This window comes from Melopsittacus undulatus, chromosome 3 (assembly GCF_012275295.1).
Source record: "Melopsittacus undulatus isolate bMelUnd1 chromosome 3, bMelUnd1.mat.Z, whole genome shotgun sequence".
NCBI lineage: Eukaryota > Metazoa > Chordata > Aves > Psittaciformes > Psittaculidae > Melopsittacus > Melopsittacus undulatus.
Window position 1 is genome coordinate 61,251,421 of NC_047529.1, and position 273,535 is coordinate 61,524,955.

General features: G+C 42.0%; 4 protein-coding genes across 16 annotated transcripts; 1 reads left to right on the top strand and 3 right to left on the bottom strand.

The window, feature by feature from the left end:
- Nucleotides 1–305: 305 nt before the first annotated feature.
- On the bottom strand, nucleotides 306–27,388 carry TRAF3IP2 (TRAF3 interacting protein 2). Of its 6 annotated transcripts, none has more exons than XR_004081314.2 (11): nucleotides 27,003–27,388; nucleotides 19,255–19,341; nucleotides 18,236–18,991; nucleotides 14,869–15,058; nucleotides 12,451–12,626; nucleotides 10,982–11,070; nucleotides 9,165–9,233; nucleotides 6,752–6,868; nucleotides 5,667–5,753; nucleotides 5,497–5,571; nucleotides 799–856 (listed from the first exon to the last, which is right to left on the bottom strand). XR_004081314.2 is itself a non-coding variant. In XM_005154690.4 (10 exons), exons 2-10 carry the CDS (start codon nucleotides 19,268–19,270, stop codon nucleotides 710–712), a joined length of 1,635 nt encoding a protein of 544 aa, XP_005154747.2. In that variant the 5' UTR covers nucleotides 19,271–19,341; nucleotides 27,003–27,181; the 3' UTR covers nucleotides 306–709. The 6 variants fall into 6 exon arrangements, 3 of the variants coding, with proteins under 3 accessions (XP_005154747.2, XP_030909863.2, XP_030909864.1); XR_004081317.2 differs by having other exon boundaries at nucleotides 9,170–9,233; nucleotides 27,003–27,385; XR_004081315.2 differs by lacking the exon at nucleotides 5,667–5,753 and having other exon boundaries at nucleotides 306–856; nucleotides 9,170–9,233; nucleotides 27,003–27,384.
- A 6,626-nt stretch (nucleotides 27,389–34,014) lies between these two features.
- Nucleotides 34,015–179,883, bottom strand: FYN (FYN proto-oncogene, Src family tyrosine kinase). Of its 3 annotated transcripts, none has more exons than XM_005154692.4 (14): nucleotides 179,501–179,883; nucleotides 114,932–115,002; nucleotides 90,230–90,364; nucleotides 75,007–75,264; nucleotides 74,314–74,410; nucleotides 70,195–70,293; nucleotides 69,015–69,118; nucleotides 64,339–64,488; nucleotides 60,324–60,479; nucleotides 56,594–56,773; nucleotides 54,687–54,763; nucleotides 54,431–54,584; nucleotides 45,978–46,109; nucleotides 34,015–36,929 (listed from the first exon to the last, which is right to left on the bottom strand). In XM_005154692.4, the coding sequence occupies exons 4-14, from the start codon at nucleotides 75,251–75,253 to the stop codon at nucleotides 36,721–36,723; spliced, it is 1,605 nt and encodes a 534-aa protein (XP_005154749.1). In that variant the 5' UTR covers nucleotides 75,254–75,264; nucleotides 90,230–90,364; nucleotides 114,932–115,002; nucleotides 179,501–179,883; the 3' UTR covers nucleotides 34,015–36,720. The 3 variants fall into 3 exon arrangements, with proteins under 3 accessions (XP_005154749.1, XP_005154748.1, XP_005154750.1); XM_005154691.4 differs by lacking the exon at nucleotides 60,324–60,479 and adding an exon at nucleotides 60,950–61,114; XM_005154693.4 differs by lacking the exon at nucleotides 60,324–60,479.
- Nucleotides 179,884–245,715: 65,832 nt separating this feature from the next.
- CCN6 (cellular communication network factor 6) lies at nucleotides 245,716–253,736 on the top strand. Of its 3 annotated transcripts, none has more exons than XM_031054039.1 (5): nucleotides 245,716–245,799; nucleotides 248,980–249,256; nucleotides 249,666–249,926; nucleotides 252,194–252,387; nucleotides 252,717–253,736. In XM_031054039.1, the coding sequence occupies exons 1-5, from the start codon at nucleotides 245,737–245,739 to the stop codon at nucleotides 252,996–252,998; spliced, it is 1,077 nt and encodes a 358-aa protein (XP_030909899.1). In that variant the 5' UTR covers nucleotides 245,716–245,736; the 3' UTR covers nucleotides 252,999–253,736. The 3 variants fall into 3 exon arrangements, with proteins under 3 accessions (XP_030909899.1, XP_005154848.2, XP_030909900.1); XM_005154791.2 differs by having other exon boundaries at nucleotides 249,666–249,908; XM_031054040.1 differs by lacking the exon at nucleotides 245,716–245,799 and having other exon boundaries at nucleotides 249,100–249,233.
- A 242-nt stretch (nucleotides 253,737–253,978) lies between these two features.
- On the bottom strand, nucleotides 253,979–268,095 carry TUBE1 (tubulin epsilon 1). Of its 4 annotated transcripts, none has more exons than XM_034060856.1 (12): nucleotides 268,021–268,095; nucleotides 267,871–267,944; nucleotides 266,578–266,630; nucleotides 263,932–263,989; nucleotides 263,245–263,360; nucleotides 262,118–262,239; nucleotides 260,674–260,861; nucleotides 259,686–259,861; nucleotides 258,901–259,041; nucleotides 257,463–257,603; nucleotides 255,847–256,021; nucleotides 253,979–254,723 (listed from the first exon to the last, which is right to left on the bottom strand). In XM_034060856.1, exons 1-12 carry the CDS (start codon nucleotides 268,043–268,045, stop codon nucleotides 254,670–254,672), a joined length of 1,323 nt encoding a protein of 440 aa, XP_033916747.1. In that variant the 5' UTR covers nucleotides 268,046–268,095; the 3' UTR covers nucleotides 253,979–254,669. The 4 variants fall into 4 exon arrangements, with proteins under 4 accessions (XP_033916747.1, XP_005154751.2, XP_033916748.1 ...); XM_005154694.3 differs by having other exon boundaries at nucleotides 253,979–254,751; XM_034060857.1 differs by lacking the exon at nucleotides 266,578–266,630 and having other exon boundaries at nucleotides 253,979–254,751; nucleotides 268,021–268,057.
- Nucleotides 268,096–273,535: the final 5,440 nt, after the last annotated feature.

Here is a 273,535-nt window from a genome sequence, read left to right on the forward strand (position 1 = left end):
TAAATAAGGGCTGAAGAGTAGTAATGAAACTAGAGGCCTGCTGTAAAAAATACTGCAGCGTTCCATGGTACTGACAGCACACACGTAGTCATGCATTTTGCTCTCTGTTTGTGGACTATTGCTGCAACACACTGAAGGTGTTAGGGGCCAAGCTGTGAGGAAATGGAACTCCAGAGACTTCAGATCTGAGAGTCCTCTAATTGAAGACAGTATCTTTATGCAAGACAGGCTAAAGCAAACTTGTGTTACCCAACAGTTACCATTCCTCCGCTGTTCCCAGCAATAATAAAAGCTGACGCAATATATAAGGTTGCATTACAAAAGGCAAATATATTTAATAATGTAAATACAAATTAACTGTTCAATAATGCTATACAAGGCAGGAATATCTTTAAAGAAACCCTGAGCAAAGAGAAGGATGTAATTTTTATTTTACACTTATTGCAACATTATTTCTGGCATTTGTTTGCTATATTGACTAATAAAGGAATATGTTAAAAACAGATGTTAAAATAAAACTGGGCATTCTTTCCATGTGCAGCTCTTAAAAATCTAGAAAAGAGAGTTCTGCCCCATCACCCAAAACAACCAATCCCTTTAGCAGAAAGAGTGTCTTCTGTCATCAAAAAGAGCCATCTGGAAGAGCACTGGCTCCCTGCCAAGAACAACCCTTTAACAACTGCTTGTCGTGCACTTTAAGCAATAATGTTCATAACGGCACAACCTGGAGTGTTGGTAAAGGTCCTACCGGAGGAGCAATGTATTCCTCCTCCCTCAGTAACCGCAAAAGGATGTTCTTCTTATTCTTCGGCCAGTTATAAATGTGAGTGTTCTGCAGCCAGGTAGGCACGTGTTCCTGAAAAACAAATGAGAAAAAAAGGCATGAAATCCCACAGATACTCCTGGATCTGTACCAGAACCTTGCAGATTCCATCAGACCCTGCCAAGCAAGATTTCATTTTGTCTGTTCTAGGCACTTCCCATAACAAGAAGAAATTCTAATTTGGCTTCAGAGTTGTATTTAGGTTCCTGGATGAATGAACTTTGTGTGATCTCACAGCTTGCTTGTCTCTCTTTCTTTTCTGCCATCACGTTGGCTAATTTCATTACATTTCAAAGGGAGTCTGATCTCAATGACAGGCATCTAAAGGCTTGTGAAAATAAACATCGAGAAAAGAAGGCAGACATCTCAGTGCCCCTACCAAGGAAAGGCTGCCACCTTAGTAGCTGCTGAAAGATCCACACAACATGTTCAACCTTGAGCAGGACCCCAGGGGAGCATTTCTTATCCTGGCAGTCTTCACCCCCTCTCCTTGCACTTTCTTTCACCAAGTGTGGTGTCCTCTGGCAACCTCCTGAGCAGGAGGCTGAGGCTGATGCTGAGCTTTAGGAGAGTCTAATGCATCTCCAGCTGAGCATAATCAAACCCCCACCACTTTGCATCTGGGGAAAGATGCACCTTTTCAGGGGCTGACTAATGCTCATTATCATAATGAAGCTGGGACCACCATGGTCTGAGCTCATGTTCTCATGTCTCCACAGTCTTGGGAGGTTGGCATACAGACAGTCTGAATGTGTAGGGGTGAAGGGCCATTATCATACCACTAACTAAAATAGGGTCAAAGACTGATCCTTGACCAAAACCAGCTCATGACCACTATGGAGATTTCTTTTTGGAGAGCTGTGTTGGAGGCACCAGAACAGAAGCCAAAGGGAGACAGGAGATGAGCAACCTGAGCAGTCAAGACATCCAGCACTTGCTCCCTGGTCCTCTTTACTTAGCAGGGCAGTATTTTCCCAAGGTGGCCCCTGTTAGGAGCAGCACAGTCCCTGTCAAGCCAGTGGAGCTAGCTCCCAGAGGACCAAGCAAAAGGCTGCTGGCATGTACCCCATCTTTGGCACCTCGCCAGGTGATGCCCTGGCATGGGCAGCACATGTCCAGCCTGCCAGCAAATAACCTAACTGCAGACCAAATACTTAATTACCAAGCTTCATGCTTATCAAATTGGCTGTCTTTTCCTTGGCCTGTACAGCTGTAGGAACGAGGCTGTGTCATTTCCACTGCTCATGGAGTGGTTACTGTTTATTGATGCAACCACTTTGTTAGATCTATAGGATTTATACAAAGAAGGAGGTAAGTCACCCAGGCACCTACAGAGTCATTACTCTGACCCCACCTAGGCGTCTGAACCAGCAGCTTGGTGAGAGGCAGAGGTATCTATCAAGCCTGGCCCTCCTCTCTTTCTCCAGCGGCTGAGAAAGTTTAATCTTTGGTCAAGGGTCTCCCCAAGTGGAGGTTTCAAAATGTCACTCCTTGAGGTGGACACCTCACTGGCCAAGAAGGGTAAGATCCTGCAGCGTTCCCTTTGGTAGGAGCACAAGTAAGACCTCTTGCCTCCACCTGCAAGTCTGGTTTTGCATAGGAATGGATTTTAATCTTTGTGATCTTTACTCCTTTGACAAAACTGTTTGAAGTTGGCCAAGAGATTCAAATGTTTCTGGGAGAAAGAAAGATAACCACATTTGCATGCATGTGCACACTCTTACTATGTAAAATTTGTTTCTTTACTAAATCTTGTTAAAAGCTACAGAAGGAAATGCAATTAAATACAACAAATGAGCCTTCTCTCTGTCTTTGATAATAAACTACATTTTTGTGAGGAAGGAAATGCAGTAGACGTAGTTGGTCTGGACTTCAGTAAAGCATTTGATATAGATCCACACGGGGAAATCATTAGTTAAGCTTGAAAAGATGGAAATTAGTGTGAGAAATGTATAGCAGGTAAGAAACCAGCAAGTGAGGATATAATGAGAGAGGCACTATACATCCAGAGAAGGCTCTATGTCTTTCTTCCAGAATACCTCCTGCAGCCAATTTCATTTAATATCCTCCATAATGAACTCAGTGCAAAAAGCACCTGCATGTTAATCATCTCTGGCAACAATTTTAACTTGAGGGAGGTGTGTAGGGGTAGAGGGGTAACTACAGCTGCTATTCTGATCCAGAAGGAGAGCAAAGTGTCCTTGTCACATGACACTGGCTGTCATTGCAGGTGGGAGCAAGGGGAAAATGCTTACCACCCTAATACTACTTTTATTTGGCTGTGTATCTGTAAGCCATAAGGAAATTCTCTCTATGCCACAGAGAGAGTATTTGATAACTCTGAGGATGAAACTGGTAGGAAGAAGGCAGAGCGTTGTAGTGCAGAGGGCAGGCCTGTGCATGCAGGGACATGTTGACGCAGCATGTTTTGAGCTCCCCTGGCTTCCCTGGCACAAATCCTGCTCACCTCATTCATCCAGCTGCCTCACCTCTGACCAAGGGAGCCTCCACTGTGAGAAAGTCACAACTTAATGCTTTGGTCATTGGGTGATCAGATCAGGAGGACACAATTCTGAGGACTGGCTCCATGAAAGCCTTGAACCAGCAAGACCCAGGTTTTGTTTAGTAGTGTATGATGGCAAGCTGGAAATGCCAGTTCCACCTTGACTGTGTGTTGTGCTTTTCCCCCTCATTATTCAGTTTCCTAATGAACACTCTGGATCACACAGTTCCCTTCTTGTTGAAGGTTGACTAATTTTCACATACCAGCGGTGCTTTATGATGTGCTTCATATGAGATTAAGTCATCTAATAGCCATATACCAAGATGAAACCTTCCAGACCTTGCTTTCCTGCTCTTTTCCACTACCAGCTACAGCAGTACTTGAACATGTAATGAGCAATGTAAAAAAGACAAAATGAAAGTAGTTTGTCTGCCAACATCATCCATGTATCTGTATGTGGCATTTTTCAGGTGCCTCACTTTCCTCCGACTGCCCACAGGCTTCATTACCGCAACTTGCTCAGGGTCTGGTGCTCTCCTTCTACCCACGATGTCCCCAGTTATATTATCATTACCTAGTTAGATGAAGTTAGATGATGTACCAAAGAAATGTGTGGCAAAAGAGAGCAAAGCTCAACGGCAATAGAAAATTACAATCTGCGTAATTTAGATAAGAAAGTCACCTCTTGAAAACCTGAAGGGTGATGTGGACTTAACAAAGGATGGGCAAGAAGGCTGCCTGGAGCCTGATGTTTTGATAGGAGCAGCTGAATAAACCAACCCTGGAAATTCCTTATAGATCATTGTCTGAGAGAACCGCTCCTATATGCTAAGTAGTCTTGTGATATATGAAGTTCAGCCAAAATTAACGTAGGTTTGTTGTTCAAACCCCAGGGGCAGCTATAGACCTTCCTGGGCCACCTCCCTCTGCAACCCTTATGGTGCCAAACGGCTACAGGGTATATGGGCTGATTGTGTGGCAGGTGCTCGAGGGGCCCCAAGGTTAGCAGCAGTCCCATCTTTCTCCCCCTGGATCAAGCTGCAAAGGATGACTGAAAATGCTGCCTAATTCCCACCAGGGCGGCCTCTCAGCTTTTCACACTTCAGGCAAGTACTGGATTGAGATCATTCAGGCAGGGAGCTGAATGACATGAAATAGCAGAGGTACCGTTCTTTCCAAGGGACCTCAGTTTTTTTACAGACCCAGGGACATGTTTTGAATTTCTGAGCGTATGTTAAGTTGGTGCCTAAATAAAGAACTTTGTTCCACTAAAATCCACAGGTGCAGTGGGATGGCACAGCCCTACAATCATTAATAACAGTTTTTAAATTTTAGCTCATGTTTCAAAGTTTGGGCACCCAAAGAAATGTAAAGAACTTTCCATACTTTTTTAAAATGCAGCTGTACCTAGGGGTAACATGACAGCTACCAACAGTGCACAAAGCATTTAGCAATGAAAAGCGAACGTGAGTATGATATAGCCATTCTGTGTCTGGGGAAGAATGCAATTTCTCAACTATAACTGAAGCTGTTTAACTTGAAAACAATCCAAGAGATTCTCTCAGAGTGAGGCAGAAGAGACAGGAATCTGTTGCATTACTTATTCTCAAATGAATCTTCAAAACCAGTAAGGAGGGCAGATGAAATTGCAAGTCCTAAAAGAACTTACAGTTTGCCTTTGAAGGGCCCATCAAAGTTCAAGCAACAGCCTAGTACTTTAGTATTTATTATCCTCTTTATTTTTATATTCTCAACCCAGCCTCTCCCAGATCCTCACTTCACATCAGTCATAAATCTCTCCCATCTCACTCATCGGCATTACATCTGGACAAAATTATGAAAGAGTTAATATAAAAAGCATGTTTGCTGCGTAGACTGTCTCTCTGCATGTACATTCTTTCAATGCTAAAGACAATTTGAGTTTTAGCTGTACACTTATCATCAGAAATACATTTATGCACTGATTTATATTGTGGATGAAATGTTTTTTATTTGTATGTACATAAAACTTTAAACTTTTCATGTAAAGTGAAGCTTTGGAATATTACTAGTGGGATATTAAGAACCAAAAAATTGAGGATTTGAGTTTTAAGATTTCGTCTAGTGCATTGTTATCAAAATAATATGTGCTTAATTATGCGACAAGTATATATGCACGTATGAGTGTTACCTTTCTGGCATTTGGAAAAAGCACAGGGATGAATCTGAAGTTCATGCTTCCTTGTTGTATAAACTCGATCTGCATCTAGAATAGAACAAATTGCCAGATTTATTGTAATGACACATTAATTTATCTTTGCATACATCTGAATCCTATGCATAAAAACATTTGTTGCTTACTTAAACTGCTCTTCTGTTAAGTGATTTGATCTATTGCTGGTGGATTCGGTATCGTTTTGTTTGGCCACTTAATCTGATTCTTCATTACTACAGAAAAGATACAGGAAAGATCCGTCAATATTTCTTGAGCATTTAGTTCTGCAGTGTGAAATAACTGTGGATATAGCTGCAGTTGCAATCCCATGAAATCCATCCAGAATCAATGACGCTTGACTTGACTAAGACCCTTGTTCAGCCTCCAGCAAAGTGGAAGATTTCAGCTGAAGACTGGCTGTGTCCGAACTAGGACCTAGTGTGTCCCCCACGTCCTAGCTCCATGTCTGAGCTGGGATCAGGCTGTTTCCCATGTTCCCATACACAGGCATCCCAGTTGTAAGGACAGCAAAGGTACTGCTGCGAACTCATCTGCTGGTGACAGCTTCTGAGAAATTTGACTGCAGAATCAAACTGGGGAATCTGAGTAACATGTAATCTGGGTAACAGGGTAAGAAGGACAGGAAACTGCAAACTGAGGGAGGAAAGGTGAGTTTCATGGTTCTGTGGGCTCTTCTGGGCTAAGTGTCCATCCTGTGACAGACTGCAGAGATGAGCTTCTTTGACCCCCTGACACTCTGCACCACCCAGGAGCTTTCCTTTGCAGCTCTGGCTTTTGCTTTTCAGTTCCAGCTTTCAGTCAGCTTTACTGCTGCCCAAAACCAGACCTCAGTTACAGGATGACCAAAGCAATAGGGCCTGGTTTATAGAGGGGGAGGTCAGGTGCTGTTAGATAAGATTGTGTTCAGGGCTATAGGACAGGGCAACAAGGGTTCAAGAAGGTAAAGGAGGGAAAAAAATCATTGAACAATAAAGAATATGGAGAAATAAGATGAGCATGTTTAATAGGATTTTTCTTCCTTGAACCTCTTAGCAGATGTTAATGAGCATACGGAGCTGATGAGAGGGAGGATTAATGAATTCCAAAGGGGGCGTTTAACTATGGGGATTAGGGAAAACAAAGCAAAGAACCTGCCATTTGGAGACAGATTTGTCTTTTGAGAAGAAGAGACAGAGTCTTTGTAGAACAGCGAATGCATGTCCTCGCTTACCATCCTGTGGATGTACTTAGTATGTAAGCCGTGTTCATCCTTGTCCAGCTGGGATTCAGCCCCTTCCACATCCTGTTTGTATTTTGGACTGATTGCTATGATTATCATCACCGTCTTCTGTTAGGGAAAAAAGCACTTTTATGAAATTGGGAAATGCAGTGTGCTTGGTAGAGGCAGATCGGAAATCTGCCAGTTTGTGTTTTAAGTGATCTTTATGTTCTTGGCAAACATGAGAGGATCTCATTCATTCTGGCAGGAAGTAGAGAACTCGTGCACTCATTCTCCTCATTATTTCTCAAGATCTCATAATATAGAAAATCTAAATGTCAAGAGATATATTAGCAGCTACCAGTTTCAGTTGGAATCCCTGTCATAAAAAGCTACTTTTTATCAGTGTAGAGTGTCTATGTACATACACAGAAAAGTTTTATCTTCATATTCAGCCCTAAATGTTTTCCAACAGCTTATGTTGTAAAAGTGCATCTTTTTAGCTATGTAAAAGTGCATCTATTTAACCATCTACAGCTTTTTACGTATAAAGCCACTAAAGGCAGTTGTTTATCGAAGATATTTCTGGGGCTCTCAGTAACAGAAATGACAACTGTTCCTGCTGATCTTAGTGGTGGAGAGTGCAGTGGGAGATGTGGGCATGTTTAGGGGTACCTAGCAGCTTTGTCCCACCTTGCTACAGTGGGCTGAAGGCTATGCTCCTTGCTGCGCTGAGACAGCCCAGATCCTGTTTCATCCCAGGCCCCCATTGAGCTCAGATTTCCTCAGAGGGTTCATCCTTCATCTATGGGAAATGCCTCTCCTCCCTAATGGTGAGCCAGTGAAGAGGCTCAGCAGATGAAAGCCTCCTACTTGTGTTTACCTAGGGCCTGTCTTTCATCCCCACCACATCATGCTGTATAAGGCTTCCAAGTCTGTGGCGCATAGTCAGCTTGGCACCTAATTAACTCTTTCCTTCTGTGTAATATCAAGGGAATTTGCCTCACCACAGGGTCAAATACAGTAAGGAGCCATTATCCCTTACACTAACTTAACATACTCCAGAATTACTTTTGCTTGTGCCTGACATGAATGTAAGCGCTTACAGATGTTGAGGGTTTGCAGAGACATGGCCAGTTGCACACATCCCCCTGCTTCTGTCCAAGTAGTCCCTCCTTCCTCACACGTTTAAGGGTTTTAAAGTTAGAAACTGCCTTCACAGTCAGTGAAGCAAAACAAACATTTCTGGGGTGGGTGGCCAGAGAAGTATCCTCCTGTGGAGGCCCGGAATCACTCTCTGCACACACTGGTCTCTCCTACTGACTGTGGAGGAGTCCCATAGGAGATCTGCCAGTTTGTATTTTAAATGGTAATGATCTTGGCAAAAGCAAATTCACCCTTGCTTCTTGTTTCAGTGCCTCCATTACACATGGTGAGCCCAAGCCTAATTTGTCCTGATGAAAGCCTCAAAAGGCCTGACTGCACTGCCACAGCAGAGGCCCCGAGCTGGTTCTGCATGGTAGCGCACTTGAGCTAAAGTGTCTTGCTGGACACCTTTAGGAAACCTGTGTAGTGCTGTCTCAGGTGGTGAGGCTTCCTTGCTCAGGTTGGGGAGAGCCCACCACTTTGCCATCCTGTTCCCAAACCATGGAAATAAGCCCAGAGTGAGTCAGAGTCCCACTGGCTACCCAGCAAAGCACAAATGAACTGAAACCACCCCGTGATGGCATGTGTTGAGTGACATAATTGCCAGTTTGTGTCTAACTGTGCTGGAATAATAGGACCACTTGGCTTGATCCTAAAGGAGATGAGCACTCACTGCTTAGTTGAACTTCAAAGGAAGATATGGCTGCAGGGGACTCCACTGGCAGCAACATAAATCTCTGTTTTACTGCTTGGATAGATACAAAGTGATGAGAGGAAATTTATCATTTGACTAACAGAATACCAATTTCAGTTTACATAAAGAATGGCTTATCCAGAAGAACCCTCCAGTATTTTAGACAGCAACGTAAAAACTACAGGTGAGAAGTAGGATGAACACTAGCCACTACTGTGCAGCCTGGGATGAAATACATATATAATTTTAACCAAGCATAGATAAACCCCACTATTTAAAAATGAGATAGAGAAACAACTTTTCCAATGGCAGCTTCAGGCTGAATGTAACAGCCAGCATTGGAATTTGGCAGGATGCCAGAACTAGCACTTCATTTCTTAAAGAGTGAGCTTTGAGACTATAAGATACATAAGTGAAGGAGATTTGTCTGTGCTCTCTCTGCAAGGCCTCTGCCATGCCTATAGGGGCAGGGAAGATGATAGTAGGGTCTTGCATTTTGATTCTGCTCCTATTGCTATTAGAATAATTCAACCATTTTCCTCAGGTCACCTCTGCCATGAACAAGGTTAAATTGCCTTTACATACATCACCTAGGTACCGCTCCATCCACTTAATGATGTCAATACCTCGTACCGTGTCCTCAAATATATCAATCTGCAAGAGAATGAAAGTCTGTGATGAGCAGCCTTTCACCTTTCCTCCTCATTTGGTGGCACTGAAAAGGCACCTTCTCTTTTCCCTAGCTTCTAACTGCATGCCTAATTCCCTTAGCAAAGAAACACGTACAGACATAACTTCTCCCCTTTCCCAGAAGTCCAGAGTTGAGCTGGATGGGCACTGTAGGCAGGTGGAGGGGGGGATGCTGCAGGCAAACTGCTGGGCTCCTAGTGAGCTAGCCATTCAACCAGGCACCTTGCCCTACCAGCTCCCAACTCCCAGGCATTTTTTGCTCAACAAAACAAGAAACAATCACTGCTGGTGAATGTTAGATACGTGATGCTTGCAAAATGGCTTTTTTACCTCTCTAAACACCTCACAAAGGTAGATAGTTGTCCACATTCTCTATCTGTACAGCTGCAAATGTCCACTGTTTTCTGCCTGCTACGGTATATATTGGGTGTCAAGTCTTAGATTCATATTGAACTAATTTTTCAGTGTGTGTAGTGGGAAGTCAGGCCACTGATACTAGTAACCCAGACTTCAGCAACAGCAGAGGCAGAGGACTTCATAGGACTGAATGCAACCAATGCCACTCATTTCCCAGGAACTGGGAATCAATGACTGTGACCAATGCATTAAGTATTAACTTCTCCAAGCTCTTGATAAAAAGTCATGTTATGCTCTCAGGTCTTTTCCTCCTTTTGTTTCCCTGCTTTGGGGCCATTTTGCTGTATTTATTATTCTGCAGCAGGCTCCAAGAATTGCCTGTCCAGCAAAGGTGCTATTAATGAGCCTTCTATTCCATACCTCTGTGGTGTCCAGAGCTTTCTTATGAATTGGTCATAGTACAGAACTGCTGGAGAGAAGTATAGTTACAGTCTCTGGAAAAAAAAATCTTTGATTTATGAAAATAAATAAGCTTGTGCAAAGCCCCCCACCAAGTCTCATTCAGTTTAATGATAGACACTTGCTTAAATGCTTTCCTGAATTGAAGCCAGAGTGAAGGTTGGGAGGTCAGATAGCATATGCACTTGAAATAAGAAAATATGAATCAAGATTTTGATGAACATCAAATCCTAGAGCCTCTGTGGATGGTTCCTTTAGAGAGGGCCATATGATGAAGCAAGCTCATGAGAAATTAAATGAAAATCTGGATGGCTTATGGAATTAGAGAGTTGGACACAGACCTTTTCATGCCAGTGAGTTTAGAATCCCTTTTAAAAGTATAAAAAAGCAAATGAAACCACGAGACAGGCTGTTTCATTACGCTCTGTGAAATACATTGATTTTAGATCGTTTTTAGCAGAAAGGTATTCACATCTGAAGAACCAGCAATGTAACAGCATCACAGAAAAAAAAGCTGGGATTGGATGAACATGAAAACTGACCTTTTTAATATTGATATTACAGATCATATATGAGACAATGTTAATGGAATAGCTCACAAAACTTCATACTATTGCCCATCTGGTACCTGGTATCACTAAATGAAATTTTCTAGGGTCATTATTAAAACACATTTAAAGGCATGAAAATTCAGTTAAAATATGAGAAAATGAAAAGGCAAATCATTTAAGTTTAAACTTTTAAAGTCAAGGCTAGTTCATCTATTTATACCTTCTTTAACCTACCAAATGATAAACAGAAACACATTTAAGTGGACAGTGTATCACTTCTGCTTTTTACAAAATGTCCCTTTCCTCTGCTGGCTGAAAGTCATTTTCCCCAGACGGAATACTTACAGCAGTTTGAAATCCATTTACAAGCAGGAAGTTCACAAATTTCATAACCTCCACTGCTGTGTCCACCGAATAGGTTATAAAGACCTTGCCTAGGAGAAAGGATCCACATGAATATGCAATGCATTAAAATACAGCATTTGGAGGGTGAGACTTTCAGAGCCCTCCCCTTCCACTGTGCTGCAGGTTCTGCCCACCTATGTCTCTTCAGATCTACAAAATGGATGGGAACAGTGCAGTGGCTTGGTGTTGAACTCAACCCACTGTACAGAAACCTTGCTCTAGATTTAAGCTCCTACTGCCTTACTGCTGGCAAGCACCCCTGTGGAAGCTGCAGAGGGTACCATCATTCTGTTGCTCACCCTGCCCTGCTACCAGAGTTGCTTCTTCCCCAGCCTCTTGGCACATGTGAGGTTGAGTCCTCATCCAGAGCTCACGTCACCCGCACTGTCTGCAACCAGCACAGCTTTCCCCCAGACCTCATTGATCTGACAGCTGGAGAAGCCCTTATGCATGCTGTACCCCCTGTGCAGGCAAGATGGACGGCTGAGGATAGCAGTGTCTTCAGCTGACCTTACCATTGTGGAAGGAGGTTTCTTACTAGCTAAGGAATCATGGACTTGCAGTCAGGGTAAACCAGCTGGCTAATCTAATCCAGCTGTGTCTGTATCACAAATGACACAAATTTGTCCAATAATTCCTGCATCTAGGACACACTGATAAAGTAGGGTCTATGCAAGAGTGCTGTCTGGTGTCATAATTCACTCCTACAGGCCAGAGATGCAACTCTCTGGATTGGAAAGGTGATGTGAAAAATGAAGGATAAAAAGAATCAAAACCTCAGGAAAGATGTAAAGGGCTCTTAGCAATGGCATCTGCTGGGCAGCAGGGCATTAAGAACAAAGGCAGTTTTCTGAAACCTGACTTTCCCATAGGAGTTGAAGGGTGAAAGCTTTTCAGGGGCTGATGCCAGGGGAAGAAACTCAGCCAGTGCCTGTGCTGCCCTCAGCCCTCAGTGTTGGGCTCCTTGCCCAAAGTTCTCTCCAGTCACCAGGTCAGGGAGGAAATGAGGTTGAGACTCAACAACTTTGTCTGGTTTGGGACAGGCTGAAACACTTTATCCCTAAGGCTTTGTTTGTTATTAGTCCTTTACTGTAAGCTTCAGTGCCTCCTGCCTCAAAGGGACATCCTGTTTAGCAAGAAGTCATGAAAGCAATCTAAATGGTATTTATTTTTTGTAAACAAAATAACAAGCAATTAATTACAATTATGTTTTCAGGATTCAAGAAGATAATTCCATCCCTCTGAACACGAATGCTCACACCCTACAGATGAGATGAGACTAAGTATTTTCTGTTGTCTTTGTGTCTTAATGTCATTCCCCCTGTCTTCTCCGCCCTGGAGCTTTCCCACCTAAAGCTGTCAGGCTGCTCTGTAAAATGTTGCACAGAACAGATTTGCTAACCACTTACGCAACTCCTCCGGCAAATTGCTGGTTCTCAGAGTTCCCTTGGCTGCAGGGTTACTGAGAGGTCTCGGGACGGCAGCTGGAGATGGAAAATTGTCACAAGGACAACAACATGCTTCATCTGAGCCACATGCCTTGGGGGGCAGCTGGCCATTAGGTACCTGGTTGTATACCTGGTTTCTAGAAAGAAAAGCAAGTGAGGACTTAAGAATATTTCTTCTCAGGCAAAATGTTTTGTCTTTTAATAGCACACTAAAAACTTTATCTGCACATCAGCTAGGAAGAGTTCCTGTAGGAATGCTTTGCTCAGCATTTCTACTTAGTTATTACAGCATCTTATGAACGGATACCTTGGTGACCATCTACCACAAGAAGCAGTTTACTGCAGAAGCAACATTTGCCACAGGAAGGAGGTGCACCTCACAGCTGAAAGCTGTCCACTTTGCAATCAGCAGAAGCAAAGGCTGTTTCTGAGTGAAAAATATATGCTGTATCATGGATATTGTTATGCATGCATGGGAGCAGGGAGGCACTTGTGTAAGCTCTTCCCATATCTAAAGGGTTCTCCATGGCACCTCTGAGGCTCTTAGGATGCCCTGTGCAGCACAGGAGGAACAGCGCAAGGTGGGAATTAGGAAAAATAAAGGTCCAAGGGCACGCCACCTTGGGCACTGGCACATCCTGGAGGGTCTCCAGTTTTAGACAAAACTCCAAGTTTGCCAAATGGAACAAAGTTAATTTCCTGAGCAGTAACAGCAGACACAACAAGGGTTTCTCATGTCAGGGATCTGAGCTCCAGACTTGCAATAACGTTGCCTAACATCTTCCCCATTGTAGCAAGCAGAAAGAAAGGGATGACTTTAGGAGCATTAGCAGTTCTTGTCCTACTACACTTCAGCTTCACAGTTTTAAGCCAGTAGGAAGGGGAATCTATTGAGATTTTTATGTGAGGTGTGCTTTGACTCTGCTGGGTTGAATCTGTCGGACAAGTGCTAGGTTTTCCCCACAGAGCAGTGATGTTTAGTCAATCAAGCCCACTCTCTTTTTTCTCTTTGCTTTCCTTAAATGAATGATGACAAGCTGGTCACAGCATGTTTTCTGTTGTCACATTAAGATTTGGTTTATTCATTTTGGTACAGATGTTTTCTGTTACAAAATACTCTATAGGCAAATACTACCAACATATAACTGCCATTCCTGGAATCAGAATGCAAACACCATGCAGGCAGCTGCAGGACAGACCCCGCACATTCTGGATTTTTCTTAGCAGAAGAAAATACTAAGAAAAGCAGTACATACATCATCGATGGCCACAAAATACTATCATGTGCCTAATTTACAGATCTTCCCAAAATTTCACCTTATCCAACAAATGTGCCAAAAATTAGGAGCCTGTTCTTAAATTTTACTACTGCAAAGGGTACCCACTATTCCTTAATATTTTTACATTTCATAGAAGCTTAAGTGCAATTACCTGTCCTGCAGGTACTGCATTATCTTGCTGTCACTTTTCTGTCATAGCCACTACCTTTTCACAGGCAGAACAGTGTGCTATTTCATTCACCAACTGTCCCACTAATTCTCCCAGTTTTCTGTCCATGTCATGTTAAGGGCACATTTTCAAACACAGATGCCTGTAAGTTTAGCACCTCTAAAGGTAATGTGGCACTTAAATAAAAGCAGTCTGATTCCAGATGTCCTCAACACCTGAGGCTTCAATTTGTCTTTAGATAGCTGAGTCTGGAGTAAACTCTGCTTGGATAGTATTTTCCATCTGTTAATGACATACTTACAAGGAGGGAGATATAAGGCCTGGTAAATTAATATCTGAGAACCAGTAAAAAGCCCTGGATACAAAGTGCTAGACTTGTGATGGTTCACGACTACATGAAAAATCATAGAAAAAGCTGCAAACAGCAATATAGAGATATATCAGCAACAGATGGGATTTTCTCCCTTTTTCTCTGCACTGCAGAGGAGATAAGAACAAAATCACTGGATGCCAATAACTGAGGCATCCCAGGCTGGTACAGCATAAAGCTGAAGACTACAGTGAGCCTCCGAATTGACCTTTGCTCTCAAGCAGGATAGCTCTAAGGTTTCAACTGAGATATTTTTCAACCCCTCATCCCTTTAACCTTTCAGCATTTATCTTCCTTAATGCATGCATTTCAGGGTGCGCTGTCATAACATATCAGGTATCCAGCTTTGAAGTTCTCTAGGGTAAGGTCAGGACCCTGTTGGGTGTAAAACAGTAAAGAAAGAAAACTACCCAGTGTCTCGCATGTACCCCTGCAGCCCAGGCACGCTAACATTACAAGGCTTCAGAATTATTGGTTGAAAACCCACAGTCAGATCAGAGGAGTTTCCACTGTGCACAACCCCCTCTCCGCGCCTCCCCCCCTACCGACAGCATACTTACAGGAATCGAGGAGGACCAGGGGAGGAGCATGTCCTCTGGGGTGGTCGGCCTCTCGTGCCTTGGGCAGCATGAAGGTCTGAGTAATTTGGGATGACTTTCTGGGCTGGGCGGATAACTCTCATGCAAGGTGCAGGAACAGGAGGAAGCGGTTGCAATGCATGTTCGTAATGTTGGTAAGACGTTCTGCCATCTGGGAGAGTGAGAAAATAAAGGCAGCAACTATCATTTCAGCCAATACATTTTTCTCTCAATTTGTGTTTATTCCTTTCCAGGCAGTCCTCCTCCATATCTTGGGAAACCAAGCAGTTTGGAGGCATTTGCAGGTATCTTGGCCTGAAAGAAGCCAGATTAAGGAACATTTTACAGCATGAAGTTTCCATTTCCCATTTGGCAAGGTTCAGATCCCCACCTTTAGCTGGGCTGCTGGGACAACTGACAGTTAAACGCTCAGGGCTGCTTTGTCCCTGCACTTACCATGTCTCAGTGTTCTTTGGTTATTTTTTTTTTTTTTAATTTCTTTTTGGCAATAACTTGTGAAAATGAATCATCCCAATGTTCTCATGAAAGCAGATGCAAAATCCTGGAACAAATCAGTTTGCAACACTAAAGCTAAACAGGCTGTGATTATTGTAAATGAAAAGCAAAAAAAATAATCTCTTGGTTTGTTACTTCACCCTGTATGAATTTTCTGCCTAAGTGACCTTTTAAAGCCTTGCTGTGCTCCTGTTGCCATCCAGGAGGCTGCAGGGAAAAGCCAAAGTAATAATTTTGCTCAAGTAATTCTGAAAAACCTTACTGTTGTTGGCCACACACACGTAATGCTCTTTAATAACTAACGTACAGTGGAACTGTTGGCATAAACTGAAAGCAATGTAAGCTGTTTGTTTCCCCAAAAGGGGAAAAATACTTTTTTCTCTCCAACCCCCCCCCGCCCCCCCCCAGTCTTTCTGTGTGCAGTTTTCATTAGGCAGCAGCTCTGTGCACTTTCAAGCTGCTGTGCACAGATCAAAGTCCAGCCTGGCAAGGCTTATTAGCACTGCATGATGGTGTTATGAGCTGGCTCTGAAAGCTGCAGTACTCAAATGCTTTTCCCTCCCCAGCCCCTGCCTGGTTTTTTAAATCCTTTTAGTTATTTTGTGGTCATGCTTTCCTTTCCCTAGCAGCCATGAGGACTAGATGGTTCTTTAAAAGGGGAGGGAAAAAAGGAAAAAAAAAACAAAGCTTTGACAAAACAGTCCAATTCCAGGAGCAAATACTTTAAATTAACACAACCCCACAACTACAAAGAGGTTCCTGATGAAATTGTGAGTCTGTAATAACATTTGAGACTCACATTTGTTGACATTGTTTTAAGAGATTTTCCTGCTCTCCCTCTTAACTATGTGCAACAGGACAGGGTGGGTTGGAACTAGATGATCTTAAGGTCGTTTCCACCCCTAACTATTCTAGGATTCTATGAAAGAAGATGGGAGAATGAAATTGAAAGTAAGTATGGTCTCCTCATGGGTTCCTCAAAACCAGTTCTAGGAAATGTGGTGGGACTCTGGGAAATTCAGTTTGGTTTACAGGTTTTTAGGCCAATGTTTCCCCTGCTTCCTTTGGATCTATCTGATAATACATTATTTTAATGGATGCAACCACTGCTGTGCAGAAGTACAGCAAGGCCAAGCGTGCATTCCCGATCACACCAACAGCTTACATATATAAATATCTGAAATAATGGTCTCTGGGCATATAGCATTGCTGCAAGGATTTCTTTGACTTTAGAAGCAGTTTTGCTGTTGTAACTCAAATAGCAGGTGTCCAAAGCCAGCTTAGGGCCTACAGGCACAATTGCTATTCCCCGGGAGAGGCATGTTCCAACACACAAACTGCAGAGCTTTGTTGTGGGTTGTCACTGCCCAACAATTATCTGAAACACAAGGAGCTGTCAGGAGGTGATTTACGCTGTACCAGGCATGCGAGAAACAGGAGTACAGTTGCCAGCTCCTTGGTCCTGACCAAATCTGCTCCAGCCATCTGAGTTTATTTTCTTCTTTTGCCCTCTGGATATGGTTGAAACGGTAGTGATTTTTTTTCTAAAGAAAGCCTTCCAGAGTTCCTGCTTAAAAACAAAATGGCCTCATTCACTAAATGTCCTACTTCTCACGATGTCTGCTTGCAGAGGAGGTAAATGGAGGTAAATACTGCGGGGTGTTGTGCAACCAGCTTTTTGTCTGCTTAAAGCTGAACTGAAAGAAGGTACAAAAAGAACACCAAAGGACATTTTGCGAATGTTCAGCTGTAGACATTGATGGACGTCCATCTGTAGCCCCTTCATGAAGTCCCAAGATCAGTGGTGAAAACTGAGGCTCTGATACCCTCTCTCTTTCATACACCAATTATAGCACATTGCTGGAATAACAAAACTCCTTAAACAGATGCAATATAAATGCTGTGGAGTCAACAGAAGGTTTAAAAAGAAAAAGGTTATAAAAAAATGGTTATCAGAACAGGCCTACAGATTTTCATAACAAAGCCAGCCCAAAATGGGCTGGGGTCTCATGAGTCTAATGTAATATAAATTATATTAAAACAACGATATTGCTGTTTAATGTTCAAAGCTCACTTCATAACAGATAAAAATCTCCGAGACTGAAAAGGAATACTAATTAATAGCAGGCTGTAAACTGTGTTGTAGTTTCCAAGAGCCAAAACACCCATACTGACAGAGTCACATCAGCATTCAGTGATACAATCACCAGCAGCTGAGAGGGCTCCATTTTAAGTAATGAGCTTTCATTTCAGCTGACAACAATAAAAAAAAAGAGCATGATGGATGTCACGTTCTTTTCACATAGAGATAAAACACATGGGTGAATTTGGTCATAATGCTGGGAGACACTATTTACAGAGATCAAGGGTAACCTCCCATCCTGATCCTGGCAGGAAATTCTCAACTTTGGGGATCCAAGTAGGAGCAAGGAAATCTATGAAAACAACAGGAATTAGGTTGGTGTAAGAGGCTGCTGAATGATTGATGCAAGGAGGAAGGAAATGACTAGAATATGAAATAACAGCAGGGAGAAGGCTGGTTATGTTCAGTGTGACCGACAAAGGCCAGCTTCTAGGCAAAATCATTAACCTTCATTTGATGAGCAACTGTGACCTCTTTAACTTTTTATCTAGCTCAGAGGTTCTGGCTCAGAGAGTCCAGCTGAATAACCTGAAAATCCGGAAATATGAAATGGACTGCAAATAGATGTTTAAAAAGGTTAATAATTACCTGCCATGCATTGCCATTAAGTACAGTAGAAAAACACCAGCTTGGTGAATGATAGCTGTGATACAACTGAAAACCTCTGGTGGGATGAGTGGTGCTACTCACATGGGCCCTGGGGGTGCTGCTTTTCCAGGCAGCGGTGCTCAAAGCATCCATGAACTTGTGCGGAGGTGTTGGGATGGGGCAAGCGCTGGCACATAGGGCACTGCTGATTTTCAGGTCCAAAAAACACTCTGGAGATCAGTGGTCCTGGAAGGTCCTGGGGGTTCAGCATGGACACCAGCGGTAAAGGGGGATCCAGGTGCCTGATGCCCATGATGTCTCGTGACTGGGAGTTGTACCCTGTGTCCACGGTCCCCAGCTCTGCTGGGGGTCTGTTTCCTGAGTGTTGCTGTGACCGTGAACTGCATTGGCTGCTCTCCTCCAGTGAGTCCTCAGGAGCATCAGGCAAGCTTTGCTCTGATTTACTGGAGTTGTGTCCAGTGTCACCTGAATGCTGTGATCTTGGCTGCATTCCTGATTTGTCCATAGCTATAAGATGCATCCTGGAGGCAACTACTTCAGCTATTGATTCACTAGGGGAGCAGAAGTGCCCATCTACATCAGGATCATTGTATCTGGACCACAAGCTGCTGCCTGGCTCTGTGGATGGCACTGACTGATGATGTGCTGGTGCTCTGCAGAGGCATGATGCATTGGCCACAGGCTCAGCTGTTTGAGCGACACATGGTCTCTGGGACTCCTCATCCTTCTTATCCTCTCCAGAAGACTGCAAAGCCTTTTCCAAGATATGTTTGGGAAATGGGGACCATGGCATGGATTCATCTATTTCAACTGGTATGCTTTGACCCACAGAAGTGCCTGAAAAAGCAGAAGAAACACTGTAGATGTACAGCCATACAGACAAATGCCTGTCATTAGTCCTCACTCAGCAACTATAAGATGGAATACTGAAGACCAGTATGTATTCCTTATATTCCTTCCAATATGTATTCTTTGCATTTTTGTGGTTTTTAAAAAGACAGGAAGAAAGCAACAAAAAAGGTCTGTTTGAATTTTGGCAAAGCAAGAGAATAGAGAGTTAGCTGGAGTGTGGCTAGCACAGAGTTACATTTTGGACTAACCTGACACAGAAGCCATTTCCAAGTTTTGTAGTCACACCGGAAATGAGAGTCAGCTGCCTTACTGCAATGCCAGGATTTTCCAGCAAACTGGAAAACAAGAGAAACAACTATTGTGAACACGGTACAGTTTCACATAGGCAGTAATCCTAAAATAACTCAATTTCAGAGACTGGAAAAGAAATACCAGTTAGAGTTCTGGAAATCACATTGCGCAAAACAGATGCTTTTATGGGATTTCTGGAACTTTGTGTTCCTGTTGAGACTGGAGGGGGAAAAGCACACGAACTGTCTCTCAGAGGTAATTTCTCCACCTGACAAAAGAGCAGGCTACTTAGTTCTGGAGGTCTGGCTCTGGCATATTCCAGGGAATATAATCACTTGCAATTCTTCTACTCCAAACCTTCTAATAATAGCTTCACATTGATGCTTTAGCTCTAAACTTCACCACACACCCAGCTGAGTAATTTCACTCCAAAGCTTGTTCCCAAGAGTTGCTGCTTATTTTATCAAACCACTTCATGCTTGAGCCATTTTTCTTCTGTCACATTGGAGAAGCTAAAATCACCAGTAGGAGAGTTATTAGCAAAGAAAGGACTAAGCACTCAAGCAATGGGAATGACCATTGGCAACAGAATCTGGCTTGAAAGCCTGATTAAAAAATCAAAATGACAACACATTTGAGGAACTTTTAGTAACCCAAGGATTTCTCCCAACTTCAGTCACAGTAGCTTGAACAGAAAAGTCAAACGAAGAACACATTCAAATGACCACAGTATTAAAAGCAGAAAGTTATAAGGCAGTGTCTCAACCTTCACCCTGCCTCTCAGAGCAAGTCTCTAAGAGCAAATGATGTGCCCTGTGCTATAGGGCAACAGTGAGGCTTTACATTCATGCTGATCAGATAAATGACATATATTTCCCCCTGAAAGTATCTCTACCATAGAAAATTCTGTGTGTAACATCTGCTGGGAAGCAGGATATAAACTGTGCTTTGCTGCTGGGCTGCAATGTAAATATTCCTCCTTTGTGTAACTTAAAACCCATCTCTGCAGAAGATTTGCCATATATTCATACATACCCCATGTTATAATAAGCACGTTCGCAGGGAGACTTATCCCAGGATAATTACAGTGGGATAATTATGCTGGTAAATTTTCCCATGTAGTCAAGTCCTCAGAGCTGCTATTAGTTGTATCAGCACAGTGACCATGCTGCTCCTCTGACAGCTGCAGCCCCCTGCATCAGAGCACTGGTTCTGGTGCCAAATCAGCTCCTTCTGATACAAGCACCCAGGCTTGAAATCCTGACAGCCAGCTCACCACCATCACACATCTCTCCCTGCAGTTTGCATCCCTTTTCCTCTATGCCACGTCACTAAAGTCAGCCTGCTAGCTGAGTCACAGTTCACTGACAGTCATAAGTGATGTGCTTGAGCTCTCATAATCAGCACAGGACTGTGACAGGGACTTGTGCTGTGCTGTTGTGTGCGGCACTGGCAAATCATTCTTTACCTGGGACCTTTGGTCAGATGGCAGTTTAAATTAAATGGTGGCTGCCTTGTGGTGGTGACTCACCAGGACAACACAGTGCAAAATCAGATTTACACAAATCAGGGTACAAAGTTGCTGAGTGGTCCCCAGCCAGACTTAGAGGAGTGTCTGTAAGGTTAGGTGTCAAACTCCCTGCAAGGCATCTGCCTCTGTCTCATCTCAATAGCTTTGTAAACCTGACCCTTGGTTCATCTGGACTCGAAGTGCCAGCTCAGATGTGCTTCAACTTGTGGATATCTTTCCATTAGCTCATAAACCGAATGGCTTGCACTGCAGCAGCTCAAATCATATTGCAAACTCTTATTCTCCCTGCTGAGCATCTCCAGTGAACTGGCTCCTTGAGCAAAATTCACCCTGGCATTCACAAAGCACGAGCTCAGCTGTGGGGTAGAGGTGCATAGCTCTACCTCTTTAGCCACACTTGTTGTCTAAGCATCCCTCTCATTAGATATAATCCTCAGCAAATATCCAAACATGGCTTTTCAGAAATGAATTTACAATGCCTCGTACACTAGGATGCTTCTTTGGTGGTCTCTGAAGTAGTGATCAAAATGCTAAATAACACTTTGAATTCAGATCTTCTATATTCAGCAGCCTTTAGTTCAGCACCACAACAAGAACAGTTTTCTGTGGAGAAACTGAGAACTCAGTCCAGAGCTCAGTGAAGTAAATGGGCATCTCCCTAATGACTTCAGTAGGTTTTAGATTGGGTGTCAGATGGGATTTAGAAGTTAATAAATTCCTTTGGAGGCTACAACCTCCAAAGTTTTTTGTCTTTTTTTTTTCTTTTAGTTCCATTGCTGACATCTGTCTGTCTGTGAAACGGATCGTGCACAGACTGCGTGAACCTAATGAGAGGCACAGCATGGGCAGAAAAAACTCAGACTTGTTTTCTTCAAGTTTGTCATTTATTGTATTTCCTCTGCCTTTTGGAAGAGGGATATTAAGACCTTATTAAACTGTATTTCAAATTACAGCTACTAAACTCTTCAAATGACTTACTTCAGGATAGTTTAAAATGTCTTTCCTATTAGTTTAGTCCTCTGAACTAATGAACGCTTCTTTAATACTCAAATCAATATTTAAATTACAGCCTTATTTCTTTCCTGTGTAACATGAGCTAAACATTCAGAAAATTCCAAAAGAATCCAGAGATCTGAGTAAAAATAATTTAGTCAGACAGAAGAGAGATCTGACTCCAGCACTTGTGCTTTTACCTGCAAAAGCTTCTAGGGCTTTTTAATATGAATTTGCAGGATAGCTGGGCATGAAAGCTGAGTTCTAATACTCATGCACAGCCCTTGCTCCTGTGGGGCTGAGGTAGGAGGCACTGAGGGGCTGAGGGCTTTGGTGTCAAAACAGACACATCATTAAAAAGGAGGAAAAGTGACTTCATCCTCCTTCTCCCTCAGTAGCTCTGTTTGGAGAGTGAAGTTGTTACAACAGCAGAGTTCTGTAGGTAGAGATGGCCCTGAGGATAAATTAATCCCAGGACATGCTGAACACTTTTCAATGCCGGGAATGGTATGTGGATGGGAATTCCCGACAGAAATCCCCACGCTGCTTTGGAAATTTTACAGATGATTCAGAAATATCCTTCTCCAAAAGGAGTGCTTCAGGATGTTGTTTCTGCTCTGCTGAAACAGGCTTTTGGAAAAAGACCCAATGCTGAGCCCATTATCCTGGTATTTTACATTGCCTTGTGCTACAGTTTCATTAGGTTTGACTTTTCTAGTTAGCTTATCTGGCAAATATAGTTATACACAGGACAGAAAAATCATTCACTTAGGTCTCCTGTGTTAAAGAATTAGAGTAAAGGAATGCTTCAGCATATTGAAATACCCTCAGAAACCTGTAGCCTGATCCTTTTTCTGGCACAGAGACCGCTGGAGAATGTAGAATGTGCCCGATCTCATTTCCAAAGATACTGCAGCTTCAAGTCAGATGATGATACTGCCAAAAAGCTTTGAGAATTTAATATCCCCCCTGCACCTATGACTATGTAGGAGATTGGTGATAACCAGCTGGAGCTGTTGCATATATACCTGCTTGTAATAAAGGGAAGAGGCCCTTCCTAAAACGACGGAGTAGCCAGGCCTGGACTGCTCTCAAAAATGCTGACGGAACTCTGTAAACCACCCTTTCTTCTTCTCTTCCTTCCTCTGCTCATGCATCCAGTTCTGCAATGTGCCTTGTTGCAGCAAAATAACCTTCCTGGGTGGGTGCTCAGTGACTCAAGCTCCTGGGAAGAAACCTCATCCCATCTCCCTTGTGAGCCTTCCTACACCGGCAGAGGTTCATCCACTGCTGCTGCTGGGTGGGAGGCTCACCACTGCTGGGAGAGCATAAGCGAAGGAGAACAAATTTCTCTGCAGGTTGGTAGATGAGGCTCAGCACCCAACTTTGAAGGTTTGAAGCATGAGCCAAATCCCCTAAAACCATGTGATGGAGGCAAGGGGCTGGCCAGAGAGAGGAAGGGTGTTAGGCTCAGGCTCATCTGTGCAGTTTTCTTGTGGCTGATTGCAAAATCTGTCAGGTATTTCATCTGTTTTCCAGCACGAAGACTTGTCAGGATGCACTGTTCCAAAGCACACATCTATCTGCTTTTGATTAGAAAACTTCTGTCATGAGGAAACAGAAGAGTCTCTGCAACAGTAGCATAGCTGTGCTTCCTGTCTCTTCTGCAGAGGGAGAAAATATCTTTTCTCTTTTGATCAAAGTTATATTTGTCTACATTGTTAAAAAGAGAAAATACTACAATGAAAAAGAAACCTCACCTTCTGTGGTGCAAGGAAAGGGGTTTTTATTCATCACTCAAGGCATTTCTGAAGTGGCACAGGTATAAAGGCAAAACTGGGATCACAAAAAGTGGGGCTAGGCAGGGATTTCTTGATTTCCAAATAATTCCTGTGTAATTTGGATGAGTCCTTTAAGCTTTCTGATGCTGCTGATATCTGTCTGCAGGACAGGAATAAGTAGATGCAGAATTTGCAAGCTGCCATGAGGATGCACACATTGAGATGGCAACAAATTCTGGTGCCATGGGGTCAGATAAGTGTGTGTAAGTACACTTGCCTTAAGTGCAACTTCTTCTACAGAAACACTGGACATAGCTTTCCTCAAAAAAATTCAGAGACAAATCCTTTTAGGAAGAGTAAGTGCAAGTATGGGAACTGCTTTGGGTCTATAACCTAAATAAACAGCCAAGGAAATCCAGGCTCCAAAGTTTCACACTTCACCATGAAGAATTTTGTCTACTGTCATCATAGAGGCATATCCTCTCCTTTGGGTATCCACCCTCTTCGGTGAAGACTAAGTCAATGTGTCACGTTCTGGCCCAGATTTTAAGCCCTCTAGGGCAGGTAATGTTTATTTTTTTGACTTCTGGTAAAAGCAGAAAAAGAATATGAAAACAACATTTCTCTTCAATAGTGGTAATATGGTTGCTCTTACATAGCTTCTACATTCATGGCATGAAGGTCTACATATGCCAGGAAAACAAGAGAACATCCTTACAACCCTCCCTGCACAGCAAACATCCCATTCCCTTTTGCTGCTTTCATGTTGTTCACTGGGCAATCCATGGTGCAAAGGCTAGTGTAGACCTGATATTTTTCTGCTGTTTTAGAGCAGACTCTGATTTCACAGAATCACAGAATAGTTAGAATAGGAAGAAACATTTTAAGATCATTTAGTTCCAACCCCCCTGCCATGGGCAGGGACACTGCACTAGACGAGGTTGCTCAAAGCCCCATCCACCCTGGCCTTAAACACTGCTGGGGATGGGGCAGCCACAGCTTCTCTGGGCAACCTTTGACAGTGCCTCATCACTCTCACTGTAAAGAAGTTATTTATAATGTCTAATCTCATTCTACCCTCTTTCAGTTTAAAGCCACTGTCCCTTGTCCTGTCACTACATGCTGTTGCTAAAAGTCCCTCTCCGGTTTTCTTGCAGGCCTCACTTCAGGTATTGGAAGCTGCTATAAAGTCTCCCTAGAGCCTTCTTTCCTTCAGGCTGAACAAGCCCAGCTCTCTCAGCCTGTCTTCATAGGAGAGTGCTCCAGCCCTCAGAGCATCTTCATGGCCTACTTTGCACTCCCTCAAGCAGTTCCATGTCCCACTTGTGTTGGCAGCTCAAAGTTGAATGCTGTAGCACAGGTGGGGTCTCATGAGAACAGAGAAGAGGGGGAGAATCACCTCTCTCGACCTGCTGGTCACATTGCTTTTGATGCAGCCCAGCACATGGCTGGCTTTCTGGGCTGCAAGCACACACTGCTTCTTGTCAATCAATGTCCCCCAGTCCTTCTCCTCAGGGCTGATCCACTCATTCTCTCTGCCGATGACATATATATTTAGTAGGAATTCTAGGCAATAAGTAGTAAGAAACTAGAAGTGCAACACCCTTAAGCAGGATCCAAACAGGCATCTCATATATAAGCAGCATTTCCTGACAGTTTTCCAACTTTTGTGAAACACGAAAATGTCTGCAATGTTTTTAGGTATCCTTAAAAATGTATTTGTTTGACAGAGATTACATTCCACCCACTTCTGATTATTATAAAACTCCTGTAGGCATTGAATAACCCCAAATTGGGATATTCCATGGCCCTGGGACACCTAAATATCCTGGCACAAAACTGTGGCTAGATAAGTGGGGCTGGACAGGGGGGACCACACTGAGGGGCATAAATATTCCCAGCTTGCTTTCCTATAGCTTTGTACCTTACATTGGAACCTCCAATTCCTAATAAATGAGAACTTCTGGTATTTTGTGGGGCTGATGCATCTCTCATCCCTCCCTGCTCTCAGGGCATGTGTGTGGTGGGAGGGTGTGGGGAAGCCTGCGGGACCTGACGTATCTCTCTCCGCCAGCGTGAGAACAGTCTTGCTTGCCTGCTTTCATGTACTGTGCAGAAATGTGTATATGTTTCAGACATGTACCCTCTGCCAAACTTCAAAAGCTGCTGCGGGGGGTGGAGGGCACTGACAGACACGAACGCCATAATTGCACATGCCGTGTTTCCTGCCTTACAAAGACAAAAGAAAACCCAACCCCATTACAAAAAAAAAAAAAGAATAAATAAAGAACAGCATTCAAGACATTGTTGGTGCTCAGCAAGAGAAAGCCCAGCCTCAGAGGCTGACGGCACTGCAGGCTGCAGCACAACTGGCAGATGCTCCCAACAGCCAGTGGCAGTGATGAGCGATCACCAGGGCACTATCCCTCCTGCCTGTGCCCCTTGCACCCCTGTCTTCAGCATCACCCACTGCGGGACTCACAGCCCTTTCCTGTGTGGCAGGACATTGATGACTGCTTGAGATGGCATGGATGTAGCCAGGCCAGGCCTTGAATGGTCTGGGGCTTCCAAGAAATGGGAATTTCTGGTCTGGTGGTTACTGGTTGCGGTCGAAGACCAGTAAGCCCACTGCTGTTCTCATTGCCCAGCTGCCCAGCCAAAGCTAGCCCTAGAAAAGCCACACTCTGAAACAATCAGCTACTGTGTGAAATGGGAGCAGGTTCTATATGGCTGATTTTATCCTAATTCATTACTCACTGTTTCCATACCAATGCCATGCAGAACCGTGCCAAAGGGGTCTACAATCCTGTTTCTTCACACTTGACAGCCACCTCTCCCTCACTAGGTCTGTCCTGTATGGCCCTGGAGCAGCTGGAGAGGAGACGAAGGGGAAAGGAGACGAAAGGGAAAGGAGAGGAATGAGAGGTGGAGAGGGGGAAGAAAAAAGAAAGAAAAGGAAGGAAGAGAAGTGCAAGAGGGAGAAGAAGAGGAAGAGGGAAAGAGAGAGTGAGGGAGAGGGGAGAAGAAGAGAACTGTCGGCCAACAAACCACCTTGAGCTTGCACTCACAGGGCGGGAGTGGGACCAGGCCTAGCTGCCAGGCATTGCCAGGCTGCTATGTAAATAGGCAGGACAACATTTCGACACCAGGCGTGTCCGTTCCCAGTGTTTACCCCAAAACCCTCCTGATTTAAAAAAAAAACAAACCAAACTTCAGTGAAATGGCTGAAACATGTTGTAAACATCTGTGGAACTCAGGCTATCATTGCACGAGAGAAGGGGGAAAGAAAGCGAGTGAGACAGCAATCTGAGGGGAAAAAATACCCATTGAGAGCCAGAAGTGGGTCAACAGCTAATTACAAACAGGGGCTGAGAAAGTCAGCATCTCTGACACTTCTTACCTTGTGGGCGAGGGCTGCTCACGCTGAGCTGACCAAGGAAAGCGAGAGGGCTGACGTGCCTCCTGCGCACCCCGCCGCGCTCTCGGCGTGCCCGGGGCTCCGTCCTCAGCCGGCCGGGTGGTGTTTTCTCTTCCTTTTACGACACCTCCCTGCCTCTCCCAGGTAAGCGGCAGAACTGGCTCTGCAGCAGGAAGCGGAGGAGGCATACACGGCACGGCACGGCACGGCAACGGCACAACGTGGCGGCGGTGGGGAGAGAGCCTCGGGGGGGAGTGACACTTTGAAGCTTAAAACTCTCTCGACATGCCTGCGTGTGGCTCGCTCCCTCTCTCCGAGGAAGCCAGGCTCCCTCTGAGTGAGCCCCACTGATAAGTAACTGTAGGGAAAACCCGGTGTGATTCCTAAACAGTGCGCCTTGCCGGGAAAGTCATCCTTTGCTTTTCGTTCTCAGTCGCTTGCTGTCAATGCCAAATGTTAAACCAACTGTGATTCAGACTGCTGAAGACAATCACATGATGGGGATAAGAACTTTATGAAGAACACAAAAAAAAAGAAGGATTTCTTGACTCTTTTTTTTATTTTAGCTTAGTCTCCCAGACACTTCCACGTTTCTCTCTACACCCCCAAGGAGTAAACACTTGCTTTTCTTACAAGCTGAAACCCTTATGTATGTGCACAGCTCTTGAAGGCTGAGTAACACTGGTGCTGATGGCACAGTGCGATCGTGTTCAAAGCCATGGCTGCTTTGTTGGTGCAGTTGCAGGCTCCACAGCAGCAGTCCCTGGTGTGCCCACTGGACACAGCTGTGCGTCCCCGCCTGCTCCACTCCTCTGATCCCCCATTCAGCACATCTCCCTGCCAAGAAGCTCTTCCTGGTCTTTAGCCTACATTTTCTTCACTTAACCCTGGGAGGAATCTGACTTGTCTGCAACCTGTGTGTGGCTCTTCATCCTCCATGGGCTGCCGTCACACACTGCCTTAATGCCTGACAGGCCAGCCTGGGCTCACAGGGATGTCCAAGCCATAGCGGAGCTCTGAGCTCAGGCAGTGCCACCACTTCTTCTTCCTGCACCCTTCTAAACCTTGCACCCTGGCACTAGGGTCTGAGGAGGGAGGCACCTGCCTGGCATTGCTCCCTGGAACCAGCCTTCTCTGGGAGCCTGCTGATCTGTCAGCCCCATGGCAAAGCCATGACCCAGGCACTTACTTCCTCTTGCCAAGGAATGACTGCCCACGTTTGTGGCGGGAAAATTCAAGTGGCTGGAACAGCATTTGCCCTAAGCCAGCCACCAGATACGATTGTATTGGCAGCAGTGCAGTGATGCCATGCAGCCTGAGCCCATCTTCCTGCAGGAGAAATCCCATCCCTGACCCACCAACTGGCTATCCTGACCCCTTCCTTCCCTCCCTCCTTCCTCCCCTACTGAGGCACAGGCCATCAGGACACCAAAGCTCCCTTTTGGGGCACCCCAAAGTTGTCCTTCCCTGCCCACAGACTGCCCGTGCAGTCCTTGCTCTGTCAGCGGCTCCCAGCCTGACCCAGACATGGTGAGCAGTTGATGCTTGCTGTGAGTGGCTGCATTACAACCACAGTTGTTTGAGTCAGCTGAGGGTTTAATCCCTCTGGTTTGCAATCAAGCATGGCGGTTCCACTGCATGGCTGTTCTGCACCATGAACACCCGTTTTCCACAGAGCTGCCTGAGCCATGAGCTGCACGACACCCATTTCTGCCTGCTGCCCTGCTCCCCAGCCTCCCTGACAGCCTCCTGCCTGGAAAAAATGGCCTCACTGCAGCCTGTGTGCCAAAGCAGGGAATGGCAGCCCAAGGACATGCAGGAGCCAAAATCAGGACCTTGGTGAATGTGGAGGGGATGGGAGCAGGGAGGGAGAGCTGCTCTGAGGAGTGCCTGACCTTCCTTGGGCTTACATGAAGGACTGATGTAGTGTTTGCAGTGTGTCGATCAGCTCCTCAGGGAGTGCAGGCAGTCAGAGCTGGGCATAGCAGCGCAATGGGTAGAGTATCCCATGGGGATGTTGCATCAATACCCACATTTGTGGGGTTTGTTTGTAAAGGGCTGTGCTGTATAGCCAACAAACACCTCTCCCTTCATGCAGTGGAGTGACCTTCCATATCAACAGCAGTTATACTCAGTCTTCTGTTATCCATTGGTCATACCCTGAACATGGGGCTGCAACACCCAGCATACAGCAGTGGCCACCTGCCTTCCCTGTAGGCAGCTGCCTGTTGGCCAGAGGAGGGAGGTTGTGGCTGTGACAGAATTGTCCCTTCTAGCTCACTCAGCATTCAGGCCTGTGGGGTTACTTCCATCCTGACCACTTGTACTGAACTTCATTTGAAGGGTATTTGTGGCCCAAAGAAAGGAGTGCAGAGCAGCCTTCCTCCTAAGGACATGATGCCTGGGGAATACACTGTGAAATCTGGCCTTGCAAGCATTTCCAGGTCTAGAAATCACAACTATGGGCCAGCCTGTGTCCTCTCTTTAACTTGCCAGACCCCAGAAACCAGCAGATACCTGAGGCTGTTCCTCTCACTTGAGCTTTATGTACTTCCTTAGCAGCCTGAGAAACGAGGAAAAAAAAAAGACCTTGAAAGACACTCTCTGCTAGCTGTGTGAACAGCACTGTCTGCAGACAGGGTCCAGTCCAATCCTAAGTACTCTTCACAAAATTGTAGAAACTGCTATCAATTAACTTGTTTTTTTTGGATCAGGAAACTTGGAGAACACATATCTGAGTTTGTTTCAGCATTTCAAAAGCCTCCCCCATCACCAAAACTGAGGCCATCCTGATTGCTTTCTGAAGGCCTGTTTTATGTTTCTGAAGTCTTCATGTTGACTTCACTGAAATCTGGATCAAGCTCTGAACTCTTTAAAGTTAGTATCTCATCTGTACATTATTTACAAGCAGAATGTGATGCATCATATTGGGCCTGTCATAGAAAGTACAGATTAATATTCAAGTGCAGGATGAGTGTTTTCATTGGCAAGGCAACTAACATGGAGGCTTATAAAAAGTGGTTGCTAGTCCTTCAAGAGTTGTAATATTTCTTTTTTGATTAGCGAGATAGTGTCAACCTCAAGTGCTGCTTTCTGTATTTCCTACCACATCTACAGATTCAGAGAACTAAATCATAAATGCTTTTGCTTCCAAATGATTAACTGTTCAAATAAAGCACTGTCATGTTGCTCCACTTGTAACATTGGTGCTGTGAATTAACCTGGAGACATTGCAATGAACATTTATCCCATTTTAGTGTAACACACATGACACTCTTGCTTCAGTCCTCTAGATTTGGCTTGTTCCTTGCTGCTTCTCTCTGCTTTTTGAGAGAAACTGGGGCTTTCTTTCATATCTTGCTGTTCAGAGTGCTAGGCACATGCCTAAAAAAATAATTTGCACTTTTTTTTCCTTCTTTTTTTTAAGGCTCTTGCTGTGGCATTTTTTAGTCACGCCTTGGAGAGACACCCAAAAGGAGAGAAAACAGTACCTGGATGCTAGCTTGTGCAATGTTTCTAATTAAACCTTTCATAATGACAAAAACCCTCCTGCCATTTGTTAAGATTTTCCCCACAGCATTATGCATGCTCTTAATTAAGAGCAGAAGCTAAGTAATACCTATTTCATTCCCTCTTGCTTCCAATTAGTCATCCATTGATCATTACCCACTCAACATTTGACAATTAACAGAGCCCCCACTCTCCACAGGACCGAGATGTGTAGTCCTTCAAAAATGACACGTCTAGAATAATGTGAGGGGAGCTGTGTTGGTGAGTAATGGGGTGAGAGGTAGGGGGAAGGGGAGGAGAAGGCCACCCAAGTGGAACAAAAGATGTGTAACATATGCAAATGTTCAGGATGCAGTATGTGCTTTATATGCTGGATGTATATGAGGTCATATACAAAGCTCAGCTGGCGGCCGTGCTGCTTTTGGGAGGCATGGGAATTTGAGGGAACACTTGAGCTCTCATATGATCAAATGCACCTAGTCCTCTGTCTTCAAGATGCAAAGTGGTTCTTCATTTGGCTCTTTGCCTCTGCTTTTTTAGGAGGAGGAGTTAGCATCTGCTTCTCCATTGTCAGGGGGCCTGTGGGCTGTAACAACACAGCCCCTGCCAAGTCACCCTAAGATCCAGCTGCAGCTACACAGTCATGCCCAAACTGCTGCCAATGGCCAGGATCACAGTGTCTGTGGGAGCCAAAGGAGCCTCCAGGGAAACTGCAGGCCCCTTCTGTATCGTTGTTTCCCCCTGGGAGCCTGGCCCAGCATCAGAGTTGGCCTTGGCACTGTGCAGTGCCAGGAGGGGCTAGCTGGGACCACCACACAGCTTTTCCAACACCAGGCATCCTTCCTGTACATCTCCTAGATAGAGAAATCCAGCAGTGTATCAGGGCTGGAAGGCAGCCCACAGCCTGAACTGTGGCAGTGAATAAAGCATAGGGGGTGCCAGGGCTTTTAGGTAGGCTTCTGGAATGAGGACCAAGGACCAGCGAGTAAGGCTGCAGCATGGTTAGAAAGCTTCCCTGCATCCTTTTCTCTTTTTTCCTTTTCCGATGAAAATCTATCCATCACAGGGCTCAGGGATTTCATGTGAAGCTGTGACAATAAGGAGCTGGGGAAACTTCACAAGATTCTTGGTGTGGGGACTCAGCAACAAATGCTGATGCACAGAAAAGCAAACCAGAGCCCTTGGCAAGCTGTAGTCTGGCTGTAGAGGAAAGAGGATAATCTCATTTCTTTGCTCTTTGCCCTTTTAGCTATTTACAGAACTTAATGCTGAGTTATTCCCAACAATGAGCTGAACAATTAACTTCCATCTGGCCTGGTCAGGCAGACCCAACACTTGCTTCCCAAGTCACAAGGACACTAGTCCTGTGATTTTTTTTCCCCCCCATCTTGAACTTACACTATTTACCTCTACGCTCTAACAGAGAAGATATTTACACTTGGTAACATAAATTGCAGTTCCTGCTTACCAGCCTGCTTTAATCTGATCACCTAAATCCTTGGGCACAGTGAAACACAAGCACTGTGAGCACAGCTGGTGCTGCAACCTTTGGATCTCCCTCTGCGCGACATGATGCAGAACCTACCAGCTAATGACCTGTTTTTCTTGGGAGGCATTCCTTTCTGCCCTCCTGCAAGCCCATGCCACAGGGCCCAAACTGCAGCCATGCCCTTGGGAGACATGTTTTCTCTCCCTGACTTTCATATCAGCTTCAGGTTGCTCTTTGCTGTAGCCAGGGACCCGAGTCATCACCAGGCTGCAGCAGCAGCATTTGCTGCTACCCTCCCTCTTCCGGCCTGGGAATAGTGGGAGACAGGGAACAACAGAAAAATAACAACCCCCAAACCCCAAAATAACAAAGAGAAGCTCTTTTGTTCTTAACACCATTCTGTCCTCTAACCTATTCTTGTCTCAGTCTTACATGTTTGTTAAGCATTCGGCTTCAGTAAAGAATGGATTGATGCTTGTATAGGCATAAATGTGTGTGAATTGTATTTTGAGATACAGATATATACACACACACATGAGAACACTGGCTGTATTAAAAGTCAACAGAAAATAGCTCACAGGCTTAAGATCAGTTAGCATTTCCCCTCTAACATTCAAAATGAGCCCCCATTATCTGGTTATAGCTGTCGAAAGTTCTCCTGGCAAATTCAGAAGCACTGAGAGGGAGAGACTAACACTCTACACCAGTGCTGTTCTGGCAAGGGACCTCCTTCCCTTGTCTGTTGAAAGAGCACAGGTTCTAGTTCGGTCTGGGCTGGAAAATCCAAAATTGAAGTGGCTCATTCAGTTAAGATGGCAGGGAATGCTGCCCCAATTGACAGGAGCTCCTTCAGTGATAAAATTTCTCTGTGTATGAGTCACAGGAAATTATAATCACTGCTTACAGAGACTGTAGAACACAATGAGATATCTGAGCTACAAACAGACTTCAATTATTCTTGAAAGACAGACAGACCCTCAAGCTGACACGATTGGAGAAAATAAATATCCTTTTGTCTGCACTGCTGGTGGTAATTTCCCATTAGACAGGAAAATTCTTCTTTGATGAATGAATACTGTCTACACATTAGAAGAGGAGCTACTGTATATCTCCTAATAGCTCTCGCATGCTTGGGCTCAGCCTCATAAGAGGCCCTTAAGCCCCTTTAGTATAACGTGGTAGCATTCATTAGTGTACTGCATTTTTCATTGCAGCATTTGAGAAAAGGATGGGGCATATTAAAATAATTTTGAGCGACTTCCCACTCACCTTGAAGTTATGTGGCTGGGTCAAAAACATTTAGCAATCTGTGTTCTCAGTCTGCAGGTAGTCCTTTCCAGTCTAGAGGCTTCAGGAGAAACACTTGCACTGGAGACAGATTTTCCATTTGTGATTACTCTTGCAATTTCATAAGTTAGTAACTTTTCTGTTTTGCATTTGCTTTGCTTTTCTACAGTGGTAATTAAATCAAAACCAGAGCATCACATAGAACAAAGTCAGGCACTGTTTGCAGAAGCCAAAGAATATCATGTTAGTGCCTTTGACACACTTTGGTCATTTTCAAAGACCCACCAAGTCAATCATTTCTTTCCCACAGAACTATGATAACAGGCATTAATCTACCAACTGTCCCTTTCGCAGCAGTGTTGCATTTCTGCTTGTTGTTTTTCCTGGGACTGGTACAGGATTAAGCTTGGCCTAGAGGTGCCTGGGTCACCCCATTGCATCCTTTCAGCTGCTGGAAATTGCCTTTTCTGGAACTACACCACACCACGGGTCAGTTGGGAGTCAGGTCAGCTGGTGGGGGGAGCATTTGGACAGTGGTTTTTATATGGATTTGATATATTTAGACTTATATTAAAAAAAATGGAAGAAACAGGAGATTCTTATCACATAATTCTACTTTTATAGTCACCACAGCTATTTGTGGTACATACACAGTGGTTAAGAAAAAGATTTTATTAATTTATAGCAAAAATGCTAACAACCTTGTTTAAATTTTTGCTAATGTTTTTATTTGAGAGATTAAAAAACCCAAACAACAAAAGTCCCAACATTAAGAAAAATAAGCAGAAGAGCTACCAGTGAGAAATGGTCTGGATTTGCCACTCAACAGTGGCACCAGTCTGCACACAAGCCAGCTGCAGGCAGAGATGTGGCAGAGATCAACATGGTACTACTCATAGACTGAATGCAATACAGGAAACAGCAAACCCAAGAATCAGAAATAAAGGCCATAAAACCCCAACAATGCCCCATCTGAGACTTAGTTCCAATGAGAAACATAGGCAAAACTAATGTTTTAGGCTCATCCTGCATTGCAGATGGAAACTGGGCTTAAGTTTGTGGCTGCTAAGGAACTTGGTGGAATGGCCAGGCTTTGCTATTGAGCAATAGGCTGAGCACGTGACATTTTGGCTTTGCCAGCTCACTGTGTTACTATGGGAGTCCTCAGTTAAGTGGATGATGTTTTAGGGCAGGAGGGTAGCTGTGGGAAAAAAGAGGACCATGACTTGCTTTGTAAGCACTAAGAGGAAGCTGAAAGTCCAGCAAGAATTATGGCCTCTTCAGTACTCCACAGCCACAGGTACAGCAAACATTGAATATATCATGTACATAACACTACTTATAGACTCTACATGTAAAATGTTAACCAATTTATCATGGAAATCTGGTAACAAGAACATTGCCATATAAATCCACACTTCAAGAAAGGCTAAGTGTGGAAGCCTCCTTTGCAAGAGGATTCTCAGTCAGTGTTTTCTATAGAAAATATTGAAACAATGATGAGAATTTTTTCTCTGAATCTCAGTTCATTATTGGGTTAGTTCTCAGGAATGGAAGAAAGGTCCTTCTTAGCAAATGTGTGAGTATTCAGAATATGAATTCACAATCTAGGTATTAAATAATTTAAAAAAAATTGCCACCTGTCAGGAAGTCTTACTTGGCCACAATATTTTAAAGCAATACAGGAATACAAGGCATAGAAAATCATTTCCTGCAAAACTCATAAATGTAAAGATATTTACGTTAAATGCAACAGAACTATTAAAGAATAAACTGCTTGTGGAACAGAGAAATGAGAGACTAGCGATGCATTCAACCATCTTCCTTGCAGTTGAACTCCAGCTGTTTAAAAACATATTGACTTCATAATTTGGAAAATGATGTCCCATAAGTAACTGGTCTGCATACGCCTATGAAATATGGTGCTCCAAATGGCATGACACCCCTTCTTGAAAAGCTTTTATCTCCTCTCCACCATTATCTCCACAGTTTAAACAAAAGAACAACTATCCAAATGTAAAATGCTCTTTTTTAATTACTAAATTAAGAAAGTTAAACAGTTTTAAAATGTAAACTTGCAAATAAACCATAACAAAATGTAATTAAGACTTTAAAATTTGAAACTCAGTATTAAAAACTCAATAGAAATAGAAAGGAATTTTTTTTTTTTTGGTTAAACGTAAGTAATTCAAGGCTGGTACAGACAACTGAAAAGGTAATACTTTGTTCTGTGCATCCTCCATGAAATGTAAAGAAGTGCATAGTAATTCCACTGGAGAACTTGCAGACATAGAGAAAGTAATTTCATTAGCAGTACAGGACATTTAACACACTTATTTTACAATGGAAAAATGTTACACATAAAACAGAAAAATCCTAGTTGCATGACCAACGGTTTAGCAGGTGGACATGGCTAAAATGCTATGATTTTAGGACCATCTGAATGTGGTTACACTGTTTAATAAATTGTTTTTGAAACATTTCAGTATACATGTTTTGATACAAGAAGTCCTTGCAGTTTCAATTTTCCAGTTCAAACGGTGATGGTGTAGTTTTCTTGCTTTAAATATGTTTGTTTTAATTTCAAGAACAAATCATCACACACTTGTCAAACATTGGAAACATTACTGTAAATACAGCACATGATTCCTGAAAGAGCAAAGTTACAACCATCTACAGGTACATAATAATAAACAAAAAGTGCAATCCAATTTAAAAAAATCATGCTTGGCAAAAGCCAAAAATTAGATCACTGGTTTTCAGAATCCCACCAGTGTTTTCATGTCTGCAGTAAAATTATCGCTTTCTGGGTACTGCTGCAGCAGGATTCATTCGATCACAAATGAGTTTCCTCTGCAATAGCACCCATATACTGTATGTACAGGTATGTATATATATTACATATATTTTATATATAAAAAAGCAAAAAACCAAACACCTGTCCTGATTTTATTTTTTTTTATTTGTTAAAACATGAAAAAAAATGTTTTAGACAAAGAGGCCACTTCTGGAAAATAATACTTTTAATTGAATCAGGAGAAGACTAGTTAAAATCACATAGGTTTTGCGTTTTAAAAAAAGGAAAGCACTAGGATCAGTTATTGGCACTGAGTTACTATTTACAATGAACAGAGGTTTTGCAGTTTACATAACATCAATACAATGCAGTTTTGAAGTCTTTGATTAAAAAAAACAAGTGTTTTTCTCCTTTTCTTTCAGGACATTCAGATTATTAGGACAAGTGGTCAGAGGCAAAGGCTGCAGAAGTTCCCAGCTTCAGCCCCTCCTGTGCGTGGCGGTACTGGAAGATGCTGCACTTCGGAGAGGTCGATCACAGAGTTGGAAGCTGAAGGGCAGGTGGGGCAGAGCTGAAAAACACCTGGTAATTGGTGACAGTGTCTGGAGATGGGGGATTTACAGGTTGTCACCGGGCTGGTACTGGGGTTCTGTTGCAGTGAAGTAGTCTTCAAGGAAACCCTGCAAATATTCGAAGGTTGGACGCTCCTCTGGGTCTTTTTTCCAGCAGTGGATCATAAGCTCGTGCAAGGAGATAGGACAGTCCTGAGGACATGGCATCCGATAACCACGTTCTACTTGCTCCAAGACTTCACGGTTATTCATGCCTGTAAAATGCAGACAAATCAACACTGTTAAATTACAGGCAAATTAACCCTGGTATATCTCAATCTGCAATACATATAGCTTTCTTGATCATACAAATTTCTTTTGGTTCAGATGAGCAAAATGAAACCACCCCAGTGTCTTGGTTTAGTTCTTCATCTACTGCAAGGTAATCTGGATTATTTTCTTTCCCAGTCAAGGGCTGTAGGATCCAGTGATGAGTAAAACACTGCTGCCATGGTTACCCTCTTGGCTTACTCCCAATGGGCAGGATTTGGCACTTTCCCTCCAACAAAAATGAAATATTATGTTAAGTGGTGAAGGAAAATAAATGCATTACAACAAATACTATTCAAAATTCTAGACTTTAAGATAAATATTTGAAACCCTCACACTGAGTATGGGCATTTCTTGAACTGCTCTGTGGGGTCATGCTGCAGAGCCTTCAAGACAAACCCTGCTACTTAGGCTGCCAGGGATGTACCAGCGTGCTACCAGCAGCATTACCTTCAAGATCAGTTCAACAGCTTACTGTTGCTGATCTGCACTCCCTTGATCTGTCTTGGTTCAACCATATTCCACAGTTCCAACCCAGAACAGAATAAAATTGCTCAGAAGACAAGTCAAATACCAAGCAAAACAAAACAGCTCCACTGCAGAACCATAGCAATCTCTCAAAAAAGGTAAAAAGTTCTATTATCATCGTGCTCCTTTCTAAGAGGCAAGCCATGCACTTCGCTACCTTGACTTTTCTGTGCAACACCTTCAACCCTTGATTCCTCTGAAGTGCTTTTCACCATACATTAATAGCGGTCAACTTCAACTTTAGATTAAATATCTCTTCCAGAAATTCCTTTGGCACCACAGGCATGCAGAAGTGTTTCAGAGAAGGTGTGCACACTGACTGTGAGCTTTGTGGCTTGCCAGTTGGCAAGCCCTGTATCAGTCCTCTGCTGAAAAATATAGTGGGTCCTGCCAATCAGCTCTGCAGGAGAACTGGTAGGGACAATAAAGTTCCTCTGTGACCAAATCTAGAAATCAGCACCTTGATGATGCTCATTCTGTTGGCTTATCCTTCTCCTGGTTTCCATTACACCATTCTTCCCTGGTTCTCCTCCGCTCTGTTCTTTCAGGATGTCCTATTGACGAGTTTTCTTGTCCCACCTTCAGGACCCAGGGGATCATCTCTACCTTATGTTTTTGGTGAACTTGTTTGTAAGAAACAATTCAACCACCTTCAATACAGACTCATTTGTCTGCACCCTAACGAGTGCGAATAATATCTTGCACTGCATAGCATTTAGGCTGGTGACTTAGCTGTATCCTTGGATTTGATCTTCACTCTGTGTCTTCACATACTGTCTGTGTTTAATTCTTAAAGATGTTTTGAAAGAATCATCTGCAAAATACAGCCTTTCCTGACCATCCACATCTAGCTTCTCATCTCATGTTATTATTACAAAACACTTTTTCCTCTTATCTTGACAGGGTAATTTCCTCCTGTTGATATCCATTTGCAGTGTCTCTCCAAGGATCACTTTTCTAGCCTGTAACTGTGATCACCCCTTACATGGTCTTGCCATTTGCTCCTTGTTGCTTACAAAATACCAGCTGCTTGCCTTCACTTTCAAAGCCTCTCTCAGGCTGCTCCATTAGCATTCGGGCTCTCAGTTGGCCATGTCCTGGTCAATTCACCGTTCTTGTTAACTTACTGCAGCACCTTCAATTTTCAAACAAGCACTGATGTGCTGTTTCTTATGCTGACTGTTGTGCATGGAGGAACCTTCCCAGAAGACTGCCTCATCCCCCCACAAACCTCTCCTTACCCTTTAGCAGTGATAATTGCTAAAATAAAGGTTAGATTACTGATTTACAATATTTTCCTACCTGCAGACCAACACTTTAACAGTGGTTTCTTGTGTTTGATTTATCACCTGCATCACCCACTGTATATTTGGTGTTAGATGCTTAGATGTTTATGAGTAGGAGCAAACACTTTGTATGGTCTGTGGTTAGGACTCCACAAAATGATGAAAATAGAGTAATAATGGTCCTCTGCAGACATCAGATTAGGCATAGAGTTAAGGTTCTCCTGTATTATTGACTCCAAACTGATGTTAGGTCATACAGGCTCACAACAAAACAGAAAAGCTTGCCACGCACTGAACAAATGTTTGGGGTGTTCCTCATTATCCAACAAGAACATTTTCAAACATATTTTACTTTTTTGATAAATTACAAAGCAACACTAGTGGTCTGTTAGTCATCACCAACCCAAAGGCAACATCAGCCCAAACTTCCTGGCCTTGCTGTTCTGGCATCTTGCTCACGTTGTGTTCTCAATATTAGTATTTTAAATCTGTGTTTAGAACAAAAATCTGCACCCTTTTTTCACATCCTGGTTCATAGTCTTTGAATCAGCTGAATTACCTCATGTTTTGGGGTAAGAACTTGTCTGTGCTTTGCTTCCCTTATGCATTAAAGAGTATGAAAATAGTATTAACAGTAACTAATTTTCTGTATATACCTAAACCACAGTAAATCTGCATTCTATGGTTTTGTTTTGGCAGTACCCCTTTAAGTACAACATGAGTAGAAGCAACAGCAGCAGAAAAGCTCCTTTCCAACTGAACTAAGATATCAAATGTTTGGTATTTTTATTCAGTGTATTACTCAGTGCTGCAAAGCACATTCTGAAACTTGATAACGAACTGTGTGCTGGAAGAAAAACCCCAAGGAGAGAAAGTGGGGAGGAAAAACATAAACGGCTCTTCACTTCCTCTTAACAGAAAGAAAGATAGAAAAAATAACATAAAAGAGATGTTGCTGCCTAAAATAATTAATTTTTCTCCCTGGAAATACAGTTAAGACAGGTTTTCTCATCACAGCATAATCCAGGAAAATGCCCTTCCTTTCCTTTCTCCTTTTCCTTTCCTCCCAGTAGAACCTAGACATGAAACTAACTCACGTAATCTTCATGTTCCTTACTGGAATTCATACATCCAGCAAGGGCTGCAGCAGCTATGATTTGCCAAAGAAATTCTGTCGGTTTTGACATGTGCTGCTAATTTAAAAAAGGAGTTTCAAATACATTTGTTCCAAAATTGCTTGGATTAATATTCAGCCTTATAAAAATAGCAGCATTCCAGGTATACTTTTTATCTCTTAAAAGGCCTGTTTATGTTTACAAAGCCATTGTCTTGATTTGTGCATCTTATCCTACAAATTTTAGTGTTTCTCTTTTGATAGCAGGAGCCTGTTGTGTCTGTACTTCTAACAAAACAGAGAGAATATTTGAGCAGCCTATACAGCTCCTCTCTCCTAATGAATACCCGGGAGTTTCAACTCTTTTAGTAAATAATAAATGAAATTCTGCTTGCAGTATGCTTCTAGGCCCCTTAAAAGTTTACCCTAAAATCCTTAAATCTGTGGAATAAAATACTTAGCAATATTCTTCTGTAGACTACAGCTATTTCACCTGTTTGAAAAATCAGTTTGTGCTCATGATGTCTCAAGAATTACCATTTGGACCAAGGAGGCAACATCCAGTTTCCAAAATATGGCTTTTCCATTAGCTTTTTATTTCCTGAGAAGACCAAAAATTAAATGACGTTCCACCAGCCAGCTTTATTAGTGAAGCCTTCCATAATCTTAGGATGCCACAGGATATGGCCATTTTAATGCTCAGTATAATAAAAATATACTGCCCATATGGATGGGGACAGAAATGCAATGCTGCTTGACTTTTACTGGAAAAAATGTGGTAATAAGACACAAAAGAGGATGTACAGTTTCCAGCTGTGGCTAAAGAAAACACTGTAAAGTACTCTGATGTGCTACGAGGAGCTTGATTAGATGGAGCACAGCAGATGTGCAAATAGCACAGATCTGGTCAGTGATGATTTTCCAGAAGGCAGGAAACATTGCTGTAACTAGGCAGCATCCCCACATCAAAAGCTAATAAGCTATATAAATTACTTTGGGCAACATGAAGTCCAGTGAGGACAGTGATGGTTTTAAGCCACTTTATTCTTGCTCTCTGTGGTTGGACTGAGAACTATGCTTCTTCAAGACTCACTGCATACTTTGAGACCAATGATCAAACCAATACAAACACAAATGCTTAAAGCAGGACTCTTAAAACAACAGGTCAGCTGTTGTCCATCCCCTGAATGCAGGGTTCTCCAAGGACCCTGAGTTGTGCCTCTGCTCATGTTCAAAGGTTCCTCAGACATGTTGGCCCTTTTCTGGTACAGCTGAGAAGGTAAAAATGTGTAGTCCTCCATAGGGGATAGATTCACATTGGCACTCAGAGCATGCTCTCAAAAGAGAGAGGTACAACAGAGACAAGTAAAATTTTGGGGTTTGTTCAGCTTCATCTAGAAGCCGAATTCCTAACTTCCATGGATAATCCCAAATTAAAGCCAGAGGTAAGGGCACAGGGATGGGATATGGGACTTAGGCAGGGACCAGGGGTGCAGGCACAACAGTGCACTGAAGAGAACAGGAAAGCTGCTCCTAAAGAAAGGCAACCCTTGAAGCATAATACTGCTCTTACAGAGTACAGTACGACCTAATTATTTCTGTGCAAAAGTTGCAAGTTTTAAAAATCTGGAAGCCATGCCACTTCATTTAGAAATTAAGGCCTGAAACCCCCAACAACTTCTCATCCTCAAAACACCACAAAGCTAGGCTGTCAGTATCTATTGTGGGGTTTGTTTGTTTTTTCTGTTTTGTTTAAGTAAGCTTGATACAAGGAATGCGATTTTGAGCTACAGCATTTGTGAGTGGAGCTTTCCTGCCTAGGAAGAAACCCACCTAAGTTTGTCTGTGCTATGTGCTGAGTATGCACCTCTCTCAACTCTTTAGCTACTATCCATGATGATGGTATATTGATGTGTACTTGGCCTCAGGCTTGGGCAGCACACCTTGCACTCTCCTAGCATTTGTGGCCCAGCTTCGCCCAGGGATAAGGACTCAGGGACTGAAGAGCTGCTTGGAGTCCAACCTCAAAGACCTGCCTGGCCAGAGGAAGCATCATGGTGGCTGTCATACTAGGCATAAAACATAAATGCTCTTGATGTGCTGAGTACAGCAGAAAGCAGAAGAACAAGATCAGAGGTGCTTGTTTAGTGCAGCTGAGATTTTTGCCTATCTGAAAGACAAGATAAATTCTGACTACTGCTAGAGAAAAGCAGCCTCCTGTTGTTAAATTCAATTAACAACACTCTCCTAAAAGAAGATTAAAAACTCTAAACTAAGATCCAAAGGGAATTTGTGTAAGGGGAAGGAAACAGAAACTGAAAAAGGTCAACTAAGCAGACTACTTTTTTTTAAATTTGCCTCCTCTTCTGCCTGTGTCTAGTTTTTATTTCCTCACTGTAACACTGGAAATAGAACCTCAATACCCAGAAAGGCTGTGAAAGTTGCTTATTTCAACCTGCTGCCTTGTGAAATGAATGGGAAAGCATTAGGGAAGGCTAGGAAAAGCACAAATAATTTAGTTATGATAGTGGTCTATTACGTCCATTGACAGAGAAACAGGCTTGGTTGAAGAAAGAAGATGAGGACATCTGTCAAAAGGTCAGTCTTGCCTGTGGGAGTACAGGGTCTGGGGCAAAGCTTGATTATCAACTCGAGCCTGATCTTCATCTCTGCCAGCAAAATCTTTACTGCTCATATATCCCACCACTGCTCCAGCCTCTCTTCCAAAATGGGGGATCAGGAACTGGTTGAAAACTGGGGGACAAGGAATGCCAAGTCCTGTTCCACACAGCCTGCTCCACTCCCAGACGTTGCCTGCTGCCTTCTGTCCTCTTTTGTTGTGTTTCTCTTTTCTTCTACACAGCCTTAAAACAACGCCTGGTTCTCCACGTACATGACATACAGTGCCCTGTGGGCATGGTTACTACCATAGGACTAGGGGCTGTGCTATAAATAACCTCTCTAGGCACTAAGATCCTGTCAAGCAAGAGAGCAACGCCTTCGTCTGAGGGCCTCTCCCCACTCCCCCCTGGCCTGCTACAAGCTGTAAGCAGGAATGTCAGGACAACATGACCACAACTATTTCAGAAACTGGGTATTACAGCAGAGTGACAGCTCCATAACCTTTGTTTCAAGGCTGACCCTTTCCAGAGCTTGCAAATCCACATGCCTTAGGTGCCAAAGTGGTTGGCAGTGCCTACAAACTGCATTCTCTTACCTATAGGTTGTATATATACTTGGGTAAGGCGGGCTGAGTCTTGCCTCTCAGGGTGGTTGAACTCCCACCTTTTCCTTCTCTCACAAGCCATGCCATGACAGCAGGGAAAGCCCTGTGGGTGCAGCTGAGCCCTACTCCCTGCCTCAGACAGAGATCTGAATTCATGAAGCTTTATCCTTTCAGGAGGTCCTTCCTTTCCCCAGCATGAAGCAGGAGATGGATCATCCTTTCTATGTCAGTGGAAAAAGAAGTCTTTTCTGAGGAGCTCAGGAGGTCTTTGTCACCTTGGGAAGTCCAAGCCCTCTTTTTAACCTAAATGGAAAGACAGACCCTTCTGAGAAGGCCCCAGTTCCCGTCCACCATTGTCTCAGCCTATAAAAGCTTTCCCAGTTAAGGGAATGAGAATGAACTTGAATGAGAATCTTGAAAGACTGTGGAGATTCAAATATAAAATAGAGACTGTCCTTGGGTAAAACTGAAAGGAAGGAGTGATGGTGACCATGAGACTGGTAAAGGCCTCCAGCCTGAGCAGGGTGGGAGTCCTGGTAGGGAGGAAGGTGTAATGCTGGTGTAATGCTCAGGCAGCGCATAACCAAGACAGTACGTGACCATCCAGAAACTGCTGACTCCATGATACATAACATGCAAAAATTTGCTTCCAGCTACTTTATGTCTTCCTAGCACGGGTGGGGGAGAGTGAGCCGAAAGGAGTTTCAGTGTGTGAGGGCTTTATGTAGTGAGGGATGAAGAGGGAGGATGGTGCTGAAAGGGCAGAGATGCCGCTAGTTGTCTTTGATGTGCTCAAGCTGCCACGTAATAAAACTGTCCACATTTTTAGGACACAGACCATGCCTGAGATTTCTGTCATGGGTTCTACAAGAAGTTAAATATTGCAAGCACTTAAATGCACAACCAGTGGCCTCTTTCTCCTGAGGAAGTGCAGACATCCTCTGCTGCCATGGCCAACAGTGTGTCCACAGTTAACGTGGGGCCACTTTCGCCTGGAAGTAATTTTGCTGTGTGTGTGTGTGTCTTTGCTCCTGCATGTGATAAGAGAGAAGGCTACTCTTCTAGCACCTCTACCTCACTGTCCTGGTTTCAGCTGCAACAGTTATTTTTATCTTCATAGCAGCTGGTCCAGTGCTGTGTTTTGGCTTTTGTCTGAGAACAATGCTCATGTTTTAGTTGTTGGTATGTAGCTTACTCTGGTCGAGGACTTTTCAGTCTCATGCTCTGCCAGTGAGGAGGGGCACAAGAAGCTGGGAGAAAGCAGAGACAGGACACCTGACCCAAACTAGCCAAAGGTGTATTCCATACCACAGGACCTCATGCCCAGTATATAAACTGGGGGAAGTTACCTGGAAGGCCCAGATGGCTCCTTGGGTCAGGCTATCAGTCGGTGGGTGATGAGCAATTGTATTGTGCATCATTTGTGTTTATTGTTTTCTTTCCCTTTTCCCTTTTAGTTTTATATTCCCTCCCATTGTTATTTCCCTTCTCATTATTATTATTACTACTACTAGTAGTATTATATTATACTTCAGTTATTAAACAGTTCTTATCTCAACCCATGGGGTTTATATTCTTTCAATTCTCCTCCCAGTCCCACCCAGAGGGATGAATGGGAGGGTGAGTGAATGGCTGTGTGAGTTATCGCTGAGTTACCGGCTGGGTTTAAACTATGACACTCACCAAAGTGGAGCTCAAGGGAAACAAAAGGCCAACACCTTAACTATGCACCCTGCTTGGTGAGAGCCTCTGTGCACCCACTCTGCTGGTAGTGATTAGGAATTTCCTCTTCCTGTAGCCCAGTGAAGAGCGTTGCCCATCCTCTGGGAGCAACACCATATCAGCCAAGTCTCACACATCCTGTTTGTCTTCAACCCTAATGGTTTGTCTTCAACCTGCACTTTCCACCAAATCAGCTGCAGTACACAGCCATACAGTGGTAATTAGAGAAAATCCAGTGGTATTTAGCGAGGTGGTTTTTGGTTGTTTGTTTTTTGTTTTGTTTTGTTTTTTAATAAAAAGAATCAAGATGCAGCTGGATGCACTGTTGTTAGCATCTATGCTGATAAGAAAATTAAGGATTAAACTGTTTGCACGTAATACACTTTCACCTCAATGCTTTCCTCTTCACCTGAATGCCTACAATCTTCGGGGGGGCAACAGAATGAAAAGCTCCTTCTGCATAGGCAGATCCAATCACCTCTCCTACAAATCTTAATCCATTGGATACTTGGCAGGGTTTCAACAAAGAACCATGGGGCCTCCAGTTCCCCCATGCAGAGAATCTGGCCCCGCTGTGACCCTGCCGTGAGCTCTGGCCTTCATATTACAGAATTACTTTCTATCCTTTCCATCCATCTCAGATGCAAGGACTGAAATTTAAGAGTTTATAAAAAAGAGATTTGGTAATTCCAGACATTCAGACAGTCATCAGACCTTACAGAGAAACAGACTGACAGAATAAATGAAGTAATGCCGCTCTGGGAGTTTAGCTGTTGATATCTTAAAGTGAATGCAGTACTATAGAGAATTATTTACTCCACAGCATAGTAATTTTACATTGCTTTCATTATTTGCCTGGAAAGTATATTAATTGAAACATGAACAATTACAAAGAAGTAGAAATGATTATGTTGGATTTTCTATTCTGTAGTCATTTTATCATGACCATCACATACCAGCTCTCAGAGTCAGGACCATTTTCAGGCATACACAAAACTTATGCAAGATAACCATCCTCCTTTCAGCCCAGTGAAAATAAATGCACATTCCAATTTGAGCATACAGCTTGTTCCCACTACTTTCCCCGGGTGAAGCAGGGCTCAGATTGTTTTCTTACCTGGGTATGGCACTCTCCCTTTTGTTACCAGTTCTGTCAGTAGGATTCCAAACGACCACACATCTGACTTTATCGTGAACCTTCCATACAATGCTGCTTCTGGTGCAGTCCATTTAATGGGAAACTTTGCACCTAATGAAAGAATAAATGAGTCTTAATCAGAATAGAAACAGAGTCAAAGTACCAGTTTGCAGGTTACTGATGTCTTCTACAGGATGTGCAGGTGGACAGAGCTGCAGGAGAATGAGTGTTAACAAAGGCTCCATGGAGTATGGTCAGAGAAGACAGGTGGGTGGAACATGTAGGGCAGAAGGAAGGACTTAGCAGGCAAGGGGTGGGTTTGTCCCACACCCCAAGAGATGGCTAAAACATTTTAATTCAGGTTTGGAGTTTTATAAAAGGAAAAAAAAAAGTAAAAAAAAAAAACCCCAACAAATATAATAGAATTTCTTTCTCCCAAAATGTTTTAAATTAAGATGTCCCTGTGATATTTCTAGGTCAAACACAGTTAGCATGTATGAAGTGAGATTTATTGGAAATGTACCTCCCAGTTTCACTGCTCAAGCTAAGCAAAATGCAAAACAAACAAATATGGTAAAAATGTAAATTCAAACCAAACCTAATATTTCATTAGAAATATGCAAGGACTTAAAAATAATACTGCCATTTCAGTTGCTTGGAGTGCAGTGATGTCAAAGCACAGCTCTGGCCTGTGATTTATAACCTGACAGTGTACTTTAAACTCCTGGCACTGAAAAGCCTGCAGTGCCTTAAATACGTGCAGTTCTAATGTGCTCATCCATCATCAGAGCTTGCAGAAGCCAGTTGTGGTAAGGATGGTAAGATAACAAGTCTTTAAACACTGATTTATTTGCCTTTCCAATCCTTTGCTGTTTTCTTAGGGAAAATATTTTTGGGATGACTTTAAAGAAAAGTCTTGTGGTAATAATTAACTTGTAGTATGTACAAAAAAACATGCAGATTGTTCCCTGGTGCAAAAGAGTTGTGTTGCATATTCCTGATCCCTAGTGACAAACACTCTTGAATTTGGAAACAGACTGACTTTGATTTCTCACCACCCTCTCATAAAAGTTCCCTCAGCTTCCAGGAGGAGTGTGGAAAGTGTAACAACGTGGACAAATCACTTTCAGGCAGTGAAGTTATGACACTGTTTACAGTTCCCTGCTGGTGCTGTTCTTCTATCACATCCAGTGCTCGGTGCCCCATGTCTTTTGCTATGCGTCACAACCTGATTTGACTCAGAGTACAAAGTAAACATGTTAATAATTCTCATCTCCTTACTTAGTAAAACATCAAGTGCTAAAACTTTTCCTGCTCTACATATGAGTGATCCTGAGAGAGAATATTACTTAGAAACAAATTCATTTTCTAGGGAAAACTGCAGTTGCTCAAGTAAATCCTGCTAAATTAACAGACACAACACGAAGTTTTACATCTCTAATGCCTGAAGTCAGGAATTTGAGGCTAGTTAAGCACCAATGCATCAGTGGTTAGATTTACAAAGGTGCCAGAGGGTTTTTGTACGTCTATTCACTTTCAAAAAAGTCTGCCTCCTCTGTATTTTCATCAGTTCATACTGATGGCAGGAGCTAATATTTGGGTGCTTGGCTTTGGTTTTGATCTCCCTAACTGACACTTCTTCATGGAGTCAATCTTAGTTTAAAACACACAAAATTCACAGAACTTCATCTTAAGAACCGCCCTGGCTGTGATATCCGAGATCTCTGCAGAGCAGCCTGCCATCACTTGAGCCTCTGTCCTGGAAACTGGCCCTGCTCCAGCAGTACCAGCAGCCATATGGGGTCGGCAACCAGCTCCCCAGGCCACGGGCAGATCCTAGGGCTATACATCCTGTGCTGATCCCTGGAAAAACTGCAGGTTAAGTTCATCTGGTGGTCAGGTTCCCTAGGCCAAGTGAATGGCTTTAGATGGGCTTATGAAGGCATGCAATGAATAAGAGGGCTGATGTCCTGCTGCTCTCTCATACGTGCAGCTGAGACAGTACACACACACCATGCCAGCTGAATGAATTGCTCCAGGCTGGCCAGCAGCCTGAAGGCCTGGACGCTGGCTGGTGGTGTGTGAGATAGCCAAGCACGAGGGTTTGCTTGTTCATGTGTTGCACACATTTCATTCAATAATTTATTTATGTATTTTTTCTTTAATCAGCTGTGTTTTTCTGGGAAGCTGAGCCAGCTAATTCCCTTGTGCTTCATACTCAGAGCCAAAGGCAGCAACAACTTACAAGTCATCCCTGGAGGAAAGAAATCTCTCCAGACTCCTTTGTGGCCAACTCCCTCAGTACTTTTGCCTTCCTCATCTACTGCCAGTGGCACTGGGAGGTATATGGTGTGTCACGGGACCATGGGAAGACGAGAAGCAAGTAGTAGGTGAGAAGGGAGGACAATTCCAGCACATCCCTTTTCCTGAGAGCTAAAGCAGTACAAAAGCCATTGGGCTGTGATGAACACTGCTGGAGAAGACAAATGGTCTCTGCTGTGGATTTTGTGATGACAGGATTGCTACTCATTCCATTTCTATGTTGCCCTTGCTGTAGGTAATTCTCTGGCTAAAGCAACTAATACAAAAATCACATGCTCTCCATTTTGTGCAGTATTTCCCGAACTTTGGTTTGAAGTGATAGATGGGGAGGAGGGAAAGGCAAGGTTGGCAGAGAGGTTGATAGCATAGCCAGATTCCTGGCTTTCTGGCCCTGCAATGCATGCTGGAGGCTAAATGGTCCAAGAGAGCCTGCAACCCAGTATGGCAGAGCCATCAGTAGTGGGAGAGCAGAGACTACTGAGGATGTACCAGCATGGCCACCTGCACAGCTGAAGGTACAACGTATGCACTTCCGTAACACATGAGACCACACACAGCTTGTGTGAATGGAGGTACATGTGTGTGTTTAAAAGGGATACCCTCAAGGTGCTGCCTCCCATCTAATGTCTGACACTGGAGCCATAAGCAGCACACTTCTGTGAAAACACAAAAATCCCAAATGTGTTGAGCACCACTGGGAAGCACCCCAATTGATACTGCTATAAGAAGCATTTGCATAGGACAGACGTGTGGCTCCTGACCCACACACAATCTCCGTGCTTACTCTCTCTCAACACACCAATTAAAAACCTACCCTTTCCCTCTGCCCAGGCCTCAGCAGCTTATTGAACAAGCTGACTTTGTGCTGCAAACAAATTACAGCATCGGATCATCAGATAAAATGCGTATTACTGACAAGCATGTTAATAAATCTGATAAGCCAAATTACCCCAGCTGACAAGGCAGCCTACTTTGAAGGCAGATTTTACATCAGGGTGTGTGGGGAATTATCTTCTCTTTGTGCTGGAATCTATTTTATTACAAACTAGCAGATCGGTAACTCCACGTGTACAAAGCAACCACACAGTGCACTCATTAGGTCAGGATAGTCTGCCTTTGTCCCACAGTAAACTACTAATCTGCACCTTTTATCTCAGTCCCTTTTTCGAAACACTTCAGCCTGAGGAAAGCCTTTTTTGGGTTTCTGCACTGCTTGCAGCCATGTCGAGCCAAGGCTGCTTGGTATGATTTACTGTTAGGGAGGCTGGCACTGCCTCCGACCTCTGAGGATTTTTGAGAGTCCCAGCCCTGTTCTTGGGACCTCTGCCTAAGCATTCACACAGGTTATCTCCCAGGAGGATTTCCTTGGGAAAAATCAATCCGTGGCCCTGCTTTCATTCGTTGTTGGCTATAAGCAAGTCACGTGGTGAGAAGGAGCAGAGGGGGCTGGGATAATTGAGTGACCTTGCCGTACAACTCTCAGCATGGTTTCTTCTGAGGCGAGAAAAATCCCTCAGAGCTTTGTTGTTTTTCAGATCTAAATCCCGATGAAGCAGAAACCTCTGAAATTCATGCCCCAGAGCCACTGTCAGCTTGATAATGATCCTGTTTCCAGAAACACTACAAAGCTGCTACCTCTTGTACCTTAAAACAAAGCCCAAGGCAGCACCTCAAGCTCCAATACCCCAAAACCAGGGGAACTTTTGGATTAGCGACCAGAGACCATAGTGCAGAACTGAATTGCTGCTGGGGCTGGAAAGGGAAAGCCGCAAAAGGTAAAACCAAAGTGCTGAAGCAAGCATGTAACAGGAAACGAGTCAGCGCTGGCAGGCAATGATGAGTGCTGTGTGGGAGGGACCGTGCAATTACATTTTTTGTGCTGTGACAACGAACATGAAATTACAAGCCTGGCAAAACATGAGGGATCAGGAACAGACTCTGCAGGAAGCAGTGGGACAAGGCACGGAACTGCAGGTCTAAACACCTCTCCTGCCCTCTGCCTGCACACCCCCCTACCCCTAGCCCTTCCTCTTGACCTGGCCATGCTCCTTCTCACAGAGCAGATGGCATCTCTGTAGGAGTGTATCAGTGATCCCCCTCTGGGACCCCGGGAGCTGCCTGTTGAGAAGCAAGAGACCTTCCTTCTGTTGGCTCCATGGCTGGCCCTAGGAATGGCAGGTAAAAAGCAAGAACAAAGCCCTGGATGTTAGAGCCTGCAGTATAGTCAGTCACGAACAAGAGACATCTGATTAGCTGGTGAGCTGGGAGCCAAGTCTCTACAAAAGAACTGGGGAGAGCCTGGAAGGAGGGAAAAAAAAATCCCTGCTCATTTCTAGGAAGAAGCATCGCTTGTTTTTAGGCAGGGCAGGAAGGAGAAATTTCTAAGTGTCACAGAGGCAAAAATGATCTCAGAGTTTACAAACACATACTAGCACTCCCAAAATAGGTCTGACTTGTCTGGAAGGCATAGGAAAGATCCTTATTCTTTCATGTATGCTTGGAGCAGCACCGCTGCAAGTGCTGCCAGTGTATGCAGTAGAAACATGGCCTGGAAAACAACTCTGCTCTTTTTGGTTTTTTATTAAGGCAATTTTAAATTTGTATCAGCTGCTACTGCTTAGAATAGTAACAACTCTTCCCCTGCAACTCTGCGGAGCGCTCGGCACTCTCCACAAAAATGCCATGTGCTTGGCCAAAACTGCACATAGCTGTGAACCACATCAGTGTGAAGAGTAGCAGAACTGCATGGGAAATCCTGTGTTGGACGTGATGGGAAGTTTCTCTCTGTCCTGTAGGATAGCAGGAGTTTTAAGTCTTGCCTTGCAGGGCTGACATAAGCATCATCAATACAAGGAAATAAGCCTGAATGCCTGGCACTTGGGTGGGGGAAGGAGGAAGATGTAGATGTTGTAACAGCAACAGCCAAAAGAAGCAAACCCCAGCGGTGCAGGCTGCAATACAGTCCACCAATGTAGCCTTTAAAATGGGTGTCACTTTAAGAGGCATGTTTTTCCTCTTTGATTACTCACTTCCTCTAAAAGCAAGAGGAGCCAAATGCTCATTACAAGCCAAGAACTTTTTTTTTTGGTATTATTTAGTGGGAGTGTATAGCTGCTAGTCACACACTTTAAATCATTAGTGACATGACCATCTCTTTCCTTCCTGATGATTGCTGAGAAATGGCAGCGCAGACAACGAACTGCTTTTTATTTACCCCTCATAAATCAGAAGCAGTCAGGCCTCCTTTGTTCAGACCAAAAAGAAAGTAAACCACTCAGTAAAACGTTACCACCAGGCTGAGTAATACCCATACAGGTTCAGGAATCCTTCACTCTAGCCCGCTGGGGCTCAAAGCATCCCCATCTGTTTCCTTTCAAAATATTTAATCAGAGACAAAAGTGACAGTGGGGGAAGGGAGCAGGAGATCAAGCAAGGCTGCAGAAAACCACCTCTTCCCCACGCTGACAATGAGCTCTGTACTAACACACTTCAGCTGAGAGAAGGAAGACTGCTGAGGAGTGACCAGAGGCTTTAATCTTCGGATTTTGTACGGCAAAACACTTCCTTTCTCCCACAGGAGCTGCCAGTCTGGAGCGCTCCCTGTCCCCCTCCCCTCTGCTGGCTAGGCTCTCCTCCCATGTCAAAATTCCCACTGAAGCAGTAGTCAGATAGATAAACAGAGCAGTTCCCAGATGCATCCCCTCGGAGGCTGAAGTAATAGGTCATGGGAAACAAGCAGAGGCAACCATTTCCTCCTGATACTGTGGTCTCCACCAAGCACTGCTCAAACTGAAGTTTAACTGAACAAACCAGGACTGAATCCCACTTGAAGAAAAATTCCAGTGGCATGTTAGACGCCATGTTTCTTCTTCAGAAAGCTGAAGGTCCTAAGCTCACCCTGGCTGCCCAACCGGCATGAAAGCCAGGTTAATTGTAATGAAATGTAAATTGAGAATCTGCTGCTTAGTCGAAAATGCACCCCTCCCTAAAGAGAGCTACCCCTTAAGAAAGGGTCAAAAGAACATTAACAAAAATACAAAAACCTTTCTACAAGATGCCTGTGATTACAGCTCTTGGCTCTGTTTTTTAAGGAATCCTGTAGCTCTGAAGGACTTAAGCCTGACCCTGAGGTCAGAGGAAGAAAGTACTGTCCGTTGCTCTGAAGTATGGGAAGGATGGGTGACTTCTTCATACTTGTATCATGAGATAAAGCCAGGCAAATGCAGTCCAGATCTCTGGATCATCAGCAATGCAGGTTAAAAGCCAGACTACTTCTCTCTTCCCAGACATCTTTTCCACAACACAAGTGATTTCTGCCATGGAAGAACGGCAGGAGATACCCATGACTACACTCCCTCTCCCTGCCAGTCCTGGTGTTATGCTTTTCTCATCTCAAAGATTTTCCACCCAAAATCCAGTAATTTTTATTGTCTTAAAAAACTCTAAGCTTCTCCTCAACATGAGTCAGGCAGGTTTCCATGGCTTTCTAACATGTGAAGAGGGCAAAATTATTCTGAGAAATTTAAACCAGGAAGCAAACAGGTTATCAGAGGATTTCCTAGGGATCAGGAGCCTAAAGAGGTCCGGACAGAAGCAGGTCACATACTTGTCTGTTAAACCAAATAATGAGTCATGTCAAAATATACATTGGGTGGCTTCCAGAGGGAACAAAAGACATGGCAGTAAACCAGAGAGAAATTGAGAATACAGGACACTGTTTCAAAGCCATTTTGCAGCTGGCTGCCTTGTTCAAGGAAACTCTTCTTGTTTTACACAGGGGAAAGGCAAGCAGGCAGCTTTCTGTCTACCAAAGCCAGCAGACACTCTTTACTCTGGAAAGAATGACATGAGACTATTTCTTCTAGCAAGGAGCAATTCCCACCCTCAGGCTGAAATTAATAGCGGTTAATACTCTGCATTAGTACCAACCAGAGGTTCTTCTAGGTCATGTTGTGTGTCCTCCCCCCAAAAAAATAATCAGGTCTTGCATCTAAATGTGATGCAGCATGTGGTCTGCACTGGTGTGACTAGGTACTGCTGACAGCAATTCAAATGGCATGAGAGCTGCTGCTCCCAAGCCAAGACAAAGCATGCTGGAAACTCTCTGGCTCCTGCTGTCAGCACTTGAAAGTTACAGAAAGGGGTTAGCTCTTTCCTAAGAGTTAATGGTAAAATCCATGCTGAAACAGGGACTTCTTGTCAAGAGAAAAAACTCACAACAGGAAGGGGTAAATGCAGGTTATGAAGTTGTCATGGGTTCATATAACCAACCAGTGCTTTCCGATGACAGACAACAGGGTTTAATGGGACACTTTTTTGGCTTTAGCACTGAAATGGATGGTATTTACCAACACATATTGAGTAAGCACTATCAATGTACAGCCAACAGAAAGAGAACAAAACTGTAGCTCTGCAAACTTGGACCAACATCTGACAACTAAGCATGACTTGTAAAGAATTACTAACTACAAAGAGCCTGTGTCATGGCTCAGTCTGAACACACACATGCTTCTTTAAAAAAGCTACAATGCTCTTTGATACTTTTTAATAGTGTACCAGTGGTTGGCTGTGCCCAGCACTCTGTGTGGCACTGGAAAATGGCTTTCTTATTAAAGTAACTTGTTAAGTTCCCAGAGAAAACAGTGCTGAGAGAGAGAGAGCTTCGTTGTACAGACACACAATTTGTTGCCCCATTTGAATAAAGAAAATAAGAACAGCACAGCAATGTTGATAGCAGTCAGTAAATACTAGAAGGCACACTATGAAAGAAATAGCTTACACAGGCTTGTTTTTTTCAAGGCTGGTAAGTAACATATCCTCTTTGCTATCCACCATGAGGATTTTGTCTTTACTGTCACTTCACCCTCCTGTTCTCTCACTCATCATCATCTCCGTTTCACTTTGGTAATTTTTTAAAGGGAAGACAACTAAATAAGATGTTCTCTTTAGAACATTCATTCAGCAGTGAAGTTCTGAGCTAGGAGTTAATATGAGTTCAGGATTTATTGAAAGCAACCCAAAAGTATGTGAGAAAAAGCTCTTTAAAGCCATGTTCCACTCTTTCCCTGCACAAGACTGACACTCAGTGCTACGCCTTCCACTGTAACTACCTTGTCTGGCTGTATATTCATTGTCTTCAATCAGCCTTGCCAATCCAAAGTCAGCAATCTTGCATATTAGGCCATTCCCCACCAGAATGTTTGCAGAGCGCAGATCTCTGTGTATGTAATTCATTCTCTCGATGTATGCCATTCCTGCTGCCACCTGTAAGAAGCACGAAACAAATCAGTGCATTTTAAAATGAATTCAGACATACAAGGACTATAAAACCTACACACATAAGCGTTCAGTACACCAAAGACAGACCTGAGCTGCCATGTCCACCAAATTCGGTAGCTTCAAAGCTCTTCCTTCTCCATCTTTTAAGAAATCTAGCAAACTCCCTGCGAATGCAAAGTTGACATAACAGACATTAGGGAAAAAATGTCTATCCATCAGGATGGAGGTGCAGCAATTCGTGTAATATTAAAGACAGCAATGTTTCAAGTTCAAGTGGACAAATTAAAAAAAACCCACAATATCTTAGAATTCTCCTATTATACTAGTTTCACTCTTGTTTAAGGCTGGCTTGCAGAATATGTCACTAGTCCAAGGAATGTGGCAGGGAAAAGAAACAACACTGCTTTAATTTTCCTGACTGTTACTGAGAAAAATGATCTTTCTTCACTTTTCCAGTGCTCTTTGAAACTACATACATGCTGCTCTCTAAAAGCCTCAGCTAGCTGCAAAGCATCAGATTGGTTCCAAGCCATACAAGCTATGGAAAAAGTCAGATCTTGGCTCAACCTGCTCCAAAAAAAAGGTCAGCCTGGAGCCTGGTGAGCCCAAAGAAGCTAGCATTAACAAAGGCTGATTTTCCTTAGAAATTAGTAGTGTTTCTTCTCAAGATAACCCATAACTAACTAACTAACTAACTAAATAAACATAAAATAAGTATAAATAAACAAACCTCTAATTTTTGAAGACCACTAAGCAAAACTAGAGAAGACAAAGCAGAGGTTGAATGAAAGCAATTTTAGCAAAAGCAATTTGAGCTGCAAGGGAAAGCAAGGAGGTCCCCTGCAGCTTTTTAAAAACCCTAGGATTCTATAGCACCCTTCCCAGTCTTGGATGCATAGAAGTGTGGCAGTCTCCTTTAATAAGACCAGTGAATTGGTTTAATAAATAAGGGGAAAAGACAGATGATTAGGCGTTTCTCCCTTGATAAATCATCAGCTTCAAGCTCAGATCCAAAGATGTTAAATGTTACAGTAAAAACTAGTAAAGTAAGCCAAAATAAACCACATACTTCAGAAGGGTTTTTTTTAAAGGGAAAAAAGCACATGCTTGTCACTGAGACATATGATTAAAGTGTGAGTTAGTCAGGGCTTGGATGCCTCTGAGGAGGGAGGCGGGCAGGCACCTGCCAGGAAAATAAAAATCCACTCCAAATAGACTTAAAAAAATGCACTTAAAATTTCTGAGCATATCCTCCAACGTACAGTGAAACTTCCCTGTGAGAACTTATGTTTCCTATTTGGTCCATTTGCTTTTCCAAAACAAGCAGATTTGTTGCTCTGCTCTCAGCACCCCTGCTGGAGATCTGATGGAGCAAAAAGTTTTCTTCTTCTCATTTTACTACATTGTTACTGGTTAAATGGCTAAAGAAAAAGAGATGGGAGAAGGGGAAAGGGAAGGGGAAAGAGAAGGGAAAGAATTGGATGTACAAATCACATATTAAAATGAAAATGGGCTGAACTGAAAATTAAGTGTGATCTGAGAATAAGGTGCACGTTCAGAACTCAGGATTGCCAAAGACACAGAAATCTTAGGCTGACAAGCAAACACTGAAAGAAGATGTCATATTAACTCTGGTGCCAGGAAAAGCTAGCATCTTGGGAAGCAGCATGTAATATCATTCAAATCTAGAAGAATCAAATCTCCACTTGTTAGGGAAGTTTATATGCTAATGTATTTGGAACCACTTAGGCTGCATCAGCTTCTCTTCCACACCTAGTGCAAATTTTCTGTGCATGTTTAGTGGATTTCATGTTTTGGGCACAGTTCAGAGCTGAATTTATTATTCTTCTGAAGCCAGATGTGAATTTAGCTTCCTGTTCCCTCTCTCCCTCCTCATACACTGCTTATGCATCACACTGCACTTCTCCCTGTATCCCTGAGAAACATCAGTAAATAAAAAATACGGTTATCAAGGGCAGCAGCTCTGGCTTCACCTTTGCTCATGTACTCTGTGACAATATAGATAGGCTCTTCAGAAACCACAGCATAAAGTTGGACCAATTTGTCATGCTTTAGCTTCTTCATGATCTGGGCTTCCTCTAAGAAGGATTCTGGAGACATAGTGCCAGGCTTCAGGGTCTTGATAGCCACTTTAGTATTTCCATTCCACGTACCTGCAAGCATAGATACTAGTTAGATTAAACATCTTCTGCACCTTTTTTTTGCCTCATGCCTAATGTAACCAAGGAGTAAACTAGAAAGGACACAATATAATTATTTCTTTAAAGTGTGCTTTCCCATGTTGCCTTGTATTCCCCCCACGCCTCCCTCATATTTTAGTCTCTTTATTATACTGATGAATAATATTCCCATTGGCACTGGGGCACAATCACTTTTATCCTACCCAGACAATATTTCCACTAATGTCCACAGAAACATTCTGTGACTAAGAAGCACAGGACTGCTGAAACCCATTTTCATATATTCCCTTGCTAACAAGTAGTTGCTACAGATAACTACACAGCTCCAGCCACAGATTTGGATAACAAAACTGGTTAAACCCAGAACTTTCCATTTGCAAGCCATTTTAACATTTTGGTTTTGTTCTAAGTCAGAGGGAAAAAATACTCTAAGAAAAATTCACAAGAAACAAATTCTGAATCAATTTAATTTTAGAAACATAGGTGTGTTTCCAAACCAGAAGGCGTCTTTTTTGCTTCCCTTCCTCATTCCCCAGAAGCCCATCAGCTGCTGATTGAAAATGAGGTGGTTCCTGTCCACTTGACTTTGTTCTTTACTTGCAGTCAGCATTGAGATGGACAAGTTGAATCACTTTTTAGCCATCATCTGCCAAGCCTCCTGTAACAGCTTCTGTGCAGCAGCTGTACAAAGACCTGGAGACAGCTAGCAAAGGCTGACTCAGGGTGTCCCGCAAGAAGTGGGGCTTTACTCGAGTATTTGAAAAGGGAGAAGGAGGACTGGGAAGAAAAAATACCAGACCACCCACCTGTCTTAACATTTTTTTTTGAGGGATGGGAGACTAGGGAAGAGAAAGGAAAGAAAATTAAAATGGGCAGAAATAATCCCTTTCCTAGTGCCTTCTGGTTGTCCCTTGCCCAGACTGGCAAGAACCCTGCTTCAGAGCCAGTGCTGAAATGGCTTTGAATGGGACCTGCAATCTGTTGATAGGGAGCTGCTATGTGATAAGGCTGAACACTATGAATGAATCACATTGGATAAAAATTGCTTCTCTGCACTTAAGTATGAAGATAGCAGAAGGCCTACAAAGTACATGAAGACTCAGATCCAGTTTCTGTAAATCAATATGTCATCAAAAGCTCAATGTGTAAAATATGCCTGTTTTGTCTTTGTTAAAAGCACTTTAACAGCTACCAGGGATCAGCTGATATTCCGGACCATAAAATGGAGCTGGATTGGGTATTTTACAAGTGGTGAGGTCCCAGCTGCAGACTTGCCTGGCTGAGGAAAGGTGAGGAGCAGTGGGGAGCTGCTGCCTGGCACATCCCTCACTTAGAGGGCAATCCCTGCACCAGTACACAATGCTGTGAGTGGGTGCTTGAGGCACATATTAGCTGAAAGTGTGCAGTGCAAGTTGATGCCCTGGTTTTCTTCTGCCATCTCAATGCCAGGTCCTGTCTCCTCTACCAGTGTTGAAATAATGTCTTGAAGTCACTACCACAGCTACCACAGTGCTCTTTGAGGACTCTTCAGGTTTTAGCTTCACTCAGTCTTTCAAATTAGAGCTAAAGCTGCTTTAATGGCACTCCTGTGTAAGCTGGGAAGAATGCAGTTTTGCCTCCTAATTCCAACCAGGGTGGCCAAAGTCTTTTCTGATGGGTGAAAGTGACCACGTTTTATCTGGAGCCACTGAGGCTCTGAACCGCAGGATGCCATCAGAGTCACAGCCACTTTGTAAAGACACCACAAATTATATGAACCATGAACCCTAGTTTCACAGGCACCAGGGCATTAATAGACTAGGATTTTACCTGGTGTGTTAACTAAAGATTAACTGTGTAGTATCTGTTTGCATTGCCTTAATAAGAATCCCAAGATTCGTTCTGTTACCATGAAGTGTTTTCAGCAGTTCTCTTTTTAAACATTTTTATTAATTTTTCCAGTTAAAAAAAGACCATAATCAAACAAAGAGGTTAACTTATCCTCTCAGCCCAGGTTTCAGCTTAACTTGTTAGGTTTTCTTGTTTTGGTTTGGTGTGTTTCTCTCTAATAGAAAAGTAGCACCGGCTTCCCTCTGAATTCCTCCCATTTATAGCTAGTTACTGCTTCACGCAGTTTTTATTAATTTCTTCTGTGTTAATCTATTCCAATTTGGTAATGTTTCAGAGCTGTTAACATATTTATAATAGACATTAAGAAACGTAATGTCATAATTGCAATCATAATTTCCACATTTCTGACAGATATTTGGTACTTGGCACTTTATTTCTCATAGCTGATCTTTTTTCGGTTTTAACTGCACTAGCTCCTTTACCTTATTGTATCAGTTTAGGATCTATGGCACACAAAGCTGACCTCAACTAGAAACTCTTCCATGCATTCAAGATGGAGGACAAGAAGGTGAAAATGCAGTTATCTGGAGACACTAGCAGTAAACACAGGTAGCTTTCTTTGAAACAGGTCAACCACAATTCTGTGAAATTCAATAAATTTGTATATTTCTAGTCTATAAATTCTATAAATTTCACAGACTTGCTGCCATGCTCCCTGCTGTAGTCTTGCAATGGAAAACAGCTGCAAGAAGCCAGGAGAGCCTGTTGGTTATTTTGGTTGTACATACTTTTGTGTCATTGCAACAAAAACAAAGGGCAAGCTGCTCCACCAAATTTTTCTGAAGAAACAATATATAGTGATTCACTATTTGAATTGGTCATTTTAAAGAGGCTACACAGAATGCTACTTGGCACAAAACTTGAGCTCACCTCTCATTAAATGGCCACCATATTGTGTTTTAGTGCTACAGCCATACTAAGATTTATGTATATTTTAAATTGCTATTGTTTTACAGTTATTCAAAGAATGAGGCCCATAGAGGGAGGCAGTAAGTACAGCTGGTGAGTGCACAGAAAACAATGTCAGTAGATTTGGAAAATGTCAATATTTCTGGATTTCAAAGTAGGGTTCAGCTGGGCTAGGCAAGTCTTGCCTTTATTGTCCTTGGTGTCTGCATCAAGTTATAGGGTTCTGCTGAATATACAAATTTCAGAACAGACTTAAAGAAGAGGATGCATGGGAAAGCTAGCCTGACAATATCAGCTTGCTGGTACTTGCTATTATGTTTAAACTGGGAGAATGGATGGAAGCATTTTCAAGGTCTGATCCCATCAGTGCTAAAATACATGGGGAAAGAAAAATGTCTACTTACCAGATTAATTTCTGGTTAGCCACGCTGCCTTACAAGTTTAGCATTGTTCCTATTTTAATTACCTAGCAATTGTGTAGTCACTCAAAGAAACCCAATGCAATTAATGGATCTGAATGCCCTAACCTCTCATATTGGTGTGTGCAAGTGAAAAGAAGTTACCCCCAAAATTACTGTATTTAGCTCTGACTGGTTTAGGCAATATAAACTAACATTTCCTACTATTCTGATATTTTAGCTTTAAGATCTGTACTTGAAATGTTCATTTCTGCCAAGAGGGCCTTAAAAGATCCATCCAAAGCAAAATATATTCTCTGCCTTACCACGCCACACTTCAGCGAAACACCCCTGACCAAGCTTCTGTTCCAGAAATAATGTATCACGTGCAACTTCCCATGCATCTTTAGCCAATCCAACAGTTTGTGGGGTATTATTCGTAGCAATCACAGTTAAGTTAAAACACAAACCATCAGCTTTCTCTATGGAGAGGAAATTAATAAAAAAAAACACGCTTATAATCCAAAATTATGCATGCATTGAGAAAGATGGAAGGTGACTTGTCTCTCAGTACTGCATTAAGGTTCATTTGCAAACACTGATTTTTGCATACTGAAGGTAAGGACTTTTTTGTTAGCTTGCAGGAAAAGGCTCCTTGGTATAATTAATAGATTACCATGTAGCCTTGATTTATCATTAAGACAGGGGTAATTTGTCAAAATCAAAACCCTGCAAGGAAACACAGAACTTCAGTTTTCTTTTGCCATCAATTACAGTGAAAGTTGAAGATTAAAGAATTTCAAAGTCAAAGACATGATTCCAAAGACATTTTTCCTAACAGCTTGAGCTTTGCTCTTTTTATTCTTGTGGGTCACAGTGTCCCACACTTTCACCTTCCATCTTGTAATTCCCACACAGAGAGCTATTTTAGAATAATTATTTTGCTCCATACCCATCCATACTTCCCCAAACTGCCCATTTCCCAGTCTCTTGATCAACTGTAGGGATTCTCGTGGAATTTCCCAGACATCTTTGGTTTTGACAGACAGATCAGTAAGCCTTGGCATTCCTTTATGACAGGGGACTACTAAGCGGCAGCAAAGACCTGCAGCTCTCTCTGATGGAGCCAGAAGTGAAGCCAACAGCAAAGAAGAGGAAAGAAAAAAAAGTGTGACATGAAACATAAACAGTAAGCATAAAAACAATGCTACTCACAACAGTTGTTAGTTGCATACCACAAAGCATCCTGGGAGATTAGAAATTGAACACTGAAACATATTCATTTGAGACAGAACAGGAAATATTTCAGCCTCTGCTTCCACAGCCTGAAATGGAAGGTGACTGCCAGTGGTTTTTCTTGTGGATTCAGGATTTCCCTTTTACCACAATGCTGCATTAAGATAACTTCATGAGTAACTGGCATACTATAGTATAGTATAACTTTTTAAAAACCATCTCTAAGTCCCAAACTGGGTTGTTTCTGTACTAAGAGAAACATAGAGAAGAGTCACTTTTTCTGAAAATCACAGTAATGAAAATTTGGTGGACTTTTTTGCTAATTTTTTCTAGGTATCCTGGAAAAAGGTAGTTTCTATGTTCTACTATATGAAAAGGTGTTTTTGTAGGTTTCCTGTAAAAGACTTTTCCTGCTGTTCTTTCTAGAGCAAACCTTTACTAGCATATGCAGCCTGTCCTACATCATTTAGAGCAGATTCATTATACTTATCTCTTGCAAAGTTTCACATGAACTGTGACAAAAGTCACAAGATATTTTAGCAGGAGTGAAAACAATAATATATAAATATATACACACACACATATTGTGTAGTACGCCATGCTGCAGAAAGCAGACTACTATCTAAAGCTTGCACAGCAACTTGTGTCTTTAAACACGTGCTGCATAGCAGAACAAGGTGAGGAACTGAAATTGTATTTCAGACTCAAACATAATCTTTATTCTCCTGTGCAAGATTTCTTTCTGGGCCGGGGAAGTGTTTGTTTCGGCATCAAAAGGTGGGCAAACACTGAAGCTCCTTGCAACATCAAGCTCTACCTCCCCAGTACAAATGTTGTGGGGTGCTTGTTGTGGGCAATTCCCTACAGATACACTGACATGGACCTTGCTGCATCTCCAGTAGCAAGACAACAAAGACCCATAAACCAGGGAGAATTAGCTGACCATTCAGGATGTCTCATTCCAAGATAATTCCAATACTAGGATAGGGAGTACTCAAAATATGCATTGTGTCTGGAAAGCTTCCTTATGAGTTTGGACGGCTGTAGAAAGAAACTGAAGGTTTTTAAGATCTCCTTCTTTTCTTCAATTAAAAAAAAAAACAAACCCAAAGTTTGGCATGCTGGTGCTCCAGCTGAGCCTGGACCGCATGCACAAGAGCTTATGCTTGACATACTGGCTGTTAGGGATTGGGTGAATGATGCTTCAACTTCAGACTTGTCATTCCCAGACCTCAGTCTGATGTCAGGACACACTGGGGATCTCAACATTTTTCTTTTGCAAATCTCATCTGTGAAAGTCCAGACACTGCAGTTAACCTCATTATCCAGGTAAGAAGGGACTGAGATAAGAGGCAACTCAGTAACAAGGGTACTCAGCAGTGGAGTGGGTTAGGGTTGCCTGTGCTGTGCGTGCCCAAAGGTACATTTGTACTTCCAACTCCTGATGCAGGATTGCTTACATGAGACCAAACTGTGCAGTGTCTACCTGGACAACCTAGTTTCTAGCTGCTTGGACAGGAGGGGTGCTCCAGCTAAGAGACAAAGGCTGAAGTGTGGGCTGCAGAGTATAGCTGTCCTGCTGTGAAGGCACTGACCTATGATCTCGGCAGTGGTTCTTCAGGAACCATGCTGATCTTTACAGAGTCATTTGGGCATCCCTTAATTGTCCCTAGAAGTAAATCTAGGCACTCACAAGGTGGTGTGATAATCTGCCTCCCACAGTTCCGTATGCAGAGCAGGCGGTTAGAGACAACCTTTATGTCTAGTGTCAGCTGGGGCTGGCATAGAATGAGGGCTCCTGTGTTCACCTAGGTCTGGGAGATGGCAGGTGAAACCTCTGGAGTGGGTCTGTACCATGGCCTCCTGAACTACCCTGTCTGGATCCTACTGATTATACATCTGTGTTGCACAGAAATGGCTGTTTCCAGATTTATTTGTTTCTGCATCTGTGCATGGAAAATACATCATCCAAATAATGTGACCACAGAAAACTGAAAGTGGACGTATAGCAGCTGCTATAACGGGGTTGAAAATTATCTTCCTTAGATGTGAGGTTTTATGTTATTTAGCTTAATGTAGAGTCACCAGAAACAACTAGAAATTCTCCCAGGCAGCATACACCCATCAGAAATTGGTCAGAGAAGACAGCCAGATGTCTAGTATGAATAGCATAAGAATACAGCAGACAGAATACAAAGAATACAGAAAAAACACCCCACAGAGAAGCTGATTTCCCAAGTAAAAATTATGAAAATTCTTTGATCAATGAGCATTTGGGCTCATCTGTTAATTTACAAAAACCTAAAATAAGGAAAAAATAAAAGCAAAATAATTCAAAATACAAATTCCTGCTTAAAAATATAAGTGACTATACTGGGTAGCATGGTCTTCTACTTCAGAATCAGCTGTCCTATGTAACCAGTTTGGAGGGCTTTAAATTTGTATCTGTTGTACACCAATTGTCAGTGACAGCAGGATGCACTTTTGGATTGAATAGTGCATGTCACATTTTAATCACAGGAATTTAAAAGACAAGAGCTTGGAGGGTGAGCACAAATGCTGTGCATAAAGAAACACCCACCTTGCCATGGCTTTCTTAAATTAGACTGATTGTCATTTAAATGTTAATACTTTGCACATTGAACACAAATCCAGTGGGAAAATTTGAGTCCAATAACATATGCAAACCTTTTGGTCACTGCTTTAGGTGACTGAATTCCACAATGCAGCTCCTTATTTGCTTTATTAGGAAAACATATAGGAATAGGAAAATACAGGAATAGTGTGCACTCACTTATGCACATGGAATTCATGCTTTTAGGTGTGCAAGTCATTCAGTAATTCTGTTTGCTTAAAAAAGGGAGAGCAGGCAAAACCTTTACCTCATAGAGTGCTAGCTTTTAAAAGCTCTGCCCCTGTACACTGTGAACGGCACTCAATGCCATTTATAACTGTAATGGGAAAGGGATAATGGAAGATGCATTGTAACAAGCAAGAGTCATAGCTCAAATGGCTCTTTAGGGCATCTTACACATATTTCAGCTCAGCAGCAAACACTTTTGTTTTAAAACACTTCAGAGTGCCATGTAATGTCTGAAAAATTACCTGAATAATGCTGAACCAGCTGCTGAAGAGTTTCAAATTGTGCCCGAGTTGTGATATAATATCCACCATTGTCAAGTTTACGAATCTTATAATGTTTGACATGATCTCCTTTCATATCATCCCAGTCTCGAATAGACAGGGAATAGGCACCTGTTCCAAGCAAAAGAGAAATAAAAAATTGTAAGTAGCTTTTAGACACAAAGGTTTGGGTTTCCTGGTATCACAGAAATCTCATGATGTTCACACCATGTCCCTTTCACACTTTTCTAGAAAGAAATCAGGACTTCTGCGTAAATGAAAAGTCACATTTTAACATTTACTGCTTCAGATTGTTAAATTGACTTTTCCTGTTCTAAGTGTCAGGTTACCCTGCAAATACTATACTTCAGGTAAATGCCAGTGAGTGGTAAATACCAAGATTTTAATTGAAAGCACTGGAGATAATGGCTTTATATATGTGTAGCGTTGTTAGGCAGAGGGACCTGAAACTTCTTTATAAACATTAAACAACCAAATTAGCATACTTTGTATGTCATAGTCTTTGGAAGATGGTACTACACCAAGACTGTGTGCACCATGAGATCTGCAAGAACGTGTTTCACTTTCCAAATCCATGATAGTACTTTAGAGGTTACTGGTGGGATTCAGATGCTCAAACACAGGGGTTGAGTGCCATGTGAGATGCCCCAGGACATCCTGCTTGGCAGTTTTCCCACAGGCTTTCACATTCGTCCAAACCACATAGATGCCCTGCAGGCATTTCAAATAGCTCTGGATGCTCATGGCCAGGTAAAGGAACCTCACTTGTGGGACTGGATTTAGTTTTAGGTGTAGTGGCAGCTGTCTGTAGATAGGCCAAGTGCTTGATTCAGATGCCCACATGTAAGCTTCTTGTGCTATTAGGGCAGCTGAATCACAGCCTAGTTTCTGTGAGTGTTATGGCACTGTAGGTATCAAAGGTGTAATGCAGGTTTAGCACTAGGTGTCTGCAGTTGTGGGCAGTTGAACTGAATCCCAGCTTCCTGCTGACTGTAAAGGGAGGCTGGCCACCTACATGAGGACCTGCACATTCAGGTGTCTTAATTTGGAGCACAGTCATGTTCTATATACAGTGACACCCACACATTGGTTCTCTACAGTGTCAAGAGCAAAGTCTCATTTTGCAGCATAATGCAGTTTCTGTGTAAAAGCATGTCCATGTCAAAGGCAGTGGAGAAGAAAAGTGTTCACTTCCGGCTCAAATACTGTGTTTACTCAAAGTCAATTCAGGCACTAAAAGGAAAAAAAAAACCAAAACCTGAAGATAATTGTCAGCTGATCTATGCTGAACTGCAGAGATGTCAGGAAGGTCCTTCTGCAGCCTGGGCTGCTTTCACTGGTACCATCTCAGCTATGGGCTGGAAAGGAAAACCACTGGCAGACAGTTTTGTACAAACTGAAAGGGGGAGTGATTTCCTACAGGTCTGATAGGAAACAGCACCAACTGCTGCTTATCCCAAGTCAGGATCCTTTTCAACACACTCGGCATGTTCACATCCTCCACAACCACCTCCAGCTAAGCGAAATGGTTTAAAGAACCCCCCACAGTTAGGTAGTTGAGATTCCTGCTGTAAGAGGTCTTTCCTGGATGTCTCCCCAGGAGAAGTTTCCCTGACCACATTAACCTGCAACAGGTGGGTGGCTCACCACCAAGGGAGTTCCAGTGGACAAAATGCCTTCACCCTGACTCCAAAGGCTTCTCAAATTCCCTGTTGTTTGTCCTCTAAACAGGAGGAAAAGAGCCAGCACTTACACAGATGATTCTGGTTTATGCGAGTGGGAGACACCCTAAGAGGAGTGACAAGGTTTTTATTTCTAAGTGTAGAAAAACACTGTTTGGGATATTTTCCTGATGAGGATCTCCCACTGGGTATGTACATCTCCCACAGCTAGGGGTTCAAAGCTTCTGGGGGTTTGCAAGCACATCTTGCACATGGCATTTACCACCGCTCTGGGTCGTACGCTGTCAGCCTACTTGCAAAGCTTTCCAGGCAGTGTTCTCCACCTCTGCTTTTGTGAGTTCCTGCACTGGCAGCAGCTGTATTTTCTTTAGTTATGCTCCCTGCCTATCTGGTCATTATTTTAGATTCTTTTGGAAAATGTAAACAATCTGTGGCTCCAGGTCTGCAATCAGAGCCGTGTGGGTGGCCCTCTGTGGACCCCCGCTGACCTCAGATCAAGTTGCAGGACTGGAGCTTTAGTTCAAATCTGGACAAAAAACAAGAATCGAGATGGATTTCATTATTTGTTTCTTTAGGCTGTCGGTTATTTATACTATTCATTATTATCTGATGGTAAATTCAAATATAAGAGATATACCTAATAAAAACTTGGATAGAAAGAAGACATTACAATATATTATACTAATGAATTTTAAGAAACCTAACAAAGTAAAACCAGACAGCCTTGGAAGGTTGAGATTGAAACCAGGTGAAAGATTATACAGACAAGAGCTAATGAAGTACCTGGGTAGTCAGGCAGTGAAAAAATGAAAAGCCAGGCCTGTATGATTTATTTTGGAAGTAAGAAGTGAATGCAACCATGATCAAGGGAGGTGAAATTCATGCTGCAGTCATCCACAATGATACTTTCAACATGATCCTGATTAATTTTATTATTGTTATTACTTAAAACATAATGGACAATTCTATGTCACAAAACAATTCCTGCCTCAAGCCCAAAATGACTAGCTGGGGTAAGGCATTTTTGAGGATACTTATGGGAGAATGCACCATCCGAGCCCTCCCAGATGACTTTTTTCTTTCTTATGAACAACAAGCTCCCTCTGTTTTCTTCTAACAACATCTTGAAACACCACAAGGATCAGAAGGGAAATAGGCATTTTTGACAAAAACCATGCATGCTTGCTTTTTTTACAATGGCTTTGATGCAAAATTAGCCTGAAGATGTATAAAGCCTTAAGTTGAAATGCAGAGAAATTAAGCTTGTTGCCATTAAGTCCATCCATGATGGATTATCCCATTTCCCCAACACTTTTTGTGTCTGGCAAGCTCTAGAAAAGGAAGCCCTGACTTAGCAAAGTGAACAGCCCTGCAAAATGTATCTCCTATCAGTGTATAAAAAATGGTGAAAACAGACTAAAACCTCACTCATATCCATGGATCCTAATAGGAAACAAAACAGTTTCTCTAAACATTATCAGTTTAAACCTGTTGTCACAGAGTGGAATGAAATCTTGTTCCTTGCACACATCACAACAACTGTTGGTGAAAACAAACAGGTGGAGGCTATTTGCAGAAAAAAAACAAGTTGGGGCCTGTCTTGCTCCTGGTGAGAATGCCTCACTGCTATGTAAGAAACGGGTAAGCTGTGGGATGACAAGATGGGAAATTATCTGTCTCAAACAACAGCATGTCTATCCAGATTTTGCATCAGAAACAGTCTTCAGAGTTAAGGGAAGTGAAGGAAGAATCCAGTGACTGCAGGAATCAAAAATGTAAAACTTTACAATTTAGGTGACAGAATGCAGCATTGAAGATAGGTCAGGTAGAGAGGAATGGGAAGTAGTGTTTCTCTTCTTTAAACTCTTTTACCAGCCATGACTCCAACCACTTTGCATGCTAATTCTAGCTGACAACATGTGCTCTGATAAAAGCACTGACAAGTCAGTGCTTTAATTACATGAACCATCATTAGACTTCAGAACTTACATGGAACTAATTCTAGTGACTTATGTTTCCCACAGCTAGTTTTGGATTGCTGGTTAATTGAGAAATGGCCAGGTTTGTTTTTACTTAGTTGTGGTTTTCTCCTCAATAGTTATATGAATTAGAGAGATCTTTTCATACTTTGAAGAAGATGTTGACAGGTCTCATGAACAGAAGTAAAAGCAAAGATAACACCCACCAAGAAAACTGGAACTCCTCCAATAATTTTAGAGGGAAGGAGAAGATGGCATCTTTACAGCTGACTTCAACAGAATGGATACAGTTAAATGCTTTATGAATATATTAGTTAGAAATATTTTCAAGTCTTTTCACTGTTAATCTATAAATTTAAATTTTCCTTTTTTTTTTCTCCCCCCCAGGGATCCAGCATTTCAAAGTGGAAAGGCCAAAAAATCCCCTGATCTTCCTAAAATAATAACCAGTACCTCCCTACCCCCAGACTCTTATCTTACATCTTCCAGGCAAGAAGACTCAAATATTCTGCATATTCAGAAGTAAGAAGTAATTTTGACCACATTAGACTGGAGATTCCCAGCATCTGTTCACAGTAAACCACCTGGCTGTGCCTGACCCAAATACGGACACCCTGCCTCCTGAAGCCCCATAGCTGGTGTCCTGAGGGGTCAGTCTCCACCCGTCTCTATTGCAATAGCAGTATCCTCAACAAACATATTGAGAGACAGTGCAGTGTTCATTCAGAGTGTGTCAGCAGAGCAGAACATCTTGCCTATGCATGACTTGAGCATGACACTGGTTGCACTTGGGTTCTCTGCTTTAAACACTCTTTCAAGACCTGGGATGTCCAGATGTCTAATTCCGTAGCATCCACATATGTAAGATGGCACTTCTCTCTACCTTCATACCACTGAAATCAGTATTTCACAATTTTAGCACAATTTTTCTCATATATATCCTCATTTGTAGTCAGAATAGCTTTGGCCAGCCTACCTTTGGTAGTTTCACTTTCCCGGATCAGGAAGGTACCTCTGGGGTTTCCAAAAGACAACAGCTGCCTCTCGGCATCTTTTCGGCCAAGTTTACCAAAGTACCACCTTAGGGAAACATCAGAAATAGTAAGACAAATGCTACACAGGATTACTAGGCAGTGTTACAGAGCTCAGACATGGAGGATTACTTCCAGAAACTATGTCTACTCAAGTATATGCAACCATTTTTGTCATACTGTGTCTTTTTTTGTGGTGGGAAGCTAATGTGACAAACTGTGTATTAGATGTTGTATACATTGTGCAGCAGTGCTGTGCACTAAGCCTATAACCAATAGAGGCTGAGAGTGCTTGTCTGGTGTCTTATGACAAAGGCCAGACTTCAACAGACAGAGAATAAGACTTGGAGGGAAGGGATGGACAAGGAAAAGGGCAGAAAAATGGGTTGCTGCCAAAAAGCAGTATTTTTACAGATGCTGCTATAAACTGCATATTTGACTCAACATATTGATGCATTAGTATTCAATTTATCTGTTGCAGCACAGCTATAAAACCTCAGTAGAAAGACCAGATGCAACCACTTTAGTGTGGTTATATAAGGTTTTCAGAGTTTTGGTACCTTTTTCCTTCCTTCAGCAATTTGTTTGGTTGGCTGGCTGGTTTCACAACCTACTACAGTAGTACCTGCTCAGCTACTTAAGCTCCTTCACTGTATCTTTTATACTGAAAAGAAAATGGATGCACACAGTGCCCCATATTTTACATAGGTATGTCTTCATTATGCTGTAGGCATTGTAGGCATCCTGCCTATTGGCAGGTATTTGGTGAAACAGCATCACTTCTTTAATAGACAGTTTGAACACTAATTGACTCCAAATATTTTTACAAGTTGGTTCAGGAAAAACAAGGGCACCTTTTGCTTAGAGCTTGAAATTAGCCGACACTTAAAGAAAGGAAGCAGACCTATATTCCTTTAGGTTGTCTTCCTTTGTTTTGACATTGAAAAAGCACTGAGATTGTGCTGCTTTTGTTACTAATTACCTAATTATTTATCAGTACAGTTAAGTACTGAAATAAAAATAATGTAAGTCGTTTGAAAAATCGCTGTAATCAATCAAAACCAACTCCTCAAACTTCCTTTACATACAGCACTAATGGCTCTTCATAACAAAAAGAAAACATACTCCTCTGCTTGGATGGAATCAACTGGAGCCACATAATTGCTGGGAATGTAACCAGTTTCGCCTGTTGTCAGGGACCGGGCCTCCCACCAGTCTCCTTCCCTGCAGAAACAGAGGTGAAGAGAGAAGTGAGAGTGAGACACAGCTGTAAAGACAGTGATCTGACTTTGCTAACAGCACCCGCAGCTGTGTAGTGTAAAGAAGCCACAGCCACTCCTCACTTCATCAGTGATGTGCTTCTGACAGAGCTGTTTCCCTCTAAACCCAAATAACATACATATTTCTTTATACCTATTATTATTTCAGTGGTGATTAGTAATGTAGCCTTCCCAACATAGCATAATGGCATAAGCAGGCATAACAAACAGCAAAATTGGGTTTGGTGAGGGCTGGATTTAAATTAGAATATTGAAAACTGTTTCCATAGCAATTATTCTAATACAGACCCTTGAGAGAGCTTATAGAAAAGCTACCAGACTGAACACTGTGTGCTGGTTTTGGCTGGGATAGAGTTCATTTTCTTCATGGTAGCTCATATGAGGCTGTGTTTTGCATTTATTCTGGAAACAGTGTTGGTAACACAGGGATGTTTTAGTTACTGGTGAGCGGGGCTCACACAGAGCCAAGGCCTTTTCTGCTCCTCACACCACCCCATCAGTGAGCAGGCTGGGGGTGTACAAGGAGTTGAGAGGAGACATGGCTGGGACAGCTGACTCCAGCTGATCAAAGGGGTATTTCATACCATATGCTGTCATGCTCAGCATATAAAGCTGGGGGAAGAAGAAGAAAGGGACAATGTTCAGAGTGATAGCACTTGTCTTCCCAAGTAACCGTTATGCATGATGGAGTCCAGCTTTCCTGGAACACCTGCCTGACCATGGGAAGTGGTGAATTAACTCGTTTCACTTTGCTTGTGTACAGCTTTTGCTTTACTTATTAAAGTGTCTTTATCTCAACCCAAAAAGCTTTCTCATTTTTATTCTTCTGATTCTCTACCCCATCCTACTTGGGTGGGGAGCGAGTGGGCAGCTGTGTGGGGCTTAGTTGCTGACTGGGGTTAAACCATGACACACTGTCACATTCACTGCTAATTTTAAACTATGGAGATAATGAACCTGCAACCCAAAGGCATCAAAATGCCATCAATCAACGTGGAGTTTTAGATGACCCTTAAGGATCTCATTCCATTGTCTAGATTCCCTCTTCTGGCCACCAAGAGGAGGTATCTAAAACACATTATCCTACACCATTTAAATATGAAGAGGTTCATGCAGGACCATCTTATGGTAGTGTTTTACAGGCTTAGCATCAATTTTTGTTGTACACTGGTGCACGCAGTGGGACATGGTATTGCCCTTTAGACAATGTGTGTTGCTGTAGATTGTGCAGCTTTGGGAGAAGTTTATTTCTCATCTTTTTATAGGATGCAATGAGTTGGGATATAATAATTTGTATTTAATTCTCAGCACTAGATTCACTGATGTTTAACTCCTACTGAGACTAATAAACATCTTATTTTCTATTTCTGGACTGCTTAGAAACTCTTCCTCAGTTCCCTCTCTGTAAAACAGAGTTTTGTTCACTATTTAAACAATATTATCAAGTGTGGCCAGAGAATTCAGCCTCTTCTGTAAACTAGCAGTTACAGAAAGCACATTGTCTAAGCTATTACTGACAGGAAAGGTAGTGTAGATGTGAGCTGTCCCTTTAAATTTTCAACTTCACTTTCTTTATCAGTCTGAAGGAGTATGAACTCTATGGAAAACAACTAGAAAATGTCTGTGATTAGTCAAACAGGAGACATTTCCAATTCTATAGTTCAAAACAGTGAAAAACAAGTTTCTGGAGGCTGGCAGCTGACTCTATTTTAAAACACCTGTGCGCCTTAGTGTGTCAGGCAAATGGCTCTTTCTGTTTGTGACCCTCATTTTACCACCTGAAGTTTTAACCTTCCCCTGTATGTTGCTGTAGAATATTTCTGAGAGATTTTCCATAGTGTGGCTGCTAAATCATACCATTATGTTTCATCTCTTTACTGTATGGAGAATCCACTAGATGGAGGTATTTTACTGCATCTAGGGAGGAAAAAAGCAGTCCCGTAGATGATCACATCAGGAACAACCCCTTCTGCATTGACAGAGAAGCTTAAATATCTCAAAGCAGTGCCAGAAAGGAGGGGGAATGCAGGCTTTTTTCACAGTTCTTAATTTTAGACACCCAGCTGGTAGGAGGAGGCTAGCCATTGGGGTGAGCCACGGGGCACAGCAGTGTCAGTGGGGATATTGGAGACGGCTGGTGTTTCTGAGCCTCGAAGTCAGGCTCTGCTCTGAACCAGCCCTGCAGGTACCTCTTTCCCCCAGGCTGCCCGTGGTATTGGTTCTGACCTCGTATCACAGGGATAAACTTTGTATGCCACTTCAGGTGTTGCTGTCCTGAACTTCCAGCCTACAGCACAGATCAAATTTTGTTTCCCCACAGGTAAAACACACAGTCCAAAAAAAAAAAAAAAAACAACCAGCCCAAAAATTCCAGAGAAACTAGTTTTGTGCACGTATGTGCTTTCTGATTCAAGCAGCATTGGTAGACTTAAAGAATGAGCTTCTTTAATATAATTTCTGATATAAGTGAAGAGGAGAATAATTCTCCCAGGAAAGTTGCTTTCTGGAGATTCCCAGCCTGGCTTTCACTACTGGAGGAGGGTGGTTAGGTCCATGTTTATGATGGGCACTGAGCTTCTATAATCCTACAGGAAAATCCTTGGATGCTTGTGTATTTTTTAGTTTGGTTTGGTTTTTTTTTTCATAACCTGCATCCTGCAACCACCCACATGTAGGGGAATCTCTCTGTCCCACTGACCCCAACTACGACTGCTCCGCAAGCCCTGGTGAGCACCCCCTGCTTTCATCAGCTGGCGTGTGCAAAGAATTCATAATGGAAGGAAATTCTTCTTGTTTGAAGTTATGGCACAGTTTGTGCAAGGCTGGGAAAGCAGCAGGCAACGTGAACAGAAATGGATGATAGGTTAAAAAAGGGTTTTTTTCCCAAGTGCTAATTTAGAAGTAGAGGTTTTTAAACTGCTGCTCCCTCTACAAGTCGTAACTGAAGTTTCTGCGCTTTCATCTACATCAAAGCTCTTCAGCTTCATAGCTTCATGAAATATTCCGCAGAATTACCTGATTTTTATTTTTTGTTTAACTTTCATGCACATTGAGCCAACTCCAACCCTGCAGTTGTTCTATTTAAATTAACAGGAATTGCACCAGGGAGGAATTTGCCTCACTGTCACACAGTGTTAAAAGAAAAGATGAGAGCAATATCACAAAGCCTCTAGAAAGTGACATACATGGCTGTTAACCCATTTTTACCTCTGCATGACAGCAATACTGAACATGGCACAGAGCCTTCAACTTTACGTTCTTAGCCAAGAACTACAAGATGATCAGATATAGGTCAGTAGCACAGTAAGTTTCAGATGCTATTTTTAAATTGCTAAGGGATTTTTTTATATGGGCAGTTCATAAGATTAATTTTAAACTGTTGATTTTCAGGATGGAAGTGCAGTTTTCATGTCAAATGCAACTATATAATGATGTGTTCTCACTTCCTGGTGTGTTCTGACTGCATCACCTTCCTTTAAAAGGTTCTTTTAAAAAATAGAAAAATTAAAAAAAGAAAAAAGCAGTTTTTAAGCTTAGCACACAGATCTGGGTAATGTCTCTTTTGTGAATCAGTTTTTAGCTTATTTCTGTGTAGAGACACTTGCAAACAGATTGCAAAAAGTGTTAGTACACGCCTTGCAGAACTTCTGTCTACTGGTAAAGTTCAGAGCTAGTACTCTCAGTCCTAAATGTGAGTTCACTGTGAACTCTAAGCAGTGAATCACACAACCTAATGATTATTTTTGAAGTAAAGCTACATGTGGTTTAAGGTTTGGTTTTTCAATAATAAAGCACTTCACAAAAGTGCACTAAATGCGAAGACCAGTAAGTGCAGAGTAAACCCCCTACATATCTTGAATACCCAACATTAGATTTTACTAATATAAAACAAGCAGACAAATATAAATGCCAACAGTATAATTTTAAGAATTTAAAAAAAGCATATTCCCAAGTCTAAACTTACGAGCTGTTAAGTATTTGAAATTTTTCTCCTTTGTGAAAACTCAAGTCATCTTCTGTTCTTGCTTCATAGTCATAAAGCGCCACAAAAAGAGTTACACCTAAAGAAGAAGACAGGTGAGTTACACTCCATCACAAAAAAACTGGAGGGGAAGGGGCATCAAGGGAAAAGGTGGCTAAGCAACATATAAGATACTTGGTTGCTGAGGAGCAAAATAAATTGACACCTCCTACTTTTTGGACAACTATTCTAATCCTTCTGCTTTTAGGCAGCCAGCGGCACACCACCTCCTTCACTCTGTACAGTCAACAGTACTCTTGGTTTGGTACCCATGCACAGTGTAGCATCCCAAGTGGACAAAGGGAGTTTTTGAAGAGAGAAGTCAGACATAGCCAGGTGAAGCATTTCTTGTTAACTGTCTGAGGTGGCTCAGACCACACTTTTCATTCCCTGGTAGGATGAGGCAGACAGTCAGCTAAATTGGGCATGTATAAATAATTTCTCACCCCCTAGGTGAACTAGCACTGGCAAGTTAGCACAGGTAGGGCTGAAAACCCAGCTCCAGCCCTACTTCAGTTCTTTGTGCTATTTTATGAAACAACTCTTCCCAAAAATAGCATGCTGAGACAGTCGTGACTCTGCTGTAATTATGTGTTTGATAGTTACTAAGAGCTGAAAGACAACTTTGAAACCTACCTGTTCCTCCTCTTGTACGCAGTGTCCCTGTATGAGAGGAGGAATTGACTCCGCCAAACACAGTCAGTCCTTGGCCTCCTGTAGCATGGAAGTTGTTGTAGTTTGGGATTGAAGTCACACCAAAGCTAGGATAGTGCTGCGGAGTGGGATCTGTCCCATAGCGGTAGCCTGAGCTTTGAGTTAAACTGCCATCCCTCTCGTCAGTCAGTTTTGTTGCTTCTTTATCCTTACATTGCACACAGCCCATTATCTAAAATCCTAGGGAGGGGAGGGAAGGACAGGTGTTCATACATTGCTGCTCACCAGATCTCCCCAAACCCACATATGACAAGGACTAAATTAAGGTCAGTGCTCAGAAGTACTTTGAAAAAACCCCGCAGTTATTTGAACATAGAATCATAGAATCACAGAATAGTTAGGGTTGGAAAAGACCTTAAGATCATCTAGTTCCACCCCCCCTGCCATGGGCAGGGACACCTCACACTAAACCATCTCACCCAAGGCTCTGTCCAACCTGGCCTTAACACCACTTTGGAAAAAACTCACACAAAACCTTCTTTGCAGTGGTTTCCTGTTGAGGCCTGGGGAAGGAAGTGCTCCTGCTCTTATGGTAATGGCAGCTCTCTGTTCACCCCTGCCAGGCAATGGCTTGCATGGAGGTAGTGACAGGATGAAACACATCTCGCTCACCCTTCACCAGGACAGCATGACAAGCAGGCAAAGGGCTAACCCAAAAAGCGCAGCTGGAGGTGCTCAAGTCTGCCCCCAGAAAAACACGGAATGAGGCACTTAGCTCGTGGTTCATGTTTGACATTGGCAACTACACAAGAGCTGACTTCAATGACTACACAAGGCAATACAACCTTTTTCCATTGCTGGAGCTCTGTGTGACGGACAGAAAAGCAGACACAGTGAGCTGACAGTTATTACAGCACAAGAGAGTAGGCAGGAGCTGTCAGATGGCACAACTAAAACAAAAGGAAGCGGTACCAAATGGAAGGATAAAATTTGCTGGTAGCAGGAGGTATTGCTGCCAGAGGTATACATCAGTTAAGAAACTAGAGAAAGTCATAGAAAACTTAACATGTCAAACCCAGAGCATCTCAAAGCCTGGATCCTGGACAGGAGGAAATCGAGAGGGTGTAGCTTGGAAAAGGTTGCTCTAATTCCTGAGCATCTTGTACAGCATCCTCATGGAGCATTACCAGGGCCTGAGTTAATCTCTCTTAATTTTAGGTGCCTACCTCTCTCTAGGTGGAGGGAGACAGAAGGTGATAAGCTGCATCTTAGAAGCAACTCCACAAGGTTAGCCTTGTTACCTGGTATTGCTTTTCATCTGCAAGCTCTAACATCCCATAATCCATGTGTTGGTGTTACTGAAGTCTTTTGTATTGACTCGAGCTGAATCAAGACACAAAACCTCAGATTCTGAAGCTGGACATGATGAATCTAGGGAATCAGATACTTGTCTGGATGCACCCTTGATCTGAATCAGTGTGGTGGCTCTTGTGCATAACCTGGCACTCAAACAACAGACTCTAAACACTAGGGCTGCAGAAAGAGCAGCGACAATAGAAAAAAAAAATTAAAAATTAGACTTACTGACATACTTTGTCCAGAATATATAAAAAGACAGGAAGAAAATGCAGAAAATAGAAAAAAAGAAAATTATAATGAAGCACATCTTTCCCCCCATATCTCTTTTCACATTTCAGCCAATATCCGTCACTTAGGGTAAATAAAAAGCCTACCCTTTTTCAAACATCCTCGTATTTCCGTAGCTGCCAGGCTGGCTATTTTCTATGCCTTACCCCAGCATCATCACAGGAAATTGGTTTTGACAAACTCATGGGATTCAGAAAAAGCATATTCCTCCACTGCTAATGCCTGAAAAATTATGCAGCAGCTCCCTGCTTGTCTGTGACACTCCACAGTCTGGATACCTGATTCCTAAATGTAACCTGCCCAATCAAAAAAACCCTTCTGCTGAAGGGTATTTTCTACAGTCTGAAGATACCTCCAGTTATTCTACAAGCCCAGTCAGAAAAACAAACACCATTTTCATGTATTTCCCTGAGCTCTATTGCTTGCAATTAGCACTGACCTACCATCTCTTGCTCTTAGCTTAACTCAAAAGTGCTCTTTTTGTATGTCTTTATTTCCTTCACGACACCACATGGACTCAGGAAGGTTCCCTCAGCAAAACATTTAAGTCTCTTCACACGAACCGAAACAAGGGCTCTGCACTTGCTGCAATGGGCTGCATGATCTGGGATCCCTCAATAAAATAAAGTGACAGCAGGTAGAGGAAAAGGGGTTTGCAGCTGGTCTCTGCTCTCCCTGGTAGCTGGATCGGTGTGGAGGCGTGGGGCACCATGCTAGAGCTTGGGGTTGTCCATTCCTGGGACCAGCAGTGAGTCCAGGTGAGCCCACAGGGACAACAAGGGGTGCAAAAGTGCCCTAGCCAGCTTCATACCAGCTGTGAAAAATTGCTTGCAGAGATATCTCTGCTGCTTTTACCCATTCCAACAGCAGGATTGTCTGGCTCTGAAGACCCTGTTTGGAGATGTCACTCAGAGGTCAGGTTTTCCTGGCTCCTCTCAGAACCAAAGCAATGCTATGGAGGGAAGCAGGACCACAGGGAGGGCAAGGGCCCCAGGGTGTGACGGTTCATCTCACTGCTGTCAGCACAGGCAGAGGTCAGGGACACTTCAGGTGTGAGGCATGAGTATGGGACTCACTGCTTGGATCCTGCTATGCCTCTGTGTAAATGTGCCTCTGCTGTGTGGAGAGCAAAACATGGGCAGTTGAGCAAATGCTACATGGGAGATGCCACAAGGGGAATCCCAATTCGAAGGGTGGAGAGAGGCTCTGACTATCCAGACAGGGAAGAGTAAGCCATTAAAGCAGACTGCTTAAAAGATACAAATGTTAGGTGATATGCAGGCTTTACTATTTAAAGGAGAATCTCAGCAGCCTTTTTGTTGGTTTGCAAACTTACCTCCCTGTGAAATTCTATTGCCTCCTCCTTTTCCCCTCCCACCTATCTTTCTCCTCTTATTTTTCCCCATGTGTTTTCATGGGAAAGAGTAGAAAAGAAAATGAAAGAAAGAAAAAAAGGATGGGAAACATGAAATCTGGGAAAGCAGTGGGAGGAAAGAGGTTTTCTTGTTGCTCATTCACAAATGTTCGGCTGAGCAAGGGAAAAAATCTCCACTGAAATCTGGGGATATTTCACATACCAATTTACAAGTGCTGACAAGACAGCTCTACACACTTCATTTGCACATTGATGAGGAAAAAGTTCAAACAACAAATCAGCTGCAAAAATAAAATTGTTCGAAGTATTAATTCTGAAAAAAAAGAATAAATGAGGTGACAGAATACAGATGTACTGGAAGCTGCAGAAAAATAATGGTTTGGGGGTTTCTTTTTACTAGGAATGATATGAATAGAAAGCCAGTAAATTATCAGTTTCTTGATTTTTGTTTGGTTTTTGCTCCCTTTATCTTTTTGCTGGCAACAGCAGCACACAGGGAAGGAAAATTTCATGCAAAATGAATGACTGACAAAAAGGGCTTTTTCTTTCACTTGTCCGCTCCCCCTTTGTCTCAGTGTCTAGACAATCTGAGTATAAAGACTGCTTGATTGTAGCCTCTTGTAAAATGTGGCAGAGGGTGTCACATGCATGCATCTTTTCAAGCCAAGTCCCTGAAAGTTGTCTGTTCCTGGCTCAAAGCATCACAGGGAGCTGGCTAAATGTGAGAGAATACATGTATGCATGTACATGCTTAAAGTGATTTCAGCTATCTCAGGGGTTTCATAGACAAATAAACATAACCTCCATTCAGTACTGGCCTTTGTGTCAGTGAATAGATTCCAAAACCTAATCTCCTTCAGGATCACAGAGCAGGCTTTTAATATCCAGAAGTCCCATCTCCCTTCATGTCAGCATTCGGAGCTGTGGAAGGCTGGAGTTATACAGCCAGCTCTGAGATCACCAAACAAAATCTGGAGCTGTTTTACACTAAACTCTCCAGAGATGAGCACACAGTGTTGTTCATCCAACATGCTGCGCAACTTACAGTAAAGGAATATGATTTTAATTCCATTTCCATTAGGAAAGGCAGATTTTCTCAGATGTGTGAGCTACGGGTCACGCAGCATTGTCATAATTTGACACTGGTATTGTTAAAAGGTATGTAACAAGCCTAACGAAAGTGAGCATTTCTAATGCAAGCAAGTTTATTTTAAAGTTGTATTTTTATGGGCAATATAAAACGTGTTTTCATGAAAACATACAACATTTATATGGTTTTTGAGACTTCCTTAGAGACAAATGAAAATAACCAGTAAGTTATTTGTCTCATTTCTTGTTGCATTTCTTGGACTCCAAAATTTACACTGCAAGCAATCCAACATCTGCCTAACCAGGATAGTAGTTTCCTCCCTCATGGTGGAAACGTTATTCAAAAAAGATATAAAATTAAATGTATCATTCTTATTTTTACAGTTATAACACCTAATTACTTTCAGTTAGGAAACATGAAGGCTAAGCAGATGTTATTAACACTATTATTATTATTGTAAATTGCCCTCCTTCAGTTTTTCTGTTGGTTCTTGATGCAAAATCAAAGGCAAGACTGAAACACTTGCCAAAGCCAGACATCTACTCCATTAACAAACACAAAAGCAGCTTTCTGTTACCAAATCAAAGCCTACAAAAGCCAGGAGTAGCAGGAAAAGTCAGTTTTTCATACTTCTATTTTAAAAGTGAAAGCTCCAACATGTGGTATTTGAAAAGCAAAAAGTATTGACAAGCCTTTGCTTCTTCTAGCTTCTGTAGTTGTAAGCCATCAGGAAAAGATGGATGGGAGGAAGACTGGTGTAAATTCACTCCTTCAGAGCAACCGTTTTTTCCATAAGAAATTACTGTTGAAACTCTGAACTGTGGTACCTCTTCAGAACCTGTTTTTTTGATTGTTGTAGGAGAAAGTGGATTCTTAAGATGTTTGAGAGAGGGTTACAGAGAGATGCAGGGAAGCATCTGTCTGTTCTGTACCCTCCTATCCATGCCATGGCCTCTACTCTCCAGTCCCCTGCATGGGAAAGGAGACAACCACGGGAGAGGGCTCCAACCTACTGAAGAGACATGGCGCAGGTCAGACCCAGCAGGGCTCATTCTTTTTTCTGCTGGTTTCCTCTGGAATTAAACCAGATGGCATAATTTTAGGAGAAATTCTCTCAGTGAAGGACATGAAAGGGAAAGGCTGGATGACTGGTAACTGTCAACTGTCTTCTTCTGACCAAATCTCACAAATTTTGTCTGGAAAGCACCAGCAGGAAAACGGAGTTAAGACATGGTTATGTTAAAAGGGAGTCAGAACAACAAAATCCTTGGCTTTTATCCAGTGTCTGTGGTGAATTTGCTTGTTAATCAAAACAAGGGTTGCATCCAGCATGGCTGTGAAAAATGTATTATCTAAGGGATATCTTCTTTGTGTTTTATGTTTTGCTGAAAGCACCACAGAAATATCAGTCTGTGACATCAAATAAGCCAAATTTCATGAACTACAGTAGGATTTAATATTCAAAGTGCCACATTCTGAGTTACTGTGAAGATGCAAGAAGGACAGAAAAGGCTTTCCAAGAGGAAGAACTGCAAGAATTTTGAAAAGAGACTTCATTTTTTCTGTGGAATGCCTCCTGCAGGCTGGATAGGGGGAATAATCAATACTGAAATTTATCCTGAAGTTGGAATGTCTTACTTTCCATGACACCATTAGTAGCTCTCTGGAGAAGCTGGTGGAGTATGTATTTTGAAACACAAGCCTGAGACACATTAAAAGCCCCAATTTTCAGAAAAGTCTTGCTCACCCACTTTGACTATTACATATCATTAGGAAGGCATTCCAAGCTGGGCATTTAAAATTAGTCCTATATAGGCCAGTAATTCTCATGCTGTCTGCTTGCTGACCTCTCTTTGACTTATAAATATGCTGATGGGAGCATTTCGGATTTCCAGAATTAATTCTGTGCCAGTTTCAAGCCAACTCAAATTAAACAGGTGGAATAAAATAGCGACAATTGTTGCACTATTATTACCTATTAACTCTGGGACCTTTTAGAGGACTGCCTTCACTCCAGCTTGACCAGTGATTCCACAAGTTTTAGGAATCATAAAGCAGGTCAGAAAGATTTAACAAACACTTTAAAATAGTTTTAAATCTAGGGTGTAATTCATTATTTCTCAGGTTTGTGGGCTGTGGGTTACTATATATATATATATACATATAATTTTACACTAATGGCCCGCTCTTGAAAAATAGAATTTTACTGCAGTGTGATAGATCTGCTTCAGCGTTGACAGAGACTGAAGTCTGAAGATTTGTGTAGAATGCCTGCAAATCTACACATGCACTGCAACTGTCATACTGCATTAAAAAATACAGATCAGAGAAGATGTAGTACTACCACTTGATGTCCTCTGACTATTAAAGATATGCAGGAAATCTCACATACACAATGTGGTATTCCTTAACAAAAAGCCAGAAACACCAGGCAAAACTTCAAGTCAAGTATGCATCCGGATCAATGACTACACTGAAACAGCATTTTCATGTGGATAACAGAACTGAGAAATGTCCGAGCTGCATTTGTTTGATTTTTTAAAGAGAGTCCTTTAACACTTCACTCCTGGACTCTGCTTTAGTGGCTGAGCAGAAAAAAATCTCAGCAGTTTAATTGCCTGTTTGTCTGCATCAGTTTGAAGTGAGGCCAGTGCCCAGTGTCAATGGACATCCATGGCTGGAGAAGTAGGAAGAACAGTCTTAGAAGAGCTCCTGCTGCCGTACAGCTCTGGCTCAAAGCAAATGCCTTTTGCAGCAATGAGTGTTCTTTCTTACTATTGTTTCTTGTCTGCATAAAGTTACTTTGGAAGTCTTCTACAATGGTGGTAAAAGGGATTTGAGAAAAGAAGCAGTTGCCATGCGAAGAGCAGACACTGCAAGGCGCTTTGAAGTGCCATATTCTGCCCTGCTGTTCCTCCCCACTTACTGAGTGACTGAGAATGCAGCCCTGGAAACGACAGCTTCCTGACACTACAGACGATGTTTAAGTTGTAACACATGTCTGCAAAGTATAGCATTACGGTTGCCTTCCCTCCTTTGCCTCTCTGGAACCTGAACTAAAAGTCAGTTATGAAAGATGAAGATTTGAGCTGCTTCTTTGCCCATTTAGCTTCAGCCAGCCTCGGAGGCCAGGACCAGCGAAGGGAAGGTGCATACTGAAGGACTTCACTGAACTGCAACCAGACCCTTAGCTTCTGTCACAGGTTGTGAGCACAGCTGTCCATGGGGCAGGGCAGGTGGCCACTGAATGCAAGGAAGAGTGAGCACTGAATGTCTTGACAAGTAGCTCTATTGTCCTGCTGGTGGGATATGGTCCCTCTCTGGCAAGAGATTTATCAAAATCTAGACAACGCATTTATTATCTATATATCTATACAACCTATTTACTACAAGTGAGAGAAGAAAAAGTAAGCCAGTGTTCCAGCCAGGCAGGAAGGACAATAACTGTGTCCATGTGTGGTGCTTATCTGCAGTACAGTTGTGGTGGTGGGACTGGATGGTAGCTGGCTGGTCACCTGGCAAGGCCACAAGAAGATGCATTAGCACAATGCGGCTGTTTGAGCAGCCATAATCAAAACTCCCCAATGCAACCCAATGCAAGAAGAGGAGACAAACCCTCCAAACTGCCCACAAAAGCACATGTTGGCACCTTCACAGTTTTCTACAGATTCTTTGCCAGCCAAGTCTATGAATGTCATGTCCTCATCTTTTTCAATAAAGCAGTGAACTGTTTTTCACTCTCTGTTATATATCCCTTTCAGCAAAACCAAACCAGAACAAAACATGAGAAGTGATTAAAACAGAGTCTCACCCTGTGTTCTCTTAAAGTAACAGCAGCTGAGTTACGCCTTGTACTGTCTGAGGGCTTTTATTACTTTAAAAAAGTATGCCCTAGAAAAATGCAGCACAGGAAGATCAGTTCTGAGAGGTTTTCTTTTCCCACCAACATCTAAACTTCACTTGTAATTTAGAGGAAAGAAGCTGACATGAGAAGGAAAGCCTGCAGGTTTTATGTTCATAAACCAAAAAGAAAGTCAGACGAGAAACTGCACTTAGAATTTCTTTATTTCTTTCTTTTGTTTTTCTTTTGTGCTTAAAATGAGTTAAAGGAAGCTTTGAAATTAGCAGCTAAAGGCAGCAGCTACACAGAGTAAACACACTGCTTACTCTACCATTAAACTCCCCCAAAAGGATGGGTCTATCCTTGGTTCTGAGTAATGCATGAAAACAACATGTAAATTCAATAGCGTGATTTCAAGCTACATTCTTCCTTCATCAGGCTGCTTGTGGTAGCTCTATTCATGCACAGAGTGGAGTGGGTGGATGGTCTGCATAAGGATTTGAGCTAATGCGCCTAAATTTTAAAGTGCCTTTTAAGTATATAAATTAAAAATCCGCTATCAAGAGAACAACTGCTGCAAATGCCAGAATAATTTTATCTTGGAAAGAGAAGATGTGAAACAGTGTCTCCTCTGATTTCCTCTTTCTTTTTCCCCACTAAGAAAACAGAAAGATGACTGCAGGTCGATTCACACTGCTCTGATTATTTTTCTTTCAATCCTTATTTTTAGAATCTATCCAGGATTAATGCATGTTTGTCTGATCCTCAGTATGGGAGCGGCATGGAGCAGAATGCAAAATGTGCATCGGTATGGGTAGGGAAGAAAGAGGGCAAAGGGAGCGGCATTGAAGTTTTGCCTGTTTGGCTCTGTGGAATATGTAAGAGGCATACAGAGAGATTTTGTCTCTTAAAACTCCATTGCTCTCTTCCCACCCCTCTTTGCTCATGCACAAATGAAGCTAACCTCTTATTTGCCTTGTCTGATTTCTGTTTTGTGACTGAAGAACTCAGAGGATGTTGCAGCAAGGAAATGGGAGCAAGCTGAGTCTCAAATCAGATTATTTACTTTGAGACCATTCCAGAAGCCGTTCCCTCTCAAAGGGGGTCTCACTTCACCTAGCTTGCTACTACTAATATTTTAGAAGTGTTTTTTAAATTCCTTATTTGTCCAGTTACATTTGGGAAAAAATACTCTCCTCCCTAAATAAGAGTGAAAATGTGGCTGTGGCCAGCTCATGAAGAAATCCCCAGTCTTCTCACCATCACTGCAATCTCAGCAGTGGCAAAAGGTGTTTGCTTACAGGTACAGACCCAAGACAAGCTGGCAACCACATGGTGACAAAGGCCAGTGGGCAACCAGAGTGCTGAAGGTACTGACTGTATCAGTAATAGGAAAACACGAAATCTCTGCCTACCCTTACACACACACAAAAAGGTGCTACTAATGAGACCTGTCTTCTTAAATCCAGTTGTTGCCACTGTGGTTTCAGCGTATGGCAGCCTGCTTCTGTATGATAACTTGGGTAAATGTACTGGGTCTGGATGGGGTTCAGTTTCTTCAGCAGCTTGAACACTGCTGTGTTCGTGACCAAAGCAGTGTTGGTAACACACCCATGTTTTAACTATTGCTGAGGAGTGCTTGCACAGCCTCAAGACCTTCTTTGTTTCTCACTCTGTCCCTGCAGTGGGTAGGTTTAGGGCTGGTAAGAGGTTGGGAGGGGATACAGCTGGGATCAGCGGACCCTAACCAATCAAAGGGATATTCCATAATGTATGCTGTTGTGCTCAGCAGTAAAAGCTAAATTCTTTGAAAACAGCCATTGCTCAAAGACTGACTGAGCATGGGTCTGATGGTGGGAGGTGGTGAGTGAGTGCCTTTGCATCACTTATTTTCTTTTTATTTCCTTCACTTCTTAAACTGCTTTTATCTCAACCCATGTGTTCTCTTGCTTTTGCCCTTCCAGTTCTCTTCTCCATCCTGCCAGGGGGCAGTGAGCCAGTGTCTGGGTGGGGCCTTAGCTGCTGGCCAAGGTCAACCCACCAGAGTGAGTAATATGTAAGTGATGCTCTTGGTCCAGAAAATAACTTTAGAGGCACACAGTTGAACATGTTAACCGGGCAGGCAAGACTTGAAATACTGCCTGGAGATGAATTTTTCAGGATTATAAAGATGACACATTACCATCTACTCCATTTTTAGTGAAGATTTTGAAATCTGGAAAACAAGAGTGGGAGGCTGAGATGGTAGTGAAAAACAACCTGGACAATGGACACGGAAGGAGACAGGTCCTAACTTGCATTCCCTCTTACAGAAATGTGACAGCGTCAAAGCATACAGTCTAACCAACAGGCCGCCAAGACCAGTGATTCTCAATTTTGTTTTGCCAACTACCCTACAGGCTGCAGGTCCCCATATCATACAATTCTGTGCTGCCACAGGCTGCATCTATGCCACCAGGGATGTGTTCTAGGAAGTCTATGTTCAGTCTCTTCTTTCTTTTAAACACACACAGTCCCTAGTGCCAAAAAGCTGGGAAATGCTCCTAGAAATAAATGACCTACACAAACTGGGATGGGGCAATCAGCAGGACTGCTCCTCTCTGTCTCTCTTTCTTCCTGTCTCTCTCTGTCTCTTGAAAAGATACCAGCATTCAAGATACCAGCAGCAGCAACAGCGGAAAACAACACTGTCAGATGCCTTCTCAATGCATTATCCTCTTTGTCTTTACATCAGTGTACATGGTTAAAGGACTGACGAGTTTTTGTTTTTTGTGATTAATCCCACAGCCTGCCCTGACTCCTAAGTGGCTGCACTGCTTGAATTGGAACGTCACATTCTGAAGCAAAGTAAGCCAACAAAAAACATGGAAGAACACAAATGATACTTCAAGACTCAGGATTTGGGAGTTTAAAAAAGGGGTGATGGTAGGGAAAACCACAAAGGAATATCCCTTCTGTTAGCCAGAGAAGATAGGGCTTAAAAAGGGATCAGATGTCAGCCATGAAAAATACTTTCTGTTGGGTTAGTGAGCATTTTCCTAAGAAGCCAGCAGCCACCTAGAGGGCCCTTCCGCATTGATCAAAATACCTAAGTATCACTAAGCATATGGTAGATTTTAAGCTTTATGCCATGTTTGGGGGCAAGCAGAAGAGATAATTTGATTTCATTACAAACTGAGGTCATTACACATACTGCTCAGGGAATGATCTGCAAGAGATGGCCATGTGTAGTGACTCTAAGTTACAGGTCCACAACCTGATCCTTTAGCTTAAAGCTGGGACAATCTCCTCAGTGCAGCTATAGAAGTTCTACTTTAATCCTTCGTGGCCTAAGCAGGAAGTCACATTGAAATAATGGACTAAAAGGAAACTAGATATTTAGGCAAGGTGTTAGGGAAGAAAATCCTTTCTATTGGCAAGGACAGCAAAACAACCTGCAATTCATTGCCTAAGACAATGTGAAAGCTAGACAAGTATCTGTCAAGCATGGCATTGTGTCTAGTCAGGAGAATGGATTTAGTCTGCCTTTCTATTTTTCACTGAATGACCAAAACAGCAGCTGCAAACATTTTTAAATAGCCCCTCCCCTCAAGCCAGAGGAAGCGTGATTTCTTTATTTCTCTTGCTCCCTTTCTCATTCTTCCTCAAAATTCATATGCTTAGGTGAATAAACTGTGCTTTAAAACTGGCCTGTGAATGCAGGTACATTTGTAAAGCTCTAAAGCCCCACCTGATGATCCTGTCAGTCACACAGGACAGAGTGTGGAAGTTCGCCCAAGTGAATATTTGCTCAACCTAGCACAAAGGATAATCTACAGTGGTGTCCCTCGACTGGTGATCCAGAGAGCACTGGGGCTCATAAATCATCAAGCGGTCCACAAGCCATAGTACATGTATGACCAAGCAAATACACATCTGCTGGATGCTGTGGCAACATTTTGACGGTGTCTGAGCTCCCCCTCAAATTGCTTGCATGCCCTTCCCAGTTTGGTTGTCTGAGCAAGAGCAGTTGTAAAGCACTGACCCAAAGTGTCCCTCAGGATGGCTCCAACCATCCTCATCAGCAGAATAAAAAGAGCAGGGTGTGAAGTAGAGGCAATCAACAGAGGTTTCTGTTTCTTTGTATTTAAGACACAAAGGCAAATACAGGACTGGATGGTAATCTGGAGCAGACAGGCAGGGTTTCATTGGAGGTGACTGTTTTCTGATACACCTTGCAGCCTACACAACTGTCAACAATTCAGGAGATCTGGAGATTCTCTCTGCACTTCCTCTCCATTTTCTAGCACAAACAGACAAAGAACTGAAGTCTGATGAAGTTAACAACTAGTGAACAGCACAGGGGACAGGCATCAGATTTGTGTTGTAAAGGAAAAGTGACTTCTTGATAGGGAATGAATGCACACTCTGTAAGCCAAGCTGGCTGGGTGAGTCAGGTTAAATAAACAACCAAAAGCACATTCAGCACAAAACCATGATATCAAGTACAATGTTCACCAAAGCAGAGGCTGTAAGAAGATGACTCTTTTCAGTTGCCTATATGCTAATTACAAGCATCTAAAAAAATGGATAAACCCTCTGCCTGAAGAGTAGCAATGCAAAATAATACTCTTGAAAAATAATAGCGACATTTAGATCATTAGAATATTTAAAATAAAGTTGCAGCCGATTTAAGAAGTCCAAATGGAAGAGGGAAGTTGGCAGGCCCTGTATGTCACAAATGACATCTGTCTGAGTGACTGACAACTTGGAAGTAAGTAACCTTGCATTTTTATGAATACATCTATGGTGGGGGTATTAGTTGGTATGTGTTACAGACCATTGGAATTGCTGTAGCCCACAGGATGATGGGCTTCTTCAATACCTACATACAACAAGTGTAAAAATCCCCTTTGTGTTATTTATGCTGGAGAGCTTATGTACTTTCAAAAGGCTACAAATGACAAAAGATCATCTTTCCTAACCCTCTGAACTAAAGCTCTTGCCAATTAACTACATGAGTCATATACAACATTGGCCTTGCAGCAGCAAAGGGAATGCAGAATTCAGGAGTACTTCACACGACAATGACCACATTGTGAAGAGCTTGTGGGATGTAGCTAAATCCCACTGCACACAGCTGAGCCCCACAGTGGTCACCCCATCAGGCCAAGTGCAGCAGGACCTGTTGACATGCTCCTTGGCTCAGACAGTGATAGTAACAGGCAGGAGCTGCAATGCTGGCAGAAGCAAAACTTACTGTTGGTTGTATGATGTAGCTACACCTGAAATGCCTGTGAATCATACACGATTTAGCAGAGAAGCCAGACAATCCCTGCTGCACACTTGGTCTCAGTAGGAAGGAAATGGTCATAAACCAGAAGGTTACTGGTTGTTTAGATTGAAAAGGACCAATACTGTGCAAATAACTAACACTGTTTGCAATCAAATCCAGATTAGTAACATTTTATGCAATATATGAACATACACTCTCCATATTGGCATAAATTAAAATCACAGCGCATACTTTCTGAGAGGCAACGTCACAAAACAATAACGAACAAGAGTCAAATCAGGCTGAAGGCAGAACGTACAGAAAGTTACGGAAAAGGTATCTGGGAATGGTTTAAAATATTTCCTAAATGCTTACAATGTTAGAACCACAAAAAGAAGATTGAGCTAAAAAAAAATAACACAATGAAAAAACTCAGCAGCTGGGTTTACCAGGGAAGTGAAAACAGATACAAAATGTTATATATAAAACCAACACATGAAGGGGGAAAGGGGAAAAGATAGTAACAAGTAAAAAAGCTAAAATAAAGAGTATATAGAAGAAGCAAGAAGATACTAGAAAAAATGAGGCAGATAGAATCAGATATATAATTTTTTATTTTTCTAAGAAGATTACTAAAGACATATCCTGAATAAAAAAAGTGGTAGAATCATTCACAACAACAAGACAGAAGCAGAAGTTATTAAATAAATATTTCTGTTTAGCACACAGGTTAAAGGCGGTATGATCTGCTTACAAAGGTGATGAAACAACTTTCCACCACAACAGCCCCTGGAGAGGGGATGTCAAGCAGCCAATGCATGATTCTCGGTGTTTCAGATTAGTTTCTAGAAATAAACTTGTCTAAGAAGGTTTTAGATATCTAGCCTTAGAGCTGCTCCTGCTGCATGTAAAGCAGTTCTGGGCCACCGGGGAAGGACCAGGGGCAGGAGGAAGGGTCATTTTGGGCCACAATTTAAGAAGGGTAAAAGCAAATACAAGCCATTTGGCAGTTTGCAATATTTTGCATAGGACCAACAGAGGACACAGTTCATGATATAAATATACATAGTAATATATCTGTATAAAAAGCTCTATATCTAAAGTCAATACATTTGGCTTTAAGGAAAAGAAATCCTGCCAAACTATGCTGAAGTAATTTCTTGCAAAAATTGCAAGCTCACTTGACAAAGTCAGCCTCATTGACAGTATTAAAAGTCTAGGTCATTTGACTTATTCTGTAGAACATCTTTACGAAGAAACTTAATGCTTTGAAGCTTGTATGGAATGTCGCCATCTGTGCATGGAAAGCAGGACTCCATAAGTGGAGAGCACTGTGTGAGGTCAGGCACAAATCTCAGACATACTTTATACTGAAGTTACTTCAGAGTCCACAGTCACATTAAATGTATTAAAAAGTTGATAAATGAAGGAAGCCAAAGTGTAACTGTAAGTGGGAAACTATTTATTAGCAAACAGATAGGTTCCTATTGGGTTCCTACAGGTATCCCTTTACTATTTCAGGGACTGTAGTGGTAAGACAAGGGGTAACAGGTTCAAACTTAAACAGGGAAAGTTTAGATTGGATATAAGGATGAAGTTCTTTACTGTGAGGGTGGTGAGGTACTGGCACGGGTTGCCCAAGGAAGCTGTGAATGCTCCATCCCTGGCAGTGTTCAAGGCCAGGTTGGACAGAGCCTTGGGTGATATGGTTTAGTGTGAAGTGTCCCTGCCCATGGCAGGTGGGTTGGAACTAGATGATCTTAAGGTCCTTTCCAACCCTAACTATTCTATGATTTAATAGATTTATCAGTGACCTGGATTAAAGTGAAATCATTATGGTTAGATACGAGACTGAGGATAGCAAAACCACAAACAACGAAAGGAAAAGCCTGACACAAAGCAACCGGTGTCTGTAAAAGTGGGAGGAACCACATTAGGTGTTAAAATGGCCAAGTGCAGAATCACCATTGTAGAATATAGAATAGAGGCTGTACTTACAGGATGAGAGGGAGAGAGAGGACTCTATCCTCCGAAGCAGAGACTGAATATGAGACCTGGGGTCCTGGGTGTCAATCAGCTTGACATGAATTCCCCTCGCAAGGTTGTGGCCAAAAGGGCTAATGTGAGCCTCAGCTGTACAAACAAATGAAAATGAAAAGATGAGTAGGTAGGTTACAGTGATGCTGTATTTGGCTCTGGATCCCATGCTCCATGAATAACATATCAGGTTCGCTGCTTCATTTTTCAAATAAAGTGTTGGAAAAAATGGAAGAGTGTTCAGGGGAGAGAGATTAAAGCACTGAAGACACTGTGTAGCAGAAGGCTTTGTTATAAGCAAAAAGCCTAAAGGGAATTTTGTTATTTTGTTCACAGTATAAGAGTATTCATAGAGGGAATAAATTTTATAACAGCGGGCTCTAATCTAACAAAGGTGGAAAATGCATTGAAACTGGAAACTAATCCAATCCAGACTGTGAACAAGCAATTTTATTTTGTTTTTCCAGCAATAATCTGCTATGGGCAATTAACCAGTAATTAACCCTTTACAACACAGGCTGTGATGTACCGTTGATCTCTGCAAAGTTGAGAAAAAAGCTGTGTTTGATTTAAAAACGAGGCACACGCATGCATCTTGGGGTTTTAGGCATAAAGCAGGAGCTCTTGCAGGTGAGAACTGTCTGCATAAAGCTGGAGGTCAGGTGAGTAGTCACTGCATCAGACAGTGCTTTGTGTTTCCATTAAGAAACCCTCCCCTCTCAGGGAAGTAACCCCAGTAGCCTTCCTGCTCCTGGCCTACAAATATCCCCAGGGGAAATCCCAACCTTTTGAGGCTGGGGTGCCATCTAAGTATGGACGACACTCAACTGTCCATCTTCTGCAGGATCTGCAGGCAGCCACCTCTGAAGTCCCAGCACCCCCCTCCACACAAAACCTCATTGCAAATCTTCTCACTCTGAGATGGCAAGGAAACAACTTTCGGGAAACCAATGCAGGTTATTACAGCTCTGCCATTGAGAGAGCACTGGCGACTCCTTGCTTCAAGCAATTCACTTCATCTGCAGCCTGCTACTGGGATCTTGTCCAGGGATCTGCCTGGGAGCCCATTCCAAGATCCCCCAGCCACAGAAAGTGACCTCAGAGAATCAGGCTAATGGAAGGAGTCCTCCATACCTGACAGATACTTCCTCTCCCAGCTTCACACTTTTGGCATGGACTGATGGAGTAGCTACCTTCTTCAGGAAAACAAGTTAGTGTCACAGGTAAGTGCCACAAGTAAGCGGACGTGAACACTGCTCCCACAGGCACCTCCCAGCTCCCTCGGGATATCCATTTGTTTTGTCCTTCCCCTTCACCGTGCTGAGGGAACTGGGTGATGCCAAGAAAGCTTTTGCCTCTGCGTCCCAAGGAAGAGGTCTGGCAGGTGGGCATCTAAGGACCATGCAACCAGTGGGGTGCCTTGGTTACTGAATTTGCTTTATTCCACAGCCTGCCACTATTTGTTTGGTGGTTTTTAAGGACGCAGTGCAAGCTTTTGTCTGTGCGGTCTGTCTTAACCTGGGCCTTTGGCCAGAAAGTATTAATCCCGTCAATGTGCAAAAGCAGGGAAGGTTGGGAAGCATTTGATTTGTGCCAGTTTCTGGCATCAGCTTATTATAAGCTTCTAGAATGAACCCACTTATGACTGAATGCTGCAGTGTAAATTCTGCAAATAAAACAGATAAAATAATCTCCATTACTTCAGCTCAGCATTGGTTCACATATGCCATTCTAGAGATTTAGAAGGCATTATTTCACACAAATGTTTCATTGTATTTAATTATGACCATGGAGATATTCTTCCATTCAACAAGTGGGAAAAAAACATGTGGGAATCACTTTCAGTAAGTGATGCCCACAAAAACACGCATACATAGCACAGAAAAATCTCAGTGCAATGTTACAAACATAACAGAAACATCTCGTCTTACACAAGCTATTGTAGCACAAAACTTCTGCAGACTGAACTAAAGCAGGAAAGCTTGTGAAAATTTTCAGGAGGGAAAAGACCTGTCCAAGTGTGGTGTATATATATGTGTGCACATGCATTCACAGACACACCAACATGTGGTCTCTGCTGTGCTTGGTATTACTATCAATAGATCTCAAGAACCAAAACTGTGATTGGTAACTCTTCAGTCACTAAGAGACCAAAAGTTTGGGAAAGATGATCAAGGGCAAGGTTTTAGACCTATTGATAAAAGATGAATTGGAGCCTGCTAAAGTACACTTTGAATTGTGCAATTTTGCATCTTAATACTTTTTGTTCTCCTGGGTGCATTTTTCTCCTCTTCCTCTGGCACAACTCCAGCTACATCCTACATCATTAGGATGTTCTGTTAAGCACATGTGCAACTGTGTGTTTAAGCCTTGTAAAGGCTTGCTGATGTTGAAAGATGCACCTTACAAGGATCACATAGGCTAGACTCGACAAATGTGTTTTTACAGATGAAGGAACTGTGGTAATCTTCCTAAATGAAAATGATGGAAACTACATAAAAGCAAACAGACTTAATACATGGATTTAAAAAATCTTTTTGAAATATTAAGAAATAAGGCAGATGTGAGGATTGTCCTTTTTACTTCAGACACACAGAGCAAGAATTAAATGGGAGAATGTGAGACTAACCACCCCATCTACCTTTGTCAGTCACCAGAGCAGATGCAGAAATGCTATGAAAGTTAATGCAATGGACCCCAGAAGTGTCACTTTCGCAAATCTCAAGAGGCATCATTGACCTGAGGCTGGCTGCAGTTTCTGCCCCAATTCCAGCTTAATGTATTCCAGTTCGACCCTCAAGCGACAGTGCTGCTGGAGAACACGCTAAGAAACAAATACAAGCAATTGCTTTGACATAATTCTTTTGGACGCAGGCAGATCGAACGTGCTGATCTCAGGCGAGACCAGAAAAGAGTATTACCCAATCTCCTCCCTGAAGAAAGCAGTAAGAGAAAACAAAGCACAACAAAAAACCTAGACAAACACATGCCCACCTCTCAGCAGCAAAACTAACATGTGCTGTCCAAGAATGGAAGAACCAAGACAAGCATTTTTAAAGTTTCATTTGGATGTATATGGAGTATTTAATTTATAGCTTAAATTGACATGACTTGTATATATAACTGGCTCTTTGCACAGAACATGCACAAAACATCTGGTCTATGTCTAATGAACAGTGTAATTCAGTCCTTTATGGCCATAGTACGTTCAAAATTGTTCCTAACATAGTACACTCACCTTAAAGCAAACTGCTCTTCTTTCTTTTCTTCCTTTCTTCTAAAGTTCAGGGGACTTCATGGACCTCATTTCAATATGATTGTCAGGATAAACCTTCCTGCCTTGCCACTCACTTAAATGCCTGATCTCTAGCAGCTTTGAAGCTGTACAGTCTGATGAGGCAGAACTGAAGGCAACACTGATTTTTCTGCACAGGGATAGCAAGAAGAGATGCTGGAGATATTTTTTTCCATGGGAAGATGAATTATGGTAGGAAACCAGATCAAGGAAGCCATTATGACTATCGTGAGAATAAAAGATTAAACTAAAGATTTTCTTCTCTGCCTGATCACTGTTGCTTCTGAAATAACTTCTTTATAAAGGGAGAAGAGAAAAAAACCCACACATTAATGGTACAGTTTTTCAGAACTCATAAGGAAAAATACCAGGGTTGAATGTGCCTTGTCCCTCAACTTTATTTAATGAAGACATAACAAAGAAACTAATTTCAAGCTCATGCCCTCCACCCTCTTTTATCTCCTCTCCTAAGATAGGCTTCCACCTCTGTTACTTACAATTTTCCTTTTCTCCCATTCCTCCAGCTTCCCATCAGTTCATGCAGACAGATTATCTGTAACGTTATCATGCAAAACCCAGATAAGATCCTTAAGGCTTCCTCTTTCTGTGTGCCTGGAACGCTTCCAAGAAGAGAAAGTCTTATGAAGAGATGGATTCTTGCTTCCCTTTTCTTCAGCTAGTTGTGTGGGTCACTGTACCACAATAAAAGTCTGCATCTGCTCTCTGACCACAATGAAGAGATAAAAATTACCATTATGAATGTCCATAAAAAGAGTGGTCTCTGAAAGAAGAGTGATCGTGTGTTACAGCCACTCAAACTACTTCATCTAGAACAACAAACTGCTCCTACATAAAGAAAAAAACAAACTCTAGTCCTTTTTCATTTATCACCCTTCATGTGACCTGCTCCCAAACAGTGGCCACAACCTGTGGTCCATAGTCTGGCTGAACATCAGTCGCTGCGGAACGTTTTCAGCTATGTTGGGACCTGTGTAAATGTTGTAATGTTCAAGGAATAAGGGCTTTAAGAGCACCAATCATTAAGAATTATCAAATACTTTAGTCCCTGGAGCATGTGGTGTCTTGCTTCTTTGTGTAACCATCCAGAAAGATAACTTTGGAATTGCTATTCTAGAAAGTCAGAGGACAAAGGCTGATCAAAAATAATTCTGTCCTAAGAAATTCTTTGAATTCTCACGCTGTCATGTTTTATTTTTTAAAGCATTTGACATGATGCAATAATATGGTTGAAACATTTTTCTAATATTAGGAAGAAGAAGGCGGTTTTAATGAAAATAAAAATTTACTATCTACCTTGGTTCCTGTAAGGTCTTTGCCATAGTCCTATACAACATCATTGTCTCTAAGTTGGAGAGATACAAATTTGATGGATGGATGGACAATATCCAAAGAGTTGCAATCAGTGGCTCTATGTCCAAATGGAGATCAGTAACAAGTGGTGTCCCTCAAGGGTCTGTACTGGTACTGGTACTGTCTTTATTATTCAATGTCTTTATTAATGGCATAGGCAGTAGGAGTGCATCCTCCACAAGTTTGCAGATGACATCAAGCTGATTGATGCAACTGATACACTTGAGGGAAGTGATGCTATCCAGAGCAATTCTGACAGACTTGAGAAGTGGGCCTCTGTGAACCTTATGAGGTTCAACAAGGCCAAGTGCAAGATCCTATACTCAGGTTGGGGCAATCACCAGTACGTGTACAGACTGGGAGCTTAAGGAGTTGAGCAGCTCTGTGGAGAAGGACTTGGGGATATTGGTGGATGAAAAATTAGATATGACCCAGCAATGTGCACTTGCAGACCAGAAAGACAACTGTGTCTTGAGCTTCATGAAAAAAAGTGTGGCTAGCAGGTCAAGGGAGGTGATTCTCCTCATCTACTCCATTCTTCTGAGCCCCCACCTGGTATATTGCATCCAGTTCTGGAGTCCCCAGTTCAAGATCCTGGACCTGTGGAGTGGGTCCACAGAAGGGCCACAAAATGATCAGAGGGCTGGAACACCTCTCTGTGAAGAAAGGGTGACAGAGTTGGAGTTGTTCAGCCTGGAGAACAGAAGGCTCCAGGGAGACCTTATTTCAACACTTAAAGAGGGCTTAAAAGAAAGATGGAGAGAGACTTTTTAGCAGGGCCTTCAGTGACAGGACATGGGGCAACAGTTTTAAACTGAAAGAGAGTGGATTCAGATTGAACGTAGGAAGCAATGTTTTATTATGAGAGTGGTGAGGCACTGGCACAGGTTGCCCAGAGAAGTTGGTGCTGACCCATCCCCAGCAGTGTTCAAGGCCAGGCTGGATGGGGCTTTGAGCAACCTGGTCTAGTAGAGGGTGTCGCTGCAGAGGGCAGGAGTGTCTGACAACACTGTCTTTAAAGACTCTTCCAATCCAAACCATTTTATGATTGATGATTCTACTATTAAATTCGATTCCCACCTCTGTGGCTGTTATCACAGCATAGAGATAGTGCAGTTAATGCAGCTGGGACTTACAGGTGCTATGAGACAACTTGCAGGATAGGGTTGCAAAACTGTATTACTGTAGACAGAGATAAATAAAGCACCTGCAGTCTAAGGTTAAAGCACACAAAAAATTGAGGGTAAGATACCCACATGGTTATATCTAAATGAATAGATGATATAAAAGGAAAAGCAAGAACCAAATGTACTCGTATCTTTACACTCCCATTTGTATGAATAGTCAAAGGTTATTATTTCTTCCATATTGAAAACTGCAGTTGTTATGACAATCACAGCAGTTATGTAGTTCACACTCACTATCTTTTCAGACCATGAGAGATCCAATCTTTTGCAGGCTTTGAACACTTCCATCTGGACTCTAGTTTTCAGCAACAGTAGGTTATCTGTTGTCTGGCTACTGCAGGCTGTTACAATATTTTTACAACAGGAAATGTGTATTCCATACGTAAGAAGACTGCACTTACAAGAAATAATGCACTAAAGTAAAGTGATCTAATTTCTATTCCACTTCCTTCCTTCTGCAGTGTACTGCATTAAGATGTTTGCTCCAATACATGACATTAGTTCAAGGGCAAGATTTTATTTACCCTGATCCTACAAAACAAGCCTGCAACTAACTGTGAGTCAAACACCTCAAGCTGTTCTATTGAATTCACATTCACATAAGTGATTTAGGTAAGTAAGTGGGCTTAAAATTTCTCTTTTCATGGTTATTGGGCCTGTCTGGTCCATGACTGGATATTTGTGTGTTAATGCCATAGTTTTAAAACACTTTCCAAAGATGCAAACTGTACATCAAGCAGGAAGTGCCAGTTTTGAAGGGTCTTTACTGTAGTCCTGAACCTCAGTATTGCAGACTGTCAGAAAATGGCCATTGTGCTGCATTTAGGGAAACAGCACAACCTTCACGAAGCACTGCACACATCCATGGATGTTACCCAGCTACCACTTCTGAACAAAAAACCTGACTGCTATGCTTCACTTATCTGCTTTTGCAAAACCAGCTTTTAATTTAGGAAGTCTAAGGTAGCCTTTTAAGAGGAGACTTTCAAGCATTCTCTTACACTTACCCTATTTATTACTGATACTGACAATACATGTATATAATAAATTATAAATGGCCATATGTAACTACCTTCTGTCTGCAAGCTAAAAGCTGGCAGAGAATCTATTCTGCTACAGGGCCAAATCTGCAACACACAGGTTCCTGAATTTGGGGAGTTTTGAGCACCAGTGAATTCACAAGCTGACTGGTAAGTTCCAAGTGCTCATTGCTGAAGTTCTCGGTTAGGGATAAACAGATGGTGCAGGAAAGAACCATATTCTGAACTGGATCCCATAGCTGTAGAAATAACATTAAAAGTTCATTTGTTCTCTATCATCTTCAGTGCTGCTGTAGCATGGAAGAGAGACAACCATTAAAAAAACATTAAACCATTAAAACCCCACTGTATCCTGCATTTTTGGTGAGATGATAGGACTAACTCTTCATATTTATGTGTTAGAGAGGTAGAGAAATTAAAAATAGAACTAAAATCAAGGGATACTTCAAAGAGTTATGTTTGTTTTGTTTATGATGTCAGTAGTCCACTTTTCTGGCAAGGCAACGCTGCCTCTGAAATGAAGATTTCCCTCAGGCTGGGCTGGAGCTTTGCTTTTTGTTTGCATTTGGGCACTTAACCATCTTCAGTGAAGATTTTCTTGAGCGTGAAAAATGTGGTTACATGTTTTCTTTTGTATATATTTTTTCAGAGCAGTTTTTCAGATGCCAGGAGCATAAACGTAAGCAGAGCAAGCAGCCCTAACTTTGTCAGCTTCTCAGTATTATGTTTTTTGTATGCTGGTGCTTTTGTTTTCTTGCAAGTTCAGCACTGCTATAAAGGTAGCACACTAGCTTCTCCCTTCCCCCAACAAATGATACATATTAGTACATCTGTTTTCTCTGTAAAGTCTTTCTGCATTCTTTGCAGGGCACAGGAAGGATGTGGGCTCCTTTTCACATTCAAATGAGGCAAATTAGCCTTTGCCTGGTTCCTACAGTAAAATGCTTATTTTACATTTAAGCGTGAGAAAAGGGGAGGAAATAAAACCCAACACATTAGGTGGGTTACATGTTTCATTTTCGTACAAGCTTCACTTAGCCTTCTTTTGTGAACTGCTTTCTACAGGACACAATTTCAGGAGGGGGTGCAAAGATTTAATCACAGAAAACGACCAAACAGTTTGCACAAAGAATTAGCAGCCACAGGTACATCAAATATGAGAAAAGGTTGGAAATACCAACCTGAATCAGCAGGAATCAAGTAATCCAGGAGACTCATTCCTAACACCAGTGACTGGGCTGACAATGGAAAACACTGTGAGGACCTTATACTTACAAACAAGGATCAGGAGATGTGCAGGTCAGTCTCCATTGCTAGAGGTACTCAAATCCCCAGCTGGACATGAGATACCAACTTTAAGCTGATCCTGTTTTGAGCAGAGGATTGGAGTAGAGGATCTCCAGAGGCCCTTTCTAACCCCAGTGATCTGTGTTTGCCAGGTTATATGCAGACCTGCTGCACTTATCTAAAGCCTCCACTCACTCCTGTTAGAAACCAGAGACAAATGCAACCACTCACTGATGTAACACAAGCATGGTATACATTTTGCAGGGAAATTGCACGGTTCAAATTCCTGCTTTTTTAGAACTTGTGCTCTAATCCAAGTGGTAAAGCTGAGAGACAGGATGCAAGAAACACAAAACAACTGCTTGGTAAATTGTGGCTTACCATGGGCAGTTAGCATTAGGAGGTAATTCAGTGCACACTCTCTACTCAACAGCAACATTTTGCACACTCAATGCATACTATACACAAATTAACATATTCCGTATTCAAGAAACTGTTATGAAGTAGTCAGGTGCTGTAAATTTACACTCAGATTTACTGATGACAACCTTCCAGGGCAAACAAGCCCTTAGTTCTGTTGACAGTCACGTGCCAGGTTTGACAGGCTTTACTGAGAGACCTAAAAGAAGTTTTGATACACCTTCTACTGCAAAGAAGTGCTTTATTCAGCTTGGTTGCTGTCCTCATCTACAGTTCTGGGATGCATCAGTCCTGCAGCAGCCAATGGGCTGTGTCCTTGGTTTGAGCACCTGCAAGAACCATGTCCCATGGAGCTGCGCTGCTCACAAATTACCCCTTGAAATAAGTTACTTATTTTTTCTTGGTTTTCCTCCTGTTTTGACCTGCTAAATCATTGTACAGTGACCTCTCTTCTCAGCCACCATGAGCACAGCCCTGCCATGGCCTCCCACTCATCCCCAAGAGAGCCCTGAAACCTGCCGCTGGCTGCAGCAGGGAGGTCACAGAAGAGCAATAGTTTCTACAACTTCAGCTGACACAGGCTTTCCAGACACCTGGCTGCCCAAAGCATGCAAGAGCCTACAGTTTTTACCCACATCGCTCTCCTCCAAAGCCAAAGGCATCCAAATTGATTAGTCTTGCAAGCAACGGAACAGGACACCATCACATGTGTTGGCCTGAACTTCTAGCTCTCTCCTTAAAACAGCAGCACATAGCTCCAGCTCAGAGACCTAAAGTCAAGATTAGATCCAGACTTCCCCCAAAGCTTGAGCTTTCCCATTGTCAAGCCTTGGCTGTCCTCAAGTGGTAGGAGCAACAAGACCCTGATGAATTTAACACTGGTTTAAAAACCAAACTGGTTTTAAAAGTGCTGTGCTAAAGTGGTATTTGGAGGGGCCTGAATAATTCCAGAAGTTGTTGAAAACAGTGTGAGTAACAATATATTTCAGTTATCCTAGGGACAGTCAGTTTCTTTCTACTGAGGCATCTATAGCACTTTTAATCTACAATTTCCATTGTATCCTGTTAAAATGATATGATTTGTTATTCCTGTCACATGGCCTTTCTGAAGATGCTGGGAGGGTGTGGAAAAAGGAAGAGAGAAAACTAGTTATCAGACACCACTTGCCAAGAGTAGATTAAGCACTCAAGAGTTATATATTCATGAATAAATGACTCAAGAGAGTTTAATTTATTCCTTTTCTCCTGGCTTATGTTTTTTTCCTCCTGTCCTTCAGCCCTTGTTTCCCTGTTGTTCTCAGTTGCAACCCACCTGCAATGGGCAAGCAGGAGACTGGTAATGTGCATTTCTCCCCTTCTATCATGAAATTTAATCTGGACTCCCTTTCCCAGACCTCAGAGAATGCCTGATTTCTGGGAGCAGAACAGAGATCAAGAATAGAGTTAATCTTTAGCAATGTGATAATAATCACTCTCACAGAAAACTGGAGAAGGATTTCAAAAGAGCCGTTGTGCCGAGCACCTGATAGCAAAACCTGAAACTGACGCCAACCCACACCTTCCTGCTCATAGGCACAGCTCGCTCATTTTCTCCCCAGTACTCCCTCTTCTCTACTTATTCTACCTGGAACTAAGATGTAAGTCACCCCTGAGCATACCCTCACAACAAAAACTGCTGTAATTTGAGAGGTTACTATTTCCATAACAAAACCACAAGCACTGCTTCCTTAGGAAAAAATTCTTTCCTGTGAAGGTGGTGAGGCACTGGCACAGGCTGCCCAGAGAAGCTGTGGCTGCCCCATCCCTGGCAGTGTTCAAGGCCAGGTTGGATAGGGCTTGGAGCAACCTGGTCTAGTGGAAGGTGCCCCTGCCCATGGCAGGGGGTGTGGAATTTAATCATCTCTGAAGTCCCTTCCAACTCTGACCGTCCTGTTATTCTATGTTTACAAGTGGAGTCACCTCATCTTGGAGAGATGAGATAGGACACATCGAGACTTGATAGATTGATGCAATCCAAGACACAGAGAAGCAGGCAGGTGAGTTGAGCAGCTGGGAAGAGAGGGGAAGAGGGGACAGCAGGAGATGCAGAAAGGGCTAGCAGCTTGCACTCAATGCCAGAGTGCCAGCTGGCAGCTACATGTTGCTGGTTGCATGTGGGCTGTGAATATAAGAGAAGAGATGAGCCTTTAGGGGAGGAGCTGTCTGATACATCATTAATGAATGAAAATATGAAGTAATCTGTTTGCCTAGAAGGCAGAATTGTCTAATAATAAGGATGATAGACTAGGGAGCTGTAGATGAAGTTCCTATCTCACCCACAAGACCGCTGGCACACCAGCTCCTTTTGCTGTGCATAGGAGGATTACACCCGCCTCCTTACATTGAAGTGCTGCTTTCTTAAAATCAACATGGAAAACTCAAGATCTAGGTGAAAACACTAAAATTTACAGCACCCTTTGTGAAAACTGCACCTCTGGTGTCTCCTTAGTCACTGGCAGCACACAAAGACAATACCCTTCTCACAGACAGCTTTCACTCAAAATATTTTTTTTCAAAGCCATAACAGAACCTACTACAACCTTTTTTGGTAGCACCAGTGGCATTTCATTTTAAATCCATTAACTACATACACAGTACTAATTACCCATGAGTATTTTTTAGCAATCAGGCTATTGGTTGGAAATGTAAGGGTATGTCTTTGTGTGGACGTGAACATTCTGCTTTCTCTGTGCTCTCTGAAATGAAGAGGAGCAAGCTCAAGAAGTAACATTGAAAGGTGCATTTGTGATGAAGGGCATAGCTGCAGGGGCACCAGACACAGGTAGTCAGAAAACAGTGAGGTTGTCAGGGGAAGGGGCAGGAGGTTAGGGTGGTTTCTTCTGCACAAAGACCTAGCAGGATGTGTCATGCAGCACAAAATCAATACAGATCCGGCATGACGAAGTAATTGTCAGTTTTGTACATTTCTCAGGCTTTATGGAAAGATCCTGTGTTTTGATTTCTGTGAAATTATTAAATTTTCTCTATCTTAAAATCCCTGAACATTCAGGGATATTAATTTAAACCAACATTATTTTAAAATACACACATCAATGGGTGTTATTCTAAAGCAAATACCTAAGAAAGGCATGGCACAAATCAAAATGAATCCTTCTAAGGTTGGCACATTTGTGGGATAAGATATACAAGTGCTTTATCATTCAATGTACTTATATTCCAGAACTCTGATTTTCCAGAGCAGACAATGAATAGATTGCAACAAAAACCATAAACAGAAGGCACATATGGCCATGTCAGAAATTATGTATATAGAAACTTAACTAAGCACCTGAGCAGATCTGTGGTGTTTAACTGTGGCACCGAAGTCCAGTTTAATTATCCTGCCAAATGCCTGCAAGCCACAACAAGGTTATTACAGTTTACCAAAGGACCTGCTCAGCCAATTTTACAAGGAAATTGCCTGTTTCTAATCTAATTGCTAAGAAGTAGCTAAAATTACATTAGACCTGGAAAGACCAACAAAGAAGCAGAAAGCCTCAAAATGTTCAGGAAGCTTTACAAGGCTGTTCTTGTAAATCACAGCGGTGGCGATTTGAGGATTAACTCCCTGAAGAGGCTCCCAGTCACAGATACTGTTTTCTACCCCGGACAAACATAACACAGATGAGGTGACTTGCAGTGCACAAAAGTATGATTTCTCACACACATAAGTCTTCCCCTGGTTACTGAATGCTTTTTCACAATAAATGGTCTTTTAAATTATTCATTGGTGATGTCATACAGATTTAAATAATCTTCAGTGTAAGTCTCTGCTATTTGCAAGCTCTATCTGACACTTTAAAGAGTCTTTGCAAAAGGTTTAACCGGGTTCCACTGAAGAATCCTATTTTTCCAGCTTTTATTTAGTCAGAAGATGAGCAATATCTATAAAATTTAATTAATGGATTGGGATGGCTTGGATGTTTTCAGACTCTTGCAGGAAAACAGCATGCAATGTGAGAAGGAATTACTTCTGTCAATTACACAAAGTTTAATCTGAGATTGCTGGTTGTGTTAAACTACAGTCAAGTTCATTAACACAGAAAATTTGGTGTTACCTGCCACATAACCAGAGAATTACCTTTGGTGAGTCTCGTGCTAGTTTATGTCAAACTGACCAAGACTTCTCATGGCACCACAACCAACAGCCTTTGGGTGAACTGTTATTTCATTGGTGAACTGCCTGCTGGTTTGTTCATGTGCTCTGGGTGTAAAAAAAACCAAACAAACCCAAAACAAACACCACAACCCAAAAAAAAGCAAGGGAAAAAAAAAGCTCCCTTCACACTCCCCCACTCCACTGACATAGATGAGCCCAGGGCAGTTGACCTAGACTCAAACTGGCTAAACACAAGAAAGGGCAAGTTGTGGGCAAACAAAGCAAGCTCCAAGGGGATTTCTCTTCAACTTTCACAGTTTTCCAGTGCTTCAACCATCCCTGACTTGCAAAGCATACTAAATTTGCTGCTGTCCCTGTCCAGTACCATTAGAGAACCGCCCACTGAAGAACAGATTTCTACCAGAGCTTGTTCTCAACCTGAAGAAACTATACAACCAATTGCTAGCTGTGCCTTGTGTGTCTTCCTCCTCTACCATGGAACTGAATGGGTTTGGTTTTTTGTTTTTTGGGGTTTTTTTTGTTTTGTTTTTTTTTGTTTGATTTTTTTGTTTTGTTTTGTTTTTAATTTTCTTGTTTTAAATAGCAAGGAAAGTTCATATCTGGGTGACAGGCAGAAGCATCTCCAACCCAGAGGAGCCTAACAACAGACCATAAGGCTCCTGGAATTTATCCTTGACTTAACAGGTCTGAAAAAAGTAGCTAGCAAGACATTGACTATATTCATGGATAGTTTCAAAAAGAGAAGAAATATTTTAGGGAAAAATATACCATGAGAATTGCTGGTTACAGTGGAAGCAAGGCAGCAGCAATAATTTGAGACAAAAATTCTCAACACAGCAACACTGTTACAGTGGCTGCTGAGCAGGATGGTGGCCTAGGCTGGTACTGGTCTCTCATACTATTGAGAAAGAGTTTTCTTAGAGAAGAAGAGATGCTTAAAAGTTACGGCTTAGGAATTCTTTATTTCTTATATTAGGAATACAACTACAAAAATATCTAATAGAGCAATAGAAACTTTTGATGTTAAGCAACAGAAACACTACAGCAGTTAAAAGTCCCCTGCAATACACATAACTTTCAATGATGTCTTAAATATATGCCTTAAAAGGAAAACATCTTTTGATTTCTGGAAACTTAAGCGTGCTATAAAAAGTGTTTTGCAACACCAGAGTTAACAAGTCTGTGTTTCCCACAAAATTTAAAACTCAGGTTTGACATACTTTCACTCAAATCACACATGAATAAAAGCATGGGTAAAAGCAGGTGTAAGTTTGGGGACCTAAAGTAGATGGGAAAAGTAAAGTAACAAAATCATCTGAGTATGAGCTCTACCCAAAGCCTCCTGACTGTTCACAGTGAGCAGCTTGAGCGCTTTAGTCTCTCTACTTGGAAACAACTCTTTTCTCAGAGCTTTGCCCAACACCCACCTTCTGAAACATTTTCAAGGTGGGCTGCTTTCTGCATACTATGCAAAACACAACCCTTCTGTACTCTACTGCAAGAGATATTAGATGGAGGGTGCTACATCTTTTACTGAGCATAAACCACGTGAAGCCACTCAGGGCAAGACAGGGGCCATAGTTACTTACGTGCAAGATTTGCTATTGCTGGTATTAGTCAATGGCATATTCCAGATGCATGACCAGACAAATTTCTCCAAATAACTGGTTCTGGGTAACATCTACACCACATGCACAGGATGACACACATGTGGAAGGCACATGCCACACTATCCCAGAAATGATGAATACTTTAGTATCAACATGCAAGAATCCTGTTTTACGCTGGCAATGCACCTTGCACCTTCAGTATGCTCTTACTTCCTTGGGGTGAGCAAAAGGTTGCTGCAAGCAGCCCCATAATTCAACACAAATGTTTCTGCTTTGTCAGCTTTGAATAATGCTCTCTCTCTCATCTGAAACATTTGGCTTATAAATGGCTTAATCCCCAAAAGAAAACGAAGATATATACTGTCATTTACAACTGTGCATGCTAATCCCCCAGTAATGATTAATGACATACAGGAAAGCTAGTGGTTAGACTCAAACTAAGCCTCCTTGTATAATTACAGTCAGTTAGAGGGCAAAACATTTGAAAAAGCAAGTTGATGGAATGATCTTGGGCTCCTGCAAAGGCATTTGCCAGATACCAAAACTATCATAAAAGATATCTCAAAATCAGGAACTGTGGATGTTGCATTGTTGTCCCAGCCAAAAAAATACACCATTTCACTCACAAACTTGTTTCTCTGTGTTTTGACACATTTGGCATAATCACCATTAGTAGAAAACAATGAGAAGTCTACAGCATTCATCAGCTGTCAATCTCTATGTTTTCTATATGTCTAGAGATGCATTTGGAGATACCCTGCTCAATGGATAGAGCAGAATTTCATGTAATGGATCTCCATCAGCCTGTCTTAAAAGAATAAAGACAAGTAGTGGCTTAAATATTTCTCATTAAAGGATGTAAATGGAACAGCATGCCAAGAGAGACTAATACCCTAATACTGCAGAATTAACAGAAAGGGAAAGAATGGACAAAACCTCCTAAGTGTCATGCACAATCAACAAATACCATAGCAAGATGAGGACTTTCCTAAACTGATGATTCACTCCAGTTACTGCTAACTAGACCCAGCACCCAATAGGCGCTGGTGCAATGCTGCTAGCTTTAAGCATACTGTACCATAACTAGGTGTAAGGTCTCCCTGAAGAAAAGGCAAGATGTTAACTTTTTATAAGTAGCTAAAGAGGACAAGAAATGACCTGAAATCCTGTTTCCAAAGTGTGCAGTTGCAGTTTCTTGCCACACAGTCGTTTTTCTAGCTAGTATCTTGACTGCATGAATGAGAAGGCTTGTTAACCAGGGAATAAAGTAGTTAACATTTCAGATCACATTTAGGATCCATGCACATCACTAACTAATAATTTTCTAAGGAATCCAAAAGGTCTCATGCTATTTCTATTTTTAGCACAAAATACAATATAAGCTAAGAAATGCAGTTTGATAGAAAAAAAAAGGAAAACTTTTGTCAGTAAATCAGTACAATCTTAAAGGCTGTTACAGGAGCAGATACCACCTTGTAAGACTAGAAAGGCAAGATCCTCAGCACTCAGCACAACATTCAAAATCTTAGCAGACTGAGCTAGTAGATTTTATATTTCTCACTACTGCTGCTGCATGACATGATTGAGGATGCACACCAGCTTCAAGGCTTTTCAAGCTTCTGCCAGAGGGAAAGTTTCAAAGGAGACTTCTCCCGGTCTCCTAATACTAAATGGGCTGGGCAGAAATGACATTTACACAGTTGAATCTTTTATTATTTTCTCTTCCCTAAAAACAACGGGAGCAATATGACTTGCTATCTTACATGTATTTCTCTGGGTGGGTGGAGAACAAGTATAAAGGTCACAAGGACAAAACATTATTTATTAGAAGGCTGTAAAACCTCTCTTAGCTCTGAGATTTTCAGGGTGATACCTTCAGTATGAACACAAACTTCTCATGAATTCAAGGTCACTAAATATTGCCATCGATGATTTCCTTGATAACATGTCTTGTGAACAGCTGACTCTTCCAGACCAGTGGAGGCTGTGTGGGATCCCTCAGAGGCCATAACTGCTGCTCACCACTGCCAGCAGGGCTCCTGCAGGACATTGAAGAGTGCTCCCTATCAAAGCTTTCCACGTCAGCTGATGGAGAGTAACAGGTCAAGCAGGAATCTCCCTCACCACTGAGCACTGGCCTTCAAGATCGGCCCATCTTACGTTTAATTTTGAAATGGGAACTGTGCTACAGCACTGCAGGCATTCTCAAAACATGCACTACTGCATGATCTTCACACTAGTTTCTGTTCTTGTTTTTTCTGGATTGTGTCCCAGGCTTCCTTTTATTTTTGTGCTTAGCAAACTGATTCATATAAATAACTCAGTGTCCAAAAATATTCAGCTTTGGTAATCTGCAGTGAAATCTCTCCTCTTCTTCATGCCCCTTTATATGTAGTTTCATTATGTTCGTGCCAGATGAGTATTTAAGCAAGAAGGAGACATAGTAGGAGATTAAGAACAAGAGCAGTGTGTTTATGCTATGAGGTGAAACAGACACTTGTGCCTAGAGCTCTGTACCAAACTGTTACTGAAGAGATGACTTGCTTGCACACAGAGTATTTAGTGCCCAACATGAGGTTTCACAAAAGACAGAGAGAAATCCTGCAATAATTAAGTCTTCTTGATACCACAGCATCCTATATCACACACATGCATTCTGTCCTCCATTTAGTTTCAGCAATCTCTGCTGTACTTGGCTGATAAAATAATCTCCCAAATGACTGTAGCTCTAAAATCTATTAAATCCATGAAGTATTGATGAGGCAGAATTAATGTTGAGAGAATTACATAAACCACCTCCCTCCCCCTGCATTTCATAAAAGAAATACCAGAAATAAAGCATCAATGTGGTTGTACTACAAAAATACAACACACTCGGTTCAGTCCACACACTTTAAACTCTACATATAGATGCATTTATCACTACAACACATATTCATTTAATAAATCTTGTCCACAGAAATGGCCTTATCTGAGGTCCAGAAATCATGCTCTCTATTGTTTGTAATCTCAGGTACGATCCTTCTCTTACACATGCATCATGCAAACCAGGCACCATGTAAGAGCCCTGCCTCTCTCTCCAGCGCTCCTCACTCCTTGTGCTGCAGGGCTCATTAGCTGCAGGTTGAGAAGATTACCCAGTAAGACCCTGTTGCTGCTTGATTATAAACTTGGCACAATCAAACACAAGTTTGGCAATACTCTCTATGCTGGATGTTTGCTGGGAGGTGTTTTTTGTCCTTGCTTTGTTGCCATTTTGGATTTTTGGCATGATGTCAGCCAAAATTTTCCAAGTTAATTCTGAAATAAGGTATGGGAAACTGGAGCGATGTGCTCATGTTAAAAGCTTCTGGCCACCCCTTTAACAGCACAAGAAGTTTTGTGCTGTGATTGCAATTTGGACCATAAACTTGCAAGGTGTCAAGGCAAAATCTTTGTGTTTTGATCTCTGCGGAAAACTCCCAAACATGACTAAATTACTAAGCTCAGAAAAAATAAATCTCTATTTATTTGCATGAACTTGCTAAGGAAGTGATGCTTCCTAGCAACTAAGCTCCCAGGACATCCCACTTTCGAAATCTCAGGATCCTAACCTACCTGCTCCAAGCTGCATTTACATTTTGGTATTAAATGATCAGAGCTGGATGTGAAAACAGATGCAAGGCTGTTCCGTATCTAAATCTGAACTACTCATGGGTTAGATGGCCCTGCAGTGTATCACATACATGTTTTTATGTGGTTCTCTACAGGGGAAAAGGAGGAACAGAAGGTATGAGAACATGCCAGTGTGACGGAACTGGAGTTTTCGTGTCAACTACACTGAAACACATGCAGAAAAGAGTAAAGCTGATGTAACACTCCCTAACCCAAAATCTGAATATTCAAATTTAATGCTATTCTTTCAAAAGCACACTTGAAGGGCTTCTTATCTAGATCTAAACCAAACCAACAAACTCAACCAATTCACCACTTGCAAAATCCTACCATGGATCTCCAAGCTGCTGTATCATCAGGATCTACTGCAAACATATCTGCCGCTAAGCCAGCTAAGAAAGCTGGGAGGTACAACTACACATAGTGCTCTGCTCCATCTGCTGTCTTAACTGTCCTACTCTATTTCTTCTCCAATGGCTATAGCAAGAGGGACATCTGATGGATGGCCCACAGACCAGCTCACTTTTGCTGAGCAATTAAAAAAATTGGATCACCTTAACCTCATGAAAAAAAAACAAACACACAAGAGCTGTATTAAATGGATTAACAGTGTGATGTAGGAAAAAAATTGGGAAAATGACAGACATGGCAGTGGGGTTGGATCTAGATGATCTTACGGTCCTTTACAACCCTAACCATTCTGTGATTCTATGAAGACACAAAGATCTGTTCTGCAGGAGACTGGAACATAACCTCCTTGTGTAGGATTATCTGATTTAATAAACTGAACACAAGTATAACGATGCTTCACATCTCTTAAGAGAGCAGACCAAATCCAACCTAGTTGGGAGTGGAGACACGCAATTCTGGGCAACGAACAAGCTACATTCCTTAGGAATCTTATGGGCCAGATTTAACATTTACTACACCCAGCGGCACCAATATGCAAGTCTTTTGCACAGACTAGACCAGAAGGAAAGAAACAGACCAAAACTGAAGGAATTACAAGCATAGCATAGCAAATCTTGGTAAACCCCATAATTATTTAAAAGTGCTCAAATATTTCCACACACTTTCCTTCCTAAGAATGCATGATAATCTTCAGCCCATAGGAAGAGATAACAAAGATATGCAGCAAAACATAATGAGGCACATCAGCGCCCAAATTAATGACTCTGGAAAATGAAAAGCTACAAAAAATAGGACCAAAAAGCACCAGGTCAGCCCTAATTGCAGAGAACAGTTAATGATTCTGGCAAAACCTCTTCTGCATCTTACATGGCAGAATACAGGTAACAAAGCCAAAGTAACAGCAGGTTATTTTTGCAGTGAAAGCCCATATTGCAAGCTCTCTGCAGATAGTATATAGTTGCTCTGTAATATTTTATGTCAGCAACTTGACAAATGTGAAGGATCACCAAGAAAAAGTCAGTAACATTTTTGGTAGACATCAAGGATGTAAATAATTGTATGATAAAAATCAGACACCTAGGAATGGACAAGGCTTCACAATCTTTCTAAATGCAAACATATTTAATGTGCATAGACTGAAAATAAATTTTATATCATTTCTTAAAATCAAAGCAGGCATTACCTGTTTTTGTTTGTTTGTTTAAAATGAAGAGAGAAGACAAATTACTGTCCTTAATGAAAAAAAAGCCAAACAACTCAATCCCCTGAAATAAAATACCAGATTCGTGTTTTAGCAGCTGAAATCCAAATCTTCTGTGATATATTTGAGGAACCAGAAATCGCTGAAACCATTGCTTAAGATGTGCAGCTGCTTCTGAACTACAGAGGAGTGTGCAGATAGAAGCACAGCATCTCAAGATTTCAGCTGAAACATCGAAAGGCTCCATTTGGGAAAGCATCCCTGCCTAAATTTAGATTGAAAAGAGCAGTGGACCTCCAGGCCCCAAGATAAACATTCAGCTTCAAGGCTTGTGTTTGAGCCATTCACAGCTTTCCTGGGAAAAGAAACCTGTGGGAAGAGGACAAGCAGACAGTGGCACACCTGGTGCAGAAAGATGCAGACCAGGTTTACAATACAGCAGACCCCCTCTCTATTCACAGTTTGATCTGCCACTGATCTTGATGGCTGTGACCAACTGCAGGGTCTAGATGAACAGGGAAAGAACACCATACTGTTCATCAAAAGCCATGCTTGGGAATAGAAAAAACTCCTGTGAAAGGCAAGAGCTTTAAGGAGATTCTGGACTGGCAAAGAGCAGTCTGACTAGGGGAAAAAGATAAAACACATTACACTAAGGTGTTCTGTCCTACATCAACCATGCTTCTTGGGACTTCTTGAGGTCGTGTAAGTATTTGATGTGGGAGGATGTCCATTTCATGACAGCTTGCCAAATGCTATGCTCAATTCAAGACAGGTCAAACCTGTAGTGGCACGCAAATATCTGCTCTGACAGCTGCTTTACAAGAATCTCATTCAAAAGATGTCTCTTCTCACACTGCTCAGAAAGATATCATCAGCTTAGCTGAGGGAGTTTTAAATTCAGCCAAGATTTCCCTCCCAGCATTCAAGTATACTTCCCTAATCAGCTCCTAAATCCATCATGAATTTTTGATCTGGAGGCTGCATGACCTTTTCTAAGACTTTTATACAAGATGAATAAATAACTGCTGAGTCTCAGAGCTCAGCTGCTATGTCAAGACAAATTCAGAACGTTCTCTTGATGTACAGTCCTTCTTGGAAGCAGTGGGTTAGGGACAGACACTGGGCAAAACTGGTTCCTTCTCTTATATTTTTTTTTGTATTTATTTTTAAACTGCCTGGGTATGTGGAATGCTATAGACAAACCTACAGCAGCGTCAGAGATATTTCAGAGATCCTTACAGAAGAGAAACTCAAGGTTCTTGATTATTCTGTCTCAAACAGTCTGAAGTGGGAAGAGACAAAGGAACAGCTGTGAAAACAAGCAAAATTTGCAGCCTGTTTACATATTATAATGCCTCCAGGAAAACAATATTAAACTCCAGGGCAAAATCCTGGAGCATTGAGCAGTACAAATACAGCTCCAGACTGGCTTGAGGAATTACCAGGATGTTTTCAATTCAGCAGTGAGAAGTGTCTCTCTTCTTTGGCTTATATATCTAGGCAAGTCAGGAAAACAGGTCATTTTCACAAACATCAGTTTGTCAGCCAACCTTTCCCAAGTTTTGAGATTCAACTAAGTGAAGCAGCCATGATCTTCAAGTCTGAACATGGGTTAAGAATCACAGAATCATAAAATAGTTAGGATTGGAAAGAACCTTAAGATCAATATAACCCAAGAAGAACCTCTGTGAACCAGATTGTGGTTTTGCTTGGTTTCCCCCCCTACTTCCTCCCACCACTAACAAGTCTACTTCATCTGTGTGATACCACTTTTCCTTGGAGTCACAAGAAGCAGCTTCTCCAATTTTGGGGTCTTCTCTGAGGCTCCTCTCACAGGCAGGGAAGATGCAGTCTGAACTGACTGATAATGAGCAATAACAAGGGACAAGGAAGCACTTTTTCACTCTGAGCATGGTCAAATATGGGAACAGGTGCCCAGAGAAGCCACAGAACTTCTAGCCAGTTGAATTTTGAAAATCAAGGCTCTTGATTTCTTCCTCGGTGCTACATGGCATCACTGTTTCTGAATTATGACTACTCCTTAACCCATGAGCACCACAATTTTGTCACACCTCACACAAATATCAGCCGATCTGTAAGGACAACTTTTAGGAGCAAAGAATCGTTACTACCACCAAAAAGAAAACTAGATATAGATCCTATCTTCTTTTGCATTAACAGAAATTAGTACAAAACCTTATCACAGAATCACAGAATCCCAAGGGTTGGAAGGGACCTCAAAAGATCATCTAGTCCAAGCCCCCTGCAAGAGCAGGGTAACCTAGAGTACATCACACAGGAACTTGTCCAGGCGGGCCCTGAATATCTCCAACATAGGAGACTCCACAACCCCCCTGGGCAACCTGTTCCAGTGCTCTGTCACTCTTACAGTAAAGAAGTTCTTCCTGGTGTTAACGTGGAACCTCCTATGCTCCAGTTTACACCCATTGCCCCTTGTCCTATCACTGGATATCACTGAAAAAAGCCTAGATCCATCATCCTGACACCCACCCTTTACATATTTGTAAACACTGATGAGGTCACCCCTCAGTCTCCTCCAAGCTAAAGAGACCCAGCTCCTTCAGCCTCTCCTCATAAGGGAGGTGTTCCACTCCCTTCATCATCTTTGTGGCTCTGTGCTGGACTCTTTCAAGCAATTCCCTGTCCTTCTTGAACTGGGGGGCCCAGAACTGGATGCAATATTCCAGATGCGGCCTCACCAAGGCAGAGTAGAGGGGGAGGAGAACCTCTCTTGCCCTACTAACCACACCCTTTCTAATGCACCCTAGGATGCCATTTGCCTTCTTGGCCACAAGGGCACATTGCTGGCTCATGGTCATCCTTCTACCCACCAGGACCCCCAGTTCCCTTTCCCCTTCACTCCTTTCCAGCAGGTCAACCCCCAACCTGTACTGGTACATGGGGTTGTTCTTCCCCAGATGCAAGACTCTACACTTGCCCTTGTTGAATTTCATCAAGTTTCTCCCTGCCCAACTCTCCAGCCTGTCCAGGTCTCACTGAATGGCAACACAGCCTTCTGGTGTGTCAGCCACTCCTCCCAGTTTAGTGTCATCAGCGAACTTGCTGAGGGTACACTCAGTTCCCTCATCCAGGTCGTTGATGAAAATATTAAACAGCACTGGTCCCAGCACCGACCCCTGAGGGACTCCACTAGTCACAGACCTCCAGCTAGATTCTGCCCCATTAACCACAACTCTGCCTTCTTCCTTTCAATCACTTCTTGATCCACCTCACTACCTGATCATCAAGCCCACACTTCCTTGGCTTATCTTTGAGGATGCTGTGGGAGACAAGAAAAACCACATCTACCACTCTATCATCATCCATCCAGCTAGTTACTTCCTCATAGAAGGCTCTAAGGTTGGTCAAACATGACTTCCCCCTGATAAAACCATGTTGGCTGCTCTTAATGACCCCCTCATCCTTGATATGTCTAGAGATGGTGTCAAGAATAAGTTGTTCCATCACCTTTCCAAGGATGGAGGTAAGGCTGACTGGTCTATAATTACCTGGGTCCTCTTTCTTGCCCTTATGGACTAAGGAGCTCATGCTCTTATCTGTGGCTTATTTTTGGCTCTGCAATTAAATTCTAGTAAAATAACTGCTGTTTGTATTTCCCAATATATGGTGCAAGCTTACAATATGCACAATTGTGAGAAAAGCCAAGCTGAAGAGAGAAAATTGCTTAAAAAGAATGAGCTGCAGCAGGGTTCACCATTGTACCATTCCTCAGGACTTTTTGTGCATTTGGTCCACTTCTGTATAAAATTCTCATCTTGGCTATCTTATCTCTAAGAGTATACATTCTACAGAAGGCTAAGTGATCTACATTTAAACATCTGCTAGCTAATCCAGATCTTTGTGTACGATGTAACAACATCTGTTTTTTTAAATGGCAGAAAAGAACAAGTGCTCCCACAGAGCCAATCTTTGATTTTCCGTTTTCTACCCTACAAGCTATCCAGCTCTGAAGTCTTCTGCCAGTGGAGAATAAGTCAGTTTCCATCGGCAATCTGCACACGCTGCCTGAAGAAATAACACCAGTCCAATATCCTACCTGACCAAGGGAAAGAAGTGAAACAAACTTCTGCTGGCTTTTTTTTCCCAAGGGTGTCAGTGATCGATTGGCATTACCTAGAACTGTATGTATTGACAGTTTCCTAGGGGGAAAAGCAAGATGAGCTTACAAACTGCTCCAGATTTGCTGCTTTTTTGCACATTGGAAGAGTTTTCTCTGGGTTACTGTGCTCTAGTTGGGGCATGTCACTAATTAGCTCACTTTCTTCTCTGCCTCCCTTTCCTCACAGCAGTGCAGCTCAGCAGCACAGACATATCACAGACAATGTGCCACATGCCCATAGCACTGTAGGACCCGAAGTCTGTAGGAAACTCGTGTCTCTAGAAGTGTTGTATACAAAACAGCCAGAGAAGCAGCAAAGCTTGTCTTTGTGGAATGGAACAGGAAAACTGGTACAACACACAGGAGCATTTAACTGCATTAACTACTACTATCAGGCATAAGCAAATCATCATAGTCCCATGTGGCAAGTGTGCCAGTCTGACATTCTGGGAATGGATGGAAAGATTTCAGAATGATTGGACACTCTCACCACTTTGGGTGGTATGTGCTCCTTCTACATTATTTTTGCTCCTGATTTATTATACCACTGGCATGCTTTTTTCTTCCCCTTGTTTTTAAATTAGGCCTTTGTGTTTCTTCTCCAGGTTTTAGCACACTCTTGGGCAGATTATAACAGCCACAAACACAATAAGCAGATGCCACAGAGCAAATGAAACTACATTCCTCGCCCTGAGGCCTAGCATGCTGTTTTCTGTCAATGCTTCTCATGCTGCGAGTCTCCACAGCAGAGGGAGAAAACCACATACAGTCAACTATGTCTCTGTACTTCCCGCCAGCTAAAAAAGTTTAAACTGAAAAAATCTAAAACAATGTTTCTGAAATTCTAATTGAAAACCAAAATTTATCAACACAGCACCACTTACCAGAATATCCCCCCCAAAGAGAGCAAGCTTACATTCACCACATTTCCTCAAAAATGGCTTCAAAATGTGCCCTGTAAGACAAGAGAGAAAGGGAAAGAAAAAATTAGTGACTGGAACACCACAAATTATGTTGCATTTCTTTCTCATTCTGCTAGCATTTACTACCAAACTTCCACAATTTCTTCTGTTTTAGGAAAGGAGGTAACTGGATATGAACCTTCAGAACTAGTTATTGAATTCCACCCGTATTATACAGAATGTTCAAATAATTGCAGTTCTCCCTCAGACTGCTCAGACACATCACTCTCACTGACACGATAGCTATTCAGACTTCAGCAAGACGAGGTCGACAACATGAAACGCGCAGCGGCATACAGCAAGTGTGCCAATTATATTAGATCCAGCCCTAAAATATTGCTCAACCCAATATCTCTTTGCTTTAGCAAAGTGTTTTTGAAATATGATGCCTCCAAGGCTCTCACAGCCTCCTTGTACGAAAACTACACAAAGAAATAAACAAGGGGTTGTGCCACACTACATTTTTAGACTATATTAATTACTTGGTGCTCTCAAGGAGAACAAAGAGAGAGAAGTAAGTCAACACAATATCCAGATTGACACACACTAGTGCCACTTTGTAGATGACGGAGAGCAGAAGTGACAAATGCCACCATTTTGCCAACCCTGAGTAAATTTCACATGACAGCTACTCCTTACTCTTCCTTGAGGCAAAATCTTTGAAAGGACAACTCATGGAGCACAGACTAACAATGATGCTAAAGCGTTTAGTTTGTAAACTCCTAGAAGACAGGAGCTGTGATTCTGCTAGTGTTCAGGTTTGGGAGCATTAACTGCACATGTTTCAGTGCCCAAGTGTCCACTCCAGTGAAACCAGACTGATTTTGAACTGCTTTAAACTCCCATTCTCCCCACAGTTTCCATGAGAGAGGTATCTGTGAATTATTGATGGATGAATAAATTTACAGCTATACACAGACTACTTGAAACCGTGTATTGTTAAGTGTGGAAAACCGCCTCAGCTGCGGAAGCCACAGACCTTTGCACTAGCACCTCTCCTGACGGTTGCTGTAGGCATCCACAGGAAAGGAAGGGGGAATGGCTTCTTAGGTCAAGTTGCTTTTAGTGGTCATTGTTACATGAAAAGTAGCTAAGAAAATAAAATTTCTATTAAGGAATAATCAAATAAATCTCCTATAAAACATGGCAACTGGATCACTCTGTTCTAAATCCTGATTAGCTACCAGATGTCTGATCTCATAAGGCTTAGGCTTCATTTGGGTGGAAGGTTCAGGGTGGGGAGAGAAGGAGAAGAAAAAGAATCATTACAAATCAGATGAGGCTGTTGCGAAAGATTTTAGGAACAGACATTTTTAATCACAAAACTACAAGCAAAGCATCTTTTCTCTGCTTGTTTAGTGGCTGAGAAAAAAACTGGCCATATCAAGGAATAAAGAAAGAAATCCCCAACACCCCCTCCTCCCCCAACACCTTTCATACAGAATTTCTGAAAACACTGAAAAAAAGATTGGTCTTAACTGCTTTGCTCCAACTCAGGGAAGGTGGTTATTATTCCAGTGCCATCCATTTCCCTCCCTAGCTGCCAGGCATTTGGCCTGGAAAGAAAAAATCAAGTCAAGAAACTCTGCTTATGCCTCTGAACTAATTGGATAACATCTGTATGCAGAAAAGTTAGGAGCTTAAGAGACGAGCCAGATCCGAAACAATCCAATAGCACCTCGATTCTGGATTAGCTCATTATTTTCTTCTACACCAAGAGACTGATTTAATAATTTCCCCAGAGAAGTGATAAATAAGTGAAACTCTACTCCACACTGCTGGTCCCATGAATACTTGAAAGACGGGGCAGGCACTGGTGCCAAAAGGGGCTGGGCTCCCCCTGGCACTGATGTGAAGCTTCTGGATGTAGCCCCAGCAGCACTCCTTCCCTCCTTCACCCCAGCACAAATGCTTGTGCACAAATTGGGAGGAAAACAAACTGTTGGTTTTTTTTCTAAAAGAAACCCCCAAATCAACAACAAAAAACCCAAACCAACCCCAAAACCAAACTAGGGAAAGAAGGAGAAAAGGATGGAGAGGTGAATGTAGGATTTGGGAATGGCAGGCCTGATTAGTGTTTATCTGGCTGTAGTGCTAGTTTCAATCAACAGAAAAACTGCACTGTTATGGTACTGGATTCCAGGCAGCTGTCTTTATACATACTAAAGGAGTTTAGTCCGAGCTATCCACTGAGACCATGTACGAGAAAAAGAAGCAAAAGGGCTAGGTAAAGAAGTGGCTAGTTAAATTTGAGACAGAGAGACAATTTACTACACCTCCAGCCTTGCAAGAACTTTTGAACTTTGAGAGTGGCAGACGAAAAGCTTTTTGCTTGATTTCAGAACATGAGCAAAACGTGCTCTGTCTCTCTGGCTACAAAGGAGATAAGGTATTTCGAGGTAGAGCAGGGCAGGGAGGGAGGTGGGAAGGGAACATTTTTTGCTGCATAGTTGGGGGTGAGGGCTGGACATGGCTTGCAGAGGAAACCAAAGATTATTCACTCTTTCTTTGTATTCTGCCTGGGGTCTCTGCAAAACTCAGTTTTATCCTTAATAATTTTCATTCTGCCTAAGCATGTAGGAGGAATATTCACTTTTCTTGAAAGCTTTGGATAATGTTACTTATGTCTACATTCTGACCAACACTTTTCAGACCAGCTTTGCTGACTTTGCAGATTATAGCATAGGAGGTGCAAAATCAATGAATACAAGCTTTGAGGCACACCAATTTTGGCTTCGTTGTAATCAGTATAATAAACAGAAGAGGTGACAAAAAATTTGTCTGACCAAAATTACTACTGAAGAGGGCTTGCTTTCCCAGGCTACTGTGTTTGGGAAAGATGAAAACCCAGAAGTAGCCACCTGACTACCCAGTGAAAGGTGCCCTTCTTTTGGATAAGTCCGTTTGCACAAGTAGTTCTTTTAACAGAAGGAATTTATCATAAAAAGTTTAGATTTGCTTTAGTTAGGAAGAGTTGGCTGTAAGTGTCCAAAGGTATGCCCCAGTATCTAACAGGCTGCTGGCACCATCTGAATGACATAGAGTAAACATTTAGGTTTATTTGCTACTTCAGCCAGGGGAAGAGTGGGAAAGGAAGAGTAGAGGTTTCAGGCCAAGGAAAAGTGTTGAGAATGAGAACCTTTTCCAAAAAAAAAAAAATCATACTGAACTCCCCTTCTGCTTACCATCAAAATGAGGCTGTTTTAAAGTATAATCAATTGAACAGTATCAGATTTAAGAGCATCAGCTTCCCATAAGGAGCTGCAACTATTGATCCCACCACCCCAAACTGTGACACACACATCACTGCCAATACGGAAGTGGTGTCCAAACAAAAGCTGTCCAAGCATCTCCTCCTACATGGTAAGACATGGTAAAATACTTAGCTCACCAACAGACATGGAAAGTTGCTCTGAATCTCAGAGATACTTAATTTGAAACTTTAAAGAAAAACAAAACAGTCTTGGGAGATAATCAGCATCCTTTCCAACCCTAACTATTCTATGATTCTATGATTCTGTTAACTTTTCCTGTGAGCAGCACCAAACAAATTGGTGTTTTTTTACCAAAAAAACATACACTCTCCCCAGTGTTGCATGTATACCACCAGTGTTTTTATGTAGCCTTGTGTAAAAATTACTTTATTTTTTGTAAAGAAGTAAGTATTTTGTGAAACAGAATGTGGTGAGTAGCACAACCACACATCATTTGTGTGTTTGGTTTCATGACATCACATGCTCCATAAGACAACCCCTGTTTTTTCTCATCAGCTTCCAGACAGATTTCTGTTAGTTCATATTGAGATTAGAATTAAGTTTATTACTACTGGCAAAAAAGAAATCATTAACAACAGATATAGTTACTACTTTTTTTCTCAAGCTTGCACTCCCAAATCCATTAACACCCACCAACTTCCAGGATCTTCGGATCAAGTCTGCCATGAACAATCCTAGATGTGAACTCACAACCCCCCCGATTATTCATTAAAGCAAAAATTGTTCAGTGACAATTTACCCACCATTTAAAACATATGACGACATGATTTAAGACATTAAAACAGTTACACATAGGATTCTGGTCTGGTACATGATGCAGTCATTGCAGTTCATGAGAGGTTCACCCAACTGGAAGAAGTGGCTGACTGAAGTCATAAGTGGTCTTAAATACTTTTTAATTGGTAGTAGATGCAATTGAGTTTATGATACTCAGACACAGAAGAAAATCTACATAATGATAAGCATCTGTCAGTTTTCTATTACTAGCATGCCTCTGCTGCTGTTTTTTCAAACCTCAAGTAGAAGCAGGCATCCTGGTGCTTGAGCTGCTATTTTACTTGGCAAAAAAACAGGGAAGATTAAGGTTTTCAGGCTGGAGAACAGCTTACAAATAAAAATCTCTGGATCAGGATGTGTAACCTGTAAATGAGCTTGATACACTTTGTAAAGAAAGTGTATCTACTACTCAGCACAGTAGTAGACTTCCTTGTTCATATGCTCTAATGTCATCTGTCTTATTTTACAACACATTGTATTATGTACATTTTGGGTCATGATTCAGTCCAGAAAGTACTTTTCAGTAGTAGGTTACTATGGCCCTACAGTAACAGGGTTTTGAGTTACTTTTTTTAGACAGGGTAAAGACTCTGTTACCCAGGCGGCTGCTGACACTAGTGCTGGTACAAATGCACAGAGGTGTGAATGTTCAGTTTTGCCTAGGATGCAGTGTATTCCGCCTCTTCCCACCCCCATAAGATTTCTAATTCTACTAAAAAAGAGAACACCCCTGAAAACCCCAACCAACCAACAACAACAAAAAAAAACCAAAACCCAAACAAAACAAGAAAACCCCAAAAACCTTCTAAAAGCAACACTGAACACAAGAATAAAAAACCTCCTGCATGTTCACTTTATATGGCCAGTTTATAAAGGAACTGCACATCTTCACTTACATAAAGCAATCTTTCACTGTGCAATGCCAGATTACATATAAAGAACCCTTATCCTGTGAACATCTGAAAGTTTTCCAACAATAAAACATTTAGTTTAAGGGAAATTTTAAGGCTTGCTCTTAGACAGAGACAGAAGACACCCCATTAGTCTGAAACTGCCCCCTTGCGAAGTGAGGGTCCCAGACAGGAGGCACATGATATGAAAAAGTCCAGTCATCAATGGGGGTGGGGGAGAGCTGAGCAACAGAAAGAGGGAGCTCCCACAGGAAGCAGATCATAGAATCATAGAATAGTATGGATTGGAAAGGACCTTAAGATCATCTAGTTCCAACCCCCCTGCCATGGGCAGGGACAAAGCAGATCTTGCAACAAGCCCAGACACAACCCTGGGCAACAGCTGAGATAAAACCCAGCAACACCATTAGAAGACTCAACTACGACTACTGTTCTGGTGGTTCGTCCTCCCATGCAACAGTGCCAAAACTTGGAAAGATGACAGCGGCCACAGGGCAGGCATCCTGCATTTTTTCATGTGAAAGTCACTGGATTTCTAAAACAGTTACTTGAAAACTTCATGCAGTTGCAGGATGTAAATAAGGATAACTTGGTCCCTCCCCGAAGGGAGTCACAAAGTAGATTAATGGTTTAAAATCAAGAATGTTTTGTCTTCACTATCAAACTTGTGGCTGTCTAAAAACATCTTTCAAACTCCTGCCCTTTCCATTTGGAGCAGGAGGAACTCAGATGAAAAGTCACTGTTGCAGTGGCAAGTCCTAAGAAACAGGGAGCACAAAAACATGAGGAAAATCCTCTTTGCTTGAACTTTTCATAAAGACAAAAGAAACCAAACCACAAATTGTGTTAAAGATCATAAACTGAACACTTTACTCTCCTCACAGACTGGATCTATTGACGTATCTTTAGCACACATGCTGCAGCCAGCTGGTCCCCATGTCCTGTTTCCTGTGGCATCCAGCCCTGCCAAAACATATTGCTTGCTCTCCTTCTCCCTGAGATGCTTCACTCCCTCAGGCAGGTTTAGCCCCTAGATGTTGCCAGCTCAGTATTGGTGATATTAGTACCTTTTTCCTCTCTCAACTTTCAAGCAAGACAAACTAAACTAAATCTTCCTTATATTCAAAACTAAATCTTCACTGCTAAAGCTTGCCTTTTCCAGGCATCAACTTGCTCTGTAAGAGAGCAGAGAGGTGAAACCATAAAGGAGCTGGGACCTGAAAACATCAAGGCAGCCTGTAACCAAGCACTTCTGAATAGAAAGTACCAATAGAGGCAGAACGTGTGGATGTGTACACTTAACAGAGGCAGATGCAAAGAGACAGAATATGCCAAAAGCATTAAGTAACACTTGGTGAGACAGCCAGTGGTTATGGCGAGTAAGTGAAACACAACACTGAGAGGGTACAAGGGATAGAAAGACAAATGCAATGGCACTCATGGCCCTTTGCTAAATCTTGCCTTTTGAAATTATTCTGAGAAGGTCCCACTGCCTGGAAGAGAAGCAAGTGTGTATCTCTTTGCAAGTTGAAAGCCAGCCTATGTCCTGCATACATTGTCTGCCCTGCTGGAACTGCCTGCCCCCATGTCAGGGCATTATGCTCAGTCACGAGGCCTGAGCAATCAATGGGGGAACCTATTAGCAAGATCGATACCAAGCACGCACTTAGACTGAGAACATTACTCATATATGAGGCGCATGTGATTGCAGCAACTTCAGTTCTCAGAACAGTAGAAAAATTACTTCATTAATTGCGGGAAGAGTGCTTACAGTTTGAGTTGCAGAAAAATGAGAAGTACTATGCCCTAAGCTTCTTCTTTTTTTTTTTTTTAATAAATGAGTCTAAAAATAGTCCTAAACCCAGACTGTACTCTCCAACCCTATGAGCTGGCTCCTAGGATGCTGAGCACCCCTGGAGCTGAGGGAGAGATGTGGTGGCTGGAGCCAGCACTGTGTCCCTCTCCGCACCCTTCAGCCTGCATACCCTTACCTGCCTAATATTCCAGTGGCACCAGTAGAGTGCTTCTGTGGCCAGAAATAAGCACTCACGTCATTGTTAAAGATAAAAAAACAAGGGGAAAAACGGCAAGCATAAAATTTTAGAAGCTTTTGTTTTAATAATTGATTTTGCAGTTTGTCTCAAAGAAGAAAATGTTTTTCTCTGAAGATACAGGGTTGACCCTAAAGTACCTTTAGCAGAAACTGGCTAAACAGCGTATGTACAAACACTCCACAGAAGCAGTTAAAGGCCATTTAGAAGTGCAATTACATTGCAACGTAAATATAGAGGTTCATATACAAAAAAATGGTTTTATAAATGATTTTACCTTCCCCCTTTAGAAAGAATTCTAGCTATGTAACAAATATTTTTGTGCTTAATCAGTATGCAAGGTTTTAATTAAGGATGTTATATCCATGATGTAGAATCATAGAATAGTTAGGATTGGAAAGGACCTTAAGATCATCTAGTTCCAACCCCCCTGCCATGGGCAGGGACACCTCACACTAAACCAGATCACCCAAGGCTTCATCCAACCTGGCCTTGAACACTGCCAGGGATGGAGCATTCACAACTTCCCTGGGCAACACATTCCAGTGCCTCAACACCCTAACAGTAAAGGATTTCTTCCTTATATCCAGTCTAAACCTCTGCTGTTTAAGTTTCAATCCATTACCCCTTGTCCTGTCACTACAGTCCCTAATGAAGAGTCCCTCAACAGCATCCTTATAGGCCCCCTTCAGATACTGAAAGGCTGCTATGAGGTCTCCACACAGCCTTCTCTTCTCCAGGCTGAACAGCCCCAACTTTCTCAGCCTGTCCTCATACAGGAGGTGCTCCAGTCCTCTGATCATCCTCGTGGCCCTCCTCTGGACTTGTTCCAACAGTTGCATGGCCTTTTTATGTTGAGGACACCAGAACTGCACACAATACTCCCAAGTGAGGTCTCACGAGAGCAGAGGAGAGGGGCAGAATCACCTCCTTCAACCTGCTGGTCATGCTCCTTTTGATGCAGCCCAGAATACAGTTGGCTTTCTGGGCTGCAAGTTCACACTGAAGCTGGCTCATGTTCAGTTTCTCATCAACCAACACCCCCAAGTCCTTCTCTGCAGGGCTGCTCTGAATTTCTTCTTTGCCCAACCTATAGCTGTGCCTGGGATTGCTCCGACCCAGGTGTAGGACCTTGCACTTGGCATGGTTAAACTTCATGAGGTTGGCATCAGCCCACCTCACAAGTGTGTCAAGGTCCCTCTGAATGGCATTCCTTCCCTCCAGCATATCAACTGAACCACACAGGTTGGTGTCATTGGCAGACTTGCTGAGGGCGCACTCAATCCCACTGTCCATGTCATCAACAAAGATGTTAAACAAGACCGGTCCCAACACTGATCCCTGAGAGACACCACTCGTTACTGGTCTCCAGACGGACATTAAGCCATTGACCACAACTCTTTGAGTGCGACCATCCAGCCAGTTCTTTATCCACCGAGTGGTCCACCTATCAAATTGATGTCTCTCCAATTTAGAGACAAGGATGTCATATGGGACAGTGTTGAAAGCTTTGCACAAGTCCAGGTAGATGACATCAACTGCTCTACCCCTGTCCATCAGTTCCATAGCCCCATCATAGAAGGCCACCAAATTGGTCAGGCAGGATTTCCCCTTAGTGAAGCCATGATGGCTGTCACCATGAAAATATACAGTATACGCTAATACTGCAATACAACAGTACCATGTCAGCCAATCCCACTGTGCAAGAAATCATAAAACACATACATAGGAAGAAATGGTCTCAAGACCTGGCCAATTTACTTCTGGGCTTTAAAGTTTTAAAGAGTTCAGCATATATCCTCTACTCTTAGGACAAACTGGGGATGAAAACAGACCTGTGTATTACTAAGAACTTCTTGAAGTTCAGTCAAATCACAAGTTTAGCTAATTTTGAGGATGTAAAATACTATTTTCATCTTGTACATGCAATAATTTAATGGATTAATCACTCCATATTTTGTGCATCTTGTTTTCATAACTACAGTAATTCCAAAATTGTCTGTGAGTGAAACGAAAGTATGGCATGGTCTACAATCATGCCCCACGGGGGGGGGGTGGGGGTGGTGGGGTGTGCTAGGGAGGAAGGCAAAGGTGGTCTTTGCAGAAGGCATGCCACCTACATGTGGTCACATTTCCTGATGTGAAATATTAAAATGTTGAAATGTGGCTGAAATTCTGCAAGAGTGAGCTGTTTGTAAATCCATTTCTGTACCAAAGAGAGCCCATGAAGCAAAAAGTAAACAATGTAAGAAAAGAACATAGCAACACGATTAAAACACAAAGAATGAAAACACTGCATTGCAGTTATTAACTACAACGAACTGAAAATAAACTGTTTCCTTTTTGCCGTGTTCACTTTAATCTTCTGAGAGGCAGGAAGGGGGAAGACAGGAGGAGGCAGCAGTTTCAGACTTGTGGAGCTTATCAAATCCCAGATCGGATGATTAGAGCAAAGCTAAGAAGCAAACATCCTCTCTCCCCACCTCCCTCCCTCCCCAGAAAGGAAGCACAGCCTTTAGGACCAATCTGCAATGTTTGTTTGTGGCTCTTTAAAGGATTACTCCAGAGAGCATTTTTCTTAAGTTGTTTTTATATCTTTCTGAGAGTTTCAAATTAAACAAGAATACTGGAAATGGAAGAACATAAAAGGTAACATGCTGGTTTATTCTTTATTAATGAGACAAGTAAAGCAAATAAATAAGGTCCTTGGTTGTCATACAACACAAAGCGGAAGGGAGTTAGAGTTTTAAATATGAGAAGCATCATTACAAAATCTAGGAAGAATCACGGAAGGGCTGAGGGTGGAGAAAAGTGAAAAAAAAGAGGGCCATCTCTCATGCTACTTCATGGGTACTTATTTTTATGATTTTAATGATGAGACTTCATGTTGGTGAAGTTCTATATCCAGGAAAGAAAGAAGAAGAACAATCCCAAAATGTCACTGTATTTTGACAGTTTTCTTTCTAGAAAAAGCCCTGCTCTCTAGTGCCTTCCAAAAAAGACTCTCCCATAATGAAAACCAGGAAATTAAATTCTCAGGACAACACACACTAGAAGTACAAATGAAAAGATTTTGCAATGACGTAATGCTTCAGCCCCAAGTGTGGGATCAAGCCTTTATTCTTTCACGCTGCTCTTAAATACATCAGGGTTCCCCTTAGAAAATGAGTGTCTCAGCGTGAACCAGAATAAACACAGGGTTCACGTAATTCCAGGATTGCACTACATTAATAGAAACCTCATTGCTATACAAAAGCCACACAAAAGCATTTATTTTGCTGAAATATTCTATGGATTTAAAATGTCACTACTATTCAGTGAATGCCTGAATGGTGGAACTAATGAATGTGAATTTCCAGCTTGTTTGGGCTTGTGATGCTAAATTTACAATGTGGGTCCCTCCTGGGCTGCATCCTGACCCTCCTGGCTTCCCCACACCCTTGGTGGCCAGTACCCGGCCACATTTGCTGGGCAAGCCTTGCTACAGCCACTGGCCAACTGCCCATGGCACCCTGCCCTTGTGGCCTGCATCCAGCCCATCTCATCACAGCAGCTGATGCATTGGAAAAAGGACCAGGAAGCCTGATGCTGCCCCTGAAGCCCCCTCCCTGGTTAGAGACAGCCTGCAAAGTTATGAAGAGGAGGACTGGTGCACAGACACACTGGGTTAACAGCCTAACCCCCACTTCCTCAGGAAACTAGGCTAAAAAAATCTGTTTTTTCTCTTGCTGTGCCCCCCCTCCCTACCCCCAACTCTGCAGATGTAGTATTAAAAAAAAAAAAAGAAAAGAGTAGCACAGACCAAGGCTTAAGGGCTGCATCATATCCCCAAACAGCATCTGGATTACTGTCTCAGGCATGTTTCAGAAGTGCCATTGGCTTCCTGTTTAATATTTGTGTTTTATTGCTGCACAAAGTCAGCCTCCTCTCAAAGAGCAATATATTACTCTCACATCCTCCGAGCTGATCCTTAATGAGGATATTCTGGTTTCTGGATATTCAGAGACCTTCTGTTGGTATCAGCAGCAGATCAGCATATGCCTGAATGCACAGCATGCAGAGAAGAAGTCAGCTCTCCCTATTAAAACAGAGCCACGGGATTAAAAGGGACCTTGAATGACCATCTAGGCCGCTTTCCTCCCCAAGGCAGGATCAACCACACTTATGTTATTCTTTTTATTATTCCACCTGACGTAACTGAGGGAAAACAGATATGCTCTGGGGCTCTAACTCCCTTCCTGAGCCCAAAACCTCACCCCTGTGTTGCCCTGGTCCAGCCCTCAGCCATGCCAGTTGGTCTGATAAGAGATCCCTGCCTGCAAACCCTGCCTTCCTTGCATTGCCATGGTTACAACACATGCATGTTGAGCCTATATTTAAAAGCCTGCAATGACAGGAGATGCTGGCTAAGGCCTTAGAATTGGTAAGGACTAAAGTTCCTCCAATGAGTGCTTACTGTTTGTTGAAGTGCTGCAGTCTGAAAGAGAAAGATGGGTGGTGAGCTACTTCAGGCAGGGACTCAGTATTGCCTGCATCTCAGGAAAAAAAAAAAAAAAAACAACAAAACCCCAGGGTATTTTTAAAGGACAGACTTAAAGGACAAGAAGAAATTCCTGCCAACATTAACAGGGCGGGTTAGGTCTGAAGAAAATCCATAACCACTTGTTAGAAAGCAAATTCTGTGTGCTGGAGAGACAGGCATCACAGGGTGCCTGAAGGAGAAAGATGCCCTCTTGGAGCTGGCTGACAGATGGGAAGTAGGGAAGGAGCAAGAGGCTTTGGTAGTGAAGATGGGCACCTTGTGCTGAATAACAAAGGAACCAGCAGAAGAATGCATAGGGGAGGTTACACTGTTAAAAAATGAGGAAGGGGGAAAAATTCCTTTTACAAAGACATGGTATTATCATTTGAAGAGGCCAGAGAAAAGGCTTTTGCATTAGTTTAAGAATCAAATGAGTGCTTAGATGTGAATTTCAACTGTGTGGTCTGGATAGCACAGGGCGTTTCTTAAGAGGCAGTATGCAGGAAGATCCTGCTGATCTGAGTAAAGACAGGGGAAACTGGGAGATGGACAGATTTTGGCCTGACTGAGGCACACCAGTGTTGTCCATGGCAACAGAGGGGGGAGGTAATGGGGAGAGCTGCAGGTGGAGGGAGGAACGGATGTATCAATGGATATCTGTTTAGCTATGCTGAATAAGACCTGATGGCTTGATACCCACAAAGAAGTGGAAAAGACTAATTGAGGTTATAGCTTGGACAAGGGGAGAGAGGCCTAGTTTTACATTGCCGTCTTGAGAATCAGATATACGTATCTCTACAAATCTATGGCTTTATGATAGTTTTTACATTATATATCTGCATATAAATACATATTTACATATATACATGTAATAGCTCCATGTTGGCTAAGTCATCTTAAATAAAGTTGTAGTGAGAAGAATCAGTGAAAGAACACAGTCCTGCACTCCCTGCCAAAAGCAGAAAATGGAAAAAGGCTTTTCCACTTGTTTTTTTTTTTAACGTGTCTGTGAACAAAACATGTAACAGCAAAATGCTTACCTGGAGAGTTTAAGCTGTCAAATAATAATTTAAAAATTATTGTTGTAGCCAGCTCTATGCTGTGCAGTTTGACGTACCGTTCCATGCTTCCCACGCACCCACACTGCCATACACCTCATAGGATGTGTGAGCTGCTACTGGGCCTGTCAGCAGTCACTTAGCTGGTACAACACCACTTACAATATCAAAGATGTGTATTTTGGTCCAGTGACGGATATGTGTGTAGCCATGTGTCAAATCCTCCAGCATGCTGAGTGCTGGAAACAAATGGCACTTTCAGAGCAGTGCATCTGGGTCACTGCCTGCTCTCGCTGTGCCTGCGAGGACCTCAGGGAAGAAGAGCAGAGCAGGGAGAAGCAGGCTGCAGGTTTGAGGAGCTGTGCTGGCAGGTCTAATCTAGGCCACTGGCTGTAATCTGGATACCCTCACCCTGGAAAGAAAAGTGGATTTTGGGTACTGTAAGGGTAAGTCTTTTGCACCCCTAAGTGATGAGGTCGCACTGGTTTGTTTTCCCTGTACTTTCAGTACTCTCAGTTTTGCAGGTGTAATCAGGATTATAAAAGCACATTCAACCTTCCCCCCATGCCCAGTAAATCACTGAGAAATAGCACACAGAAAGCACTCACAGGCTCTGCTGTTTAGTGCTGTAACTAGTTTGGACTCATGAATTTAGGAAATGTCACATTTGATTGTGACCTCGAATCAAGTTCACTCTGCCTCGCTGAAACACAAGACGCACCATTCATGCAGCGCCCGGAGTGCAGCCTCCAGCTGCAGAATGTGGGTTACCAGAAGCAGGAGACATCTGAGAAGGAGCATTCAGAGCAGCACGTGTGCCACTTTCAGCCACGAATGCATTCGATTATGAACTCTGCAAATATATGAATGGCACAGGCTGGCAGCACAATCCCTGAAAGTATGTATCCACAACAATCCTATGGGAAAAAAGAGAGATGTGCATCTGAGAGCCACAAAAAGGCAAGACTTTTCTTTTCTTTTTGAATATGCAAATCAGCTAATTAATTTCCCCTCCAAAAACCATTTGCACAATCTGGGAGCTGCTGCAAGGGCCAATTGTGAAGACTTTAACAGTAAACATCATCAGCAACAACTAATGAATAGTCATATTTTAAAACTAAACTGCACATGCCAAAACTGTTAAAGTTAATTTCTCTTGCATGTACTCTTACATCTAATGGTAAAATGTCAACAGAATCTGGGACTACAACAGCTCCACAGAGCCACTGGCATTGCAGCTGGACAGCCCTTGCAGAACTGCTACCTGCCACATCAACGTGCCCTTCTTGCCATGCACTGCCAGTAGTGAATATTTGGATGACAACCAGTTTATTTGGTCTGCTTCCTCTCCCCATGTTACTTAAATGCTCATTCACTGCTAACTCCACTTCTAACCCACGTATGCAGACATACAGCTATAGCAACTACTCTGAAGCACCTCACTGTCATGGTTTAAAACCCAGTCAGCCATGCAGTCTTGCTCACTCACTCCCCCTCCCTTCCCCCTGACTCCTGGAGGGATGGGGAGGAGAATTGAAAGAAATTAACTCCCACGGGTTGAGATAAGAACAGTCCAGTAACTAAGGTATAACACAAATCACTACTGCTACCACCAGTAATAATAATGATAAGGGAAATAACAAGGGAAGAGAATATGATACCACCCATGCACTGAACCCAGCCAAGCAGTGAGTGCCCTTCCGGGTAACTTCCAGTTACATCCTGGGCATGATGTGCTGTGGTATGGAATACCTCTTTGGCTAGTTTGGGTCAGGTGTCCTGTCTCTGCTTCCTCCCGGCTTCTCCTCCTCCCTGGCAGAGCATGAGACTCAGAAAGTCCTTTGTCAGAGTAAACATTTGAGCAGTAACTAAAAACATCGGTGTTATCAGCACTGTTCCCAGGCTGAAAGTCAAAACCACAGCACTGAACCAGCTACTAAGGATTAAAAAATGACTGCTGCTGCTGAACCCAGGACACTCATTCATGAAAGGTTATCAAGAAAGGGAATTGTGTTTGACCTTGCCATACATGTGTATGGGGAGCAAAACCAGTACAGTCTCTGCAAGCAGAGAGAAGCATTTAAAAATAGGACAGAAAGTAGGTGAGAGCATGCTTCCTCATAAACACATGTGTTTTATCAACTGCCTGACCTCGAAATCACTTCCCTCTTCCAGACAGACACCTCTGGGTCACATCTTTCAGCACTGTTAAAATTTCAACAGCTCGCTGGTTGCGCTTTCATGGAGAGGGGGAAGGGATGTGGGCTGTGCATCAGACAGTCAATGCAGAAATGTATTTAAACAGAAAATCTTCTCCCAGGGACAGGACTTCCAGTAGCAGGACTATTTAAGAGGAAGAAAATAAAAAGCTGCAGTTCTGCAGAGTGACAGATGCATATTGTACAGTTGGGACTGTTTATGTCCATAGAGTTTCCGCTGCACTAGCAGTAACAGAAGAATTTTTCCTCCTGGGCAAGCTCTTTCTCACTCCAGGATTCACAGTGGAGCAATTACAAGCCTCCTAAAAGCCCTGCAAAGCTTTCAAGGCTGGCAGTAGCTACAGCTCCTAACCCAGACTGCCTGCAAGCACTAACAGAGAGCAGGGCAGTAGAAAATGTTACAGCCTAGTTGGAGTTTTAAACACTGGTGAGTATGAACTTCAACAACTTCTGCCCTACTTGCCTTAAAAATGTGCAGTGGTCTTTTTTTCTATCAGTGATGTAAAAAATTAAAGCTGTTAACATGTCTTTTTATGAAAGCTGACTCCCTCACTCCATCAATGGAGCAGTGTCACCCTGCAAGTGTCAGGCTTACCTTTCATTTTGAGGGGGAAAGTGCTGGCATCCAAACAAGCATGTACAAAGTGACAAGGGCATAGAAAGCATTTTGTAGGCTTGGAACAAAACTCTGTTTGTAGGATTCACTTAGTGAAAGAATTTATGTTAACAGAGCAAGCTATTTATAGCAACTCTCCATAGAAATTAACTGTCTCTTGATTCCTGTCCTTGTGAAACGTGGCTTTTTAACCAGAGAAACACTCTCTTTACTCTAAAAGCATGGATGAAGGGGGCACGGGGAAAGGGAAGCTGCTCCCTGACATACACCCTGCCACCTCCAGTTGTACTAGAGATAAAGTCTCCCTGTGCTGTCAGCATAAAAGGTCACTCATGGTTTGAGCACTGGCACAGTGACACCACTCTTCCCGAGGCCCCTTGGCTGGACAGCTCTTGTGAAAGAGATGCCAGTGCCCAGCCCATCACTCCCACCTCTGAGCTGTGCCTGTCCAGCTGACAGACACACATAACTGAGATGGGCTGCTCTTCCCAGGTTTCTCAAGACGCACACGTTTTACAGACTCTTAGTCAGAGTTAATCCGAATACACCTGTGAAAGACTACAGTTCCTTGAAACAGCACATGGACAAGCCAGGAGGTAGGAGATCCCAGTCTTTCCCCAGACAGCCTTTCATAAGATTGCAAATGAGAGCATGTTCACATATCCTCACATTTCACACACTCTGAAATGAAAGTATTGCACTTTAATCCTGATCATACACCACCAGCTAGCTAAAACCCCACAGTTCTGTATACACACCTCACTAGTTTTGCAAAATCATCACACAGAATCTCACCTACTTATTACAAATGACCCAGATCCATGGTCTGCTTACTATCCAAGCTAATTAATTATTTCCACAAGTTTGCTCAGACAAGAAGCTGAGCAAACTGCAGGCACATGATTTTTCCCAATAAATTAAAAAAAAACAACAAAAAAAAAACTAAGAAAGCAGCAGACTTGCTGTTTCAAAGTACAAAAATGTAGACAATTCAGAAACTAAAACATGCACACGCAAACCAACCAACCTAAAATATTTTTTGTTTAAATATTTCCACAAAAAAGTTGCAATCAAGTCTTTACATCCATATCTGAGAAAGTTGTGCTGCTGGGCTTTTAAATGTTGAGACCAGAGCTACTTGGCTAATAAACTGTACCACACTGGAGATTACAGTTTAGACTTGACTAGGGGGGAAGCAAAAGCTTTACTTCAGACTAAAATAACCTCACTTTTCCTAGTTCAGACCCTAGATATCATCCCTGTCCCCTGCCTTTTCCAAACTCTTGACAAAGCTAAGGCTCTCTTCATATACCCTTGCCCCTAAATCTCATCCATCAACAGTTTTGCATAAAATCCCTCATAGTTAGCTCCCTTACACTTCTTCTTTCCAGTATCTCATACTGACAGTCTCAGTTGGTTTTGAAAAAAGGCATATCTTAGATCTAATAATTGTACCAATAAACCTAAATTAGACTAATGGAAGCCCTGAACTGAAAATAAAGCTCTAAAATCTATGTGGTATATATATATCATGAGACTTTATTAAACTATAAATCTGTCGATTACAATCTAATTTTCTAAAGACAGAATTATCTTAAGCTGATTTATTGCCCAACATAATAGCATTTTATGTCTATGATGAAAATTAGATTATATCAGGTTAAGTTTGTTTATAATTTGTTTGTAATTTTAGATTACCAGAATTAGACACAGTAAAGTCTTCACATAGATGAAATAATGAAATGCAGTATATTTTCACAACCGTATCTGGTACTCTCCAAGTCATAAACAAGCATCTTGCTTCATAGTACTTGAAATACTGTTTGAAATGAGGAATTTCTCTTTCCATATTCCACAAAGGGTTAGCTTAAGCTGATATATGACATCACTTGCTTTAAATGTGTAGATCCGATGCAAATTATGAGTGCTGATCAAGAAAAACCCTGAGCTTTACCTACCCATTAGATGCAGAGGCTGTTCTGCTGCAATTCTTCACTACTGTAGTTCAACTGATTTGCCTGCTGCAGCGGAGACATTGGGGTTTAAAATCAATCACTTCAAACTGTTTTAAATTCTAAAACAGTGGTTGATGAGCCACACAGGAGAGTGAGTGTGAGCAAGAACCCTGGGGGTTGGCTATGTCAGCCTGGAATCATAGAATGGTTTGGGTTGGGGGAGACCTTAAAAGATCATCTCATTCCAGTCCCCCTCCCATGGGCAGGGTCACCTTCCACTAGACCAGGTTGCTCCAAGTCCTGTCCAGTCTGGCCTTGAACACTGCCAGTGATGGGGCAAGACCTGTCTTGAACCAGAGCCTGGAGGGAAAATCAGAGAACACCCCTTCACTCAATGTAAGCAGAAAGGTACACACATTAAAACATGAGCTAAAATGTAATTGATATTTTCTTGTGCCATCTGGCAATTCAAACATGGAGTCCTTCAGACTCATTGACTCAGGGACTTTGCACCAACTTACTCATTGATGACTGACCAAATCCCAAAACTCTACAAAAAACATCAGTTAAGCTTCTACATGGCTGTGTGATAGCTATATCCATATCATCCCTAGCTGTTTGGGCATGGCTACATTCACATTCCTTCAGGAGAAAATGGATGATATTTGCTCTGCATTAAGGTACAGTTTCTATGTATAGGCTACCTGGGAGGGCTGGGAAGAGATGAAGAGCCACCAAAGCTGCTTCTAAGCCCTTGCCCTGACCTGCTCATCCCTTGTACCCTCAATCTGTTTCTTTACAGTGGCTGGAAATCAACTGCAAAATATGAACTTTTTTCTTCTGGCAACCTTCATTTTTAATTCCCTCTTTGTCCAGTGTCACAGGCAAGGAAAGAAAGGGAGATCCCACTAACTTCAGTTATTTATTTAGATTTGCTGCAAATATTCAGAGATCTCAATAGCTCTGTTACTCAAAAGGTAAACAGCAGTAGTGACGCACTCCAAGAAAGCATCCCGCAAGCCTACTCCAAACAACAAAAATAACTACTGTGAGCACCAACTGTCATGTGTTAAAACTCAGTGCTATTCTTGGAGCAGATGCAGGCTCGGGATTTTTTTTCCTTTTTTTCTTTTCTTCTTCTTTTTTTTTTTTTTATTAAGGAATAGTAATTTCAAACCAGTCCAACAACTCGTGACATGTGATGGTCTTGGCAGCTGCTGATTTTCTAAATTACAATTACTGGCAGTTTATCAGTCTTAACAGTTCAAGACAGGCAGTTTGACAATGCTAACGGACGCTGCTTAACCAAAACGCTGTTCCCACGGGCTCTCTCGTGCACACTTTTTCCTTCCTTCTAGTTGAAGAATTTCAAGTGCTCTGCTCTGATCTGGCAAATCCTCACCCTGGCTCTCCGATCACTGCCAGTGCGGCTCCATTACATCTCCATAACATACACTGTTAATAAAAAAAAATCATTTTTACGATGTGTTAATTGTGCCCCCTCTGCCACATGACTGCAAATAGCTCTGGCAAACAACTGCACTTCAATGAATAAAAAGTTTGTTTGACCAAAGAGTAATTGGAGTTGCTTGGCACTGAAGATGAATACAGCAATGCTCCAGCTGACACATCTTGCACAGAGAGTCCTATCAGGTCTCCTGTACTTACTCATACATGCAAAACACAGCAAATAACATTTCTCGAAGCTTTGGACTTGAAAAGCAAGATTTCTGGGCAAACTGAAATATCAGCCTCTTTAGACTCTGATGAATGACTGAATTTATCTACTAGCTCTTTACATTCAGTAAGCCACAATAAAGTGCTTTCATTGATGAACTCAGACAAGTTCTATTTTTTTTTCCCTACCAGATGTAGAATTTTTATTAAACGCACCCATGGGCACAACATAAACTGTCATTACATGAATACTAGCAATAAAAAAATGATAGCTCCCATACTTAAAAAAAAAAACCCTCTTCTTTTACATTGCATTAAAAAGCCACAACTATACTTTAGACTTGGGCGCACTGAGCAGTTAAATCACAGGTACTAAATCCTAAATCTCTGGAACATCAGAGTGTTATACCCACTTTCAGCCAGACCTTCAGTGCTCCTGGTGCTTTTGCCTCTGTTAAGTCCTCTTAATGCTGTTAAGTGTTCACATGATGCAAATAGTCATCAGCTATGTGTGGTTTTTGACTCTTACACGTTTTTACACCCTCCGTCTTCTAGAGTTTCGAACTCTAATCTTTTAGAGTGTTCAACTTATAATCTCTCTGTGCCAACAATTTCAAAGTTTCTGCCACAGAGGAGAAACATACTCTTTGTCATCACTTTACAAACAGAACTCACCATTCTTTTTGCCAGGGATTTTACGGAGTAGGATCTTCACTTGGGCAAAGGCAGTTGCTTTACATCAAAAGGACCAAAATCACTAAGGACTCCTAGTGTAGGAACATTGCTTTGTCTGATCATCCTTCCTGACAATATCAATGGGAAAATGCCCACTCATTTCAGTAGGAGCAGGCTCCCACAGACAGAGGAAAAACACAAAGCATGTACAGCTGCTTCCCACTGTCAGGAAAATGGAAGAGGTTCCTTTTCAGAGGGTACCAGAATCCATCATAAAAGCTGCATTCAGAAAACCACAACTATTCTCTCCTAACATAAAATACAACAACTTAGTGAAAATATATTGCAGACATTTGAAAATGTAGAAGGGAGAAATAAACCATTTAGCCTTTTGTTTGGAAATCTCAGACATGAACTGCAACCTTTCATTTCACCTTTAATCTACCTTAGTAGCAAAGCAAACTCTTGAAAAATAAAGAAAATAAGCCCCAAACTCTGAACAAAAGCAAGTCCCAGAGTATACTGGAAGAGTAAACCTGGGTGCTTCTCCAGATGACCAACTCAATTGCCCCTCTGTCAGGGATGCTGTTCTGCAGCCAGAGAGCACCCATAGCAGGTCCATGCCCAGCTGGAGAATATCATTGCTCAGAACATAGCTGATGCAGGAGGGGACAGCAGGACCTGTGGTCCCATGCACATCCCCAAGGCAAACCCAAGGGCTCTTAGCAGGGACTGCAGAAGGTAGCCCAGCCTTCACCTTTTTTGTCCACCTGAAAGCTCTTCCTGTAGCCTTCAGTTTGCTGGAGGGTTTAACTAGATTTTTATTGATTGATTTTTTTTCACAGATACCAGTTTTATTATGAAATTAAATGGTCTAAAGTGGGAACATTTTAGACACTGAAGGGAATGCAATTTCTAAAAAAAACATCATTTGAGAGGATATTTTTGATCATCACTTTGCTCTTCCAACACTTCAGTAAAAATTTTAGTTACAAAACCCCAAGCAGTGGGGCAGGAACCAAAGAGGACACACACGCTGGAAGGCAGGTTGATAGCACATCAGATGTTCATTTCTGTGTACCTCAGAAAAGGTCTTACACAGTGGAGAAAAGAGTAGGGTTGAAAGCCTACCAGCAGCAGAAGAAAGTCCTTAATAGAAGGTGAAGGGAATGCAATTTCAGTGTAATTGAATGTCAGGTGGTGCTGCCCACTTACAGGAGGGAACTTGCAGGACGCTGAAGAAGGTGGATGTAGAGGGGAAGTACCTCCACATCCAGAAGAAGAAGTACCAGCTAATGCTCCTCCCCTGCACACTGACACAAGCAGCTTACCACTGGTATCATCTGATCTACAGGTCAGTTAGCAGAGATCTGCAGAATGGGTCCCTGGTGGGAACCACAGCAGGGAAGCAAGGCTGGCAGCAGGAGTAAGAAACATCAGGTCAAAAAATGTATGTGGGTTCTGGAAATACCAAAGCCAGTGTCTTCTCTGGGAGATGTGGTGGGACTTTTTACAGAGTCCCTCCAGCACTGCACATCTCATAACTGAGACTCCAGCAGCTGCACCTTAGAATATGTGTGCACATGCCCTGAATGGTCACAAGGCAAAACCTCACCCGGCAAGAAATACCCTGCCTCTGGTCAGGCAATACAGGAAGGCAAAGCCCCCGTAGCTTGGTATGAGTGCTCTGACAAGCAGTTTTGCAAAGATGAACTTACAGCATCCTCTACTTCATGCCACCATTTTCTCCCAGGTATGTACTCATTCCAGCCTTGAAGCTGCTGCTTATTTCCTCAGAGGAGTAAGTGATTTCTGAGGAGGAAGCAGCTGGCACATCCCTCTGGAGGCGTGAATGCTGATGCTGGCTATAGCAGCTGCAAGTTCCCTCTGCAAACACTAGTGACCAGTGCTAGCAATGGCTTTCACCTTACTGCTCTGCAGAGGCAGGTGACTGCACAACACCTTCAGAGGAAGCTCATGCTGCTGAGGACACAAACTGACCTAACTCCCTCTTCCATCCTCCAGGCTTCCGGGCAACATGTAGGGGGAACTTCACCTCAGGGTAGTATAAAGCAGTCCAGTAATTTCATGGTTTCCCTGTAACTTGTACACTCTTTCGCTCTCCTCTGTATGCTTTCACACAGAGAGAGTTTGTGGCTTTCTCAGGTGTGGCAGACTGTGAAGATGAACAGTGACTGCTGTTAAAAGATTTAGGGACAAAACCAAAAAAGGTATTTAGGAATTTGGCTTTTAAATCCTATTTGATGGAAGTTTAAACCCTTAAGCACTTCCTTGGCTTTAGCCTTACAACTTTAACAGGGAAGCCAACAGCATTGTGAGTACTCACGTGTTCTTTCAAGTTTACATGAAAGAGAATGTGGCAAAATAACTAGATCATGCTTCTCATTTAAATAGAAAATAAGAAAGTCTGTGGTATGCACAAATGACTGAAAAAGAAGGATTTAAAACATTCGGTATTTGTATTTCTGAATATAATCTGCATTAGAGACACCCATCCAGACAGCTAAACACATCTGCAAGCAGTTATTAGATTTATGCATGCATGTAAAACACAGAAGCTTTCATTATTTGTAACCTGATTGACTTGGGTGACCATGCAGCTCTCAGCTTGCAGAACATCTGTGGTGGTCCGCTTTCCCTCTGAGCTTACCTCCTTGCAGCTCTCCATAGCTGTGATTAGTCATTTGTGCTTCAGAGAGGAAGCTTACTTGGTAACAACCAGAACAGTGGGTGAATGTGCTATTTGGTTTTGTGGTCACTCTAAAGGTTCCTCGATGAACCCCAAAATAACATCCTTTTGGGCATTCCCATGCTCGGCAGAGCATACAGAACTAGGTCAGGTAGTACTTGCATAGGTTTCTGCAACCAGTGAGGATGGCAACTCACTAAACAAGCCCACCTGTTTTCAGGTGGGCAATTTAGGTCCTAATTATTACCTGACCATGGTGCCAGAAACAGAGGAACAGCAGTTTTCGGTTACCTTTCACAGAGAAAGGGACAAAAAGATGAAGTTTCCTTCCTTGCAAGCGTAGATACCTTGACAAACTTCTGTTTAGGAGAAAAAGGCAGAGGATTGGAACAAGCTGTTCAATCCATTCCCCTCCCAGATGCTACGTGGTATCTGATATGCCCACTGCCAATTCCCCCAGCTGTGTGTTTGTAGGACAGCAGAGGAAGAAGGAGAATAATTCAGGGCTCATCAAGGGCACTAACAACTTCAGCAACACAATGCTCTCTTACATGTAATTTAGTAAATTGAACCAGATATCACAGGAAAGAAAAAAGCTCCCAGTTTCAAAAGCTTCACTAGAGTGCTGTTTCATGGGAGATTTCTCTTGACACCAAGATCCCACTTAAAGCACAGAACATCATATTGTTCCTAATAGAAAATGGTGGCCCCAAAAGGAAAATACTCCATTAAGTATCTAAAGAATCTATTAGTCTAGTGTTTGCCCAGCTATCAAGACCAATATGGAAAAGGAAAATAATTTGGGATTTCACCCATATGTGCTTTTTCTCAGTCACATGAGATAAAAACTCATGGCTTCAGTGTGCCTATAAGGCTACATGGAGAACTAGAACAACAAAACCCCAACCACAAAACTATTCACTGTATATATCCTGGGGAAACAGCACTTGCAGAATCAAAATTGCTGGTCTAGTGCTTCCTCAGAGCCTGAAATGGAAAAGTTACAAATATCTCTTGCTTTTCATAAAATCCAACTTTAAACTTGGTATGAAATGACTCAATCCCAAGCTAACAAAGTACACCCAGCCTACAAAGCACTTTGAGGTCTATGCAGATAAGGAGTTCAATGTTATATGAAACAGCTCTAAACCACCAAAAGAAGTAGACTTCTAAATTATTTTTTTTTTAAGTTATCCCAGGCATACAACTTCGCATTTTGATGAGGCCAGATTTTTCCAGGCAGTTTTCTCAAATAGCCCCCAGAAACACAGGTCACTTTGTGATGGCACCACCTTTGGGTGCCTCATAAACAGAGATTAAAATCATCAGCATTCTTATTTCTTATGATGCCTGGTACAGGGACAGGTAATTGGAGAAGAATAATGTCTTAAAAGCCCATCTGAACATCCTGCAAGACACACATTTGTACAGTCAGGTAAGAACCTATTTTACTCTGGGATTAGTCAGACACTGAAAGTGTTCCTACCAATGTCCACATTGGCTTTCCTTGCAAAGCAAGAATGGGACAGTGATCTGTGCTGCTAAGCACTGCACAGCAAATGGCTGTTTTCCTTTGCACCTCAGTGGCAGATTCTTGAGTAGCACTGCAAAAGGCACCACTGCACAGAAGGAAAGACAAAGATATGAATCAACTACCTCTTTTTCCTCAAGGCCACACAATTCTCAAGATAGCTACTGTTATTACACCATCAGTTATAAGCTTCTACATGGAAGGTTAATAACAGGCAAATCCCTTCACGCTTACCAGCAAGAACCGTTTCACAAAAACAAATATCCTTTGCCATTTATTCACTAGTTTCCTTTTACATTTTAAAAATTAACTCCTATCTGCAGATTTGTCTTCACACAGCTTTGCCTATAAACAGTCGCCTCATTGTCTTCAGCAATCAAATATTTCTCTAGTTAGGAGTTACTGCTCTCAGCTCCACCATGTCTTGCTCTGCAGTCACTCTGGAAGAAGTAAGATCCAGATATATAATTCAGATATTTGACCGTGTGCCATGAGATCAGAGCTTTCACTCCCACACTTCTTCACCTCTACCTCCCTCCAAGTCCACCATTACATGTAGTTACCATTACTTGCTCAACAGGCAGTAGTAGAGCTATGTGTAGGATGGAAACTCTACAGAAATGATCTTTGATGCTCTCCTCATTTTCCCCAGGAAGGGAATACAAGTGGTTTCTTTGGAACATTTGTTCATGGTTTGCACAGTGGACATTACAACACAAGTCAGCTTCAGGATTTTTTGTAGAAAATAAGTCATCCACAACTGGAAAGTCACATGCTTACATCTGAAATATTGATACAGTTATGCCAACAGAGAGCTGAGAAATGACTCTGCACAAGTGATACTGTGTGGGAGGGAGACAGTTTAATGTTCTGCAGGGGTGAAAGAGTGACACCTCATAGACCAAAGTCTCCCACTTGAGCACAGAAGAGGTTCAGTGAACATTGCCACACAGGAAGCATCTTTAAGTATGAGTAGATATTACCCAAAGTACCACAGAATCACATGATACTATTACAACACATCAGATGGACTTCACAGGACTGAACATACTGATGGCAGCTTCAACTTAACAGTTAATACAGGCATGTGAAAACCACCTTCACTACTACTAGTACTAAACCATGTAATGACAGTATTATTTTCAGTTAGGAGCAAGACCTTCATAACTGTAACAGCTCTGTGTTCAGCTTTTGCTAAGGAAGTACCACAGGATACTAATCAACTACATGTTGATCAGAAGTTGGCTAGATTATCAATAGACTCATGTAACATAAGCTGCAGAATCATTTATTTTTAAGATAAAAAATACACAAAGAATCTTCTCATATATAGTTTTTGATGCTTTTGTCCTGTTATGTGTTTGGGATTTCTTTCTTAAATTTATTCTGATTATGGGGTACTGATCTCTTTGAATATGCAATTTTTATTATATTGAATAGCATTCAAATAAAAGGGCACTTATACAATCATAGAATAGTTAGGATTGGAAAGGACCTCAAGATCATCTAGTTCCAACCCCCCTGCCATGGGCAGGGACACCCCACACTAAACCATATCACCCAAGGCTTCATCCAACCTGGCCTTGAACACTGCCAAGGATGGAGCATTCACTACCTCCCTGGGCAACCCATTCCAGCACCTCACCACCCTAACAGGAAAGAATTTCTTCCTTATATCCAATCTAAACCTCTGCTGTTTAAGTTTCAACCCGTTACCCCTTGTCCTATCACTACAGTCCCTAATGAATAGTCCCTCCCCAGCATCCCTGTAGGCCCCCTTCAGATGCTGGAAGGCTGCTATGAGGTCTAATGATCGGGTGTTTTAAGGAAAGAACACATCAGGATGTGTGAGACTGTCAATATCAGAGCAAAGAATGGTGGCAAAGTTGGGCTACCTTTAGATTTTCTTCCTTTTTCCATTTCATTCTTCTAAAAGAGGCTAAGGAATAGTAGACTTGCAGAATCTTCTTTGGCTGATAATTAATGCAGGAATAAAAATGGAACACTATGTGGGAAAAAAAAACCCAACCAGCTGTACTTCTTTTGGATCATGGAAAGCACAGAACATGTGAAAAATGCTAATTCTTCATAAACACAAACAACATGACACTCTGCATTACAGTGAACTTAAGGGCAAGCAGAGTCAGAACTCACTTTTTAAAATCTAAGCTACTGTATTAAGTTAGCATGGCAAGGTTTTAGTAGTGGGGGACTTCAGGAGTGGTTTCTGTGAGAAGCTGCCAGAAGCTTCCTGTCTGTCCGATGGAAACAATGCCAGCCTGCTCCAAGATGGACCTGTCACTGGCCAAGGCCAAGACTCTCAATGACTGGGATAATGTACTTAAGAAAGGTAAAAGTTACTGGTGCAGGAGCAATTGCAGCCAGAGAGAAGAATAAGAATATATGAGAGCAACAGCCACTGACCAAGGTCAGTGCAGAAGGAGGGCAGGAGGTGCTCCAAGTGCTGGAGCAGAGATTCCCCTGCAACCCGTGGTGCAGCCCATGGTGAGGCAGCTGTGCCCTGCAGCCCATGGAGGTCCATGGGGGAGCAGATCTTCACCTGCAGCCCAAGGAGGACCCCACACTGGAACAGGGAGATGCCTGAAGGAGGCTGTGACCCCAGGGGAAGCCTGTGCTGAAGCAGGTTCCTGGCAGGACCTGTGGCCCTATGGAGAGAGGAGCCCATGCTGGAGTAGGTTTGCTGCAGGGCTTGCGACCCCATGGGGGACCCACACTGGAGCAGTCTGTTCCTGAAGGGCTGCACCCCATGGAAGGGACCCACAGTGGAGCAGTTAATGAAAAACTGCAGCCCATGGGAAGGACTCACAGTGGAGCAGGTCATGGAGGACTGTTCCCCATGGGACAGACCTCACGCTGGAACAGGGGAAGAATGTGAGGAGTCCATGGCTGAGGAGGAAGGAGCAAAAGAGACATGATGAACTGATCACAACAACCATTCCCCGTTCCCCTGCACTGCTGCAGGGAAGAAGTTAGAGAATACAGGAGTGAAATTAAGCACAGGAAGAAGAGAGGTGTTTTTAAGATTTAGTGTTTATTTTTCATTATCCTACTCTGATTTGGTTGGTAAGGATTAAACTAATTTCCTCATGTCAAGTCTTTTTTGCCCATGATAGTAACTGGAAAGTGATCTCTCCCTGTCATTATATTGACCCATGAGTCTTTCATTATATTCTGACTCACCTCTCCAGCTGAGGAGTGTGACAGAGTGGCTTTGGTGGCCACTTGGTGCCCAGCTGAGGTTAACCCACTAGGTCTCCTAATTTATCAATAATGTTAGATCTGTCAGAAAAAAGTACATAGTTGTGATTCTGCATGGTTTATCTATTTGAAAGAACTAGCTCTCTGAAGTATTGTCTTCATTGAAAAAGTTTTAATTGCAAAAACTTTCCTGACTTGGCAATCTGAAGTATTTGGACAATGTGGCAATAATTCAAATTCACAAATCGGGCCGTTTCCTTTCTTATACCGGCTGTCCAATAGGTTTTGGGAAAGTGATACTTGTTTTTCCCCTAAACATTCAATAGGACAGAGCAGACATGCAGGCTATTTTGTACAGATAGAAGCATGAAAGTGAAACAGTAAGGGAAGAACAGAAAAGCAGACAGATCTGAAACTCGAGAAGACTCTCCAAAGAAAGCTGGGGTTTACAGTATATAGGCTGAAGAAGTTATCTGCTTTGGCTTGCATCACAGCAGCACATCAAGACCTGACCTGAGATGATAGCAATGTCAGTTTTGCAGATATTAAAAATAATAGTTAAAAAAAAAAACCCAAACCAAACCCCCTCCAAACCCCAGGTTAATTCAGCAGATGAAGAGAAGTCATTCCCCTCAGGCCTCAGACATGCTAAATTCACAATCTCAATTTGGTTGGGATGAAGGCAGCACACTCCTTCACTCTTTGGCTAGAAAGAGAAAGGAGAGATGCAGAATCAATGTTTGCATTCCCTGAGCTGAGATAAGGAGACGTGATTGCCTCAAAAGTGATGTCGTTGGACTCCAGAGAAGTTACATCAGCCACCTCTGAGGCTGATGAGGTTGCCATTTATATATGGACTCTTAAGTGAGATTAGAATTCACAGGCAGAAAGAAAATAGATACTTTTTGCCGCCAAAACTGACAGGATTTGGAGGTTTCTTAGGGAAAATAGCCTCAGCATCACTTTGCCAAATTAGTTAGAAAAGGAATTGTCCTGGTTTGAGCAGTAGCAGTCATTTTTTCTCCTTGTAGCTGTTGCAGTGCTGTGTTTTGACTTTCGGGCTGAGAACGGTTGCTGATAGCAAGTATGTTTTGAGTTACTGCTCAAATGTTTGGTTTGTCCAAGGCCTCTTCTGAGCTCATGCTCTGCCAGCGAGGATGGGAGGCAGGGAGGAACGAGAGACAGGACACCTGACCCAGGCTAGCCAAAGAGGTATTCCATACCATAGCATGTCATGCCCAGGATGTAACCGGGAGAGACCAGGAAGGGCTGGAGCTCTGGGGGGATGGAGGAGGTATCGGTTGGTGCTCGGTTGGGCAGGGTGGGGTGAGTTATGGGTCGGTGGCTGGTGAGGTGTTGTATTCTCTTCACTTGTTATTGGCTTTATCATTATTATTTGTAGTAGTAGTGGCAGTAGTGATTTGTGTTATGCCTTAGTAATTAAATCATTCTTATCTCAACCCGTGGGGGCTACATTCTTTGGATTCTCCTTCCTAACTCTCCAGGAGTTGGGGGAGCGAGGGGGGGAGTGAGTGAACTAGCTGTGTGTGGACTTGGTTTAAACCACAACAGGAATTAAACACGAGAACATCAACAGTGAGGTATCTGGAATTAGAAATCAAGACCTGCCCTGCTCTCAGGCCTTGGTTTTAATTCAAACAACTTCAGGCAGAAACCTTTGCGCATCTCTCCTAGGAGCCATTATAATGAAGTCAGTGACTATGAGAAAGCAGATGATGAAATCGTTAATACATTATGTATACACACACACATGAATACTTTGGAAATAAATCTCAACAAACAGGGATAAGAAATTATGCTAAAACATACAGAAAAAGTTCATCTGGACTGAGGTAATTGCTATTTGGCTTGATCCATAAGCAATGAAGAGATATGTTCAACTGAGACAATGTTCTTGACGTAATTTTATTTCCTGTATTCCTCACTGGGGTGTATAATGGGGCAAAAGCAAAGAGAAGCTGTGGCTGAATGGAAGCACTAGGCCCCCACCTACTTCAGGGGGCTCCGTTTTCACTCTGGACCAGGACCGGGCACTGAGTAGGCAGACCAGTCAGCCATGGTGTCCCAGACCCAGAGGTACCCACCACTGTGTTGAGGTTCCTGGAACTCATGATGGGGACCAGAACAAGGTTTCCACTGTGGCAAGAACCTCATGCATGAAGCTTCATGAGTCAGAGACCTGATTTGTCAAGACCGACATTCTTCAAAATGCAAAGAACGAGCTATAAACTAAGGAAATATTCTGATCACCTTAGGGACAGAATTACCAACTCAGCACAAAATTTAACGTGTTTCAGGTTGTCCACTGGACACATTTGATCTGTGGTCACCAGCATATCCCATTCCTGATATAACCTTTTCTAGAGTGATAACGAGGGGAAAAAGATATTAAATATTTCCAGGCAGTAGGCAATTTTTGTGTGCGTGCACAGCTCTTCCTTTGCTCATCAAAAATGCCTATCAGGTTATTCTGTTTGGTTTTTAGGCTACATGCAGTACATTAACATTCAAACTGATACACCTTCTCTGTATAGCTTTAGTTTGGTGTGTTGACAGACTGAAAAGGTTCCTATTTTACAAGCACTGCCTAGCTGAGCTGTCACACAAAGCAAGCAGTGTAGTAGGAATGACTAATGAATAAATCCAAAAAAAAAGGGGATGTAAAAGGATGTTTACAGATTTTCACATGGATGTGATCTATTATGAAGCTATAACTTCCTATCTATTGAGTGTTTACTAGAAAGGCTGAGAATTAAGATAGAGTCTTTTGTGGACAGGAAATGATCCAATGAAAATTAAACAGATACAGCAATTCACCATCAAAATAGGAGGAAATACTTTAACTGCTAAATAACCAAAAGCTTACATGGTACTAGAATACTATTTAAAATTAGAAATGAAGATTTCTCCTAGACGTGCACTTCCTTAAGACCTTATATGAGATTTTATCCAGCCCTCTTTTATTTGATCAGATGGCTATAAATTCCAGTAAGTTTGACAAATTAACAACTGTAGGATTAGATACATGTTTAATTAAACACAAAACCACATGATATGATATATGATATGATATGTATGTTTTAAAAGCCTATTCATTGTAAGCATAATTGATGAGATATTCAGACATACACCCACACTTAAAAAAAAAAAGCATTACACACCCATACATGAACAGGGAACTTACAGGAAATAATATGCAGCAATATTTCAATCTTCTGCTCCCACCTAATGATGAAAACACTGCTTAAGTTTTTCCTGTAAAAATTTCATGAAATTGCTTTAATATAAACAGACATCACAAAGCTTGGGAAGAATTAAATAATCCAACCAGATTATATATATCAAATTTCAATATCTGTTTAATCAATTACAACCTAATCTAGATTTTTTGAATTTCAGAATTGTACATTATGTGTGGCAATTTTAATCTAAATTCCACAGGAAAGGCACTTCCCATCTGCAGCTGAGCTCTCGGTACACACCCAAAAGCTTCGTTCAAAATCCGTTCTTCAGCAGCCAGCAGTAGCACTGCACATATAGCCATGCACACAGCAAACACAAAGAGCTGTTAGCTATTCATGATAAAGGGAAACTAGCGCATGAAAAGGGATGGAAAATGATTACACACAGCCATAGGCACACTGCTTTTACAGAAGTACCCTGAAAGAATACCACAGAAGAGCCTTTTTGCCAAAGAAATTGCACTGTCAATGCCTGGTTCGAGTCCCACTGATGTAAAATTAAAGTCTTTTCATTAACTTCAGCAAATTCTCCATCAATCTCATTCCTCATCAATTTTTGTTATTAAAATAGGGTGACAAAGAATCTAGGCTCAGCTTATAGATGAGGCTGGCAGTTTGTCACCCTGCAGCATGTATCCACCTGCACCAAATCTTACATAGTCACAGGAGGGTTTATAGACCTCAGTGATGTGAAGGCAGCTCCACATGGGAATGGAGTATCACTGGTTTTGAGCTGCATAGGATGCAGCTGTTAAGGGCGCTGCTTTGGTTTCCAGCTCCTGTGGAAATGTATTTATACATGCATAATTTCATCATATGTGCATGCATCAAGTAAATCCTGTTACCCAACAAGCATATATTTTGGCTGAACTACTGAACTGCAAAATAATTTCAAAATACGCTACCAAAATTATTTTTCACTGAAAGTCACTTCACAGTGTATCACAATACTGGGAGGAAAAAAAAAAAAAGGAAAAAGTTCAATTCTCATTTCCATCCTTCCTCTCATCACTCCAGAGCTAAGTAGTGTTAAGTTTTTGGCTTCCTTACCACAACAAAGCTGAGACTCCTCTATGTTTTCATCAAGATAAATGTCAGCTTGACACATTACCAAGGAATGAAACTTGTGCTATTTAAATTCAGAAAGGCAATAAAAAAAAAATCACTAACAAAACCCTCCAAAATGGGGTTTGATTTTAGATTACTGCCACTGTGAAACAGCAAAAACTAAACAAAACCAAGTACATAGTTGCTTTTGAGCTATTCTTTTTTTAGTGGGCTCAGTCTTAAAGTTACACATCCTGCATGGCCAGAGACTAACAATGGCAGCTCAAGAGAAGTAAGTGATTAGAACCTGAATCCACATATTGTAAATTATGATAGGCACAAGTTTATCTAGAAGTTTCAAATGTCATGGCCATCTGTAGTTGAACTAAACACATATACAAGAACAATACAGTCCTTACCCAGATTAACCAGGAAACATTGTTTACTCTGAGGGAAGAATATGGCCTCCTTCAAACCAACCCTCTATCTCAAACCAACCCTCTATCTTAAAATGCAGATTGTAGTAACACAACCACCAGGAAAATGTTTAACACAGACTTCTTGTTACATGGAAACATAATTTGTGCAGTTCAAATTTCAAGAACCTTGGGCCAGAAGTATCATTTTATAGTTCCAAATGCTACATAATAACTTGTGATAGCTTGTGAACTTCTACTGAAAGCTAGCACATTGTGCGCTACCTATCTATAAGCGTACATTTATTCTGTGTTAACAGTGGCAGGAGGGCATGGAGTTAGTCAAGGCAAAGGACTGAGCATTTGTACAGCACCTGATGCTCAAAAAACCCATGAGCTGCAAAAGCATACCCCATAATGACTTGTTTCCTGTTAATGCTTTGTTTCTCTTAAGTAGATAGTACTCCCCACACTCATTTAATGGGTGAAATACTAAATAAAGATAGTGCTGAAATCACCTTTACAAAACTTTTGTAAGCAATTTTTTTTGTTGCACACATGCACTGATGGCAAATATCTTAGAAGTTAATTTCCCAGTTGGAAGCAGCTAAAAGGATGAAACTGTACTCATTAGAATACGCTGAAAGAAAGCAATAATCAAAAGCCTCATGCATACTTATCAGAAAACTGAACTGCTCTTCATCTCGCTGGTCAAATTTAAGAATAAAATTATATTGACTCATTAAAACTCAGATTCACAAACCAGCCATTTAAAAAGTACTTTAAAGGTTAAAAATAAGGTTTTAGAATCATACAAACGATTTTGAAACTAAAAAGAGAAACCAAAAAGAAAAATAATAATCATAAAGGTTTTAATCAAGACACCTGAAATGTTAATTTCTAGAATAAAAGAGAAAACCAGCTAGAAGCCTTAATAAACACATTGGTAAATTTAAACTTACACATCAATGACATAAAGGCAATCTCCAGTGCAGTTCTCCCCCCAAAAGAAACAAATCAAATCCATCTACTAAGCAACTGCTATACACAACAGTTTCTACACTTGAAAAACTTCCAAATGCTTATGCCACCCAGAAACGGAGCAATCTAGCAGTCATTTTGGCAAAGGAAGTGTCCCTGAAGTTGTGGCATTTCACATGCCTGCAGCCTGTGAGATTCAGCTTAGGTTGCAGATCAAGGTTGCTTTCTCAGGCATAGAGAGAAGATTCAGCAATCAGCCCAAACATCAAACTACTAAAGATCAGACTCAATTAAGAGAAATCCTCCTGGCTTGTGCAATGAAATCTCATCAAGCCCCTAGAAGACATTCCTATGCTTCCATTGACTGGTGAAGAAGTTAACAGAATTTAAATTTAATTTGGTCAAATCTGGCTCTGATCAGTGCTACTGAAACACACACAATAAATTACCTAATTGCTTCAGTAGCCACGATGATTCCAGCTTTCTTACAACTGCAGGTGACGTATGTAGTGGAAGAAGGGACCTTCAGCAAATACTTGAGTTTGGTAGAAAACATTGTTTCCCTTCTATCAGAGCCACACAATTTTGGTCTGAAAAAAAGATCAAAGGAGAAGGGATGGAAGAAGCTGATGCTGACACAGAAATGCTGCTGAGGAAGACTGGAAGCTGAGATCCCCATCTTGCTGCCCAGTGTCCTAATGTGAACTAATAGATAAAATAAACCAATTCTGTTGAAGAGACACACACTTGCTAGAATTAAGCTCTTCATTCCCAGAATTTTAGAGTCCTGAGGAATCTCAAGAAATACAAACTGATGAGACCAGGATGACAAATGAAGCCTTACAAGAAAACTGAGGACGGGGAAGGAGAGCATTTTCTCCAACATCAGGCACCACAACAAACAGCCACATCTCGTCTCATTTTATGAACTAGACATCAGCGTTTCAGGAGCATTTCCTTCACAACTGCAAAGTTTTATCTCTGAATCCATCCTTATGCTGATGCAAAATACACCGGCAGTTTGCACTTCACACAGGGTGGAGTGAGCTTTCCCTCCACACTGAGATACCAATCCAAGCTCACTACACTATTTAACCACAGATTTTGTCTCCTCTACCCAGCTGGCTTTCCAAGAGTTATGAGATACAAGACTACTGACAGAAGAGAGGCAGCAGGGGCTTATTCACCCATCTCAGCTTTACCCAGGACTGTCACATCAGAGGACCACATGCTTTTCCCTCCTTCCAGCTTATCACATCATCTGTAGAAGAAGAAAAGAAGCCTCTTCTGTGGCTCTGGCCACAGGCCTCAGCACTAGCTGTGCCATGACATAACCTTTCACCTCATTTTAACAGTAAAAATCAAAGAGCTTGCCAAGCAAGAGCCTGACAGCACCAAGGAGGGCATTAGCTACAATCTTGCTAACAATTAGAAGCTGTCAGAATACACTTTATTCAAGCACCACACATACAACAAAACCAAGTGAAGAAAGATTCAGAAACAAGCTGTCTGAGGCAACATAGTTATTGTAATACTGTTTTCTGTATTATAAATCATAATGATCATTGTTTATAAAGCCTTGGGTTTCAAAAGTCTGAAGGGGTAGGTTTACAGAAAATGTTCTTTCAGAATGCTGAAGCCTGGCAATTTTGACCTGATTTTGCCATTTACCTGATGGCTGCAACACTGAATATCCTGATGAAAGGACTCTTAACTGAAGCCTCTACTCTCTCATTTCTACTTCTTATAGCTTATTTTGCAGCACTTCAGAGACCTCCAAAACATAACTGTGTCTCTACCCTATGCGTTACAGTACAGATACAGCTGCTCCTTGGGATTTCAAAAATAATCAAAGGCAAAATATAACAAAGGAAGTGCAGAAGAAAGAAAAATGTGAGAGCAGCAACATGAATCTCTGGCAAATACCTGCTCATTCAAGTTTATTAAAAGACATACCTTTCTCCATGTTATATGTTTATTTTACCCACAAGGCTAATTTGATGGAATAATCCCAGAGCGATTTTATTCCAAGAAAGCAACATGGCCAAAGTTTATACATTTTGTTATAAATTTGTTACACTTCAACACCCTCCCAGAATTTAAAGTCTTCATATTCTCTTTAAAAAATATGGCAGGGATAACATCTGATTAAAATTACAACAACTTCTGTGGTTTTGCTGAAAGTAGATTTATATTTGACAGGATTTAACTACTTGACAGGACAAGGTTCATTATTAATAGCTGTTCATTATTAGTAGCATTTCAGAAGCTTCTCCAGTTATATTAAGGAAAATCCTACCAAACAAAAAAAACCCACCAGCAGCATACCCAATGAAATTAAAAAGGAAAGGAAAGCAGATTGCTTCACTATAGGAGCAGCTGCCCCAACTTCCTGGAAGGCTAAAACCACCTGTAGTCTGTATCCAGGGGCCAAAGAGGGCTCTGACGGAGAAGTCTCGCACTCCCTGCATGCCACTGCTTTGGTCCACGCAGCCATCACAGCAAGTGGTTAGGAAGTGCCTGCAATCTGAGACACTCAGAAGGGTGGGGGGACATAGTCACAGGAACATTTAGACATGGAAATCAAGTATCACACAGCCTGTTGTAGCTCTCTTGCAGCATCTTTCTGATCTCTGTAAGTAACATATGCACCTGATAAGGCCAAGGTTGCTTCCCCAATGCACCAACACTCCTCAAAAAGGTAAGCGCCAGGATCTCTGCACACTCCTTGGTACACGGGTCCTAGGAAGCTGCACTTCAGACAACGCAACACTGAAAGAGAAACCACAAACAACCCCCTTCCCCCAGTGGCACACTTACAAGATAAAACCACTTCTTACAGGTTCTACACCTGTATGTCCCATAACGGAGCTAACAGAAGTGTGACAGATGATGGCCATCACCCCACAGCCTTCTCCCCCAGAGCAGAAAGTTACTTCTTATGCACTTCAGTAATGACAAACAGAAAGCAACAAGGGTAGTGTGAGGCTGGAGATGGAATAATTCCTGCACAGATACCATATTAATGATTAAATATATTAACATAAACATGTATTATTTATGGATGAAATGAATAACTTATCGCTGCTACCGTCTAGAGCATTGGAAATGCTCATGAAGCACAAGTACTTTGTCATTTTATCAACAGTTCTCAAACCTCCAAAAATACTTTTAACTACATCCATAAAAATTACAGACCGCAGCCATGTTTGCCTTGTGATTACTTGAAAGCTAAATAAATCTTCTCTTTGAAGCAGAAACAACATTTTTGAAGTTTTTACCAAGTTTTTGGCCACAGATTTTATATATAGCAGCACAGATTTAAAACTTATTATACCCAGACCAAGATAATTTTTGGAAACACCCTGCTTGCTTCTTGGATGGGTTTCTGTTTGATTCAATCACAGTAATTGTACAGCTTTCATAGTACTCAGAACTAGTCAGGAAAACAAAGAATATTGCGAAGTTTCCATTTATAGATGACAGAGCTGCAGTTTAGTGATATTGCTACCAGGAGTGGGAGAAGTAATTCTCTTCATTATCACATGGCAGAAGCAATTAGAAACAGTCTCAAATTATATTAATTCTCTTTTCCTTATTTCATATATGTGTGTGTGTATATATATATACACATATCCTCTTATCTTAAGCCTTTAGATCACCCTCAAGTCCCTACTCAGAAAGGACCAACACCACATTTACATCTTTTCAATCAGAGGCTTCATTAACTGCATATATTCCCTAGTTTTGTTTGGAAAAATTACTTCAGGACCACATCAATCCTGAAGAAACACTGAGGCCCAGATTAGCATCTCTTTCAGAAAAGCCCATATGAAGACATGGCACTTGGCAACATCCGGCAGCTGCAGAACCATCCAGGCAGTTCAGTTGCTGGTGAAGGTAGGACATGACTTATCTAAGGAGAGGACATAAAAAGGACATGGAGCTGTTGGAGCAAGTCCAGAGGAGGGCCACGAGGATGATCAGGGGGCTCGAGCATCTCCTGTATGAAGACAGGCTGAGAAAGTTGGGGCTGTTCAGCCTGGAGAAGAGAAGGCTGTGTGGAGACCTCATAGCAGCCTTCTAGTATCTGAAGGGGGCCTACAAGGATGCCAGAGAGGGACTTTTCATCAGGGACTGTAATGATAGGACAAGGGGTAATGGGTTTAAGAATAAGTTCTTTACTGTGAGGGAGGTGAGGCACTGGAACAGGTTGCCCAAAGAAGTGGTAAATGCTCCATCCCTGGCAGTGTTCAAGGCTAGGTTGGACACAGCCTTGAGCAACGTGGTCTAGTATGAAGTGTTCCTGCCCATGGCAGGGGGGTTGGAACTAGATTATCTTAAGGTCCTTTCCAAACCTAACCATTCTATGATTCTATGATCTTTGGGTATTGCAACCCCTTAAGGGGCTCAAACTGAAGAGGAGGTTGCATTATGGAAATTAAGCAATGGCAGAGAAATCAGTGTGCCAGGAATGTAGGTTCATTTCTCCATACTCTGTTGTGCACAAAACAGCACCTAGCTTTGTTTTATGCTGGCAATGGTGTCAGAAGGGTTATTAAACATCACACATAAGGTTTTATTACAGTCTAATTACAAAGGAGGTGAGAGAAGTTTCATTGTCTCCTGCCTGTCTCCTGTGGTATTAAAAAACTCTCTGAAAGCTCCATGATCCGGTTAAGTCAGAGACTAGGTACTGGATTTGTTGTGCCAGAGGTATGACCCAGGTGTAGCAACTCTGGATTTTGCTTAACATGGAGGAGAAAAAAAAAAGGCTGTGTAATGGTACCAGCAGAAAAGGAGGAAATGGCCTAAACTGAATTGTGACATGCAAATTTTAAATCACAAAACTCACAGAAAAAGACCAGCAATTCATGTTTGGGGGTACCTGCAGTTTCCCAACATGTTGCTCTTCATTGCTTAGGATACCTTTGTGACTCTTCAGACCTTTTGTGCTGAAGTTGTATACACTGAGTTCAAGCTGAGTTTTCTGAGGAGCTGCAGCCAAAACAACTCAGTCACTTCCAAGAATGTAGCTGGGTGAAAAAAGGAACCTTTTATTCACAGAACACAGGGCATTGAAACTTGTCCCAGCGTAAATGCTTTTCACTCTCCAGTTTGTGAGTACTTGAGCTTGGAATCCCAAGGCGGCTCTTCCGCAGTGTTTTATCCATGGGTTTTTATGTCTGGTGAAATAAAAACATCATCCTGACCACCATTTTGCAAAACCTTCCCATTTTAAATTAGATATGATGGAATAGATGGCCAGTCTGCTAAATCAAGGGACAGGATTAAGACTTCTCAGTCATTTGATAAGCACATGTTTCAACAGCACTTAGTGATACAAAAAGATGTTGTTTGGATGTGCAATACTTTCAACTCACAGATGTAACCAAAGTCAACTAAGGCCCACTGAGGACTCTTTTCAGATGAAGTCTGAAATGATATTTACTTGAAGGAGATGAGAGAAGTATTCAAACTTCTATCACGGTCCATGCAATTTGCTTGAGAAACTTTTGTTACTACTCATCAAGAATACAAAGTCTATGTATAAAACATACTGCATTTTACAGCATCTTCCCTTCCATTCTAAAAGGCTGACTCCCATTTTAATACAAAGCAGAATCAAACTGCAATCTCAGCTTAGGATTAATGTGAAAAGCAAATATAGCACCCTAAAATAGAGTGCCTATAACATAACTTATCTGTACAGAACAAGCTGGCAGAGCAGTTACGTCTTCAGCAAACCAGACTCAATATAAAAAGGATTTACTTGCATGCAAGAACATTTGAGCCTCTATGCAGTTTTACTTTGAATAGATTTAACATTTAACTGGTTCAACCACATTAATCCTCGAGCTCCAGAATCCTGGAAAAGTATTTATCGTTTTTCATTTAGAACTAAAAATGACATTTGCAGCAACAAAAGGTGGACTTTCAAATAACTGTATGCAAATTTTAAAACATCACTGTCTAAATAAATATGAAAACCTCCCATCTTTCTCAAAAAAGTAAGATTCATAGCAAAGCTACACTTTTCTCATTTATATTAGAAAGAATTTTAAGCTTTAAAGCCAGAACTTGGTGCAGCTTTTTCTTAGATAGGAAAGCCCATCACTTTTGAAGTGTCCCAATTGCAAAGGCTGAATCACAGCAGTAATGATGAAATACTCCAGTCAGAAGGAGCTCTAGATTGAAAATTTAAATGAGAAACCAACTCAGTGCAGTTACTGATAATGCAAGTTAATTAAGAGCATTTTTGAACATTTGTTCTATTTCTTCACTGTGATTTCCAGGTTTGCCAAAGTGCTTCCTATTGTGCTGAACATTATGCTCCAGGGGATGGCAATAGCTGCCCTTTATGAAACTCTTTTATTCAGTACTTTGGATTTAAAATTTTATCTTCAGATAAAGGCATAGAGAAATGGATTAAAGGGAAGTGGTTTACTGCCATTACACTTGCTTTCCTAATGGAGATGTGCAGATGCTTGTTTGTATGGCTAAGTCCATCTACAGTTGTCTCCCATCCCTTGCCACTGTTCGCTGCCCACTCCACTTTGCTGCAGACTACAGCCTTCCAAAAAGCCCCCAAAAATGCAAAACCTCATCCCTCCAGAAGTTAATCCAAGAAAGTAAAAAAACATGAAGCAATTGAGAACAAACATGAGAATCTAAGACAGTACATCCCTCACTCCAAGCTAGTTAAAAATATGCAGAAGTGTTTTGACATTTTTACCATGTATATGTATGGATCAGCAAAGAGGTTACCATCTTTTCTTATCCTGAGTAACTCCTATATAAATCACCATGGCATCAAGCCTGCAGTTCTGGTTCAGCCAAGCATAACTTGCTTTTCACCTTGTGGTAACTTTGTCCCTCTCATAGAGGGAGACTCACAAAACAGCTCCACCATCACTGGGGTCGGCAAGACCACCTTGGAAGCCAAAGTGTCCTCATTACTTCAGTTGGACAAGAGAGATTACTCTGGCCTTCTGCAGTGGGGTCTGATTCCTCAGAAATTGCTAATGCATTGGTTTGTGAAACTGAGACTTAAAGTATGTCTCCTATTAGCTTAATCAAATTCCTTGTCCCCATAAAACACAGCCCCATTAAGTAAGTCCAGGTCCTTTCCCATTTCCTGAAAAGCTGCTGTCTTCTGGACAACTCAAGAAAAGAGGCTGTCTCCTGCTCCCACATGGAGAATCTCCATCCCACTCCACCTGCTTGTTATTATTTCCAGTAACTTGTCTTGAAAAACCACTACAACAGCTTGAGCAAGTCTCATCTGACTTCCAGGCCTGAACTCAGATATTCCTTCACACCTCACCAAAGTACCTTCCCCTCCTTTAAAAAAAAAAAAAAATTCATTTTACTTTCACACACAGACCCCAGAAAAATAGGCCTTTTACAGCAGCTTCTGCTCCCTGTGTCACGTACAATCTGCAGCTCCCAACCAAAACCTCGCATCTTTTCTCCCACCAGTTGAGACTTCTGCTGCCAACTCTCCTAGCCTTCTTAATCAAGTGTATTTGTCAACGCACGTGCAAGTATTTACACTGCAAACATATGTGCTTCATAAAACAAAGGTATGTGTGGGAATACGTTGCCAAACAGACAACTTGAACAAGTCATTAACCTCCCTCCAGCTTACCCTCTCCCCAGCTCAATCCCTCTTCAAGGGCTTGTATCCTCCTTCTGCCTACAGCCACTTCAATGCCTGTTGTTCTGAGCTGTTGTGTCAACTCGGTTCAGCATTTCCATATTTCAGCATCTTCACTGTTCTCTCACCAGCCTCATGCTCAGACTGGGACAAGGCAAAAACCATTATCCCACTCCCTAAGACAACCCAGGTTAAGAAAAAAAAAGCTCTGTCCTGCCACATCCTAAGCAGAGAGATTCTGAAATATGAAAATGCGTAGTACAGTGTTTTATAATAACACAACCAAGCACCTTTCTGGTCAATGAGCTTACAGCATCTCTGGTGTTTTTAAAAACTTCTTTTGACTTCTTGGCTTCCATACACACCCATCTGTATTTTATAGTACTGTGCAGTTTTGCTCATTTCAAGGCTAGTTTTTTTGCTTTAGTTTCACCATTTCTGTCTTCCATAGACTCTTTCCTGTCCTGGCTGAGCTTTCTGTCTCCAGCACCTCCTCCCAGCAAAAACCCCACAAGAACAAAGCCCCCATTCTCTTCCTCACCCACGTTCCAACAGACACCTGCTCAAACTCCCAGGCTTTCTTGTGATCTGCTGCCTGCATGCTGTGCTTGAGAGCAGTTCCAGGCACCTCTGCTCCACCCATACACTTCCTCCTTTACCTTAGAGGAGCAGCACTCCACCAGTTACATTTTTCTTCAAAAAAAAGGGCTGGCTGCAGCTCTGCTCTCCCAGACAAGATCAGCTCATCCCAAGTACAGAAACACATTTTATTTCCAAACAAATAAACAACATCCAGTAAGGATGGGAGCAAAGCAGCACAGGAAAGGAACTATTGCAAACATACAATTTCTAGTATGTTTTTATCAGCAAATCTTCATTTCTTCTCTCCTTTCAAAGCCTATGATACAAATCCACTTAAACATCACTTTGTTTGCAAGAAACAGCACGTTCTTCCTCACTGCTGACTTCCTTACTTCAGCAGGCTCACAATCCCTTTACTGTCTACTTCATTAGCAAGTATGAAGCTTTCTACTTACTATGTCAGCTTAACACGAGCTCTAAAGATCAGGAGATGTATTACTAAAATGCAGTTTACTTGCAAGTAAGCACAGGAAGAATAAAGGGGTACAAAAACCTACAGGTACTGGTTATTTCAGGACTTGTGGCTGGTACTAAGATCCCTCGATCTGTGGATAAATACTGCTTTTCCTTGGGATTGAACAGCACAAGCTCCATCTCCCAGGACCATTACATTATCATCACTTTTTCCCTGAACACAAAGTAAATCATCATGGTTTTCACTCCAGTTTGCTCCCTGACCTCTCCAACAGAACAGTGCTCAGACACTCCAACTAGTCTGGGTTGTAGTGATTTTGGGGAGTGAAAACAGTACATTGATATTACAGGCCAGTAGATTGGTGGGGAAGAGGGCAAGGAAAAACACATACAGACAAATTGAAATTACTTGTTTCATGTTTTAGCATTGTTTGGAAATCATACAGACATGGCAGTTCTTTCTTACAGCCTTCAGAGGAGTTTTGCAAGCGAGATCTTCATTGCACTGAGACACACCAAGACTGAAGTCTGGGCTTCACTGAGCTCCACAGGTAGGATGAAAGCAGTGTTAATAAAGCAACAGATGGCAGAAAATTTCAGTTATTAAAGAAGTGAAACCCTTAATACTGTGGGCATCTGTCATCTTTCCACAGTATTTTTGTGGCATGGATGTTTTGGTCATGCAATTGTACAATATGTACTACTGTAATCTTGCTTAAAAGCATCTTTTCTGGACTCTGACAGAAGTGGACTAGAGCTATATTTCATATATATTTTTTTGCAAATAATTTTTCCTTCGCATGCTGTTTTAACTGATGCATGCCTCAAAAATTAATCACAAAATTATTACTTCTCTGCAAATACACACTATTGCAACGAAGTAAATTTGTCAGTGTAAAACCAGCACAATCTTAAGTAAACCAAGTGAAAAGTCATAAGACCAAAGGATGGTATGGTCCATTTGGGAAATGCTTCCAGCAGCTAATGTGAGAGAAGCTCCCTGCAGTGCTAACATCTGCACAAGCCAGAGGGAGAATTATTTTCCCTTGCCCCCAGAAAGGGACAAAGAGGGAAAGAGAAGAGGAAATGGCAAACAGAAGATAATCTCTATTTTACATGAACAGAAAAAATGACAATGGAAAAGACTACTGTCCTCTGGAGACTGCAGGAAACCAGTCACAGGATGTGCCCCTTCCAATGCACTAAGTTAAATGTACGTCTGGAATACAAATGCATTTTTCTTAAAGCTACACCACAAGCATCATCACATTTTGCAGAGCCTCATACTATTTGTATGTTAAAGGATATGAGTATATTCCTAAATAGACATATATTTAAGTCTGGAAGCAACGATACAAAACCTGTTTGATAAACATACAACACTTGTGACCTGGTTTACTTTGTCCCATTAAGCCCAAATAAGAAAACCTGTCACAGACACATCTGAGCTGTTTGGGTTTTGTTTTGGTTTTTTTTTTTTCTGTTTAAAGAAGCAAACACAAAATTGCAAATTCAAGTTGCATCGAAAGGCTTTCATGTAACCTTTTCTCAGAGCACAGTATAAATGTTTACCCATCTCTCTCAAAATATCATCAGCATTGTGTTGGGGACATGCAGTGTGGGCACTGAATCAGCTTTTATTAATACAATGATGTTAATGGGAACAGCAAATGGTTGGGGTTTTTTTCTTTTTAGACTCCTTAAAGTGTTTCATCAAGTGTCCAAATACTTCTGACTAAGGGCTTTTGGGGATACTTTTTGCTTTTTGTTTTAATTATAATTCATAAGCAGCTTATACAAGCATGCCAGGGATTATACGAATCAAATGCTGTTTTGTGGCTTTAAATTTATTTTCACTTCAAATAAGTCAATCACTAAACAAGATCTCCTCTCCCCTAACCTTCTTCAGCAATCCTCTCCCCTTTCCTTCTAAAAACCAAGAAGGTAGCAACAAAATAAAACAAAAGAGGGGAAAAAATTAATAAAACAACTTTTTTTCAGAACTCTATCTGAAATTTTTCAAGCCTGTCATGTTCAATTTAAAAAGTCACCATAATACTGAAAACCAGAAGTTTTCAGGAAACCAAAAAGAATGTTTCTGGTTTATTCATATTTATAAAATTTCTGACTGCCACATTACCAGCTGTTCATTGACTGCTTCATGTTTCCTTGCACTGTCCGTACAAATGGTGAGAAAATGTCTGCTCACATTTAACAAAGGGCTCATTTACAAACAACTCATTTAGCAAGTCATATATAGTTTCTTCCTTGCATGTCTTCTGTGCATCGTATAATCTCTCTTACCAGCACAAGGGCATTTCATAATATCACCCCCACTGCAAGCACTCCAGAGATTTATGTATTTCCCTGTAGTCTCTTGCTAACAGTCAGAAAAGGACAATGATGACTTGATGAGTTTGTGTTTTGACATGCAGGGGTGGGCCCTCCAAACAGTTTTGAGAAGCGTTTTACAGCTTATTTTTAAACAGAAGATAGACTAGATTATAAGAGAAATTAACCTGAGAGTATTAACTGTCAAATAAGATGGGGGAAGTGAGATCATAGACTGCAGCTCTTCACAGAAATGCATGAAAAGGGGTGGTGATGGTTAATTAAGATTGTGCTGATAAGTGCCAAAATCAAGTTCTCCATTTCCCCTACACCTTTCAAGCATAATTAGGTTTAAAATAAAACAGAGTAACAGTGTTGACAGACACGGGATCACTTGTTTATACTCTGACTCTGCTTTGTGTTACCTGTAAAGAACGGCAGGGTTTAATATATGTCCATTGGACAGTTGCTTCACATTCTGTAACTGAGCTCTTGGAAAGGTACAGACCAGATTCCTAATTATTAGTTTTCACAAAAAAAAAAAAAGAGAAAAAAGGCCACTTTGGTCATCCCAAACCATAGGGCATGAGCCAGATACTCACAAAAATAGAAGCCTGAATTGCAAGATCCTCCAGAGTGTCGCTCCTCCCAGTGTAAAATACACTGCCTCTACCCCACTCGGGTGTCGCAGAAAGAGGACCTGGGGCTCAGGCCATTTCCCCCCAGTGTGTACAACACCGTCCCACTCACAGGAATGGAGAGATGAAGAACCTGCAACGCCTACGGTCCCAGCAGCACCAAATTTCCATTCTGCACTGTGTCTTTCTGGTTTCTAGCTCACACAAAGGCTGGTTTGTCATCTTTGCCACAAGCACTGCAGGCAACAGCAAATTTGTGCGGTTCACATGTGCTGACTTGTAACACCACTTAGTAGCAAGACTGCTCCGATTATTGAGTGTGCTGCTTCATATCTGAACAGTATAGAGATTCACTCCTTTTGCTTTTTTTTCTCCCCATCTCAGTGCAGATCCACATTCAAAGGTCCGTTACACACGTGTCTGACAAAAATGCTGAGGTTATGAAGTTACACACACAAACAATAGACATTCCAGAGCCATTACTGGTTGTGCTGTTTTCATTTGTCTGCCCTCCCCCAACCTGCCCATGACTTCACCGTGATGCAGTTCTTAATTACATGATCACACCAAGTTTTCTATAAGAGCAGTCTCCTTCAGTACCTAAAATGGCTGGTGCTTATTCAATGTGGTCATTTAATATTGTGGGGTTTTTTTCTTTTTGACGTTCACTATCATTTCATTGAATACTCTTCACAGCCTGCTCTAAAAACATAATCAGTTCACTCATGGGTCCTTGCACTGCTCAGTGCCTGAATTTTCCCTCACAAAGGGTGCATTTTTTATAGTATCCTGAGACACCAGGAGTTTTATTGGCACTTTATGACAAAGAGAAAATAAATTCAAAAGTGCTCTTTATTTAGGTGCCCAATTTGAGACAACCGAGGCCTGACTATTCACTGCACTCACAGCAATGAGTCTATTGACTTCGCTTGCAGTTCCATGCACTCAACTCTTCTCCAGTCACTCCACAGCTACACAGCAATAAGTCACTTTTCATAACGGTGTATGCTTGGCAGATCCTTGCCTTTTCCTTCCCACAGACTTCCCCACCTCCTTGATGTGGCACCTCCCAGCTCCTGTGACTGATGAAGCTGTGATTTGGCAGAAGCCAAGCTCTCCCATTATTGTCTCAGTCTGCTCCTGGATGCACTGAAGAAAGCAGGGATCTTCTCAGCTGAAAAGCCCAGGATCACATCATGCAACTAAAACCCAAACTGTAGTGCACACACACTAATACTGCAAGCACTTACCGCATCCTTGACTTAGAGGAAAAAAAGAACCCAACCACCCAAAAATCATGGAAATCTTCTTTGAAATTAGGCTATTTCGAGACTGCTAAAAGCAAACCTTCCTCATCCCCTGAGAAATTTTGCTCACACGAGTACCCGTGATTAATCGGCGGGCTGATGCACAGCCTCTTCTTTTGAAGCTCAGAGAGAATCTGGAAACTTCATGCTGCTTTTACCTTTGTGCTAACCAGAATTGAGAGGAAGGGCAGGGGAGTACACAGCACTTCATTTATCAACAGATTTCTTGGGTTGTTGCTACCTGCAGAAGGGAAGAGCCCAAGTCCTCAAATTGTCAGTTCAACTACCCTCAGATCAGACAAATCAGACTCTGGAATCAGCTGACTTCTTTGTCAACCAGCTTGAAAGTCTTTTCTCTGCCATGGCCTATGCCGAGAGGCTAGAGGAATTTGTCAAGTTGATTAAAAGGGACAGAGAAGTGGAAAACAGTACAAGAGCAGCCCTGAAAGATGGAAAAGACTTTTACAAAGAGGCAATTTTTTGCACAAAATGACAGCATATTTTATTCGCATGAGTAACACAGGGAGGAATAACAGGTTTTCAGGACTTGTGCCCTTCTAGTCTTCTGTTTCTCCATGTACATTGAAGATAATAGAGATGCTCTGTACAAATACCAGTGTCAGCTGGATATTAGAAGCTCTCCAATAACTGAAGTGAAGAAGAGAGCAGTTGTGCATGTTGGAGATGCTCTTTCTTTGAACCCTCTGGGATTCAGTAATGACCTGTGTTCACCATGTTCTAACTTGTCCTGTTAGGGCAGGAGTGATTTAAGATCCCTCCTCATCCAAAATTTCTACAATGCACAACTTTGTACCACTCTCTGAAGCTGTTCTCAGAAAAGCCAGATGCATAAAATCTCACCTCATACCCACCCGCCCTTATTTCATTATGTCTGTGTGCTTTGTGGTTTAAGACCTATCTTGAGTCAATGTTAATTTAAATACATACATGCTATGGCAGTACTGGATACAGACACTGCAAAAACCCAAGTGAGATACTTGGTAGAGATTATGGGCAGACACTCCTCCCATTTAGCACCCATTACTGAATATTGTTGATGTACATGCGCTAACAGCAGACAGAAAGCTCTGGCCACATGTTTGTAACTGAGCTGGCAATAAAAGACTATTCTTTGTTATACCAGTACTTAGGAAAAACAATTTCCCTTACAGAAGCAGCAGGTTATTAGTATATAAGTACTGGTAATACTTTAGGAGTAACGTATCTCCAACCACTTCACTCTCTTTTATGAGGAATATAGCAAGCTTCAAAAAGCAGCAGAGCTATTTCAACTGCAAGATCCTAACTCTCTGAAGTAGCTGAGAATTGGTCTGTTCTGGACATAGAATCATAGAATGCGCTAGGTTGGTAGGGACCTTAAAGATTATCTAGTTCCACCCCCTCTGCCCCAGCAGGGACACCTTCCACTAAAGCAGGTTTCTCCAAGAACTACCCAACCTGGCCTTGAACATTTCCAGGCATGGAGCACCTGTAACTTCTCTGGGCTGAACATGTATTAGCCACCAACGCAAATACATAAATCAAGGAAGATTAAAACTAATTGCTATATTCATGATATTTTCCTTCTAGAAGTTAGGTAAAGATGACTGAGAAGCAAAGGAGGAGTTGTGCTGGCTTTGAGTAGCCACAGCTGAACCTACTGTAGCTTAGGGTGCACATCACCTCTGTGGCGAGGTACGATATCCGCACTGTAAGTGCCTAAATAAGCTATAAGTTGTACATGCAGCTTTGCCAGCCTACAGCTGTCAGGATGCCTTTATACTGAAATGTCAGCACAGATACTCCAGCAACAGTAGTATGGACAGACAGACACCCACACCCTGCTTTGCCCTTTTCACCACGAGCAGGGCCAACACCCCAGTCTAAACAAACTGCCCAGGCTTGAGCAGTCTGCAATGGGCAGAGACATCCTTTCTGCTCTCTCACAGACTTGGGTAATTAACAGGAAGAGTAAAACCAACACAAAGCATGCATCAATGTAACTACATGGCTCCAAGTCAGACCTCTGTTCAGAAAAGCACTACTTCATCACGTCTATGAAGGCAGAAGCCTCCAGCAGAAGGGCAAGCACCAGAGTAGTATCACATTAAAAAAAGAAGCATTGTCAAATGTTGAATATATCCAGTACAGCCCTCGCATGGGCAGATAAATCCCTTTCACTGTATGAGTTTAATAAAAGAAAATATCAAATTAAGCCAAAGTGGTACAATTTGTTCAGCTCCACACAATGAAAACTGATGTGGGATGTTTACCACAAAAAAAAAAAACAAAAACCCTGACAAATAATCCAGTGTTTATCAGGAACTCCTAAGAAACACTAAGTTTCTCACCCCCCAAAAATATATTTAGTAATAGGTTTCTTCCTCTCCCCCCACTCCTCCTTCCTTCTTTTCCTCTAGAGGATGCATTCATCTTGAAGGAGTCCAATAAAAGCAGAAGCAGCACAGAAAAAAGCAGCATGTTGACTGGTACCTTTGCTGTTCACAGAACACAGAACAAATATGAACGGTCAGAGCCTGATACTCTCAGAGGAAAGGACTAGATTAAAACACAAAGATAGAAACCTCAGCCTAGAAAGAGAATTAAAAGTTTTGTGTTCTCCCCTTTCTCCTCCTTTTAGCCCCGAATTTCTCTTATACCAAGTAGTTCCCATAACTGTCACTGATATCAGACTGGCAAGACCTTAAAGGGACCAGGCAGACAGTTACAGGACTGGAGAACGAAAGAGATACAAATGAAACTTCACTTTTAGGATGTTAAAAATCCCCGTTCTAAGAAGAAGAGATTGAAAATCAGTTTTGCATATTATGGGTATTAACCACATGAATTTAAATATAGTAAGGCACTAATTCTGGTTACACACTAGTCAAATATTTTTCTGACGGACTTCAGGAGGAACATTACTCAGACGCAGATGCAGTCAAGTAATGTCACTAAAATGCTATGACTGGCTGGTAAAGCAAGTCTGGGAGATGGCTGGGTACACCTAGAAGGCAAACTGGCTACCATATTTTAAAATCCTCTATTGAGCATTGTGAGTTCTAGTGGCTTGGGTTACTTTTGCTCTATAAAAGCCTGATAAATAAGTCTACTGACAAAGATTCTGCATCTAAGGGGAAAAAGTTGCTTCAGATATCAAGTGGACACAGTTTTGAACTTCATAGAAGTAAGGGTCACTGAATGTAAATACCAAGTAGTAGTCAACGGGTCAATGAAGCTTCGTTTCTTACCAATGCATCCAACTCTTCTAACCTTCACTTTCTAGTTGCTTGGACCCTTGAGCCTTCCCTTTCACCTATCCTTTTCTTTTGTACCTCCTAACATCCTAAAGAGATGAGAGAAGAGCTGCAGCTAGTTGTGCAAAATATATGTGCTCACTCGATTGGCAGCACTCTAGTTGTCTGACATCCATAAGCACTGAGTTTGACTGTCCCTCCAGGAGGGTTAAAAGCATAGTGCCTCCTCCACACACCTGCCTCTCCTGAAAAGAAATAGGTCATGAAGATCACTCACAGCAGTCTTCAGATTTACACTGAGAGATCAAAAGGCTCCAAATTTCAGGGACAAGTGAAAAAACTGTGTAAGGCTCATTCCTACAGGAATCCCAGAATATAAAATAATCCTTGCCTTTACCATTTATTTCCTTTCCATGTTAACCATCACACACACTACACTCTTTAATACTTTTTAAATTTTGCAATATACAGTCAACCGTATTATGTGGTCTCTCACACTACATACAGCAAATGCGAGAGGAGTCTGCAGGTACAGTTTCAGAAAGCCATAAAAGTGGCATAAATCTTCAAGTATTCATTATGTAGGCCTGAAGAATTTATTCTACTTCATAGTATTAAGCTTCATTTATTTGATAAATATTCTCCCTAAAGAACACAAGTTTGTAAAGAAGGAAAAGATGAAATGGTATTAAAAAACTGAAGCAAGGAAACCCAACCCACACGTGCCAACCAGGAACTTGAAATTTATTTTGGGAATTCTGGAAACTCATCAGAAATGAGGTCTCATAGGAATGTCAAAATTAGGTTAGCAGTTTCTTGCGAACATCAGGTAAAGAAAAAAAGGAAATAAGTATCAAGAACTACTGCCAATAAGGTTTATGCTGTTTTTTTTCAGGACTCAGCCAGTACTATCTAGTAAAAATTATTGTCCAGGTCTTTCTCCCCTTGATTCTAAAAGGGGTCAGATTCTTTCTTTAACACATTCTCCCACTACCCCAAAACCCAAAGGAAAAACTGTTTAAAACCAGTATCTACATATGCAGGCAATGGCATATATACTAAACCTCTAGTCTTAGCATGTGACACATACTCAGATTTAAGTGCATTAGCAAAGGTAATTTGCAAAATTAAGGTGTAGAGGGTAAGTTATTTGAGATTCCCCCCTAACCATCCTCCTTTTTTTAATACATTGTATCCCTTGTTTTGCCTCTAGCAAATGTGATAATTGGTTTTAAACTGCTAAAAAGTGATTCTTGACAAAATTAGCACTTGGAAATTCCTACAACAGAGAATAAGGCATCACCTGAAAACAGCAGTCAACACATGATGTGCTTAAGGTCAAAAGCTAAGGAGCTGCTTTCCAAGCAGTAAGACACCACAAGCTTATCAGAGAATAAAGTCATGAGATGATGAAAAAAGAAAAAAAAATAATCTGACTCACATCTACAACATAAAAGGCCCATTTCTGACATTTTTGGTTCATACATGTATTGCACACAGGCAGTGCGTGTGCTTGAACAGCTCAAGGTCAGCTGTCCTGGAAGGCATCTGCATCTTCAGAAGGGTATGATATTTGGCTGGGCAAGGGGAGTGGGTGGGCTTGTTTGTTTGGGCAGCACAGCTAATGCTTTAACTGTTGCAAAACAGAGGAGAGAAAGTGGTTTTAAATTACTTATTTTTCCCAAACAGCACACAGGGATGGCCTCAAGTGCCTTGTACTGAGCAATGCCCCAGTTCTTACCACTGCTTTTATAGAGACCTTTGCTTCTTTATTTCTTTTTTTTCCCAGAGAGATTAAAAACAATATACAAAGAAGTCAGTGCATTGCTTGGAAACATCTACCAACATTAACAGAAGAACAGAACTGAGAACATTTTTAGGATCTGCCTCCTGATTACACCCATCTATGTACCAGCAATTTCAAAACAGCATTCATTAGCCACAAATCAACAACTAGGCTTCCAGGCAGGGCAATCAAAATACATATGTTAAAAACACCTGTATTACATTGGTGGAACTGATCTCCAGTGTGATTTTAATATCTCAGATTTAATTAGAAGGTGTTAAGAAGCACACAAACATTCATTCTGTAAGAAAAACACAGCAACCTTTCAGATCTTGAGTGACAGCTTCCACTAGATTATGCTGTACTTTGGTGGCCCAATGAAGCCATATAACATCTTCAGCAAACTCCAGCCCTTTCTTCTCCTCCAAAACCACTGCAGCATTTAAACACCTGGGGTTGGTAAAACTTGCTTCCAGTCCTGCCGCCATCCAAACTTTACTCAGAAGAGCAGTCAGGGACCGGATGCAGCAGACTGAAGGTGCTGGCATTGTCTTGGAGGAGGTACTGATTTCCTGTGCTCAGTGCTGTTACCTCATCTCCTACAGTTTCTACCAAAATAATATACTTTACACTCTTTGAAGAAGGACACCTTTTGTAACTTTTCTAGTTTGCCAACTATAACTGAAGATATCTTGCATAACCTGTTTAAACAAATATTAAGTACGAGTTGATATGCATCCCCCTCATCTTCCCACTGAAACTATTTTACTCAAGCTGCCACTAAACACCAGAAAGCTGGTGAGCTTTTCACACAACATAAATGAAAACTGGAACAAAAATTCAAAATGCTTTCAACTCTCACCATCTCCCCGATGAGACCTTACACACAGCACCGAGACACCCCAGCTTCTGACTAAAATAATAGCAAATAAATAAAAGTACGCACAATCCCGAGATGTTCAACCTCACCTGATGGCCACGGCATGACCTATTATCCAGCACTGCCAATAGTAGCCAACAGACCAATAGGATCTGGGAGGGGGTGCATTTATTACTGTCAACAGGAAAAACTCCACATGTCTCTACATAATACAGGGACCAGTTTAGTAGTTAGCCTCCACTTTGGCAAAGCTAATGCACATTGTCCTTCTGCTACACACCGATGCCTGGGTAGCCTGAATAAGCTGAATAGCTCAAGGTTCACTTCTGTATCAGGAGAAGCTTCTTACCCTCAGAGCCCAGATCAACTCAACCTATGGTGACAACTAGATGGAGTGAAAATGCACAGCTAATTCCCAGGGTAGGGCAAAAATAAACCACCTTTTTATTTTTTAATCGCCATGAATATAAGCACTTCTGCAGCATTATGATGGGAGCACCGTGAACACCCATTAGCTCAAGGATAAACAGCTCATTTTTTATGGGAGGATTTGTGGGCAAGGCAAGGAAGGTGAGCAACAGAGAAGACCGAGGTAAGCAGCATGAAGAGAGGATTGCTGTAAGCAGGGTTATGGTAACAACCCAGGTGAAAGAAGGATCTCTAAAAGAGCCTCTGGCTGCCACAGTCAGTGCCACAGAGCTAGAACAAATACCCAAAGGAAAATCACAGGAGGAAAACAGTGCTGGCAACCGCCAGTGTAGGAAGGGAGATTTTTAAGAAGTTCCCTGGTAAGATCAGATACAGAAGAGGGTGGGGGAAGCCTGACAATTCCCCTCCCTTGTCCCAGCTTCTCAGCTCAAGCTTCTCTACCAATGCTTCCTTTTACATCCACTGGGGTTTTAAGGCTTCTTTCTTCTTTGGTTTTACCAAAACACCCAGGAGGTCCCTGAGGCACAGCAACCACCCAGCCCAACCACCTCCCTTGCCATCATTTGACCTAGCAGCAGACACTGTCCTCTCAACATGCCAAGTGCTTACCTCACCACAATTTTTGGGGAGCCAGAATTCCCTAAGCTAAATATCTTAGATATTAAAGCAGGCATATGCATGTAGAAGACCTATGCCTTCAGCTGCTCTTCTACATTGGGGCATGACAATATCTAAGCTAGGGGATGTGAGATGAGACTCATGCTCCTCAAAGCAGCAGCAACTGCAGGACAAGTCCCACATGCACAAGTGTGGTGATGGTTGTGGGCTTCTGTGTTCCAATTTTTCTGTTTTTTTTCAGGCAAATGTTAATTTATGGACTTAATCCATTAACAAAAAACTTTTATTTTGTATGTGTTTGAAAAAATATAAAAAAAAATAAAATAAAATTATGTAAAAAGATTAAACCCTTAAAAAGCACAGACTATAGCTAGTCACATGTATTTCAGCCACCTACAATAACACAACTTCAGTGATGGAGTCTCAGAAATCTGATGGTGAAGAAATGCCTGCATTTAAAATGTTAAGCACATGTTACTGTCTCACAGTTCCTGAGGTTCATCTGGGTGGCATGCCTGTTATTTCAACCCTCATATTTGCTACCAAACACTAAATTTTAAGTGGGTAACTTAGCTAATAGCTAAAGTACTGCTAGGAAAACAAACAGAATACACACAATGCATCTCTTTGCACATGCTGTTTACTATGCATTTTCTTCACCATTTTACCAAAATAATCACTGTGATACAATCTTAGTACTTCAGGTTATATTGCTGTATGCAGCATGAAAGTCTGGTGCAAAACATCACTACAGGGAAATGGAAACCTTTGCGTTTTGTGTATGTAAACCCTGGTTTGGTCATCTGCTTCAGACAATTAAAGCAAAGGGCCACCTCTGTTCCAGCTCTTTTGAGGTGACAGAGAAGCCTACAAGTATTCCCCTGAAATGGAGAGTTTCCACCCCTCCCACTTGAGAGAAGTGAAGACAATAGACAGCAACCAAAGATCTGGCACCAAATAAGCAATTTAATTAGCCAGCAGGTGGAGGGAAGTAATTATTCCTCTCTATGCAGCATTTGTGAGACCACATCTGGAGTACTTGGTCTGGTTTTGGGAGTCCTGGGAAAAGAAAGATTGACATACTGGAGTGAGTCCAGTGGATGGCCACCAAGATGCTGCAGCACTTGACTTATGAAGAAAAGATCAAGAGAGATGGGTTTGTTCAATCCATCCTGGGAGACACTCAAAAGCCAACTGGACGAGGCCCTGGCTTTGAAGTTAGACCCGGCTTTGAGGTTAACCCTGTTCTGTACAGGCAGATGATTTCCAGAGGTCCCTTCAAACCTAGATTCTCTTGTTTAAATTTTAAAAGAAGAACTCCTTAGCAAAGTTGGAAGGACTATTAAAAAGTAGTTTAACAGAAGAAAGTACTTCATTAAAAAGTACTTTTAGAAGAGAAGTCTGTTAACTTTAGAGAACTTAGATATACTAAAAAACCCCAACAATATGACTGGGGGAATAAAAAAAGGCAAAAAATTGCAGGCGATCATTCCTTCAAAGAAAACTACTGGTTCCCCCTCGCCCCAGATTTAAACCATTATGTGAAAGAGCCCAAAGCTATGTACTTTTCACCATATACACAGGTTCAGCAAGTTCCCATACCAACAATCATAAAGTAAATCTACATCATGTGGTTTGACTGCCATCTTCAAGATATTTTCTCAGAAATTATGCACCACAGTGGCAATGTATTGCTGACTGCAGAAGACATGCTTCCTATTGCAGTTTGGGGTGACTACATTATTGGCAAACACAGATCTTACTTCCCTTGCAGAGTTGCTCACTTAAGATCCGTGTTACTTCACTTTTGGAAGTGAGTGTTAACAATGGTCCAGTGGCACTAAAAAAATCTACAGAAACATATTAACCCTTTCAAATGAAATTTGAGACAGCAAGCCTTCTAAATCAGTTTACTTTGGAAACAACTGGCTCAGCAAGAAGTACTTCCCCACTCACATGGTGATACAATTTGAATGGTGATCACATCCTCCTTTAAGAAAGGTTGAAAATAAACACTGCATACAATTGCAGCACCATATCATTTTAAAGCTTGTTGGTAGCTGTTATCAGAGCTCCTGAAGAACCTTTCTTCAGTGGGGCATATAATGTAAAGAACAAACAAACATACAAATAAATAACAAAACATTCATCTAGTTAATTCACTCTTTCAGGTCATTGCTCTCATGTCTCGTCTTTTTTTGTGTCAAAAGGTGAAGTACAGCCTCTACAGCACCACATATTGCTGCACACATACACTCACACCAGCTGTGAACACATCATGGTGGTCCTGGAAGCAGTGCAGGCACATTAGCAGGATGGTCCTCCTGGGCTGCTGGGGCTATCGGTACTCACACACAAGCTCTTCTGTCCACCTCCACACAGTCCCATAGAATCATAGCCATGCAGACATATCTCCAGTCTGAGGCCTGTTCTACTCAAGGAAGTAAACACAAAGCAGTGCTTTTTTGACCCACCATCACATTCAGGTTCACATTACTCCTGGAACAGTCTCACTGTGCCACATTAGCTCTAAAAGGATGAAAACTGTCTTTTGTAAGACATAAACTCACATGGCAAATTGTGGAGAAGTTCACTACAAAAGCCAAATCTGGCTGACTTGTTTAATACCTACAGCTGTACAGACAGCTTCATAAAACAAAACTAACTCTTTTGGATTACTGTGTACAGTTCTGGAGTCCTCAGCATAAGAAGGACATGGAGCTGTTGGAACAAGTCCAGAGGAGGGCCACGAGGATGATCAGGGGACTGGAGCACCTCCCATATGAAGACAGGCTGAGAAAGTTGGGGCTGTTCAGCCTGGGGAAGAGAAGGCTGCGTGGAGACCTCATAGCAGCCTTCCAGTATCTGAAGGGGGCCTACAGGGATGCTGGAGAGGGACTCTTCATTAGGGACTGTAGTGATAGGACAAGGGGTAACGGGTTGAAACTTAAACAGGGGAAGTTTAGATTGGATGTAAGGAGGAAGTTCTTTACTGTGAGGGTGGTGAGGTACTGGAATGGGTTGCCCAGGGAGGTTGTGAATGCTCCATCCCTGGCAGTGTTTAAGGCCAGGTTGGACAGAGCCTTGGGTGATATGGTTTAGTGTGAGGTGTCCCTGCCCATGGCAGGGGGGTTGGAACTAGATGATCTTAAGGTCCTTTCCAGCCCTAACTATTCTATGATTCTATGCTATGATTCTATGCATGGGGAGGAAACAAAAACCTAAACAATGTAACTTTACAACAGTTCAAATTAAGACTTGCTGAAAACATAACAAGAGCAGAGACAAGGTCACCCTACCCTTAAAGAAGTCATTGAATCACACTGATGCCAGAGGAAGCCCACAGTTTTTGAGAGTTTCAAGTTTTCAAACATATAAACAAAAGGGTTTTAACCTTTTACAGGACTGGCAGCAAATTGTCCTGAATGTCAAGTCATGAAGTAATGCGTACCAATACTCTCTCTGTCCTGCCTGCAGTGACTGAGGAGAAGGAAGAAAAGGGACACGGTCTTCCCTGAGCACTTTGTCCGCAACCCTATTTGTTCCTTTTTGGCAGGCCCATTTGAACATTAGGACAAGGAGTTCTGCGTTTTTTAAGCATGTCCGGTAATGCTGCCATAAGCAAGAAAAACAGTCAGTGCTTGTCTTCTACCTCCCCCAGTGTATAAAAGCTCATTTTTGACCTTCAGATGTAAGGGTTGTTTCCACAAGGTCACAATATTTAGCAGCTTTTTTCTCAGACAAGTTTTTGGGTTAGTTACATTTCCTACAAAAGGGAAACTCCTAGAGAAGTGGTCAAAAGAAACTAATGTGATGTGTAGAGTATCTTGAGAGCATACAGCCTGTTAACACAGAGTTAAATCTGCCTCTTCAGTTTGCTAGCTTCTGTACACTGGCCTTATGCCAACTTTATGCTGATGGGCTTACAAATTTTTTCAGCAATGATTGCAGCTAATAAAATGGGTTTAATTAAACACGTTTGATTTTTTCTTTTAAAGGCACTTTGCCTCAGTCTTTCGGAATAAAATAGAAAAGGAATTAAATAATAAAAATAAGAATCCAGTTGCTATTCCTCCTCACCAGTCCAAAGCACAAGATGTTATGAATATAAAATCACTCACCATTCAGTCATCTATATAACTTAATATCTGAAACAAAAGGCCTGCACATTCAGCTAAAGGTTTTTAATGAAAACTATGAATGACCTCAGATACTGTGCTTTTCAAAGAATTAGCTTTCCATCTTTTTATTCCTTCTTGAAGAGTGGAAACAGCACATTATCCATGAATTTGGAAATGGACCTGGAATGTTTCTTGCTGAAATCACCAATTCAAATGCTGCCCAGAGTGATAATGACCAAAAATTTCATAATCTATTGGCTATCTCATAGCCAAACCCCAGAAGGAAACTTACGAGTTTTCAGTTACTTTCCAGGAAGGCAAAGAAGCAACAGAACAGGCATTTTTGCCGGTCTGCAAACAAAAATCTGACTGGATGTGGGCTTCCCCTGTGTAATCTTATTATTCAGTTGTTGCCTCTTTTCAAATATCATTAGCATACAGTGACAGCATGCAAGAGGACCTGTCCGCAGAAAGGTCTGAAAGTGTAAGAGGTCGTTAACCTCACTATAAAAAAACCCTCCACCATTAAAAATCAATACTAAGCACTTACATATAGGTTAAGACAAGAAACAGCCTAGTTGCCCAGTAAAACAATAAGGGTTTTCATTAAGAGTCTTAGAGATGCTTGCCTTTTTTTTTTCCTGGAAAAAGAATTATCATTGCTTCCTAGTTAGAGGCACTCACAAAGAAAAACCCAGTCCCAGGAACAAATATTCTTTCTTTTAATGATCTGAGAGCTGCTTTCTCTTACACCTGCTCTCCTCCCTCGGGGGTGAAAGCAGCTGGCTGTAGGACACAATCATCGCCATCTCCGAAACAGGGTTATCAGCTGGTCTTATGCTAAATCCTAAGAAATGACCAGGAATGGGATTAAGTTGTCACAGAAGAAGGAAAAGTACTTCTGTGGAGAAGTGATACTTTTCATTATTTCTTGAAAGCTAACACAGCCCCCAGAGTTGCAGGACTTTTGCTGATACAGAGATACCTACAGCCCTTGTTAGCATAACTGTGAAGTTCATAAGGGCTAAAAAGAAAAAGTCCATGAGTGTTGTTATTACTGTGCACCTCACTGATGGCCCAGAGCTGAAACAAGGTCATTCACCAACGTCATTACTAATCTGAGCTTCAGCTAGGTGCCCAGCGCTTTCATCTTCCAGCACGATGCTGCAACACAGCATGCTGTTGAGGCCTCTGGCCTGGAGAACTTCTGGACTAACCAGCAACAAGTCTTCCCAATTATTTTTGGGCAAGAGCATCAACTTCAATTACAATCCCCAGAGCAATTCTGCAGTTTAAAGGTCAGGCACAAAGGGAAGAAAACAACATATTTGGGAGGAAGGGGAGGAAGGGAAGGGGTAAAAAATAAAAATAAAAAATCAACAATTATCTGCACAATGATATCAGAAGCCAAGATAGGAACTGCATTATATTCCTAAGTCATGCCAGGAAAACCTTCAGAGCTGCCTCTTTTGTAAGTGGTACAGCTGCAAGTCAAAGATCAATGTTATGCAGAGTGCTCTTTCACACACAGGTTGTTCTAAAAACAAGGGAGGTTGGCAGGTCTTTATTAAGACAATAACAAGCCTTCAAATGAATTCTAAAGTTTGTTTGCTTTAAAAAAAAAAAAGTAAAAAAACCCAAACCAAAACGAAACCCCTCACAAATAAAATAATAGAAATTTAAAGAAAAGGGGTGCTAGGAACCACCACATACCGTCATTAGAGAACTTTAATGGAACAAAAAAGTTTTTTTTAAAGAAACTGAATGGGTATTTAATATTATTCTTTATTCTCATACCCCGTTTAACTTCTCTGTATAGCTTCACACAGCAAACTGAGGCCTGACAAGATAAAAATTATCTGGGAATAATGTTTTCATCTTGGACCATACCAAAAAGGTTTGAGAACTATTTTGGTCAAATCTGTTAACACGGGAAAACTGGAGCCAAGAGGAAAAGGACAATTTCAAACAGAAGATATTTCATCCAAGTCAAGCCAATCATTTGAGGTTTCCTCCTCCAAAAATTGCTAAGAGTTATATGCAAGTTTAAGTGGTGCCAAACACCACTATTAAAGCAAATGTCCTCACTCACACACAGAAGCAGCTTCCTCTGTCTGCTTCAGCTAGTTCTTCCCTTGGTCTATTCAAAGTCCTTCCACCCCAGCTACTTCTCTGCTTCTTCATATGTTGCGCTGGTGCCATTACCATTACTTTCAGCTTCAGAACACTTTCCAAACTTAGCACTGCAAATGACAGAGTTTTGGTGAATAAAATAATATTTTTTCAAGTGCATCTGTAAGTTTCAGTACTGATGGTACACTTCGCCTGAAAGGTAAGGTCTCAATTTCAGGTTCAATTAAATTGTTACAACCCTTAAGGCTTTAGATGTTTATGTCTTCAAGAGCTCTCATGCTCTGCTGCAAGGCCACCCTAAGAGCTGTGAAGCAAAGCATACTATGCAAGGCCCATACTATGTGAGCCCTTGGTCAGGGCCGGCTGCTGATAGCGCCCCTCACCATAGGATCATGGGTTTTGGGGAAAGCCCAGTAACAGCTTCCACAGCACCAGATCAGATACTACCAAAAGTAGCTCTGGCTCCTTTGAGGAGCTCTGGCTGGGCTGCTTCGTACTTCAAAGCACTCAGCACATCACTCAACAGCCACTTTTCAACATTAGTCTTTTCTGGTTGTAGCCACAAGGTATCTAAAGCAAGATGGGACAAAGAATTTCCCTAGGCTAGAAAAGTCATCCAGTCATTGCTGCCTCCTAAAAACCCCAGCAATACCAAATAAATAAGTGTAGAGGGGTGAATTTCCCTGTTCTCATCAAAACACTCACATCACAACTGCCTTGTATAGCTCAGCATATTAAACCATGACTTAACATGAAGAACATCAACTAACTTGCCTAAAAATTTAGGTTACTGGTTTAATCAAGTAGGACTTATAACTCACAGATACTCTAGAAAATTATAGTGTTGAACAAGCAACTTCAGAGGTGCGAGAATTCCCTGAATCAGGAGAAGCTGAGCTGAAAAATGTAGGGTAACCTCATATCACCCTGTCACGAACAACATGAGTGGATCCATTCAAATCGAGGTGCCTTTGATAAAAGAAATAGAGCTGCATTTTGGGAAGGACAGCAAATTAAATATTTATTTGCAGTCCCCTCCGCTGTTGGAAAAACAATTTCACTAAGGCCATCTAACTCCAGTCAGCTGACATTGCCAGGCCAGCTTTTGATGGCTTTCTCAGATGAAAAACGTTTATTCAAATTCATGGTATACAAGGAATAGAGCTGGTCAGGAAAAATCTGACAGTCATCTTCTGCAAGGAAATTCTATCCGTATCTAAAAGCTCTGTAAAACTGTTGCTGGTTTTATACTTCAATAAAAAATCAAGGTGTCAAAGGTTCTATTTTGTTCCAAACAGGTGCTCATATTTTGAGTTGAAATCCTTGCTGTCATCACAAGTTACCACTCAAAATAGTCACAAGCAACATGAGGTGACATGTTTTGATAGACTTGAAGTAATTTTATTTTTCAGTTACCCCAGTATAAGTGCTGATATGGTTCAGTTTTGTTTCCCATTCCAAGCAAAGGCAAGTTCCAAAAAATCCTTTTCCAAATGTCATTGTTTTCCTGTGGCCAGTGAAAAGGAGAACCATGAGACGCTTCACCTTGGCTGCAAGCTCCCATTAGGTCAGGCCTGTTTCTAGTTTCAGGGTTCAAGGATATTTCCTGCAGACAGGTTTTACTTGACCACTCTCAAACTGAGAGGCAGCTTACCAGCCTGAAACCACTTGTCACCTATTGAAATAAAAATGGAAAGCTTTGCTTTTTATTTATTTATTTGGTTGATTGGTTTATTATTATTATCCTATCAAAAGCAGGTTAGGGCTTTTAGTCTCTAAAAGCAAGCCACTGTGGTACCAAGTGAAACACGCAGGATGCAGGCAGACACAGCACTAGTGGTTCACCTCCATCTGAGGCCCTTTGCATCGGGTGGTCCTGGCAGCATTTTCCTTGGCACATGGACCACTGGGAGTGTGGCTCTGAGGTGCACAATATGTTCAGCACAGCACAGCCAGCAGCTACATCCTGTCCTTTACTGAGGCATGTGAAATCTACAGGGGTCATAACTGCCCTGGTAGCAAGGCCTCAGAATGCTCCACGCTAAAAACATGCATATTGTTTTGTGGGCTTCACCCCAAGTAAATCACAGACTTGCATGACACAGATTTGTAGGTTTTTTGGTACCAAAGGAGGCCTTAATTGCTGGATTTCCATAGAACAGCTAGGGTGAGTTAGATTTGTTGGTTCAAGTCCTGATTTTGGAGTAATGGGTCAAAATTACTTGTGAGACAATTCTGTGGGAGCTGCAAAGTGGGGAAGAGACAGGAGTTATTGGTTTCCTCCCTCTCAAAGAAAGGTCACTTTGACAATACACACTGCCAGCAGCAGACCTGCCCATAAAGCAAATTACAAAGTGCTGTCCATGACACAAACAAACGCCATTATTATACATTCAAAGTAGTGCCCAAACTGAATTAAGCAGAACTTTACAGAACAAGTTTGAATCAAATATTAACGCATGCCCCAGAGAGAAGGAGGAAGGGAAAAACACATGTGTACAACTCTTTCTCTCCCTGAAGTAAAAGCACTACAATGAAGCAAGACGGTAAAGTGAAGATGCTGGTTAAATAAAAGTAATCAGGCATAAAGTGGTCAAGAGCTTTAAAGCCTTCCTTAAACACAACTAAATATATGATACTGTAGATGTACCATATTACAGTGTTTAATCATGACAAAGGCACCGGACAGTTTTTACTTGTCTAGCCACAATTTTATTACCCTGTAAATCCAGTGCAGACCATGCCACATCCAGATTATTATATTCAGCTTAATTAAACTAAGCCATAGGGCCAGTGGTCAGTATCAGACTCCACTTACGCATTTTGAATAACGCTATTCAGGGATTTCACATAAACAAGGTCATGAAATCTAGTATAGTATCTCAAAAATAACTAGCTCCTCAGCAATGTTTTATCTTACTCAAATAAAATAGAAATTAGTGAACAGGCCCTAACTTTCAAGATACTTAAAATGAAAGTGGTTAATACACAACTTTGCAGTACCAGCTTCCTCACTCTTGCCTTACACTGACTGCCATGCCCAAACACCAAAGTTGTTTATCCTTCACGGAAGACACACATTTATTCAACATCAAAACGATTTCCAGAGAAGCCTGTTCAGGGTTGTATACTTAACTGGTATTTCATGCCACTACATCTTCCACCAGCGCGCAACACAGAATTTCTGAAACAACATGCCCGAAGCATAAACTGCAAAACATCACAGCCAGTGACCCACCATTACACAACTTCATATTGGAAATTCTTATTTTTGCCAAAGATGAGCTATGTAGATAAGACAGTAATTTGTTAGAGGTGGAGAAGTGGCAGGCTTACAGGCACCTACCAGGAAGCATGTGAACATTTTGACAAACTAAGAGAAATCTGAAGCCTACTACCAACAAAATACAGAATTAGGCAATCTTCCTGTCTCTTTTTCATCAAAATCATAGCTTTGTGGAGTAAAAAGAGGCTCAAGAAGGCCCCTCTTCTTTTTTCTAAGAGTCTCCCTTCTTCAAATTGTTCTTAAAAAATTGTGAAAAGGTGCCAGCCTACTGATACTCATCAAGTATTGCCAGTTTTCTGAGCACATACATCAAGGTTCTGGAAACTCTTGTATCACTGGGGGAAAGTTAATAACCTTTCAACTTTACCGATACTAAGTAAATGTCCAAGTGTGAAAATGAGCTCCTCTCCCTTCCAGTTTCCAACTGGGCCAAGCAATGGTTGTAATAGATGTAACTGAGAAGTTGGAGATGATGCCTTCCCTCCCTTCCCACTCTGGTATTTTTCTTTTGGCCTCCTTTGTTCACTTAACAGAACTTTGTTTGAAGTGTGTTTTTACTCCTTCACTGCATGACAAACCCACACAGTCAGAAGACAGGCTTATAAAAACCACAGATCTCCAGCAGGGAACTCAACGGTGGGTGTAATATTGGACACAGCGCTCCATTCATCATGCACATTCTCCGGATTTCAAGTTGACAGTGTCCCTTTAGCTTACTGTTCCTCCTCATGGGAGATCAGACAAGTCAAGCCTAATGAAAACACTTCCTCCACCAGCACATAAACAAACAGATCTTCACCTGCAATTGTTCTAAGCTTTGGCCACAAAGCGCTAGTTAAAATGGTATCAAGGAAAAAAAAGCCGAAAAAAGAAAAAAAAGAAAGGAAATTGGGTCGGGGGAGGGTGAGGGGAGATGCTGGAAAGTGTTACAGCTGCAGGGATGGTGGAGGGAAGGATGTGGGAGTTAAGGAGGCTGTGTACAAGGAGGAAAATGACAAGGTCTCAAAGGCGTTCCCAGTCCTGTGTATGCATTTCGAAAGCCTGGTCCGTTCCCACTTGTTATTTAGCATTTCAGGAATCAGAGCATATCAGAGTGATTGATGAACAACTGCAGAGGATTGCTTTCCACTCAGCCTAAACCTTCTCCTCCAGCACCGGCTCAGCCTTGCCCTCCCTGTCACCGCTGAACAGACCGAGATATCATGGTCTTGTTTTCACAAAGTGACCCCCGGCCCTCCCCTAGCACTCACACACATGCAAAATCCACACAGGGCAGAAATAAGGCTAGCTGCCGAGGAAGGAGAGACCAAGCTGAGCGTTATTAAGGAGGTCGGGCGACGAGTACACTATAGCTCTGCAGACACAGCAAAATGCTGTCACCCATGGTGTGGTGTTTGGTATCTCTCGCTAATCTAAAATGTGGCTGGAAAGGAACTGGCACCAGCTCAGCGGCCTCATCTGTGGAGGAACAGAGAGACCCTAGGGGAAAGACAAGAAACAAGCCTCTTTTCACATCCTACCACCCTTGGGCATTTTGTGCGTCCCTTCTTTCTTCCCTGAAAGAGGCCTTTGTCACAGACGAGCAAATCCTATACGATTTATTTCAGAAGGAGAGAAGGTCTTTTTATTTATCGCCCCCCTCCCCTTTTTCGCAGTTCGGCGACAACAGATACAGCCCTGTGCTGTGTCCCCTCCCCTCTCCACGGCCGGCGGCCCTGGGGGTGGGGGACACGGACACTGGCGATCACCAGGCACGCAGGGGCTCAGCGCCCGCCTGCCCCAGCCCCGCACCGCGGTCTCCGCCGCTGCCCCCGGTCCTCCTCGCGCTGCAGGCCGCGACCGGCGGCTCCAGGCAGAGCTTCGGGGTATGTGTGAGTGGGGGATGCCCGCAGCAGTGCGGCCGCCTCCCCTCGCCAGGAGCCCCCGCACCCCATCACTGCCCGGGCGCACAAAGGAAATGAACGCGCTGCAGCATCCATCCATCCATCCATCCATGTACCCATCCATCCATCATCCATCCATCCATCATCCCGTTTCTGCTCCCCCCGGGCGGCGGCGGAGCACAGGGCTCCGGCCCCTCCGTTACCTGAGGCAGCTCTGCTCGGCGCAGCGCGGGGCCGGGGCGGCGCCGCCGCACTCACATCCTCCTTCGCTCGCTCCTCCGCCGGCTGCCTCCACCCGCCCGCCCGCCCGCAGCGAGGGGCGCTACTGCCTCTCCCCGCGGGCAGACTCGCTGCGCCGAGCCCCGGCCGGGGGCGGAGGCGCCGAATTCGTGCGGCGGCAGAGCCGCAGCCTGGGCAGGGATGAGCTCGCACGGTCTCTCCGCGGTGTTGCTGCTGCTGCTACCCCCTCCGCCTCGCTTCCTCTCCGCTCTGCTCCGCTCCGCCCGGGTTAGCGCGGCTCGGGCGCTCCCTCCCACTGGGGCTCCTGACAGATGGCGCAACCGCAGCGCCACCGCCGCCGCCCGGCCCCACTCTCCCGCACGGAGCCGGCAACCACCTCCCCCCTCCCGCCGCGCCCCTTCGCGGGAATAACCCTAGACTGGCGGCTCCGCTGGCCTATGGCGATCCGCGGCCGGCAGACATCGCCTTTCTGATTGGCGGGCGGAGGGGGAGGCGGGGCGGGCGAGCCAACCCCCAGAGCCCGCTGGCCGCGGTGGCGGTGGACAGGGTAGTGTCTGGCTGCCGCTCGCAGTCAGTGGCAGCCGCTTCGGGCGGTCCATGGGAGTCTGGCAGGGCAGTACCGGAGACTGCCCCGGCTGTCAGGGAAGAGAAGAGAGGTGGAAGGAGGAGGAGAAGGAGGAGGAAGAGGAGGGGTGGCCAGCCCAGTCCATGGCAGGGGTCGCGGCCAGCCGCTGCCGTCGCCAGAGCGGTTGCCGTTGCTCGGCGCCCCGCTGCGTGTCCCCCGCAGGCGTGCCGCGGGGAGGAGGGAGCGGGAGCTGAGTGTCTCGACAGCCCTATGAGAGAACAATCTTAATCAGATTATGCCTCTTTGTGAAAGACGGCGTCTTGTTTTACTATTATGATTTTTTTATCCCTAATTCTTGGGAATTCTTGGGAAATTGCCAATAGTGGGTTATAAGGCAATGATGGTAATGAAATACACAGGTCTTTTCTAGAGTTACGGGTTTATTCCAGTTTTCACGTTTAAACACAGTGTTCCAGTTGGCCATATCGGGAGGAGTGGCAGCCCTGTCATAGCCATCTTCCAGGGGTACCTGCTGTCCCCACATCACGGCTGGCCACCTTTGCTGCGGCTCCAGTCTTGCAGCGTATCCAACGACGTGCAGGCTTTGCTGTCTTCCACCTTGCTCCACAAGCAGGTGACTGGAAAGGTCTCTGTACACTCTGTTCCCTTCAGGTCCTTAGCAATGCCGTGACTCCTCCCAGCATTTCTCAAGGTGCGTGCGTCCACCTCCAACGCCCACTGACGGCACCGCACACTCCGGCTTTACTACCGTACTACCCTGCCCATGACCTCGGATGCTCCCGTGTTGACAGATCGGCACATCTCATCATCACTCATCTCCTGGAAAGCTTTTCTGCCTTAGCACTGAAGAAATCACAGTTTAGGCTCCAACAAGAACTGGGGAAACATGTAAAATACAGATGCAGAGAAACTAAATAAAACATATTGAAATAGCAAAGACAGCTAATAAAAGTTTTTAGTAAATAAGGTTTACATTTCTCTGTCTTGCCTGGATTTAATTTTTGTCTGCCAGTATTTAACCAGAGAATTTTTTTATCTTGATGATTTGATTTCCTGATGAAATTACAGTTTTACAGGTTTGGATGTAACCTTGTTTCCTACCAGGATGTCTACAGCTGTGTGTTTACAACAAAAAAGTGCTTCACTTCTCTGTCTAGGTGGCCGTGTAGGTCGTATGTAGGTGATTCCTGATAATTACATTTCAGGACCTCACAGAGTTTGTCACACTAATGCATAAAGAGGTTGGGAATTTCGAAAGAGAATGTCACTCATGTCACTTTCATTTAAAACCCGATTACAGATGTTTAAACAAACAAAATTTTCAGGCTTCTAGAAATCTCATTTTTAGTTTCCCTCTAGCCTTTATGCTGAGAAGAGCTTATTTTTAAAAAGAGTTTATTTTATCATGTAGAAGGTACAGGCTATGTTTCGGAAGGATAATCAGATGTCCTGTTCAAATTCTTCACTCAAACCAGTACACTAATTACAGGCTAATAGGTCACTAATCAGCTTCACCATTTTATAGCCTCTCTTACACTTCCTCTCTGTCTACATTGCTAACTCAGCGATGCTTCCATTTGTTTTGGCTGTGTGTATTTTACCAGCTATAGCCTGTCATGTACAGCATATTATAATAATAATTACAGAGTAGTGAGGAAAAAAGGATCTGAACTTGCCTACAGTATTTTAAGAGGCTGACAGTATTTGCCTGAAACATCCCACTGTGTTTTCAGGAGGTGTTTTGGCTGGGGTGTGCTAAATGGGTCCGGCTGACTCACAGGTAATTAGTGCAAGGGGATGCTGAGGTGGCAGGTCTGCCTCCCTGGGGACACCCGCTTCGAGGTGGGAACAACAGCCTGGAAGTGGAAGGGAAGGGTTTGAGCTGAGCTCTCCATCCTGCTTGTCAAGGCTAATCACACTAGTATGAGGAAGCTGGAGGAAGCGTATTGGCAGGGCTTGGAAAAGAGCACATTGCATTTTGTGTAATAGACCATTTGTGGAAGCAGGTAGACAGAAGAACCTTGATTGCAATTATGTCTTTAAAGAATAAACAGAAGAGGTCTTCCTTATTGCTGTAGAGGGCCTACTCTCAATGTTCATACCTGCCTGCTTTTCATATTGAGCTAGAATATCCCTAAAGCACAAATTGTAAGAGGTGTTCCCTTAGACACTGCACAGAGGTTTTCCCAAACCAGCAAAGCAATAAATTATAAGAGTAACATCTTCAAACGGGATAATGCATTTACTGAGTGTTAAACATCTGTTTGTAAGTTCTGGAGGTGTTTGCATTCTCAGTAGCTACACACTGTCAGAGGAAAAAACCAACACACATGGGGAAATCCAGGAAATCCTGCAGAAATCCAGGAATAACACAAAAATGTTAAATCAATCTTTTCATAACTTCAAGAGTTATTAAAATTCACATCCTACATCCTATATTCTTAAATATAACTTTCTTCATTTACTTATAGAGACCAACCATATAGCAGATGCATTGATAAACTGCAGACATACACTCTGTCTTCCAAAAAATAGGTCCACATAGGGCTTTTCCCTTTTCAAAGATTTATCCCCAAGTACCAAAAAATACAAGTAAACTCTTTCTTGCCTGTCACTGTTTGTCTCCAAGCCACACTGTGCAACAGAACCAGCAATAGCAGTCTTCAGGTCTAAAATGTAAGTAGGTGCTAAGAAATAACTTACCCCATAAAGATATCTCATATTACCCAAGAGAAAACTTTGACTTTAATGCTTCTGTCCCCAACATATAAAATGAGGATAACAATGGCTTCTTATTTGTGCAACATGAAGATTAATTACTTTTTATATTTTAATTAAAGATATTCTGGGCAGGCAGAAGCCCATAAAGAAAACTAATAATTCTCTTTCTACTGTGGGGCTGGATTTCTGCACAGTGCCACCTCCTGAATGTGAAAAAAGCAATATTTCTATTTTTTTCTTTAATCCTTTTGGCTATTACATCACCAAATGAGTCAGGATTCTCTGGAAATAAAAGACCCATGATCCTGTGACTAACTACTGCATCCACTCGGGGAGGATATGGCAAGGTTATGTAACCCCCGCAGTTCTGGCACTACTCTGCTGTTGAACTCTTGACCTTCCAATTCTCATGTCCTTTTAATCTATTTTGGATGTGATTTCCCAGTTTGAGGGTTTTTAATGGTAAAATAACCCAGAGATCTGTCATATGGGAGTAGTCTGGTTCCATATGTATCGTTAGCAAAGACATATGCTAATGAGCTTATTAGAGAGTTGGGAGAGTTGTTTGGCTGCCTCCACTCCTCCTCCTGGAGGCTGCGGAGTTACCACCCAGAAGCAGTAGCTGTGATTGTCAGTCTGGAACTACTAGGAAGGTACAAAGTTCATATCTTACAGGCAGGTTTCCAGCTACCTGCTGACAATGGAGTGCCAGTGGGTGGTCCCACAGTTTGGGGCAGGGCCCCAACTTCACATAGATTGTCTTACCTTCTTTCCCAAAACTTCCCATTTCTGCTTATGTGCATAGAGGCTGTTTTCACTCTATTGCCTCATCCATTCATCCCTGTCACATATCTAGGGCCTTGAAGTACTGCTTTATTGATACTAACCCTATTTCTAATGACATGATGACTTCTGGACAGAATTCCAAGTAAGGATTAATAAGATTCATATTTGTTTTCAGCATATCAATCAGAGCCTTTTCCACTGCTGTTATCTCCAAGGAAAATACATCCAAGCCAGCAGTGCTCTTTGCCCACAATGTGTCTGCTGGCACCTGCAAACGGATGTGATTCAGTGTGAATCTCCCACGAAGCAGCCATCCCCTTGACTGTCATCACATTGGCAGCACCACGGGCTGCTGTTGTGGAGCTGCAGGTTTGAATGCCACCACCCTCATTTTGCCTCCTTCTCACCTCTTGTATTTAAATTGACTATTTAGTTGACAATGCCAAAGTGAATGTGCACCCTCATGGGCTTAATTTCTAATTGGGAGCCTTTTCAGCTTGGGAATTGTAATTGTATCCATCATTAAGGATGAATTCTAGATCCTTCAGCTGAAGAAAAACAATAATCATTGCACTGTGCCATAGCTGCTTGTATGAATAGAACGTGCTCATAATTTGGACATACCCTAACTTGCACTGGAAATCAGGTATAGGATGTAGTGAAGCCAGGCAGAAAGAGAAACAAAATAAATGCAACTACACTGCTTTCTGATTTAGACATGCAGCCGCACGCTGAACAGATGCATCAGCACTAAGCTGATGAGTACTCAAGGGAAGATCTGAACACTCTCTGAGACTGTTTCCACCCAGAAAGAGTATCTGCTCTGCACATGCAACCAAAAGGCTGGAACAGATAATCCTCTTGCTGACAGTTCAAGATTCATGTGATTATCAAATCTGAAAGGATTTAAATATAACATTTTTAAAGACTTGAAAGAGGATTCCTCAACAAACCTCCAAAAGCTGGAGCTGTATGTAAGGGTAATGCACAGTTTCCCATGTAAATGCAAAATTCAAGATGGACCAGACCTAGAACTGTTAATCCACTAAACAGAAGAGGGATAACATGTACCCATATGAATGCAAAAACTAAATGCATACAGTAAAAAACTAGACAAATGAAATTAAAAGGGAAACATGAATAATCTGGTGGTTAATAAAGGGTGCCTCACATAAAGGCTTTGAATAAAATAATCATGGAAAGTGAGGTCATTGAGATCAAATGTAGTGAGAAAAGAAAAAATATAAACCAACATTGGCAAGGTGGCAGGAAGTGAGACCAAGAGTGAGATTTTGCAGGTACATAATATTAATGCACTGCAAAGGTGTGGAAAAAGAAATGCTGCTGTAAACCTCAGGCAACTTCAAGACACAAATACAAACAGCATAAAAAAGCTCTGTCACAAATTAAACTCTGTGACACAAACAAAAAACCCCTCAGGAAACCAAATGCAAAACAAGTAGTAGGGCAGTAGTAAATACATGAAGTGATAAAGACTTCCTCAGTGCTGTTTGAGTGACAAACTCAGTCAACCAGAGCCAGATAGAGTACTGTAATGGTGATAGGGTGGTATAAAATTCAAGCTGCCATCATTATTGAGTCCCTTGAGGGTGAGGTTAACAGGGCTGTTCTGGGTGTCACCATGTGAATGACTGTGTCAACTGTATCAGGATAAACATCTTTTGTTACACAGATCATGATAACTCTCTGTGCATGAGTGTTTTGCTGCACCCTTCTCTTGTGCACTTTTCCTACCCAACAGGATGCTCTTTCTTTTCAGATGCCTATGCTCTGCTTCTCTTCAATGCTTCTTTCATTTGAGAGCTTACGAGAATTGGCTGGTAATCAAACTGTGCCCAAAAGTGCCTTTTCAGGGGTCCCTGAACACTTTCCTGAGTGTGCTACCACTTTTTCCATGCTATGACTGTGTGAGGAAAAGCTGGGCAACCACCATAGCCAGACAAGCCATACATTTGCAGACAATTGGAGTTCATGAATATACCTTTCTGAAGGACCCTTATCTATTTGGGAGAAGCAGAACAATTCCCAGTGCTTCGTGGCAAACAGTGGTAATGGCAAGAGCACTCAGGTAAGTCACATGGCTCCCCTGCAAGATTATGGGCCTCATCTTGATAAAGCTGGGAATGACATTTAGGATTCCACCTGCATAAGGAGCAATGCCCACCAACAATAAGAGTGGGATTAGTTGGATCTACAACTAACTGTGTCTGTGGAAGCAGACACAACCTTCTGCTGCACCAACAAGGAAATCACATGGCAGCAACTGGAGCTGATTATGGCCACAACCTGTTCTGAAAGAGTTCAGGAAATGGATTAAAATTTTGCTGAAGACGCAGCAGAATGCACTTTTCTGTCATGTCCTTCACAGTCATTTGCTGACCTCCCAAGGATTATGTGCCAAAGAGGTACAAGCAGGAGAGCTGCATCTAAATATTATTTGTGAAGGGATTTAATATTAAGCTTTTAAACTAGCAAACTTTATTTCTGCTGTTTCCCCACCACCAGACAGCTGCTGACCTCTGAAGAAAAAGATGACAGAGATGTGGTTGACACATATAGCTATTACATATCACTAAGGACAGGTGATCATTTATCCTGTTCCCAAATATGGCAACCACATGATGTGATGCTAGTGAGTTGTATTTTGGAGCATCAATTCCTACAGTAGAGACAGCTGGCAGCTTTTGGACTGAGTTCATTATCACCACAGAACCAAGAGGCACCCATACTGAAAAAACATGTAGCTACTGTGCTCACCGTGAGTTGTTTCATCATTAAGTTTGGGGATGTAAAGCAACCGAAGTAGAAAATTACACTGAATGGCTAGAGAGCATTTTAAAGGAGTTATTGCTAGTGTCTGTCCATGATGCTGAAACAGCAGTGCTACATTTTTGAAGTACACAATGAAAAGAGGGACTTAGATATACATAGCTCATTTCATTTCCTGGTCATGAAAGTACAGCAAATGAACCAAAATGTGTGATCCTCTAATTGCTAGAAAAAATGTATAACAGAAAGGCACAGAAAGCAATCAAGCCAATTATTGACCATTGTCAAGGAAACATCTGAGAGGAATCTGAGAACAAACCATATGAAACAAGTGCTCATATCTATCATTTTGCAGAGCTGGGCACATGCCAAAGGGGAACTCCCACCCACATGCATAGAATACTTGAATTATCAAGGCAGTCTGAACATACAAGATAGCATCATAGTTAAAGACAGTTGACTCCCAGTACTTGGATTACAGAAACTTCCTCAGAGTACCTTCTGAAACTGAAGTGTGTCTCCAAAAACCTGGAGATGTCCCTGTTTGGCAGACATGACCAGGGATATCAAAGACCTGGTGAACAGCTTCGTATCATATGGGAATATGCAAAACCAACCCAAAGCTGATGAAATGGATGTAACATTTATGTTGTCTGTGCTCTAAATAAGGGATAGCGTGGGAATGAACTTGAGCATTGATAGCATGCTGTCCACACTGTTCAGTTGTCACTCCTGGCTTCTCTTGGATGATTCAAATGTAGCTTTCTTCAGAACAATCTTCTGTGTAGATGCCTACCCCACAGAGGAATGAACATGATCTAGTCTGTTCCACTTGAAAATGGGGACCAGGAGTCAGTCCCTGTGTAAAGTGCCTCAGACAAAATTTAACTTTTGCTCATTCCCACCCATCCACACTGTAGATGCTTTCCACTACTGCCTAACAAAGCTGACCTAGCTGAGGCCCTGAAACTGCCTTGCCTGCTCATCCCTCCCTGTCTGTGCACACACTGTGGCCTGTCTTTTTGTCTGATGGGAGCAGGCAACTGGCAGACACTGACCACAGCAGGAATCATTTCAGCAGGCCTGATACCCTCACTCCTTTCAGATAATGGCCCTGACTCAGGCCACTCTGTTCAGATGATTTACCTTGGAAGAAGAATTCTATGTCACCATCATGTTACAATGACAAAGCTTAATCACTGCCTAAAATTGCTGCAGCCCTGTTAAGGAAAGCGGCTAAAAAGTAAACATATGTCAAGCCATTTCTGAATGGAGAAACATTCCCTGCAGAAAGTGTTAACAGCAGTCTGGTAAAAATGCTTGCTGTCAAGATGAATATATACCTCTGGTACTCAGCTCCAGAAAAAAGCAGCAATAATGATAGCAAGAAATACAACAAAAGGGAAGCACCAATGGGCCAAAGCCTGCACTGTGGACAAGCTATAGTCCTCTGGGAATGTATGTTAAATTGATAAAGCCAGGCAAAATGTATCAGCCCATAATGACTAAATACCACAGCACCAAAAGTACAAGGCCATTGACTGTCAATGGGAGAAAAACCTGATACATATTTCAGTATAGCATACCTGGAAAGCGTACACCTGACTTTTTACAATACCTCACAAACCCAGGGAGTTTGCAGCCAAGCAAACAGATCACCCAAAGCGATATTATCTCTGTAGGTAGTAAATACTATAATGAAAACAAGGAACAGTATTCACATTTTATCTCATTTTTTGGGGACAAAATCAAATGTCACAGGGAAAATCACCGAAGTAGGGGGCATTATATCAGGACTGGATGTGGAATCGTACTTAGGGACCTCAAAAACTCAATGTGTAGTGTTTGACTCCACATTGTGTAGTGTTCGACTACACTAAATGCTAAGAGCTGCTGTGTAGCACTATGCTGGTACTAGCAACTGCAGCAGAGTGGGAGTAGTGGAGGAGGCTGGGGTGACTGTTGGGGGCTGCTTGGAAAGGGGTCCCAGTTCGTTCCCTGCACTGCTGCTGCATGAACCACTCTGTGCCCCTTGGCCAGTTCACATGGCAAAGGGATTGAGCTAAACAGTTTATTATCTTGTCTCTCCCTCTTTCTACCTGTGCTTGTGTACAGAACAAGAAGCATGATGTTTTGGAAGGACTTGAAGGCCAGCCAAAATGAAAGTGAGAGAAATCACTGGAGCAGCCAACAGGCTGCAGCAAGAGGAAAAAGGGGACACTGAAATAAATGCAGTCTTTCCATTAATTTCAGGGCAGACTGGATCAAACTCACTTAAGCCTAAGGCTAGAAACAGGAAATGTCATGCTGAATATTAGGAAACAAACTGTGGCAGTAAGTGCAATCAAGCAATTTGTTCATAGTAAGGGAGCAGAGCCTTACCTTACTATGGATGGTCATATGCTATTACAGTGCCCTAGAATCTGTTAGAATGAGTTCCCTCACTCTTATCTCCTTATTAAGGACTGTTTGGTTTGGTTTTGGTTTAATCCACTGTGCTCTGAAACAGCATCGTGCTCTTCTCCATCCTAGGGAATAACGGGCCATTTCAGGCAAAGAAACCTCTGATACTTCAAAGAGCAGCAGTAGGGCTAGCGTTCTTTAATGAATTATTTGGTAACATATCTTGATGGTCCAAGAGCTTCATACTTTGATAAATATTTTTATTATTTAAATTTAAAGAAAGGAGAATTTAAATCTCAAGCCAGGAGTCTCCCTTTTCTCTTTGAGGCCTGTTATACTGTTGTGCTTTGAAGCATGCAAAATTTACTTGGACATCCTTGGTTTTGGAATATTTTAAGTGGAAGCTGATTTTTTCACAAAGCAATCTAATTTTCAGAGGCTTGTATTTCAGCACCTCACAGATGCTGGGAGTCAAATGGACCAGATCCTCAGTCTTGCAAAAAGAGCAAAAAGCCATGTTAATTGCCAACTGAGTCAGTTTCTGTAGGGAAAAGGGAATTCCTAGGTTCAGTACAGTGAGGAAAATAAAGGAACTTAACTATGAACTTAACTATGAACATCTCACAGATGCAGAGAAACAGGATCAGTTAGGTAAAACTAGTATTTTATATCACACGATGTGTGGCATGCTCTTTACTCACAGTCTTCTGAATGTCTGTGGATAGTTTTCTCTGCAAAATGTGCATTGCCAAATACTGCCACTGAAATACTAGAGCTGGGAAACCCTCCACAACCAATCCCCAAAGTCCAGAAAATTGGCAATCTGTGTGTTCTTCCCCTTGTTTTGATCTGGGCTATTCTTTTGAGCTGTTGCTGGCACAGTACTTGTGTTGTGTTCCACATCTTTTCTAAGTGCAGAGACACAAGATCTAATCAGTATTAATGGCACTAGGAAACTGAGGATATTGCCACTTAACACTGCAGTGCAGCACACTGCAGAGCTCCACCAGTTAGCATCTCATTAACCCTACTGCAATGGAAGAGCCATATAATTCTGCTGCTTTTTTTGAACAAACCTACTACTTGGGTGAAGCCATGCTGCTTCAGGAACCCAGACAAAGATTTCTGCTGGGTGGTTCATATGCCTCATACCATGAACCAGCAATTCGGATCAAGACTTTTGGCATCTGGTGGGTTCTGGCATGTTAATGCTACGCTCTTTGGAGTAGATATAACTGTAAAAGCAACTAGAGGTGCTAAATGTAAGTTTCTCTTGGAAAAGAAAGGCAGACACTAAGAATGAAGGTTCGCCTAGGTAGAAACTGAAACCTGCCCATAATCATTATTTTGTCCATACCATTAACAAATTTAATTCCTGTTCTCCTTAATATCAGTTTGGAAGTCAGCAGCTGTGGTGAGAAGTATGTGCCTTGCTAGATGGAGTTCTTTGTGGAGGTCTGCTATGCTGTTTGTGTAAAAATCTGAGAACAAGAAGCACATCTGATCCAGCTGTTGCTCACACCCTGGGCAACAAGGAGAGGCAGAGCTGCTCCTTCTTCAGTGTCCTTACACAAAGCATGAAAGGTTCCCCTTTCCTTTTACCAACTGAAGAGGATTATGAGCTTATGGCCTTAGATGAAAGGATGTCTGTAGGAGGTGCTGTGCCTGGACAGATCTAGAAAAACAGCGTTTGAATAGTGCCTTGCTTATTCATAATATATATTCCAATTTGCAGTGAGCCTGGCTGTTGAAAAAAGAGCCCTCTGAAAAGCTTTTGGTCCTTGCCACCATTGCACAGAGGGCTCAGACCTGAATCCTTTCTTCCTGTGTGGGGAAGGAGCACAGAAGGTACCCATCATTCTTCCACCGTTCTCTCATGCTTCCAGGGCTGTTTTCTATTTCTATGATAGCCCTGACTCTGGCATGCTCACTGGTCTTACCCAAGATACACTTACACAGCAAGTGTAGAGGGACCTTTGCAGAATTACAAACCCAGCCAGCTTTCCTAGCAGTTGCACCAACTTGACACCAAAGAGCAAAGTTGTCTTGGAACCACAGTCAGAAAATGCGGTAGCTGGCATAACGTTACCTATCTACAATTGTCATTGTCCAGTCTAGGGATTAGTTATTGACAGTGATACAATCTGTGCTAGGACAATTATGGAAGAGTTTCAAAGTTGCAAGGAAGGAAGAGAGCACATTGTAGTAAGTTTCTTTTTTTCTGTTTTAAATTAGTAGCTGTATGAAGGTACAAATTAAATGCTAGAAACAGCTCTTGAGAACTATTTTGTTGGTCTGCTTGGTGAGTCAAAAGCTGGGTGAGATGCTCAAAACATCCAGTAAATACCACTGAGGATGTATCTCATATGTAGGAACAACAACATTCATGTTTCATATTTAAACATTTGCGTAAGAATAAAAGGAGTGGTGAAGGTAGCTGTGAAGAGCTTGAACAACTCATGACTTAGACTAGTAATAAAGGGCTCAGGCACAAATTCAGAGGACTCCAGGATACCTGAAAGAGCTAATAAAAAGAGTAGGGGACCAAGAAGACCCTTGCCATATAGCTACCTCTTCACATTCACCTGAACAGCCCCAGTTTAGTGTTAAAAAAATATGAGCAAGCTGGCCTGGGTGCCTGAACTGTGCAGCAGGATGTTGGAACTGCTTCATTGGACGAAATGAAGCAGGGGTAAAAGAAAAAAATGTAAATTACTGTGTTTGACTCTGACTCCAACAGTTACTGTACACAGTATCAGCCATCTGCACTTCCACAGAAGGGAAGCTGCCACTAGAGTATGGCATGTCAGTGGTAGCACCCTCACTGATGACCAAGAAGGAGAAACATGCACTGTGGTGAGTCCTCAGTCCAACACAGTTCATGCTGGCATCTCCTGGGTCCTCTATTGCAATTCAGGTATTCAGGCTTTCTCCTGTGAAAGACATTTCCTACTTGTGCTGTAATTTTACTCAGTGTGCTACATCTTACTCTGAAGAGCAGTTTTCTCTCTTAATGTATTTCCCTTTAATATGTACACACAAATTGAATATATACTTACATTTATATAACTATGACTAATTGTACTAATTTATAACGATCTGTGATCTTTATTTTTATGCAGCATGAGTTTTTCACACACACTTTTTGAGTACCGAAATTTAGTAATTTCTTTATTCTTCACCAAGGGTCTTTTCCTCTATCTGTCAAAAGTATTCACATATCAATGGTAAGAACGTTCAATGACTTTCAAACTTTATAAATTATTCTACATAATGCAAACACACAGCATTCACTTTTCTTTATTCATCTTCCCCTACTGCTGTCATTTAGACACAAGCTATACTCTTTATTTTTTTCCCTTCCCCTCCAATTTTTTGCTACACTAACTTGGGAGACTTAGGCTGTGATTTAGATCTGTTTGTTATTTATGCTTTCACTTTATACTGAATGGACTAAACCCCTACTTTTCTGTTTCAAGAAAAAACCCTAAAAATCCTAAAAACTTAAAACTGCACTCAGGCCTGTTAAACTTTCCAGTTGGAAAAAAATATTACTAAGTTGCATGTGTTTTTTGAGATACTTTTATATATCTCTATATATGCATATATATATACACACATATATATATAAAGCTTGATAGAAAAGTTTCTCAATTTAAAATTATCTTAAAATGTACAAACCATTCCATTGGTCAGACCTGAGTTTAAGGCTTACACTAGTACCAAAATACAGGGGGATTTCTCTAAGTTTTTGTTTGCATCTGAATGAACTTTGCTATTTATGGCAGATTTGAGCATATTGGAAATAAAAGGGAAGCATTAATTGCTATTAGAAGTCCACTTCCCATGGCTTGAAAATCCTGACTGTTAAAACAGCCTGTATGTCAGTTTAAGCAGTCCTTTGCTTCTTTATCTCCAGACTACCCAAAAGGTCCCAAATTCAATTTTTTCATGTACTTAGACACTTTTCATACAATACACCCATGCTAGCAATATTAATCTTGTAAATGCTTTATTAAGTATTTTGACTTTGCTCTGTGCATTTGGAAAGAACACCAGCTTCATAAATGAAAAAATATAGGTAATCTCTGTCTTAAAAGTGTCATTCTGTAGTGAGTAGACCTGTGAAGTGCCTTTATTTAAGTTATTTTCTTACCAGTTATTGCTAGAGGCTTTCAAAAAGGTAGCATCTAAATGATAATTGATGAGAGCACTTTCAGGACCTATCATAATGTCACAGTAGGACTATTCTGATGTGCACTCGCTATATTTAGTGGAGTTGCTCCCAGTTTGTACTAGTGCAGATGAGAATATTCACAGAAATAAAGCTGTGAAGCCCTTAGAAATATGTCATCTTATGTCTTTGCTGTTTTAGACCTCAATTTTCCCATCATCTGAATTCTGCTTTGAATCTCAACAGTTCATTAAATCCTGTACACCAGTGAAGTCAGAATTTGGAATATCTGTTAATGAGCTGCTATTGGGGAAGGCACCTTAAGATGATGGATGTGGTACTGGATTTTACTGAAGTAACAGTGAAGAAGATTTAGGAGGCTTATGCAAAAAGTACTGGATAATTTAAGACATAAAGTTCTGAATTCCATTCAGATGGAATTCTGAAAGATGGTCCTTTGGCCTTGCACGACAGACACTCTGCCCCTGTGGGCAGTGGGATAACCCATCAATCTCCCCACCTACTGGATACTCTGAAATCCTTCTGCATAGTATGAGACATGATAAATTGAAACTCCATGACCTGAACTGTGATCACATTTCTAATATTTTTAAGATAGACATTTATGGCTAACTTAAGTCTCTCTTCATTTCTGTTCATGGTCCTTAAATTTCAGTTCTCCTTCCTGGAGCTGGGAATTTTGTGTTCCTATTTTATTCTTTGCGCTGTTGTTTTATGTTTGGTTTGCTTTTGGGTTTTGTGTGTGTATTTTGGTTTGGGATTTTTTTTTTTGTTAAATCAAACAAATAAAACCCCAAAATCTTTTACTTCAAGCTTTCAATGTCTTAAAAAATATTCTGAACATTTTTCAGCACAACCCTTTGCTCTGCCAGGCAATAGATGCACTTTCTCTCATGAGGCCTACCACTAGGACAGATATAAGAAACTCAGTAAGGTATCTGAAATTACTCCAGCACCCACCTAGCTTATTCCCCTTAAGTGACCTTTCTGAAGTCAACAAGATTCTTCAGGCTGCCTACAAAATGATCATTTATAGCAACTGTATACAAAACAAAAGCAGAAGAGATGACTCTTTGAAGACTAAAGCACACATTTACCTCCCCAAAAATTGACAATGTCCAAGGCTATTTTCCCCACTCTTCAGATAGTTTTGTTTGTAGTATTTAATCCTCTGTCTACAAGGCATATTATCACCAAGTGTTAAATAAATAGCTCTGGATGGTGCCTTGAGGAATAAACTTGTCCTCAGTCCTTGCCCAAAGGCAGGTCCAGCTATACCAGAATGATTTCCAACTTGCACCTGTCAAATAACTCCTAGAAACCAAGAGTGATGGATATTCCACAACCTCCCTAGGCAACCTTTTCCAGTGTTTACTGTCCTTATTGCTAGAAGAATCTGTCTCTAGCACCAGCCCTCAGTCTCTCACTGTAATCAAAATTAATTACTCTTGTCCTATCTCCAAAGAACATATGACTAATTTATTTTCTCACTTTTTGCATCTCTTTTGGCCTTGAAGGCTCTTAATATCTCTCCTTAGTGGTTTGGAGTTTTTTTTGCTAGACTGATCAAGCTTCAGCCTTTCCTAGCAGGTCATGTTTCTTACATTCCTCACATTTTTGTTTCTTCTGATTACATCTTTTTGAAGCTTTGTGCCCCAAAAAGGCTGATATTCTCCAGCAGAGACATTGTCAGCATCATATAGGACAGTACGATCATTTTATATATGTTAATAAAAATTCTTCTGCATGGCTTCCTGGAGTCCGTTGGAGCTCATCAGCCTTGTAAGCCCAAGTTTCTGTCAAGATGAGGTGCAAGTGACTTCCTTCCGTGGATTGCTCAAGCTCCCAATGACTATGAACAGAAGCACTATTTGAAGATGTCATAAGAAAAGCCTGAAAACCAAACCAAAGGAGTGAAGCCCCACTGGAAGGAAGGTCCCAGTAGCAGGAAGCACTGAGCATGCAGTCTCTCTGTGTTTTCAGTCTGTTTGGATTCATGGAATACAAATAAGTTGGGAGATCTTCATTCATTCTAGGAAAAAAAAAGACATCAGACTAATAGCATATTTAAGATGTAAATTCGACAAGTGCTGAAGGGATTCAAGAAGTTCTCCAAAATGAAAGCAGTTGGAGTCATCCAAGTCTGAAACTGCCAAAGTATGTGGGGAGTGTCAGAAAGTGTGACACAAGTGCTCTGGTTTTAGCAAGCCAGGAGCAACAGTGGAATAAAAACCTATGATGCAGGATGCTGAACTAATTCTGTGTTGATTAATAAACACAACATCATTCTTCGCTTACATACGTTACAGCAGTATGTGTGTAATGTCAGCCAAACATTTAGCCACTTACTGTAGACAAGATAGTTTGTCCAGAGAGCATCCAGACATTACCATCTGGCTTGGAAAAATGCCCAAATGAGAATATTAATTTTTCAGATGTTTTAAATTAGGAACTCTGTCTGGAAGTTAACTTTTCAGTTAATAATGAAACCTCATTTTAATCCAATGCTTGTCTATTTAAGCAGAGCTACCACCAGTCATGCCTCTCTTAGTGCAGTGCTGACTTTACAAGTTGCAGATGGTTTGTAAATGAGGTGATAAATAGGATATCAAATGCTCTGTGCAAATTTACCACAAAGACATCTGGATCTGAGAACCTCCCAGCAGGCAAGTTGCTAATGATCTTGAATGTTTCCTTCAAAGAGAATGACTTCGTTGTGTCTCTGTATTTTTTAAAGATCCACAGGAAGTTCAAACAGGGAAACTACATCTGTTTATTTTTAGTTATGGACAGAACTTCCTTCAAAATACACATCTCACTCTTGTGACATAACCTGCTTATTGGTGTTGTGTACTCTTGAAATGCTCATGCCTTCCTGCCTTGCAGAATTAACAGCATGTCTGTTGAAATGGCAGTATTTCAGCATGGCAGTCATGAATGTCCCTGTTTTATAAATTCTTTTTGGGACAGGGATATGTGTCCCTAAGGGAAGCTTAGTTTGGATAACTTTGCTTCAAGAATTTCCTTTCATCAGCCTTAAGGTTGAGGAGGGATGTGGCATGGTAGAGAGACAATGATGCTGTGGCAATTCCCAACCACTGGTTCAACTAACTGGTGCAGTTCAGCAGATCCTGCTTGGTTGTTCTTCAGGACCAGCCACTAGCAGTATGACTTTCAGCCTTAAGGTAATGGTTCACTTTCTTGTCTCTGCCCTAGCTGGACTGGCTACATAGAGAAGTTAGAGCAGTTTATCAAGCCAGCTTTCTGCTGCTCTGGTGGAAATTTAAGGTGGGGACACAAAAGCCTTAGGAATCTGCATAGCCATGGGTGTTCGAGCCCAGGTCCTGAAAGTCTGAATAGCCTGTGTATCACTCACCATAGCTTTCTCTGAGGACTGGAGCAGCAGCTCAGTGTTGATGAAGATGAGGGATCCTGTGGCTCCAGGGCTTCCCTGCACATTGAAATGCCCAAGGCTTTGCTCAGTCTAAATAAATATGTTGCTAAATGCTGCTAAACACATCATTGGATTACACAGGGAGCCCTACCTGTTTAGTCTGTAGAATACCTTTCATCTTTTTTTTTAACCCCAAGAAGGGTCTTTGCCTTTAAGCCCAGTCCACGCAAACATGTGTATACAAAGTCCATCTTTTCCCGGAAAGCAAGGCCCCCGGATGGAGGATGTTGACATTGGAAAGATTTCCTAGACAAACTGTTTTCCTGCCCTGATTCCCCTCTGGGGTCCCAGGCATGGTGTGCATTCAGTGGTAGGGGCAGACAGAGGAGGGAAGAAAACACCTTCAGAAGGCTTAGTGCTGCAAGTTGCCAAGTTTTGTGTAGTAACTGGCTGCAGAAATGAAGAATGAGTTCTTTTAGAAACTCATTCTCAGGGAGATCCCTCTTTCCTTGGGAGAATCAGCCAGGCTTGTGCTGTAGCTGGATCACACCCCCCAAAAAAGCAGAACTGGTCACTGCCACCATTCCCTGTCCTGCTGCTTTCCACCATTTTGTCTTTCATGTTGCCCAGGGCTTTCTGAGGGTGGCGTTGGGTGGGCTTTGGTTACTTTTCCCCACTACCTGTGTGGGCAGCCAGGCTTTAGTGGTTTTGTGTAAATCCCATGGCACCCCTAAACAAAAAAGACCATTGTAGTTGTTGTACTGGCAGTGAGAGTCCCTAAAAACCTGTAAATCTGATGAGGCTCTTCAGTTGATCATGAGAGAGGGAAGTAGCTGGGGACTTCTCCCAGGGCTAGGACCAAATGGTGTAAACTGCCAGCTTCCCTCTCCCCTTTCTGAATGGTTGCATAGACAGCTGTGACCAAGGAGCCCTCCTGACCAAGGAGAGAAAGGCAAAAATTGCTTGGGACAGATGTGGCTTGTTACTTTGGTTGTCCCTGTCAGGATGCAGGCTCCTCTGTTCTCTACTCCCTTTTTTTCTGCCTGAAGTGACTGTGTACAGCAGATGTCCCTGAGCAGGTACTCTCTTCTTTCCTCTGGCAGAAATGGTTCTGAGGCAAACAACATTAGTTTGACTACAGGGCTTTTGATCTGTAAAGAGAAGTTAAAAAAGCCTGATATGACAAGGGATATTTCTCCAGCACCAGCCAGTTCGGCAGTGACACATCTGGGCACGCTCCCTCCACACCTGGAATCTGTCTGTCCATCTGCCAGCCAACAGTCAAAGTTTAGAGCAGATTTACTCAGTGGCCAGATTTTCACATCCCTTAACTGAGACAAACAAAGCAAAATACCACCAGAAATAGGTGTGTGCTACCTCCTGGAAATCCTGGTTTGGATTTGGTGGTGACTTAACCTGGAGGTGGAAAGTTACTGCAGTTGTTGCTTAGGCAGAAAAGTGCAGGAATAACAACAAAGGACAATTGCCAGTCAGACAGCATCAACACGAGCTCTGCGCTAAGACCCGTGATGATCCCTTAGCAGCACTTGTGTGCTATGAAAAATGAGGGAGGGGATTTCCTCGCCAGGGAGGCAGGAGGAAAATGGCACAACAGCTCTGCATTAGCCTTACCCAGACCCTGGGATGTGGTTTAAAGCAGCCCAGCAGCAAATGTAAAACAAGAAAGCGGCTAATAAGATATGGTCTCTTCCACACACTATATTTATGTGTGCCCAGATCCTCCACAGTGCTTCCAGGTCTGGAGCTGGAGCCGACATCAGCAGCCAGGAGCCTGGGTGACCCCAGTGGAGTCATGTCTCTTCCCTGTGCTGCTCATCTTGCTATTCCACTCCACCACACAGACAGGTGTGATTTCCCCTGCCTTTTACTCTCTCTCTAGGTTTGCATACAACCAATGCACATTTGGTGGTGGTAAAAAATTGGCAGCAGTAGCCATGTAGCTGTACCTGGGACTTACACTTGGATTGCTGGTGGCCATGCATAGAAGGGCAAGGGGTGAGCTAGAAGGGGGCCTCCCATAATGGAGCTGAAAGGAGCTGCTTAGCTTCTTCCAGGGCTATCTACTTCTTTTCATTTTCATACCTTCTTGCAAAAGATCAGACAGAACCTTTCAGCCTTCCATCTCTCCTACCCTAAGCCATGTTTTCTTTCTCCTTCTCTATGGGACCGCTATTCAGAATAGCATCACTCTAGACAGGCTCCCACCTAAACAAGTGCTTCCATTTGCTGCAAGCTTGGAGAGAGGAAAACAGGAATTTTAGGCCACGCGGTATGAACTGTCATTGGGAGAGATACAATACTCTATGTACAGGGATGGAAATATTTCCCTCCTGTTCAACTAAGGGGCTGCCATTCTCCTATGAGATAATGTATTGTATTATTATACAGTAATATAATTCTAAAATTATTTACTGCTGTAACTCCATACCTCTTGTTGCAAGTTTTGAAGAAGTAATTAAAAGGCAGAATTGAGCTAAAAGTGCTGGTTGGCATCTAAAAGTTCCCTCCTGAGAGCTGATAAGCCTGGACTGGTTTTAAGACATGGATGCAGGTGGCACATCAATGCCAAGCTCTGAACACTGAGGTGCATGGAAGGGATGTGGGGGCTTCTCTTCCCCTTGGGTAACTTATTAGGCTAAATTGCTCTCTACAGCTTTGGAATCAGCGGTGCTGCTCAGAAGCAGTTTCTATGGTCAGTTTTCCTTTGAAGCTGATTGTTTCCATTCCCAAAATATAATTCAGGGTGGATTTTGATCCCTGTGAATGGACAAGGATGTTTGTTGCTCTCAGCAGGACCCCTCCAGCACAAGCTGAAAGGAAAGAAAACAAATCCTGGCACTGCCGTCAATAGGCTGTGATAATAAACATCACTGTTTTGAGGGGTAAGAGGGGAGCGCAGTGGCCAGGAAGCATGGAACACCAGCAGTTTAACTTAGCTTTTCAGATAACGCTGGCCAAGGCTGATTCTGCTTGAACTGCAGTGAGGAGCCTGCTCCAGATAAGAAGGCTTTTCCACAAACCTCTGTTAGATGGAGCTTCAAAATATAGTGTGTCAAGAAGGAATGTGTGAGATCTGTGGGGAATAGATGATTTCTGTTGTGAGTTGCAGCAGAACTCCCATATTCCCACCCAGTTGTATGGGGTGCCTGGCTCAAGCAGATGGGTTGTCCTAGGTCAGCTGGGCTGGTACTTATCAAGCCTTCCTTCAGCACAGCACCACCCTCTTAAAAATTGTATCATCACATACCCCAGCTGGCACTTTGTTCAGCTATTCTCTCTTTGCTATCCCTCTTACAGCATAATTTCTCTTATGAGTGAGATCATTTATACATAAATCCCACACTAAGAAAAGCCACTTATGTTTATTTGAAAGCATCACCAGAGAAGTGAAGGGCTTTGATATGGAATGTAGGAAGTCAGAAGGGGAGGCTGATAAACTCTTGGTTGTCTGTAGATTACATGTCTGAAGAAAAGTATTTTACTGTGTACTATGTACTGTGTACTACTATGCTGAAAACTAACCAGCTGAAATAGTCTGTTTAGGTGAGATTTCCAAACAGGTGTAACAAAACTACACATTTCACAAATTATGCAATTAAGTTTTGCCAAAAAGGCAGGCAGATACTAGATGCAGACAAATCCACAACAAGAACTGTTTCTTTGCTTGTTTGAGTAAATCCAGCACTGGAGGTCTTCAAATCACCACTCTGAGGGGGCTCTAAAATCCTACAGTTCTAGAATTGTTCAGTCAGAATAAGTATAAACCATTAAGGTGAACCTCTGAAACTGCAATAGAAGACAGTATGGGTCTGGTAACAGCTTTATTTTACATTGTGTTGTGATGCTGCTGCTAAGCCATGACTGCAAACCAAAGGTCTGCTTTCTGGTGTGATCTTGCAAACTAAGAATGAAGTGACTTTAGATGGACACCAACAAAAGGATTCAATTTAGAGATCACTGTTTCTTAAGGACAAATTGCTTTCCTGCTCTGCACACATACTTCAGACTAAGCCTGTGTAAACCCAAGAGTCCAATGTTTATCAGTTTTCTTCTGCTATTTTTTTGGCTGGGAAATGGAAAGTTTTACTTTTGGAAACTTGTATACCCTGAAGTCTATGTTCTTGCTTTCAGTACTGAAAATTTCTATTGATTTTAAATGCATACGTCTTTACTAGCACTACCAGCAATACCTCAAATTATTAAACTTGAGATGAGCTAAAAAAAAAATCTCCCTTTACATTCTGTGTTTGTTTCTTAGCTTGGGGACTGAAATGCAGTTTTTAATTTGGGTGGTTCTGATTTAGGTTCCTAGCTCTGCCTTGTTTGTGCTGTGGCTATTGCATGGTAACATAATATTTATTCGCCTAAACCCAGATGCTTTTACTGGAACAGACACCCCTCCCCAACAAACCTTTTAGAACATTTTTATTTATTTCAAGTTCTGGTTAAAAAAAAAAAGAAAAAGAAAATTAAAAAAGAAGGGGGCCATCTGTAAGCTGTCAGGAGCCTTTTAAATGTAATGGTAACTGTCCAGCTAATTGCTAAAAGTACTTTACTGGTGAGAGGAAAACTTGTACTGCAGGCAGACACTTAGGGACTAACCCACATGAGGGCTCTGGGTCCATGAGCTTTGCCCTCCTGTGGATTGGCAGTGAGGCTGGGAGCATGGCTGTTTGGCCAGCACCCCCCGCAACATTGGGGACATGCCGATGGAGCAGAAGGGGTGTGTAGTCCCCCATCAGGGCAACACATTGTACTCCCTCAGATTGGTGGCAGAGCTCTGGCTTGCTGGTACATTAGGATCTCCTCCCCTGTCATATGCCACATTTACGACCTTTGCCATCCTTCATGGTGGAGCTTTCCCTCTTCCCTTCCCCACTTTTCTGCTCTGTTCTGAGGAGAGCAATGCGGAGCATATTCAAGCCAGGTAATTCAGTGTTCAAGTGGAAAAATTTTGTCCAGCTGTGTACTGAGAGTTTCTGTACACCAGAAGTGAAGAAGTACACTATAGTATGTCGCTGAGTATTTTTAATATTTATTTATTTTTTAGTGTTTATTTCAATGTCACTGCTGCCAGCAGCTTCCTCGTGGGGACACCCCATCCCCTGGTTTGATACCTGGGCTCTCCAGTCAAGGTATTTGGGAAAGCTTTACTCAATGTGCAGCTGTTCTGCATGGACGCGAGACACTGATGCTGCTAGAGAGGCACATGGGACCAGGGTGATAGTGTGTACCACTGTCTCTGTGTGGGGAACTTTGGTGTCCCCAGCATGCAGACAGATGCTGCCCTCATCCTCCTGGGAACACAGAAGTGCCCAAACACACCTTGGCAAAGCCTGCAGGCTTTGAATCACTCCTCACACCCATTCTTTGCATCATGGCACATTCAAGCCCACCTGCCGCTCCTGTTGGACCAGGGCAAAGCCAGACCGTGCCTGGTGAGGCATCCACTGTGACCAAACCAGGGACAGCACAGCCTATCCCCTCTGCAGGCTGAGGCTTTGCCTGCATTCATCCCTGGCCGCTTCACAGCCGTTTGCTCCTCTTGTGAAATCAGCTGAAATAGCTCTCCCCACTCCCTGACAGTTACCCCCACCCAGTGTATATTTATAGAGAGCAGTCACAGTCCTGCTAGCCAGACAGAGGCTGTTCAAACCTCGCTACGCTACTGTCATCTACACTTTGACAGACTGTGTCTAATAAAAATTCAGTCCCTTGGCTCCAAGTCTAGAGCTCACATCAATATGCAAACACAAATAGAAACATGGGAGAGGTCTTGCTGGTTGACACAGGTGATCAGAGGATGGTGCTGCCCTTCTGTTCATCTTTTTCCTGTCTTGGGTTTCATTTTTGACCTTATTGCAAGTCTTGACTCTGGACTTTCCACTGTCTTTTCCTGTGGCATCCCTTGTATAGGAACAGAATATGTTAACAACCAAATTCATTATAGTTTTTTCCACTTGGTCTGGGACTCTGCAGCTCTGAGGTGTCACCTCTCCTGTTGATTGCTTTGAAGCTAATTTTTACCATCTCAAAAGCGCTGCTAAATTTTGAGACATTGTCTTGTTAGGAAAGACAGAAAGATGTTGCTGTTCAGTTTTCCTTCCATTTCTCCACTCAATTATTGCTCAGCACAACTCATTATAACGTGCAATCATTCTCTTTCTGACCAGCATGGATTCCAGCCAGCTGATTTCCCATCAAGTGCAATTTTTGCCATTGCTTCACTTCTCTTTTTTATTTTTTTCATTTGTTTAAAGAGTATTTAGCACATATAAAATCTATAAAATAATCAGTACAATTTCCCAGCCTATTTCTGTAGCTTCTTTATTGGTATCTAGCAATATTTATGTAATGTTAATTTTGAATACATGTATTTTATAGCCTGAGGTTTTGGCAGTTACTTTCCACATCTGGGTCATCAGCTCATTGTTAATTTTTGGGCAGCTGCTTCTCTGTCACATTTTAAACACTGATTTTGGTTAGGGATGGGCCAGCTAATTTATTTAAAGTAAAATCAGATCAGAGTCACAATTCCTCACACAGACTCAGACTGAAACAGCCAAAACCATGGGAACAGGATAGATCTTTTGCCCTGTGGCTGCAGAGAAAGTTTCTTTTAGGGGATTCACTCTGTTTCTCTTCAGGTGTCAGTCAGGTAAATGGTTCCTTCAATCTGGCTGGCAATTTTTTCTTGGCTGAAAGCAGGCAGACAGCTCGATTTAATTGCACAGAGAGGTTAGCCTGCTTTCCCCTTTCAAGTAAAACAGGTATATATGTTTTTGTGGGGCTGGCTGAACAAATGACAGGTGTATCTAAAAAACCCCTCTGGAAAATCCCTACAATTGATGCACCGGGAAATGAAAGGGTGAGTGTGCAGTGAGTGTGCCAGAGCGACCCCTCTCTTGCTGGGGTAGAAAGCAGGGAAGGGGAGGATGGGGACAGTGCCAGCAGAGTGGGGGAAGCCTGGGGACAGAGAATGGGTCCTGAAAGTTTAGGCAAACTTTACAGAAACGGGGACTTCATGTGCTTGTCCATATTCTGCCTCAACTCTCTGTCTTGTGGAAATTTCTAGGGTTCTGTGAAGAGCCCACTTTAAATATAGAAGGGCATTTACGTGCTTGTTATAAAGATCAGTGTGAACAGGGAGGTGGCCATCTAAAAATGGGATATGATGACTTTTCACGTAGTTGCTAAATGAAAATGTGACAGCACAGTGCAAGGTGTTAAATTACTCAGTTGTCATTGAGGATAGTCCCATTTAAAAAATGCTGTCTATACCTCTTCACATTACTGCCCATACTAGGTCTGCTACTGGTGTAACGGTCCCAGCCACTAAAAAGTACTGAACTTTTTTAATCTTTCAACAGGAGCTTGAAATTGGATCAGATTTCATTCTCAGACATTGATCTCTAACTCTACTACATCTTTTTTCCACTTGGGCTACTCAATGGGAGGAAGGGCAGACTGAGCATTCCCCACTCAGGGCTGTGGGCTGAGCAGCAAAGTGTGAGGAGGGAGCCTGCCCCCTTCATCAGCTCCTTATACATCCACGTAAAGAAACAGGATTGTCATGACTTTAAGGCAGCCAACTGGCCTGGTTTGTGGGTGAACCAAAATAGGCTTTTTTGTATCAAGGAAAACCCCAACCCAACACAAATCAAAAGGCTCTCTAGTCTGAAGATTTTAGCTCTCTATAATGGGAAACTTGGCAGCAGTTGCCCTGGTGGTGACTTGTGCTGGTACACACTGGGAGAGACCCTTTAACAATATGGTACTGGGCAGGGAACAGAATGGGTTTCTGGATACAGGCTTTGCAATGATGAAAAATGCCCCCCAGATCTTGTCAAACACAAGCTTCTGTTTTCTCCTTGGCAGGCACTGTTGTGTGATTGAACCCTGCACTTTCAACCCTGCTCCACCAGCAGCTCTGGCCCTGCCTGTCTGCCTGCCTTTCTCCCTTGGTGCCTCCCTGCCTCTTTTTGTGAGGTCTGTTAAATGATGCAAAGCTCTCTTCTGTGATGCTCTGAGATGTTTTCTATTCCATTGTAAACACGTCTGGAAAAAACCCTATATGAACAACTGCTGCTCCAAAACATACTGCACCAACTCAGCACATGCACCTTTATTCTGGAAAGCAGCTCACACTTTTATCAAAAATAAGTGCTGGGAATTCATAAATCTAGGCTGAGACCATGCTGCATCTGGTCCCCTTGCCCCTGCTTTCTGCACTGTTGCCCAAGGTGCCACCCCACTCCCACCTGCCCCACTGTTCCCCCCTGCCTGGGGTGGATGGGAGTTGTCTGTCTCACACCCCTCTGCCTAGCCTCCTGCCAGCGCCAAGGGAGCTGGTATCTAGGAAGTTTATTTAATGAGAACAGAAAACAACATATAATGAGCAATGAGACCAAGAGGCATCCCCACATGGCCAGGTGTGGCTGGTGACTTCCAGAGGCTGCAGGGAACCATGATGTGGGCTGACATCAGTGAAGGGGCTGGTTCCTGCTGCTACCTAGTCTTACTCCTCTGCTGAGACTTCCTCCTCAAGAGAAAAAATCAGGGTGACCTTTTTTTGTGGTTGTTTTCAGGTGGATTTGATCTCTAAGAGGTTTTTCTCCTCCTAGTGACACAACAAAGTACCACCCAGCCAAGCACATCTTCACAAAGGATTTTCTGCAATGGATGAACTTCTATCTTACAAGAGATGGCCTCTGTGAAATAGCTAATCCACAGACATTTTTGGTGTGCTGTGTGTGTGATATTTTTTGCTTTAATTAGTTTTAACTTATGCTAACAGTTCTCTGGAAAACATCATTAAAGCTCACCATGAAAGCTGTAGTAACCTTGTATGATTCTCTCGATAGAGCTGCTCCTGGGAGGGATCCACAGTTCTGTGGCTCAGCCCAGCCCATCTCTGGTTTCTCTCCCTCTGAGTCACAGGGCTGTGTCACTGGGAAGGTCATGGGACTGCAGAACATACCAGTGGCTGGATTTGGGGTTTCCTTCTTCATAACCTCAGCTGACACTTCTCCCTCAGCAGCTTCCTGAGGGTTTTTATAAAATCCAAGCCATATGCAGTGTTGATGAAGCATCCATTTGATACTGAGGTTCCTGGGAAGCATCCCTTCAGTGTGATATCACCAAGTTCAGTACCCATAGATCTGTTTCCATAGTAACTAATGTGCTTCAATGAGAGGGGGGAAATCAGAGGAATGTGAAAGGCACAGACTAACACTGGAAGGGAATAAGTGGAACTAGCAGCATACACAGTGGCTTGGAGCACACCACAGATTTTATGATATGTGTTTTAAGACTTGCATGGTTTGTGAACTGTTCCTTTCCTCATGAGACATGCGGATATGCCAAAAGCTTGGCGGTGCAAAGTAAAATGGTACCTCACACCACTGCACACATACAAACCCAGTGTCAGCTTATATTTATTCACACACTCATGAGCACATGGAGGCAAGAGGAAAATGCGGTTTTATTGGCTATTTCAAAGATAATTGTCATACCAGTATTTTATGGCCTGTGGAGAAGCAAACGTGCATTTATCTGACCCTCCTTCCTCATCCCTGCTGTGACAATGGAAGCCTTCAAACAGTGGAAAGGAACAGGACTCTGGCAGAGCCTCTTTCCAGCTTCTCATCTATTCCATGCTGTCACAAATGCCACCATCAGCGGGTATAAAATAATGCTGCTGCTAACACTTTCTTGTATGTGCTGGATAGAGTCACTACTACTGATCCATTTCTGCTTGAGCTGTGAGATCTCATGAACTGGACAGAAGTGTATATTTGCCTTCAGCCATGTGGTATAACTCAAGGAGCATGCATGTTGGTTAAAAATATATCTGAAATCCATTTATGATGGGAATCTAAAATCTTGTGCATCACAGATTGTATGGCATGATATATATTCCTCTGGAAAGCAAATGTTCAGAATGCTACTTCTGCACAAATAATCATTCAGAAATCAGGAATTATCAATTCAAAAAGGCACAGGAAACTCTGCACTGGAATGTTTGTACCAGTAGTGTACTAGTTTGTCTGACAGTATGCATATTGAGATGTCCTAGCACTCGGTAAGCTCAGAGGCAAAAACACATAAAGCAAGATTCACATCACTCAAGTTTAGCTGGGTGAAGGTAGTTGTCTGAGTTAGTCCTCTAGGCTCCGTCTTTAATTAGTAGATAGTAACAGATGTCTCCTGTTGGTGACTCACTTCATCTATTTTAGGTTGCCCATTAGAGATTCCTGTTTCTGTCCCTTTATTAAGAAGGAAGACTAATGAATGATTGCACTTTAAATTTAAAGCGCCAAAGGCTGGTGAGGTGAAGCCCTCCCTGAGATGTACATCCAGTGAAGGTCAGAAGGCAAGAACTACAGAGAAAGAGGAAGTTTGGCTCTCTAGTCCTTCTCCCCATCCATAAAAAGGGGTTGCATGTGTTTGTCATCCCTGAGGTGCAGCATGGGTGGTGTTTGCATAGTTACATATTTCACCTTCAGATACATCCACTCTGTCTATTAGAGATGGCCCCTGCCCAGTACTAATGCTAGAGTGGTTGTGGGCACTGTCCAGGACAGCTCTGTGGGGTGTGGGTCTGGATTGTGCTACCCCATTGATGGTTTGAGAGTGTGGAAAAACCCCAGGAGAGGAGCCATTACACAGCATTGCTTAGTTTACTGGTGGAAGTGTAGCCAGGGTGCAGGAAACAGGACCCTGTTACATGGAAAGGCACAGCGACTGGTGCGACATTATGTTTGGTCGATAAGGAAATGACTAAGAAATTTGCTCTAAGTTGGGCAGCGCTCTGAGAGAGGGCTGTGACAGAGTTATAAAGGAAAACCCACATGGGCAGTGAGATCTGGGGCACACACAGAACACAGCTATTCTGGGCCTGCTGTGGCTAACAGCCAGACCCACCATTTCCTGGCAATATGCTCAGGAGCACTTCTTGCCACTTCTTGCCTCCACAGCTAAAACAGGTAGGAGCAGCCAAGCTGGGAACATCACACAGTGCAGCCCCATCTGCATGGTCCTTCTCCTTCTGTCTGGAGCAATGCTCAGGAGGAAGAACCAAAATCCCCCAGAGATTTGGCAAGACAAGGAGGAGCCAAACACACTCTGGGGCTGTGGATGAACTAAGTGCTTTCCATATACTCCCTGTGGTCTTTTCAGGCTGCTCCATTTTTCCAGGGCATAAGAGTGAGCAGCCAAGCAGGAGTTACCATCTCTTGGCACCCTTGAACCCTGCTGCACCGAAGGGAAAGAAGGAAGGTAGCTGCTAAGAGGTGAGTGCCCCGAGGATGCATGAGGTGCACAAGGAAGGGGCAGCCTGGCTGGTGTTGTTTCCTGGTGGTGGAAGAAAACCAGAACACAGCCCACAGACTGCTGCTACCTTGCAGCAGCTTGGGCTTTAATGCATTTTGCCCTGTGATAAAGAAATTACACAGATTACAAGTGAACATGGAACATATGATTCATCCAGCAGCCAGAGCACCGGTCCCTCCATTCATCAAGCCTGAAACATGCAGCTCATGCTGCTCCAGCAGTGGCTGAGGCGAAGGTTGCAGGCCCCGCCATGTCTCTGGGGAGCTGTCTGTCAGCCTCCATCTTCTCCCGACTTGTCTTCCTTCTTCCTGAACACGCATGACAGGATCCTGTACGTGCTAATATGACACGGGGATAAAGTTTGGGAAAGCCATGCGGTTGCGGGGATACCTAGGGGTGCTCCTGGTGCTGGCGAGCCGGCCTGCCGTGCTGTGTGAGCTCCCTCTGGTGCCTGCGGCCTCCCCAGTGCCCATGGAAGCCATCAGCATCCTCCTCCTCCTCTCGCCTCGGCTTGCCATTTTCTCCCACGAGTACCTGCAGTAATGCCTAAACCCAGACTTGCTGCCTCTCTGGTGAAAATAAGGTATTGTGGTTTATGTACTGAAGTGCTATGCAGAACAGATAAAGTGTAGCGGGTGTCCAAGGGAAACTATGACTTTGTTTGTGTAAATGAAAGTAACATCCCATTTGCAAAGGTGTGAGTTTCCTCTAGTGACATTGCTGTGGTTAAGCTTGTATTCAAAAGGAAAGTTCTGAAGTTACCTGATTTGCTTCCGAAATGCGCATAATTGAAAGGATTACTTATCTTATTGAAGATGCAGGAGCCACATCCAGAGAATTTGTATAACTCCACTTGTAGCTCAGGTATATCCACACACACCAGCTGATTTAGTGCTAGGAAAATGGATAGTTCTTGCTTCTTACCCACAAGCACTTTTGCTTTACAACAGCTTCATGTATTTGGAGACTGCAGCAAAAATGATATAAAGTTTTGCATCCCTCTCAGAGTCAGAGTTTTAACTGGGGTGAGAGAGGCAGATAAGCTGAGAAATTGTAGTAGAAGCTCTAATATTTGATTGATAATTTCAGTCATACCTGATTCATTACTTGATTTTGTTGTCACAGAAGCATCAGGATCTATCAAAGGCTCAGCTTTTAGGTTTCAATTAAAACACAATTATTTCACATGATACCATGAGAAATAAGTAGCTCATTTTTCAGGTGTGAAGGAATAGACAGCACATAATCATGTTAAGGCAAATTAATGTTATACCTGCTTGTCAGCCAAGATATTGATATTCACAGATTTCCCCAGCACAATGTAGCATTGCTGTACTAAGCTTCAGTGAGGGTGGATTAACCCAAGGTAGGTTTACTCTGACTTTGAGCAAGTCTGAGAGCTTAATCCACCCCCACACCTCAAATATTTGTCTAGCAAAACCATATGGAAATATAAGATTTTATTGCCATTTCCCTCCAAACATCTCACCCAAGCCATGTGCTATTAACCATTTGTTGGGAGCAATTAGCCCCACAAGTAAGCCAATGACCTTTAGGGCAATCCTGACCTCTGTCAATGCCATGGCCAAGTGATGAAGCCTGAACTGCTGCAGGAGATGGTGTGAGCTAATGTGGGAGCTGGGCGCTGAAAGAAGTGTGCCTACGTATGTCCTACTTTGCTTGTGTTGCAAGGATAGGCTGTAGCCAGGGACAGACAGGTGATGATAAACAGTGTGGAAACAGATGATAAAGAGTTTGATAAGCACATGTGCTTTGTGAATATTGAACACAGCAGGTGCAGCATCCCAGCATATCTGCAGTAACTCCTAAAGTCACTGCTTCTGGGTTCATGCTCAACAATGTGTCCATGCCCTGAGTCCCAGAAAAGTGAATGAGTGATGCTGAAAAGCTGAAATCGGTGGTTTATATGCCTGTCTTTAGAATAGACAGAACTCTCATTTCTAGCTTTACCTCAGCCTCTTGTATGCTTTTGGGAGAATTCATAGAAGCACATTTTTCAGAAAAATGCATTGCAAACTTCCTTTTCTACACCTTCTATGAGTATCTGTGAATTAACTCCTAGAAGGTGGTCTGTGAGAAGGTATTTTAAGTTGTGTTTGATGGTGAGACCTGGGAGAGCTTCTTAACCTAGTCAGAGCAATGTCTGGATACTGGTAGTTCCCTTTTTGTTTCCCATGATCTATTTTTTTTTTAATCAGAGGGAATCCTTCATGTTGGAAGGGAGAGACTGCTTGCTCCACTCAGTCCTCCATCATCTGGACCAACCACAGCTTAGTCTTGCTGTGGTAAAGCTAAAATGCAGAGCCCTGCACAACAGTATCCAATACCCTCAACTAGCAAAGGAAAACTGCTCATATGAAAGTAGAGAGAGAGCCCTAGAGACATTAAATATTTTAGAGTTACACGGTCTGGTTGGGGTGTTTAAATGCATGCAGGGATTAACACCTAAACTCAAAATGCTAGCCTAATAAAGTTAGAAAAATGTTTATGCAAATACTGAAGGATTAAAGAAAGATTATGGGAAATGGAGACCTTGAATAAGTAAAAGATTTTATAACTTGTTATAGTTATTTTGACCTTTCATTATGTTTTAGTAAGTTTTATTATGAGGCAGTATTATGTTTGGAAAGGAGATGTCTGACCTGTGAGGTAGTGTTAAGTGGGAAAGGTTGCATAAGAAGTAAAGAACCAGCTAAGTCTCTCTTCCACACTGGGTATGGTAAATTAAATAATATTTAATTCATTTGGTTTCCAAACTCATGTTCCTCTCCATGGCCCAGCATATACACACATGCAGAGCAGCCATGAGGTTGTAAATTTGTGCAGTTCAGAAGGGAGAACAAATGATCAAATCCTTTTTTTTTTTGAAGCAGACAAAGCAGAAGATTTAGAATACAATAACTGATATTCTTGTCAAGCAAGACCACTAGGCCAGATGATGTTTTAGGCCTCTGAGCTTGAATCTTTTTCTGTGTTTGATCAAAGTACTAATGTTGTCCTTGCAAGTAGCATCTGCTGACTGTGCTTCTTGGCTATAGCTTTGTGTCTGGTTTTCTCCATGGTCGTGAGGCCCATTAGAAGAACATCTGGTGGTCTCTTCCCTCAATGGCAGCATCTCAGAAAGTGTCTTCAGTGTTACTCTACACTAGTAAGAGCAATTTTAGGCCTTTGCTTGTAGGCTGGTATTCTTCATGGGCACCCAACCTGCACTGCTCTGGGGGTACCCCTTTGAGCCCTTCTTTTGCATTTCCTTTTGAACCAAAACTAAATGAAAAACTAAAATGGAATGCTGCCCTCTAACCTTCAAAATTTCTCAGACTTATGTTGCAGCCTGTTGTCCAGAAGTTCATTTTAAGTGTGATCTTGGGATTGCAAGTCCCCTGCTACTCATTTGCACTGCCTTAGTGGATACTCTGTGTCAGAAGGTAGCTGACTCTTCCTGTCTTCAAGCAGATCCCTTGCCTATTGCTGTTAGACTCTTCATGGGATATCATGAATCATCTTCAATTCATAGCAAGTCTGCACACAAATACTACTGCTATTTCCTCTGTACTTGGAGATCAGGGAGTTCAGGCATGGAAGTACACTTGTCTGTGTTTCACAAGTCTTCATTGGAAATCTCTGGGCTTATTTTCTTTGGATCACTCATTTCTCTTTTAGAATCATAGAATCACAGAATGGTTAGGGTTGGAAAGGACCTTAAGATCATCCAGTTCCAACCCCCCTGCCATGGACAGGGACACCTCACACTAAACCAGGTCACCCAATGCTCTTCCAACCTGGCCTTGAACACTGCCAGGGATGGAGCATTCACAACTTCTCTGGGCAACCCATTCCAGTGCCTCACCACCCTAACAGTAAAGAACTTCTTCCTTATATCCAATCTAAACTTCCCCTGTTTAAGTTTTAACCTGTTACTCTTTGTCCTATCACTGCTGCCCCTAATGAAGAGTCCCTCACCAGCATCCTTATAGGCCCCCTTCAGATACTGAAAGGTTGCTATGAGGTCTCCATGCAGCTTCTCTTCTCCAGGCTGAACAGCCCCAACGTTCTCAGCCTGTCTTCATATGGGAGGTGCTGCAGTCTCCTGATCATCCTCGTGGCCCTCCTCTGACTTGTTCCAACAGTTCCATGTCCTTTTATATTGAGGACACCAAAACTGTACACAGTACTCCAGGTAAAGTCTCACGAGAGCAGAGTAGAGGGGCAGAATCACCTCCTTCAACCTGATTGTCATGCTCCTTTTGATGCAGCCCAGAATACAGTTGGCTTTCTGGACTGTGAGCGCACACTGAAGCTGGCTCATGTTCATTTTCTCATTGACCAACACCCCCAAGTCCTTCTCTGCAGGGCTGCTCTGAATTTCTTCTTTGCCCAACCTGTAGCTGTGCCTGGGATTGCTCCGACCCAGGTGTAGGACCTTGCACTTGGCATGGTTAAACTTCATGAGGTTGGCATCAGCCCACCTCACAAGTGTGTCAAGGTCCCTCTGGATGGCATTCTTTCCCTCCAGCGTATCAGCCACACAGCTTGGTGTCATCGGCAAACTTGCTGAGGGCGCACTCAATTCCATTATCCATGTCAGCGACAAAGATGTTGAACAAGACCGGTCTCAACACCGATCCCTGAGGGACACCACTCGTTACTGGTCTCCAGACGGACATTAAGCCATTGACCACAACTCTTTGCGTGTGGCCATCCAGCCAGTTCTTTATCCACCGAGTGGTCCACCTATCAAATTGATGTCTCTCCAATTTAGAGACAAGGATGTCATATGGGACAGTGTTGAACGCTTTGCACAAGTCCAGGTAGATGACATCAACTGCTCTACCCCTGTCCATCGTTTCCATAGCCCGATCATAGAAGGCCACCAAATTGGTCAGGCAGGATTTCCCCTTAGTGAAGCCATGATGGTTGTCACCAAACACCTTGTCGTTTTTCATATGCCTTAACTTGCCTTCCAGGAGAATCTGCTCCAAGATTTTGCCAGGCACAGAGGTGAGACTGACTGGTCTGTAATTCCCCAGGTCATCCATTTTCCCCTTCTTGAAAATGGGGGTTATATTACCCTTTTCCCAATCATCAGAAACTTCACCTGACTGCCATGATTTTTCAAATATGATGGACAGTGGCTTAGCAAATTCATTTGCCAGCTCCTTCAGGACCCATAGATGGATTTCATCAGGTCCCATGGATCTGTGCAAGTTCAGTTTTTTGAGATGGTCTCAAACCTGATCCTCTCCTACAATGGGCCTAAGGTCTTCATTCTCACAGTCCCTGTGTCTGCCTTCCAAGACTTTGGTGGTATGCTCAGAGCATTTGCCAGTGAAACTGGGGCAAAGAAGTTGTTAAGAACCTCAGCCTTCTCCAATAATATTTTATAATATATTTATATTATATATTTTTAGTAGTCTTTGGAGTCTAAATATTTTTTTGTTAAAGACTGATATAAAAGGCATGGTACTTTATTGCATCTTCAAAAAAGGATTAATTTGCTTCTCTTATTGCTATATTTATTTCCTAAAGGTCATGTTCCTTGACTGGTAGTAAATGGTACGTTACTTATGGTTTCAGAACAGGTGATGCTGGTTAGCTAAAGTCTACTTCTTGTGGCCTAAAACGTAATGGGGAAAGAAGAAAGAAATACAAGTGTTTTATGAGCAAATACTGTAGCTGTTGGTGGACATGCTACTATCAACTGCATCAAGTTCTTCAGGTTGTATTCCTCTTGCACTTTGTCCACCTCAAAATAATATTTGCTAGACAAATTTCTTGTCTGGGCATATGCTGAATTTTCAAATTGATCTTTAAGATTCTGCACTTGCACCTTGAAAATCTTCACTTTGATCTTGGTTGCACACAGATTAGAGATAAACAATATTCTTGCTAGGTGTGCAGTGTGCTTCTGCCAAACACTTTGATAGTCTGCAGCTATGGCATATCTTTCTTTTTGTCCCCTGTTTGAGCACAGTTTTGTCTCTTTAGGTCCTTGTTCAAACAGAGTGCTCTCTAGTAATACTGGTGCTACAATTGCCACTTGAACAACCTCTTCTGGGATACGGTTATGTGGCAATATTACAGTTTATCTTTGAAAGTGATGGTGTCCCTTATGCATTGCAAGCTCTTGCTCTGGTGTCCACCCCAGAGTCAGTCCTCATTCCCTTCCCTGCTCTTCTGAGCTGCTGTTATTTCTGATTAACTTATTAAAATCTTTATAGGTGACCCACCTTATTATGTTTTTTAAATAATTTGTTGAGAAGGAAATGATACTTTCAAGTACTTTGTTTTATCTGAATTGTGTCTGATGCCTCCCTCTCCCACAAATGTCCCAATGCTGCATTTGTACTCGCGCAGTTTGTTGTGCCTTGGTTTTATGTTACACTTCCTATTGCTTGTGAGTAGCACTGTTTTCCTTGGGCTTCTTTCTAAAGCCCTTTCTTTCCTAATCTTACCAAGGCTGATGATGTCACTCCCCTCTGTTCCTCTATTTTGGCATATACATTTTTCTTGCACAGCTGTTAGGACAAAGAATATTCTTTAGAGATGACATCTTTCAAACCAAACTGGAAAACAGTTGTCTGTCAACTCCTTGGCCAGTCTGAATAGCAGTGGTGGTTACAGTAGTATTCAGTATGCAGCTGCTGAGGAAAAGTTTTTCTGCAGAAGTATTTTCCTGAAAAACAAAGAATTCAAGCTCTGTGCTTCTCTGGACTTGTCATAAGAGATCTGTGCTTTGTGGGGAGTTTCTTCACCTTTTTACCCAAAGCATTTCAGAAAAATAGTTTAGATTTAGATTAGTTTAGTTTTAGGTTGCAGACTGTTTATTTTCTTTAGGTGCTGTAAAGATCAGCCCCATTAGCTCCTTCCGTTGTTCTCATTTCTCTAGAGATTCCCATTTAAAGTCTGCAGATAACATTTCTTGCACTGTTCTGTGTGAAAACAGAAGCAAATAAATTTCTTTCTTCTGATATGAAATGTTGTCTTGATTCAGACTTCACGGAAATGCAGATTCACATAGGGATCAGTGGTACTGGGTAATGCTTTTCATTAACAAACTTCTCAAGACCTTGCCCTCAACAGCTCAGCTAAAATAGAAGTACTTCAGAGTAGTGACCAAAATGTCGTACCTTCTACCCTGTGTATCTCTTAAATGGCTTGATTAACTAGTTGTCCTTAAGTCACATTCAGGGAGAATGGTGATACTGCTAGATTAGACACAGGCTTTGGAGCTATTGGATTAACTCCCACCACCCTATTGGGAAACTTGGATGACTCACTACATTTTGTTTTTCTTTATCCTCTGTACTTATGAAGGCACTTGGTACTCCCTTGTTGCCCCTAGTACTTGCAATATACTCGTGGGCAAAGAACACATTCCCTGCCAGTGCATGCAGCCTGCGTCAGGAGGGGGAGGGAGTCCTGAGACACTGCTGTCAGGCTTCCCTTCTCTGTCCATACTGCTTGGCAGGGCAGAGGGCTCACTCCAAACATGTAATGTCATTTCCCTTCCTTGTGTCATACTTATTGTCAGCCTTGAAATGGGGGGTATGCTCACCCTACCCAAGCCTCTGCAAATTTCTTGGTGATATTCTAATTATGAAAGCCTTTCTTTTCTTACAAGAGGTGACTTTATATCTGAGTGTGACACCAGGTTTTAGTGCCAGATAGACCTTTTCAAACACATTTACAATCTTAAGCACTTTATAATACAATAAAGAGTAACTGCAATTATTGGTGCCAGCAGTGTCACAGTGCTGTGACAGAGCCCACAAAAATGGGCAGCATAGGAGGGGGGAGGCACATGTGTGCCAGTGGGCTAAGGGTCCAACAAGGTGAGATGGGGCACAGTGAAGATCCTCTGTGGCATGAATATCTGCCTGTGGCAGAGGGTGAGGCAATGTCCTGCCAGTGTGGCATGGCACAGGGGGTTCTGTCCTCATAAATCCTGCATCACTATGGACATGGAGTGGCACTCTATGTCTTCTTCATGTCTGTGGAACGTGATCTGGGCACTGAAAGCCTCAGAAAAAAAAAAAATCTCTGTTTGCATCACATCTCCTGTGAGCAGAAGAGTCCGTCACATGTCTTACTTTAAATTTAGTACCTTTGCTTATTTATGTTTTCCTTTGTTTTCTACTATGAGCACACAAAGGCATTGGGAATGCCAAAGGAGAAGCTAATTACAAGATCGTTACTCCAGTCAGAACATCTTGCAAATAAATTAACAAACTTCTCTGCTATCCTCTGAGGCAGAGAGACTTCATTAATATCACCCTTCACAGATAGCTTGTGGTTGTTTTGACATGTTTTCCATATGCAAAATACAGCAATATGCTTACAATCAATACACTTTCATTTAGTCAGGGACAAATAGGACGAGAAAGGAGGAATAGCAGGTGAGATCCAGATTAAAAGCCTTAGGAGGATGAGTGATGTTTCCTTTGTAATGTGGGTCATCTCCATACCTCCAGTTCTTCACAAACAGTTGGGAAACCTTCCCTTTGCAGTCTCAGAGGCTTGTGAGCTTCCACAGCCTCAATGTGTGATAACTACCAGTCAGTGAATATAAAGAGATTTGAAAATGGTTTATATAAGTCCCTCTGAGAAAACTTAATGCTCAAAGGACCTATTTAGTCATATCAGATCTTTCCAAGGGCTTTGTACTAGCCATCTTTTCCATATTCTGTGAAGATGTCTCATTAGAAAGGTGGTCGGCACATACTGCTTAAAGGGACAGCACATTGGGACCACATGAACCTCTTGGCTATTTTTATACCATGGAGACAGATCAGTCCCCTGAACAGCCCTGTATCATGGGGGAATCAAAAGTGGTTTAGAGCTTCCAGTCGCAAAAGCATAAGAATGCTCCAAATAACTGAGAATTAGCTCTGTGGTTTCTGGATCTGTCTATGCAGTCTGGTATTAGTCTCCAAGAACTTTCCAAAATTACCCTTGGAAAACAACTAGGAAAGGGTTATAGGGAGGCTGATGCCAAGCCTTTAACTTTCTCTAAAGTCTTCCCAGGGAAAAAAAAAAAAAGCCCAAACCATTCAATAATGCAGTTCTGCACACAAATCTCCACAATCACCAATACATCATGCTAAATGTCTGTATGATTCATTTAGCATCCAAACATTCACCATACGCCTCCATCCCAGCCTCAAGGAGCATTCAGCCAAGTGACATGATATTTCGTGTGTACAGTTGTGATCCTGCTCCTTGACATCACTTGAAAACAATGAAAACCTTCATCCATACAAATACCATGGGAGAGCATGACCTCTCTTTGGGAGAAGTGCAGCATGATCAGACTTAACTGCTGCAGAACTTGGATAAAGCAGATGTGGAAATCCTGGCCTGGAAAGGACCTCAGGGGTTGTTAAGGTCAGGCCTGTATGCTTGCAGGAAGCCATGCCACAAATTTCATCCCAGCTCTTTCTTAAAGCTAACTAGGAGGTTTGTACTTCCTCCATTCTGGTTAAAATCTGACATTAAAATTATTGCTTACATTCACACCCATGTATCTTCATGTAATACTGGTAAATTCATGATGAAGCAACACGTTATGACTCATTTATTCTTTCATACATAAGCTTAAAATTTCTGTAAATACAAATGGCAGACAGGTGCCCAACAGAAGTATAGTATAAAATGCAGAGTTGAAATACAATGTATGTGGCTTTGGGGTTTCCAAACAATTCCCATGCAGGGTCAATTTGTATGAATTAGAAAAATGAATGAAGGTACCAACTACTTAGCCTGCCTTTGTTTTATGATTAAACTTAACAAACATTCCTACTGTGGTCTTCTGACAAATACTCTGCCCACCACAGGTGTCATGTGCATGGTGCCAAAAAGCTTTCCAGAGAACAGTATGCAAAATCTGCTTCAGATCTCAGGGTCCCGGGTACCTTCCAATAAAGAATGGGAGTAGGGGCATATGCTGAATATGTGTATTCACACAAGTTTAGATCACAGAAGGAAGAATGAATAGCATGTGTAGATTTGGAGCATGTACAGCAGCCAGGCTTAGAAATTGAGTCAATTTCTGGATTTACTGCACGTAACAGCATCAATACCCAACCTTAACCCTGCCTTCACTACTCCTTATGTCACATCAGAAAGGTCAGTGTAAGCCATAATTTATAAAAGCATTTGAAAGAAAGCCCCTTTTGAGAAAAATTTACAGTCTGAAACACTGATTTTGAAACTTCTCCTCATGACCTTGTTTTCTCATGGCCTCAAGTGGCAGTGTCACTGGCATGAGTGCTTCCAAACCCATTCCCTCACAAAGAGAGGGAACCACTGACCTAGAAATACCGTCTGGCCAGCAGCTCTGAGGCAACCCCTTTGTTTATTATTTATTTGTATCATGGGGAGGCCTGGAGGGATGCTGGAGGATTAGGTACCAGCAGGGTGCCTGGCAGTCGATAACAAAGTGGGAAGGATGTGGCACACTGGCTGCAACAGACCAGCTGGCTCACAGTCATGAGGCTTGGGGTAGACAGTGCTGCAGGGGGCGTTTGAGGGAACATCAGAGAGGGCAATGCTGGGTTGCTGATGGGATTGTTGTGAAGACTTCCTTTCTCAGAAGAAGTATAACAGGGCAGGAAGCACCTACATATTTGCTAGAAAATCTTTGCAATAATTGTGCAATACTGGGGGAACTATGCTACAACAAGTATTCCTCCAAACAATCAACCTATTACAGTCTGCTTACTTTGTGCAAGGCCTGGAAAAGGTCTACTTTTCTTTTGCGCCTCTCTGCATTTTAATGGCATCACAACAAGGTTATTTTCAATTACAAAGAAGTGTCAGGAAGGTGATGGACATGACCAGAGACATTTTGGTAGAAAGCAATCTTAATAATACACAGAAAACTCTTCCAGTACTTATAGTTCTAGATTGCTTCTTCCCCAAATTTGCCCTAGGACACTACTTTAAATAACAAATGCTGTTTTAAATAAAAATTATTAGACTGAAAGAAAACATTATAATATTTTCAAATTAATTTTTCTTGGGCAGAGAGAGACTCATAGCAATAAGATTAATGTTGGAAACAATCTGGACTTATAGTTTCTGGTGTATAAAAATTAGAAATGGATACTCAAGTAGAGCTAGGAAACCCAGGAAATGAAATGCTGAAAAAGCCGTGGGAGAAATAACACTCAGGTAAAGATTGAACAGGACCCAAAACTGTAATATGAAGTAGCTTTGAAAAGCTGACCGTCAGTTTCAGTTGCAGATGTAAAACCTAAAAGGTCTAAAAGCCTACTGAATGTCAGAAGGAAAATATAATTTTGACCAGTGTTGCCACTGGAGATGAAAAGAAATTCTCTGGCTACCCTTAGCTGGGGCAAATAGGCAGAAAAAAGGAAGACTACTTAGGGGTAAGAAAGATGGAAGCTACAAAAGAAATATATAAAGCTGGGAGTCAGGGAGAATGTTTTGACAGAAATCTGTACTGGGATGAGGTGATCTTTGTGGAAACTGATTAGACATTAGGTGGCTTCAGTAGCGGTGATAGGCTCTTCTCTTCCTGTGTGGTACCTGACCAAGATGAAACATGGGAGAACATATAAGAAGTTAGCATGGAGATGGGCCAGGACTGTGACATGGGCTGAGCTGGTGTCACACCTGCTCACCGCAAAAATACCTTCCCCTATCATGTTCCTGCTTGGTGTGCCATTTGACACAAGAAAATGAAAGAAATTGTGAAAATTAAGTAAATGGGATAAAATAATGCCAGAAGGGCATGAAATACTGGAAATAAGGCTGAATAAGGAGAAACAGCTGACAAAATATATTGTTGACCATTGTGACAAAAAAAATCCCTGGACAGGATATGCCACATGAAGATGTGCAAAATCATCAGGAACCATGATTCCGATAAAGGAAAGAAAACAGGAAACATGTCACGAATCATCAGCAAACAGGCTCTGAACAGATTACACGGCTTGATCCTGAATTAAATTAATAATTTACCGAGGTTGGGAAGAAGATATTTAAATAGCATCATAACATTGTGACACAAGCTTAGAGAAGACAGGCTGAAAATTCAGGCTTATCACGTCTGCTCAGCAGTAACATGCAACAGAGAGAAGTTAGCGCTGCCAGAGTGTGGGATGCCTCATTAAATAAAGAGTCCCAGACACTAATTAAGAGTATACAGAAACAGATACAAAATGTGAGCATGCTTGGAGACTTAGGAAGCCTCAGGATAAGTTGCTTGGCACATGGTTAGCAGTGACGAACTCTCTACAGGCAGCTATTTCATCAGCATCACACCTGTAATCCTCAACTAATTACACACTGGTTTGCATCTGTGATTTGTGTTGAAGTGACCTGTGTCCATTTATTACTGGCACTGTTTAGCAGAACTCGGATGTTGGAGATAAAGGCAGCACTGGGCTCTTGGACAAGATGAGCCAACCCAGTAGTACTCCCTGCAGGAAAAAAACAAAGGGGAATAAAAGGAGAACAGTGTGTGTGGTTGGCAAGAGGACCAGTGTGTCAGGAATGCCACAGGCTGACATAATTTTCCAGCTGCAATTAAGCTGACTGAAACTAATGAAAGTGAACTGGTGTTTCAAAATAAAGGGTCTCTCACCTCTGCCTCTCCAAACATCTGAAGATCTCTCAATTTTCATCTACAGCTGAGCAGTCTTTATTCAGTGATTCTTTACACTTGATAAAGTACAGTATAATTCAGTTAGCTCTTGTTTTTCATTATGAGTCACCTTATAATAAGGCGGCGAACAAATCCTGCCTTACCTGCTAGCGAGCTCTTTCCTTTATTATAGCAGTGACCTCTAGTGTACAGCTCTCAATATCCAGACCTGGCATTTCCAGCTTACAGAGTAAGGCCATGTTCCATCTTAGGGAAAGGAAGTAGCCTTACAAAATGACCTTTATGTTTATCTTGGGTTCCTTTCAAAGAAAATAAAAAATGCTCCCTTGAGACTTTGATAGTCAACAGGAGAGCAGCAGCAGTGTGTTGGACCTGTGGCCAGCAGCCTTTGTGCTGCTCTAAAGCATTTTCATTTTGGTGAGGCACAGGGAGGAATTTTGCAGCCTGTAGCACTGCCTGCACTGTCATTTTACATTTTGACAAAGTATTATCTCCACATGAATAAATCTTTGTTAGAAAGCTGAATGTCAGGCACATTTTAGTGCAGGACATACTAATCTAGTGCCTAGTAGGTAAAGTCAGCTGGGATTTCTTGAAATGAAATGTGCTAATTACTTGTAAGATGAGCTATGTTTAATTTGTTTCTGCTGTAGAAATTCCAGGGGAATCACTAGGAGACACAGTAACGATCCTTCTGTAGCTCTGAGCTCTCTTTGATAGAGGCCGATACAGGACATTTCACCACTTGTATTCCTGTAGGAATAGTGTGGTTTCATCATGTGATGCTTCTTCTTGATACTACTTTCCAAGTCAGTGAGGATGGAGGTTGTCTTATCCTACAGTAGCTGCCTGAAGGGAGATGTAACACACAGTAGCTGCCTGAAGGGAGGCTAGTTACCTGCCAGTGCAGAGGGGTAGTTTGAAGATGTGGCCCTGAGGTCTCCTTCCATGGACCACTGAGGGCTCCCAGAGAACAGGATCTTTACCTAGAACACCTGTAGCCACCATACTGTAATCTCCCCTGCTGGCAGAACTGGATGGTGCTTGGAGAGGAGCTTGCCAATGGCAAGTGATAGGCATCAGGGATCTCTCCAGGCCTCTCTCTTAGCCATAGTAGGGATGGAATACAGGACTTTGGCCATGGGAGTAGGTGTGTAGCCATGTGGCTTTCATGCCCATACAAAGCCAGCCAAGGATTTGCCCCTGAAAGGGGGGGTCCCATCATCAAGGTGTGATGGTATATCACAACTTCTGGTGATACAGCAGGACACCTCTGGCCTCCTACAACTAAATTTGCCTGATTGCATTTCATATTCAAGAGCTGCTGATAATTACCACTACTAATTAAGCTTAATGACATAAATGACCATGTCAGGAAAAATAACTTCTCCTAAAAACATTACTGTAGTACAGTCTGCCTATGTTAACAGGTATTTTCATTCAGTAGTCACACATGTTTCAACATAATTGACAAAAAGAAACCATAATCCAAATGAGGAGGTGAATGGTGGCTGGTTGGGTCTATGCACTGTTATAAATAAGCTAACCTCGCTTGTGAATTGCTTTCTAGTTGGTGAAGTTACAGAAATTCACGGAGCAAAGGGTCAGGAGCTTGCAGGAAAGGGAAGAAAACACATTTCAATACAGTTGGCTTCCTGCTGCAAAACATCCAGCCTTACAGCTGAAGTGTTCCAAAAATAGACAAGCTTGCTCATTAGCCTTATGAGCATTTAAATAGGAGAGGGATCGTTACCCAAATTATATCCCTTAAAAGGGACTTTCACACTGGGGTAAACTTAAAAAAGAACATTTACGCAAAAAGCAATTTTCTTTGCCTGCAATCTTCTGTATTCCCCTAACTCTCATTGGAATAAAAAACTTCCTCTCTCTCCAGCCTGATTCTTTTTTTTTTTCTTAATCCAGCTGTGAAATCATGAAGCTCAGTGTTTATGACAATAGTTTGCTACCATGGAAACAGTTATGTCGTCATAAATTTAGCTTTATGATATGACCTCCCTGGCTGCAGGAGCAAGTCAAAGAGGAATGATATGTTAGAAATGAGACCTTGTTTAACCAGAAATGTCTATTTTAAAGCCTTTTGCATAACACACTCAGCACCTCTGTAATAAGGGGACCTTTGATACGAACTGTGCACCTAATTACATGCTGCTTTATTATGCCATTTGAATTGCATTGAATGTCACCTTTAAGTGTGAGCTCTCTTTTATTGTGGAACATTTTGAATTCCCAGGATCCTAACACAGCACTGTGATGATTTCTACAACTTCAGATCATTGCCCTTCTGTGCAGTTTACCGTGCCCTGTGGCTTTGTTTTCTTCTTTTCAAACTGAACAAAATTTTTCAAAAAGAAAAAGAAAAATCTATTATTGTGCAGATGTTGGAGTGAATCCATTTGGGTTCTGGGACATCTTCTGCTGCCACGCTATACATGCAGTCCTCTCATTATCACTGTACAGATGAAGGGTCTTTTATGTGCTGGTACAGCCAGACATTTAAAATCTGATGGGCATTTGTCATGCCTTGCCGCAGTATCCTCTGCCTCCAAATGAGATAACCTACACACGTATACATGTGCACATCTGGTTTCTAATATGCAAGGTGCTGTCTAAATATGACATCTAAACAGAAAGATGAAAGACAAGAGCAGCATGACCCTCACCAGAGAGAAGCAGACATAGAATTTGGCAGCCAAAGCCATATACAATCTAGTCCTCCTGTGTCCTTGCTCACTGAGCCTGTAAGATGTTTCCCTGCAGACCTTTTGCTTTGCAATGAATGAACCCATCTGCTTTTGTCATGCAAGCCCAGCAGCTTCAGGGAGCTGCAGAAAACTGGGGGGCTCCAAAGGGCTTCCTGCTCCCCAGCCTTTGCAAAAGGGAGCCATGGGAGGAGGCTACTGCATAGCATAACCTTCCCCCTGAATAATTTAAAAGAAATTTACATAAAATCCACATTACAACATTTTTTTTAGAAGCCTTGAAGTTAGGAAAAGGATTAAAAATTTCTCCTCAGCATTTTGAAACAGCAACCCACCATTTCTTCAAGAAACGGGTTCTAGCTCCAACAGCAGGCAGAGAGGCCCACTGAAGGTGTCACATTGTCAGAAAGTCCCTCTGCACCTCTTTGTGCTGGCTGATGAACTGCTTTGGATCTCCACTTGAAAGAAATTCACATTATTTTCAGTATAATATTTGTGATATAAACCAAAGATAAAATTAAAGCTTCTGTAATCAAGATGAATAACATTTTTAAATGGCTATCAGAAATAAGTAAATCTCACTGAAGACAACTGAGCTAAAAACCCTGGTTAAAATAATTACACTGAATGTTATGTAGGGAATGTTATCAGAGGGGCAATGGGGCTAGGCTCCAGCGGGTACAAGGGGAAGGGAGCTTGGAGTGCCTGGCTGACACCAGCTGGTTACAGGCTGTTCTGGGTTCAGCAGTAGCAGTCATTTTTTCTCCTTCTTGGTAGCTGGTGCAGTGCTGTGTTTTGACTTTTGGGCTGAGAACGGTTGCTGATAGCAAGTATGTTTTGAGTTACTGCTCAAATGTTTGGTTTGTCCAAGGCCTCTTCTGAGCTCATGCTCTGCCAGGGAAGGAGGGAGGCTGGGAGGAAGGCGAGACAGGACACCTGACCCAGGCTAGCCAAAGAGGTATTCCATACCATAGCACATCATACCCAGGATGTAACTGGGAGTTACCCGGAAGGGCTGGAGCTCTGGGGGGATGGAGGAGGTATCGGTTGGTGCTCGGTCAGGCAGGGTGGGGTGAGTTATGGGTTGGTGGCTGGTGAGGTGTTGTATTCTCTTCATTTGTTACTTCCTTTATCATTATGATTATTATTAGTAGTAGCAGTAGTGATCTGTGTTATACCTTAGCTATTAAACTGTTCTTATCTCAACCTGTGGGGGCTACATTCTTTGGATTCTCCTTCCTAACTCTCCGGGAGTTGGGGGAGCAAGGGGGGGGAGTGAGTGCACGAGCTGTGCGGATTGGTTTAAACCACAACACAGGCTCCCTGTGGCTGCAGGAGCTGGTGGGGCTGCACTATTGTATGTAACCAGCATAGATGTTGTCTGCCCATGCTAGATTCAACCACTAGCACCAGCCTGCCTGGACTACACCGTGCATCCCCATCTATTTCCACCAATTATGGCAATTCTGCACATTTTCTTAAAAATACATATAGTTTTATCTGTGATTTCTCTTCTTTCCCCCTGCTTGTTATTTTGTCCTCAATAAATGGATAGCACACTGGTTTGTGCAATTGTAGAAATACTCTCGCTGACCTCTTTGGACATTGTCCTACCCCTCTTTAATATTCTTAGTTTCACGTTTTTCAATTTCAGACTTAAAAACCCTTTTTATTTCTTCTTTCAATTTCCTACAGAATTTTTCTTGTCAGTGCTGACAGCAGGATGCCCCTAGATGAATGCTGTGTTCACACCAAAACCTACCAGTGCCAGTCTAGCTTGGGAAAAGCTCCAACTTGGTTTCACTTCAGCAATGTTCTTGCTTGGAATGCACTTGCCTTTGTGCCAATCCAGCCTGTACATCCCAAGATACCTTTTCCTTTTAGGCTGTGCTGTGCAAAAGCAGCATCTCTACTTTCTGTGTTAAGGCATCTAATGTTTCCCTTAGATAGGAAGCATTTCACATTTGTCTTTCTAAATCTTAGTTTGGATGCACTCTATTTCTGAAATTTTCTAGTCCATGCTGTATTTTAATTCCTCCAAATCACTACTCAATTTTCTGTCACCAACAGACTCCACTGTTTAGTTTTTCACATGCTACTTTCAGATTGTATGAAGGATTGAGATGAACTTAAGACTTTTATAAGATCCATCTAGGCCCATTTCATCATCTCCACTCATTGTGATACTGTCTTGACTTCCAAAGTTGTCCTCTCTTATGATTGCAGCAGAATGTTTACCTCAAGAAAGGCTCTTAGCCCTGCATAGTCTTCATGTGTCAGACTGCCCCAGTGCTCTGTGCTTAAGTGTTACAGTCACTAGAGTATTCCCACACCCCTCCTTCAGCCTCACACCCATTTTGAGGTGGCTTGTCAGCTGCCAGGGCCTCCTCTTAACATGCTGCTTGTTTTCCCCTCCAGTGCTAAGCAAAACATGAAGGGCTCAGACCTTTTTGTTATTGGCCGTGGCTTTCAAAATGCCGAAGTACAATAAGTGACAAGCCTTGCAAGGGGTGTTGAAAGGAAGCAGTGGTGGGAAACATTTCAGTTTAAGAAGAAATAGTGTGGGTGTGGTCCATTACTGAAAGAAAATTGGTTAGAAAATGAAATTGGAAGTGAAAACCTGTTTTTAACAGGGATCTGAAAACTTAGCTGTGGCCAGGCCCTCTCTGAAATGATTTAGAGCCTTAACTACTTCCTGGGGCTTGCATTTTCCATAAGGGAGAACATCTGATAGCAGAGCAAGAGCTTTGTTCTTTCTGAGTACACACAGAGAAAGCCTTTTTGTTGTTATGGGAGAAAACAGAGGACACTTGCTACTCTGCACATAGCACAGGTGTCTGGCTATTCTCCATGCCATGCAAGATCTTTTGGGCATGCAGGGAGAAGAAGAACTCAGATGGTGAGAGACGCAGTACAGAAGAGACAGCATCTCACCCAGGCAGACATTGTATTTGATGAAGAACTGCCAGGAGAGAGATATGCATAAAGAGGCGATGCATGTAGTTACTATAGACACTGACTTTGTCACAAAAATATGCATTTTTTTTTGGTTCTACAATCAGGATTCTCTGTGCTTGCTTGTTAAGTTGAATTGTTCACTCTGAAAATAGAATAAAATAGAAAGTCTGCTTACTGTTGAGCATTTTGAGCCTGGGAGAGGAGTTGGGTAGGAGTTGAATGAAACTTGTACCATGGTGGCCAGAAAACATAAACACAGAGAACAATGATACCGTTATGCCTACTGGCCCTCTGCTTCACCACTAGGAAGCTAAACTTTTGAAGTATGTCACTAGCTCAACCTCCTTGATATGGAGAGAGCCTGTCCTACAATAAACTGAAGGACTTCAGACTGGCAGGCTCATATTTATATCAAGTCCTGATCATGTTTAGCTATGTATTTCCTTGCTCCTCCTACTGACCTTTGGATAACTAATATAAACAAATGCATTTTACCACTTTCTAGTTACTGAAATTTAAATTTCATAAGTAGCAGTATCTGCTTTCCTTCTGTAGTCTTTCTTGAAGAGTATAAGTTAAGATACTCATAGAGGTGATGGAAATGAAATAACTTTGTGTATGGGTTGAAAAAAAATCTTGATGCTAATCTATCTAATCGGCCATCTGTCAGTAAGACAGATGTTAAAATAGGTGGCTGTCTCTGAGGTAGATGTAGTTGGTGGACAGTTTGACAGACACTTTCACTTACCAGAAACCAATGAGAAGTTGGTAGACAAGATTTTCTAGTCTATAATGAAGCCTTGGGTGTTACCCTCCCAGCATATGATCTCAATCCTTTAATGAAATCTGTAATTTTCTGTAACGAAGGATTATCAACAAGTTACATGAAGTCACAAGTGGCCAGTTGACTAATTTACTTATTTACATAGTCTGTTAATAAGCAATCTAAGATCTTGGTGGCCAGTGGTAGACTAAGATACTGCAACAGGTTGAGAAACAGCAGCAAAAAGCAAATTTATGACTACGGAGATGTAAACCCAAGGAAATAAATTATCATGCAGTTAGGCTTTGTCTTTGGATGAGGTGTGACTGGTTTCATGTGTCTAACTTCTAGTACTCCACTAAGACCACAGCCCAAATATTCCAGCATTTGGAGAAAAAAAAAAGGAATAATAATAATAAAAAAAAATCAGACAGCATAGGATTTGCACACTTAAATCCATGACATTTCAAATGGCTATTCTGACCTGGCCTTGGTGAGGATGCTCACAAGAGGGAGATCTGCACCATGCTAAAAAGCAGATCTCTGTGCAGCTCTAGGGTGGGATCACTAAGAGGGACACTGGGGGACACCTGTGCTGTTTGCATTGGACCCCACAGTGCTGGTGCCTACTGCTGCCCTAGGAACCCCATGTTCCTTTTCCAGCTGAAGGGCAGAAGTAGACACTTCTTGTATGTGAGTCATCTGGCTTGCTTAGACTGCTACCCAAAAGGTATTTATTTTCTCCTGAGGACAAAGAGGGTAGATATCCTAGATGTGTTTTTGGAGCAGACATCTGCCTTGTTTGCAAATGAAAACCTGCAGACAGATGCTTCTGATTCAATAAATTACATCTTCGAGCCTTCCCGGTGGAGAAATAAAGTCCTAGCAGGCAGCAGCTGGTGGTCACTGCAGTACATGCTGATAAAACCCCACGGCAGGGACAGAGAGAAGCATTCAGCAGCTGCTGCTGTGGGTCACTGCTGCCACACAGACACCAGCACAGCATTTATCTACAAACCATCTCTCCCCATTACCAGACACTTAGCAGCTTGGCATCATTGCTGAGAGCATCACTAAGTCTTTGAGGAGCTTTGGTGTCAGGCCTCCAGGCAGTGGCTGGTTGCACTCAGCTGTGTTCTGATGAGCTGGCTGTGGGGAGCTACTTGGCAAATCTGTGCTTGCAAGAGCCCATGCTGCTCCCAATCAACAGGTGATCCTCTGAAATGCACCAAACCTCACCCTGCCGTGCTTTGGAGGGCCATTTCCAATGAAGCACAGCCATTGAGTCCTCTTTCTGCCTGGTATGAGTGACCTGGCTGCTGGCACCATAGGTACCTGAGCCCAGGTAATGGGTTCCTGCCACTGCTGATGCCTCTCTGAGAGGAGCCTAGCCTCTTGAAGGGACATTTTCAAGAGCTTCTTTAAGCAGTCTCCTCGTAATGTTGTGAAGGACAGACGGTGACATCCCTGGGGCTAGGCTCTGGCTTCTCCCTCCACAGCTTCAGTGCACAGAGGGACTGGTTGCAGGTGGTGGTGGCTGCTGGTGCCATCCTCAGGGGACCTGGGTTGCTCTCACCAGCCCTGGAGGAATTTGGGCAGCCTTAAGATCATTTGCTTTTTATGCTGAGGGTGACTGGTGGGTCTGGTGTGCCCTGCACTGAGGGAAATGCGGAAGGGGTCTGAAAGCTGGGTGCTGAGGATGGCCAGATACGAGCAGCAACATCCAGTTTTCCCAGAGGTTATTGCATACAAGATTTTTAGTTTGGACAGGAAAACTTAATGTAGCAAGAAGTACAACCTTCCTGACAGCAATAAACACTTTCTGCCTCTGGATGGGTACTGAATTTGGCCTTGGGGCTGTAGAAGGAGACCCCATCAACCAACTAGTGTAATTATTGTGTACGTTTGTGATAGCATCCTCTTCTTTTAATTTTGTTGTTTTTTGTGTGTTTTGGTTTTTTTTTCTTTTCTTTGTTCACTTGAACAATAGGTACTAACAGGTTAGATCTAATGTGCAACACATCCATAGTTGTGCTGTGTATATGTATACACATAGAAATCTGTTTCTGGTACAGTTACCTTCCTTTTGAAATACATCTTTTACTGGTAACAGCTAGTTTGTAGCTGTGCCTGAAAGCAGTGACACTGAAACCCTTTTCTTTTCCTCTACATACACTGAATCTGACAAGAGGCTGAACAGCAGAAGCATCTGCATTGCTGGCAATCCAAGGTAAATTCAGGCAGAAGGAGCCTCAAGTTGAAGTGTATTTCTTATCTCCACATCCCTTGCCTCAGGTTTTCATAATGCTGAAATGTCTGATATCAGTCATGCTCAGCAGGGAAGCACTGCCCTTTTGGCTGCTGCTGTATAAAATGTCCTGTGTTTGAGAAGGAGTGTGCTGCTGCTAGGGTGATACTAAAGCCAATGTACACATACTGTGGTGGCCCTGAGTGATAGATGCCTCTCAGGTGAGTGCTATTGCAGCACTCCTTATTTATTTTACCTTAATCTTCTTTACAAGGGGAGAATAATGTCCTTGTTTGTCAGCTGCTGGCTGTAAAATGGAGCTGTTGTAGTCTTTAACCTTTTAGCATGGTTCATTTCTGGGGCAATTTCAGTATGTGTGCTTGCAGTCTGTGCGCAGTGCTTCTTACAACTCTCCCAGCAGAGCCTTGCAGATAGTACTCCAATAGTGCTCATTTTTTACAAAGACAAAAGCTGAGACTGGGGAAACTGTCACTGCACCATCAAAAGAACTTCAGCAGAGAAATACCAGGGTATCTAAAATCCATTAAGGTGGATAGCTATAAAGAATTATGCTGGAGAAATGCAATATACTCCAGTCTCCAAGGAAATGTTTACCCTCAAAGGCATTTTTCCTAAGCAAACATTCAGTTTAGCCATTAGGGAATTCTTTTAAATTCACATATGGGCACCAGTGGGGGCAGACACTGCAGCTATGGTAAGGGGGTTCTGCCTCGGTTTCTACAAAGTACAAGTTAGCAAACGGAGCTGTGGTCAGTCAGAGCATGCACCTCCCAGACTTCAGGTCCTTGGGGTCAGCATGGTTTGTAGACTCGTTGTATGCAGCTTTCCAGTCAGCCTGCAGTGTTAGTGGTGTACTGGAGGTAGAGAATGTTGGAGGATTTGGCTCATCAGAAATAGTTTCTTGAGGGGAAGGGAGAAGATGGAGATGTGCTGTAGAACTTCAGTGTCTAAAATTGGATTTTCCCTTAGGTCTAACTAAAAATAAATTAGCTAATAGTATATTCAATTAATTTTGCCAAATTTGAGTAATTCTTTTAATTAGAATGGAAGAACTTAATCTCACAGAAAACAGACAATTTCAAAAGGCTGGCACAAGAGTATGCCACCAGAGTATGTCCCTGTGAATTGCTGTGAGATGCGGAACACACAGACTTACACAGAAAATATAATTACATGCAAGTAGCAGAGACAGCAGTGCAGTGTGAGCTATTTAACCTTGAGGAAGTGGCATGGGCTGTGGGGAGGACAGGTATTGTGGAGGTTTCCATTTCTTTTAATGAAAGAGATTGGTAAGCTAGAATATTATGATAAAATCAGAATTTCATTTTATTGCTAAGACTAGGCACATTAATCGAGTGTCCTTACACATGTTCTGGTGAATGGAAGGGGAACTGCAGCTTTCATGGTCATGTTTCTGAAAAGCATATTTGTCTGTAGCTTATCAAATGCAAGAAGTTTACTGATTAAACTGGGGGAGAGCAGAAAGGGAGGGACCTGGTGTGAGCACAGCTGTATTGAAGTTACAGGGGCAATAGCACTAGTGGCAATTGGAGATGTCAGGGCATGTAAAGGCAATTTCATGAAAGTTTTTACCTATTTTACAAACTTATTTTTCCTGTACTATGCATTTATTTCCATTTTCTGTCTGTCCAGTTGCACAATAAAACAAGCCAACTTAGTATTTACTCTACATTTATGAAGATGGGAGTCAAAGTTTCCCAGTTGAATCCAGCTGGATAGACAGAAAATTGCCTCATTGTGAATATTCCCTGATAAAGTCAAATTCTGAAATGCTAAGTACATAAATACTTGAAGTACTTCAGATAGCACACTAATGGGGAGGAAAGGATGAGAGGAGGAAAGGAATCTAGCACTTGGTTCTTCAGGAGTTTTCATAAAACCAGAGAGCATTTCCGAGGATTTTGAAACCATCTTTCCCCACAGGCTTGTATGAAAAATCACATGTGATGCCAAGTCCAGAAAATTATCAGGAGTCTTGTGATCCTTGGTGTTTTTTTCTTAATGTCTGGGTTTGTGTGACTAAATAATTCCTTGACAAGCTTGGCTTTCATTTTTGGAAAAAGTCTGTAGCCCTTTGGCTGCAGAGCTGACCTCAGGGACCAGAAGTCTAGAGACTGAGTAAACAGAAAAATAATAAAACATGCTCATGTTTTTTAAATCATGTGCTTCTCAAGACAACTTTATGAGTTTTGAGGTTTCTGGCATGATTGCTGAGGATGTTAATTTAGCAATATTGATCCACGTTTAGGAGGATGCTGCACTTCCTTCCCTGCCTGCCAATGTGGGACTGCTCCTTCTTCTGGGGACAAATTATGGAGGTGATGCTCCAAAGAATTGTGGCCCTGTGGCCTAAACCTATAGCTTTTCCGGGCAGATTGTGGAATTTTGTTGTCCTTTGGTGACAGAGAGCTAGTGTGCTGCTATCCCAGATGAAAAAGTGGGTTGGGGCATCTAACCTGGCTGCCCCTTCATTTTGAACACAGGTCATCTCTTGGCCCAGTGTTATCATGGACTGAATTTTGGCCAGTTTTTCAAATGTAATTTTATATATTTTTTTTCTGTATATTTTCCTGCAATGTTTTGCTGTTTGGTGTGATATTTGACATGCAGACACCCTTGCTGTCTGGCCCTTGGGGATAAGACTGACAGAGAGCTCTCCCTAAAACACCTGCAGAGATAAGTAGGAACCAACGCTGGAGCCGCTTTGAGGTCCAAGAGAAATCTGCGGTTTTGGGTTTTCCTGGGACTTCACCAGGCACTGACATGAGGTCAGGCATGGAGGAGAGCCCTGTTTGCTCTGCCTGGAACACGAAGGGATAACACTGCTGGCAGTAGAAATCTGATAAAACCAGAGCATGGTCTTTACCTGCACCACCAAGTATATATAGGATCTGATATAAGAGTAAGGGCAGAGGGAGAAAAGACAAAGTATGGCTAGGTATTGTATGTATACCAGAAATATCTCCTAAGACTTAAAACTGGTGGGTTTTTTGAAACCAGTGATGGTCACAGTATAGACAACTCTGTAGCTTCAGTGGCACTTTACAGCTGCATTTAAATTATATGCATTTCTGTTCTCAGCCAAATTAACACATTGTTGTCTATACCTTTTCCCAGATTGCTGTGGTCAGATGAACAGCCTGTTTTACTAACCTATTTCCACTCTGAAAAGCATCCATTCATTACTAATATTTCTTATCTCCCAACAGATTTGGAGCCTACACCTTCTTATTTACTTATTCAGCTTCTGAAAATGTCTCTGGGGCAAATATCATAATAATTCCCTGCTTCCCTCTGACAGTACAAAGTAGGCTGATAAATCAAGGGCAGCATGTACTTCTCTTCTATAAATTGCCCAGCTGGTTGTTTCCCACTGGCTGCCTGAGGCCCTGGCTTGTGTCACAGGCATCCTCTGCATGGCCACCCCACCCCATCCTGCCTGTCCCAGACTCTGCTCTCCTCTGTCACTGCAGCTCTGCCTTTTCTCAATGTGAGACACAGCTATAGGCTGACTGAAGACAGGAACAGAAAGGACAACCCATCATACAGTGGTAATAGTCCCTGTGCTGGCACACTCCCACCAATTACCCTTCAAAAAAGCACATTTTCACCCTTCATACTTGACAGTATGAGCTGACAGTTGCTTAGGCAGTGGCTAAACAGCTTTTCCCTAGGAACAAAGTATTCAAAAAGAGGTTTCTTCCACTGCAGGGAGTTCAGGAATGCACTGTCCATGTCAGCTGTCCTGTCCTTCATTAGGCAAGGCAAGCAGCAGCCGGCCTGCAAATCCTACTGCAAACTTTCCTGGCCAAGCCATGGAAAATGGGTTAATACTACCCGTGTGATGCACAACCCAGCCTTTCGCACAATGGGAAACATGTCCCTCTGGGAGTTCTGAAGACCAAGACATAATGCGTCAGGGTGGGAAGGGCAGTGTTTACCCACGTGCACCAGTGCTGCCTTTTTGTCTCCTACCTGCTGATGGTCATTGTGTAGCACAATGCAGAGCAGAGTCAAAGTCTCTTTGCAGAGAAAAGTCTCTTTGCAAAAGCTCCCCCTTGTCATGACCCAAATTCTCAGTCTATTAGGTGACACTGGAACTGTTGCTATAGAAAGGAATCTTCAGTGGTTGCTTCTCTGAGCTGTAGCCATCCAAGAATATCACAACAAAACCACTTTCATGTTTCCTGTGGGTTTTTCCTGATCATCAGAATTTAATCTCCTCCACTGTGCTCTCTTTGGGACTTCCAAAATGGCATTGATAACCCAAGCAGTGAGAAATGTTGGAGCTGCTGGCCTTGCTGCTGGGTGTGGGGTAATGTCTCTCTCCTGTCTCGTGCCAGCTAGCCTACTTTCTGCAGAAGTAGCAATCTCTGCAATGCATAAGATCCTGGCAGGACAGAAAGGGGACAGTGAAATATGCCCTCTGGTTTACCTTAAAAACGGCCATTCTGAAAAATCTTGAGCTGGGAAGCAGTGACCAGCTCCTTTGCAAGTGCTGTCTCTGGCCTTGGCCAGCCCATGCCAGGGCTCACTGGGGTGATGATGGGTTCAGAGGCAGTTGAGCCATCCCACAGAATGCAAGATAGCCAAGTGTTTGAACTTCATATTCAGGCAGGAGGGGGATATGTGTCAGACTTGTTTACAGAGGGGAAAAGGATTCCTCAAATCCAGACTGGACACTGCAAGTAGAAACGCTGTAGGTCAACATGAGGCTTCTGTACTCAGCTCTATACCCATCTTGCTCAAAATAAAACTCTAGGTGAGGTTGAGCATAAGGATGTAGGAGTTTCAAAGATTTTGAGTTATGAGTCAAGCATCAGGTAATAAATTGAGAGGGATTCCCTCCTTCTTTTCCTGTTTTCATCATTGTACAGCTGGATACATATAACATGAGCAACTTAATGGAGCCAAGGATGTTTGCATCCTTCTGGATCATCAGGTCTTGATGGAACTTGGTCCAAGCATTTAAGAAGAGTTCCTGCATTCCTTTCTCACAGTGTCAGAAGTTCCTGGTCATAAATGGCTTTCGATGCTGCTGAGTGCCTCAGCTTTGATTTTGTCTAATCAAGATTGAACTTCTCTGCTACTCTAACTATCTTTCTCCAATTTTATGTGCTCCTCACCAGGTCAGACTCCAGCCCTGCAAACACTTAGGCACAAACCTTCGTGCACATCAAATAGTGTCTCTTCACAACTGCTCTGGGCAGATGAAAGGATGTCCTGAAGTCTTTGAAGAGCTGAGGTCAAAGGTCCTGGAGGGAAAATGCTCTCAGCTGTCTTTGTAATTCCAGTCAAACATTAGTCACTCCTATGGTATGATGAAAATACTAGCAACTTGTGTTCAGTATTGTTTATTTGCCTGCATTGTGTGTGTTTTTTCTAAGCTTTTTATAGCAGCACTGATATTCAGGAGAACTGCAACAAAAGCTGTTTACTTTCAAAGTGCAGTAATTCCTCCTGTCAGAAGGAACATAATGAAGGAGCATAAAGGCAGGTAGTTTCAATAGCAGTGATTACTAGCGCAAAAGCTATCCATGGAAGGCAAGGTGAGAACTGCAGCACTGCTGTACCAAGGACTGCTCCAGCCACTGGCAGCAGCACAACTGCTTCCTTATTTCTGGGGCTTGCTCTGATTTCATATCAGGCTTACACAGGTCTCTGATACCAACAGGCCTCTCATGCCACAGTCCCAGGCTGATTTTTTAAGAGAGAGTGGAAAGCCACATTTCCAAGCCCAGATTGTATCCATTGGATGCTCTGAATGGTTTGTCACCTTTGGAAAGACAGGCAAGAATGTCCTGCTGGGCCAGATTTCAGTGCTGCCATGGCAACTCTGCACAACCCCAGGTAAAGATTTTAAGGGTGTACTTGGTATTTCCATGAGACCTAAAAAGAGCCTACAATCATGTAGGCACACTTTTTACTTTCAGTGTGCACTAGAAGACAAAAGCTGGTAACTGCCTGAAGATTGTAAAACATAGAATAAAGAGATTTTTAATTATAGCATTTTAACAATGTAATGCATAGTAGGAGACTCTACTCTAGATCCTGTTAGAGAAGGTACATAGAAAATAATCAGGTACATTTTAGACCTGGAGGCTGCCTCTCCACTATAATATAACAGACCAGAGACCATTATCTGGCCCTGACACCAGAGGGTACAGCACAGCTCATATCTGCACAACTAAATTCATTTACCCCCAGAACTGGAATAGGGTCTCCATCCTCACTACTGTGAAAGGTGCCAGATCCTCAGTGACCCCAAACTCTGTCTGGGAGAGCGTGAGTGGCTTGAGATGCAGATCACTGAGGAAAGGTCCAGGTTGGTCCAATGCTTTGAAGATGCCTGGAGACTGTGTGAGTTGTGCACAGAGTTGAAGTGTTATGATCCATACCTGAACTGTGTAACTCAGATGGTTTGGCCACCCTGCCTGAACTGATGTGTCTTTTTATCCTCCCCACCAGCCTCCTCTATGTCTCAGGAAACTTCATACTGCCCATACATGAGTATGAGCAATGTGGATGCTAAGTGAGACTTTGCTGAGATTTTAATTGACAGTTGAGCTTTAACCCTCCATACTAGTGTATTTACCTCCTCTGAGCTACATCTATGAGAGTGCATTTGCTCATGGCAAAGGTCTGGAGTGCATGTTCTGTTGTTCACTTAATGTCACCTTCTCACTACTGTTATAACTCAGGCTGGACATCAGGCAACATTGCTCATCCATGCATGTTTGCCTCAGGCTGTCTCCTGGCACATTGCAACCTTGCCTTGAATCAGATACATGACTCAGGGAAACATTTTTTGACTGGGTTCTCCATTATTTTTATCAGGCTCCAGCTGCAGCTGGGACAGTACCAAGTTCTCTGAGAGGTTTTGAATGAGTCTGTTGTGGGGATAAACTTCTGGGGGGTGTGAAAACCTCTGAAGTGTAGACTAGGATATGAGCTTTTTCCTGTTGTTTCTCTTATAGTGTAGAAAACCCATAACATTATCTACAGTGGTTTCCTTTAGCTGCCTGCTGGCTTTCAGAGAGGAAATTTGCCTGTGTTTTCATAGAGCAATAGGAGTTGCATTATGAAACTGGACAAAACTCTTGGAAGAACACTGCAAGCTCTCCTCTGTAAACACACCAGCTGTTATAAAAATTCTACTTCCAACAGCATACTTCAGGGAGCATCTTCAGCCATTGTCTGCTGTCACAACAGCATCTTGAATAAGTTGTTTCTAAATGCTGCCTTTCATATTTTCATAAGAAAGGAGGTTCAGTTTAACTAAACTTACCTGGGTCCCTCAACAAAACCACTTGGAGCTTCTTTGTTAAATGTAGCTTAAGTAAATGAAAACAGAAGCCAGAGTGCTTGGTTTTCTGTTCAGAGTGAATGAGTAGTGAGCATATACAAAATCACCAGAGGCTTGAATCAGAATGATGGCAATGAATACATTCCATGCTCAGAGGCTCTCTGGTAAGTCTCTTAATTTCTTTATTGAAGCCTTCTTCAAGTTAAAAGGAAGGAGATGGTGGTGGGTGGTGTGCTGGGCACAGCTGTGGAGTGAGAGCTTGCTGGGGAGCTGTGGCTGGTTTCTCCTGTGAATTGACACTGAGCACTGTCAAAGGGGCATCTGCTCCCATTGCCCCTGACATGGAGCAAGGATCCAAAAGAACTTTTCAATGTCATCCAGATCATGGGCTCACCCCAACTGCCTATGCCAATCCCATGCCAGTCTGCACCATGCCTATGGCTCTGCTGTGGCACTAGCCCCAGAAACAAAGGCCAGAAGGGATTGTGAAATCAACTGAGGATGTGTAAGCATCAGGTTTTACACTGCATCTGGTCACCTGAGCTTTGGACATCACTATACGTGTTTCATTCTTTCTGGGTCTGCCAGAGAGATGCCCATACACAAAAGGCATACTTCTCTGACCAGATGTCATCACAAACTCTCTCCTTGGTCACCAGAGAGAAAAAGGTACAGGGATACTGCAAGGATATGATTCATCTCCTCCTGAGGATGAAGTGTCCATTTGAAGAAATAAACTGCACCATAGAAGCATCTGTTACTCTCCAGAGACAGGAGGGGTTCCTGGCTGACATATAGCTGTCCCAGTTGGAGGACATGTAGCAGAATCTCACCCCAAAAAGGCAGACTTACCACTTTCCTCCATATATTGTGTTACAGTTCATCCTCTGTTAAATATTTGTGTCTGATAAATTTTATGGCTTGAGATGCCCATTGCTGTGTCTTCTTATCTCTACCTTTGTTAGTTTAAAGGGTCTTCCAGTACTGGTTTTCTAAGTACTCTGGTCTTCTACTGAAAGATCTCTCTCTGGAGCCTGGACAAACATATGTGACAGGTGATTTGTTAGGCTTGGATAAAAAAAAAAAACAAACACCTTTTTCCCTTAAAAAAAACCTTTTCCTTTTCACATGGAAAAGTAAGATCCTTCCATCTAGAAGTGGTTTGCCATCACTGTAGCTGGTTTACACCTTTGGTGAGACAGGATCTGAAGCAGAAGCACAGCCGTGGGCACAGGCTGTCTGGATGGGGCCTCAGATTAACTGGACTCCCCAGATGGGAGGGTCACTGCTGGTTTCTGAGCTCCTTTAGGAAAGCAAACACGTATTTGACTGAAAGAAAAACCCAAGCAGCTGCTGTCAAGTTTGTTTTCTTCTTCTGATATTAAACAAGCATTAAATTTAAAAACCATCGTACCTAAAGCAAGACTGAGCACTTTGGTGAATTTAAGGTGGTCTGCCAGAGTTTAAAATACAAGGATTGAAGGGTCTGTGTATTACTGAGGTTGTATAAAAGACCCCTAATATCTTTCTTGCTTTTCATGATATCAAAAAAGTTTTCTTCTCTTTTCCTAATTTCTTCTTAGCTTTGCAGTGTGGGGCCATGCCTGTTTTATTCAGAGGCCTCCTGGGTATCTGCCCAGGTACCTCCGAGGTATCCTTCTCTGGCAAGCGGTCAGCAGGAGATGGTGCCAGCAAGGTGCTGGGTGCAGTGAATGTGCCCCTCAGCCCTAGCTGGCTGTTGTGGTTTAAGCCCAACAGGTAACTCAGAACCATACAGCCACTCGCTCACTCTCCTTTTCCCCCCTGCCTTCTAGAGGGATGGGGAGGAGAATCACAAGAAAATAACTCCCATGGGTTGAGATAAGAACAGTCCAGTAACTAAGGTATAACACAAATCACTGCTGCTACCACCAATAATAATAATGATAAGGGAAATAACAAGAGGAGAAAATATGAAACTAAAAGGGGAAAAGAAAACAATAAACACAAATGATGCACAATATAATTGCTCACCACCCGTAGACCAGTACCCAGCCTGAGCAAAGCAGTGATCTACCCTTACAGGTAACTGTTCCCAGTTTATATACTGGGCATGAAGTGCTCTGCTATGGAATACCTCTTTGGCTACTTTGGGTCAGGTGTACTGTCTCTGCTTCCTCCTGGCTTCCCCTCCTCCCTGGCAGAGCATGAGAATCACAAAGTCCTTGGTCAGAGTAAACATTACTGAGCAACAACTAAAAACATCGGTGTTATCAGTGCTGTTCCCAGGCCAAAAGTCAAAACCACAGCACTGCACCAGCTACTAAGGAGTAAAATGACTGCTACTGCTGAGCCCAGGACACTGGGGTAGGAGGCCAGAGCAGTGATGAGAGGACACCAGCTCTAAAGCTGGTCCTGTGAATGGTCTGGCTCCATCAGTACCAAATTTTCGTTTGTTTCCCTTTCCCCATTGAAATTTCCCTGGTTTTGCTTTCTGCCACTGCATTGCCCCACCAGCAGTCAGCACCACGGCTCCCAGAATTCTAACATGGCAAAAAAAAAATAGTGAGGTGACATCTCTGAGGCCGAGTGTTCACAGAAACAATCCAGAGACTTCTGTAGCTGCCAATAGGTCATGATTCATGTATAGAAAATGCAAATGAAATAATCCTTTCTGCAAAACAGAACTGAGAGCCTTGGATCTTGGACATGTTATTCACTTGTTTATGTTTGAGCTCTCCCGTGGGCTTTTCCGGATTGGAGATGACTGAGCCAGGCACAATCGTTCACTAGGAGACTTCTGCCTTAACTCCTTCCTGCTTTTTTTTTTTTCCCCTCCCTTCCACCCACATGGCAAATGAGGTTTGGGCAACCCACCAGCACACGTTCTTCTTACTTTAGCCTGATGTTGGTGGATATGTGGTTTGGGCACAAACGTTGGGATGAAATAGATGGATACAGTTGTGCAACGGAGGTGGTTGTTTTCCCCTGATGATTTACAGGAAATTCTGCTGTAGGCATGTCAAAGGAAGGGTAACTATGCAACTGAATTGCTGGGGAGGTCAACCCAGCACAACTTGGCAACATTGTCTTGCAAGCCAGGCAACCTTGCCTCTTCCAGAGTCTGAGTTGATGTGGGGGCTTGCTTGGATGTTTTGTAGATTTTGATGCTTTTTCTACAGAGGAAACTGAACAGAAACCAAATATGACTGTTTAAACTGAAGTGCCCATAGATTTTGCACTCTTTCGTACACACATGTTGAGGTGACATTCTTAAGTAGAAAATAAAGACAGCTCATGCTATTCTCCATACCCTTGCAACAAGAAGGTATGGATTTTTTTCTCTTGGGTACTTCAGTACATTTTAGAGCCTGAAAGACACAGGCTGAGGGCTTGTGCAAGAACTCTTTTATGCCCTTTACAAAATCTACCCTTACAAAAGTCTGAAGACAGGCTGTCATCATCTTTTGAACCATGAACCAGGTGGGCACACTGGAACAGATCTAATGTGCCCACCCAGTGTTTGTACATTGGAGTCTCCACCACCACCACCTCTGCCATTTTTAATGGACCCATCCAATGAAAGAGCAAATTGGTTTTAGTCCTGAAACTTGGAGCAGCTTCTTTGTACATGGGGGGAGAGAGGTGGAGTTTACCTTCTTTGTACATGAGATGGAAGAAGTGGAGGTGACTGCACCAGTGGGAAGGAAAGGGGAAGGGACAGCCTCCCTTCTCTTCATTTGCCATGCAAAATAAGCACCAGATCCAGCCAGTGCCCTACAAGTCACAGGTGTCTCTGGGTTTGTGGAGACTATCATACACTTTTCCTGTAGACCGAAGAGCTGAGTTTGCCTTTTGGATGACTTTGTGCCAAAAGAAGTCTGGAGTTAGCAGTGGGAATACACCAATATTTAGGTGGGATGACTTTTTAAATGTTATTAAGTAACTACTGCAAATAATATAAAAATAATAAAAAAATAATCTCCAGCCGATGGTTTGTGAAAAAATACAAACCTTTTTCTGTGTCTCTTCCATGCCCTCCCCTCAAGGGAGGTTTGGGTAGGACGTTGGCTGGGACCTTATTTTCATTTCCATTGGGAATGTATTTTAGCTGGCACACAAACTACGTGTAAATAGCTCGGGAGTTTGGGAAGCTGCTTTTCTATTTCCTCCTATAACTAACAATGGAAACCCTTTGAGAACTGTACGAGCCTCTGTGGAAGTTCACAAGTCTCCTGACATGTGGGATTAGCCACTGTGCTCAAATATTTATCCTGATGGCGCTTCTCCCCGAGGAGCAGCTGGCTGCCTGCTCTACAAAGTGCTGGCCAGCTGTGGGCAGAAAGGTAGGGGGGAGGCTGGGGCTGCTGGCATTGGGGTACCCACAGAGCTGGGTGATGAGGAGAAAAGCTGCTTTGTAAATATGATTTAGGCTGATCTGAGTTTATTCTGTCACAGTGAATCCAGCATCAAATGAAAAAGAGAAAGCAGAGCAGCTGCCTTGTATGCAGAATTGGCCAGTTCCAGTGTGTAATGGGTTAGCTCAGTGCAGTAACACTTCTTTGCCTGGCTTGGTGGGTCCCTAGGTTGTCTTAATTTTTATTCCTGTCTCTGCCTTCACTCTTCCTGGACCATATTTTATAGTCTGTGCCTCTCTGGATTGATTGTGTGGAGTCTGCCCCATAGAGTTGGGCAGAGCACAGGCTGATCCTGTTCAGTGTGTACAGATACTTTGAAATGATCTGCTAATGTGAAAAATGAAAGCTAAGCCTCTCTTGCTGACAGATATTGAACTTAAATAATTCTGAGACTTAATTGTTTCCCATGGTTGATACTCATGGAAACATGAAAAATTTCAGAGATTCATGTTTAGGAATAGAGGCACTTTATGGCATCTTTTCTCTGTTTAAAGCCCCTTAAAAGAAAATGGAATATAGACAAACTACCTGCATAAGTCAGTTTTAAAAATGGGACCTAGACTTCTTAAATTGGTGTGTAAATATCTTCATAAATCAGGTAGCAGGTTATGGCTCTGTGAAGCTTTGTAAATTATTTTGAAAGCAGACAAGAGCTAAAATAGAAATAGGAAACATATTGTAGTTGTCCTTGCACAAAGCATTTCTGTCCCTCTGATAGTGATCTCAATGTTGCACATGGCCTTGCTGAAGTGGGTATGAAGGGCGAGTTTCTGTGCTCCTGGCAGTATCCCTGTCATCTTGGAGAGGTTCCTTACTCAGGTGCATTGCAGAATGTGGTGGTGCTCAAGAAGGAGAGGTATGGGGCCTTTTCAAATGCAACTCATGTCTGAAACTCAATATGAAGAGAAGCAAAAGTGGCCCAAGTTTACCAAAGATGAGCAGCTGACCAACCAGGAAAGGAAGCACCTCACAAGAGCTCATCCATGGTGGGCAGGTGGCTAGTCTGCAAAAACAATTGCAGTGCCTGGCCTCAGTGACCCAGCTGGGAACATCATTGCACTTTAGAGCCTGGCTAAAGCCAGGACTTGGGATACACTCTGCTGCCCAGGAGCAAACTCTGCTGCTCCCAGCAGGGAGATGTCTGTGTGGTGGTGTGGCAAAGCTGCTGTCGATAGCAAGCATACCTCTTAGTGAAGCTTGCTATCAAGTGAAGCTTGCTATGGTGATTTTGGAGCATGGCTGTTTTGAAGAAGGCAGCTTCTTTCCAAAGCTCAAGTGAGCCAAGGGCAATATGTTGCCATATAATGGGCCTATTTCTTTTTACTCATCTGTTTGTTTATTTTTGAGCAATGAGACACAGACAGAAGGTTCAACTGACAGAACTAGAGGAGTCTCTTTGTAATGTCCACGCACAAAGAATGACAAAATAGGACAATGTGTTAAAACCTTCCTGCTGAAAGCCAGCTGAGGCCCCAGCTTTGGTCTATGCCTGGGGCTGACAGCAAGTTAATAGGAATGACTGAACCCAACACTGGCTTTCCTGGGTTTTGTTGCAATAACTCCACCAAGCCCAAGTAGGGAGTACTGAAAATCCTGGCCCATTACAAATTTCAATAGTGAATATCCCTGTCATTTTGTCTAAGATAGGATATCCTGTTAGAGTGCATGGTTATATTAATTTTGGGGTTTATATCCCATACTTTACCATCTGTTAAGATTTACTTTAGGATTTAAATGGCAGATTTCACAGACAGGAAGGTGATTTTTTTTGTACCAAAGAAATGTGTGTGGTACATAATGATCACTGAATATACAACCAAATTACATTTCTGTTCAGGGTAGTATTAGAACGGCACCAGATAACAGAGCAGGTTTAGTTCAGGAAATGAATGATGTTTTATGTAATCAAATCTACAGGGGAGATTTGGCATGAAGGATGCATACAGACAAATTATTGCTGAGTCTGGACATGGTATTAAGAGCATTAATTTTTAAGTTGTGGGGGATCACTAAAGATCTGCATGAGAGGAAAAGGGTACACAGCCTCCATTTATTTAAATGAGACCAAATACTAGCAGAGGCACAGACTCTAAAACTAAGTCAAGGTATTACTGCATTATTTATGCGAAGGAGTTGGTGTTGCTGTCTTTGTGGTCTTATGGCTCTTTCTTAAATACACTTGGGGCTCAGTACTGCAGGTTCTGGAAGCTCAAGATGGCCTCAGTTTATGCATTTATTAGGGAGAGGCAATGAAGGCACATTATTGCTTTGGAGAGCTGAGTCCTACTGGTGGGAGAGCGGCTTCTACAAGCAGACCCTGGGCTGAAAAAGCATGCTGGTTCCTTTGCACACATGAGCCACATAAAACCCCATTTTAATGTGTTATATCACCAGAATGTCTTCCTCAGGAAGAAGCCTTCCTCCCACCCCTTCCAAACCCAACAGTTTCTGTCAATCAGCTTAGTTATACTCAAATCCATTTCAAAGTCTCACTCTCCAGTACTGAAGATACCATGCTTTCCAGGTGATTCCAACAAAATACACCATATAAAACAAAAGGATAATCCTACAGGAACACCTCTTTCCTGTTTCTCAAGACTGGGGACCATTATCCACAGCAGATCAGGCTTTGCCAGCTCACACAGAGCATTCCCAGGTCTGCACTGGCCACATGCTTTTTTCTGCTATGCAAAGTACAATGTATTTCAAATGAATGCAGTGTGTTTTCCTGCAGCTCCAGGGGGAGGAGGATGGATGTGCTAGTCCTCTGACCTTTCTCATTTCTTCCAGGCTGGAGAGCAAAAAAGGTGTCTTTGTGTCTGCAAGAGGAAACGGTATGTAGGATCTCCTCAGACAGCCTGCACTGCTCATTGCTATCACTCTGGAAGGCTGCAGGAGAGGTTTGGCATTGTCCATCTACCCTTGGAGGTTTTCCAGGCCCAAATAGACAGGGCCCTGAGTAACCTAGTCTGATCTCAGAGCTGTCCCTGCTTAAGCAGGGGTTGGACTAGAGATCTCCTGGGTCTCTTCCAACCTCAACTGCCCTCTGATCCTATAAAACAAGCTGTGTTTTGAAAGTATACAGAAGAGATTTTTGAGAAACCTAGGTGCTATGTTCATAAGCTTTTAATGGGAACACAAAGCTTGAGTCAGACCTTGTTTGCACTGCTGCCCACTCAAGAGTAACATCACTGAAATGAACTGATATGTAGCATCCATTTAGTACCTAGGTACTGTTTGGACCTCATATTGAATTATGTGGCAAAATGGTCCTGCTAAAGAAGAACAGTTTTTCAGTAATTTACAGCTGACTGCTTTTCCTGGTTTCAGCTGGAATAGAGTTCTTCTCAGTAGCTGGTGCAGTGCTGTGTTTTGGTTTTAGTCTGAGAACAATGCTGATAGCACACTGATATTTCAGTTGTTGCTTAGTAATGCTTACCCTGGTTAAGGACTTTTCAGTCTCATGCTCCTCATGCTGGTGAGGAGGGGCACAGAAGCCAGGAGGGAGCAGAGACAGCATGCCTGACCTGAGCTAGCTGGAGGCGTATTCCGTACTATGGAACATCATGCTCAGCATATAAGCTGAGGGGACTTGGCTTGAAGGGATGGATTGCTCCCCGGGGATGGTCATCAGTCAGTGGATGGTGAGCAGTTGTATTGTACATCACTTGTCTGTCTTGGCATTTATTTCACTCTCTCTCTCTTTTTGTTACCTCCCTTTTCATTATAATTGTTATAATAATAATAATTATTATTATAATATTATATTTTAGCCCAGTTATTCAACTGTTCCTATCTCAACAGATGGGTTTTACCTTTTTCTGATTCTCCTCCCCAACGCACATGGAGAGGTGTGAGCAAGTGGCTGCATGGTCCTTAGTTCCTCACTGGTGTTAAACCATGACACTGCTCAAGAGTTTAGAAGGACAGTTCAGAATTCATTTGTAACTGCAGAGGGTATATGGTGGTCTGAGTTGGGGAACAAAACAGAATTACTCGGACTGGATTTGATTCCATACTCCCATCAGAACCTCTGTCCACACAGAAGTGCTGTGTGAGCATCGTCATTAGAAGCCGCTCCTAGGAACTCTGGACTTCATAGGAGGGAGCTGAGTGAGGACAAACACAAAGGAGGACCACTGTTGTGGGGATGGAGCTTTTATCTTATCCTGAAGACTCTCACCTGTTGGCCTAAAAATCAGGCATGTCACCTTGATAGTATTAAGGAGGAGGAAATCTGGAGATCTGAAAGTTCTTGAGTTTAAGTGGGGTAAACATGCTTTTATAGTTTGGCTTTTCTCATTAGGATTCCATGGAAAGAAGCAGTGCAGAGTATGTACTAGTGTTATTTCACACGATAGCATCTCTTTCCATATTTAGAGAGCATGTTTTGATGGTGTTAATTTTTATGCTGTGATTCTTCTAGGCACAATACACTAGAAATTTTGTGAAACTCACTCTTCCCAGCCTCAAAAGAATACATGCATTTGCAGCTCTGCCCTTCAGATTTCAGAAATTCCTGCAATACAGACTTAAAGTCAAGTTAAAAATAACACTACATTTTCACCAGCAAGACTTTAAAAATCAGATGTCACCCCAGCCGACCTCAATTAAGTCAGGCAGAATTTGCTGAAGCAGCTGGATGGGATCAAGCAGGGTGTGAAAATCTGTGTTCTAGCACTGGGGAAAGAAAAGATCAGTTGGAAATTTCAGTGTGAAGCTGGTTCCGTATGAAGCGGAGAATTTCAAGTGTGAATGCGTGTATGTGTTCATGCATGTGCTGGGGAAAGTAGGGTTGGCAAGGGAGACAGAGGAGAGCTTTGTGTTCAGTGCTTCCTCTGACACAGCTCAGCCTGTTCCCTATCTCCCAGTTTCACTTCTGAATGTGCAGGAACATGCGGTGGCTCCTTTTCCCCACCATCTTCATCATCCCTTGTACGCAGCAGGTAAGTTCATTAAAAAGAAGAAAAAGATTTCTCCCTTCCTCACTCTGTCCCGGTTTTAAGCCTTTGTTTGCTTAATGACAACATAAATTTCAGAGAAGCAAATTCCTCTCAAAGAATAAGGAGCCATTCCCTATGCCTGAGTACATTTCAGTTGCAGCTTATTTACTGGATCAGTCCTGATTTTGGTGTCTTTTTTGTCTCTAATCTCTATGTTAATATGATTCAGTGAAAAAAAAAAGTGTTCGGGAAGCTTAAATTGCCAGTGACCTTGCTTTTTTTTTGTCCATGCTCATATTCCATAGAAATGTATATATACATGTATATATGTATATGTACATATATGGCGTGGTCTGACTTCAAGGCTAGTTTTTAAAACGAGAAAGGCACCTGGACTATGAAAGACCTAAGCTTTGTCTCTTATGAGAACCCTTTAAAGGATAGCTTGTGCTGAAGGTATTTGTGACAAAAGGCCAATTTCATTATTTATTTACTTCATTTTGAAAACCCACTTTACATGTGGGTGACTCTGTATTTTTCCTTTATGAACAAGATGAATGTCAAATGGAGAATTTTCAGATGTCTCCCTCTGCTAACTTTCTGCATATTTAAAGCCAGACTAAGATAACCAAACATTAGCAATAAAACATTATCTGCCTTTGCTATTTGCTTATTTGCACCATCCAGACCTTGTTCAATCTTTAAAATGTAAGAAAACAAACAACAACACCTGAAGGGTTCCTGCACAATGGTCTCATTTTCTGCTCTGCCATAGGGTCAGGAAAAGCTTGCAGTGTGCTTGTGTGGTGTGGATTGCTTTGGTATAGAAACTTGGGGAAGCAAGAATTAGAAAAATATTTGCCTGTAAACTTGACAAGCAAAAGTTAAATTTTATAGATTTGGAAAAAATTTTCAGGAAGATTTTTCAGATAGACTGAGCTCCTCAATAATTCTACAGTGTCAGGTATTTTTGCCTGATGGTGATTTTCTTTCTGTGAAACTTTGTAGTCTCACACCTTTCAGTTGACATCTTTCCCTAAAGAAAGGAGAGAAAAATCACTTTCTGAAGTAGAATCCTATAGGTCTAAAGCATGTTTTAATTTGCAGTACAAATTAAACATATGGGTTGAAGCACACAGATTATTTCCTGCTACACATACCTATTTTGAAAAGCAATATCTGATTTAAGCCACGTAACCTCATATAGCTGGCACATGGCCAAATTCCTAACAATAATCCTCTGCTTAAAAAGAAGAAATGCAGCAAGAAAGTGTTTCCTAAAACAACCGTGCAGTTTTGAACACTGCTAAATATATAGGAACACCTGTGTGACTTATTTCCGGAACAAACCTTGGAGAAGCTTTACACTCCAATGCAAATGTTCATCAAATTAACATTATGGTTTATAGAAAAATCTTAGATGCCTAAGGAAAGTATACCTAAGTTAGTTTCTTTATTATTGCTGCATTTAGGTAAAAAACATTAGAAGAAATCTTCTGCATGCTGAATGGAATACCACATGACATTGTTTAATATTCATTTATTATATGAATTGCCTCTGTGAATTAATATCTATCTTAAAAATCATTCAGCCAAAGGAACATGAAAGCTACTATTTTGGAGCTTCATTAGTAGCTGTGAATTAAGATATTGTAAGTAGAGTTGTAAATGACCATGGAAAATGGAAATTAGGGGTAGAAAAAAGCCTTTTAAAAGGTCATTTACTGCTGCACGCAATTAGGCCAGATCAATTATGCTGCGAGAGCTTTCACGGGATGTGACATATGAAATGCTGAATTTTGCAGACACTTCCAGTTTGAAAGCTGAACTGAAAGAAAACCCAGCCAAAAGATCCCTTCCCCAGCTTTCCCCAGTGTCTGTGCTGGAGGTGCTTTCTACATCAGTTGAGCCCTGCAGCTCAGCGAAACAGAAAGAAACTGAGAGGTGGGCTTCATGTGCCCTCATAAATTATAGGCTATATATGTATATATATTATTTGTTTTCTGCAGGCTCAATGGTGACACTGGCACCTGATGAGGAGCTGGATCTTGTTTGTCCCTCTTGCTCTGTGGACTGCCAGAGCTGCTTGTTGAGAGCAGCTCCCAAGCCTTACATTGTATTGGCAGCCAAGTGCTGTGTGTGCCCCAACTTAACTATGGATCCAGTCATCCGTGATGAATAACTATATCACAATCTGCATTTCTGCTGAAATCAGCAGCATGAAAAGATTAAATGCTAACATCTGAACTGTTATGTTTTAGATGCAGTTCTTCAAAAAGCAGATAGAATATAGCTATCTCCAAGAGAGCCTTTCACACTCTGTGCTGACTTAATCTTCCCCCATGCCTCAAAAAAATAAGCCTATCAAGAATTACTTAGGACTTCCTTTTCAAAAAAAAAAAAAAAAAAGAAGAGGAATCTCCTCCCATGACTTCTGCAACAGAATATGGAAAACAGTAAATTCAGGCTAGATCCTGGCTTCCTACTGCTGATAAAACTCTTTTTTAGAGATACATCTTTGCCCTTTAAGCCTTGGATTCAGTTCAACACTTACTCATGCAAATGCTCTTAGAAAATGACCCATTAAGCCCAGTGTAACTACTAGCCTCCCTTATTAGGAGCCAGTTTTTGGATCTAGCACAAGAGGATTTGTAAATACCACCATGCTCTTTCCCAAACAGCTACTCAAATTTTGGAGTGAAAGGAACGCTCAAAAGAGGTTTACTATTTTATAAGGCTTTTGCCATCAGCAGTGAACACAGGGCAGTTGCTGGCTATCAGACAGTGGGAAGAATCAAAAGTTAATTAGTTTGACAGAACATTTGTGGGAAAGAATATTGAAAGTAAATCCACCATCTACTTGAAAATACTTTTTTCCCTACTTTAGCTCTACTACAGCTTTTGTTCTATTGGAGGCAAAGGAGAGTCTGATGAATTGTGTTTTATACCAGCAATAGGTAAGGCTCACTGGCAGAATGTCACCTCAATGAATGACAGTGACCAGCGAAACTGGTCCTCTCTCTCCTACTTAAACCTCACAGCTTCTCAATTTTGGATCCTGTGAGACGAGAAACATTAAGCGTCTTCATGCAACATCAAATTTTTGTCCATTCCGACTTTGTTTTATGCCATCTCACCTATGCATAATGCATTGGCCTCTCAAAATATCCCACCGTGTGTAAGTTTTTCCGCAGCCCACCAGTGAAGCCTGGAGAGAAACCTTCAGAAAGCAGTGAAACCCACCAGCGCAAGGAGGTTTGTCACTGGCCATGCAGATGCCCACCAGTGCCTACCTGCACCCCTGGAATAAGCTTGGTGAAGGATGGTTGTGGCTGCTGTAAGATCTGTGCCAAGCAGTCAGGAGAGACCTGCAATGAAGCAGATGTCTGTGATCCCCACAAAGGCCTCTACTGCAACTACTCGGAAGATGAGCCTAGGTATGAAACAGGCGTGTGTGCATGTAAGTTGCTCTTCCATGTTCCCTTCTTGAAATCCAGGAGGGTGGGACCACGCAGGTGCTTTTGGAGGAAAACTCTACTTGCTGGCGCTGCACAGCTCTGTGCTAGGCAATTTATCCTCATTTAATCCTTTGACCAGCCAGTCAAGGGATCTGAGAGTAGTGCTGGGACTGTCTTTAGGCATACCTGTATATGCATTAGTGAAGTCAGTTCACTGTGCACAAGCCTGTTATTTGCAGGCATGTTGATGACTGATTCAAAGCTAGCTGTCTGTAAGTTATCACAGGGCACAAATAAAGAAATATGTGCTTGTGCTGGGAAGAGCCTGTGGGTGCAGTAAAGACCTTCCCACTCTGTAACCAGGAACCATGTGCTCCTCCTGTGTTAGTAACTGTTGTTTACCATTTGCAGATCTGATAGCTGTGGGATGTGAGCTCAATGGAGTTTATTATCTTAACGGCCAGACCTTCCAACCTAACCCACTTTATAAGTGCCTGTGCATCAGTGGTGCAATTGGATGTACACCTGTATTCATACCAAGATTAGCAGCAAGTCCCTGCGGCAGGGTCACGGGCAGAAAGAAGCCCGGACAACCCATCTGTGGCCCAGGACAGCACAAGCAGCTTCAAGCAACAAACTACAGACTGATGTCAGGTGTGCCTGGCTACACTGGTAAATGTTTCTGCACATAAGCCTTGCTGCATTTAGAGTCCCCGGCTCAAGCAGCCAGCCAGGCAGCACACTGGCAATTTCCCAGTTCTTGCTGAAGGCCATTGCCAGGATGACTTGCCTGTCCCAATTACCCCTCTTACTCATAGGTCACAGACTCTTTTCTCTAAACCCAATGAATACGCAAAGCAAAAAAGCCTTTTGGCTTCTGTCACCAGGGAATTGGCCAAAGCTACCTCCAGCCCATCTTTCTGCAGAAGTTCACTACTTATCAGATCAGACCAATTAGGGCTGCTGGTGGACAGCCATTTCACAGCCTAGGAGCTGTCTTGCTTTCTCCTACTTTGTCCTGATTTTCACATAACATACACTAACGTGTTGAAGGCCTCTTTCAATAGAAAGCAGAAAATGGTAAAAAGTGCCTTAGTGGCTTTCCTGAACTCACAAGATTTGAGGTTGCTGCAAGGACAATGCTCCCCTCAATTTCCCCTTGATTCTGTTTGACCAAAAGCTTACTGGAACTTACTTATAAAGTTCTGCCAGGGTCAGCTGATACTCTCTTTAACCTCATTCTCACTCTGCTGCTAACACTGTAGTTCTCCTTTTCACTTTAAGGACACAGCATTGCTAGGAGCATCTATCCTGGCTCATCCCTGGCCACAGCTGCCTGTGCTTGCACTGTCTCCCTGTGCATGTGCAAGTTTCCAAGGTGAAACTCATCTTCATTACAACTACTGTGGGTACCTGAGCCATTTATTTGGTGGCAGCTTGAACTGTGGGGAAATTAGGGCCTGAATCATCATCATGAATCAATAAAATAAAAGGATTGCAAAGCTGATCAGAAAACCTTCATAAAAGGCAGCTGAGTAAATAGGTAGAGGCACCTAAGTCAATCTGCAGACAAATAGACCCACTTACAAAATCCAAAGTTCAGTTTTGAAAACTTCTAACATGTTAGCAGTAGTTTTGCAAGTTAGCAAAAACAAAAAAGCAGCTCATTTTTACTTCAAAATTATGATACAACACCTATAACTTGTATCAAAGCCTTTTTACAGAAATCTACTTAATGGTGTGTACAAACACACACTTCATGAGCCAACTGACTTCAAATGGAGAGACACTTCATTTCTAGAGAGCATCACTAATCTGATCAAAGAGAAAACACAGAGCTTTGAAAACAATGGCAACCAAACCATCTGACCCCATGCAGTGTATTAATTGGGTTTGTGGGGAGCTGTATTTCAGATATCTGGAGAACAGGACTGAGGCATTTACTTTGTAGCGCTTCAAAAGCTGCATCGGAGCCTGCAGTAACTCCTTCATTGGCTGCAACACTGCACTTCTCACAGCATTTGTCCTAGAATTTGAATGAACTGTGCAACACACTCTTGAGAAAAGCCATCCAACTTGCAAAGCATACTTCCTATGTGCCTTGGCTCAGCGACCCAACAGCCTGTCACTGCGATGGCTGTACATGCTGAAGGATGCTATTCCTCAGGTGATACAAACCCTCTGAAGAAAAGCATCTTGAAAGTTTTGTTTCAAAGTGAGGTTCTCCCCAAGTTCGCAGTGCAGCAGAAGTATCATGTCAGCTATGAGTGGCTCAATAGGCTGATACGTATTTTGAAGAGCCTTCCATTAGTGTGGCTAACGAGTGCTAAGCTTTGCTTTACTGCTCTTGCTCCATTTTCTGGCTTTCCTGGTGAATTTGATCCACCTCATTCAGATGCACACAGATGTGCCCAGGTCATATTTAAAAAAAAAACATGTGGCAAGTATAAATGACCATTGAACTTCATTTGTTGCATATCTCTGAGAAGCTTTTAATCTGCTTGCTGCAATGAGATCTTTAAATTGCAGTCTACTTTCCAGGTAGCATTGTAATTCTGCCATGCTCTTGCCTAAATACACAGATTCCAGTCAGGTGGGTTTTTCAGTTTCACCATTAACTTTTCCAACACATTATTTTTTCTCCTCCAGCTCTAATCCATCAAGAAATAGACTTTTTGGTGATATCTGTAAGCAACTAGAGAATTTTATCCCTCCATATAAAAACTAAAGAAACCAACACTGATGTTTTCAGCACTCCTTTTCAAGCTATGCTTGGCTTTAATTTTCAATGTCTCTTCCATTCTGGACATTTCATAGATTCCACAAATAACTCTCTCCATGTAACATTTCCATCACATTAAACTGGAGGGTCAAACAACACGAGCAATTTCACAATCCTGGGGCTGTTCTGCTACATATATAATGTATTGCTGTCTTAGCTTACAGAAGCTTACCATTAGTGTTGAAGAAAAAGTGCCTGGTGCAGGCAACTCCCTGGACACCGTGTTCCAGGACCTGCGGCATAGGCATATCCAGCAGAGTGACCAACGAAAACAGCAAGTGTGAAATGAAAAAAGAGAAAAGGTTATGCTTCATCCAGCCTTGTCTGACCAATACATTGAAGACAATAAAGGTATTTTCTAATATAGAATAGCTTCCTAATAGAAAATGAAAATATTGGAAGTAATGGAGTCATGGATGTATTTGCATCTAATATAAAGTGACTTTTTTTTTTTAAGGGTTTTAAAATAACTTCTGTTTTCTACCTTCAGTCTTCAGGTTCCAATAGTAAACTACAGATGCATAATTTCAAACAAAGTTTACATTGGCCTGAAATATAAGTGCTGCTAGTGCTGTCCTGGTGCTCAGAAAATATTTTCTATGTAAATGTTGCTTTTTTTTCTTATGTTTTGTTTTTAACATTTAAAACCTCACAGGCTTTTCTCTGCTTTTATATTAAAGATTCCAAAAGGAAAAACATGTCAACCGACATTCCAGCTTCCTACAGCAGAGAAATTAGTTTTCTCTGGATGCTCAACTACTCAAAGCTACAAACTAACTTTCTGTGGGGTGTGCTTGGATAAGCGGTGCTGCATACCTAATAAGTCCAAAATGATCACTATGCAGTTCGAGTGTCCCAATGAAGGCTTCTTTAGGTGGAAGATGATGTGGATAATATCATGCGTATGTCAGAGGATTTGCAGTGCTCCAGGAGATATATTTTCTGAACTCAAACTTGTATGACAAGATACACCATTGACCGTAACCCACTGGGAGTGCAACAGCACATTCACACCCAGAAGAGTTCGTATAATCCAGTGCCACACCAATGCTCACAGTGAAACTGCATATGGGAATATGGGAATTCATTAAATATCATCTCTAGCACCTAAATAAATGCAAGAGTGCATCTTTTTAAATGGAATTGGTTTTGTATGTAGAAATACGTTCTTGAGAAGGACGTATGTAACACTAGTACTACCAAAACAAGAACTTTTGGTAATTACAAAAGGCACAGCAAGACAGCTTCATACCCCACTACAAGAAGTTGTTGCCCACAAAGACAAATACATGTAAATTCATAGATGCTCTGACCTATTAGATAAAAAACCCACTACCCTGTAATATTTCATCTATCATTCCTGATTCTCAAATTAACATTTTCTACTGCATATCTGCAATACTAAAATACATCAGTGCTGTCTGAAACAGGGGAAGTAATTTTAAGCTCTGGTAAAGGAACAAGTAAGTGGGCATCTGCAGATAACAGATACAACATTTCAAGGAAATGACTGCTTTTAGGATGTTTTCTTAAAAGAAAATGCTCTCAACAAATGTTATCACAATATTTTATTGAATACTTCTGGACTTACACATTGAAAATTGTGCTTATTTATACACCTCCTTCAACTCTCCTAGAAGGACTTCAAGCTTTAAGAAATCACTGTATTGATCTAGTCTGACTTAGAACAGTTCACTAGTCTCGATGTTCTAGGACAGCCAAGGCTGGCAAGCAATCCTACTTTGTAAAATTTCTTACTGCAATATAAAAATCTACTTACCCTGGTAATTGTAAATATTAAACCATCTATTTTACTTGAATTATTTTAAGCATATAAACTTCGTTCTCCAAACAGTCATTATAACTTCATTATAAGTGCATGTTTCACTCAGAGGTACATCATTATCAAGTGCAACTCCGCATTCATTAATATGAATCACTGATGTTAATTAATACTCCAAACAAAAATTTTGTTGAATTTCCTGATATTGCAGATTTTGATATCAACTCTGAATGCTCTAATATAGCTAAGTGCAACATGGAAGCAAAAATGCTAAAACTATGAACATAGGGCATTCTGAAATTATGACTATCCCGCAAAGTTTAAGAAGCTAGTTTCATTAGAGACTTTTTTTCACCTTTGAAGACATGATGCAGGCTTCTCTTCTCTTCGTAGTTGCTTGTTAAAAAACAAATCAGCAACAGTGATCCTTCCTTGAAGCAAGACCTGCCTTTAGTTTACTGTAAGATGAAAATCTGAGAAAATAATATTTCTGGTTGCTATAACCTCTCCTTCTTCCCTTTACAGCATATGGTATGTCAATTCACAGTTAGGAAGATGGCTCTTACTGATATGTTTACCTTAATTAGATGCCTTCAAATCTTTCTCACAGTCTGGGCCTGTCACTTAATACGATGCTTCTCAGAGCCAAAGAAGCCATTGTTCCAATCTCACTTTGGAATTACAATAGCTCGACATGCTTCAATTTAATTCCATGCTTCAAAGGTTGGATGCTTGGGGGATTTCTTTTTTCTTTAAATCAGTCCCTTCCTTCTTCAAACAACTATCTTCAGTCGTGATGGATCTGTTCTAGGCCCACCTTTTGTGGCATCCAGTTCATTGTACTCTTCTATTAGATCAGACAAAGATGATATGGCTTCAGAAAAACAGCTTTGTTCCATTCCATCTACATGCAGATAATGGTGAAGGTGAGCCTTTGAGAATAAATACAAAAAACCCAAACAAAACAAAACAAATTAAAAAAATAAATCAGTGTTCTTTTTCTTGACACCCAATCCTTTTGGCTCAATAAGTATCATTTAGCCAACACTGGAGAGGAGAGTGCAAGCACTGTAGGACGTAGATTTAAAGACTTATGACATTCCTTGTTTTAATACCTGACAACTTTAGTAATAATCCCCTATGAAATCACAGTTGATATTGCTGATTTTTCATATGTCCATCTTTTCACATTGTTTTCTTGGGTTCACCTGACCAAACTGTATATTGGTTTTTTGTGACCAGGTTTTGGTAGTGAGGGGGAGTGCAGGGCTGCAGGGGTGGCTTTTGTGAGAAAATAACCAGGATCTGCTCCCATGCAAGACAGAGCCAGATCCAGCAGGCTCTGGTGTGAACGTGCCACTGACCAAAGCTGAACCCAGCCACAATGCTGATAGTGCCTCTGTGATAACATATTTAAGGAGGGGTAAAAAATGCTGCACAACAGCTGTGAGAGAGGGGAGTTAGAAAACACGTGAGAAACAGCCCTGCAGACACCAAGATCAGGGAGGAAGGAGCAAGAATGAAATTGAGGCTGGGAACAAGGGCATGGAGTGGGGTGAAAATGTTCTCAGTTTTCATTTATTACTATCCTAGTCTGTTATTAATTGGCAATAAAGTAATACTCCCAAAGACAGATCTGTTTTGCCCATGACAAACTGGTAAGTGATCTCCCTATCCTTATCCTGATTCATAAGTTTTTCATCCATACTTTCTCCCCCTGTCCTGCTGAAAAGAACAGCTTGATAAGCACCTGCAGCCAGCCAAAGTCAATCCATCTCAAGCTGGTAGGCAGATCTGTCAGATACCAACTCACTGCTGAAAACAATAAGTATATAACCTGGTATGTACAGATCAATAAGGAGGTTACCCTTTTTAAGCAGCAGCCATTGGAATGATTTCTTGAGGTAACATAAACAAAAATCTTGGGCTGTTACTTTTAAGCAGCTCCTTTGTGATACTAAGATTTGCTTCAATAAAGCAAGATACTCATGGTTAGTGGCTACAGATGTTATAATGATGAGTTGTACCTTTTTCTTGTAGAGCTTCATAAATCTGTCTTTGAGTTCAATGAAAGTTGGTTTTACACAGGTGTTGTTTGCTAAAGCCAGAAGAGAATGGGAATGGCCCACAGGAGGTACTGAACACAAACCAGTTTTCCAGCCCTCTTGATTCCAGGAGACAAAGTGCAGCGAAGGCTTCAACCTGCAATACAAAAATGTAGATAACTAAGGAATGTAAAGAGCACAAACAAGTTTCCTTTGCTAACAGTCTGAAAAGGTTACACTTAAACTTTCAGAACTAAGCAAGCCAGTTGTAACTATAATTTAGAACGCAACATTTTAGACTTCAGACTAAAACAGTGTCTATTTTAAATTTAAATTACAAACACCAATTTTGTTAATTTAATGTATCGGGGTTTGAAAAATAAAGTTACAAACACCTATTTCTATAAAAGGGATTGCACACAATCTGAAACTTACAAGAGGGGCAGATTAATATTGTGTGGGGACAATCAGTCCACGTGTAGTTTAGAAATAAGTAAAATGCTTTACATTCTCAGAAATTTTCCCCATGTACCTGTTTGCCTGTAAACCCCATTCTGGATGTAAAGCTTCCCCTTGCCTTTCCTTTTATAACTATGTAGATCAACAGTGTAAAAGGTAGAAGCAGAGTGCTAACAACAGAGTTGTTAACACAAGAATGATTCCTGATGATGAAAGTATCAATGACACAGAGGGGTCTTCTCTTCAGTAAAAGCAAACTTCTACTACAGAACTGACTCTTCAAATATTTTGCTTGCAGGAGACCTCTGGAAGGTTGGGCTTTGCTTTCTTTTGCATTTTTGAGAAAGGAAAAGCACAGGGACATCTAGTCAGCTCCCTTTATTTGGAAATCCAAGAACACTGTGACGTACTCTAAATCATTATGTAAATTAATGACAGTTTCTTCCCTTCTGAAATAAGAAAATTATATTTGAGTAAACTATTTTGGTATTTGTTCTGAGTTCAGCAGGAGCAGTCATTTTTCTTAGTAGCTGGTACAGTGGTGTCTTTTTGACTTTCAGCCTGGGAAAAGCGCTGGTAACACTGACATTTTCAGTTGCCACTCAGTAATGTTTACTCTGACCAATGACCTTCTGATTCTCATGCTCTGCCAGGGAGGAGGGAAAGTCGGGAGGAAGCAGAGAGAGGACACCTGACCCAAACTAACCAAAGAGGTATTCCATACCACAGCATGTCATGCCCACTATATAAACTCGGGGGAGTTACCCGGAAGGTTTAGATCACTGCTCGGGTCGGGCTGGGTACTGGTTGGTGGGTGGTTATATTCTCTTCCCTTGTTATTTCCTCTCTCATTATTATTATTCTTGGTGATAGCAGTTGTGATTTGTGTTATACCTTAGTTACTGGACTGTTCTTATCTCAACCCATGGGAGTTACATTCTTTCGATTCTCCTCCCCATCCCTCCTGTAGTGGGGGAAGGAAAGCAGGGGGAGTGAGCGAGGGCTACATGGCTGAGTTGCTGACTGGGCTTAAACCATGACAGTACTGAAATTCTTAAAATGAAAATTGAGAATGTTTTGGACAACTGACAACAGCTTCAAAACTAAATCCCATGACTACTTTCTGTGGTACTACAAACCTTTCAATATTTCTGCGAAGGTCTGAAACCTGCACATTTCCTCGAACAAGAAGTGCACAAGCAAGGTAGAGGCTGTGCTTTGGGTCTGCTTGAATTAGTTGATGATCTCTGCTGAAAGCATCTGAAAACATCTGGTCCAACCTAGGTGAAAAGAAAACAGTTATGTACTCTTACTAAAGCAAGGTACAAGAGTTCTTCAGAATGTCCCTCCTTCAAGGTTTAAAAACTCATAAAATTCTAGAGATAAAGATACATTTAACCTGGGACTGTGAACAACAGGAAAAAGATTCAAACCCTTTTACAAACGTACGTTAGCGATATAATTTTTAAAAACACAACAGATCCATCTTCCCCACTCTTCTCCTTCACGTTACAAGCCACCATTCAGTCCAAAGTCAGAAAGCCAGAGAAGTGAACAGACTAAGAGATCTCTATTGTGGCAATTCTGGGTCAATGGTTACAAAGTATTAAAAATATGTAAAGGGATGTAACTACTTCAGGCTCTGGTTATATGAAAATTTAAGTAGACAATCTCACTGCTTGTGAAGGATCTCACAAGAAACACCAAAGGGCTGCTGACCATTACAGAACTGCTATACATCATTATTTAAGAGTATCAATGAATTCTACAACTACATTAATTTTAATTAATAACCAAGTTACTCTTTCAATTTCTTCCAAATTCTCTGCATCCACCACCTCTGTTTCATTAAGATGACCCCTGCCAGAATCTTCCTGTTAAAAATAACTAGAGACAAAACCATTCCTCTTTTCACCTCACTCTAAAACATGATTGACTGAGGACCTCCCCATAGTCTGCTACCTTCCCTGCAGCACTGCATAGTCTCCTCAGGGTATGGTTTCAAGAGACCCAGTTGATTGTCACAACCTGTTATCACAGAAAAGGAGTGGTCCTGCCCTCTTCTTCACTTTGCATACTTGCACCACTTACCCCAGCTGCCTGTCATTATTGGACTTTTGGCTGACTAAACATAATTCACTAAACTAAATAGAATCTATTTTAACTGGTTATTTTTCTGCCATGTCAGTGGCATAAATAATCTCACAAAATGTGACCAGTGTCAGGTTAGTGTTACAATGAGCTGTTAAATGGCCTTACTGCATCTCCAGACTGAAGTACAATGTCATTAGTTCCCAAGGAGTCTAGTTTAATTGTTTGTCTTTACAGGATTTTCTGAGTCAGGTGCAGACTGTTACTCAAAAGACTTTGTGGTATGGATTATAAGTAATACATTTTCCAACAAATATTTCCCAGCAGAGATAACAAAAACAGATTTCAGGTTCACTGGCTCAACCATTATAAAGGAACAAAGGAAGTTCCTAAAATTAGCAGGACTGATTTGAAAATGCAGCAGATTTAAAACTCTTAGAACTTCACACCTTTCTTAGTTTCACTATAGATTTTTTTGTTTCTTACCTTCTAGAAGGTACATTAACATCAGCTAATGTATACAGAGGAGTCAAGCTTGAAACCAAGTAATGAAGTCGAGGAAATGGAACCAAATTCATGGTGATTTCATTAAGATCCATGTTAAGGGAACCTTCAAACCTAGCAGAGCTGAAAAATTAACAGACTGTTATGAAACTTACAAACTAAGGGAATTACTTTTAGAATGTGAGCATTCATTACATCTATGTTTTCAACTGTTCTGTACAGCAACTGAACAGCACAGCTTTCAAGAAACTGTTCATGTGCTAAACTTTCATATTTGGCAGTAACAGTGCTATGTCTTACACTTCTTATTACAGAACAATAAATCATCAAGATTGAGACCTTGTTTCCTGATTGCAGTTTTTAGCACTGTTTTTCAGTGTGTGGCCATAGCTGCCCAACACCAGTTCTAATAGTGCATTTCACCAGGACTTTCTTGCAGCAATAGGCTGTGTAGGAGCAACAGTGATCTGACAGTATTTATAAAATAATACAACTGGCCTAGAAAACCAAATCTCCCTAGGTTCTGTTAACTATTAACAGAAGACAGTATATTTCTGCCTATAAACCTTCTTTACTTCAGTTCTAAGACTACCACAGGTAAAGCAACACCACTGCAATGTGACTACTTTCAAATACTTAAATATTTAGTAATTCTTAAAAAGAGAAGACATATCAAATGGAAAAAAAATAGCATTTTTTGAGTTGATCTGCAGCACACATGGACTCCAGAACTACTACTTTTACAGATGAATAAGCTGTAACTTTACCTTGTTAGGTTCAGCAGCAAGTTGGCTAGAATGTTATTCATTGCATCAAACGGCTTTTCTTGTGCAGTTTTTGCACTCCCTGCACTTGATGTTATCAAGCTGTTTTGCTTCACAGTTGACCCCAGCTTCCCAGAATTTGCCATCTGATGAATTTTGTTAACTATATCAAACAGTGACTTTAAGAGAGAAAAGAAAAAGGCACACAAGAAGTCTTCAGCACAAAGCTGTCAAATTCAGTACTCCGATTTTTAATTTCAATTAGTTTTAAAGAGAAAGCTAAGACACAGTTCTGCCAGTTCAAAGATTATACCTTTGGTAGATGTGAGTCCAACTTTTGACCATTCCAACTGATTGATGTGTTTCTAAAAGTTTGTTCCTTATGTGTCTAACATCTATACAGCTTGACTCAGAAGTTCAAATTTTATTCAACTATTCAAAATCCCCATCTTCTAAAATTAATTTTAAATTTTCATAATTCTTGTGAAAGCAAAAATATACTCACTAAATATATTTCCCTTTCTCTTGCCTTTTCCACAAGCAAACAAGAGAGTCATTGAAGTTAGATACAAATGAGTCTAGTGGTTTGTGTAGTCAGGTATGCCTATGATGCTCAAATGACTAGTCAGTAAAGTCTGTTGGAATTTGGAGTGATGAATTGTTTACCTTGCAGGACTCCACTAATACTATGCAAAAACTGATTGCTAAAAGATTGTAATACTCTCAGCCTCTGTAAATAGAGGCTTTTCGCTGGTTACCTCAAAATAGACATGAGAAAATTCACTCTATTTTGAAGGTGAAGAGCAATTTTTTTAGTGACACAATTCTTAATTTCAAAATCCTGTGAATGAATTAGGGTTTCAATTACTACTTTAAAAAAAAAGTTATGTTTTTTAAGACATGGTACTCAAATCAATACACAGAAGGACGAAACACTTCCTACATGCAGTCTAACAAAAAAGATATTGATAGAAATAGAGTATTATCTTACTTCATTCTCTATTGGTAGCACACAGTCTGCATGTTCATTAAGCTCCTTCATAGCCAGAACACTGTTATACGGAGAAGTAATAACATCATCCTCACCAGAGGGATAAACTGAAGTAACAAATCTATATACTTCTGGGAATTCATCCTCAAGCAACTTTAGTACAAAAGTTCCAAGACCAGATCCTGTCCCTAATTATGAATGAAGGCAGAACAAGAGAAGATAAAAGGTTCCCCATGTTACCTTAAGTCTTAAGTTGGAAACTTTTACAACTTTTCAGTAATACATATTAATGAGTATTTTCTGAAGCATTTAGCAGACAGTAGCGGCTCAAACTTAAAGGTTTTTCTCAGACAGGAAAGTAATTAAATGATAAAAGTATTTCCTATAGTACACCAGAAGGATGAAATATACAATCTCAGATTTCTGCAAACCAAAAGGCCCTATGTAACCAACAGTTTTTCTGACCCGGTATTTTTATTTTTTATTTTAAAATCTTTAATTTGAATTTTGAAATAAAACATTAAAAACCTTGAACTGCCCCAAACAATTCTTTTCTTTTGGGGTTTCTTTATAATGTTTTCTCACTCTCCAATCAAAACAGAACCACCTCCTTACCCCAGCACACCTTTTTTCCTCAGAAGCATATAGCACTGAGTTCAAATCAGAGAACTGAACTGTAGTTTTTCTGTCTTGGCCAGCTAACATTCCCAGCAGCAGACAATTTCATCAAAGAATAAGACAGCAAGCTTTTGCAGTAACAGAAATAAGATCTGCAGGGTCTCTCAAATTAAATAAACGGCCACAAAAAAGGCACTTGCTTCATATTTAAAGCAATTTTCTGTTCTTTTTTCCACATCATAACCAGTTATAATATAGGCTCCCCCCATGTTTCTGGGGCAGGAAGGCTTAGTGGCAATATGTTAATGACAAAATTGTCACTACAAGGGACTCGTCCCTTCTGATTTATTAACAAAGTAGCTAGACTGGTTGCAAGAGAATTATGTGGAAGAAAAACAGAAAAGTGAAGTTTTTCTAATATTAAGCAACATTAGAAGACTCCTTCAAAGCATTTTAGAAAACTCCCACCATTAAAAACATCTTCATTACAACACCGATGTCAATGTTCAAGGCTACTTGCTCTGTTCAGTAATACTTCAGTATTTACTTGTTTTGTAACTGTCATGATCCACTCATTTCATTGTGTTTAACATTTTAGCAATATTTTTGTTCTGCATAGCACTTTAAGGTAAGTTCATGATTTGTGCTCCCCAGTGCTCTCACAAACCAAGTAATAATTACAGGTCTACTTAATTGGACAGTGCTAATTTTTTTCTTCTGCATTCTGAATGACAGACTACTACACCTATCTTTTCAAGACCCAGGTTCTTCTTTTTCCATCTGTAGCTGGTGTAATTACATTAATGATTTAAAAAAAATTACTTACCACCTCCCATAGAATGAATTATAAAAAAACACTGCAGGCATTCACAGTGTTCTGCAGCTTTCCTCAGCTTTTCCACAATGTTTTCCCGATACTGAGAGCCATACAGCTTATGACCTACAGCCCTGAGGACATAAAAAGTACTTTTAAAAAAAAATCCATCAATAAATCTTTCAATTTTTAATTTTAACTCCTCCTATTTGACATTTTAGAGTTCAGAGCTGGGTGCAATGCCTTATTTCTCCAAGTTGCTAAGCTGTGGCTAAATCCTGTAAATACAGGAGTCAGGATATGGGTTTAATTTTGAGGATGCAAGCAGCAGGACATTCACAGCTTTGGAGTGTGCAGTGTTATTCTGTACTGTTAAGGAAATAAACTCACACATTGGATGATGAAATTATAATATGAAACCAAAGTTGCACACTGCTTAACACTAAAGACACCCCTATGTAATGTGTGTAGTGATCTTCTTTTGAGCACTGAGTCAGTTGCTACCAGCAATAAAATCTCCCCCTAAACAGCTAATTTTCAGCACACTTGCCTGTGAGGTGGTGAAGTTACGGGATGCTTTATTCTCTGTATTGCACTCTCTTTTGGTACATTTGCTGATGATTTGCTTTCCAGTCTGTAGTGCACTGAATATTATTAGAGGCACATCAAGGTCTCAGTGAAAATTTGGAATTCATTATCTTAATCAATCTTTTCTTGAATTTATCTTTTTGATAATTTAATTTATATGCACAAAGCCAGACTCTGTGGTGCTTAGAAATCAGAAGTGTATTTGTTCATATATCTCATTTCCATACTAGCTGTACAGTGTCAAACTAGATTATTGTTTCAACTAAGCAATGAAAGCAGCTGAATACCAAAGAAACAAAAATAAAAAGCATGTTCTCTTGAAAAAGAAAGTCAAAAAAGAGAAGAAAAGAAAAAGAAAATAGATAAAATGATCTATCAGCATAATTATCCTTCTCTAAAAGGGTTTTCAAAGCCCTCCTCCAGGCAACAGTGACTCCAAAGTTTACTGGTAATATGCTACAGCTCCCCAGGTGCAGAACAAACCAAAAAGCTACTGTTATCCTTTCCCTTTTCAAATGCCATCTAATTAGTTGTTAAGAAAAGCTTCTCACCAGTTGTTTCCTGACCCAGAAACATCTGTGATAAGCTGTTTGCTGTCAAACACGTCCCTCAGTGGTCCCTGCAGAATTTCATTTACCACGCCCTCCTCCATGTCAATCAACAGTGCCTTTGAGAAAGGGAGGAATTAAAATTGTCAGTAAGCAAACCACCCTTTGAAATAATCACACAAAGAAATATAAAATTATTTACAATATAAAAGGTACATTGTTTCTAGTCTGCTCAAGAGAAACATTTTTTTTTTTAGTTGTTAACTAGAAGATAAGCTAGATTCACCCTGGCTGATTTGCTAGAAGTTGTTCAAGAGGACATTTTGGGTAATGCAATTTTGTTAAAATTTTATAACATTTTGCCCCAATAGTCAGAAATAAAGAAAGTAAAGCATTTTTCTGTTTCAGGTTTTCTTGCTTCTTAATCACTTAAAGTGGTTCAGAGAAACCCACTCCTTACAAAAGGAAAATAAAAACTTTGCTGGTAATATCTGCAATCATTTTATTGAAATTATGATTTACTCATCAAGACTAGCAGCGAACTACATTACTCCACTGTACCACAAAAGATACTATTATAAATGTTACTATCCAAAGTAGTATTGAAACCCATACACAATTATGAAAATTCCTCCATAGCTGGAAAAAAATATGCAGTGTAAAAAGAGTGACTTTTATAGATTGCCTTACTCGTGCTTTTAAAGAGCAGATTTTTCCTTTGTAAATATCAGGACCATCACCACCACTTCTGGAAAAAAAAAAATAAAGCCATATAAAACACCAAGCTTAGAATCATAATAGAAAGTAAGCCAATATGTATATTAGAATAAAACTTTCTCCTTAATCTTTCATGTTCAGAAGACTGTCACAATGTAAATAAAAACACCCCAAAAATGATGCCAAGAAAGACCTTGTGATTCCTTAAAGCAGTGCAATGACAGGACATGATCTCTATGAGAAATACCCTAAGCAGTACTTCAGGAAGCTGAAAATATCAGCATGGAAAATTTAGCCTCAGATTCAGCTTCTGTTCTTTGGCAATTCTACAAGCATTGCCAAAACCTGAAAGGATTATTTTTCCTCTTGCATGTAGTATGTATATCTGCATCATCTAATGGAACACAGCACACCAAGTAGCACCACTGGCTTTTCAATGCGGGCAGCACTGCACTACTTACTGCTCAAGCTGTGAAGGCTGTATAACTGCACTAGCACAGAACTGTGAGTGACTTTGCCATTAAGATTTACCAGTTCAGAAATCATGCTGGGTTGACATAGCTTAATTTTCCTTTTTTTCCAGGATGAATTGTAGTGAGCCAGCTCAGGGGACCGTGCATTGTGTACAATCACATTTTTTCCACAAACAATGCTGGTGCTTCTGCACTCAAAGGATGAGGTACTTCCGTCTGGCCAAACTGTACTTAACACAGGGGAAAAAAGGCAGGGGTACTAGAAAATGGATCTGATTTCCCCCTCATTTATTTACCATTATCTGGTGGCTGATCAAGCCAAAATTTAGAGTATTCTTCATTAATTCTTCATTTAATGTATTCTACATTCAACCACAATAATATTCCAAAATTGTAAGCTAAAATTCACAACAAAGCCAAATGTTCTGACCATGCTCAGTCCCATCAGGACTAAAGAGTATGGGGCTGCACTGGCTTCCTCAAGGCTCTTCTACCTTCTCACTCAAAGAAGCAATCCAGATATCTCTCATTAGCTGAGCAGCTCACAACAGTTCCAGTACTCATGTGATTCAATCAGCCTACGATACTCCCCGTATGAGTCTACTAGCATCAGTAAATCCAGCCAAGGAAATTCTATTTCTCCTCAGGCACTAACAAAATATGAAGAAAAAAAAAATCAAAAACAAACACCTCAATTCAATGTTGCTTTCTCTTACTATTGTCTTTGTGGTCTAGCCCATACTTTCAGTCATTCTGAATCATTTTAATTCAGTTGCTGAAAGTAATCCCTGTGCTCTCTAGAATTACTTAAGCTCAAGACTTTATATGTACTTCTGCATACAAAACCATCTACATACATAAGCATATTTCTAATGTTACACAGGTTAATAGTAACCATAACAGAAAAAAGTCTGCCTGGTTCTGCCAGAGTTTTGGTCATAGCTGTTTCTGACAGGACAGCCCATCTGGATTAATTATTTTAAGCAGTGGTATGGCCATAGTATAGAAGACTGAAGTTTGCCAATTTTACAACATAGGGTTTTATGCTCGCAATAGCCTGGGAGGTGAATGACTTCTTTCTGATAAAGAGAATACTAAACCCAGAACAATAACAAAAGGACAAAACCTCAGAGCCTGAGCAAGAGAAACGACTCTGTAATTAAATTACTGTCCAAGGCTACAGTTAAAAGTGGAAATGTTTCAACAGGAAAATGAACAGCTCTTGGAAAAGACGAGTTTTGAATAATCATTCTTCTTTTTCACAAGCAGGTGAATCTTCCTTAAAACTCCTATGGTATTCAATGCTACAAGTCTTTCCATTTTACAGACAGAAAACAGATTATTCTATTGCAACCAACCTGTCAACTGTAAACTTGGTGGTTACATCTGGCACATACACAGATGTTGTTTACAACCAAATTTTCATGGACTTAAAAGAAAAAAAATATCTAGGAATTACCCACAAGGTATGGCAACAATAAACTCCAATGCACTTGCATGTTCTTTCAGAAGTAAAATTTGATACAAAACAATGAGTATTTCAATGCCACTTTGGTTACACTTGCATGTTGTACTGCAACTTTGCCACATGACAGAAGAAAACAGAGGCCGGTCAAATGCTTTTTAATTAATTAAAATGAAACAACAATATCCAAGTGCACAACTGTTTCATTCTTGCAAACTGCATGGATTTTTATAACTGGTCAGAGATGACTGAATGCTCTTACAGTACATATTGGTTAACCCTAAAAGAAAAAGAAAAAAACACAGCCAACACTCCTTGTGTAACAAACCAGTCAGATAAAAGAGATCTGAAAAATGAACATGATCTTTTATGACTGCCTTACATACAATTCCTCCTGTAGCTCTTCAAGAAATGATGCTAAGTTGGTATTCAAAGGGCTTGCATTGTGATCTTGATTCGCAATGGCAAAAGGTATCACACCCTGACTGTCCACTTTTGGGTCAGCACCTTTTTGAAGTAAATATAGTTAAAATGGAAAGGTAAACATAGTATTTTGAAGAGAATACAAAAAAGTTAAATCCTCTTCTAGAAGTAAATATGACTTGAAACAAAGAAGGTTAAAAGAAGACACTAGAATTGTTGATTTTCTGTATTAAACTTGTGAGCTGCTTGATGACTTACCTTGTATCTACATTCCTAAAGAAACTGCTTAATGCTTCATCATAAATTCCTTTCTAAAAGGAAACAACACAACATAAGATGATGCATCAGAAATTCTCAGCGTTTTCTTCACAGAATAACTTAATTTGGAAGGGAACTCTGGAGGTCACCTGTAAAACCTCCCCACTCAAAACAGACTGAACAGCTATATTGAATTCAACTAGCTCTAGTCAGCTCTAAAAGGAACATTTCATTGAAGCATGAGCTTGATGTTAAAACTCTCAATAAGATGTAACTAGGAAACTAATTTTTCAGCACAAGATTAAACAACTACTCTTCCTTAATTTCAAAAAGTTAGGATTTTACTGACAATCCCAAGGCAATTAATTTACATAGCTGCTGTTTAGCAGACTCAGTTCATCATGGGCTCCATGCCCATGAAACCATCAATGTCCATGAAGTTCTTTGGAAAGAATATCACACTGTACCAGCGATTCCTAAAATCCCTGCTAAGGGTATTTCCCCACCATAAAACTAAATAATCCCCACCATAAAACTAAAGATACCTGGCAAGTTTAAACGCTATCATTTTACAGACTGGTTACCATACTTCTTAAGACCTGATGAGGCAGAATCTGGAAGTCACCGTTAACAACACTAAAACCAAGATAGTCTGCTTGTGTATATAAACTTCATCCACTGCTTTTTGCAGCTTCTTCAACAGAAGGTATTGAAAAGCTCGCTGTTACCGGCTAAAATACAGTGTTTAACAGGAAGTAGTATATTTATGGTCATAGCAAGAAGAGTGCATTTGTGTTTGAGGTACTCACAACAATTCTGGGCCATCCTTACGATGCTATTGTGATCAGCAAAACTATACAGCAAGTCACTACATAGGTTACATTAGCATAAAAAAAACCCAACAAGTTGGGCTTTGGTGAGCTGCTGTTTTGCTTTACTGCCAAGTGGCAAAAGACTTCATTAACCAACCCTCTGTTCTCACTAACTACTTCAAATCTGGTAATGTCTGCCCGCAGGGAAACGTCATGGGCTTTTCAAGATGGTAAGACTAGAGAAACTGATCTGAATTAAGCAGTAATTAGTTAAAAGGCTTAAGAACCTGGGGATAGTTTTGCCCATAACGAAGCGGCCTTCAACTAAACAAGCGCTCTACAGCCATAGTGAAGAACACAGGACGAAGTGAGGGCTACCGCAGTCTGCCCGCAGCAAGCAGGGCAGGCCGCTCCCCCCTGCCGCCGCGCCGCTCCCCTCAGCCCAGCGCCAGCCGGAAGCGCGGGGCAGCGGCGCCGTTACCTTGTTGACGTTGGCGTGCTCCCGCAGCGCCAGGTCCCAGAAGCGGCAGCCCACCTGGTTCCCGCACTGGCCCACTGCAAAGGGGAAAGACGCGGGTCAGGCAAGGGTTGGGGAGGAGGATAATGGGCTCTGGGGGCCATCACCCCTTACCCTGCACCACCACCGACTGGGTCATGGCGGGGCAGGGGACTGCCGCCTGCCCGTTCGAACTCGGCGCCCGGAAGCCGCGCCCCCTTAATGGCCGCGGCGGAGGGCGGGACGTTGCGGAGGGCGGGTTTTTCCAACTATGCGGCCTCCTCAGTGTTCCCCGCGTTAGTTTTGAGGTGGAATGTTCCATCTGCTGGTTTAATCCACCTGTCGGGAATGGAACATTCCATTAGGGAGTAAGGGGGTGTGTGAGGTAGGTTTTATTTTCCCCAAATGTTATTCTAAGGGATGGTGAGAAACGTGCCAAGTGATATGAAAATGCATATTAAAAATGTAATGAAAAAATGGTCATGTGGCAATGCAGTAATGATGTACCTTCCCTCCAGGCTTGTAAGTTATGTTTTTCTTTTAGCTCAGTTTTGTATTTCTTGTGCAAATAATTTTCCACAGCCCAGTGAGGAAGTGCCTTTTACTGAGTGTTGAACATAGCAACTTTGTGACTAAAAATGAGTGACAAGAAGTGTAGAGATGCTGTTGTCTTAGCATGGTTAGACTTTCCACAGCATAGCTGCAAAATCATAGAATTGTTTAGGTTGGAAAAGACATTTAAGATCCTAAAGTCCAACTGTTAACACTGCCAATTTCACTACTAAACCTATAAAGAATATGTGATACACAAAGCAATGGCGTGCAGAAAGCTCTTGAGGCACAGATGGCATTTCTGCTTCCTGTGGGAGAGCAAGAATTACTTCCATGCAACCCACTTCATTAGGCTTTATGGCTGAAACTATCCAACAAAATATGCTTTTTTTTCAAATGCAGTATTTCTAGTGCTGGTGTGTAAACAAAATTTGCTAAATGAAATTCTTAACAGATACTTGAATTCAGTGTATCTTAATCCTTTATTTGCTCTGGAGAAGCCATGGCACTTACTCCTGGTCATGACCAAGGATCCTGTAGAGATCAGCTGAAGTTCCCAGAAAAATAATGACTATTTGAAAAAAACTTTCCTGGAAAGCTTAAGTATGTATTGCAGCAAATGCAATATTGTACAGTATAATCATGTATTATAAAATATTCAAATCAAGATTATTTTTTTTAACTTGGTTGGAAGAGAAGAATCTATCTACTGGAAATCTGTATTGTTCCTAAGAAAAAATAATGAGTGACCCAAGCTTACTCAAGCTTTATGTCTGAAGTTGCAAAAGACCAATGGCTTCAGTGTTTGCAGCAGGCAGAAAGTTCAGCATGAATAGAGTTATACTGCCTCAAACACTTATTTTATAAACTAATCACTAGTATAAAACTACATGGATATTAATTAGGAAAGCAGGTAGTAATTTCTTATCTCTCTCTGGACAGACTAAATGTAACATTTAGCTTAATTTTGTTCCCTGTGTTTACTGGGGAAACTGTGTTTACTGTTACCTATGGGCTATGGTCTGTTCTAGCTGTGAGATGTGAAACTTTTCTATACCCCTTGCTTATCGTCACGTCCTTTAAGTTTTGCCTTCACTTGCCTTTTTAGCCTTACTTAGGCTAAAAGTGGTACATCATTGCTTGTAAGCATTCTAAAACTTAATTTAAAAGCTGCAGAAATCTCTTAATATTACTGTATCTGGCTTGCTTTTTTCTTGTGTAATTAGCTATACTTTCTGTTTGTTCTGTCACTTAGCTGTAGTTTCTCTGCTCTGTGTCCCATTAAGATTCAGCTTAATGGGATTTGCTCCACTGAACATGAGATTGCAGCAAGAAACTCAGTGCTTTGACTTCCAGTGTACTATTAAGAGGTCTGTGATGGCAAATGTAAAGTAATTATTCTCACTGAGCTTGGAAACACTATGAATCAGAGATGCAATTGAGATTCATATTCATGTGGGAATATGGTTATTTTTAGCTTCCAAAGGAGGTGGATGTGTAATAACCAGTTTGGGTTGATGCATGTGCTCAGAGGTTTAATGAAATGGGCAGATCAACTATGTGAAACAAATAATCATACACTGACTTTCTGTTTTCATTATAGATGGCGCTCTATTTCATCTATCATAGTACAAATGTATGTTTTTAGTTAGGTCCCCTCAGAGACTTTTTGTCTATGTTAATCATTTAATCTATAGTCGTGTGCTAATGAGTGCTTCTTAGCCTTACTTTCTCAGTAGCTTTTTTGTTGTTGATACATACAGTAATAGCGTTCCACAGCTTTGGAACATGAATTGTAGGCATAACTAAGTTACTGAAAGGAAATAAGTTGACATTGACCATTGCGAATCTGTGAATAATCCTTAAATTTCAACCATAAGAAGACATTACAAGTTAAATATATATTCTACGCTTTCAGCAGCTCTTTAATGACAGTCATTTGATTATTTAGGCCACATGCTGCTGTAGGGAGAATACACTGAAATTTGAACTAATGAGATTCCTTGATTTGTATCAGGGCTTAGTTAATTTATAGAATTATTAGGTTTGGAAAGGACCTTAATATCATCTAGTTCCAACCCCCCTGCCATGGGCAGGGATGCCTCCCATTAGACCATTACACCCAAGGCTCTGTGCAACCTGGTCTTGAATGCTGCCAGGAATGGAGCATTCACAACTTCTTTAGGCAACCTATTCCAGTGTCTCACCACCCTCTCAGTAAAGAACTTCCTTCTTATATCTAATCTGAACTTCTCCTGTTTAAGTTTAAACCCATTACCCCCTGTCCTGTCACTGCAGTCCCTGAGGAAGAGTTCCTTATGAAGGTGGGTTGTTTTGGATGGGTTTTGTTTTGTTTTTTTTTTTTTTTCTGGCTTAGGGTGGTTGGTTTTGGGGAATTACTGTGAGGCCTGTGACCCTTCATCTTATATTGTCCTTTTAAGGCTGTTGTCCATACTGCTGGTCCACGAGGAGAAGGAAAGGTTGATTGCCTTAATATAGGGCATCTCTACAGATCTTCAGAAATAAGAGGTAGAGAGGCCAGAGATCCTAATCTGATGCTCTATTTTGAAGCAGTTTGCTGAGTATTTAAACTGGAAACTGGATTCTTTCTTATATAGCCATGCAAATGTCAAATTTCAGACTATTCCATGATACAATAGTGTAGTTGTAGCCGTGATTTAGATAATGGCTATAACAACATTTACTAAAACCTTAAAGGTGGCAGAGAAAAGTTATAATTTCCTTAGGGTCAGTGCTCAGTTTTTTTGTAGGCTTTCTGCAGAATTGAGATAGGCTGTCCATTTGCATTTTTCAATATGAATATTAGACAGCATACCTCAGAACTAGAAGGTTTTTCCCAAATTTGTGTAGATGAAGGGTTTTGTACTTTGGAGACATAATTTTTAAGCTAAATACAGAATACTAACTGAATTCTGGGAAGATTTCTGCTTAGGCAGTTGCCTTCTCTTAAAGGCTTTGAAAGAGGCTTTGAAATGAATGCAGAGGTGTGTGTAATGTAATGCTGCATACAGTCTTTTCTTAGTGCATATGGAATGGTAATTTCAAGCTCTGTGTGGATGCTGGAGGAAGGGAAATTTGCTTTATTCTCTGCTGTCTCCTGAGTCTGCAAGTATCTTCCGGTTTCTAATGTTTTTCTTTGGAAATACTCTTCTGCAGAGGGAAACCCTGCATCTCTAAGGCCTAGAAAGGAAGTTATATCCTCCACAAATACTGCTGTGGTTGATTAGCTAGTGATACAGTAGAGAGAAGTGAATTGAATGGTAGCAGTTTATGAATTTTAGTGTGTTTTTATGCACATACTATTTTACTGTAGATTTAGTTTTCCATGTATAAAATATGCAAAGGACTGATTAATCGGAGAGTAATTCTTAAATGTAAATCCACTGAACAAAACCAAATCTCATTGCAGCAAATATGGCTAAGAAAACCACTGTTTATTCACAGAACTGGGATGTGGGTATCAGAAAATATGCTTTAGTTTGAAGTAGGTGTAAGACAGAAAAGCATTCACAGCGTGTGTGTGCCAGTTAACATACAATGCTCCACTTAATACCAGCATTCACTAAACTGTGATGCTCTTAAGGGGCACAAGCATATGCTATTCCTGGCAGTCTCTGCTTAGCAGCTGCAGGCAACTTTGAAAGGAATTTCACTAATGCTTGTAACGAACCTGTCTAAGCAGGGAATCTGCTGTTCTTTTCTCTCTGAGACTGGGGCCTGAGGAAGCTTAGCTCAGGTTGTGGTGTCATGAGATTGGCTGGGCCAGTCTAACAACTCTCACCACTGCCAGGAGAGAGGCTTTCTTTTTTTATCCCTGCTTCCAGCTGCGCAGCCCTGACACCATGCATGGTCTCTGGTATGAACTGGAAACCCAGCTCACTGACCTGAGGACATTCGTCCTCCACTCCGGTAATAAAAAAATTCCCAAACCAAGAGCCCCAAATGTTTCCTGTTCAGTGTCTGGATAGTAGCTGAGAGTAGGAAAGAGCTGAACAGGCATAATGGTTTTGTTATCTGAGACAAATATGGCATTTGAAGGCAACTGGATTTGGGGAACCCATAATGTGCTTGGTTCAGAGACACTGCAGAGGGATGCTCTTACTGCTTTTTTCTAAAGTCTGAACAGTGGGCTATGGAGTGACAAAAAGAGGGGCCTGTGTACCACTCCTAGAAGTACAGGGCCTCCCTACAGGGTTGGGAAGGGAATCAGGCCTGGGAGCATATTGCCTGAGAGTTGCAGGGAGCAGAATGGGAGATGTGTCCAGGAGAAGGCAGTTAGAACAGACATGGGGCTGAAAGCATGGGCAGGCATGAAAAGGCTGATGGAAGAAAAGGCAGTGGCTGCTGGAGCCACGCTATCTTCTCTTGTCCACTTACCACCCAACACTGGGCTCTAGAGACAAGTGGAGAAGTAGTGATAGGGTTCGAGCTGCTGGAGAGTTCCTGTGCCAGTGTGTCCAGAGCTTGCAGTTCTTTGTCTGGAGTAAGCTAAGACCATTTCAGTCAGTCAAAACCCCTTTCCTACTGAGAGAGTAGTAGGGATGCTACTGATTAGTAGATACAGATGTATCTTACTCTGATGATTCCTGGAGCTGCCCATAGATTCAAGGTCTTTGGATTCCAGTTGTCACTTTTGTGTTTTCCAGACGAGTTCCTATTAATTTTTAGTCTGTAGGGTTTTGTCCTTTATTTTTACGTGTTATACTTCACTGCTTTGCCGCTAGTCATGCTGTGAGTTCGTTCCAACAATAATTTGCCCTTCAATCATAAACCTTGCTGTCAAAAGAAGTTTATTTTTTAAAGAAATGAAACCTAAATGGCTTTGATGTAGGTTATCACTGAAGAGACTAAGTTTTGCAAGTAACGTGTGTCTATTTGATGTTCAAGCCTACTGTGAGCTAAAGCCTAGTATTAACTCCTGTTTACCCTCTATGGTTTTAACATGGCTTAGAGCTGCAGCCCTTTGCCTTCTGTTTAAGTCTTCCTGTTTCATCCCCAGTTTTTCTGCAGCAGCATATCTTCTGGGATACAATCCATAGAAATATGTTCCTAGTTTGAGGATTACTGCTGTAAACTG

Coding starts and splice junctions, on each gene's coding strand:
- TRAF3IP2 (XM_005154690.4), bottom strand. Junction 11,071..12,450: donor CAATTTGCCGGAGGAGTTGC/GTAAGTGGTTAG, acceptor CCTTTCTCCTAG/GCAAGGTCTTTATAACCTAT. Junction 6,869..9,164: donor TGGAGCGGTACCTAGGTGAT/GTATGTAAAGGC, acceptor TTTCCCTAACAG/AAGACGGTGATGATAATCAT.
- FYN (XM_005154691.4), bottom strand. CDS start 75,253: ATGGGCTGTGTGCAATGTAAGGATAAAGAAGCAACAAAACTGACTGAC. Junction 74,411..75,006: donor GCGTACAAGAGGAGGAACAG/GTAGGTTTCAAA, acceptor CTTCTTCTTTAG/GTGTAACTCTTTTTGTGGCG. Junction 61,115..64,338: donor GCTGGTTCAGCATTATTCAG/GTAATTTTTCAG, acceptor TGGCTCCATCAG/AGAGAGCTGCAGGTCTTTGC.
- CCN6 (XM_031054039.1), top strand. CDS start 245,737: ATGTGCAGGAACATGCGGTGGCTCCTTTTCCCCACCATCTTCATCATC. Junction 249,257..249,665: donor TGAAACAGGCGTGTGTGCAT/GTAAGTTGCTCT, acceptor TACCATTTGCAG/ATCTGATAGCTGTGGGATGT. Junction 252,388..252,716: donor ATACATTGAAGACAATAAAG/GTATTTTCTAAT, acceptor TTTATATTAAAG/ATTCCAAAAGGAAAAACATG.
- TUBE1 (XM_005154694.3), bottom strand. CDS start 268,045: ATGACCCAGTCGGTGGTGGTGCAGG. Junction 263,990..266,577: donor TTTAGGAATGTAGATACAAG/GTAAGTCATCAA, acceptor TTTTTTTTCCAG/AAGTGGTGGTGATGGTCCTG. Junction 259,862..260,673: donor TGCTACCAATAGAGAATGAA/GTAAGATAATAC, acceptor TCTCTCTTAAAG/TCACTGTTTGATATAGTTAA.